The following is a 283,477-nucleotide window of genomic DNA, read 5'->3' on the forward strand; positions in this document are numbered from 1 at the left end:
AATTGTGGGCAGTGTGTGTGTGTGTGTGTGTGTGTGTGTGTGTGTGTGTGTGTGTGTGTGTGTGTGTGTGACAGGTACATGTGCATGTATATACACGTGAGCATGGGAGGCTAGAGCATATACTTGATGTCTGATGTTCTCAGGTGCTAGCCAACATTTTTTTTAAGACTTATTTATTCTGTGTACAGGTATACAGTGTATGCTTGCACACCAGAAGAGGGTGCCAGATCTCATTACAGATGGTTGTGAGACCCCATGTGGTTGCTGGGAATTGAACTCAGGACCTCTGGAAGAGTAGCCAGTGCTCTTAACTGCTGAGCCATCTCTCCAGCCCCTAACTTTTTTTTTTCCGAGACAGGATTTCTCTGTGTACTTTTGGAGCCTGTCCTGGATCTCGCTCTGTAGACCAGGCTGGCCTCAAACTCACAGAGGTCTGCCTGGCTCTGCCTCCCAAGTGCTGGGATTAAAGGCGTGCGCCACCACCACCCGGCCAGCCCCTAACATTTTTAAAAGGTTTATTTAGTTTGTTTTATGTGTATGACTGTTTTGCTTGTATGTTTGTCTCTGCACCATGTGCATACCTGGTTCCCGTAGAGGCCAGGAGAGGACACTAGATTTCCTGGAATCGGAGTTATAGACAGTTGTGAGCCTCCATGTGGGTGCTGGGAACTGAACCCAGGTCCGCTACAAGAGCAGCAGTGCTCTAACCACTGAGCAATCTCTCCAGCTCCACCATCTGATTTTTAAAAAATGTTATGTTACAGCATTTATTTATTGTATGGGTATATGAACACACGCACATGTCTGCATGTGTGGAGATCAGAGGACAACTTTTGGAGTTAGTTCTAGCCTTCTACTACATGGGTCCCAGGGTTTGGACTCATGTCATCAGACTTGGTTGTAAGCACCTGCATCTGTTGAGCCATCTTGTGTTTTGAGACAGGGTCTATTACTGGCATCTAGGGCTGGCCAGTGAGCTCCGAGGGTCTTCTGTCCCTAACACTGAGATTTCAGGTGTGTGTCAACGTGTCTGTTTTTCACACAGGTGTTGGGGATCAAACTCGGTTCTTTTGCTCCCAGAGCAGACATTTCTCCCACAGCCGTGACTGCTCTTTGGCTGTGTCCTTTCCTGTGGCACCATCACTGCCCTCCTGGTTTTCCTGGGACCACCTTCCAAATCGGCCACTACATCTGCTTCTGGGGGACCCAACCAAGAAGACAATTATAAAACAGAAAAACACTGGGGGTTCCAGAACCAGAAGCCTCTCTGTTTACACTTCTCTTTTCATAGTAACACTTACAACCACAAAAGACACCATTTCCATAAAGCCGTGGTCAGGCCTCAGACGACCCAAGATGGACCCAGGAAGCAGATTCTGGGGAGAAGGTGAACTTCTGGCTTCTTGCATCCAGCAAGCAGCCGGAATGGAAACTAGTAACTGTTGGTTCATGCGGGTGTCAGAGGGCGGCTGCACAGTGGTTTCTTTCCTCCCACCATGTGGGTCCTGGAGTCAAACCCAGGTCGCCAGGTTTGCCTGCAAGCACCTTACCTCAGAGCCCTCTTGCCTGCCCAGCAATGGTATTTATTACTTTTTAATTTTTATATTTTGTTTCATGTGTATGGGTATGTATTTGCCAGTATGTATGTATTTAGCAGGAATACTTAATGATACTTATTAATAAAATCAAACCTGAGGCCAGTTATTGGGGTGAATGCTGGAAGATCAGAGAGACAGAACAAGCCACAGTTTCCTCACCTCGCCAGTTCCTCAGCTGATCCTGTTTCCTCAGACTGGAAACCTCTGGGTCCTCATCTGAATGGGTCTCAGTTGAACTGTGTTGCTCCAAAGCCTGAATGCTTAACCAGCCAAATGCTGAACCAGCCAAACGCTTCTAGTTTCTGGTATTCACACTTTATATATCTTTCTGTTTCTGCCGTCACTCCCTGGGATTAAAGGCGCTTTCTGGGATTAAAGGCGAGTATCACCATGCTGGCTGTATCCTTGAACACACAGAGATCTGCCTAGCTCTGCCTTCCAAGTGCTGGGATTAAAGGTGGGCACCACCACTGCCCAGCTTTTGCTATGGCTTGCTCTGACCCATTTCCTAGCCACCATTTTTGGCTCTGTAACTAGAGGCTGTCTGTTCTCTGACCCCAGATAAATTTATTAGGAATATTTTGGGGAACACAATATCACCACATATGTATGTGTGCCATGTGCATGCCTGTGCCTGAGGAAGTCAGAAGAGGCTGTTGGATGCCCTGGAGCTGGAGTTACAGACAGCTGTGAGTTGCTGTGTGGGTGCTGGGAATTGAACCCAGGTCCTCTGGCAGAGCAGCCAGTGCTCTTAGCTACCCAGTCATCTTTCCAGCCCCTAGCAACATTATTTTTAATGTTTTAAATAAGCATTTAAAGACTGTGATGTGTAAATGCCCTGGTTTTGCATGCACAGTTCAGTGGCTCTCAGTGTATATGACAGTCACAATATCTCCAAAACTGTTACTTCAGCTAGAACTCTATCCCCACTACACATTCATCCTGGGGCCTTTGAGATGCTTGGTGGGTAAAGGCACTTGTCACCAACCTGATGACCTGAGTTTGATCCCTGAGACATGCATGGTGGAAGGAGAAGAGAATTGATTCACCTAAGTTGTCCTCTGACTTTTACACATGCCATGGCATGTGCACACCCCCCCCCAATATAAATAAATAAATGTATACAATAAAAATTGAAATATTCATCCCCCAAGTCCCTTGTCTGCCAGCCCCTGGTGGTCCCCCTTGTCAGTCCACAATTTCACTCTAGAATCCCACACAATTGGACCCAAAATGACAGTTTTATCCTTGTGTGTTTGGCTTGCTTGATGAATGTAGCTCTTTCCCAAATGGTCTGAGGGCCGCTCTGTGGTCCCTGCTCCCAGGACCCGCATGGCCTTACCCTCCTGTGTCCAGTGGATGTGGCTGGCCCAGACACTGTCCCAGCTCCACTCCAGGCTTCCCCCTTTCCCTGGGCCAAGCAGAATCGCCGGGCGAGGTTAATCAACATTCAGTCATGTTTCCAAGTTTAAATGGCGCATTTGTTTAATTATGTGTAAGCAGCAATACATTGTGGCTATTATCTAAATCACTATTTTATTTCCTGGATGTGGTTTTTATAATGCGGGGGTTCCGCTCCAGCCTTGCATCATTAACAGGGAAGAGTTAATGAATATAAAAGCAGAAAGGCTAATTACACTTTAATTTACAATCATGGTCTCATTTTGGGACCACATGAAATCTGTTTTGAAAACAATTAAAAAAATCTGACTCTTGTCCTGGTAAGAGGAGGGACCCAGCCAGGAGCTGGGCTCTGCCTACCATGTCATGGCTGAGTGGCTGTGGCTGGCACCAATGCCCTCCCTGGAGTCTTGACTGGATGGTGTAAGAGGCTCAGTCCTGCATTCTGCACTCTGCCTTCGGGTCTTCAGTGTCTGTGCTGAGAGCTGAGGAACCTCTCCAGGCTGCCCATGGTCTGATTGTCTCTGCATGACTTTGCCAGGACACTGCTGGGACCCCAGAGCAGTTACATTGAGGTGAGGTATGGGTCTTTGCTGGGCCCCCACAGTGGTCCATGAAATCTGATGGTTTCTTTTACAAACATCATTTATTTCTTGCAATGGCTTATCAGTGATGACTAATATAGAAGCATGACTTGGCCCCTTGAAAATGCTTCATGGGGCCACAGCATTAAGATTGGTTAAGAATGATGGCAGCCCATGAATGTCCTGAATCCTGTGGCTCTGGGAGAGAAGAAGGAACTTGAGGTGAAAGGTCCAGCTGTTCACCTCTTACTCACACTTGACTCTGGAAGAAAATTAAATAAAAAAATATATAGTGAAAGTGCCTAAGGGGAGGGGACAGACTAGGAGAAGGGAGAGAGGAAGAGAGAGCACGCACAGTGTGACTTCATTTTTAGTGTGTGTTTATGAGTGTGCAGGAACATGCGCACGTGGAGGCCAGAGGTGAACCTTTGGATGCCCCTCCTCACAAGCCATCCACCATCCACCTTTTAAAAAATATTAATGTTATGTGTATGTGTATGCCTGGATGTGTGTATAACACACTATGTGGGTGTTTGCTTCCCTTGGTGGCCAGAAGAGGGTGTCAGATCCCCTGGAATTGGAGTTAGTGGAGGTTGTGGGCCTCTGATGTGCTGGGAACCTAGCCCTGGTCCTCTGCAAGAGCAGCCAGTGCTGTTAACTGCTAAGCCTCTCTCCCGCCCCGACACCTGAACGCCACACTAACATTTTAAAAAATTATTTATTTTATATTTTGCCTATCCGTATGTGTGTGCATCAGATGCACAGCTGGTGCCTGAGGAGATCAGAAGAAGGCCTGGGATCCTCTGGGACTGGACTTACAGATGATTGTGATGGCTGCTGGGAATCGAACCCAGATCTTCTAGAAAAGCAACAAGTGCTCTTAACCACTGAGCCAGCTCTGCCGCCCACTTTTGGTTTTTAGATGGGGTCTCTCACTGGTCTGGAGTTTGCTGGTTAGGCTGGCTGGCCAGCAAGCATCAGGGATTCACTTACCTCTGCCTCCCCAGTTTTGGGGTTGTAACTATACACCACCACACCTGGCTGTTTGACTATGGGCTCAGTCCTGTGCTTGCTTAGCAGACACTTTGCCCACTGAGCCCGCCTCACTCCTGTGCTGCACTCGGGGCACTCCAGGTGGAGGGGGTGGCAGAATTCAGCACACAGTTCTTCCAACTTTTCTGTGTTTTGAAAGAAATCATACAACAAAAATTGGAAAGCCAGGTGGTAGTGATGCCTGCTTTTAATTCCAACACTAGGGAGGCAGAGCTAGGGGGATCTCTGAGTTCAAGGCCAGTCTGGTCTACAAAGTGAGTTCCAGGACAGCCAGGGCTACACAGAGAAACTCTGTCTCGAAAAAACAAACCAAGCCAAACCAACCAATCAACCAAACCAAAAAAAAAAAAAAAAAAAAGGGAGGAAAACAAAACCATTCCTGGCTGAGCCTTGAGCTCAGTGGTAGAGCTGGCCTTGGACTCCAGCTCTTCCTGCTCTGTGTCACAAGTGTGTCTGCCTTGAAAGCTCGGTATGTGACACATTGATGTATAGCAAAAACTCCATTTCTCTCAATAGAGGCGAGGTCCTTAGTTAAGCCTGCCAGCCTTTGTATGATTTCACAGAAATGCGAGAGCCTGGAATAAAAATGAATTAGATAATTAATCAATCAGAAAAGAAATACATGCACAAAAAGGCAAAATAAAGTTACCTTTGGTGGGCGTCTATGAAGTCAGGCAGTGGTGGGAGGTGTGTGATGGTTAGTGTCAACTGTCAACTTGAGGGGCATCTACACTCACCTGGGAGACCAGCTTCCAGGTGTGGCTGTGGGGAGTTTTCTTGATTACATTAATTGAGATAGAAAGACCTGCCCACTGTGGGTGGCACCATTCCCTGGCTGGGATCCTGGACTGTGTAAGTGGAGAAGGGAGCTGAGAAGTGGCGTGCAGCTGTGGATCTTCACTTCTGACTGCAGATGTGATGTGAGCTGCTGCTTCAGCCCCCTGTGGTCCTCCCTGCCTTCCTCACTTACTGCCAAGAGAAACTAAGACTGGAGTAACCAGCTGTGGTCACCTGCTGCTTGCTCCTAAAACCCTAAAGTCAGGCTCTCCTTCTAGCGTACAACCATTTTGGGAGACCCCAGCCTCTGTTGTCTAGAGAGGACGAGAACAACACTTGCCTCAGACAGGGAGGTGGCTGCGTTCAACACCAGGGTGTCTTTTTCAGGAAGCACAGCACAGCAGCTTGCTGCCCCAGGGTTTTCTGTTAAAAATAAGAGTGGGGGCAGAGGAAAATGGCTCAGTGGGTAACTCACTTGCCCTGAAAGTGTGAAGACCTGAGTTCAGTGCCCAGAACCCACATTAAAAACAAGGCTGGGGCCAGGTGGTGGCACACACCTTTAATTTCAGCTCTCGGGAGGCAGAGCTCTGTGAGTTCAAGGCCAACGTGGTTTACAAAGTGAATTCCAGGACAGCTAGGGCTGTGTGCACGTGAGCACAAAAGAAAACAAAAATGAATGCTGGGGCCTGGAGAGGTGGTTCAGTAGTTAAGAGTTCTGGCTGCTCTTGCAGAGGACCTGAGTTTGGTTCCCAGCAACCACATCAGGTGGCTCACAGCTCCCTGTAAGGTGATCTGACACCCTCTTCTGGTTTCCAAGGGCACCAGGCACGCATACAATACACATACAGACAAGCAGGCAAAACACATAAATAAAACAGAACCCAAGCCAAAAAGCCAGCCACCCAACTAACCAAACAATCAAAGAACCTGGGTATAGTCATACCTTGTAACCTCAGACCTGGGAAGGTAGAGGCAGGAGGATCCCTGGGGCCTGCTGACCAGCCAACCTATAACAAAAAAAAGAGACAGTGCCTTGAACAGTGTTGTCCTCTGATCTACACACACACACACACACACACACACACACACACACACACACACACGGTTGGTGGGGGGAGGCACATTCCAAATAAGATGGAGGTGGTAAATTATTTATATTCAAACATTTACTCAAATGAAGAAGTTAGTAGACGTATGTCAACAAAGGTTTAAAAACTTAACTGATTTATAAAAGAGGTGGGGGCCAAGCGGTGGTGGCGCACGCCTTTAATCCCAGCACTTGGGAGGCAGGGGCAGGCGGATCTCTGTGAGTTCGAGGCCAGCCTGCTCTACAGAGTGAGTTCCAGGAAAGGGGCAAAGCTACAGAGAAACCCTGTCTCGAAAAACAAACAAATAAACAAACAAACAAATAAAGATCTGGAAAATGGGAGAGAGGCAGCTGCAGGTAAGCTGCACATCTGAAAAGAAAAGTCAAATGTTTCCCTATCATTCAAACCTAACAGCATCCTCACACTTTCCAGATTTGCTCAAGTTCTGTCCAGCTCAGGAATCCCTGGGCTGTGGGCCCCACCCACGAGCAGGTGCTAGCATGTTCCCACTGGATCTTGACCGATTGGGCCACAACAGGCACCGCCTTATCTGGGTGCCTTGGGAAGGGGAGGTGCAGAGGACCTAGAGGGACCCACCCCACCCCACCCCACCACGCAGCCTGTGCCTCCTTGAAGACAGAGTTTTTATTACATCTCGATTTTCATGATAAGACTGGCTTGAGTGGATTTCTGTCATCACAAACAGTACTTATTCCATATTATCTTTATAGCACAAAGGAAGAGAGTGGGAACCAGGCCCATCTACCCTCTGGGCCTGCACTTCAAGCTGAGCTGTCCCTGGGTGAGCCAAGGCCCCCAAGGTCTTGCTGTTCTCTGGCAAGCTTGCTCTGGGGTTGTCTAGGACCCTCAAATGGCCACCAGGAGGCACCAGGGGACAGATGGGAACCAACATGTGCGGTTCTGTACTCTGTGGGGACAGGTTCTGACACAGGGTGCATCTGGCAACTCTGACCCTGCCTAGGTGACCTGCCGGGCTCTGGCCTCCTCCAGGGGGCCCACCTGAGGGGAAAGTAGGCTTCTGCTAACACAATCTGAGGGGCTCGGCCTGCTCTTTGATCTTCTGAAATCTCTGGGTCCACAACTATTCCAAGTTCACCCTGTGTTCCCTCCACTCACTCAGCACTGGCTTGACCTAGTTATTCTGTAGTGTGGATGCACGTCAGAGCACCACGCTATTGGGTTTGGATTTGTAAAAGATCAAATCCTAAGGCTGAGGATGTAGCCATGTCTAAAGACCTGGGCTGGATCCCTATCCAGCACCATTTAAATGGGTGTGGTTGTGCACACCTATAATCCTAGAATTCAAGAGGTGGAGACTGTTAGAATTCTGCCACTCCTTCAAGCTATATGACTGCATCTGCGCAGTTCAGTAGCCAAGTAAGGGCTTCTACATCTTACGGACAACATCAGTGTGCTGCATAATTATGAAATCTGTGCATGTGTGGTGTAGCTCCGTAAGCCCACATGTGCATGTGCAGGAGAATCCTTAAAAAGTGGGTCACAGACTCCCCCCCCGCCATGTCTTTCCCAGGCCTGGTCACTCTCTTCTGCCCCATTCCCTCAATAAAGCTCTGATACTGGGTTTTGTCATGCCTCGTGACCTTTCCTCACAGAGTAAAAGTGCCATATTTAAAACCAACTTTGGTGCTGTGAAGAAGCAGGCTCTCCTAGCGCTCAGCATCTGGGACCCTGTACCGAGGTTTCTTGGATCTACGACTGCCCGCCCGCTTTTTTATTTGCCCAGCCACTGGGACTGCCATGCACAACACACCGGCTGCCCAGATTGGAGAGTTTTCCCTTTCCAATCCCTTGCCATTCCCAATGACTGTAGCCTGAGATATATTTCTCACGTTGGACTCCAGGGTCCTCTGGCTGCATACCATAACTTGTTCTCTCTTGACGAAGCATTGAATGCCTCTGGACTCTGAGGGAGTGGGTCCTCCAGTACATATGCTCCCAGCCCCTGCCCCTCCCTGGACGAAGGGTGGGGTAATTTGTGCTGATAATTTATGCCAGTCCACAGATTGATTACCTACTCTTGGGGATACCTGAGATGGGAGCCTTGGATCCCGTTTGTTATTTTAATTTTTTTTTCTCTCAGCTGCAGTCATGGGACATGGAGGCTTCCTCCTCTTGGTCCCACTTTTCCTCTGAGAAATGCCTTAAGTATCCCTATTTTATGTTAATATGGCCACGTAATGGCTGCTTGAACCCCCATATTTCATGGGAATTATCTAACTTCTACCGGCGAATGGGCAAATGAAAAGAGTCACCTTGTCCCCACTTGTCACCTAAGCTCTGAACTCTCCCTTTCTGAGTCTTTCTCTCCTGCCCACATGCAACCTGAACCTGAGGAATCTCTGGCTCCAAAGAACCTCTGCCGATCTGACCTCGGCTCTGTTGCTCTGGTACTGGGCAGGGCGCTCAGCCTGACTCTGGCTCCCACCTCCATCCTCACTGTCACCGGTTCTCAGCTGCCCTGAGAAGCACGAACAGGTCTGGAAGCAGGCTAGGACACATGCAAATAAGTTTATGATCAGGACCCACATTAGGATTATAATAATCCGGATGGCTCTCTAGCCACAGATCAGTTTACAACCTGCCTCCTGGCAGGCCTTCCTAAAGCTGTCCTCACACCAGCAAACTATCAAAAAAAAAAAAAAAAGTAATTCAAGATACGAAATAAAATCCATCTTGTCTCCCAGAGATTCCTGACATCAGGGCTAAACTTAGGCATCTGGAGAGCAAGGCTTCTGACCCCACAGGTGGAAGTTTCAGCTGTGGCATTTAAGGTACCATGGGAGAGATGAGAAAGCCCATAAACAAAATTGCCAAATGCTGGCACACGCTATCCGAGAGGCTACTGCATAAGGACTTCCAGGTCCCTGTTTCAAATGTGTGCTAGAAAAGGCCATGCAGGCTAGTGCATGCCCTGCCGGGCCATCAACTGAGCCTTGTTCAAAGTGCCACCTAGAGAGATAACTGGTCAGCTGACTGCCCTCATGCACCTGGTGGCATAGGGACATCAAACAAAGACCTCCAGTAGACCTCCTAGGCTTGGCCACGGACCACAGGGAACCCAGGATGCAATGGGGTGATCCATTTCCTTCCTGTTGGACACCGAGCCACTTACTCAGTCCTGAGGGAGTTTTGGGGTCCCACCTCTCCTCATTTCCCTATTGTTGGGGTAGGAAGACAGCCTTACCCACCTCACCAGACTTAATTGTCCTTTCAGGTGTACCTAATAGGAAAAGAGTTTCCGGCTGAGGTAGGAGCTTTCATTTCATTTGCTCACTCCAGACCGGTCAGCAGTGATTCTCCTCCTCATGCACAGTGACACAGACAAGGCCCTGCTCTCTCTCAAGTTCCAGAGGACATCAGGATCCTTGTCACCAATTCCAGAAGAATGAGAACTCACCCCTCAAGCTTTTCCCTTCCTGATTCCCTCTTCTAATGAACTACTCGGCCAATTGTTATAGGATCACCATAGAGCTGGAGTTCAAGGACCATCAAGTGATAAGGAATAGTAACAGTTCAAAGGTATTTATACCCCCAGACCCAAAAGTGTCTGGGCCCTGTAAAAAAAAAAAAAAAAGACTTTCATATAACAATCTTTTACTGTTAAATGCTCTCAGCAATTGCTCACCTGTGTCTCTTGTATGCTAAACTAAAAAATGAAACAGGTGCCTTAAAATAATCTGTCTCTGATAATGCTTATCTCAGGTAAAAATTAAAAGCATGTTCCAAATATCCCCCCATCTAACACTGCAGCAGAGTACAATAATATGGTCACCAGCTCAAGCTTTTAAAATTCCCATGGCTGCTTCTTAATGTATTTACATTTTTTTTCTGAGCTCCAGAGAATCCACCTGGACAAGTCAGCAAGCTCTGGAACCAGCTTGAATCCATCTGGACAGGTCGGATCTGCTTCAGATAGGTACAACCCAAACTTTCCAGGTTCGGGGATCCCCTCTCTCACCCTGGGGATCCCCCGAAAGGAAAAAAATAATAATGATTTTTTCTAAGATTTTTTCTGTCTTACCAACACCCTCTTAGACAAAGCAGCCAGAGTCCCAGGCGGAGAGGGATGATGGACAGGTCCAAGGCAGCAGACAACAGCCCACATCCCAGGACACCTGTCTACCTCATAAGCCCTCTTCTCTACCCTCCTCCAAGAGTCAACTGAGGCCCACTACCTCAGCTAGAAGCAGTTTTTCTGGGGAACCGATTCCCCTATTCCTGTTCACCCACCTTTTTTATAATAAGCAAAAAGTTTGGAATGTTAGGACTCTGCCACTCCAGCTGCATGACTGCACATGTTCAGTTCAGTAGCTAAGTAAGGGGCCTTATGTCTTACGTCATTTGTGCGCTGTGTGGTCACACAATCTGTGCATGTGTGGTGTAGCTCTGTAAGCTCACATGCGCATGTGCAGGGGAATCCTTAAAAAGTCAGTCACAGACTCCTCCCCTCTCTTCTGCTCTCTCCTCCCCTGCACGTGTCTTTCACAGGCCTGGTAACTCTCTTTTGTCCCCACCCCCAATAAAGCTCTGATTCTGGGTTTTGTTGTGCCTTGTGACCTATCCTCACAGAGTAAAAGTGCCATACTTAAAACCAACAGAGACAATAGGATCCGGAGCTCAGGGTCATCTGTGGGTACATAGAGAGTTCAAGGACAGCCTGGGCTATGTGAGACTTTTCCTCAAAAACAGTAACTAACTAACTAACTAACTAACTAACTAACTAACTCCATAGGACTGGGGCTGTAGCTGAAGGGTAGAAGCCCCAGATCCATCTTCGACATGGCAAAGTAAATACATAGATAATCCAATAAATATGTTGAGTAATAAATGAGAAGATGCCATTTTCCTGGCTGACAACCAACAGCTGGAAATGTGCCTCTCAAGGGCCTGAGTCCCCACAGCATGCGGGACGCTCAGAGGACCTGTTGTCAGAGAGCTCCGTCCCCAGATTGGGCTGTTACTTTCCTGGCTCCCCCTCCCCCCTACTCTCCCCCAAGAGCTAAACCCAGATTCTTTGCAGGTGCTCCCACCCTCTTGCCTACCCTCCTCCTTCCTCCCCACTCCTCCTTCCTCCTTCCTCCCTGCAGTATGTGGTGTGTGGTGCTTGCATACACGCGTGTCCCTGCTCCCTAGTTCTGGGTCCCACAGTGGCAGCCATGGGCTTTGCCACCTTCGTCCCTTCAAGGTCCCCATTCTTGCTCACTCACTCATAGCTTTTCCTGGTTTGAAGAAAACTTTTATCCAGTTTCCCCTCAACAACCCCCAATCCAGTCCCCTCCCCCACTCCAGTCCCCTTCCATCTCTGAGTCCCTTAGCCTAGGCAAACTTTGTGTTCGCCATCTCTATGAGGAGGACCTGGAACAGTTCATGACCCTATTCAATGACCCTCCTGCCTCTACCTCCTGCTTCTACCCCTGATCACAGGCATGGCCCCCACAGTGGCTGCTGGGTTTCAAGAATGCAGTTGGCATGATCAAGTAGCCCCATTCCATGGGCATGCTCCTCTCTCCTCAGTGGGAGGAGAGAACTGTGACTTCTAGGCAAGAGACCTCTGATCATCATCCTCAGTTTTCTTCCTGTGAAATGGGACCATTGTGTAGCTTAGGCTCTGCTAGAGGCCGAAGGCTGAAGCTCCCTCAGGGCGGTTATTTTTGCTTTTTGTGATAATTTTATGATCACTGGCAATGTTAGCAGCAGCAGAGAAAGTAGTTCTCAGTAGGATGTCACTGTCCCTGGGGGATGGGGTAACTAGTCCTCCCTGCCTGCAGGCAGCGAAGCTAACACTCTACCTCACTGCCTCCATCATCTGGTGGGACTTGGTGGTTCATGGCTGGTGAGCAGCTTGCTCTCTGAGCCCAGCCACTAAGGGCCTGGCGTGCTTTGCATATCCAAAGCACAGTACCATCTAGGCTCTTGGGGAGTTGTCCTGAGGTTGCATCTCCCGAGGCTGCATTTTGGCACCAGAGGAACCGGGGCCCAAACTTTGTCCATGGTACAGAGCTGTGTGAATCTGCAGGTTACTTAACGTCTGAGCCTTAGTAGTGGCAGGGATGCAATGTCAGGGATGCCACTAGCTGAGTGGGCACAGCCATGAAAAGATCTCAGGTGGGGTCAGGACAGGCAAAGGGAACCAGACAAGGGTGGATGGCCTAAGGGTGGCCATTAGAATGGTGCCATCATTTCCCTGCTAACAGTCACTGGGCCTGAGGGACACCAAGGTGCAAAGTATAGGGTGCTGGGTGCTGGGTCCTCGGGCACCTGTAGCCTGGGTCTCTCTCAGGGGCCGGTAGCCCGTCTTCCATGCTGTGAGTGGTATTGCAGCGATTCAACAAGCAAGCAGCCACCACCAACCCTTCCAGCAGGAGTTAGGACCTTGGCTGTCGCAGGGCACAGAGACTCAGTCTCTCTGTCACATTACTGGTTGCCTCAGTTTCTCCCACTGCACCTTCTGTTGAGTTGGGCAAGGACTCACAGGATGAAGTGGTGGCTGTGGCCAGCCCCTTTGGGGGGCATGGTCTGTACTGAGGGAGCCTTTTCAGTCATTTTGGAAGCTCTGGCTCTTCAGTGTTTGCAGTGGGGCACAGCTGTCCCCACCTCTCTCAATAGGTGCTTGCCCTTTTTAGAGTACAGTACAGAGCTACTGGGCACTGCACAACCCTAGGGGCCCTGTTCGGGTCATAGGCATGGTACATTTTCTAAAGTTAGAACAATTTTCTCCAAGAAGGGTATGTTTTCATAATTCCCACAGAGACGGCACAGGAGTCAGGGTTATTTTTATCTTTGGGAGTACCACTGTTATCTGGTGAACTATTTATGCTTGAAGAGGGCTCTTGTGGTGATGTTGTGTCCCCCAATATATTGTGCACCCTAATAAACTTATCTGGGGTCACAGAACAGAAAAGCCACTAGATAGACATAAAAGCCAGAAAATGGTGGTAACACGCCTTTAATCCTATCACTTGGGAGGCAGAGATCCCAATGGATCTCTGTGAGTTCAAGGCCACACTGGAAACAGCCAGGCAAGGTCACTCACGCCTTTAATCCCAGGAAGTGACGGCAGAAAGCAGAAAGGTATATAAGGCGTGAGGACCAGGAACTAGCCCAGTTAAGCTTTTAGGCTTTTAGCAGCAATTCAACTGAGACCCATTCAGATGAGGACTCAGAGGCTTCCAGTCTGGGAAAACAGGATCAGCTGAGGAATTGGCAAGGTGAGGTGAGGAAGCTGTGGCTTGTTCTGTTTCTCTGATCTTCCAGCATTCACCCCAATACTTGGCCCCAGTTTTATTTATTTATTTATTTATTTATTTATTTATTTATTTATTTAATCCTTTAAGATTCCTGTTACAGGCTCCCCTGATTCTCCCTAGGAGGCCCTACCCTCAGGGTTGGAGTCATCCCCCATCTACTCAACCCCACCCACTCGCCCCTCCCTTGGTCTGGTTGAGAACTTGGCTGCTGCACTGGGTTAAAACCCCCCACAGCCACGCCCGACTCCAGGCCTCAGCTTTGTCCTAGGAGGGAGGCCCAAGCAGGGAAGAACTTGGCATGCTGCAGAGGGGCAACTGTTCCCCTCTGCTTGGAGGGGTAGAAAGGGCACAGGGGAGCTTGGCCTTTGGGACGAGGAGATGGAAACATCCAGGCCACTGTGGAACCGTTTCACCCTGGTCTACTGGATATGGCTGTCCCATGTCGTTAATGAATGCTCTGGCAGAGGTGGGCAATGGTCCAGGCTGGACGGCTGCCATTGGGGTGCCCCTGACTGCTCTGGTGCCTCCAGCTTCATCCCCTTCATCTGCCTGAGATTTATTCCCGAGCCATGGAGCCTGAAGTAATTTGCTGACAAAGCCGGTCCCGGCAGGTGCTTTAATTGGTTCTGTGGGAGCAGATCTGGGAATGTCTGTTTAGAAGGAAATAGAAATTATGGTGGTGCCACTGCCCTTTCTCTGTGGCGGGGACTGCACAGGGTGTGGGGAGGTTGTGCAGTGTGGGGGAGGGGTGGAGGCTTATCTGTGTCAACCTGGTGTGGAAGCTGGGCCTTTCAGGCAGGCCCGGCCTTGGATTTGGGGAGGGGAGCCTGAACCTCTCAGAACTGGGTCAGAGAAGGGAAGCCTAAAGCCTGATCCCGGTGTGAGACCTGCTAGGTTGGGAGAGCCTTCCCAAGGACGAGGGTCAGACCCCTCTGAGACCCAAATCACCCTTGTGAGGTCCAGTCCCCCATAGCTCCTCACTGTCCTCAGAGTGGCATTCAAGGTGACCTCTCACGACATCCCTGCCATGCCTCCTTTGCTACTCTTCTGAAGAACAGTCTCCCCTGGAGACTTCCTGTGGCCACTGTGCTAGCCCACCCGAGCAGGGTCACCTTCACTTGACCTGCTTAGAAAGGCTGTCTGTGGGAGGCCGCGCTGAACCTGGACTTGAACCCTGGCCTGCCTGCTGTTCAAGGCCCCTCTTCACTATCACACATGACACTGGCTGACCTCCTTGCAAGCCCACACCTTCCAGTGAGATGGTCCACTCCTTACTTCAGGGCTTACTAATACCACCTCTTTGTGAGTTCTGGAGAATCCTCTCAGCTCTGATCCCTCCACAAACTCCGCCAAGCCCCAGGTCTTAGCAGTGACCTCTGGGTTTGCCCCTGGGTATATCAGTGTGCTCCCTACCATCTGGAGTGACCCTTACCACGTGACCCTTGCCACGTGGAGTGACCCATGAGCTGATGCTCTTCTCCCATGGTGAAGATAACTTGGGCCCAGACTCTGGTGTGTTGAACACTTGGAGGCTCTGAGCCACGTGACTGTCCCTCTTCTGGTGTGTGTGTGCTAGAGGTTACTTCTCAAGGGTGGGGTAGGAGTGTCATGTCACTTGGTCTTCTCAGAAGCTCAGTGTAGCTTGGCTTTCAGGTGCTGGTCGTGGGTCGTGCGCTGTGGGAGACTCCACCCCAGCTCAGGTGCTGCCCAAGCCAGAGCTGTCCGGTTCTGCCTCCCATGACTCCTGACCCAAGAGTGTCCTCAACGTTGGGAGTCATGCTGCTTTCCAGTGCAGCAGGGGCTGGTGGGGGAACACCAGAAAATGGAGCCCTGTTCAGAACTTGTGGCTGGTGTTTCTGGGGCCACAGGCTAGCTTTTCCTGGTGTGATTATTTAGAAACCCTGGGATGGGGCTAAATGTGGGGTACAGATGCAGGCAGAGGAGGGTTCCGTAGGAGTTGGACGCAGAAGACAGTGCCTGGGTGGTGGTACCAGGAGTCCACATGTCCATTTCCCCAACCCACACTCCAAGTTAGGTCTCAGTTTCCCCTGCAGGACCTCCTTGGGGTGAAGGGGAAGATTCGGATTATGGACAGCTTGGCGCTCACCCCTTTGCCCGCAGCTGATTCAAGGGGGGAGCAGGACCCGGTGGGCTGTCTGCCCTGGCATCCCCGGACCAAGGCCGTGGTCTAAAGGGCGTCCCTGAGGGAAGGAAGAGACAGACAGACAGTCACACCTGGAGACCCAGAGTCTTGCCGGCTCGGCAGAAAGCTTGCGACCCAGACTGGGCCGTAGGTGGCGCCCCAAGGCTGCAGTTGCGCTCCCTCGCGGTCTAGTCCCGGCTGTTCCTCGCCGATGTGGTCATCCCCACCGTCCGGGTCCACGGACAGCGCGTGTCAGTTAGGGGCATAGGGCTGACCCCAGGCCTGCCAGAGCCAGCCACGCACGGGCACTGGACGTGGAGGAAACTCTGGAACAGCTTCCTAGGTCCCTGCAGCTGCCGCTCCAGGGCCTTGGTGTTAAAGGCGGGCCACACTCTCGCAGGGGCGGTGTGCCGGAGTTGGGGTCCCCGGATGCGTGGTGTGCCCGAGTACTTGGGGTGCGTGTGCGCGACACGCATGGGCGTGGGTGCCGGGGACGCGCGTGGGATGCAGGGCCGCCGCCCGGTGCTTCCTTTGTTCCCGCGCCGAGCTGCAGGCGGTGGCGTCGCGGCCTCCCTCCGTGCCCCGCCCTGCCGTCATCTGTAGTGGGAGAAGGTCTCAGTTCCTGCGAGGCAAGAGTCCATGGGCCCTGCCGCGGTGGCTCACTCCCTTGACCCCGGCATTACACTGGAGAAAGTCGTGCATCCCCTCCTCAGCCTGGCCTGGGTCCCCAGGCACCAGGGTGTGTTTGTGTGTGTGTGTGTGTGTGTGTGTGTGTGTGTGTGTGTGTGTGTGTGTTGGGGTCGAGCTTAGAAGTGACCCAGGAGGGCAGCGTGGCAGGTATCTGGTGAGAGGACCTCAGGTCATCCCAGTACAAGGACTCAAAAGTCCACAGACTGTCTGCTAAGTGGACCAGTGGGACACAGTTTGAGGATCGCTAAGCCAAGCCAGACAGAGGTGTAGTCTCCAAGATCAGGTGCCACGCACTTAGGCACCTGCGTGCAGGGGCTGGAGGATTGCAATGACAGATCCTCAGACCACCAAAGCTGAAGCCACTGGTGCCCATGGTATGCCTGTGTCCTCTCCCACAACTGGATTCCCCTGTTGGTCAGTTGGGCATCTAGTCTCATTCCCTTTTATCCACACCTAGGCCGCTGCTTCTTTTTTGTTGTGAGCTTTTTTTGTTTTTCGAGACAGGGTTTCCTTGTGCAGTCCTGGCTGTCCTAGAACTTACTTTATAGACCAGGCTCGCCTCAAACTCACAGAGATCCGCCTGCCTCTCCCTCCGAGTGCTGGGATTAAAGGTGCGTGCTGCCACCACCCAGCACACCTAGGCAGTTTTTAAGTCCAGACAGCCCTGCTCAGAACTTGTGAGCTCCCCAGTGGCTGCTCGCCCTGCACTGGGTGAGCAGGTTACTCTGGGATCCCTGACCCTGGCCAGGGCACAGTGGTTAGGGACACAGACTGGATTCTTTACCCGTTTTTCTGCTTTTGTAGGAGGCTCCTGCACACCACACATTCTGAATCTCACGACAGGGACAATATGACTCCCCACCCTTTGCTGGTACCTAGAAAGTGAGCCATTACTTGACCGTGTTTACCCATTTTCAGGGCCCATTTGCGGGCTCCCAGGGACCCCATTCACCACCCCCAAAGACAGCACCAAGTCTTGAGACGACTGGACTCTGTGGTGTAGCTGCTGTGTTGGCAACTACACCCCAGGAATTCTGACCTAGATGTGAGAAGATGGGGGCTCATGGCACTGAAGTGTGGCTGGGGGGGTGGTGGTGAACCCAGGTGCAACCCCAGGAAGGTGATGCACACAATTACAGCTGACCGGGTCACTCCTGTTCAGCCATAAATGACAGTGAAAGAGTAGGTCCAAGAACAGTGGGATTTAGCTCAGTGGTAGAGTGCTTGCCTAGCAAGCACAAGGCCCTGGGTTCAATCCTCAGCTCCACACACACACAAAAAAAAAAAAAAAAAAAAAAAAAGGTGGGTCAGGCCAAGACTGGGGGACAGGGCTGAATGGTGACTCCTATTTGCTGGGAACCTGTTGGCTGTCAGATGCTGATGACAATAAACTCGTCCCATTCCTGGGAGGTCTGGGGTGGGATGGAAGCGGGGCCCAACTCTGCCAGCCCCTTGGAAGCATCCAATTTCAGTATGGCTGGGCCCAGTGCTGGGGTACCTGAGAGGGTTTGAGGGATGGGAAGGGTTGGGGACTCATATTCCCTCCTTCATCAATAGTCATTTATTGAACATCCACTGTTTGCCCCCAGCTCACACTGAGCAGGACAAACTCTGCTCCCTCTGCTCCTCCAGGGCCATGTCTACTGGGCCTGGGCACTAAGTGTGTATTTATTATTATTATTATTACTATAAATGTATATAGGTGGTATATGTGCACACGTGTGTATATGTGGAGGCCAGAGGACATCAGGTGTTCTGTTCTGTCACCTTGGTGAGACTGATCTCTCACTAAGCCTGGACTTAGACAAGTGACCGACAAGCCCTAGTGATCTTTCCATCCCTCCCAGCTCTGCAGTTACAGGCATGCATGTGGCCATGGGTACTGAGGATTCGAACTCAGTTCCACATGCTTGCACACCAAGTACTCTTGTCCACTGAGCCATCTTGCCGGCCCCTAAGAAGTACTATTTGATTTCAAGAACAAGATATGGCAGGAGTTGGTATCTACTGGGGGTGTGGGGAACAGAGGCCCCACAATACACAGATACCCATTTACACCCTGAGGTAGGAAGGGTGGGGCTTTGGGTGGCAGAGAGGCAGGCTCTGGGGCTACAGCTCCAGAAGGAAAAGGAGCCAGCAGGTGAAGCTTTCAATGGAGAAGTGAACAGAGTCCCAGACTAGGGGAACTCTGGGTCTTGCCTCAAGTCTGTGGGAGGTGGGAGCCCTATGACGCCCGAGGTGCGGCCACACCTGAGCCAGCCTAGGTAGGATATTGATGTTTTGGGAAGCCCCAAGTGGACCATGGTCTCTGAGGAGAAGACAGTTGGAGGCTGAGGTTGTGGAGAGGCAGAACTTGACCTTGGACATTCTGTATGTACACGGGCAAGGAGGAAACAGAATATGGAGATTGTGGTCAGGGGTCAAAGCCCAGGATAGCAGATGGTCACTAGGCCCGTGGCTGCATTGCCTCTGGGCTTGATCCATTCTGGGCCTTTGCATTCAGGCCCAATGGGGACTGGCTGGCCTGGCCATGGGCTTCCTGAGGGAATGGATGGTCTGACTGAGGGGAGGGAGGAGATGGGGCTGCAGTATGGGGCGGTGTTCCCGGAATCCCAGATCAAGCTGTAATAACTTGTTTCAGAATTAATGTGTGTTCATGCCATCTTTGCTGTTCCAGCTCAGTGAAGATAAAATAAAAATGTGACTCCCCTCCCCCAAATGGAGGGAGGGAGACCAAGTCTAATTGCGCCAGCTGGGCGGGCCTCCTGAAGCCACCACTGGGAATAAATCTCTCAGGGAGGGCCACTTGGCCCTCTCGGTTTCCATCCAGCAGGATCTGGTGGCCCTAGTCACTGCCGTTTTATTTAGCTGAGAATCTTTTTTTTGGAAGCTCTGTCCTCCCAGGGCCGAGGTCTCTCCAGATTTCACCAGCTCTACAGCAGGGGTATGGCCAGATACTCACAGGCCAGATTCTTGGTGCTGGTACCAGGAAAGGGGTCAGCAGTGGCCACCTCTGGCTACAGTGGAGAACCCAGACCTTTTGGGAGAAGAGCAGTGGCTTTTTGTCTCATTTTTGGGGACCCAATCCAGGGAAGCCAAACGAAGCAATATGCCCTTCCCCACTCACTCATCCTTCCATTCCCACATCGTACATGCAGCCAACAAATGCTTTCTATATGCCTTCTTTGTGCCAGATTCTGAGGGTAGGAGGTGGCCAGCCAGCCAGCCAGACGGGCTTCCTGCCAGGGCCACCATCTTTGTCTTACCATGCCTCAGGTTTAGCATGCCCTCATCTTGGAGCATCTTCTTTGGCACGGTCCTTTCTCCTCAACATTTCATTTTATTTCATGTGGCTCCTCAGGTTCAGAAGAGGAGGTATTAATCCAGCATGTTTAGAACTATAGGAAGCCCTTCTTCTTCTTCTTCTTCTTCTTCTTCTTCTTCTTCTTCTTCTTCTTCTTCTCCTCCTCCTCCTCCTCCTCCTCCTCCTCCTCCTCCTCCTCCTCCTCCTTTTTTCAAGATCGGGTTTCTCTGTATAGCCTGGGCTGTCCTGGAACACGCTTTGTAGACCAGGTTGGCCTCGAACTCACAGAGATCTGCCTGCCTCTGACTCCCAAGTGCTGGGATTAAAAGTGTGTGCCACCACTGCCTGGCAACTGAGAACATGTTCTAAGAAACAAAAATAGCTCCTCATGCCCTGGCGACATGTGACTGCCGAAGCCTCGGAAGCCTCAGTCCTGGACTGGACGCGGCTTGAGACCTCAGTTGCTTTCTCCTGCCCACATGTGCTTTTGCACAGCATCTCAGCTAGTCTCAGGTTTTCATAGGTTATCCACACATGCCTTTGGGCTGATAAATCAAACATATCATCGTTCATAGTCTGATTTGGACCAGCCAGATATCTCCGTTTCCAAAGGGCTGGATTATAGTGTCCTTTGAAACAGCTGGCTTACGCAGTGCTGAGGACTCCAGGGCTTCCTGTGTGCTAGGAGACACCTTAGCCTCAAATCAAATCAGAATCTAGGACCTTGAGCATGCTGGACCAGTGCTCTACCTCTGATCCATGTGGGCAGAGCCTCCTGGAGTCTTTGGTCAGTGGCACAATGCAGCTGGGGCCTGGCATAGCCAGCATTTCAGGTACAGGTATGGCAGGGCTCATCATTGTCTGCATTAAGGAAGCTCAGGGTCCAATGGGGAAACACAGGCAGAGCCTGTTGTCAACAAGGTTCAGAGCCTTGTGAGGCTGAAATTGAGTCCCCACAGCGAGGTGCTAAGAGGGTGGAAACTTGATCTGTGGTAGCTGGAGGCAAGTTGGATTACAAATAAAAATGGCCTGATGTTGACCTCTGACCTTCATACTCACGTTCACATGTACACACACACACACACACACACACACACACACACACACACACACACACACACACACAATGATGTATCCTAGTCCATGACATAGAAAATGGACTGGTAGAATCCAAAATCTTTAAAGGACTCAAGCACTCAGTGACATGAATTCCCCAGATAATAACAGGGCAATGACCCATATGGACACTTCTCACAGCAGTGACAAACGCCCCACTGTTCCCATCAGCAGGCTCTGGGCATCCGTCCACACTGACCTTCACTCATGACTCTGAGGTTCCCTGGGGTCTCAATGTGTCTCTGGCTGCAGTGGCATCTTGGACACAGGGTCATTACCAGGCCCCTGGCACCTACAGAGTGCCGGAGGCCACCCTGGTCCTCACTGACAGTGCAGGGAACCTGTTCTCTGGGGCTCTGGTCACTCCCTCCTCTTCTCTAGTTAGGTCAGAGCACCATTTCTCAAAGACCCCCAGTCACTCGGTGCCCTCCACTCGGCGGGCCCTAGAGCATGGTTTGGTTTTTGTTGTAGGCCTCAACCAATGGGGGTTCTGCTCTGGGGCCATTTGGTCAGGGTTGAGGATGGTCCCACAAACTGGACAGGATCTCACCCTCATTTCAGTAGCAGGCACCAAACCATGCAGTTACCACAGGATGGGAAATAGGAACACCTGGTGGACCCCATATCTCGGTTAATTTTTTTTAAGAATTAGTTTTAATTCTGTAGATGTGAATGTCTGTGTGTGGGTATGTGTACATGTGCAGGTGCCCATGGAGGCATCAGATCTCTCAGGCATGTGCGAATCACTGCGGTGGGTGTTGGGAATTGAACTTGGGTCCCACTCTTAACCTCCGGGCCATCTCTCCAGCCCCTACATCTGGTTAATGTTTTAGAGCTCATTTCCTTCCGGTATCTTGCAGGAGAGGAAGCTAAGGGGAGACATTGGGAAGAACCTGTAATTTGCTCCTGCTGGAACCACCCACTGTCGCTCTCTGCAGAAAGCTCCTTCCATAGCTGCTCCTGAGAGGGACCCGAACTGGCCCTCTGGACTTGTGGCTGGATCCCTACTGTGAGCCGAAGCTTCCTTTGAAGGGAACTCAGAGAGCCCCCAGTGCAGCGGTCGATGGTGGGCAAACTTGGGTCCGGTCGGGAGGCTTCTGGCTCTGCATCCACAGCCTGCAAACTTGGCTCTCGTCTCTTTCTGTGCCTTCAGCATTGCTGCAGGTATGTGGCGGTAGCGCTGCAGGGTGGAGGCAGGAGGTGGTGAGTTTGAGGCAGTTTGGGCTCCAGGCCAGTGAGCTGGGAACTAACAACTCCAGTGACTACCACAACAGCAAAGGACAGCAGGAAGAAGGGAGCCGTTCGGCATCTGAGTTCTGTTAGCCAGCTCCGCCACCTGCCTGAGAATATGGCGCCTTCCCTCCCCCACCCCCAACCATGTTCAAGGACACAAAAGCCCTGGAGCACATGGGGATGAGAGCTTGGGCCGATCCTCAGGCTGAGCCCTTCTCCCCAGTGGTTCCCATCTCCCGTACAAACATATTTATTGGGTTTGATGGCAAACACATTATGCTTGTCCCAGGAAGGGCACTACCAAAGAGAAAACCTTGAAGTCCGGGAAATAATGATGGGGAGTTAAATTAAACTGCATAAAACCCTCCCGAGAGATAACGTCAGGGTGAGTTACAGGCCCGATAAGGGACTGGGGTGCTCAGAGGGGGGCTCAGAAAGGTCGCCCAGCAGTGCACAGAGGACCAGGAATCGTAAATATGGGGGCAAGATCCCCAGCTGGGGTTGCCAGGGTGAAAATATTGGGGTCATTCCAAAAACAATTATCCTGCTTTACTTTTCACATCTTGTAAATCTTTTGCCTTTTGTAAGAGATTTCCGGAGAGAGACATACTTTGGAAGCTTAACTGATTTTGTAGCTGCTTCTTGGTGGTCGAGCAAAGGGACAGACAAAAGGGGAGAAGTCATTACCCAGCATCCTCAGGGGCATAGGGATATTTGGCAAGCTCCATCCTATTCTCTGGAGATGTGGGGCTCTCCTGGGGTTTGGCTTACCCCATTTGGAGCCAGGACACAACTTAACAATTAATTTTGTTTTGGGTCTGGTTATATTGGGGCTCTTACCTCAGTTCCAGCCCACTTTGGGCCCGACATGGCAGCTGAGAGGCAGCCATCTTGGCTCATCTTGGCTCCTGACTGAGTGTGAAGCCACCTGGCTGATGTTGCTGTCACCTTGGTGACATGTATTAACACTCCTGTCCCCACAAAGAGCCAGTGAAACTAGAGAATGGGTCCAGGCTAGCCCCGTTCTCACAGCCCTGGGTCCAGTTTTCTTCTTTCCCCATCCTGTTCCAGGGTGGGACAGCAGACGGTCACAATTTATCTTATAAATACTTATTGGCACCTGGGACAGGGCGACTACTCTTCTGGAGGCCTAACCACCTCAGGCTGCCTATGAGTTTCACTTTGTAGGCAGACATGCATTAGGTTCCTCTGTCACCTTTCTTGACGGCTCAAGAGAGGCTCTGGGAACCCTGCAGGAAGGAACCCTGGAGTCACACACCTCGCAGTGTTCGGCGAACCTCCAGGCCACGGAGTCTCTCAGGGAGCCGTTAACATCATGCAGTTTCTCCCTAGCCTAGGCTTGTCCTGAACTCGGGTAGGATGTGCCCTCTGGGAGTCCGAGCTCACAAGCAGACTAGCAACAGAGGAGTGACTGCGGGCTTGGGGGTCAGGGTGGTCTGGTGGCTCTGGTGTCCTCAGAGAAACAGTGTGGCTTGGCCCTTATACACTAGCTCAGCTGGAACCACACAGTACCGAACAGCACATGGGATCCCATGCCCCACTGCCAGCATTGGCTCCAAGGGCTTCTCCTAGGGACTGCGGGGTTCAGAGTCACCTTGCAGAAACCCTGCATGGCTGTGGACAGGCGCTGGGGCTGAGGTGACTGGGTCAGCTCAGGTAGGCTTCCTGGAGGAGGAGGAGGGTATGGTGTTGGCTGGTAATAGCCCTGCTTAACACGTGCAGGGAGGCTGTGGACCACAAGGTTCTGGAGGGACAGAGAGGCTGGTTCAAATCCTGGGTCGGTCCACTCTCAGTCCCTGTGTACCCTGGGAAGACAAAAGGACTCTCCAGCCCTCAGTTTCCCCTCACTACGAAGGGCTAAGGCAGAGGGCTGAGTGTGGTCAGCTGACCAAGGTAATGGCTGCTCGCTCTGCATCGCTCCTAAAAGCCAGAGATGAAAACACTCCCTGACCTGAAAGAGCCCAGCTGGACACTCCTGTGGGCCTGGCAGACATGACTTCACAAATCAGATGTGACAGGTCAATGTGTGCCAAAATGGTGGCCAGCTGCTTGGCTGAGAGGAGGAGCTGTTCAGAGACCAGGACATGTCCTCTGAGAGAAGGCAGCCAGCCTGGGGCCCAATGCAGGTGTGCAGGCGTGCGTGGCTGGCTGGCTTGCCCAGTGCTTTAGAACCAACACATGTGTGTACACACACACACACACACACACACACACACACACACACACACACACATGCACAGAGTGCATATAAAGACATGTATGGACACACATGTGTTCATACAGGGATATAGACACACATGAACTTACACATACAAACTCATATATCATAGGCATACATAAATACATACATACTGACTCTCAGCTCAGGCACACACAAGTACATACATAAGCACGTGGCCCAACCTTCCCTAGGGATACAAGTCAAGTGTCTGCACATGCTCACTCTTCCTGCCACTGGGTAAGCTCTCCTTCCCTCTGGTTGCCTGACTGGCGTGAGAACCAGGGGCAGATTTCCAAGTGTCTTCCTCTTCCTCTTTGGGACCTGTCACTGTGGACCTATGTACCAACTGCTGCTTTGGAATTGAGAACACTTTAAAACACTAGAGACATCCACTTCCTGTCCCCTGGTGCTCTGCCCTTGTCCTGGAAGAGCTGCCAGTCACAGCTGTACCTCCTCACACCAGGGACTGGCTGAGGGTGAGCATGTGACTTACGCTGGCCCGGGGTGGGCCGGGGGTCCTGGACTGCCTTGTCCCTTGTGGGGGCCACCCTGCTCAGGGGTGGGAATGGGCACAGGTGCAGACCATGGCACCAACGGAGGTCACGGCGATACATGTGGCTGACAGAGAGCCTGATTGTGGTGTGGCCACCAGGGGGAGTTTGCCAGAAACATCGGAGTCCCTTCAAGGAAGGTCCCTCACAGCTGCCCACAGATCTCCCTTTTTGACAGGAAGGAAGCTAACAATTTTGGGGTAACAGAAGGAACCCCCTTTCTGTAGCACCTGGAGGCCCTGGGCAGGAGTCTCTGCACACTGATCTTTGGCCCCTTCCTCCTCTAGTCATGTACTTGGTGAATATCCTTGGAGTTCCTTTTCTGGGAATCTGTGCTACTCAAGATGTTCACCCACAGGATCCTCAGCTCCTACTGTATAGATGGGCCCAGCAGCCACCTGTCACAGAGGCAGGTCAACCGCGCACATGGAGAATGGGAGCCCCAGGACTTGGTTCCTAAGAACCTTCAGGGTGACATCATGGGAGTGGAATAGGAGACACTGGTAATGGTGACTTAGAGAGGCCCAGCCATAGTGTACCTCAGAGAGACCCCATACCTGGGTCTATTGAATCTCTCACCTTCTTGCTAGGTGCGAAATGGCTAGGGCCTTTCCTGGTTGCTGTTGGCCTGTACCAAGATCCAGAACTCATGGACCATTCACAGGCTTTGCAGCCCTCTCTGGGTCCCTGATGGCAGATGGTCACGGGTCTATTAAGATCTGGGGCTCCTGGGGCATGAAGAATCATAAAGATGCTGGCTGCGGCTGACCAAGGCTTCTGCAGCTCTGCCCTGTAGTAGATCTGGTGTGTGTGGTCCTGGAGCCTGGCTGCACTGCTCATATCCTTGCTTAGATGTTGGATTCCCAGGGATCTGGCTGGGCACTTAGCTGCTTCCTGTGCTCATGGGATGTGCCCTGACAGGCTGGCATCAGCAACCTAGTCACTTACTGTCCAGGCAGGCTGTTGTAGTCTGGCGTCAATGGAATCAGGAGCTGTCTATGGCTCCTGTGGTCCAGGTCTCCTCTGCTCCTTAAACCAAAGTGGAAGGCACCTTTGTCCTTAACTCTGTGTGTACCCTGAACCCAGAACAAGGCAGCTACCCCACTCTTTGCAGCCCCTCCCCAACTTCTCCTTTCCTATGTCTTCACCTGCAAGGTGACAGGCATGGCCAAGCATGTCTCAAGAGCCTCATGCAGGCAAACGGCACAGCAAACCTGAGCCCAGCAGTGTAGCCGCCGCAAAGCCAAGTCTCTTGTCCTGGAAGCACCTCGTGTGAGGACCCTCCACTCCCCAGGGAAGCCACTAATCACAGCTGGTGTCCCTGTGGAGACTGCAGTCTTTCAACAGCTCCCCAGCATGCCAGGGGCTAGCCAAAAGAATAACACCCCAAATGAGGTGGGTATGAAGATTTGTGGTAACCTTGCTTCTAGAACTTTCTTAATTTACAGCTTCTTCCAGCTGTGTTTTTTTTCCCCCTCCAACACACATCAGTTAAGTTCTTAACACAGTCAAGGGCCTGAAGAATGCTAAAAATTTAATATATGTTAAAAGGATATTAAATTCTAAACTAAAATTTGCATGGAAATATGACATTAAAATATTTTTAGCTTTCAGGAAGCTGGGGGCTGTAACACAGACAGATTTTATCTGTGTAAAAAGAATTAGCTTTCCAGCATTTCTCCCGGATCCCAGGAGTTAATGTGTGAAGATATGAGGCCTGCCTGAGGCTGCTCAGCTGATGTGACAGGCAGGGGAGCAGGGCCAGGTGCTGAAGCTCTTGGAGGAAAAGCACAGGCCTTGCTGCACCCCAGGCTGCCCTGCAGGAGAGGCCCTGCTGCTGGGGGAGGTGTGCCAGTGTGTTCTCCAAGAGCGTGTGGCTGGGCCGCATGGCTACCAGTCCCCTGCCCTAATGCACACACCAGGCCTGCGCACATCACTGTATTCATGGGGAGCTGTCATGTTTGTGCAGACAAGGGGGTCGGAGGCTGGGTCATGGGTCTGGACTCACATAGTATAGGGAGGTAGATGTTAGTACTCTCTGGATTCCTTGGCTGGATCCCTGGGGCTGGAGCAAGGCCCCAAGTGCGGTCTTTTCTTCCCCTCGCAGAGCTGGCTTCTTTAGGCCAAACCGAACTACCAGGACAAGCTCTCCCTGTTTTTATTTTACAGAGGCCAAGGCAGATTGAGATGGGTGTCCTGATCCCTGGCTGCAGAGGAGTAGGGCTGCGCTGCCATGCTAGAGGCCATCACCACCTCCTGGTCACCTCGATGAGGCTGGGTGGGCAGCTGCTGTGGTGTTCAGGAGAGGGCACAGCTGGCAGTGCCCTGGCCCCAGGAGAGAGCCGGCTGGCAGAGGGTGTTAGGCGGAAATGGCCACTCACGGCCTCTGCACCTTGGGGAGGTTACTCATTGGCAGTTAAAAATCTATTGTGACTTGTCAGAAAAATGAATAAATGGGTGCATTAACTTTTCATTCCAGACCTCAGTCTGTGTTTGTCTAATCAGGAGGTGAGCGGTGGCTACTGCAATGGGAGCTTTCCTGCTGGCAGAGGAGTTTAACTGCACACTGAACAGGCTGGAGCCACTTGAAACATAATCCCATTGCGCTGAGAACTGCTTTGGTGACTCCCTAGTGGTCTTCGCATCTAGTGGAGGAGTCTGATGGAAACAAATATTCACGCGTTAGCCCTCCAGCCCCACAATCCCTGCCTTCTGGCCCTCATCAGTGGGCTGGAGAAGGTGTGGGGGTGCAGAGACATGAGGAGGACATAAGCTGGCTTGTTTTTGTCAGTTTGCTGTAGACTAGAGTCGCCTGGGAAGAAGAACCTTCTACCAAAGCTCTACCCTCATCCCACTGGGCTGTAGACAAGCCTGCAGGCATTTTTTGATTGATGATGGATATGGAAGGGACCAGCCCACTGCCATCCCTGGGCAGGTGGTCCTGGGTGCTGTAAGAAAGCAGGCTGAGCAAGCCAGTGACCAGCACTCCTCCATGGCCTCTGCTTCAGTTCCTACCAATGGGGTTCCTGCTCTGGCTTCTCTCATGATGGACTGTGACATGATGGACTGTGACATGATGGACTGTGACACGGAACTGTAAGCTGAACAAACCCTTGCGTCAAGTTGCTTTTGGTCACAATGTTTACTACAGCAACAGAAAGCAAAGGTGGATTGGACCCCAAGTGGCTTTCCTTTCTCCATCTGTAAAGTGGGGGAGAGCTTGGCCTGGGGTGGCCAAGATTCCTGAAATAGAAATGAGTCTATAGACTCTGAAATGCAGGCAGGGGTGGACACTGGTTGAGATCTTCAAGACAGGGTTGGCAAGATGGCTCAGTGGGTAAAGGCTCTTTCTGGCAAGCTTGATGACCTGAATTTGATCTCAGGACTCACATGGTTGAAGGAGAGAACCAACTCCTACAGTTGCCCTCTGATCTCCACATGTATGTGCCTGCCACCCAGAAAATAAAACAAAACAATGTAATAAAAATATTTTCAAGTTGGGTGGTGGTGGTGCACACCTTTAATCCCAGCACATGGGAGGCAGAGGCAGGAGGATCTCTTTGAGTTTGAGGCCAGCCTGGTCTACAGAGTGAGTTCCAGGACAGCCAGAGATATATAGAAAAATCTTGTCCCAAAAAACAACAAAAATTTTTTTTTTCAAAAATTTCCAAGGATAGTTACTGTACCCTGTGTGGGATGTGGCTCTCGTGAATGACATGATTTTGGGGGTATCTGGATGGGTGGTCTAAAAATGTTTCCCTCTTATTTATGTGTACAGTGTTTTGTCTACATGGATGTCTTTGCACCACACGTGTGCCTGATGCCCATGGAGGCCAGAAGAGGGCACAAGATACCCTGGAACTGGAGATACAGACACTTGTGAGTTCTCATGTGGGTGCTGGGAATTGAACTCAGGTCTTCTGGAAGAGCAGCCAGTGCTCTTAACTGTTGAGCCATCCTTCCAGTCCCTTACATGGATGAGTGTTAACCTGAATAGTCACATACTTGTTTCAGTGTACCAGAGAGCACACAGTGCTCACTAAATCCTGACTGCATGGCTCTGCTTGTTTAGAATGGCTTTGAAGGCGAAAGGCTGCTAGTCTGAATTAAAAGAAAATGTTCAGTTGTAGGCAAGGTGCTCCTGGAGTGGCCAGGGAAGGGTGACGCCGGAGAAGCACACTTGTGACTGTCCATCCTTGGTGGACATCCTGCCTAGGCTCCCTGGAGTGTGTCATCTTGTGAGCCCAGGTGGAAGAATGTCCTTTCCCAGACCTGGCCGCTGTGACAGCCCGAGGAAGCTGGACCCATGACTGATTACACAGCTTTGACAGACACTCAAGTTTGGGTGCAGTCTGTTAGCACAGGAGCCCGGCCCATTCTTATTTATTTATATTAAAATTATTCATTTATTTTACATACCAACCAATTTTCCCTCCCCTCTCCCCCCACTTCCTATCTATCCCCCCATTCACTCCTCCTCTATTCAGAAAGGGGCAGGACCAAGCTCTTCTCCCTGCATCATGGCCGCGTGAGGCATCCCAGTATGGGAAATAGGTTCCAAAAAGCCAGCTCATGAGCCAGAGACAGGTTCTGATCCCACTGCTAGGGACCCCCACAAACAGACCAAGTTACACAACTGTCACCCACATGCAGAGGGCCTAGGTCGGTCCCATGCAGGCTCCCTAGCTTGAGTCTGTGAGCTCCCAGGAGCTCCGGTCAGCTGTCTCTGTGGGTTCCCCTGTCATGATCTTGACCTCCTCTTTTTAAAAGATTTATTTTAAATTATGTGTAGATAGATCTGCATGTGAGTAGATCTGAGGAGATAGGGAGTCCCTAAAAGCAGCGGGGAGGGATATGGCCAGCGGGGCTACCTCCCAACTTTGACTCCATGAAGACAGAGACATGTAGGTCGGCTGCCAGCTCAGAGCTGGGAAAGGGACACAATAGAGCACAGCCACATATTGCTGGGTGTGAACCATGCCCTGAGCCAGAGGACTTCTGGCCACAGCAGCCAGCAGGTGACAGGGAGTTAGGATGACCAAATTGGTCAATAGAGAAAGCACGGGCCCGTCAGCACTGTAGCCAGAGGTGCTGGCAGAGGCTCAGGACCAGCTATACAGGAGTGAACTGCCTTGAGATGGGGCTGGGCCAGACTCCCCCGTCAGGGCCAGGGAAGCATCTTCAAGACTAGAAAACGTCAATGACTGGCAGGCTGGCTCACAGTGACCCCGAGGAGTTAAGATCCCTTCCCTGATCACAGCTCACCTAATGCAGCACCTGCACTGTGACGTCAGATGACTCAAGCCCCAGAGACCCTAGCCAGCTGAGGACCACTTACCACCAGTTGTGGAGAGCAGAGCCCACAATCCCAGCGTCCCTGGAGTAAAGGGAAGACCAGATGTGGCTTTTGTACAGTTTAACATGGCTGGGAGATTGCCTGCCAGTGTGTATCACCCCAGAAGACCCACTGTGGCATCTCCATCTCAGCATTGCAGACTCAAGGCTTTAGGAATTCAAAGCAATATACAAGAGGGTATTTATTACTTTTATTTTAGTATTTTAATATTGAATACGTGACAAGATTTAATGACCAAATTAGTCATTTACATTTCAAAGATATCTAAATATAAAATTGCTAAAAATTCAAATACACAGCAAGCTACAAATAATATTTCTTTTTGGGGGAGATAGGAATGGAAGACATTAGAAAAGGGTGCCCCTGTTGTCTGAACAGATCAGAATGAGAGAGACATTCATTCAGATGACCCCTTTGCAAGGAAACACACTTGACTCTGAGATGCTTAAACACAATGATTTAAAAAATGTTTTAAACATAGGTGCTTGAGACATTGGCCCATGGCGCTGGCCCAGGACAGTATGAGAAGATGCTGTCACAGGAGGGACCACGGTGAGGTCTGCAGAGGCATCTGGTGTAGTCAGAGGTGTGGTGTCAGGGTGCTGGGTACCTTGCCTTTTCTGCTCAGGGCTTTGGGTGCAAGGACATGGGCTCCCCTCCACCCCCACCCCGACACAACTCTCAGCAGGCACCGGGAAGAAGGTAGGGCAGGCTTCAGAGCCAGCAAAGCAGACTCTTCTGGGCTCAGGCTGACCATCTGACACTTGTTTTGAGGAAATGAGAGACCACTCTGGCTAGAAGCTCAGTACCTGGAGACACACTGTCTGTCACACTATCTACCCTGCCAGCACCTGTCTCTCAGGTCACAGGCACTGGCACATTGAGAAGGCCTTTGAAGGGGAAGGTCCTTGTTCCTAACTTCTAGAAGATGCTATTCTCAAAGCAAATGAACTCGTTTAAACAAATGGCATAGTTAACTACTGGCTAAGCCCTAAACATTGCTTCTGAGAACTCCGACCACAGCTTTTGCAATTTGCCTGTTCAATACAGGAACAGATTTTAAAGAAGATAATATAGTCAATCCTCTGCCCCCCAAAAATGCTCCATCAATACCAACCATGATAAAGAGTACACCTGTTTATTAAAAGAAAAAAAAAAAAGAAATGTACATTTTTGTTCTTTGTCTGCTTTAAGAAATGTGATCAAGTTGCAAGGAGATATCTGGCATGGCTATATACATCCTTGGTGGCACTGCCAGGCGGCAAACAGGGCGGCGCTCCTCCAGGAGGTGGTCTGGCTCCTGGGCATTGCTACTGAAAGCCATTGCCAGGTTTCAGTCCAATGGCAATGTCCCCGGACTCCAGAGTAGGGCACCCCCTACCTCTCCACCTCCTCCCAGAGCCCAGCAGCCCTATGCCTGGGAGCTCAGGCACTGCAGGATGTAGGTGGACTCTGGGCACCTGGCCTGCAAACAAGCTGGGCTGTGGCAACAGCCTGAAGGCCGGTGTCATTGCTGCCCTGACTTCTTCTCCTTCTGGAAGCTGAAGCTTGTACGTCTGTTCAGTTTTCTTTGTTTCTGAGCAAAATAGTCAGCCCGGGCAGTGCTTGCTCGTGACTCCAGGATGTAGTTGACCTAGAGAGCAAGAGGACATGGCTGTCACTTGGCAGCACTGGCTGTTCACCCAGGCCAGAGCGTGGGGTGGAAGGGACCTGCTTTGGGCTGGTGACCCTGGACTGGCTGCTTCTGCTGCTGCAGCCTGGCAGGCCAGCATGAGGCCCTTGCTTTACAGTGGACAGGAGCCAGTGCAGGCTGCTCAGTCACTTGGTGTGGGCTGCCTCTCAGAACGCCCCCTCCTCCCATCTTTGTCCAGCCAGCTCTACAGCCCTGGTTGTCACATGATATCCCCCCAACCCCACCCTCCACTTCTGAAAAATGTGACGTCACAACAAAACTCCCCTTCAGCCTCCTGACAGCCTGGCATGGGACTCCCTCAATGTCCACTGCACCCCACCAGTCAGAGCCAGTAAGAAAAGCAAGGCTGAGAGGCTGCAGAGGGCTGAGGTTTGGAGTGTGTGTTTTCTCAGGGCCACCTGTGCCCCTTCAGACGTGGTTTCCTTCATGGCTCTCTGTCTTCTGCCTGGGCTTTCTGTGAAAACATAAAGTGTGTCACTCTCATACTTCTCAAAGTCCTGGCTCGAAAGCCGAATCTTGGGCTGGAGAAGGCAGCTGAAGGCTCTGGAGGAGGGCAGCTGCACAGGCTGAGTCTCTAACAATGTCCCTCCAAACTTTTCGTGCTAGTCATCAACAGTGGGAAGCACAGGCTAGCGCACGGGTACAGAAGGCCTGCCTCACTCGGCCACAGCCTTGCCAAGTTACCAGCTGAGAGCCATAAATCAGGATGTAGGCTGGGGAGCGTGATCTGGGACAGTGTGCACAAGGTGTGGGGATGGCGGGAGGCATTCTCTACTTGGTAAATGCCATCTCTGGCTTATACCGTTTGCACTCAGTGGACCCAGTGTTTGCAGTGTATTTTTGGCACATTTAATTTGACAAAAGCATTTTAAAATGGTCCTTAACAAGCCAACTATTTCCTAAATTTATTATCTTCAGTACTTTGTGATAATCACATAGATAATTTTAATGCAAGATTAATGTAATAATCAAAAGATAAAAACGCCCTTTGGTCTGCCATTAGCTGGTTAATATGCTGTGGCTTAAAACGGGCCCGATTTTATGCACTATGGAGTGGTTTACTTTCGATGCACTTTACAGCTTAAGGCATAAAAATATAGGGAGTTTTCATGGTCAATAAAGCCACAGCCCCCATCACTCGATCACAGAAGAACCCGGTGTGAAGAGTCCAATGGTTCCTCAGAGATTCATCTTGAGGCTGGCAGAATGAAGGACTGGGCACTGGGTGGCTCCAGCCTATCAGGATTAGTAGAGGGCAGCCCTGAGCAGAAGGGCCTCCAGTGAGGCTCTGCCCACGCTCTGAGACTCTAGGCCTCCATCTACTCATCTACTAAATGGGGACAAGGATGTCTACACTGTGAGGAAAGTTGGGAGGGTGAGATAAGATATGGCACATGAGACACCCTAGATGTAGCTGCTATTCAGCCTCTACTGAGGGTTTCTTCATCGTCCTACAGAAAGACTGTAATGGCCACACTGGCATTAGCCTTTGGCTCTTAATTTTGGTCTAAACTCTCATTTAAACACTTGACATGTTCTGGAGTCTGAGATGAACCCTAAAGAGTCCCTGATTTCACATTCCTGTCAATTCCAGAGCTGGCCAGGGCCTTGGTAGCTGAGCTCAGGCACAAAGCTCATACATCCCTGGATATGAACATGAAGGGAATGTCAGAAAAGCTGGAGTTTAACCCTCTGAGAGAGCGGGGCCGGAGGAGTGAAAATCAGCCTTCAGGACCATGGTCATTAGTTGTGAGCCAGTCAGGTTCTGGGATGAAGCCCTCTGAGGTGCACGATGATGTGATATCTCTACAAACATCCTGAGACACACACAGGGGAGGAGGCAGGCCTGGAGGTGGAGGTGGGTGGCTTTGCAGAGAGGCGTCTGCACTGAGGGAGCATTCTGTCCTGTAAAGTGATTTCTCTGTACTTGATCTTCCAGTCTCATACTGAAGTCATAAACCTGTGTTTCTGTCATCAATCTGCTGCTGTGCAAATTATTCTGATGTCAAACACAGGATTATAATTTCACTAGAACCCTTCTCAAGACTTGAATATTTTAATGCTTGCTATAAAAATAAGTCCAGGCCTTGATGAAGTGGGGGACTGCGATATTTTTTTTACCCACTTTCCAAACACCTGGCACAAGCTCCTTGGACAGTCTTGTGATGGCCTGCCAAGTAACCCTTGGCTTGCTGGGAGTCTGCTGAGTGGGCGCTATCCTCACCCTGGTCCCCTGGGGGCTCTGGTCAGCATGGCCTGTGACCTTCTCCATCTGCCCAGGACACCGTGTCTTGTCCTCAACTGCCCTCCCAGAAGCTTTATCCTTTGCATTTCTCAGGTGGCTGTGAGGTCTTTGAACTGCAGTGTTCATGTCAAGCCAGGGCATTTTAGGGACTGGCAGCACACACTTCAGAACTGGCCACATCTACTGTTAATTTCTGGCTCTGCCCATGTACCAGAGTCACCACCGTCCTAGCAAAGCCCCCTGTCCTCTGGGGATTTAGTTCATGCAGGCAATGGGAACACCTTCCTGGGCCCACCTCAGACTTGCCGATATTCATTGGGAACTCTGAAAGGGAGCTCAGGTCCTGTCACTGCCACCTGACTGCTTCTCTCATGAGAGAAAGATCCAGAGGGGCCATGAATCTCATCTGGTTTACTTTACACTTGAGCAGTCCCTTGCAGGTGGGGGCGATGGAGATACCTTGATGGCCACCTCACAAGTAGGGAAACGAAGCCAGAGGTATAAGGTGACTAGTCAGGGTCACTGAGCACAGGGAGGGGAACCCATCTTCCTTCTCACCCCTCAGCTCGGTTTCTTCTTCTTGTTAAACTGTGTAGGATTTACCCGGGGAAAGGAGTGCTGGTTTGGAGGCATTCTGGTTGGCTTGTGCCACAGAGATCAGTAGCCTAGGTGACACAGGGTGCTTCAGAGAAGGGGGCCAGGCCCCAGGTCCTGCCCTAGAGCTCCTGAATCAACAAGACCCATGACATGGATGTAGCCTCTTGGCAATCGAGCTTGCTGCCTGGCCCCTTCCCAGGCTGCTGTGAATCTGCCTTTTTACCCAGGGCAATGTCAGCCAGCCTCCCTTTACAGACCCACATAGCGTCTCTGTGACTGACAGTATTGCATTGTAATTTCTACTTTGGTCTGTCTCCCCTGATGAGACAGAGCTCTCTAGGGACAGAGTAACCATTGCTGAGACAGTTGGAGCTTGGCAAAGGGAAGGTACCTGGTGAGTTGAGTGAGCTAAGCTTCCTACCAGGCTAGCCCCAGTTGGCATGCTCTGAACAGGTTGGGAAAATCACCTTCAGTGATTCAAAACTATTGTCTCCTCAGCTGGCTCCGGAGCCTCAAGGGCTCCTGACAGTGGCTGGGGAAAGGAAGTGGTGCACAGAAGAGAAAAAGCCTAGAGGAAGAGCCATGCCGTGGGGGGCTGGAAGGAAGCTGGAGAGTCTTGGTTTGGCTAAGGCTGGTGCGTCCCTGGCCTGGGACTAGCCCAGGTAGAACCCCACCTTCCCACCCCTGGGTCAAAGGCCACACTGGACTCACCTTGAGCACGATTTCACTGACTGTGGCTGCATCAGACTCGAAGTAGAGGTGCTTATAGTCATGACTGCTTAAATACGTGAGCTTAAATACTGCGTGACCTAGAGAGAGGGGAGGGTCCTGGTGAGTCACCATGGAAGGTGGGGTACCCCGTGTGTCCTCCCTGGTCCAGACATGAGCAAGAGCACGTGGAGGTTGGACGGCAATGTTCTCTAGGATGGCTGGCTTTATCACCACAGAATGGATCTAAGTCAGACAATGAAGACTCAAAGTCCAGGCCCCTCTGCACAACGCTGAGAAGTGCACCTCAGGAGGGCCTTCCTAACAGTACTGCTTTTATAGGGCCAGTGCCAAAGCACGGGTATCTTGACAGCAGAAGGCCCATTCACCCCAAGTGAATTACTCAACAAGCCAAGTGACTGCTTAAAGTGAATAAGCTAACAGGAATGAGCAGCAGCAGCAGCAGCAGCAGCAGGCCCTGCATGGACACTGCTCCTAAAGGCCATGGAAGGATGGGGTGGAATGCTGTTCTGTAGACAACAGCATAGTCAGCCTCACAGTGCCATCCACCTGGATTTACATTCTTCCCACTCCCTTCCAACCAACCCCTTTAGTTAATGACCTCACTTCTTGGCTGTTGCTCGGTCCAGCCTCATGCCACCCCATGCCCAGCCTATGCTGTTTGGGCTCTTCCCTGCCCCAAGACATCCTTCACCATGACCTGCATAGGAGAGTTCTGGTGCCTCCTGGATGCTCCTCCTGTGTGGCCGCCCTACTGTAAGTGGTTGTCAGAGCTGTTTCTTGTTTTGCCTGCCTGTAGCTGTCTATAATCCTGTCTGAACTTGATGGCACACACATGCCAGATAGGTCTTCAATTCTAAATGGAGCCAGAGATGCCAGTAAGTGTGACCTTCAGAAGGGCAGGCTAAAAGGAGACTCTTTGGGGTTCCTGGCCTCAGCCCTAGAGGAGACTTCCCAGTTGGTCTACACATGGCTGGCCTTCGGACCTACGAGACCCAGGGCCTTTCCAGGCAGCTCTTCCTTCCTTCTTCTCCAGTTGTCTTGATGCTGGTTTCCAACAATGCCAGCCAAAGGCGCACTGGAAGACATGGTCCGGCTCACAGGATCTGCCAGCCCAAGAACTCTGGGCACGTGACACAGAGGCCTGCAGGCTCCAGCCCCAGGCTTGTCCTCTCAGCTTCCCCAGGCCACACACACCTACTAGGCCTCCTCATCCACTGTCCTTGTAATTGAAGCAGTGGCTGGCCACGTTATTAATTAATAACATGCCACCCACATTACTGTAATTCCTCTCCTTCCCGGAGAAGTCTTCTGGGGACTTTATTTACAGTAGCTAATTTTTCAGATCTCCAAAAATAAACTGATATACGCTGTAAATTTGTGGCCAGAAAAGTTGAGCTGCTGGTATTTTATGCTGGAAACATCATTACAAGATACTAATTGGGACTATAAATCCTATATTGAAAAAAATAGCTAATAATTTCCTTAAAAAAAAAAAAAACCCTTCACTTTCAGTTACTTGACACATTAGGCTTGATTTGAAATTGTGGCTCTAAATGTAAGAATTCCTGACTGGGAAATGAATCACCCCATTAATGTCTACATTACTTGTGTTTGATAGGGAAGTGGACTCTCGCTCGGTCCCCCTCCTTCAGTGCTAGTCTTGGTGACGTCACCCTGTGGAAGAACAACGCAGAGACATCTGTTGGCCATGCTGTGACTGAGCGGAGCTATCTACGAAGGACATAGGACCGTGAAGGACAGACAGAGACGCTCCCCTAGGAGGCCTTACTGTGGACACCTGGCCATGACACAGACATCATGGCCTGGGGCTAGAATGGACCAGAAGGTCTTAGGGAGGCCTGCAGGCCTGAAGCTTCGGGGCTCACCTGCTACTCTGATAGTGATCCACGCACTGTCTACACCACCTGCTTCCGCCTGTCACTGACAAACCCTCAGGATGTGGGTGGCATGCTTGAGGAGCCGAGACATTATTAAACATGTCCTGTAGTTTCAGCAGAGTCAAATCTACACAGGACGTGTGAATAAAGTGCAGTGTGCACAGGCCTGAGAGTCGGGGAGAGAAGCCTTGACACTGGGGACTGCAGCACCACGGGGCTTGTCAACTGTGGGGTCATCGGGGGAGCCTGGGGTTTGTCTGCACAGGAGCTGGGTGTAAAAACAAGTCATTTTAGCCAGATCTCAATGGCCAGAGGTCTTAACCCCTGCACCACGACACCTCTTTTTGTTGTTTTTGGAATATGTGTTTCCCTTGCCTGTTCCCAGTTCTCACTCCAGTGTCCGGTGGGGGGGGGGGGGCAGGTGGGAATGATGAAGGGCCCACTCTCCTGGGCTTGACTGCTTGCCCTTGGCAGTGGAAGCAGTCACTCCACTGAGGGGAACAGGGAGGGCCCTGACACAGTGCTGTGTCCTCTTAAGCAACCCGAGACTTGAGCTAACCAACTGTAACTGAGCTGAGGATGGTGGGTAGCCACAGCAAGCAGCCATGGGCCAGAGCCTGGGGTCCAAGCACAGGCCAAGGACAGTGGTCAGATTTTCACCCTTACTGAAATGTAGGACAAAGGGTGATTTGCCTCCAAGAGGTTTGGTCTGGGGGTCCTTCACTCCAATCTCCAGGCTTTGCTGTTCCAGATTCTGCTAGAGGATCAGTAAGGCAAGGGACAGGGAAATGAGTGTGATCACGTGTGACATTGTTAGGAGGGTCCTAACTACAGAGGATGCCATGGAGATATAGAGGTGAGGGGCCTTGTCTGGTATGGGGAAGGGACCTCAGGGCAGTTTTTATGGATGACAAAGGATGCTGGGTAAGGAAGGTACACGGTGCTGGAAAACTGGCTCTGAAGGGGGTCAGAGCAGGCCAAGTTCACAGTGGGCAGACCAGAGGGACTGGCAAGGCCCGATGTGACAGCTGATGGGGCCACTAGTGGGACTGAAACAGGGGAGCAGCATACACAGGAAATTGTATTTGGGGTGCTTCCCTAGGGTTCCCAGAGTTTAGTGGCCAGGTGGCTGTACATGTGGCACTGAGCTGGAGAGGGCAGAATGGATGCTGACTTAAGAGAAGGCCATGGTGGGCAGGCTTGGACATCAGAGTCAACAGAATTCACACTTGGCAGTGCCATCTAGTTCCAATCTGTGTATCTTAAGTGTGACACACTGACTGACACAAATCTGTCAATAAAACATACATAAATGATTTGTGCTACATGGTAAACTTTCACAGTAGGAAGGACTCACTGATATCAGAGCTGGGACTGAGAAATCTGCTCTTGCATCCTTTGTTGCCATAGCAACTCAATGCCTACCCTGAGCAAGGGAGGAGATGGCACCAAATGAGAATGGCAGCCTTAGGGACCAGGTAGACAGGTCACCCTTGGAAATTCAAAGAAAACCACCAGTTTTCATAGAAAGGGGTAAGCCACAGCTGCATGCTGTCTCTGTAAAAATACCAGCTGAGGAAAAACTACTCATGGAAATCTAGCATTCAAGTCAGTCTGAAGCATTAAACTCCACTTGGAAATGAGGCAAGACAGAGGCCTGAGATGCTGCAGAAGGCAGGCACCCCAGAGTCAGACCTGGAGCCCAAAGTTAGATGTAGGCTGCAGTCCCAGCTGCCTGTGGTCTCAGCACATTATCACAGAGACATGATTCTAGCTTGCAACCTCCTTCCAAATGGAGGAAGGGCTCAGTGAGGGTGACTCTAATAGCTGACGGAACTGCTGTCCAGGTAACACACTTTTGAAGGCTTTGTTTTTAATTGGGCCTTTTTCTGAGCCAACTTGCCTTTACACACTATAGGAATAACATGCAGTGTAATGGGGTAAATGTGGCCTCTAGGCGCTGCTCACATGCCTGGGGGAGCTACTGAGACTATACATTTGCTTCTGAATACTGAAATGGGAACCTGTGTATGTAAACATGTCTCTACATGCACAGTTTTAAAGTGAACCAGAGAAGATGGACCAGAGCAGTTAGAGGGTGATCACAGCACCGCTACCAGGAGCAGAGACGCTGAGCCTTCTGTTGTAACGTGTCTTCTGTTTCTAGTCTCACTAAAGCAAGGCTGCTGCTGTCTCAGGATGGGACAGCCACTTAGACCCTGCTATGTAGGGAAGTACTCCTGGAGTGGGAGGGGTCTCTGCTGACACACCTGTCAGACCAACAGGATGACACTTGATATCAGCTCACAGCCACCTCTGCCTAAAACTCCTGGTGCCACACTTGCCGAGAACACCAAAATGAGCTGGGATCTCTTTCATTTCTTTTCAATTACAGAAATTATAAAAATACCAAAATTGCTCAAAATTCAGAAGACAAAGGTAAAACCTCCATATTTTACCTCTTAACTCCAGCAATACAGCACAATATTAGCCACGGGGGCTTTTCTAGCCATCTTTATGGTTTCACATGATTTACTGAAATCTGAGTTGTTTTGTTTTGTTTTGTTCGAGACAGAGTTTCTCTGTGTAGCCCTGGATGGCCTAGAACTCACTGTAGACCAGGCTGGCCTGGAACTCACTGTAAACCAGGCTGGCCTGGAACTCACAGAGTTCAGACTGCCTCTGCCTCCTGAGTGCTGGTATTACAGGCGTGGGCCACCACCGCCCATCTAGTTTTGTTTTTTTAACTTAACACTTTGTTACAACCCATCTCTGCTATACTAGTCTCTGTAACTTCTCTTTCAATGGCTGCATATCACCCCAACCAGTGATAAGAACCACGCTTCACTCTGTGGCTCTGCTGGCACCTTGGCCACTTAGGAAACAGCAGTACCATAGAGGAGGCTGTTGGGTTCTCAATCTCTTTACGGCAGAACAGACAGAAACACTCTGCTTCTGGGCTAGACCTTCTCTAACCCCTCTTGTCTAGAAGGGCATGGAGAACCACACTGGATCTCTTGGGGAAATGGACAGTAGCACACTTTCTGTTAGGCACAGCACTCACTGCCTCTATTTATTTTGTTTTGAGACAAGAGTTTCAAGTAACCTAGGCTAGCCTCAAACTTGCTATGTAGTTGAAGCTAGCCATGAGCTCCTGATCCTTCCTGCCTCTATGTTCTGAGTGTTGAGATTAAAGTGTCCAAGAAAATGCTTGGTTTCTGGCTTTACCTTTCTCTAGCTCTGGCTGTTCTTTGGTCTCAGCTTGAGTGAGAGAGGAACCAGGGCACGGTGACCTCTGCCCTCTGACCCATGGGTTGCGTTGGACCTACTCAGCTTCTGCATGGATCCTGTGGGGACTCTCACTCACACTTGACGACGGAGCAGGGTTGTCTGCCTCAAACCCTTCTCCAGGTATTAGGGATTCCCAGGGGTTGAGTTGTGGTCTTCACACCTCATGCATCTCCCTTTAAAGGCAGAGAGCCAAGTCACCGTATCTGCTGGACACGTGGGGAAGGGTCACTTCTGGCTGGGAAGAGGGGTAGCTATGCATACTGAAGAGCACTGGCCATGGAAGTTATGATATTGGCAGACTGAACTCATGATCAGTCAGAATTGCAAGTCCAGAAACTGATGCCCATTTCCAGTTTCACTTGTATTTAAAAAGAAGTGTTAAAGCCAGGTGGTGGCGGCGCACGCCTTTAATCCCAGCACTCAGGAGGCAGAGCTGTGAGTTTGAGGCCAGCCTGGGCTACAGAGTGAGATCCAAGACAGGCACCAAAACTACACAGAGAAACCCTGTCTCGAAACAAACAAACACAAAACAAAAAATAAAAAAAAAAATAAAAAGAAGTATTAACTTTTCCACTCTGACAGCAGAATAAACTGTGTACTGGCCACATTTGAAGGCATGGCTTTGATGGTCTTATACTTTAGGTTTGGGTCCAATACAAACAGCTGTGCAACCAACACAATGGATTCTGAGGTGTCCGGGCCCATCTGTTAAGTCCTCATGCCTAGAGAAGTTAAAGTCAGCTCATCATGCAATATTTAATCTGGATAATAAATTATGACCCTAGAAAGAAAAGACAAAATAATACACAAATGCTCCACCCTTCCTTCAAGTGAAAGCTCTTCTGGTATAGCAGGAGGTTTCGTGCACACCAGGCCTAGGACTCATCCCTGGCCAGTTCTTACATGTCCAGGCCTTGCTGGCTTGTGGACACATCCTCACCCAGATCTTGACTATGTCCTTCCTCACTGATCCTGTCTTCTCTAGGTCCAATCATCTACCTGGGCTGGTGGCCCATCCCCATAATCCTAGCACTCAGGAAGCAAGGCAGGAGGACTATGTTTGAGGCCAGCATGGGCTACAGAGCAAGGCTATGCCTCAAATCCGTCCAAACACCACCAGCACCACCACTAGATCTGGATACGTCACCCCTGCTTCAGTGCTCCCCATACTTTGTTTTCTAGCTGCCATCCTTCAACTCTAAGCATTTAAAGATGTTTTTCAAGACCTTACATCCTAATTCTCAAACTTTTTGGTCTTAGGATCCCTTTATAATACTAAACATTACAGAGGAACCTAAAGTTTTAGCTTATATGGATTATAGCTATTAATTTTTATTATGCTAGAAGCTAAAACTGAGAAATTTAAAACAAATTTATTCATTAAAAATATAATTAAGTGCCCTGTGGTGGTGCACACGCCTTTAATCCCAGCACTCGGGAGGCAGAGGCAGGCGGATCTCTGTGAGTTCGAGGCCAGCCGGGTCTACAGAGTGAGATCCAGGAAAGGTGCAAAGCTACACAGAGAAGCCCTGTCTCGAAAAACAAAAACAAAAATATATAAATATGCTCACAAGCTAACATAAATATTTTAAAATTGAAAAACCTTTATATCACCCCAAAAGTTTAGTAAGCAGGTTTTAGAAACATTATTTTACCTTTACTATATTAGGCTACATTAGGTCACTGCCATTTGAGTATATAATGTGCTTCACATTGAACCAAGGCCTCATGAATGCTAGGAGAACACTCTACAGTGTGCTTAACCTACAGTCCAAGAAGCATAGCTCACTCATGTTCACACCAACCCTGGTAAGACTGTGTGTGTGTGTGTGTGTATGTGTGTGTGTGTGTGTGTGTGTGTGTGTGTGTGTGTGTGTGTGTTTAGCTTAGTTGTAATACAGAACATAAACTCTCATTAGTTAAGTTTTCTGAACTGTTATATTAAAATCCACTGGTTAGAAGCCAGATGTGGTGGTGTATACCTCTAACCAGCCAGGGCTACATAGTAAGACCCTGCCTGTATCAAACCAGCCAATCAATGAACCAACCAAAACAACAACAAAATCCCTCTTGGATGGTCTTACATGTTGAATAAATTTTCCTTCTTGTCTTAAAAAATAACAAAAAAACCCAAAGCAAAAACAACAACAACAAACAAACCAACTCAAAAAACATGATCAGTCTTTAAAGCTGGATAAAGAGTGATGGGCTCATTATGGGATCTGCACAGACACTTTGCTTTTGCCGACTGCCCCATTGCCCACCTGCTCCTGCTAGCCTCCGCTCCCCCATGGCCCTCCTTCTGCCTTCATGTCACATCAACACATCCTCATTTCTCACCGACTCCTCCTCCCTTAAGAGGCCATCACCTCCTAAGGCTCCCTTTTTAGTCTCATGACCTACAGCCACATCCTTACATACATATATACACGTATAAAAAATAAATCTAGAATTTGCAAATGAGAGAAAAACATATGGAATGCCTGTCTGTATGAATCTGGCTTATTTTGCTTAATCTAATAATTACTATTGCCATCTCTTTTCATAAATGTCACAATTCCATTCTTTACAGCTATACAAAAATCCCATTGTGTATATTCTCCATTTTCCATATGGGTCCCTCTGCAATGGGCATCCTGGCTGATGTGCACAGTGCAGCAGTAAGCATGGGTGTGCAGGCTCCTCCCTTTGGGGATGCTGATATAGAGTCCTCTGGGTGTGTGTCCACCTTGCCTGGGTTTGTAGCATCATACAGCAGCTTGGAAAACACTCCCAATACTGAAGCCCGTCCTTATGCAGTATTACAGAAGTCATGTTTTAGCACCACTGGACTGCATTAGAAAAGTCTAGAAGCAATGAGAAGCCAAGTTGTCAGAAACAGACACAAGTTTTCAAAGGTGGTAATTTTGATCTGAGGCAGTCTGGCTCTCATGACTGGGATACAGCACAGCCACTTCTTTCTGCTAAACTAGTAGGTTCACTTGGCTTTTAAGAAAATGGCTGCCAAGGGCTCAAGTTTTCAGAATCAGTTTGTCAGTTGCTTTCAAGTAAAAATGGCTAGTTCAGCTAGCAACTCAAACAGCTGGACAAGTGCTTTTCCTTGGGGCAAGTACTCCACTCTCAGGCACAAACCCATGGACTTCAGGAAACGAGCTAAGAATCATGGTTGGGGTCTGTAGTTCAACAGTGGAGCAAATGCTTGGAGAGCACAGGCTCAGCTCAACAATCAAGCAGTGTTTGAACTTTTTTTTTTTTTTTTTTTTTATAAGCTTCTAGAGCTATACAGAAACAAGAAACACATTCAGTCTCTGGAAATTTCCTTCCTTGAGGGCCCTGACTCGGTGACAAACCAGAGTTTACATGACTTCTGTGGGAGGTTAAATGCTAACACCAAACCTCTCTGGTATAGACTTTGGTAACTATTGTGCAAAATACTCCTAACTATTTAAGCATTAAAAGCCCATATTATGCACTTTTCCTCCAGTGTGTGTGTGTGTGTGTGTGTGTGTGTGTGTGTGTGTGTGTGTGTATGCAGCATGCACACCTGTCCATGCTTGATGTGGAGGCCAGAGGACACTGTTTCCTCAACTGTTTTTGTTATATATAATTTTGCTATGTTCAAGTTAAAAACCTTTCTTTTTAATTAGACAAAAAAGGGGAAATGCTGTGGAACAATCTTTCTACACTGCAAATATGTATTGCTCTCATTGTTAATAAAAAGCTGACTGGCCAGTGGCTAGGCAAGATTTTTGGGGCAGAGAGTATGCTGGGAAGAAGGAAGGTAGAGTCACAGGAGTCTCGAGCCAGACCCAGAGGAAGCAGGATGTGTACAAAATGAGGTAACTAGCCATGAGTCACATGGTAGAACTTAGATAAGAAATAAGGGTTAATTTAAGATGTAAGAGCTAGTTAGTAACAAGCCTAAGCTATTGGCTGAACATTTATAATTAACATTAAGCTTCTTTGTGGTTATTTGGAAGCAGCTGCTGAAACACAGAAAAATCCCGACTACAAATGGCCCTCAACTCCTGCTTGTTCAATCTCTGCCCTTGAAAAATGGTCTCTCAATGAATCTGGAGCTAGACTAGTCAGCAAGTCCCACAGATCCTCCTGTCTCTGCCTCCCACAGTTCTGGTACAGGTACACATGCAGTCATATAGTTTTTAATGCTGGGCATTTGAACTTAAGGTCATTTTGCTTGCACAGCAAACATTCTTACACACTAAGCCATTCCCCTCACCCAGAAATTACTATTTTTACCATGTTCATATGTAGAAGTATTGAATACCATGATTTTCTCCAGACTACACAGGCTCTGTGCTTATTATCTCTCCTTAGACCCCACCCCTCCCTTGGTCTTTTGAGACAGGGGCTCGTGTAGCTCAGCCTAGCCTCCTATTCACGATGTAGTCAAAGGTAGCACCGATTTCCCGTTCCTCCTGTCTCTACCTTCCCAGTGCAGGCACTGGGCTTCCTCCACCTACAGATCCAACTTTACTCTGGGACCCACTCTTGGCAGCTGTCCCTCCCCCAAGCTTTACTATTTAACTGGTAACTCTCTCTTCTACTCTATTCCTGCACTTAACAAGCTCTAGAGGAAAATCCAGAAAACCAAGCATGGTTGAAATTTGTTACAAAATAATTCTCTAGCCCATTGGTTTTCAACCTTCCTAAAGCTAGGCCCCTTAAAGTTATTTTTGCTACTACTTCATAACCATAATTTTGTTATTGCTTTGGATTGTAATGAAAATATTCTGGAGATTAGAGGTTTGCCAAAGGGTTGCGACCTCCAGGTTGAGAACCACTGCTCTAGACTGCATTTGGCTAGGGCTAGATTTCCATGGGAAGGCACGGCCGCCTCAACGGCAAAGGGAGGACCCCCCCTTTGTTGGCACTCCTGTGCAGCCCCGGCCACTCACTTCCAGAATGGAGCGTTTGTCCGCCAGTCTGCCGTCACAAGATGAAGTCCAGCAGACCCAGGGCTCTCCAGAGAGCTGCTGCAAGTCAGGTGACACATGGGAGTTCCAGGGACTGCCTGATGCAGGAAAGGGTCTCTTTGTCTTTTTACTTTCATCTTTTGAGACAAACTTTTTCTATAAAGAGCCAGAGAGCAGATATTCCAGGCTTTGTGGCAAAATAAAAAATATAGATATACCAGAACACAAAAAAATGTTTCACCTTCTTTGCACAAAATTCAACATATAGTAATGGAATACATTTGGCCGACTTTCGAGGGGATATAGCAAGAAAGGATGACGAGATAATTTACTGAACAACCATTTAAGTTAGTGTTCCCCCTCATTAACTCAAACCATCACCCGAAGAACCGTGTTCATCTCAGGCTGCTGGAGAAAGGTGCCAACCATGGCGGCAGCTCGAGGGCTTCTCTGTGGAGCACTGGGTTCTACCTGGAGTCTTCCCTCCCCTTCTACACTCCTTTGCTGTGGTTTGGTGGTGACAAACTCTCTCACTTTCTTTTTTTGTTTGTTTGTTTTTTTTTTTTTTTTGAGACAGGGTTTCTCTGTGTAGCTTTGGAGCCTGTCCTGGGACTCGCTCTGTACACTAGGCTGGCCTGGAACTCACAGAGATCCACCTGCCTCTGCCTCCCGAGTGCTGGGATTAAAGGTGTGTGCCGCCACCGCCCGGCTCTCTTTTACTTTCTGACTGTCTGGAATGTCATTATTTTACCTTCATCTAAGGGCCACTTGGGAAAATTCAGGCTTTGGACAGATATTACTTCAGTTGTTAGAGCTGCCCCTTTATTATCTTCTGGCCAGCATTGCTTCTGACAGGAAGTCGGCCATCACTCCTATCACGGCTCTGCGATGAGCACAGCTGCTTTCTTCGGCTGCTTTTCAGATTTTTCTCTTTATCACTGGGTCTTAGCAATTTAATTATGATGTGACTTGATGTGGTTTTCTTTGTATTTACCTTGGTTATCCATTGCAGGGCTTCCAAGATTGGTGGTTTGATATTTTAGATCAAACTCTGAGAGGTTTTGTTTCCTGAGACCACAGCTACAGCGCTGTGGGAGAGTGTGACGGAGCTGCCGGCCTCCGCTCTCATGGCTGGCTTCAGTGTGAATCCTTTACTGCTGTCTGGCAGCTCACTCACTGTGGTAGGTAGACTCTGTCTGAGCAGGCCCGATGATCCCGATTCTCACAGCTTGATGTAACCCTTGCTGTTTATGGCTTGCTTCTAATAACTGATACTACAGAGATACTATAGGGATGTCATTCTGAGTTAGGTCCTCAGAGACCAGGGCTCCTCACCAACATTCTCTTTGATGGAGTCCACTGTCATCTACTGAGGTTCTCTATTGTGATGGCCATGTGACACAGATCTGAAAGCATTTCCCAAGAACTGAATTCTGCCAGAGACCACTCAGTGAACTTGGAAGCAGATTCTATGACACCTTTCCCTGCCTTCTCCTTCCTTCCCCCTCTCCCTATTTTGGACAGGACCTTACAATATAGCCCAGGATGGCCTCCAAGTTGACTTCCTGATTGCTGAGATTACAGGCATACAATACCACACTGGCTGACACACCTAGACTGTAGCCTTAAAGAGGCTCTGAGCCAGAGCACCAAGCAAAGCCATGCTGGACTCCTCTGCCCACCAACCTATATAATAACTGTAACTGTTGCTTTCAGTCAGTAAAATTTGATTTGCTATATGGTAATAGGCAACCTACATGCTAATGCTTTCTTCTCTTCCTCATTTCTTCCATTAGTGAATGTTTCAATTGAAGAATGATTTCTCAGCTCTAGAATTTTCATTTGGTTCTTTCCCCTAGTCTACATTTCTTCTACTTTGGGAGGGTAGATTATTTTCATTTTAAGTTTTTGAACGTATTTTTAAAAATAATCATCTTATTTTAAATTATGAGCATGTATATCTGTGTTTGGGTATGTGCCCATGAGTGCAGGTGTCTGTGGATGTCAGAGGCATCAGAGCTCTTGAGGATGGAGTTCCAGGGTGTTGTGCACTTCCTGACATGGGCACTAGGAAGTGAACTCAGGTCCTCTGCAAGAGCAGTATAAGCTCTTAACTGCTGAGCCATCTCTCCAGTCCCTTTGAACATATTTTTAATAGCTGTTTTGAAACATACCTGTCTGCTAATTCAGCCATACCTGCCATTTCTGGCTCTATTTTTAATTTATTAAGTTTTTTTTTGGAGACAGGGGTTTCCTGGAACATGCTTTGTAGACCAGGATAGCCTGAAATTCACAGTGTTTGTCTTCTGTGACAGAGACTTCTTACGTAGCCCAGACTGACCCAAAACTTGCTATCCTTCTGCCACAGCCTCCTGCGTGCTGGCATTACAGGTGTACATCACCACGCCAGGCTCTGTAGGTCTGAAATGGCTGGACTTCTAACTGAATTCTGGATCTTGTGAATGAAGTTCCACGGTGGGTATCCATGCCATGCTGCCTTGGTCTTTGTAAGTCAGTTTGGTTCTCTCCAGGCTGCTTTCCTTTGTACTTCCACTGAGCTGGGGCTTAAGCCCTGATGGTGTCTTCCTCACTGTGCTACTGCGGTGAGGAGACACATGACCCCAGAAACTCTTATCAAAGGAAACATTTGACTGGGGCTGGCTTACAGTGTCGTCATGGCGTGATGCATGGTGGTGCAGACAGACATGGTGATGGAGAGGTACCTGACAGTTCTACGTCCTGATCTGCAGGTAGCAGGAAGAGGAGAGCTGGGTCTGGCTGGCACATCAGAAACCTCAAGGCCACTCCCAGTGACACACACCTCCTCCAACAAGGCCACTCCTCTGAGTCCTTCTCAAATGGTGCTACTCCTGGATGACTGAGCATTCAAATATACGAGCCTACGAGGGCCAGTCTTATGCAAATCAACAGCATGGGAAAGTGCTCTACCACTGAACTCTGTTCCCAAATTCAAGATTCCTTTTCAAGCTTTATTTGGGAGGGAAGAAGTAGTCTCTCTAGGGCAAGTGGAGCCCATTCCCAAGTCCTGGCCTCTCCAGAGTCATCACTGAACATCGTGGATGTGCCACCACATGCACTGGCAGGTGATAGCCCAGACAGAAAGAGCTTTTCCCAGGGTGGCACCCTTCCATCCTTCTGCAAGTGCTAGCTGTGGTGGACCCCTAGCTCTTGTCTCAGCCCATAGGTGACACCAAAACTATGCAGAGAAACTCTGTCTTGAAACCCTCCTCCCCTTAAAAAAAAAAAAAAAGAATGCCGAGGAAGGAAAACTGCCTTGAGTTCAAGGCCTGTCTGAGCTACAAAGTGAGTTCTAGGCCAGCTTGGACCCTAGAGCAAGTGGTGGCACATGCCTTTGATCCCAGTGTTCTGGAAGCAGAGGCAGAGGCAGCGGATCTCTGTGAGTCTGAGGCTAGCCTGGGTTCCATGGGGGACCAGAAGGCAGACAGATTCCCGACAGGTAGACTGATGGGGTGCTGGTGGTGGGGTGGTAATAGTGGTGGCACATGACTAGGTAATAAGGATGCTGAATTTCTAAGATAGCAGGCTTCTTCCTCACTCTCCTGACCTGAGACACAAGCCCTTGCTCTGCCAGTAGGCCTCCTGCTGATAGACTGGCTCAAAGTTCAAGGCTAGATATGATTAGGACATGTTTACTCACCAGGTGTGGGCCGATCAGCCATCCTGTCTTTCTTCAAACCGACCAACTCTAAATTAGGGGAGGAAGCTCCTCCAAAGACTTAAAACAACATAGCCCTCAAGGAGAGGGCCAGCTTCAGCTTTTCAGATCTCTTCTGCATGCCTCGATGTGTATGTGTCTCCTCACTCCTAAGAAAAGCCGTTCTTTATTAGCTGATCCTGTCTGCTATGAGTCTCTCTGCCTTTGAATTCTTTAACAGGCAGGGAAAACAAATCTGATCAAGACCCCTAGACAGTAGCATACATGTAGAACTCCCCAGGCCAGCCAAGGCTGCGCAATGAGACCCTCTCTCAAAAATAACAAACAACAAACAAACCACAACATAATAAGACAAAGCCCCCAAACAAAAACGCCCCCTGCTACCAACCCTAAAACAGATGCACTCCACCTGGGGGCCTGGCAGAAGCAGAAGGAACGGCCTGCCCAGCCCTTCTGTTCCACAGGACCAGTCTACAGTCTTCCCTTTCTCACTGTTGCTTCTTGTGTTAATAACCAAGCAAAGAGGTTTGAGGAGAACAGTAATAAAAGTCTAGGAAATGCAAATGCATGCAAATTTTCTACTCTACCTTGATAACTGATTTGTTATGATGGGCCCATAAAACCCAAGCAACTATTCAGTGAAAACTTAGACTCAGGACAACACGCCCACTCCTCTACAATATCAGCATACCAGCTAATGCAGTGCATTCTTTACTTCTGACTGGTATAGTGCAGGTGGAGGCTGTTAGAGCCAGTCAGTCTCACACAACACAGACATTCACACTGCCCTGTAAGCCCTCACTGCAGTCACTGGTGTCTTCTCACCAACCAACTTGGCTCTTAGGACAACCTCATATGTAGCTCCTAACTTCACCAGAGCTGACCCTCCGCAGGCCAGGCAGTACGGAGGTGAACATGTGGCTCCACTTAACTATACACCCAGGTTAAACAGCAGTGGTTGTTTTAGAATCCTTGTTACCATAACCTTTAAAGTTTCCCATGTATCCAAGTCCCTTTGCAGAAGATGCACAATTGCTCCTGGCTGATTCTGAAGCCATGAGCTGTGACTACAGGGGAGCCAGGGGCTTTTGGGCAGTGGAGGTGGGGGCATAAGTGGCACAGTCAGGTGTCAGCCCACAGCAGAGGGCAGTGGATGGTAGACATCCTGGAAAGCTGAGCTATCAGGGGCCTGGCCAATGCTCACCAGCCCCCATGAATGTAATGATGGCTCTTCAAGAGCAGTTACAGCTTAAGGTTACAGGTTATTACAGCCATCAGAGAGCCTAAGGCCTGGACCTGGCCTCTGCCCACATGAAACCCCATGCCCACAGTTTTCCTCCACCTTTATCTTGAGCCACACTGGGTCTTTCCCTTCCACATCCTTGGAGAAATTGAGGCAGTCCCCTGGTTTCTTAAACCCATGTCCCCGGATTCCCTGGTTTGGGAAAGCGATGATAAATAAATCCGAGCACACTCAGCAGCACTTTGCAGGCGCTTGCCTCCTTCACTGAACGTGCACCTCATCAATCACACTATTGTCTGCTTGAAAGGCGAGCCTTGTAAATGTCATATCCACTCAGGCCCAAGGAGAGGCGCATCCAAATGCAGCAAGGAGTTTTAATTGGATAGTGTAATTAAACTAAAAAACCCCAGCAGACTCCCTTGACAGGCTAGATGAAGACCCCTTTTAATAGGGCTCAGGAACATATCTGTTAAAAGGAGAGGCATCCTGCCTCTGATCGTGCTCCAGAGCACTCCAATAACTGGAGCATTTACTTCGGGAGAGTCCACGGCTCTGCCACCAGGCAGTACTCACCGTATTTGATATGGAACTTAGGAAGTGAGTCCTCATCAGACAGAAAAAAGCCTAACACTGCCGGACTCTAATGTGTGAGACCAGATCTGGGAGTCAACAGAGCCTGAAGGTAGGCTGTAGGCTGCCAGGGCATAAACACAGGTGCCTGCCATATGGCAGCATAGCCATGGACACCACCACCCACCTCACCTGCACTCCTCTTGTGCACATTCTCAGGGGCACGTAAAAATCACAAACATCCCAGGTATGTGCTTCTTCAGAAGCTGAACTAGGGTGCCTGTCATGTTGAGGAAGTGTGGATGTGTGTGGTCTCTGCTGGAGCTGCCCCACCAAACAGGAGAAAGAGAGTGGGTGGTACCTGGGCTGGGGTGTGCCAAGTGACTTTAGGAAACAAATCCTGACCCTTCTGCCACCTTTCCTGCTGCCTTTTATTGGAGAGGGGCAGGGGATGCCATGCAATCAGACATGAAATCTCACATAGAGAGTCAGTGAGGACACATGGAAAGGGATGTCTTACAGGTAGTCCACACCAATCCCTTTCACACAGAATGCCAGTGTCTCAGAAGATCAAAGAGCTCCATCCTGGGTCTGCAGCACGCCTCTGAACTAGGGCTCTGGTGGGTACAGAGGTGCAATTGCAGAGCTCCCCCTAGAGCTTTCTAAAGCCAGCCAACTGTTCTCCTTTATTTACACAGATCTCAAAGTCTGCTGCCCTGGGTGCTCAGGTGGATTGCTCTGTTTTAAGGATGGAGATGACTGCTCAACAACGGCTTTCGCTCCTCATGAAGTCAGCTTGGAGCTCTGTCTGCAAACCTTTGAACAGCCCTAATACTGGTTTTTCTCTCTAGTTGATAAACCCATGAAGAGCATGTAAGTGAACACATACAATCTGTGAAAACTGGATACTGAATAAACCATCAAATGCTTTTAGGTTTAAATGAAAACTACATAAAAGCATTTCAACCATCAATTTGGCTATCACCTCTAGCCAGTATGAATTCTGCTGGAAAAGCTATTTTCGTGCAGATGTAGAATTCAATGGGAAAGACTGACTCGTGTACCAACATCAATCAAAATGTCGACTTCCCTGGCAGCTCTCAACAGTAAGGCAGGTTCAAAGGTCACAGGATAAAGAAAAAGCCAAGCTCTGGTTCAGCTCTAATATCTCCTCGGCAGAAGTCTTGCAAAAGTACCCCCTTCTGCATTAGCCTGGCTTTCATTAATCTTCTTGCCATCTTCTTTAACTAGTCATGCAGAACCGTTCGATAGCAAGGCGTATAATGGGGAAGGCCCTGTGCCTATTACCGCGTTAAGTTCTCTTAAGCCCAGTGCAACAATAGAATGGGAGGCAGAGGAGAGCTGGACGCAGGGTGAGGTTCGGGCAATTCAATCACAGCCTGGCTTACCTATGTACTCTGACCCACAAGACACAAGGGGCCTTTGTGTCTAACTGGCTTGGCCATTAAGGCCGCTCAAGATCACAACAAAGCTAATCTTTTCCATTTAAGCTAAATCAATGTGGACAAATCATTATTCAGTAGCTTTAATTTAATTAGTAAATTAAATACACTACTTTACAGATCTTGTCAAGTACTTATGAAAAGAAAGATTCATGTAAATGAGAGGTCACCAATAAGTCCAGCTGGCTCAGCTCCTGGTCTTAGCTGAATCCTGTCTCTAGTACCCAGGGATACTACTTACTAGAGTTGTGGACAGAGCTCCTAAGCCCAGAGAGTTCCTAGATTTGGTCCAAACAGTTTTGGACAAAAAAGCAAAGCAAAGCAAAGCAAAGCAGAACACCTCCCACCAATATAACCACAGCATCGGCAGAATCAGATTTTCTTTAAATTATACTATTGCAAGAAACGTAATCAGGTTACCTCTATTCTGCTGCTTCCTTAAGATTGAGTATGATCTCCACTTAACTGAGATATAGAGAGCTTCTCAGCTATAAAGATGACAGCTACTTTATTAAGGTTTAAATCTGATTTCCTAATGATGGGCAGCTTCCTAAAGACCCTGAACCTGCACAAGATTCATTTGAGGGCACCAGACCTGGCATGACAGAGTTTGGTACCTTGACACACAGCCCAAGTCTCCCGTGTCACAGAAAGATCCCTGGTTTTTTTCAGCACTAGAACAGACATTAACATTCACTTTAAAAAGAAAAGATGTTTGTTGGAACACTTCAAAATAGCAGAAGAAAGCCCAAGGAGGGGAAGCCAAACTGAGTGCACCTTGATCTCAATAATAAAGGCTTTTCCTCCCTCAACCAGGGCTCTCACACAGATTTTCTGAATTCTTCAGAGTCTGTCTATCCACACAGGTTTTGTTTTTTTGTTTTTTCTTTCAAGACAGGGTTTCTCTGTGTAGCTTTGCTCCTTTCCTGGATCTCGCTCCCACACAGGTTTTTTAAGCCTTGTATCTATTTAGTCATTAAGTGCCAGGTCCTTAAGCACTCACAGGGACAGAGTGATAAATCTCTCTCAACACTGGCCTAAGAGGGAGAAGCAGGGTGCAGGAACACACAGGCTGTGCTGTTTCAACAGTCTGTAACACCACGCTTCCCCGTGCAAATGCTTAGCCCCTTTGCCAAGTCAGCTATTCACACACTTTGGGGATGTGGCATCAATTAAACCCGAGCTGTTTCCTATGACGACCAGATGAATGGCGTGACAGCAGCTTTCTCCATAAACCCTGCAAAATGGCCGTGTTCGAAGGGTTTAAAGCACTTCTTTTCTGTTCAAACTTCTGACAAACATGTCTCAAGTAAGAACGGGGATAGCTTCATTATCCTCCCCACACTTAACGCCTTTTGTGAAGCAGGCTGCTTAATAACACGTCTGTTCTGTTTTCACAACTGAATTATTCCAGTTGGTCACACATTCCAGTCTCTGGGAAGACACTTGTGTTATGAGAGATAAAAACATGAAAAAGAGAATATATTGCAGAAATCAAAAACCTTATCTACTTCTAGACTCTTTCTCTTTGCCATAATTCATTCAAGAAGCCCTAAGAATAATTTTTGATGTAAACTCAGCTACAAACATACATCACTATGCTGATAAAAATCACAGGCTAAACTTATGAAATATAGTGACTTTCATTTCTTTAGTGCTGCTAAAATAACTTTTTTCTAAGGTTCAACAGACATAAAAGATAAAAAGGGTTACCATTAATCCTTTAGGAGAAAAAAGCAAGAAGGAAAGAAAGGAAGAGAAAGCAGCGGGCCCCATAGATTAACCCCGTGGTCTGGTGAGGGTCTGAGGAGGGGCTTTTCAGATCCAGCAGCTGAATTAATCTAGTGCAGATACTGGAGATGATAAAAATACACAATGTCGACTTGACTCATTTACTAACACCCCTGTGTGGGCACTTTACAAGAATTACAGGGAACAACTTTTGATTCCTCCATCCTAGTTCATTCAGTTCATTTTCAAGTTGACCAACATTCACTGTAGATGACTGCAAGCATTGCTGGGCCAATCAGCTCAGTGGGGATTTGGGACGGCATGGGGAGGGGGGGGGGGCAGAAGGGGGAAAGAGACTCTAAAGAGATGAGCAGTACACCCCACCTGTTCAGAGGTCCACACAAACTCCTGGGCAATGAATGGGAATGAGTGGAGTGAGTGAGGGAAGGTGCCAATGTCCTGAGTCAGCAGGAGGGCCAGGTGGAAGGTGTATTCCTGATAGTCACAACAGCAAAAGCACACAACATATTGTGTGACCGTACCTCAGAGCCTGAGTCCTAGATGGGAAAGTCTGGCCTGAGCGATCAGTGGCTTTCAATATCAGCAAAGGCGGTGCCGAGGAGTTTGAACTTTATTTTGCAAGCATATAATTTTAAAGTCTTTGTCTTTAAGAAAAAAAAAAAAGATTATATTTGTGTGTATCTGTGTGAGTGTTTGTGTACATGTGTGAATGGAGGCCAGAAGACCGTGTCAAATATCCTCCAATATTTCCCTCTGCCTATCACTTTTAGGCGTGGTCTCCCTGAGCATGGGGCTCATTTTTTCTCAGCTGGGCTGGAAGGCACCAAGCCCCAGCAATCCTCTCAGGCCCCTTCCCTGACTGCAGCAAGGGTTACAGGCATGCATGAATAAAATGCATCCTCTCTTTTTATTTTTCACCCCCACCCCAGGCCACAGACCACTTGTGTCCTTTAGGACCCCGTGTGCCCTCGGAGCTCAGAGAACATGGCTTCAACAGCACTGCTACAGAGTACTGAGCAGGGAGCTGTTCTTTTCAGCCACAGGGAGACAGGGACCCCTGACCCCCCCCTCCCCGCCCAAGCTATGTACCTGGTTTGCACACTGGGACATGTGAGAGAGAAGACCCTGGAGACTGTCAGCAGTGAAAATATGGCCCTGCCTGCTCTGCACCCTTAAGGTGAGGATGTGGCCCATGAACACACATTCGCAGTAATTCCTTCATGACTGACTGCTCTTTTGAGACCATGGGAGGTGGGTGGCTGTGAACCTTCCCTGCTAGCTGGGCATGTGACATCTACACCTTTTCAGTGCCTGTGTTATAGCCCTTTTAGGCACAGCACGTATCTGTGAATGAGAAGGAGCCCAAATCTGGTCCTTGTTCCTCCCACAACTCCCCACTCCAGATTAGGTCTCTATGCAACATGTAGACGGCCACTTGCCACTTCTAAGACAAGCTATAAAACGTCTCTCTTTAAAATGTCCTCACTGCTTAGGAAGGAAGATGCCAGGACAAACACATTTTTTGGGGGGGGCCACCAAGACAGGGAGGGTGGAACTGGGGAGAGGCTTACTCATGGCAGAGGGGTCTAGCAGCCTTTAGGCTCCAGAAGCAGCAAGCACTTTTCTCATGGGTCTCTTCTGGCAAGTGCTCTGCAGTCACAGCCTCACTGGGGCAACAGTGGATGGCAGGGACAGCAGTAAGAGGACAAGAATGGCCTCATGCCTCTCTCTACCCACTAAGCTTTCCTTTGTCACCAAGCTGGAGACTGAGCCGAAAGAAGCTTTTTTTATAGCTGGATTTGACATTGAACTTAAACACTGATCATGGAGGTGTATGTGGCATGTGCCCAGCCTGTAAGCCTTGCTGAGGGGCTCAGCACTGTAAGGTGCCACATTATAAACATTCCCTGGCCTCTGCCTTTCCTAGTGTTCCTTCTGAGCATATAATTCCTCATAACATTTGTTCTCAAATTCACAGACACGGGAACACAGGTCCCCAAATTAGATGCTCAGTATGTACCTCAAGTTGCCAAGCCAAAGGCTACTGGGGTGAGCTCTGGGTGACAGGAAATGCTGAGGTACAGCAGTCTGAGAACCCTGTTTACCAGCCTTCCCTATGCAACCAAGAACACGTACAACGTTTTGGCTGTTTGCTTTCAAAGAGGCTTCACTGTGAACTATGCACCCCTTTTGACCCATGCTAGGGCCAGAGTCCTAAAAAACGATTAATCTAAATACTATACTCAATTACTTAACTGAGAAATATAACATGCCCAAATGGTGTCTGCTTGGATGGTTTAGTAGAAGAATGCCAGCCCAGTAGTGGCCTCTTCTGTAGGACCAGGCACAGTTTAGTTATGAGCCAGAGGCCACACAGCTGCCAATAATCTTGGTGTGCCGACACTTCCTGCACGATGGATGCCTAAGTCTAGTCTCTGGCTGTCTCAGGAAATCCACCTTTCATTGGTGTGGCACAGGAAGAGAGCAGGTCTAGGGCTGACTGATCAAGTTCTCCCAGTGGGAAGGGACAGGAACACAAAGTAAACCAAGGGCTCTCCTGAGTGCAGATTCCAGCAGGAACCTGCCTGGTGACCCAGCCCCCCAGAGCATGGGGCCTCAAGGGCCTTTACTGACAGCAAGATGAACAAGATGGGGGCTCACCTCAGGCTCTAGGTACTATAATATAATCCTGTTTGATTAAAAGAAATTTCTGGTAATGAGTTAAACAGGCCCAAGGAAAAAAGGACATGGTAGCCATATATTCTCCCAGCACCCGGCACCCAGGGAGGAGAGACGAGAAAAAAGAGACATAAATAAAGGACTACTCACTGGGGCTCTTTTCCTCGGCAAGGTCACAGGCACAGAGCAGGTCAGAATCGATTGAGATGGGCTTCTGCTTAATCCAAAACTTAGTGCTGGCTTTCTGATTTGTAACAGGGTCTATCTCTACTTTGTCTCCAGAGATACCTGTGAGGCCAAAGCGGGGGACGACAAAAAGAAGCCATGAAATGAGGAAGGTGCCAGCGACTTCAGCGCAATGATCTGACCTGCTGGATAAATCATAAAGTGGTTTAGCATGAACGCTTAGGGCTTGAGGGAGTCTTCCCACAGGCAGGATTTCTAAACAGCATCGGAAACTCTCACAGTCTGGTTGCCTGAGCAGGCGAGCTGTGTAGTGTGGGGTGATAACCCAAAGATTGGGAAAGCTATTAGGGAATGTGCTTTCTCTGATATTATAGAGACACAAAACAGAATTTCCCCATGTACTGCTAGCAGCATTCTATCTGTATTGTATTGACATAAGCTAGAATAAAGGGCCATTTAAAAATAGTTCTGATCTTTTTTTTTTTTCCTCAGAGCCGAGGACCGAACCCAGGGCCTTGCGCTTGCTAGGCAAGCGCTCTACCACTGAGCTAAATCCCCACCCCACCTCTGTTTTAAAAATAAAGACTCTAAGTAATAGATTGTGTTACCAATATAGAGTTTTTGATTTGGAAAAAATTTACATTAAAAATAGGGGGGAGGAGACAGAACTTTGCTCTATGACACCAAATAATTTCCCAAGTAATATTTAAGGGAGGCCACAGGGGGAGCAAAGGGTCTTTACACAAAATTCTGGAAATTCAAATCTCAAAGCCTGCCTTTCAGGTGGGGAAGGGCCTCTCTGTCGAGGGAGAGACTCCAGCATTTTCTTGGCATATGCTGGAAAATGACCAGGAACCAATGAAGTGCAGGGTCAGGATGGACACACTGAAGGTACCCTCTGGGTATTTCTGAGATGACGTGGTCTGTCTGACACACCAAATCTAGTTCACAAGTCCTCTTTTGCTGAAAAGAGAAATTTGTTCATGGGGTGAGATGTAAACCTTTAATATGTGTTCTGGAGTGAGACCCATAGGCAGTCTTAAAAGTAATTTTTAGGTCATAGTTTTAAGGTCAGGGTCAAAGTGGAAAAAAAAAAAAAGAGAAGTCAAGATAAAAAAGCAAGCCCTGAAATAATCAGTTGTACATACTGGAATAGAAAAGTCAAGCAGGGCTTGTGAGAAAAGATTAGTAGCTCAAAAACAAACAAACAAAAAAACCCCACCCAAACCAGCTCAATTAGTACCCCCATCCCAACCCAAACACAGATACACATACAATCACCTCTGCCTGGCAACAAATTTAAATGTAAAGAAGAAATAAAAACAAATACAATCTCCATGACTGGAATTTGTGCCCTCCACCTACTGTAATATTTTGTGAGCAGACAAAGGGAAGAGGCCATGTGCGGAGTGTGAGAACAATGCAGGGCGGCTGCTAACTTTGTCATCTGTGGTAGAGCCCAGCAATGGTTTGTTTGTTTTTTAATTTTATTAACCAAATGCTGGGCTTGCACTGGACATATTTTAGGAGCAACATATTTCAATTAGGTATAATGTCCTAAGCCCAGCTGACTCTAGATCTCAGGTATGGAGGGTTTCAGAAGGCTGAGAAGCTATCAGGAGACCAACTTCATTACGTTTTACTTGAAATAGACTATGACTATCCCACTGCACTCTTGCCTCCAATTTGGTCATTAATTGTTAAGGATCTGGATAGCTCTATAGTTCCCTGAAAGGAGACAAGTACCTTGGCAGTGGTAACGGGGTGTGCGTTCATGTGAGCGGGGCTTCCCCTCTTTATCTGCTTCTTATTTTGACATTTATAACAGTCAAAATGAACAGAACAAAATAAATGTGCATATCTCTTATGTGGAAATAAACCTCGCCCCACATTCCTCTTTCAGAAAGAAAAAAAAAAAAAAAACACCACCAGACAGAGATGGTTAAAATTTTGTTCTAAGGCCATGCAACTCCTGAAGCCGCAGTCAGTCAATACTGTTAATGTACCTTGTTAATTTGATAGGATTTGTCAGGTAACTCCACTGGAAAATTATATAAAACTGTTCCAGATGAAAAGATGATAGTGACATGAATTAAAGTGATAGAACAATAGTGGAATATAAACCAGAAATGACACCCAAAGTGGCTGTTGATTTATTGCCATACTGAGTTTGGTTCTGGGCTCCCATGTATATTAGTGCTACAAATCTGGGTCCATTTAGCAGAGGGATGCTCATACATACATCACCAGCTCCTGCTCCAAGCCAAGGTCACCCCCCATTGCATCAATCTTTTCAACAGAGCCTACTGCACAAAGCAGGGCTCCTGTAACCGTCCCAGATCTAACAGACTGCCCATCCTCTCACATCTTCCTTTTATCATGTACAGTACACTTTTAACTTTCATTATTTTTATCTGCAGATTGTTAGCACATAGTTCATCCATTACCTGTGGTATCTGTGCATCAGTTGCCTATGCTCTACTTGGCCACAGAACCCTTTCCCAATGACACCCTTTCCTGGGGTTACTGCCACTGATGCAGTTTATGGAAGGGAACCCCAAGACTGCAGATTGGGGATGGAGACCTGGGAGATGAACGCAAAAGGCTCAAGATGGGCAGACAGGTGGAGCATCATTTAAACAATTGGTGTGCTTCACAAAAGCAGCATGCACAGGAGATTTTTTTTTCCTGAATCGAATCACATTTTCCCACTGACTTGGTTCCAGAGATACTCTGTCTTCATTTTGGATTGATCTGTAATTGGCAGGGGTTCCCAACACTTCAGTTTTAAGTTTCCGTGCCCTGCAGGCTTTCAGTCAGGTAGTTAATGATCTGTAAAACTCTTGCCTGCCTCGAGGAGTCACTATTTAAAGGAACCTGTGGGGGAATCTTTCCTGATGGGAAAACCCTTTGTGCATTAAATAATTTCACAATGGAGAAGTGAGAATCTCTATGCTTCTTAAAGCTGAGTGAGGCCCCACAGACTTGGTTGTTCCTACTGGACAAGGGCAAGCAGTCTGGGAGGATCCCACCTTGCTGAACACATCTAAGCTCGGAGGCAAGTAGAGACCTCTGGGAGCCTAAGCTTTTTTTTTTTTTTTTTTTTTTGTGGCTGGAAGGTTGGAAGCTCACTGGAGAGAGGCTGGCTAGGAGGTTTACTCCAGGCTATAGAGAAGGATGCTGGAGCTAGGGTGCTGTGTATGGGGCCGGGGGCTATGGGACCTAGGTTGGTGGGACTCTGATCAGGGAGGTGAACCAGTGCAACTGGACCCACTTGCCACTGCAGCCTGTGAAGTGTGCAAAGGAGGAGGCGGGCAGAGCAGCACTGCTTCCCAGTGACTGCAGAGCACAAAGAAGACTGCTGCCGCCATGTTTTCTGTGGCTCACCGTCCTTAAGGCTAGGGCCCAGGCCTTTGGCAAAGGTGTGATCCTGGCAGGCTCCAGGAATCACATGGAACAGTGTTCTCAGGCCCAGCAGGCATGACATTGTCACACACATCATTAATTAAGTATCCACAGCCGATTAATGCACTGAGCACTAAGGGCATTGGGTGCTTTCAAGGCTAGAGAGCCTCTGTGTACTCCAGCAGCTGCTCATTCTATTTTATAGATAAGGATGAACAGAAACACAAGAAGGCTAAGGAACCTGTCCAAGATCACACAACTCACAAGTGGCCTGGGACCTGAAGCCAGGAGGTCTGGAGCCAGAACCCATCCTCTCTGGCACCACACTGGTCAGCAGGAACTGTGCTGGCTTCCACAGAACATGTCTGCCGAGGGAAGGGGTCTTTGATGAAGTCTCAGAGCTTGGAAGTAGGAAAGCCATTCTTCAAATCAAGAATTGTCTAGTTCCCAGATGGCCCTCACGGCTGCTCGGACCTGAGTCAAGAAGACGGAGTAAAGTCTGCCCAAGCAGCCTTGCAACTCCCCCTTTTCTACTATCACCAGGGCATAAGAAAGTGTTCAGATGTCAAACAAATGCCATGCCTGTACTTGGCAAGCTAGCATACCATCCAATCATTGTTCTTCCTTCTGACTTTTGTGCTCGCTCTCACTTTCTCTCTCCTTTCTTTTTTGTGTTTTCAAGACAGGTTTCTCTGTGTAGCCCTGGATGGTCTGGCTCTTACTCTGTAGACCAGGCTGGCCTTGAACTCACAAATATCAGCCCACCTCTGCCTCCTCAGTGCTGGGATTACAGGTATGCGCCACCACCGCCTGGTTTGTGCATGCTTTTCACGTGTAAAGCTTTTATGTGACATATCTCTGGGACATGCAGAAGGATTATTTTTTGTTTTGTTTTTTTTTGTTTTTTCGAGACAGGGTTTCTTTGTGTAGCTTTTGGAGCCTGTACTGGAACTCACTCTGTAGACCAGGCTGGCCTCTGCCACTGCCTCCTGAGTGCTGGGATTAAAGGCACAACCACTGCCTGGCCTGCAGAGGGACTCTTTAAGATGTCTTTTTTGTTTTGTTTTGTTTTTCGAGACAGGGTTTCTCTGTGTAGCTTTGCGCCTTTTCTGGATCTCACTCTGTAGACCAGCCTGGCCTCGAACTTACAAATATCCACCTGCCTCTGCCTCCCAAGTGCTGGGATTAAAGGTGTGTGCCACCACCTTAGCCCAGCTAAGATGTCATTTTTAACACATAATTTCAAGCAACTCAGATTATAAACATACAAAGAAAGAAGGGATGTAGACTTTCATTAAATATACATTTCTTCAAACTAAAGACACCCATGATGAAATGTAGCACAACCCAGGAAAATCAGGCTAGAAGAAAAGTTTGACTTAAAAAATTCTTATGTCACAATACCAAATGAAATAGAAAAGAAAAAAAAATTATATAGGAGTTAGCAAAGGTGCTCAGTGGTAGAACACTTGCCTGACACGCACAAGGTCCTGGATCCCATCCCCAGAATGGGGGTAGGGGGTGGGATGTTTCCTGGAAAGATCTCAAAAGGCTCCATTTTAAATGCAGACGTAATTCTGGTTAGCAGGAGATTCTGTCCTTTACCGGTGTTGAAGCATGTACCCAATATGTATTTTTTTAAAATTTTATTTTATGTGTATGGGCATTTTGCCCGCATGTATGTCTATGTCCCTGCAGGCATGTGTGCCTGGTACCTGCAGAGGTCAGAGGAAGGCCCTGGATCCCCTGGAACTGGAATTACAGGCATTGTTAGCAGATGTGTGGATGCTGGGAATTACATGTGGGTCTTCTGCAAGAAGCTAGAGCTTTTAATTGTGAGCCATCTCTCCAGCCCCCAACAGTACTTTGTCTATTTACTTACTCTGCGGTGCTGGGCCTCAGGCACGCCAGCTGAGGAAGCACCTTAACAAAATCATCATTGTTTTAAAAGCTTAAAGTCAACTTTTGCCCACCATGTCCATTTCAGAGTCTGTTTTTCTTCCCCAACTTGCGGTATAGGGAAGGGTGACGATATGATCTGTGTCATGACTGTGAAGTGACCCTGAAGCCGAGGGCACTTCCACCCAGAAGCTCCCATGTACCCAAGGGGTTGAGGTGCTGGCAAGGCTCCTCTGGACTCCGCCACATGCAGCTTCCTGTCACTGTCACAAAGGTGTTTAGAGCCTTCCCAGTCTCAGCCACGGCAGGTAAAGAGGAAGAGCACAGGGCTAGCCTGGAGTGGCTGGGGTCAGCCCTTCCCTCAGAAGTATGGGAGGCCATTTGTCTCCTTTACCAGACCCACTTATCCGTCGCCATCCGTCATGACCTTTTCATGCTCCCACACTGACAGCTTCCAGATACAGTGAGTCAAACTTCACTGGAAGCAAACTATCACGCCAACTGTCAAAGGCAGAAAACATTGCCTGATTGCTGTCCTACATCAACGCCAGCATATAAATCCTTCCTTAACAAGACAGCTCAAAATAAACAAAGCACAACTCTAATGCAGCTACAACTCTGCAGGGAAACAATTTGTCCAAGGTTTGAGTTATCACGAGGGGACCCTGGCCTGTTTTAACTAACCAAAGTATTTCCATAAAAGGAAATTAGCACCGAATAGCATCATCCAGGGGATTATGCAGCAGAAGACCCCTTTGGGCAGCCCATTGGAAGTATCTCTGAAAGCACCATGAGCCCATTTATATTTAAAGGCAGCAGTGCTAAGTAGTTATGGCCAGGAACTCTGGATCAGGAAGGTCCTAAATTCAAGCTTCAGGACTACTCTCCCTCAAGCGTTGACTCTGGGCAAACTGGGAAAGGATGTACAAGATGCTAACTCACATCTTTGGGGCTTGTGAGAACTGTGTTAGCTACCTTCTATTGTTCTGATAAAGAACATGACTAAAAGCAATTTAGGGAGGAAAGGGTTTATTTGGTTTACTCTTTCAACCACAGTCCATCATTGCCGGAAGCTAAATCAGGAACTCAAACAGGAACTGAGGCAGAAACTGAGGCCGAGACCACGGAGGGGTGCTGCTTACTAGCATGCTCCTCCTGCTTGCTCAGTTCCTTTTCTTAAGGAGCAGACGGGCCACCTGCCTAGGGATGGCACCTCCTGTAGTGGCTGGGACCTCCCATGTCAATTACTAAGAAAATGCCCCACAGACTTGCCTACAATCCACTCTATTAAGAGGTATTTTCTCAATTGAGGTTCCTTCTTCCCAAAGGACTCTAACTAACCAACAAAAGGCACCATGGCTACAGGCTCCTGCTTGTAGTTACTTTTCCTGCCTGGCCCAGTCAGGACAAATCTCTCTTACCCGCCAGTCCCACAGTCGCTCAGACCCAACCAAGAAAGCACACAGAAACTTACATTGTTTACAAACTGTATGGCCGTGGCAGGCTGCTTGTTATCTACTTCTTCTATCTTAAATTAACCCATTTCTGGTAGTCTATACTTTGCCACATGGCTTGTAGCTTACCAGTGTCTTTACATGTTGCTTTTCATGGTGGCGGCTGGCGGTGTCTCTCCCCAGCCTTCTACTTCCCAGAATTCTCTTCTCTCTTGTCCCGCCTATACTTCCTGCCTGGCAGGTAAGAGAGATTTGTCCTGACTGGGCCAGGTAGGAAAACTCTAACTACAAATGGCATCCAACGTGTTGACAAGAATTTCCACCTAAAACCTGAGAAAAAAGATTCTAAAACGGAGCTAAAAACAGCTTCCTAGTTGTCTCTCTCAAGTTAGCAGCAGCCTGCGGGTTTGAGCTACTGTGGCGGGTTTCTGGCTTGTGCGTCTGACCTGCAGTGTGTCGGGAATGAGGAATCAATCTACAAGCAGCACTTTACTCTGCTGTGTGGTGGATTTAGCCTTTGCTAGTTAAAAAAAAAAAAAAAAAAAAGGGTTACTGGGCTATGCACTGCTTTGATAGAACTGCTTCTGATAGTTGATGGTACACATGGCTCCAGACCCAGAGCTGGCGGTAAACTGTACCACCGCCATGTTGGGAAACTGAGTTGGGCAGAGCCAGCAGCCACAGCAGTGTTTCAATCTTACAAAGATGGATATTATTACACAGAGAATCTGGTTTGTGTTGTCTTTGGGATTTTTAACTGCAGAAAAAGATTTGATCATAAAAGCTGTTGAGTTAAACAAATATGTAAATTTTAAAGGTACCTGGACTTCAAAATTGGGATATAAGGATATATTGCTTTGGAAAGGAGTCTCTGCTTTTGTTTCCACAGAAAGCCAGAGGCTAATGGATTTGTTCCAGATTAAGATACATCAGGTTTGATCAGCCAAGACCGCCTGAAAGGTCTCCGATGACACCATGGCCCAGATGATCCAACACCCAGAATGGTTTCAAGGCAACTGGCTCAGAGGTTCACCCTCATGGACTACTCCATAATCCTAAAATTTTCTTTATGTCCCCATAAGATACAGTGCCCCCCCTCCAGCAGGAAATAGTAAGAAAAACTACGCCCACATTCCCAAAATTATCAAGCTGGCTTTGGAGATGGAATTGGCTCACTCCTTCTTTAAACCCAGACATATTACTAAAAGAAAAGGTTAAGAGATTCTTGTGTCCCAAATCAGAAGAGCCCTCTGGTGTGGGACAGACAAAAGCCAATATTTTTATTTAAAGCAGGTTGATTATAAATGTGATCTCTTTCTAAAGAAGAAAAGGGGATAGGAAATAGATATAATAGGATGAAAGGGTAGATTAAGGAACTTACTTCTAAAGAGCAACAACTTGTTTAAAATGTTTTACATTGGTATAGACTTTAGTCTATTGATACAAACTTAGTTAATTTTGTTATACTGTGTGCATATTTCTACTCATGTTTAAGGTATTATGTTTGTATAGCTCATTTTAAATTGTAATGGATAATTAAAAATAGATTAATAATTAGTCATCTATGATAATCATACTCATAGCCATGTTCGTTAAGTCTTCTAGGTATATACAGAGATATTTCAGATAGATAGGTAATCTTCAAATACTTCAAAGACCTACAGAATATGGCATTTAAAATATTTTTAAAATTTAGACTTTCTGGACAGTGAGACATGTCTGCTCCTGGCAGCACCGTTTTACTTCAGAGAGGAGGATGGGCATTGAAGACACTTCATATGGAGTTTATCTTCACCTTGACAAAAATAGCCATTTGGACAAGAAACTGTTCTTGCCTGGACTGCTTGATCGACTGGACATGCAGGACCCAAAGAACCCAAAGGTGACCACTAAACTTTGCTTGACAAAATGGTCCTTCAGGTTCCTGCTTCGCAGAAGAAACTGCCAAACATTCTACAGGACACTGAGAGAAGTGACTGAGAGGCTCTAGCCCTGTGGGCTGAAGACAAATGCCCCAATTTTACAAAGGAACATTAGGTGACTGTCCAGGCTGCCAGCTGTCTCTGTCTACTCTTGCAAGACTCCCGAAAAATGCTTGCATCCTTCTCCTGGTTCTCAGGTAATATTATATCCTTCTGAGGTCTTTGATGTGGTTGAAGACTAGATAGTTATAATTTCCTCAGTTATGATAAAAGATAAGTTAGATATAAAAACCTTAGACTCACAAATATAAGATAGATAGGATATCTTCTTTAATATTGTAACTGTAATTCTTGTTTGATGATTGTTTTGTTATATGTAATTGTACTATGTAAAAGTTAAAACCTTCCTTTAAAAAAAAAGAAAAGGGGAAGTGCTGTGGATATCGCTCTGTGTAAATAAAGTTCTGATTGGCCAGTGGCCAGGCAGGAAGTATAGGCGGGACAAGAGAGAAGAGAATTCTGGGAGGTGGAAGGCTGGGTGGGGAAAGACACCGCCAGCCGCCGCCATGACAAGATGTAAAGTACTGGTAAGCCACAAGCCACGTGGCAAAGTATAGATTAATAAAAATGGGTTAATTTAAGATAGAAGAAGTAGATAACAAGAAGCCTGCCACGGCCATACAGTTTCTAAACAATGTAAGTTTCTGTGTGTTTACTTGGTTGGTTCTGAGCATCTATGGGCCTGGTGGGTGAGAGAGATTTGTCCTGACTGGGCCAGGCAGAAAAACTCTAACTACACCTGCTATGTTTAATGACAGTGTCAAAAGCCAGACATGGGCTGGGGGCCTGTGATGGGGTCACCTGGTCAGGGAGCCAAGGAAGGATATGGACAAGTATGTGCCTGGTCCTAGGCCTGGATACCTGGGACCTACTTTGAATTAGTCTTGAAAGCAAAAATGTAGAATGCCTCTCCAGCCTGGCGGTCCAACATGTCTGTCACCATGGATTCTTCCAACAGCCTCCATCACAGAGTCACAAGGCAAATATGGCTACCAGGTCTTCAGTAACCTGCAGGTGTGGTCTTGAGCAGCCCCAGGCAGGGGCTGCTATTTGGTTGGGGGCAGGGTCTGGAGAGAGAGAGAGAGGTGAGGCTTCCACCTAATTAGTTTCATGGCACAAACCTTCTTGTAACCTCTAAAACTTCTATTCTGAGTTGAAGGAAATCTCTCTGGGTTAGGACATCTGTGCTAGGGAATGGTCACCCACAAGGTATCCAGGTTATTCATTTAGACCAGAATTTTGGGGGTTGGGGGAAGTACATTCCCACTGTTGTTATTCTAAGAGTAAAAAAAAAAATGCCTTTTTCCATGAACCTGAGATTCCCTTTCTATAAAATGGGGTAACAAAAGTGTTAACTTCTGGGGTGTCAGCACATCAAATGCTCATCTTGCATTGCTGCAGGAGGCTCAAGTTATTATTATTACTATTATTTTTTTTTTTTTTGAGCTGAGGACCGAACCCAGGGCTTTGTGCTTGCTAGGCAAGTGCTCTGCCACTGAGCTAAATCCCCAACCCTATTATTACAATTCTTAAAGATGAACCAAGACTCAGAGGGAGAGCCAGTTTTCTTTACCTGTGTGACACCTGGGATATCAACAACATTCCAGGGCAGGCACCATGGCCAGGAGGAGTTGGCCAATAAAAACCAACTCAGTGGGTTTGAGAGAGACAGAGACAGACAGACAGACAGACAAACACACACACACACACACAGAGGGAGAGAGAGAGAGAGAGAGAGAGAGAGAGCGAACTTGCGAGCTTAGAGGAGAGCAAGCATGAAGCTGGGTGGGAAGAGGGGAGAGAGAGGATCTGGAAGGAAGGATTTGAGGGAGGGGGTGAATGTGATCAAAATACATTGTGTGCAATTCTTAGAGAATTAATAAAATCCTTATGTATGTATGTACTACATAATATACATAAAATGAAAAATTGCTAGCAAAAAAGATGAACCCCAGAAGTTAGTAAACTGCAAAACTGGGATCAAGACAGCACCAGCTTTCCACTGTCTCTGGGGACACACACTATAATAGGCACACTTAAAATACCACCTCTAGGGAAATGAGACATCACCTTGGCAAACACTGCGGCCTTCGCCACGCCATGCTCAGTGGCTATTCCTAGTTGCTGGTTGTTGGCTTGTACAGAAGTAGGGCTTATGTATTCATTTCCTAAGACTTCGAATTTGAGACTACAAAGCCCACTGTTGTCAAATACTGGAACAGTTTTTGATACAGTTCTACAATCCTCTTGTCTTTAGGTTATACAGAGTCAGGGAGCCCAGAAAAGCCCTCTGGGAGTGCCAATGAACAACTCTTGGCCAGAGTGGATTTTGCTGAATATATGTGGCAATCGATAGCATCATGGAGCAGTCAGAGAAGTCTTTGAGACTTGTCTGAATTTACACACAGGATCAGACACATAGGCTGTTTGGGCTTAATGAGACCTCAGAGATCACCCAGTCGGGGCTTTTATTCTCCACAGGAAGATGCCGAGGCTCAGGGCTAGGGACATGACTTGTCTGATGTCACCCATTAATGACAGACCTGTAACCATAATTCATTTCTCCATACTACTAGGCCAGGGCTTAACAGACTAGCCTCCTGCCACACCCTGGTGGAATACATCACAGGATAAAAAGCACACGCAAACAATATGCTAGGCACTCAAAACAGGAGAAAATCACTGGGAGGCACAATTACAGTGAAACCTGGAGAGCATTGTTTCCCTGGGACAAGGAGGGTGCTGGCTGCAAGGCTCACTGGCTCTAGTCAAGAAGCTCATCATCTCAAAGCACTGGGGAGCCTCAGCCAAGAGCTAGCAGCTCCAGTGTGGGGTCAGTAACACATCTGGTGATAGGTGAGTGCCCAACTGGACTGTTGTCCTGAGCATAAAACTAGCACAGCAGCAGTTAGCACAGGGCTAGACACCAGAGAGGGAGCATTCCAGGGGACCTGAGGTTGTGTATGCTCAGCAGTGTTGTCTGTGAGGGGAAGGCAGTCCAGCACTAGATACTCTACTGTTAAATGGACATGCCAGGAGAGCCTTTGAGGCCAGCTGGGAAGCAGGATTGACCTTTTCCAGGCCTGTTTTGCAAATCTGCCAGAGGGGTGGGGAAAGCTGGTCCTCCCAGGGACAGGGCCCCTGCCTAACGGAGTCTGAATGCCAAAGACAGGGAGCTAACCAAGGGCAGTCTGGGGATTGGGGAGGAACTCTCAGGAATACTACTCTGGCTCCTTCTACTGCTTCTGCTCGATCTGCATTTTTCTAATGTTCAATTCCTTCTCAGCCACCCAAGGAACCAGACACTGTTGTGAGCCACCCCAGATTGCAGTACAGGAATTCTCCAAAGGGAGGCTCCATGAGAGGACTTGGAGCAGATGAGCAGCTAGACAAATCCTGACATCTGCTGTCACCAGAATCTTCCCTCAACCAGGCACTGTGTTAATAAGCTCTAGTGTGCAGGACATCCCTGAGACCACTGTTACAGTTCTGTCCTGTCCCCTTCAGTTTTAAACTCCACAGCAGGTTTTGTCTGTCACAATCAAGAAGCCAGTCACTGAGCAGCAGAAGTGCCACTGCTGAATTCAGGACCCCACAGATGTGGAGTCAGATATGGTGTGTGTCCTCTGTAGTCACTGTAGTGACCTGGAACAGTGATGGCACCTCTTTAGCATCAGCAAAGGGCCAGGAACATGGAGGGTCAGTTACCTCTTGAGCACAGGAATTCTTCACTGCACAGGGATCTGACTGAAAACTACAGAAAAGAAATGTCTTGTTCACATGGCCACCCAGAACTACTAACACTACATGGGCCCTGGAGGAACAAAGCCCTGGCTGCAGCCGCCTGCTCATACTGGCTGGTCTTGTGTTGCTAACGTGCATCTGCTTTTGATGCTAAAGCAGGGACTTAGCATGTAAGAGAAACAAACATTCTGATGTGCTGGTTTTAGATACTCCCCAGAGCCCAGACTGTCCACAAGAGGGCACCATGTATGTCACTGCAAGTATCCTGGACCTCTTTGATCTCACAAGTCTCCACTGTGGCTACAAGTGAGGCTCGGAGAGCCATCTCTAGATCTGAGCAACTCAGTTCAACCCCTCAAGATGGGGACTAGAAGGGATGGCCAAAGGCAACACAGACAAGGACAGCCATCAGAGCTAGGCTAGGCTGCGTTTAGAACTGCTTCTTTGGGTCGGATCCTCCACACGAGCCCAGAAGGAAAGCTTTATACCATCCGCTTTATAAATGGTGACAACCACGTGCAGAGAGAAGGTGCAGCTGGAACCCAGTGCTTACCACAGCACCCCACTCCTCCCACAACACCCTCTTGTAGCCTTTCTTTCTTGGGATGAATCTGCAGGTCAAAATCAGGTGGGTACCAGTTTGTTCTTTTGCCTTTGGAGAAGAGCAGGAGGCAGGCCTGGGGTCTGGGCTCACTCAAGCCACTGCTTCTCCCACTGCAGACAGAGCAAGTGGGCCTGTGGAACATCCTGTTTTGACCCCTGTCATGAAGACAGTTAAGCTACCGATAGGATTTCCAAGAAAGAAGCCACCAGAAAAAGCAGACCCCGAGGCTGAGGAGGAAGCTCATTTATTTGTAAGTGTCTTCTGTGCAAGCACGAGTGTGACTCTCCAGAAGCCACGTGAAAAATCTAGGTGTGGCAGTGCACAGCTGTATTCCTAGTGTTAGGGAGGTAGAAACGCAAGGATTTCTGGACTGCTGGAGAGCATAGCCAAGTGGGCAAGTTCTGGGTTCAGCAAGAGGTCTTGCCTCAAAAAAATAAGGTAGAGAAACAGTTGTCAGGTGTGGCTATCACAGCCATCACATCGAATTCACTGACGGTACCAAGATGCCTACTCCGGCCACCTGGGAAGTTCAAGTGCTACCCAGACCCAGTGAAGATATCTGTCTATCCTTCCAAAGGCATTGGTGGTGACTTCTTACAGTCCCCAGCTCTTCCTACAGGCCCTGATCGACAAGTGTGTGATCCCAGCATTCACTGCTGTGAACTTTATCATGATATAGATGTGGAAGACTGACCTCTTCTCAAATGCTCTACATGGGCCCGCTACCTCAAAACAATCTCAGGGCATTCAGATGCTCAGCATTTGTGGAGGCCAAAAGAGGATGTCAGATTCCCTGGAATTCAATTTATAGATGGCTATAAGCCACCATATGGGTGCTAGGAACTGAACCCAGGTCTTCCAGAAAATCATAAACGATCCTAATCACTGAGTCATCTCTGTAGCCTGAAAGAAAATCGATGTACAGTATAAACATAGCAATTCCTAGCATGTAGCAGTCTGCTCAGGTCTGAGCTGAGGTGTTTCTGTGAGAGCATGAACAGTGAGTGCAGAGGACAGACATTAGGGATTCAAAACCAGGGCTGCAGTGACATCAGAAGTTCCAACATGGCAAACCCTTCAGACTCATTGCATACTGGTTTGTGAATCAGGTTTTAGTTGTATACTCAGAAACCTTTTACTATTGTCAGAACTTCTGAAATCTCCACATTCAATGTTACGAACCCACATAGGTCAGGGCCCACAGTTCAATAAGCTGAGCTCCAGAAAAATATAGCTCCTCCAGAAACCACACATGCCAACAGGCCTGTCTGGAGCATTTGAGAGGAGGCTATCTTAGGGTTTTTTTGCTATGAAGAGACACCATGACCACAGCAATTATTATAAGGAAACATTTAATTGGGTCTGACTTACAGTCCATTATCATCATGGTGGAAAAACACCAGCAGACATGGTGCTGGAGAGGTAGCTGAGAGCTCTATGTCTGGATCAGCAGGCCGAAGGAAGAGAGTGACACCCCCAGTGACACGCGTCCTCCAAGGCCACACCTCCTAATAGCGCCCCTCCCTATGGGCCTATGGGAGACATCTTCATTCAAACCACAGGCAGAAGTCAACCCCCTTCCCGAGGGCGGGAAGACACTAAACCGAGGACCTTGAGCAGGCCGGGCAAATGCTCTACCAGCATCTAGAGCTCATGCCAGCACTAGACACCTGCCTTCTTTCCGGGAAGCCTTTGTATTTTCTCTCTACGGAAGACATTAGTGCCCCAGTGCACACAATATTCAGCAATTTTATGTTCTTAATTTCGTTTTTGAGATAGGGTCTTACTATATAGCGCTGTCTGAGCTCCTAGAACAGGGCAGAACTGAGGCTCAGAGAGATAGGTTACATGGCAGTTACGAGGGAGCCACAGCCTTAAGCTAGTTGAGGATTAGCGGCCCATCCCTTAACTACAAAGCTGAACACTGAATACACGGCAAGCTCCTGTCAATAAAACTGGGGAGATGACTCAATCTGTAAAATGCTGTGATAACAGCCTTGAGCTGGGATTCTCAGAACTCAAGTAAAAAGCCAGTACTAGGGTGTCAGAGACAGGTGGGCCCTGGGGCTTGTCGGTCAGCCAATCTAGTCAAATTGGTGACCCTGTCTTGAAAGATAAGGTGAAGAGCAACTGGAGGAAGACACCTGAGGTTGACCTCTACAGGCTCACACATCTGTACACAAGTAAAGTTGGGAAGGAATACTGGAGGAGTTTTTTGAGGCTCATGGCATATTAGCTAGATTCAGATTAATACCAGTATCAGAGATCTTATTACAAGAAATAGAAACTTAGTAATATTAGAATTAGATCCAACCTTTATCCCCTCATGCAACAGGCAAACAATGCCCTATAGGAGACAGGTATGGCAGGGCAACAATCCAACTCCCTCTCTGTGTGAGCCTGGTGCCCTCCCAGCTTCTCCTCTCCCCATGCATGGGGATCTTTGTTAGGGGGCAGAGGATAAGAGCTGGTCAGACCTGGGTTCCACATGACACTATCACCAGCCTCTGTGAGTTGGGCAGGAGGCCATCTTTGTCCCTCATCATCACCTCTGTCAAGTGGGATGGGAAAAACTGCCACCTTCTAGGTAGTAAAGAGTGCAAAGGGAGCAGTCAGCAGTGACTCAGACACATGGACACCTAGACTGCGCAGCCATGATGATGCACTAATGTCAGGTTGACTATTATGGTGAATTTTCTATTCCTATTAGGATTAAGTAAAGGCAGATATTTAGTGCTTAATCAGAACAAATCAAGCCCAGACACGCGTTGAAAGCAAGTACTGGATTTTCTAGTGAGACCCAAATATAACCTCTGAGATCATTGAGAAGCTTCCTGAACAAGGAAGCTATGAACTTGGGGACCTCTTAGGATATCCCCAGGACCAGAGGCTCCATGGAACTTCCCACAGGTCCATCAGTTTGAGGACAGTCTTAAGAAGTGAGTTCTCTTTCCAATCTTCCGCTTCATAAAGAAGACAGACAGACCCCTCAGGTTGGAAAAGGATATCCTTTAAATTTCACTGTTTAACATTTCCTCAGAAGACAAATTCTCCTTAGTCTGCACCCACACGCACTCACCTAACTGCACGTCAGTTGTGAACCGCAGTCTGTGGACCAGGCTGACTTTGAATGACTTGTAATGGTGACTGCTAAGCATATCCTGAACTGTAGCAATGTCAATTTGTGAATCCTCCTCAAAAACTCCGTCTGCCCTTGAACCTGGGGAGGAAAAGAACAGTTTAACACATAAAGATACATGAGGCTTGGCAAATGGCGTCTGCTTAAAATGCTTTGGGATAAATTAAAATAATACGGGCTATTTAATTTGGAGGAGAAAAGGCTGAGCGATGACTTAATAACACCATTCCAGTAAACAGAGAATGCTAACATATTAATCATTCAACAGTTAATTCCACAAACACTGCCTATTCTAAGGCAGGCCCTTGCCTGGGCAGTGGGGAGAAAAGGATGAAAGCATCCCACTCATGCTCTTAAGCAGCTTGGTCTCCACAGAGCGGGTCAAAATCTGAGAGTGTGGTGGTTATGGTCATCACCCATGCTCCTTGAAGAACTCTGTCCCTTCCAAATCCCCAAGCTGCCTCTTGGTGGTCCCTGCCTGCTCCACAGCTTCTCTTGCCTCAGGCAGGAGCCTCTCATGGACCTTGGGACTGCTGGGCTGCCTCTGGAATCTGGCCACAAGACCTCTGGTTCATTTATCTAGAGGTCCAATAACTCACTCACACCATGTGACGTGACATGGGCGACAAACGGGAAGACATGCTCTACAACTTTCCCCGGATCCCAGGCCTCTTGAATGAAGCCCTTTCTGCAGCAGCAGTGGAGGCACACAGCAGCTTATTAACTGGCTAAACAATTTTCTAATCTCTAATCAGTCCTCATAATACCTCTCTCAGATCCTCCCAAACTCTGCAGACTGCTCCTAGGTCCAAGGTTACAGCAAGCAAAGGCAAACCATCATCAGTCCTCAGAGTCTGGGATGTATACTTCTGACCTCTGACGTGCAGTTGCTGGGTTTTGTCCATGGCCTAGACTACTCCTTCAGCTCTAGCACAGAAGAGCCAAAATCTTCCCTTTCCCCAGGCTAGCTCAACTTCACCACTTCCATGAAATCTGTTTCAGTGTAGACACATCTACAATAGTTGGTTTATACTGGATCCAGAGCTGGGCAGACCTGGTTCAACTCCCACCTCTACCTCTAATTTGCTGCGTGATCTTAGGTGAGTGACTACCTCTGTGAACTTGTCTTTGACATTAACAGAACATCAAAATTCATGTAAAGAATCTAATACACAAAATGATTAACAGTAGCCAGAGAGGCTCGTACTCAGCCTTGTCCTAGAACTGCTTGGTGGTTGTTTTGTCCTAATGTGGAAGTTCCATGAAGGTCAGTGAAGTTTCTTATTCATCTTTATGCTTTCTCCTGAGAACAACATGGGCAACTGGTGTGTTCATACCAAACTTCTAAGTAAATAATGGGTAGTCTGTTACCCGTGTCAGCCATGATGCCAAGTACTTTATTCATGTTAAGCCTCACGGCAACATGGAGGGTTCTGGAATTTCCCATCTAAAACTGAGAAGCTAAGTCACATCCCAAGGCCACACTATAAAGGCTAACCACAGGCAAACTTCCAGAATCCCTTTAGATGGAGTCCATAGGACCAAAAGCACTAGCTTTGGGCATCTCTGCAGCCTGACAGCTCCATGCTTTACTTTGCCTACAGGCTGACTTTTTAAACAAGTCAGTTCCTTTTCCTTTTGCTCTGAACTCAGTTATCAGGAACTGGATGTTCTGTTTCCAAACACAGTGGCCATTCATACGGACAATAGAGCACCTGCAACAGACAGGCTGTCCCCTTGGGAAGGACGTGATATACCTTGGACACAGTCCCGTCTCAGAGCATACTGCACATGTCATCCTCCTTGTTCAAAGCACCCTGCTTCCTGTCCCTTCCACTCTCCTCCCTATCCCTTTTCAAAAGCCTGCTCAAATGAGGCTTCAAGAAGGGAGATTTTCCTAATTCCAAGCCCCCAGATCTAGTATGGCTCCTGATACTGCATCCATATCATCTACAGGACAGTGGCCAGGCAAGTCATTACCTGTCTCTGCCTCTGGACTGTAAGCTACAGAAGGGCAGTCACAATGAGCACTGTGCTCACCCCTGTAGCCAGTTCTTCTCAGTCCTAGTGCAAGTGCAATGTGAGGCAGTGACTAAACCAGTGTCCTACTGCAGGACAGACTGAGTGACACACCACCTCTGCAAGAGCTGGTTTCATTTTCTGAGGCACCAGTGATTTGGGACAGACCATGGTCCTCAATGTTTCCTGGGAAATGTGACATCAGAATGAAGGCTGGGAGAAAAGTTCAGCATAGTCATTTACTTTGTCCAAACTACATTTTAATAGAAACATAACTGCCCAAAGGCATTGATGTCTACCTTAGGACTTTTTATACATGAGAATTATAAAGAAAACGTTCTCTATCTCTTAAATACTAAAGTCCCTCTCAGCCATCTTTGCTGAGAACACCACATTAGATAGAGCTTAGCCCTGAGTTCTACAGCTTCTGAAACTGTAACTAATTGGTATTTTCTAAACATTGCAGGTATTGGATTTGGAAAGAGTAATAGCTCACTGTGCTAAAATGCCAATTACTAAAAATAAAACAATAACAACAAAGCCCTGTACTTAAGATTTTTACATTTTATGATGTTGGATTAAAACCAATTTAAAAATTACTACATGTGACATACAATTTTTTTTTACTGAGCAATTTCAATGCCAGCTGCTAATAAAGCATCTTAGCTGTAAATGATAATTCAGATGCTTTTAGATAAAGTGCCGCATAAATATGGCTGGCAATTGATTTAGCTTCTTGTAGAAGCTGCTGAAGAATGACATTTCTGTTTAATACACCAGCTAATGTGTCCTAAAAGCTCAAACAAGTCCCAGCTTTCATGGCTAACTTTACTGTGGGAGATTAATGAAAACTTTATATTTTGCTGAAATGTTAATAATGGGCAGATGAGATGATAGAATTTTAGTCAAGGTCTTAAGCTATGGAATAGCCAGCAAGGCTTGTCAATTTCCTTCTATTAATTTTAGACTTTCATAGCTGGAGCTGGTTCAACACTAATGCTTTACACACTGGCCTTCCACTCTCTGCCAGGGTAAATTCACATCTCATTGAGGATTTAGGTTTCCTGATTTTTGAGTGAGTTCTGAGCCATGTCCCTGCTGACAGGGGCATGCTAGCCCTTCGGATCAGGAAGGCACAGCATCAAGGGCACAGGGAAGGCGCTGTCCTGCATTTCCTCCTAGTCCAAATGCTCACGCCAAGCAGGTTATTTGCTGAAACAGCAGCTCCAGCCCCACTGCCAGTTTTCAAGCGGGCCCAGGAGTACCACTGAGTATAGGTACGGCTGATCTGTGTGTGCATGTGTATCAGCCATCCAACAGTATAGAATGTGAGAAGGTACCAGGAGGAAAGGCTCTTGATCCTCAGGAACTTATGACCTAGCTACAGAACAGAAAGGAACAAGACAAGCAGACGAGCCCAATGAATGGCATCTGGAATAGGCCCTTTATCTCACGGCAGCTATCTGAAGCAAAGCACTGAATTAGCAGTGTGTTATGGGGGCCAGAAAAATGCAATGGGTTAGTGTGTAAACCTTGCATGTCTGTAGTTTGGAGAGGGTGCAACCCAACCATATGTATAAGAAACTTGATATTATGCCATTTGCATATGGAAATCGTTATTGTACTATCAACTTCACATTAAAACCCTACTTCTGTTCTAGATGACATTTTATCTTCTCAAAGTAGAAAGTAGAGAGAACCAAAGTGTCTTAAAAACAAATACGCAAAAACTCTCCCCAAATCATTAATTTAATTGAAATATAACCCTTTGGTATTTTGTTAAATTAGCAATTAAAAAGGTCACAAGCAATTAAATAAGACAAAAGGCACACTGTGTTCATCTACATTAAAGCTGAACTGGATCTTCTCATGAGTGACAAGATAAATCGTAATGGTGCCTTCAAAGACTTCACAGTGTACTCTGTCAAAGTCGCGAGTGTTAATGTCTCTATGTGCTGTGCATTACCGTAATGTCTTGTGTCAAAATGCTCCCATGGCAGTAACTCAAGCCTGGAGGTGATAGATCACATTTTGGGGTGGGGCTTAGTAGTGACTTGAGTACCAGAGCACAAATGGACTGACAAGAAGGCTCTGGGAGAGGGTGACATGGAAGGGTCTGGGACAGAGAAAGAGGAAGCAGCCTAATTGCCTAGGACAAAATCAGGAGGCCCACAGGATGGAGTCTGGCCCATCTCAGGCTGGGGTGAGAAACACAAAGGGAAGCAGAGAAGGCAACAAAGGAACCAAGTACCACCCTAGCCCTGCAGTACACAAAGAGTGGGTATTGTGAGACAGACCATGGTACGAAGTCAGATGTCCCTCAACTCTAACTTTTGGCCACTCACTGTGGGACAGGACCACCAGACTCTGGAGTCTGCATGTCTGTTTCCCATTTCCATTCTTCTCCTCCCTCGGGCTGGGCTTAAAAGCAGTTGCTATATCCAAGTGCTCACCTGCTTGACCCCTGGACAAGAGAATGTGGCTAGAACAGTGAATTCAAACTTAGAGGTTCTCAAAGTGCAGGTCTGGGACAGCGGTGGGTACATCTACCTCCAAGCTCCCTTCAGGGCCCATGGTCCTATACTGTTTTCATAGCAACAGTAAAACATCTTTTTCCTTTTACGCTCATTCCCTTACAAGTGCACATCATAATAAAGAGTTCTGACTCTATGTTGCAATTAACCTTTAGGAAACTATCATCTGAATTTTGATATAAATGAAAATTAATACCAACAATTATCTGAAAAGGGTACAGAAATTCTCTCCCCTGTTTCAATAATGTATCTGTGTAGGACAAATTTTCTTTCGATACTACAATCCAAACAATATATTGTAACAAACTGAGTACAGAAGCAGATATGAAGATCTAGGATATGCCATTAGCCAGACAGGAATGTGCAAAATGTATAAGAGGGCAGGGCTGCTGCTCAGGTGGCAGAGCATTGGCAAGGCACATGAGGCCCTGGGCACACAGAAACCAGGATACCGCAGCAGTGAACACACCAGGCATGAGATGCACACCTGTGATCCTAGTGCAAGGAGGTCATGCTCAGGACAAAGAGTTCAAGGCATCCTGCTGGGGCTGGGGGTGGGAGAGGAGTGAGGTGGGGAGGAGAGGAAGGAAGCCAGTACTACTCTTCTCACTAAAATTTCAAAGAAAATCTAGTTATCTTTTCACAAAAATGTGTATGCTAACGGATCTATTCTTTTTTTTTTTTTAAGCTGAGGATCGATCCCAGGGCCTTGCCACTGAGCTAAATCCCCAACCCAGATCTATTCTTTTTAATGACGTAAGAAACACAATTTTCTGTTCATATTTCTAGATATAGATAATAAATAAAATTTTTTGTAGTCTTCAATACATTTTTATTAGTCAGGGGGTACACACACTTGTAATGCCAGTATTTAGGGGCCTGAAGCAGGAGGGTTGAGAGTTCCAGTCTAGCCTAAGTCACATAGACACACTTTGACTCCCTGCCCCTCCTCCAATAAAAACAGGAAACAAAAATTCCCAAATCAAAATAATACACAATGACAAATTAAATAGTTTTCCTCCTTTTTGGTACTGGGGATTGAACCTGAGGTCCTGAATGAGCTAAACACCTGATCTAATTCCAAGCTTCCCCCCCCCAGCCTCTCCTCAGTAACTTTAAGTGTATAAAGGGGTTCAATGTAAGAAGTCTGAGAATGGGGGACTTGGTGGGTTAGTATGCCTTTCCTGTCCTCGGTGGCCATCTGGACCCATGATGGGACACAGAAGTAGAGTCAGGCCTGTGTGAATGTGCTGCACCCTGATCGCAAACTCAGCTAAAAGCGTCTATACACACATTCCAAGAGTAACAGTTTGCTCTCAGTGCTGAGAACCAAGGCTAACTACAATCTCCTACTTCAAAAGTACTTCATACACATGATTTTATGGGCACCGAGGGAGACATTTAGAGGCACATGGCTTTCTTTCAAATGAGTAGGCACTAGTCATTAAGTCAAAGCTCAGATGAGCTCGCTGTACGCTATTGGTGTTTTTCCTATATCCACAGAGCAAGCCACACAAGACTTTCAAGTTCACCCTCTGGCTAAGTGGGTCTCAGACCAAGTCTAAATGGCCTAGTCTAGTGCAAGTTAAAGCAACTTCAGTCTCCTATAAAATCCCTAGAACCTAACCAGAAGGTAAATGTCTCCTCTGAATTTCTCATGATACAACCCTGATGACCTGTTGTTCCAACCCAGAAATACACAGCACAGGGTAGATGCTGGGCCAGTGCAGGGGCTGAGGAAACAGGGTTCTTGGATGATAAGGCAGGAATAGGAATTCTGAGAAAAAGGATGAGAAAACAATGAAGTACACAGAGAGTGAGTAGTGTTTAGAAAAGAACAAGTGCTTGCCTTTGGCTAGAGAAGAGAGGGGGAAAGGGAGGAGGAGAGAAGAGAAAGGAAGTGGAGAGGAAGACAGGGAGGAGAGGAGAGAGAGTCTACGGGCACAGAGAACATGCTGTGCCAAGAACTCACTGGTGGAGAAGGGAAGACAACAGACTATGGTCCCACCACTCTATCTCAAGGTCTTGCGATCCTGTCCACTCCCCAACCACCCCTACTTTAGCCAAGATGGTCTCTGCTCAGGTTGTACTATCTGGCCAGGGCACCCATTCTTTTTCAAAATGCCTGTGCTTCAAAGTCTAGTTCAACAGAGCCTTCCTTGGTCTCTCGGGACCGCAGCTCTCTGGGGAAAGCTCTCATTACAAGGTCTTTCATGGAAGTGTCTGTGGTCTCCTTGTGGAGAGGCACTCCCCCAGGCAGGGAAAGTGCACTCTAGGAGGCACACTGTTTGCCACTCAGTAAACGTTCAACAAAAGCTGCCAGCAGAACGCTGCAACCAGAAGCTTTGATCCAAGATGCTTTGTGGTCAGCAGAACCTGAGTTCACCTGGGTCTACAGAACTCACCACACCATTGAGACCCTTCAAAAGAGGGGTGCCCTGAGGACAGGGACTCAGTGGGCATTGACTGGGTGTGTACTGTATGCACATACTAGATGCTGTGTGTCCAGCATTATGGACACATCATCTCCTTTCATTTTCCAATGTCTTTTTAGGCCGGTTGATGTCATCCCCAAAAGTGAGAAGCAAAAAAAAAAGTGAGGCTCAATTTGTCACCTTGCTGCTATAGTCCCACACTCATGGAAGCTGGAGCCAGGAACTGAGTCTTCTGTGTGGCATGGCCTGTTTTGGGCAAAGGCCTTCCTTCAATGGGCTGGAGTTATACAATGCCACAGGCCAGAACTGTATTGAGTAAATGGTCCACAAACATGCCTGTCCCACTGGAACAAAGGAATTGGGGACAAGACTGAAATGTCTCTCTTCTGGGTCAGATTCAACGCTGGATGCCTGAGTAAGTCAAGGAGAAAAACTCTTCCTTAGTGCTCTGCATCCATCACATTTTTTCCAGAAGCTGTTTGAGTCCCCAAAGTCCCATACGCCCAAAGCTTCCCCTCTATTAAACACTTCCCTTCAGCTGCTAGTCATTTTTGCTGGTCTCTAAAAACGATCAATAGGTGATATACTGTGACACACACAGGCCCCTCTGCAGCATTCTCTTTAAAGCCACCAGAATCACACAGTAGGATACTGGCTATGCTACAATCTGAGTAGGGATCCTCGCTGTCACAGTGCTTAATTGATTAAACTCTTGGAGCCAGAGTCAGTCTGCTGGAGGACTTCCCACGTAGAGATGTCAGCTCTCCCTCAATAAATCAAGGTAATCCTGCTTTATGAGGTGATCAGAAAGAAGCAGCTTTAGGTTTGCAGAATTTCTGAAAGAACAGATCACAGAAGGGTCCTGCCTAGCCCTCAGCTCACCCTGCACCCATGCTGTTCAGGGTCCTCTCAGTGCCAAGCACTTCTGTCTTGGGGCTTCAGGTGGACAGTGTCTAGCTTAGAATATCCTCTTTTTAACTCATTTTCCCCTTTCTTCAAAGAAGCTGATTCCTCTCAAAAGCTACCTTTGCTAAATAAAAGCACCGACTCTTCGCCTGGGCCTACCAGGTAGCAAAAGCACATGCCAGCCTGGCATCTCTGCCTTCATTTTGTACAGAATTTTGATGAAAGGAACAGAAGTGAACTACCTGAGTTACCTTGAGTTACAAGAGCAGAACCATGCAGGACAGATCCCCCTTCCCATTCACATGAGAGTGAGGCTTCAATCGAAGGGAGTAACAGATGAACAATTTAACAATTTTATCAGGACTCACCTTGCTGGAGGGACCAGAGCTGAGCCATGATGGGCCAGTGATGGGCAGGACACACCTTGACCAAGACTGCTTTCCTCTTGCCCTCCACTTAAATCTAAGCCTTCTCTCAGTAGCTAAAAGGCAGTCTTGGGGGCTGCTGATCCCTGTTATCTGTTCCCCTCCTGCTGTGGGCACACTGGGTCAATCTCTTTTCTTCTTACAACACTTGCAGCGTATGGGGACCAGTGTTTTTCCACTTACTCTTCAATCCTGTAGCTGTCACAACTGAGATCAATGTCAACGTATAAAGGACAAGTGAACACATACACACATTCACAGTGAACACAACCATCCTTGAGAACTGGAATGGGACCATTTGCGGGGTGGGACACAGGGCTCATGATGGCTTTGGTTGCAAGTTAGGCTGGCAATATTCCCATCATTCCTTCCTCCGATGTCTTTGGCTCAGAACTCAGGGAAAGTAATGTTTTTTGTTTGTTTGTTTGTTTGTTTTTTGTTTTTTGTTTTCTAGGTATCCTAACACTGGACAGTTTACAAGGCAGAATACTTAAGGACTGGATAATCTGACCAATACTGAGGTTAAGAATCAAGAGACAGAACACAATGCTGGAAGAAACCTACCTCCCATCCAATCACTGCAGGAATGTCACCTGATGCATTACCAAAACCATTACTAGGGGCAATAGGGCACATTCTGGGGCCAGGAGCCTACTGGAAGAGTGCAAGGCTCTGTGCCCTCACTTAAAGCCCAGACAGGGTTTGCAGCTCGTCAAACATGTCTCCTTACTGCTCTAATGTACCAGTGTATCGCTTAATGAAAGTTCTTAATTGTAATTCAATTAATTACATACACAGAGTCCCCAATTACATTTTCCAATAAGACATTGGCTGTGGTACAGGTCTAAATGCACTTAACCAATTTTAATATATTAAGACCAATTTCCCTTGAATACTAATTACTACCTAATGATAAAATGAAAAGGGGGGGTTCAGAAAGGAGGAGTGAGAAAAAGTCAATTCATGTGGAAGTTCTCAGCCCATATAGCACAATGGATGCTTTCATTACTCACAAGGTCCCTGTGGACAGGGCACAGGCTTATTTCCTATCCAGGTCAGCACAGCTTTTAGCCCCAGGGGTCCACTCCTCCTTCACCCAAAGAGACTGTGGGAAGTCTACGGGGCTACTGGGAGGAATACCAAGGGCAAGGCCACACAAAATCAGAGCAGCCTGTGACTGGGAGGGCACCGAGGCACAGGCGTTTCGTCAATGGCCAATCCTTACATGGTGCACTGTGGCTCATTATGAGCTTTTAACATATAGTGCCATTTACTTGCTTCCATAGTTGACACCTCCCAACAGTCTCACAGGGCAGGATCACCGTCACATCCATCCCACAGACAAGTGAGGCTCACAGAGAAGGACTTGCCCAACACCTCACCTTTCCTCCTAAACACATGGCCAACCACCCCTTAACAAACTGCAAGAGGTGGACAAAGGAACTCTGTGGCAGCACTTCCGTTTGGCTGAAACTCTGTGAGTGTGCAAGGAGCTGTTGTGCAACGTCAAGCAGAAAACTCCGTACAGAGCACACCTACCTTCACGCCAGACAAGCAACTGCCTTTCTGCAATAACTCAGTCTGAAACATGGACCACCAGCGTCACAAGTCACTGCTCCTGTAAACAGTTTATTTGCATGAGCACATTTCCCTTTGTATTTGACGAGTACTGCTGTGGTCTAATAAAAGAGCTTTAAAGCCCTTCATTCAAAGAACATGATAGAAACTGGTACGGTTACGATTTTTTATATTTTGTTTTTTTTTGTTTTGTTTTGTATTTCGAGACAGGGTTTCTCTGTGTAGTTTTGCGCCTTTCTTGGAACTCGCTTTGTAGACCAGGCTGGCCTCGAACTCACAGAGATCCGCCTGCCTCTGCCTCCTGAGTGCTGGGATTAAAGGCGTGCACCACCACGATTAGGAATTTGTAACAGAAGAAAGTCAAGTCTCCATGAGCAGAGAGGGACCACCAGAGAGTCTCCAGACTCGGCAGAGAGCAAACCAGAGGAGAATGGGCCTGCTGTGGAGAAGCTTCACAAAAGGTTCTGGAAACATCGAAAAATGCACCACTCTTCCCTTCTGCTTGGTAGTCTTTCTCTTTTCTAATTCAGTGGAAGCAGGAGGGAAAGTCAAGTCTAAGCATGGAGACTGTGAAGACACAGCATCCTCAGGGGCAGAGCGAGAACATCAGGGCTGGGTGCAGGAGGCACATATCATCAGGGGGACAAACAAGGAGAGACAGGATATCAATTAAGATCCTGTCACTGTCCAGGGTGGTAGGCTGCAGTCTAGCTTGCAGGCCAAGAGGAAGAAGGAGAGGGACACTAAGCCCAGGATGTGGCAGCCAGGGGTCCCAGCAGGCTCTGAAGAGTTGCTCTCCTTTGTGATTTTTTTTTCCCAAGACAGGGTTTCTCTGTGTAGCCCTGGCTGTCCTGGAACTCACTCTGTAGACCAGGCTGGCCTTGAACTCACAGAGATTGCCTGCCTCTGCCTCCCAAGTGCTGGGTGTCCAGCGCTCTCTTGGGTCTTTAAGGGGCAACTAAATGAGGCCTCTGACCCTGCAGATCCTGTGTTTTAGCAGTCTATCTGGGGAACTATGCAGCCTTTGCTGTGAGACCTTAAGTAAATGAGTTAAGTTTAGGAAGGTACTGAATGATGGAAGGTTGTAAACATTCTGTGCATCTCCTTAGACGCTGAACTGAAGCCACTGACGCCTCTCTCCATAGCACCTTTACTAAGGAAGCAAAGGAACTAGGTTCAGTTTTGCAGTACACATAATGGAAGAAGACAGTTTTGTTTTCCAGGCTCCTCCTTAGTATTCATAAAACATTAGCAAATCACTTCCCCTTCCAGAGCCTGAGTTTCCTCCTCTATAAAAGAAACATGACCACACTTTCCTAAAAGGTTGTTACAAGTGTGTTCTTATCTCACTCCATCTTCACAAGACACCCCAAGAAGATTCCATCTCTACAGGAAACTGGATCTTAGAGAGGTACCATGCATGATGTGCCCAATGTCAGAGGCTGCAAGTACTTCACCTAAGGTCTGCCTGCCCTTTAGGCACCCTGCTGAGCTATTACAACAGCAGCCTAGTGAGAGGATAAAGTGATAGTACCTGGCAGTTTCCAGGCAGTCCATAAAGTCTTGGGCACATTTTGGCCCCAATGATGAAGAATTCCAGAGCACCTAGCTCAAAGCTATGGAAGCTTTTTCTTTCTTTTAAGGCCCTGGACAGGTGACCCACATTTGATCAGTTGAAAGGTCACCCAGAGCATTGGCAGAAGTGAAAACTAAGGCTCAGTGTGGCACCAGGATTTACAGGGAAGCTTGAACAAGAAAGGGTGTCTACTGCTACCTACTCAGAATGTACTTGCTGTTTTTGTCTGGTCTGCTTCCAGTTCCGAGCAGACAGTTGGCTGAAGGACGCAGTAGATTATGAGACAAGGATCCAAACTGGAGAGCTCAAGGACTCTGGCTTGTCACATTCTTATTCAGGCTGAGATCCAAGCACAAATGTGAGCGCTCAGTCCCTAGGCAGAAACTTGTCACGTCAGTCCATGTGCAAGCCTCTCTCTCACAGAGACCATCAGCACAATCATTTTCAGGATCCAAAGTTTAGGTTATCTTAGAGTGGGCTTTGGAATCAGAGGGTTGACTTCAGGTTTTGGTGCTACATGGTTACTATCTGGCTGGCTTTGGAAAAGTCTCCTCACAATGAGAATAATGTCTATAGGAGAAAATGTGAGGAAGCACTTAGAAAATGTCTAGTTCAAGATTCTGTAACAGTAGGCCTCGATAAACAACTCTAAAACACTGTTGGGTGTGGTTGTTTCAAAAAATGTCATGCCTCTGAAGAAAAACTAAAAGGCTGCTATCTACATTATCATTATTATTTTTCCAGTCCAATGATGTTACTTATAAAGTGAACCTCATTCTGGGACAGCAGAAAGTACTTTGCTTCTAAAATTCTGTTGGTCCTCAATTCTAGGTCACTACCTTCTCTCTCTATCTTGGCAAAGGCTCTGATAGCTCCATGGTTCCTGACCACCACATACCTGTGCCCCAATGCTCTACTAGCCACAGAGGCTGTCCTACCATTATTTCTTAGTTAAAGCCAACATCCCCTGATGGATAATATGCACCAGGTACTATCCTAAGAACCTTAGATGAGACTACACTGACTCCTGTGAGCACCATGGACAGGAAAGCACATTCTCCAATGTGTGCTATAATGCATGAACTCCACTTGGCTCCCATTGTACATAGCTCTTGAAGGGTAATGAGCTTGGCCTAATCAAACATCCCAAAAACAGTGAGAAAAAACAAACAAACAATTAGTTTTGAAATATTGTTTATGGGTTGGGGATTTAGCTCAGTGGTAGAGCACTTGCCTAGCAATTGCAAGGCCCTGGGTTCAATCCTAAGCTCCAGAAAAAAAAAAAAATGGAAGAATGAAATATTGTTATGTTGATTGAACTTCTTAGTAGTAGATGGCTAATAGACAACAATATATAGTTCTTAGTTGGGAACTCTACAGTTAGTCTTTTAAACATTTTCTATGAAAATAATAAACTGTTTTTCATAATTTGCACCTATTTTAAAACAGCCAAGTCACACTAGTCCATTGCATTCAACTACTTTCTGCCTTTATCATTTATAAACACTGGTGGGGGTTCTTTCATTCCTAATGGTTTTGACTCACAACACCAGAACTGGAACCTTGGAGAAAGTGGTGCTAGGGCTTGGAAAGGCGGCCCAATTGGAGGAAGCTTTGGAGTGTGAGCTAGGGCCTAGGTGCCAAAGCTTCAGTCACTGATCCTCACAGCTTGTTTTTCTTCTTAACACAGAAACTTGGGCCTCACTTTAAAACCAAAAGCAATCTGAATGATATATGCTACGGAGTAACAGCAGCAGTTTAGGAACACAGAATTTCCACGTAAAGTGTGTGAAACAATGCAGAGTAACCTATAGTGCATCACTAAGATGATAAGATAACAATGCAGCAAGTCATCCTTTGTGTTTTTAAGGAGGGAATACAAACATGAGTTCGTGCATGTATACATGCATGTGCACACAACTATTCACTTACACGTGAATGTGTACAGCCCAGCTCTGGAAAGATACCTGCTATCTCTGGGAGGAGAAACAAAGGTAATTCCTACACTTTGCTTTCCTGAAGAAGAAGAAAAAAACTTTTTACAAGTAAAAGTGTGAACATACCCAAAACAATTACCAAGATACTAATAAGTAAGCACAGTCTCTTATTTGTGACTTACTGGGAAGTCAACACTATGAAACAGAATCCTCTATGAGGTTCCTACTGGTCAATCATTTGCCCAAGTATGTCCAAGACAGTCTTCTGAGAAGGACAGGAACAATGGAGACAGAATGCAATGATCAGGCGGAAGGGGCAGCAAGTGACAGCTGTGTAGCTCTTCCTCTGACACTCCATGGCACGGTGCTATGAGTTATCTCAGAAGGAGCACCACAGGAAGTGTTACACCAAGATGTGTTTCCATGAGAATCTGCCTTCATGTCACGTTCACTTCCCTTCTTTTAGAAATTTTAGAATGTGTAAGTATGAACCAAGAGAAAGGAAAATGAATGACCTGGAATCCCACCAAGCAGAGACAGCCATTTCAAGCTCATTCCTGCACTCATTCCTGCACTCACTGCATTGCTAGCTCTATTTCCATGCACTGGGAGCATCTGTATGAGTCATAGTGCATTCCTGCCATTTCTTCCCTTTGGTGTTAGCAACATGACTGCTCTCATCACTGAACTTGCTAAACACAACTTATTTTTAAATACTTTGTTTACTTATTTGTGTGTGTATGTATGCACAAACATGTGTGTGCAGGTGTATACGTGTACACAAACACCTGTGTGCAGGTGCTCTAAGAGGTCAGAAGCTGGGGTTACAGGCTATTGTGAGGGGCCAGACTTAAGTGTTAGGAACCAAATCCAGGTCCTCTGTGTGAGCAACAAACACTCTTATCTGCTGAGCTAACTCCTAAACACAACTTTTAATGGCAGAAATAATAACTAAAGATAGATAAATAAAACTCTGTACCTACTTTTTCTCCTTTTACTATTACTGCAGCAAATCACCAATTCTGCATTCTAGAGTAAACCCACTTGACAATGGGATGTGATTCTTCTAATTAAATGTTGGACTTGGTGTGTTACCCATTTGTTGGGATTTTTGGATCTAAGACTAGTCTAAATGTTTCTGTCTTGTGTAGTCATTACTGGGGTAGCACCAAGGCCACACTTGCCTCATGTTTTTCATAAGCTCCAGGGCCATCTCTCTGGAGCAGTAGGTGGGACTGGGCTTCTTTATTCTCAAGTGTATCACCATGGCTTGCTTGGGTTCTCTCCATGGAAAGTTTTCAATCGCTAATTCAAATTTTCAAAATTGACCAGAACATTCCCATTTCTTTTGCACCAATTTTGATGTTGACTTTTTTTTTTTTTTCAGGAATTCATTCTTTTCATCTACACTTTCCAAATTGTTACAGTGGAGTGTCTGGGCTGGAGAGATGGCTGAGCGGGTGATGAAGCAAGCGCCAGCTGTGCAAGTGTGAGGACCAGAGGCAGTAGGACCCCTGGGCCCCAATGGCCAGGCAGACAAAGCAGTGAGACCCAGGCAATGGCTTCCCATGCACCTGTACAGGCAAGGGAGCTTACACAGACATACACATGCGCGCACACATACGCCCCTGTGCTACATGTTTAATGACTGTGGGATCTGTCATGTGTTTTCTTTTCATGCCTGTTACTACCCATGTTTCTGTGATACTTTTCTTCCTTGACTTTGATCCATTTCAAAAGAGGTTTACTGATTTCATGAGTCCTTTGGTGTTTCTGAGTTTCCTAGCTCAGTGATTTCTGGTCTTTGCTGCCTCCCTCTGTCCTTTTGATCTCTTAGGTTTTCTTTTCTGTTTTCTTTTTTAGCTGAATGTTCAGTTCATTACTATTCTTTTGTAATATATAGACCTGAAGGCTGCCACACTCCATACATGCTGCTATAGCCATACCCAAAACTCTGGAATGTTTCCTTCTTGTTTTGTTTGCTTTGCACCACTAGGAACTGAACCCAAGTTCTCACACATGCTAGGCCAGCATTCTATCACTAAGCTATGTCCTCCCCAATAGTCTCTAATTCCTTTTATTATTTCTTTTTCACGCACAGGCTCAGAAGCTTACTTCTCAATTTCCAAATGCATGCAAAATTTCTCTCCCTTTTCTTGATTTCTAGGCTAATTTTATTGTCATCAGTCAGTATATTAAGAAACTGCATAAACCCCCCAATATAGGGACAGAACTTAAGCTGTGACTTTCTTGATCGGAGACAGAAACAACACTGTACATAAATATTTATTGCATTTTAGGTCTTTTCTCAGGGTAGATTCCCCAAAGTGGAATTGTGTATAAAATATTCTTAGGCCTCTTATACATCTAGCTATCATATATATTAGATTCCTCTGCTGTCACCAGCATCTAAGGATGTCAACATCCTTGGATCCTCCCCACCTTTGAGGACTTATTTATTTTTTTATTTTAGTTGAGATATGGTCTTACGTTTCTTAAGTTAGCCTTAGACTCATGTAGCTGATGATGGCCTTCAACTCCTGACCCTTCTGCCTGAGCCTCCCACATGCTGATAACAGCTGCACACCCCCATGCCCAGTCCTGGAGGAATACTTCTGAAATATCTGCTTTATTTGGTAAGGAGAGAGCATCAGATTTTGCATAAAAATACTTGTATATTAGATTCTTGAGAGAGCACACACTATTTATCTAAAGTGTCTTTAGACTATTTTAGGCATCACTGATTTTTAATTCTGTATATTCTTACACAGGATTCTTATAACCAGATGCAGATGGTGAGGCCATCAACTTTTATTTGAGAGCTTGCACTGAATGCCCAAAGTACACTTCCCATTATTGGTAAATGTGTGGATGCTGTTCCAGAAGAGGTAGCCAAGGGTTCTGGTCAAGGAGTGGCAGTCTGGTCTGTGGTAAGAGTCAGTGGCAGGACTAAAGATCTTTTATTCACTCACTCATCTGGTCTATTTTCCTAGAGTATGTAGTCTTTAGCAGGCTGTTGAGTTAATGGGCCAGGAATGCCCTTGCAGATTTATAATCCAGTGGGGGAGGTAGACACCAGCCAGTGATTAAGCAGATGAGAATGAGCAGGTCTGGGTGACAGGACTGCAGATGTGACACTTAAGCTGAGACAAGGACAAGGACGAGCTAGCGAGAAAGAAGTAAAGAGCAGAAGAAACAGTTCTGGAGCATGAGTGCTGTGGGCAGGTCCCCTCCTTCTGTTCAGGAAACATCTAGCAGAGGTGTGACAACACCTCACAACTCAGAAAAACTGGAGACAGGAAGGAAAGAAATCCACATCTCAGTGTGGTACTTGGAGTCACTGTGACGCCTTGTGCTGAGACTATTCAAGTGGCTAGACTTTTCTAAAACATGATGTCAAGCAGTTGACACTGACAAGGCCAGTTGCTGTATACACAAAAGAGCCTTTGCCTGAGAAAGAGCCTCTTGTTTCTAAGCCGTTTCCAGGGTTGTTCCAAAATTAGGAAGATGTAGTTCAAGAGCAAAATATTAATCCCAGAGTGCTAAACAGGATGCAAACTACCAAATAGCACAGAATCTATCATTTTGCTTTAGGACACACACAAGGGAGCCGTGGTCTGCCATGGAAAACAGTCACTTTTCATCTGCTTAGGGAAGCCAGACCAGCAAGTGCTCTCAACCACCTCACTCCTAAGCATGTTTGCAACAGACAAAGCAGCACAGAGCGAGGTAGCCAACGTACTGTTTTCTCGGACCAGGCAGAACTCCCAGGCGTTCTGGCTCTCCAGCGTGCTCTCCAGGTCCACTGCGACGTTAGGTTCACTCTGCTTCTCCAGGCGGTACTGTGGGCCTGGAAGATCAAAGGGGCAGGAGGAGGGGAGGAAGTCTGAAATGGTGAATGTAACACTCAGAAATTACCATACATCAGGGAAAGCCGAAAACGTTAACATTTGACTCCAAGATGGCAGAAACGGGCTTTTCTTACCGTTTTTAGCTCTTCCCACACTATGTAAGAGGTTTGAGTCAGAATGAACTGGAGGCACACAATCGCCTCATTTCTTGTTGTGGAACCGGTTACCATCCTCTTTGGACCCATCTCTGGACCTTACACCTCAATGAGTACAATGAAGACCAAGATAATATGGATAAAACACTGACTCAGAGCTGGCATGGTGGCGCACACCTTTTAATCCCAGTACTCAGGAGGCAGAGGCAGGTGGATCTCTATCAGACTGAGACCACCCTGGTCTACAGAGCTAGTTCCAGGAAACCTAGGGCTATGTAGAGAGACCTTGTCTCAAACAAACAAACAAACAAACAAACAAAAACACCTACTGGCTTAGAAATCAGACTTCACACGAGGAACTGCTGCCAAGGTACTTATAATTATCACTGCACACACAATTTCAATCAGGAATAAGGTATGTGTAGAACTCTATGATAGCTCAAGAATGTCAAAGAAATAAAAAACATGAAAGTCACAGAGTGAAGCTCAGGCTCTGGGTTTGGTAATGAAAAGGTAGCAGCTATCAGCTGTTCATGCTTTTACTGAGACATCTGTGGAAACATTAGACACATGGGTTCAGTATCCTGGCAACCAAGAATTCTACCCATCCCACTGCACCTAAGAGTTATGGCAGGTCTGAAAAGACATCAGACATTTTATACATTTGTTCACTACTTCTTTGTTAACCTAAATAGGAACGTTGTTCTCAGATAACACTAATGGTCAAAAAGTCAGATTCAAAATTGTGCCTGTAATTTGCTTGTGGTTATTAAAAAGGTGAGAGGCACAGGAAACTCTCTTTACTCTGACTCTGAAAAGTGTGTTTGGCCAGCTATAAGGAAGTGTGAGAATTGAGGATGGCAGCAGGGGCAGTGCAGAGCTCCTGGAAGAATCTGGGTTTCTATTCCCAACACCCTAGAAGCAATGTGTTAGAGCCATGCATCCACTTTATAAATTTGCAGTGGGATATAGGTAGAAAGTTTAATTATAACCATCGGCCCCCTGAATCCATGTTGTGTGTATTCAACCACTGCAGACTGAAAACACTTGGGAAAAGTTGTGTCTACAGTAGACTGATTATTTCTTACCATTCTTCATCATCCACGCAGCAACTACCCACACTGAGTCTGCACTGTGCCAGGCACTACATGTACTCCAGAGACCAGTCTATGGGAGAGTGTGCTATGCAAACACCATACCACTTATTAATCAATTAATCAATCAATCAATCAATTGGTTTTTCGAGACAGGGTTGTCTGTGTAGTTTGGTGCCTGTCCTGGATCAGGCTGGCCTTGAACTCACAGAGATTCACCTGGCTCTGCCTCTCCAGTGCTGGGATTAAAGGCGTGCACAGCCCCCCACCACCACCTGGCAACACTACACCATTTATAAGAGGGGTCTGAGCACCTGCAGATTCTGGTGCTGACAAAGGTCCTAGAAGCAATCCCCGAACCCAAGATACTACTATTGATGGTTTTATGACACTCAAAATTTGGGAACAACTTAGATTTGATAACAGAGAACTTACTAAATAAAATATTGTTGAATACTTCAGAGACATTAAAAGTAATTCTAAGATATTTAATATTATAAAACATGTTTATAGTATGCTATTTTGCAAAAAACCCCTAAGGCACAATTTTTATAGAATAATTATAGTTGTAAAAATATATATGTAAAAGTATAGAATAAGAAAGCTGTTTCTAAAATGTGAACTATAGTTACACTGTAATAATGGGGATTATACATGACTTTATTTTTCCTTTGTGTTGTCCTGTATTTTTTAAATTTCCATATAATAAAGGTTATTTTTATAACTTAAAATGTTGCATACACCTAGAAATTTTCCAATTTCTTACTATGTCATTTTTTTCCTGAGACTACTGTAATTACTACACATTGTAGAACTTGGAAGAGCCTTTCACGTGCAATAATTTCACCTGAAACGGATCCATTTAGGCAGTTTCATCCTAAATCACCCTGCAGACTGGTGGCTGGCCTGTGTGCCCAGCCCCCTTTCCTGCCCACTGGGAACCAAGGCCTGCTGCCACAGAGGGAATTTTAGGCAAATTTTAAAATTTCTAGGGAAGTAAGGGGAGCTAAGGGCCCCTTGTCCTGAAACCAACTCCTAGGCACACTCTCAAGAGTCTTTGTGTTCAGATTCTTCTATTAAAACCAGCATGCATCTTCTTCACATGGCTTCTATCTAGGACTTTCTCTTGTTTCTACTACTTGCCTACCGTGGACCAAGTGCACACACTCTACTCCTCACTGGACCTGCAAGGCAGCCTCAGCAGCCCATCTCACAGACAAGACCCCATGAAGAAACCTGCCCAAGATCACAGGGTAAGAAGCAGAAAGGGGTGGGGGGAATAAGGCCCAAGGTCTTTCAGGATTTATCACTCCTGAGCCTTGAGCCTTTCCTCCTCCTGCAAACTATAAATTACTGGCTAATTACAGAGGCCACAGCTTACATCATAAATATAGATTTTTGTAGATTTGTAGATTCTTCTGGTTTGGAATCACTTAACTTGTGGTTTATATGAATTCAAAATGAAAATGATCTAAAATATTTATTTTAATGAACTCATCAACACTCTGAGCTAGGGCTATGCTGTGGTTCATGGCAATACTGGCCCCTATGATCTCACCCATACCCAGAGCTAGGGCTGTGCTGTGGTCCATGGCAATATGGAGAGGAGAGCTCCTTATCTTTCTTTCTAAGAAGACCTTTCCACCTTTCTTTCATGAAATAAAAACAACAAAACTACACACACACAGTGGTGATGCCTACATCTCAGGCCCAGTATGTAAAAGCCAGAGGACAACGTGGAGGAGCTGGTTTTCTCCTTCCATCACACACATCCTTTATCAGTGAGCTACCTTGCCCACAGCCGTCTTTAAGAACCCTCCTATTGCTCTGAGTTTGTGGAAAGTAAACTCCACTATGGGTTGCTGTCTGTTCTGGGTGCCCCTACTGTTCCTAGAAAGGAAGGAATACGCTGTAAACCATTTCTGAACTTGGTGAGGAGCTGATAGGTATTGGCTTTTGGATGTGACTCAAGCCCTAAATTCTTACAAGGAGCCTGGATAAGAGATCTTGCAGAGGAAGACTTCACTCACCCTCCCAGAAAATGGCCAGATCAATAAATTGCATGTAATGAGAGCATACTGGACCCAAGTGAGAAGCAAGACAGCTTAGGCTGGGCTCAATTGCCTTGGTCCAGGTCCTGGTTGAGCCATTTAGTTTATGATGTTGCCAACTTATTTAACCTCCTGTCTGTTTCTTCATCTGTAATATGGGGATGATAATAGCATCAACCTCAGAGGGCTGTCTGAAGAATCCATGGGCCAAGAGCTGTATGGTGTCTGACATACTGACTGTGGCAGGTTTTGAATGAGACATGTTTCCCATAGGCTCATGACATAGTCCCCAGTCAGTGGTTCTGGGAAAGCTATGTAACTTTTAGGATGTGGAGCCTTACTGCAGGAAGTATATTGCTAGGGATGGACTTTGAGAATTTATAGCCTTACCACATTTTTGGTTCTTATTGTAGAATATTATTTTAAGATGTGTTACTTTTGTTTATGTTGCATTTGTTTAACTCTGTGAAGCTGTGTTACTGTGCCTGTCTAAAACACCTGATGGTCTAATAAAGAGCTGAATGGCCAATAGCAAGGCAGAAGAAAGGATGGCGGGGCTGGCAGACAGAGAGAATATATAGAAGGAGAAATCTAGGAGAAGAAAGAAGTAGCCAGAGAAGGAGCAGGACTCCAGGGGCCAGCCACCCAGCCACCCAGTTACACAGCAAGCCATGGAGCAAGAGTAAGATTTACAGAAGTAAGAGAACAGGAAAAGCCCAGAGGCAAAAGATAGATGGGATAATTTAAAGTTAAGGAAAGCTGGCTAGAAACAAGCCAAGCTAAGGCTGGGCATTTATAAGTAATAATAAGCCTCCATGTGTGATTTATTTGGGAGTTGGGTGGTGGGCCCCCCAAAAGAAGAAAAAAAAAAAAAAAAAAACAACCAACAACAGGTTCTTTCTCTGTTTCCTGTGTGCCATTGAGATGTGATCTTTCAGCTTCCTGGTCCTGCTGCCATGCCTTTCCAGCCACTATCAACTCTGGCACTTAGGAACCATGTACTTCCTACTTCCTTTCTTAAGCTGTTTCTAGTCATGGTGCTCTATCACAGCAACAGAGAGGCAAACTAGAACACTAATTCTGTTTAAGGGTGTGCCATCACCATTCCTATCCCAAATCTGAAATGGGGTGAAGGAAGGTTCATAACTCTGATCATCCACCATCACTCCAAGGCTCACTCTGTATCAGCGACTGATTTAGGCCTTCCCTACAGATCATCTCATTTATTCTTGAGATACCTTGAGAAGTAAAGAGCATGAATCCCATTTAACAGGGGATGGAACTGGGACTCAGAGCTGAGAATCTGCTCCACATCCCTTGGGGAGCGGTGGGCCTAGGATGTATGCTGGTGAGGCCCAGGCCCACATATTAACATAACCTTTGTCCACTATATACCAAACTACATCTCCATCAACTGTGTGTCTGACTTCCAGACAGCTGTCATGGAATAAAAGGACAGCAGCCAGAAAGCCATCTATGAAAGAAAAGCTGTGGGGTCAGTTTCTACGAATATGTTTTGCCAAAGACATGACTTTATAAAATAGGAAAGGCTTTCATACTGAACAGCACATGGATCGCAAAGGCAGTGTCCGACCTTTGCAAAACCAGGTTTTAAAATGTCCCAGCTGTGCTTGAAGCACATGTCCTCTGGTGCACAGCACAGAACACAAAGGGAAGGCTCTGGGAAGCAGTCACTCTACAGTGATAAGAACCTGCTTGGCCATTCCTTTGATGGATTTACTGCAGCATGAAATGGTCTAGGAACAACGTACTGCTCTGGCGCTTTGAGAAAGTGCCAAACTATAGCACACAGGTGGGGGTGGAGACCCAAGGCACACATCTCAGCACATAAGCTTCAAAGAAAATCTGTAGAGTCTTTTGGCTGGGGTACATGCTCAGCGTGCTTTCCCTGATCCCTCTGACTCTTGGCTGAAACAGAAATCTGTAGAGTCTATTTGTAGGGTAAAAGGGCCAGCCAAAGAAACCCACCCTGGCCCTGGAAACAGGGCCAGTGAAATAAACACACCCTGGCCCTGGAACCAGACCCAACTCTGCTTTAAATGAACATGAAACCAACTAATCACTGAGAAGAAAACCAACCAATCCCCTGAGCATGAAATCTAGCCAATCTGAGCTTGTCCAGACTCAAGGGGATTGAAATCTGACCAATTCCCTCCCTGAAAATCTTCTCCCTGGAAAAACTCTGCCCCTAAGAAGCCCTATATAAGCCCCTCTGCCTGTTCAGTTGGCAGCTGTCCTTCTCCACGCTGGCAGAGGTAGCCAATCTCCTGGATTCCTCCTTCCCAAGTAAATCTCTTAAAAGAGTTTGGCGTGAAGATCTTCTTTTGCCATTGCAGAGCAGAATCTCTGCTGAGAGGCTCCCTTAGGGAAGCAGAGCAGAAGTAACAACTTTTAGCTGGAGCTGGAGCATGTTACATTTCTGCAAGGGTTTCCTCTTTAGCAGAGTGAAGCAGAAGTAACACTGAGAAAAAATGGATACCTCTGCTGTGAAGCTCCCTGGTGGTGGTGGTGGTGGTGGTGGTGGTGGTGGTGGCGGCGGCGGCGGCGGGGCAAGCAGAGCTCAGTTGTAACAGCTCTCTTGAAGAGGAGCAGGACTGCCACATCCTATGGGGAGACCGTCCCCACTGGACCCCAGCTTCAGGTATAGCCTGACTTCCCGACAAGTCAGGATACTTTTCTCCTCACAGCTGTTAGGTATGTAGGATACCTTCCCTTCACAGCTGTAGGTATACCCTGACTCCCGGACAAAGTCAGGATACCTTTCCCTCCCAAGCTGTAACACTTAAACTGTTGGCTGGTGATACACACTCAGTATGCTTTCCCTGATCCCTCTGACCTTTGACAGAAACATGAAGGGTTTTAGTACATGGTTTCTTAACAGCCGAGAACCAGCTGGAGCTGAAACCTGATGGGAAGCAAGCGCCTATTCAAGTCAAAAGACAGGAAAGCCTTCCTGTAGCCCACCAGTGTGCATTTTTTTTTTTTTTTTGAAGACCTTGGTGCTACGGGAAGTGGGTCTTCCTCAAAGTACCTGGTTGCTTTTGTGCTGTCACAAAGCTTAGCATAAATCTGTCACTAACATCTACCATAGCTCTCTTTTTCTCCTCTGCCCATTAGGAAATGTGGCACTCAGTGTGGACCTTACTGCTGTGACTCAGGCATACGTACCTATGCCAGCTCCTCTTCAGGACACTTTGCCATTGAATCTGTATTTTCCTTTTCCTTTCATATAGTTGACTGGTCAATGCATTTTTATCCTATTATAAGGTCTGCACTTCAAATCTTTTAGGATAGAAGCAGGATATAAACAAAGTAACTGACCACTGATGCTAAGACTGGCCCGTGGGAGGGAAAGGACAGAGTCAAAGGCTCATGGTTACATCTTCATGTCAACTATTTGCCATTCTCCAACTTAAAAAAGTTTCTTATAGTCAGAAAAAGCTAAGAATGAGCAAGTAAGAGGCAAGGCTGGCTTGGGGCAGGGGTGGGGGAGAGAGCCCTGGTATTTGCCCTGTAGGAGAAGAGCACTGCTAGCTGTGCATTCTGGTGTACTACTTAATTATCTGTAAAATGGGTCCAACAAAACTTTGCTCCCAAGTCCGCTGTGAGGATGAAGTGAGAAGATCACAAACTCTGCTTGGCAAAGTGCTTGGGTGATAGAGCCATTATTGCTAATGCTGAACCAGAAACACCGGACAAAGTAGTGGTAATCCCTAGTCATGGAGTGCAACAGGCTAACACGTCAGGGGGACACATGGTGGCTAGGAATGCTGGCACCAATGTAGATGTCTATATTTTCTCATGTGAGACCAATACTGTGGGGGGCGAAAAGGGTATATAGTTCATTTAAAAAGCTTGCTTTTGAAGCTACAGGCAGTATTTAAGATTAGAGACTTGCTTAGTAGCCAGGCCTCCTAGTTTCTTGACCTCTCAGGTCCTACAAATATGGTCTGAAAATGAGTAAATGTCAGAACTCAGAGAACAAGTACAGTACAGATACCAAAGGAAATGTGCTGTGACCATTCATAGACTCATCTGACATCTTTGAGCATCAATAATGTGCCAAGCTAAGAGATGAGATGAGTAATCAATAGCTTACCCCTCAGGAAGGCTGAATTGAGGAGGTGAATTCAAGAACAACTGTTGCTCTTATCCAAGGTAGTGACAAGGTGCTGTGGGATCAGAAGTGGGTCAACCCAGGTCATTCCTCTTCGCTGTGGGGAGAGCATCTGATCTGGGCCTTGAGGGAGGACTAGAAGCCTGAGGGGAGGTCCAGGAAGTGCACTCCTCCAGAGTCCTGAAGAACCTATGTAGACTCTGGATGAATCTGGGGCAGCCTGGGGGCAGCCTAGGGACACCGGGGGAGCTGGGGCAGACCACTAGTCAAGATTTGGAGTTTTTCTCACAGCAGCACACACTACTAGGACAGTGAGGGGACACACTCAGTTGTTTGGAGAGATTCCTCTGGTGACACTCTACAGGGGCTGGAAGAGGCTGGTAGACGGAGACCACCATACCAAACTTGTCTGCTCAGCTCAATCCTGAGAGACTCCCACAGCCAAAGCTGTCACTGACAAGCTGATGGCATCTCTACTGGAGTGTAGACACAGCACCAGCCATCCCAAAGCACCTGTCTTTGGTGTCTGCTCATCCAGCCTCTTCCTCTGGTGGCAGCTCTCATCCTTACTTGACTTAATGTAAGCATAGGACTACATTCAAGTGATGACCACTGGAGCTTATGCTACTCCCTCCAAGGCTCAGACTGGAAAATGCTGGAATTTAAATGATAAAATAAGAACAAGCTAACATGACAACAAGGTCACACTTTAGACCCTTCTAAGCCAATACACTTTGCTCTTAGTGAAAAAGCCCAATATAATCAAATTAAACACAATTCCTATTACGAAGGAAGAGAGGCCAGAGCTGTTGCAATCAGCCAATTCTCTTGCCTAGTTAAACTGCAGAACCTTCAGGAAAGGTTTTGAAAGCATGACCCATCAGTTCTAATTTTTAAAACTTATCCTTTCAGTCAAGACTAGAAAAAGGCCCATTCCAACTTTTATCTTTGCTACAAAGTGCTGTTATCTTGGCCTGATGTCAGGAGCTCCAGCTCTCTTTCTGCTGACAAGCAGAGACGAGAAGATAAGATTGGAAACGAATCTCACTTCTCTGAGTAAATAAATAATCAATACTCATCTAAATGTAAATGAGAAGGTAGCCCCCTCTGATAACAGCACTCTTATCAGAGAGCCAATTTTCTGCAGACATTTGGCCTCAACCAAATCACCATCATTCAGCCCTAGCCTAATGGCAAAAAATCGTAACTAAATTGAACCGATCACCAGAGATCAACTAAGTTCTGCCCTGGCCACTTCAGGTTCAAATGTTTGGGAATGCAATTTTGCCCCCATTAACGTTCCATAGCAATGAAGAGCAGACTGGTCAAGGGGCCAGTCTGTGTGATAAACAAACCCCAGCTAGGGGGCTGGCCAGGGTACGAGGGGGAATGGGCATAGGTGTACTGGATGGACAACCCTCCCCTGCCCAATCTGTGACTTGAAGGCCAATCCAAGGTGGGCAGGGCATTCCTTCCTCATCTAAGGGCTGCCTCAAACTAAGGAGACAACTTGTCTGATGATCACAATGTTTAAAGCTTATTAAAGATGGAAATAAAGAAAAGGAGATATGAAAAAGTGACTGTAACTGAAACAACACAAGGATTCAGATGATCAATTTCCTCCAACTCATTTGTCTCCGGCTTACATCTGGCCCAGTAGCACCACACTGACCCGATTTTACTGAAAGAAGACGCCGTCTACAAGACAAATCACTTCCAACCGCTGCACTGGGGTTCCCATTTCTTTGCTGCAAGACTCAATTCACTGCTGATGAGAGTATTGGGGAAATTATGACCATTATTGATAGGATAGCAAAACCACTTTTACACAGTAGTTTTTAACTCAAAAGAAAGCTTGCACTGGACCATTAATGAAGGTGTCAGCTAGCATCAGAAAGTAAAGACAAAGGCTGGCAAATGCCTGATTTTTAGAGCACATCCAAGACACAAAATGTGAGCCTTTCATTCTTTGGAGTGGAGCAGAGCCTAACTAAGGAGGAGGGGCAGCCTGCTCTGCCCACAGGTAGGAGGGAAACACTGCTCTCTTCCCTGGTGTCCAGAAGCAAAGCTCGTGATAGTCTTTTATTTGCTACTTCTGTGTGCTGTTGTCCAGCCTCTGTGAGCATCTGAACCTTGAAGGTGGAGGTGGACGTAGGCTGGCATTAAAATGTGTGTTTCAAATCACAAAGACAAGGATGAAACCCTGACTCCTATCTGACACTGAGTGGGTAAGCTGATTGAGAGAAGCATGCAATAATCAAAGATTACCTATAGCACAAAGTCTACTACAAAGTAGGCGTCGATAAATGTCAACACATTGCTGGGCAAATCTGACAACATTATTAACCTGTTCTGTTTGAGAACAAATATGGCTTCCTTCCCAGGGCATAACAATGACTGTGACCAACACCAGAAACTTCCTGTCCTTAACTAAGTCTTCTATATAAATCAGCTTTTTGGATCTTCAACAATACTCCAAGGCAGGGCTTGTTACCTTCTGCAGCAGAGAGGGTACGTCCACTGTGGAGTGACCAGTCATCTGCCTGTGGTGGAGTCATGAGGAGAAAGGTGTGTCTGAGCTGGACCTGTGGCCTAACTACCTTCCTACAGCCCACATCAGTTTTGATCTTTGAATTAAAAAAACAAAAACAAAAACAAAAACAAAAAACTATATCTATCACAGGGCTGAGATGATTATCAGCCCAGAAAGCGACAAAGCCAGTGGGTGGGCTGGGCTGGGCATCGGGAAGTCAAAGTACGCAGCTGTCCTAAGGGTCAAAGCTCGAATCCCATCAGGCCGTCTGCAGGCACTTAACCAGGACAGCTGCTGGTCCCATCTTGCCTTTTTTTTTTTTTTTTTTTAAAGGAGAGCTCTTTCCCTACGTTAAATGATTTACAGAGTTGCTACCTCAATCCACAGCTCTGAAAGTGTGATTTCTTTAGGGTTTAACTATACCCATTTCTAGTCTTGTTACAACTTTTTTATTGCGATAGAAAACATTTACTGGAAATATGTTACTGCTATTACCAGGTCATAAAATAAAAAGAAAAATAGTTTATGTATTGCCATCATTTCCAATCATCAATCAGAGAGTGCCAAGGCGAGGAAAGGAAAGGGCGTGCAGCCAGGATCTCCTCCTTTGTGTAGGAGAAAATGTGGGAGCCTCATAATTCTTCCAAACAAATTTCTTCTTGAACACCAGGCACAGGGCTGGGCTGGCAGGAAGCACACCTTGGCTGTATCCCCTGAGCTCAGAGCTCCTCCATACCACCTTCCTGGGACCCTGCTTCCTAAAGCACCCACAAAGCTGAGCAGGAACTCTTCTGCCTGTGACCTCGCCTTTGCTATAGGGTCCTCCCTGAAGTGGGGTGGGGCTTTTAAAACCTCAGCCTTGTATTCCAGGGCTTTGGAGGTGTTGAATGATCTTTGTTCACTAGGGTGGTACTTCAGATGCAACAACTCATGTCCATGACTGTGGGCCCACATTACGAAATGTTAGTCCAGCTAATACAATGACCTATGTTGAAAGACATTTACCACAACGTCATTTAATACTGAAAACCCTATAGGGCTTAAAAGTCACCAGCAGGAAGCCATTAAGTAAATTATAGTATATCTGTAAATTGGGATGTTATATAGCTATTATAAAAAGAAATTAAGGTAGCTAAGACATGGGAAGAGTCCTTTAATACATGAGCAAGTTAAAAACAAACAAACCCAGATGGGGTGGTGCATGTCTATGATCCCAGCATGTGGGGAGCTGAGGCAGGAGGATCATGAGTTTGAGGTCAGCCTGGGCTACATAATCTGTCCTAAAAAAAAAAAAAAAAAAAAGAGGTCGGTGTGGTGGTGGTAGTAGTGTACGCCTTTAATCCCAGCACTTGGGAGGCAGAGGCAGGTGGATCTCTGTGAGTCGGAGGCCAGCCTGGGCTACAGAGTGAGTTCCAGGACAACCGAAGCTGTAACACAGAAAAACCCTGTCTTGAAAAACAAAAACAAAACAAAACAAAACAAAATAAAGTTGCCTGCCCTGTTCTCCTCATGGGTTCTACACAGAGAACAAATGGTGATCCCATACTGTTCTGGAGGCCCTACCAGGCTTCCTTCTTACATTCCAGCTTGTATGTAAGAAGCAGTGTGTCAGGAGTCCGTCCCCACAATTGCCCTGAGCTTGCTACATATGACATGTTGTCTAGGGAGTGGCAACTCCAGGACATCTGAGACAGCATGGAGACTATCTAAGCAGCACCTTGCTTGGGTCTGAATTTGCAGCTCCACCACTTGTAACCTGTGTAACCCTAGGTACGTTATCTCACTTCTCTGTTCCTCAGTTTCCTGACATCAGAGGGACAACAGCACCTGTCTCTCAGGGTTGTTTCAAGAACTAGGAGCAGGGGTCTGGTGCACAGCTCACACTCCATCCAGATGCCTGATTTGCTGTTCTGTCTTCAGCTCTCCAGGAGCAGCTGGAACCTCTGAGGCCTGTCATGGCTGCTTCCTCCTCCTCCTCCTCCTCCTCCTCCTCCTCCTCCTCCTCCTCCTCCTCCTCCTCCTCCTCCCTTAGACTGATGTGGTAATCCAGAAAGAGACTCCAGCCCCTGGGGTCTCTGCCTCCTGGTCCTGCTAGTCTTCTTGCTCTTCTCTCTCCAGTCGTTCCCTTTAGTCAAACTCTGCCCAGCTGGCCTCTGGACCCCGTGGGGCAGCCCAAACACAGGCTCTCTTGTGCTAGGTGTTTACAGTGGGGTAGAAAGCACTGTCAAGCAGTCTGCATTCCTAGGACAGTCTCAACACACAAGTGCATTCAGAACGTGCTGCTCACCTGGTTAGCCCTCCCAACCACCTCTTCCTCAAGACTGGGGCTCTATCTCCATCTGACTCCCAATGCTGGGGGCTCCTGACAGGACCCCAACTCTGACTGGTTTCCTGGGGATGCAAGGAGCCTGTGCGGCTCAGAACCAGGGGTTGGGCAATGAGATTTCAAAACCTAGAAGCTAGAGGCCGCTGAGCAGGAGCCTCCTAGCAGCATTACAGGCAGTGGGAGAAGGGCGAGGGGAGCTCGCCACCAACATCTTGTCATCGGTAGGTAAGGCAGGAGGTCTGAGATCACTTGGAAAAAAGAAATATTCCTTTCCTCTTGAGGACTCAGATACCACTTGTTAGACGATGGAAACCTTTAACACTGTCCCTATGCGTCTAACTTTTCAACCCAATATGTTTCTCTTAACTTAAGTTGTGGTGACATTACCAAATTTTACATACAGTTATCTGTTGCTCTGTAAAGAAATACAGATGGTTTTATGGAAATAAACAGTCATTTATTTTAAACAATTGTAAAATAGTTTATAGAAACCAGTGGGGTAATGCATTCAAATAAATGCCAAAACTGGCTGATGGGAAGCTAGGGTGCTAAATCACACTGCTGAGGAATTCAGCTGTAGGGAACAGATAGTAAATCCAGAGTGACAGAATTCCCCATGACAGCAAAGGTTTCTGACATCCAGTCCAGTGCTCAAAACCACAGCAATTCAAACCCATTTTCTGAAACACAGCACTGACACCCAGTGAAATTCGTGAGTGTAGTCACAAGCACCTAACAACAAAAAGAAAAGAAACAAAAAGGAGACCATGGGTTGGGGACTTAGCTCAGTGGTAGAGCGCTTGCCCAGCAAGCACAAGAGGCCCTGGGTTCGATCCTCAGCTGGGGGAGGGGGGTGCAGAAAAAAGGAGACCATGTCTCTCTGCAGTCTCTCTGAGAGGTGTGACAGCCGGGATTCCAACTAGAGTCAGTGAGGAGCCAGCACAGAGCCAAGTCTTATGATTCATGGAAAGCTGAAGGCTTCCTTCAAATCCACTGAGGCCAGAGACTGGCAGTGTTCTGCAAACGATACAGAAAATCTGGCTGTTGGCCACAGGCCTGCTGGTGCTCCTATCAGATATCTTGGGAAGCACCACTGGCAGTGACTGGTTTGTGTCTTTGCAGAAACAGAAAACTCCAAGTCCTTTTAGCTTCTTATTTTATAGGACAACAAGAGTCTAAACATTGGGGTCCTCACCTCTCAAACTTACCCTTTTACCTTGCACTGGGATGGTCTGATGGTGACAATGGATGTTTGTGTGAATGCACTCGGCTGCTCTCCACAGTTGCTGTGCCCCACGCTAGTCACTGAAGAGGGAAGGCAAAGCCCCCTCTGGTCTCTAAGGGCTGCAGGGTACACAGGGCATTTAGTCTTCCTCCTGATGCTGCCCTTCTTAGTGCCTAAGCTCCACTGGCTCTGCCCCCTTGCCAGGGCTCCCTTGTAGGCCCACCACCCAGCATGTAATGGTCTTGTTACTACCTCCCAGCCTCTGGTCATCCATTCTTCACCCACTTCAGAGGGTGCTCTCTAGAGGCAAACTCTGAAGGTTTCTTCCGGGGCTGCTATCCAGGCATTCCATCCATTCTCCTTTCTCGTCCTGTGTTCTCTAGGAATTAGCGAACTGGTCTCCCCTCCTTTAGTGCACACTTCATGGTTCCTTGTCTATGTCCCTGCACTGCTTCTTCATGCACGGCATCTGTCCTCCACATTGTCAGTCCTGTGTTGACGAACTTCCCTTGGTTCCATCACTGAATCTGTACTTGCTACTCTCTCTTGAGCTTCACAACTCCCAGACTCTCCTCCTTTCCTACAACAGGCAGGTTATCCCACATTCCTGTCACCACAGGTGCTGCTCCAAGCAGGATCTCTAAAATCCCAGGAGGCCAAAAGCAAGGCTTCATTTTTAACACCCTGACTTGGCCTTCTTATGTCACTCAGAAAATGGCCCTTGTCCTCAGGCCAGGTTCCCTGCTGGGTTCTCAGCATGCTCCTGGTGTGCTTCTCTGAAATCCTGCTCTATCTTCTGAGGGCACTAGCATGCCTGGATCTCCTTGTGCAGAAATTGTACATTTATGGAACTGAACTGTACTGGCTAGTTAAGAATGAAGGAAAAGAGAGGGAATGACCAGATCAAGAAAACAATGTAAATAATGTGTGGAATTCCACTTGCCATAATTCTCAACAGACTGACAAATGACTTTTTTGCATCTTTGAAATGATGCAACTTGGTCAATGTCTGATGAACTAACTGGAAAGATGGCGGTGTCCCGGTTTTCCAGTCCATTTTATACTCGGAGCATCTTTCTGGCTAAGTTTGACTGCACCATTTGAAATTATTCATTCCTAGCTTTTATCGGTCCTACTGCTAGAGAATAAAAAGCTCACTATATGGATTTCATGAGAAAAGTTACTACATTGTGTGGGACCATGAGCAGCATTTTAGGAGGCAGTTTTTAGGAGGGATCCTGAAGGCGAGGCTTTTGCTCACTGGTTGCCTCTGTGGTCCAACCAGTTTTAGCATGTGGTTCTCTGTGCAGCTGTCCCAAGATGCTAAACATTACCTGCTTTCTTGGTTCTGGTGTCCAGGTTATGCCACCGTCTCCCACAGACCTTTTAAACATCAGCCCCATCTGGCAGCAGGGTTCCTTTCTGCCTGTCCCATCTCTCTTCCAACAGTCATGTACCAAGTAGAACTTGTTTCAAGTCAGGACATGAGCATCCTAAGTAGGTCTGAATGGCTAAGACCCTGCCCAGCTCTTCCCAACAGCTGTACAGGCTCTGGCTGCAGTACCTTCCACTAAACTGGGCAACCCTTAATGCTCAGGGGCAAATTCCAGCTCCCTGTCTCTAAGCTGAGGATGATGTGTCTAACTCATGGTTAGTGCAATAATGAAATGAGGTACAAACATAGGTAAAGTGCTCAGCCTGGCAGTGATAAAACTTTTCTGTGCCTAACATTCAAGCTATAAAACAGGTGAAAAGAGTCATTATATACCCTGATTGATTTTAAGCTAATTGTGACATAACTGAGAAGTTTAGCTATGTTTCCCCTGTGTGACAAACAAAACCAAAGGCTAGAGTGGTAGACAAATGGCAGTGAGGGACATGGCGGCAGCCTTTTCCCTTCTGCTTTCATCTATTATCTAGGAGCTGGCTGCCCTGCTGACTTTCCATTTGCCTTGCTAATAACAGTAAATCCAGCAGCTTCCTCTGCAGTCCCTGTCTCCTTCAGCTGACTCCCAGGCCAATCAGTATCTTTTCTCAGCTCATATCAGATGTTCCCTGGAAAGTCCTGCTGGAAAGACAATTTATGACCCAAGTTTCTCCTGCTTTTAACCCTTCTGCTTATCAGGGTGCTCCAGGAATGCCGGGTCTGGCCAAACCGTGCGCTCCTGTGTTCTCACCGCTGCTCTGACGAGGGCCTCACAGCTCTGGACAAGCTCAAGGAGCAGCTGGGCAGACGGAGGCCCATACTCTAGGCTGTCCCTCCTAGGGACTAATTCGAGTTGAGGTCCCTTAGCAGTTATAGTCTCCCAGGTCCCAAAGTAGTCACAGGCATCAAACACGCACACACCAAACCCAGAATACTGCACAGAACGTAAATGGGCCTGGGCCTCAGTCACTGAAAGGAGAGGATGGGATTAGTGTCCACCAGCGCGGTGAGGACGTGCGGGGAGGGAGTGCTGTATGAACCTCATATTCTCACAGCAGCGCCATGAAGACACTGTCAACTACGTTCCCTCACACACAAGAGAAATGAAGGGCCATGCAGGATAGGACACCAAGGAGCAAGCAGAAGTAATGGCAAGAGTAGAGCCAGGCAGGCTCTCCTAGAATCCAGGCATTACTTCTGCAGTTAAGAATAAGCCAGCAAGCTGGGCGGTGGTGGCACACGCCTTTAATCCAGGGATCTCTGTGTGTTTGTGGCCAGCCTGGTATACAGAGAGAGTTCCAGGACAGGCACCAAAACCACACGAAGAAAGCCTGTCTAGAAAAACCACAGCCTGTAGCTGGGACCTTGTTTACCGAAGAAGAGGCTAGAGTGCTCGCCCAGTAGAAGGGCCTCAGGTCACCCAGCGGGCAGTGTGAGTTTTCCCAAAGGAGAGCCTCTTCTTCCACAGCAGTCATCCTTGACACACAATCAAAGCTGAGGAGAAGGCAGTACTCAAGGCTCTCAGGAGACAGAGGGGCACTCTGTCTTCAACAATGGCTGCCTGCAGGGGCTCAGGCTCAGGCTCCACAGTAAGGGCAGTAGCTCTTGGGACAGGAGGCTCTCACCACGGGGTTTTCATTCTAAGTGTGTTCAAGCATCGTGGGATAGCTACATTCTTTCTCAACAGGATTTCTACGACCTCTTCTCTACCTCTCCATAAAAGTTATATGGTGTGATGAGCCAGATCAGTAGATCCAGTAAACTCATTTTTGTCCCAGTTTTAACGGGAAAAAAGGATGTCAAAATGTACATGTGGCAGCTGTTTGGGACTCTAATGCTATGGAAAAGCAGCTGTTTTCATTTCTATTAGAGGTATCAGTCATTCTTAGAATCGGAATGAGTATTCTGCTGATAGCTTGTGCTTTAACCCACAGAAAATCCAGGTCACAGAGATGCAATGTTGGCCGAGTCACAACATGATGGCTATGCTCCCATAACATCTCCACTCATGGAATCTGGAACTGTTTATGCTGGGAAGCAACTATTTAATGATGTTCTCAGAGAAACCTGACATCTAACTAATAAAATGGATGGTAGCTTTTAGGGGAAAGGAAGTTTCCAAATAGAAAAAGTCCATACAAGAGAGGAAAGGAGAAATCTTTCTAAACTGCAGAATTTGAAAGGAAGCTGTTTTTTTTTTTTTTAAAGAAAAAAATCTATTTTTACTTTCATCATAGATCATGTACAATTTGGAAGTAAACAAAACCCAAGTCCTAGGATGAACCGCAGTGACCCCCCCCCCCCCCCAGGGCCTACCTCACAGGAAGTTAACTGAAGCGTTCAGGACTTTTCATCTGGTATTCACCTTCAGATTTTCTATTAGTACTCTTACCAGGTGATTTTAAAAAGTGATCATCTAGATCAGACAGTGTCTATCAATGTCCACCATAGAAGAGGAGTGCACCGAGTGTGTCCCTATGCCCCTCTCACTCCTCTGGACATGGTGTGCACGGCACTTCCTTCTACTGTACCAAGTGTCTGGCTGTTACATGCTCCTCTGGCTCCTGGTGATGTTATCAGAGTCTCAGTCTCTGTCTCTGTCTCTCTCCATCCGTCCGTCCGTCCGTCCGTCCGTCCGTCCATCCATCCGTCCATCCATCACCTTTTACTCTCATCTCCCCATCAGAATGTGAGCTGAGGACAGGCGCTGACTTCTCCATGCACTGCCTGGCACAGCAGAGGCTGCCAGAACACTTACTGAGTGCTAAGGATGCTTTTGACACCCACTGCTTGAGAAATCTGTGTAACCCTTCAGTTTGATTGTCTAACTTAAATTGTGCTTCATCTTAAGTCACATTGTTCCACTATTAAACAGAGTATGGGGAGAAACCTAGCAAACTTAAGTTTTAAAAGCTCTGGCATTTCTGTGACTTAGTGGTGACAGTCTCTGGGAATACTGAAGAGCACCAAGGCCACCTTGCATCTGCTACAGCGCTTGAGCTTTATTAATACCCCACTGGCTTCCTCTGTGGAAAACTGGTTTGATGACACAGTGGCATCTGTACACTTCACTGACTGCACCCTGTGATCTGGGGAGTTAAAGAGGTGGGTACGGATACCTGCCTCTCTCTGCCAGCTGATGCTGCTGGCCTATTTTAAACTATCTTTGTCTCTAGACATTATCACAATAAAACAGAGAAAGTAATGCCCTCACTGACTAGCTAATCCTCCTCCTCTTCTTTGGGTTTCTGCGTGTCTCAGAGAGCCCAGGCTGGCCCTGAATTCCTGATCCTCTTGCCTCTTAAGTGTTGGGCTCTGAGCGTCTTCTTTTCACAATGTGCCCACAATGATTAAGATACACAACAGAAAGCTCTTCCATCTGTAACTGACAGAAAAGTAAGACCTCTATGCTGCCGTAGTGTAGCTGCTGAAAGCTGCCTTCTAAATGGCTCTGGTGTCAGGCCTCTGCAAGCTGTGGGTCAGGACTGAGGATGCTTGGCTGGTCTTGGAGAAGTCTGCTGGGGCAGGCTAACTCTGTAAAGGAGTGGTTTTATGCAAAATAGCTAAACTCAATCTTGGCAAATTCTTCCAGCTGCCAACAGGATCAACAGAAGGCTGGCATGCCTGAAGACTGGGTCTTCTGCTTGTGCTGGGGAAGACCCACATTCTCGGAGCCTCTGCATCAGCACATGAGGAGCAGAAGCACTCTGGAAGGTGCTAAGCCACAACAGAAGTGTACAAAGGCCACGTGTAAATAAGTTCACCTGCTAGACTCTCTGGAAAGGGAAATGATGATAGAGCTGTATGACAAAGGTGCCTTGGGATTATCAATCCTGCTCTACAGTGGAGGGTTTTCCTTGTCAGGGAAAGCCAGCTGTTCCAAGGAAAGGTGATTCCAGCAGCCTCAAGTTCAAGCACAATACAAAAGCTCCTTCTGCAATATGTTAAGTTTTCTATAGACTCAACATACTGGAAAACAGAAGGTACAGGCAAAAGTCATGCCACATGAGTGGAAAGGAAGTAAAGCAAAGCCCCCCAGAGAAACCCAGGTATAAGGGTGCATCTAACATGATGGTGACAGAGACGACAGCAGGTGACCTCTGCTGACTGAATAGTCTATGGATTAAGTACTTTATTTATTTATTTATTTTTGAGCTGAGGATCGAACCCAGGACCTTGTGCTTGCTAGGCAAGTGCTCTACCACTGAGCTAAATCACCAACCCTGGATTAAGTACTTTATAAGCATTGAGCAAGCCTACAACCTTCTTTGCAGAGAGTACAACTGAGGCTGGAAGGGGCTGATGACTTGTCTCATTTCAAGTAGCTTATGTGCTACTGAGAATTTAGGATGGTTTAGTACCAAAGTCTAGGCTTTTCCTACAGAATTATGCTGCTATTCCAGAATGCAAGATTAGTCTTTCTAGGGGAGAGGTGTGCACTGAGCTGTGGGTCCTGAAACTAACCCAGCAGGAGGAACCACCATGTAGTGGGACAACTTGGGGACACATGAATGTAGCTCCCAAGTTCTTCATTACCACTGTGTGACCATGGCAAGTTCTGCAGCCTCTCTGAACTTCAGACATATCCTATATAAAATGAAAATAACAACCAATAAGAAGTTATTTTAGGAACTTGAAAAAGTGCTGACATAGTGGTAATAGTATACAGTAACTTTATATGTAAACTTAGAACTGCAGGCTAATGGAAGAATCTATGACCTCAGATGTTATTTAACATATTATGCACAGAAAAATAAAATATCCCACACCACTGGGTGTCATCCTCTGCTGCTCTCTACCTTACTGGCTTCAAAGAGTCTCTCACTAACTCAGAAACTCACTGCTCTGCCTAGGCTGGTAAAGCAGCAAGCTCTTGTGACCTGCCTGTCTTTATGCTGGGGCTACAAGCACATGCAGCCACACCCAGATTTTTACATGGGTGGTTGAGATTTGAACTCAGCTCCCTGTGCTTATGGGGTCAGTGCTTTTGCTCCCTGGGTCATTTCTTCATCCCCACCTTCCGTTTTTCATTGACTTTATAGAGCCCTGAAAAGCTGAGACCTGCACACAGAAAAATCTGTGTACCTACTCTACTACATTCCGTTACTAATACTTGGCTACACTTGCTCTAGCAAGTATTGACCCCTCTACCAATCGTATGAAGCACATTTTGAAGCAAGGGGCAGATACCAGTATATTTAGGGCACTTTGCAGTGAACTAATTAACTAGAATTCCCTGTTTACTTTTAGACAAAATCCACACACAGTGATCGGTACAGACGCTGCAATGCTGTCTGCTCTCCTGTGCTGTGCATCCTCACTCCCAGCCTCCCGGGATTCTCTGTCCACATGCAAGCTATTGCCTTTAGCCCAGAAAGCTTTCAACAGCCTTTCCTTTTAAGTGAGGAAATTGTGTCATTGAGAAAAATCACAGAGCTTAAGAATCTAATTTCACCTATGGTACCCATTATCAATGCTCACAAATAGTACAAGCTTGTGCGCTAAATACATACACATGCACAGGTGCAAACACATACTCCCCCATCACGGTTTTTGCAACCATAAAAACAAAAAAGGATAAAGTCCAGGTCACAAGGTCTACTGTAAAGGTTAAACATAAAAATGCTGGGAATACTCTAAGTTTTCAGTGGACATCACTTCTTTTCCCCCTAATTTAAAGATGCTGCTTTGAAAAACAAAATGGTAATGAGGAAGCAATGTTAAATGAGAGATGTGGGGAAAGGCACCTCTCTGCATAGGCAGTCCTCTCCCAATTTATCCACTCTGACTTCAGCTAATTAAACATCCGTCTCAACGGCCTCCTCGGCAAATTAGTCATCCCCACTTTGTGACACTGATTGTTGGTTGCAGCCTCTCCCCACTTGCTACCATTCCCAGAAACTTCTAGGAGTTTTCTCACTAGGCACATGGCAAAGAATGATGCAGGGTCTCCATTAGCCCCCTACAGTTGCCCTTGGTGCCAATGCTGTTTATAATGCTGCCAGCCGTGTCCTCAGACATGCCTACCCAAAAGAAACCTGCTCAGGGGTGACAACTTTGTCTACATTTCTAAGTTTCAGTGTATGACGCGCTTTCCAAGTGCTAGTACATACACCAGACTGAAAGGAAGTGTTTATAAACATTTTGTTGAAAATCTGTGTTTTATGATAGTTTTAATGATAAAGGAAGTAAATAATATAAGGTCTCAAATGAGCTGAACTGAATTCTGGTAAATTACCAGACAGTCCCTCTGAACACTGAAGCTTTGTGAATGGATCAAAAGGCCAGCAGGAAACAAGTCAAGTTGCCTGGCCTGGATGTGTGCCCTCTCTGTACACCACTGTGTGTATACACGTTCTTTTCCACCTGCCTAGCCAGAGGGATGGAAGTACATACTTTGAAGTACAGGATACATTTTTACAATTTATTAAAGTCAGACCTCTCTCAATTCCTTTTCTTAAAGAATTGACTGTCCATCTTAAGTGGTAACATCTCTTAGACAAATGGCTAAGAAGCATATTTGAAAACACTCAGCTACACTGAAGACTCAGACATACAAAGCAAAATAAGATACTAACTGCTATCTATCAGTTTGGAAAAGATGAAAGATTGATAACTCAGTGTTGACAAGGGATCAGAGCAAGTCCTTACTCTACATACTCCAGAGTGACGGGACCATACAGGAGCTGTTTGAAAGACAATCTCTCTGTCTCTCTTCCTGTGTGTGTGTGTGTGTGTGTGTGTGTGTGTGTGTGTGTGTGTGTGAGAGAGAGAGAGAGAGAGAGAGAGAGAGAGAGAGAGAGAGAGAGAGAGAGAGGGGGGGAGAGGGAGGGAGAGAGAGAGACAGAACCAGGGAAGTGGAGGCACCACAGTGGACAGCATCAGGTGTCTTCCTCATCACTCTCTTCATCTTTTGAGGTGGTCTCACTGAAGCCAGTCAGGTGAGCTCCGGGGATCTGTCTGTCTCCATCTTCTAGTGCTCGAGTTACAGAGGTATGCAACCATGTCCAACTTTCATGTGGGTGCTGGAGATTTGAACTTAGGTTCTCATGAGTGTGTGGCAGGCACTTTACCCATTAAACTACCTCTCCAGCCCTCAGTATTTTCAGTAAGCAAGCCACTGACAAGCAATCCCATATTTAAAGTCTAGCAAAATATGCAGTAGTCATAGAAGATTGTTCACTGCATGTGTGTTTTTTTTTTGTTTGTTTGTTTGTTTTGTTTTTCGAGACAGGGCTTCTCTGTATAGTTTTGGAGTCTGTCCTGGAGCTCACTCTGTAGCCCAGGCTGGCCTCAAACTCACAGAGATCCGCCTGCCTCTGCCTCCCAAGTGTTGGGATTAAAGGTGTGTGCCACCACTGCCCAGTCACTGCATGTTTTGTATACCGAAAAGCCAGAAATAATCTAAATAACTTAATTGTTAGGATAAACACACTTCACTAGAAAAAGAAAACTGCATAGTCATTCTCAAACAGAATAATGCGTGATGTGTGTGAATGAAAGAGCAAACATAAGATTAGACATGTTTGATATCACATATACACCTCTTATGTACCATGCGCTGGTTTAACGGAAGGAAATGACTTAAAAAGCAAAAAGGGCCAGGCATTGTGACATACGCCTTTAATCCCAGCAGGCAGAGGCAGGTGGATCTCAGGAATCCCAGGCCAGCCTGGTCTACAGAGTGAGTTCTAGGCTTAGCTAGAGCTACATAATGAGATCCTATCTCAAAGAACCCAATACATACATAATTAGTTAAAAAAACAAGGGCTAGCAAGATGGCTTAGTGGGTAAAGGTGCTTCCTGTCAAGCCTAGCAACTCAAGTTCAATGCCTGGACCCTCCTGAAAGTGGAAGGAGAACTGACTTCCAAAAAGCTGTCCTCTGACGTCCACATGTGCACTGTAGCATGCACACGTGCATACACACACACACACACACACACACACACACACACACACACACAGATAAATTTAAAGTGAAGTTTTTTTCAAAGTAAAATAAACAGACAAAAAACCCAGGGAGCATATGTGCCCATGAAACAGTCTGTGTATGTATCTGTATGTGAACTGAGTAAAAATCCAAAAGGAAATTCCAGTAAGTGACACATTTTTTTGCTGGACACGCCTCCAAATGTTTTCCAAGTATTTAACTGACAGGGCCATCTTATAGCTCCATCTTCTGAGATCAGCTCCAGGGTCCCGGATGCAGCTTCACACCACTCCAAAGCCCCAGAGAGGAGATGGGTTCTGACTGGTGTCCTCCCTCCCTCTCTGAACACAGTGCTTTCCACACCTGCTTCCAGAGTGCCATCATCCGCTCTGCTACTTCCTCAAGCTCTGTGGTCTCCAATCTACCTGGCACAATACACAGTGTTTAAAGAGGAACCCTTGTTGGACTGTCTTTCAATGATCCCTTCTTGCCATCAAATTTAACATGCTTTACAAACATGACCTAGCCCCAAGTGAGCACCTTACCCTCAGACTGCTATTAAGCTGCCCAAGAGTATGAAGAACACACACCAGCCTGACCATTCAATCCCATACCTCCTCACTGTCCTAGAGGCTAGAGCCTCTGCCAGAAAGCATGCTCAGTCTTCACCAATGCCCTAAGACTGAACCAAGGCCTTCCCCTCACATACTCATGATGTTATAGCTGCCTGTTTATCTGCCTGCCTCTCCAGCTGATCACAGGCTTCTTGGGTGTCAGAAAATCCCTAGTGCTTACACTCACCTGCTACATCATCAGTCTTAATAAATAAACTCATTTCCTTCATCTGAGTCCACCACCAGAGCTAGCCTGGCCAGAGATGGCCCCTGCCGAGGTTCTATAGCCTCCTTCCTGTGAGGTGTCTGTGTCTCTGACTGCATCTTTTCTGTTGGAGATGTTCTCATTTAGCCACACAGCATCTGAAGATGCCGTTTGCCAAAGAAAACACTGCAGAGCCTTTCTGCTTGGGGCTCCTGCCTCACCCAGTAGTTTTTAGCATTACAGTTCCTTATCTGTGATGCTCCTGCTAAGAGATTTACCACAGTTTACTGTCTCTTTTTCTATGAGTTTCCAGTGTGGCGCTGGCACCGAGGAAGCATTTAATGACCTCTGTAAACCAAGTGAGTGGCATCTCAGAGCCCCACAGGGCTGAGGTGCATACAGTGTGTGGAGGAGTCTTTACTCAACCTCTTCATGTCAGAGCTGAGGTGAGTGAGGCTGAGAGGGTAGGCCGGCATTTCACAAATGTGCCATAGTTCTTTCATTCTAAACAGACACTTTGATCTTCTCAACATTTCTAAAATCAGGCAGCAGCTCACCATCAATATGCACATTCAGTGCAGTAATAGTTCCTGAGAGCTAAAGCTAACCCCCCAGTGGACCCAGGGAAGTAACCCTTGTCTCAGAGCTGTGTGTGTCCTCTCTCTTCCTTTCCTTTTGCCTTTTCATTAATCTAATCCGCGTTGTGACTGGCCTGGATGAAGTGAATGAATAGATTTTGTAATGGAAAAGGAACTTCTGAAAGATTAGCGACTAGCAGGAAGAGTAAGTGCTGGTCAAATGCAGTTTTGGCGAATGATGTATTTCAAGTCGCTCTGATGCGGCAGTTGTGAGAGCTCATAACACCCTTCTAAAATAATTGGGTCTCTAAAGTGGTTCCAAAAGATTTTTGCTTGACATAAATTCTCTGAATTTCCAGGCTTTCTGGATAAAATAGTTGACTGCAATGCCATCTTTAATGTGCTCTGCGCTATACTAGAGAAGATCCATCAGGAGCCTCCCAGCACTCCAGACAGAGGGAGGCTCAGGTGAGAAGAAACAACAAGATAAAGAGGCAGAGAGAGGTGTCGGTGTCAAGGAGGAATATTTAACTAGAAGCTTCCTGCCTGGGGCACTTCCCAGTTACACATTTAAACACCTAGCAATCCTAATTTACTCTCGCCTTTCCCACAGGGCCTCCGAGTGTTGGATCTTTACTTCTTACTCAGCTCCCATGCGTGAGTGGCGCCAGCATTACTTACTTTTTCATAAGGAGGAGCAGCTGTCTGCGGAAATGACTGCCTTTTGCAAAACCAAACACCACCATTTAGATGTCATTCCTATGTGCCCTTTCCAGCACAAGGAGCCTCCATGTTGGTCCCTCGCTTATAAGCTTTATTTCCTTCTACAGAAGAAAGGATCTCTGGTCTACAGTTCCATGTGAAGTAGGGCTCTGCTCAACTCTAATGCCAGAAGACACTTACATGAGTGTTACAAGTTCATCACAGAGTATCTCAGGCTCATGAGTTTAAAAACTTGACTCCATTACACATGTGTGCTCCGCCTCTTGTGGTACTGGGGATGGTGTGCAGGGCCTCATCTATTCCTGGCAAGTATTCTACCACTGAGCTACACCCCTAGACCCCAGGTTTTCCTTTTTAATAGGGCAGTTCAGGCCAGGTGTATGTTGCTTTAAGAAAGCCAGACATAAAACATTAGAACTGACACCAATACAGACAAACTGTGCAATTACAAAAAGAATTCCTGGCTTTATGTTGAGATTCACCGCAGGGTTCCTCTAAATGCTGCTCTTCTCTAGTGCATTTAGATCTCACAATCAACGAACATTTCTGTTTACAGAATTTTAAATCTGTTCTCCCATTGGGGTTCTAATAAACAACATGGTACAAATAAAGAGTGTGGGCTTTGAGGTCAAGGAAGCCTGGGCTCAAATTTAGGTTTACCATTCACTAGCTGTGGAAATCTGGGTAACTAGCTTCTCCCAGAGCGGAGGAAAGCCATGAGGCCTGGAAGCTTCCGAGTGTCCATGGTCAGCACAGCTCCAGATGCCAGAGTGCCATGTTTCTCCTCTCTTTGTTTCTGAAGGTATCTGTATGCATGCACACCACCACCTTCCTCTGTGCTTATCAGCTTAAGTGAGGATATCTGTTAAGAGCACAAAGGCACACGGTACAACAGCTTTTAGCTCCCTGTCCCCCCAACAGATCCTGTTTCTGCAAAGACCAACTCCTTCCTGACACAAATGCCCTCAGATGTCTACCCAGTAAATAGCACATTTATTTACATTCAACTTTCTCGGTCTGTCTGGAATAAAAGTGAGGCCTCCTGTGGCTGCAGACAGGCTCGGATGCTGCCCTCTCTCTGTTGAGGACACTGCCTGACCTGTGTCCCCACTAATTCCCAGTTCTTTCCTTTCTTTGGACTCTCAGTACCTGTGAGGTCCTTTCTCTCTTTTAGGCCCCAGTGTATTTGACAATGACTGTAAGTTTGGGTTTATTCTGAATGCAGGGTGGTTATCCTCCACGGGTTTGGGGCAGCTATGATCAGCTTCAAATTTTACACGGTCCCTCGGTGGCTGTGTAGACTAGTGGTCAAGGCATGGGGAGCTGGCATGGAAAAATCCAAGGGGTGCGGTTCTGGTACTAGGAGGATGATGGTCCTATGGACCATGTGAGTACCTGTGGTACGTCTTTTCAGGGTCAATTTTACTACAACTTCAGTTAAGTCAGTTAAATAGCACAGTAAACTGGAATGTTTTTACAGTGAAATATGGTAAGCAACTCCTCTGCTTGCAGTGCCCTTCCAACTCAAGTACCCAGTGTACAAGTGGAGTTCTGTTCAAATGGCCATTTCTTAGGGAAGGGAAACACCCTGCGCACCCTCCCTGTGCAATGAAGTGAGCTCCTCTGCCTGTGTTCTTTTTATCCCCTACTTCTTAGGTCTCCTTCCTCTCTAGAGTACAAGGTTAGCCTTGGTAAGCGTCTTGTCTTGCCACTGTCTCCTTGTACTCAGGCCATGTCTAACGAAGAGAGGAGTGTGATGAATAGACACATATAGAGCACCTGTGCACTCTGAGTCAGCACTCAGGTTGTACATGAATTTTAATGGAGAACCCAGGGAGTGCCGTCTATCTATCACACAGAATCCCTGCACTGTCTGTGGCTGCTTTTCACCTCCACCACCACCGTCCCCCCAGCACACTTCAGGGGACACTGCCTGGGAAGCAGTAGTGGAGCACAGTAAACTAGCAGGTAATTCTGCCTCTGTGGCTCTCAGCAAAGAGTCGAAGGAGATCCTTGGCAAAGCTAACACTTAGCTAAGTGAAAATTTCTGAGACAAGCATTAATGAACATCAAAAGGCAATCAATATTTAAAAACTTAAAAAAAAATTTAAGACAGTAAAGTAAGTCTACACTTCAAAAGGCAAGAACTGGTTGTTAAAGAAAAGTTAGCATGCTTTCTGTTCCCTTTCAGCAGGTAACAGGAAAGAGGCTCCACTTCAAAATGAGAACGCATCCAGAATCAGCGCCACACAGACCTCTACTCTGCTGGGCAGATCCTACTTGCAAGTCTCCCTCTCGAGACTGGGAGGCACCTGTCTTACTGTGTTGGTGTGAAGCTGAAACTGACATGCTTCCATTTCTCAGCAGCATCTCTGTCACACCAACAAGCTTCAGGAGACTGGTGACAGCTGATGGACAACAGTACTAAGGCAACAGCAACAACACACAAAGTACCAGGAAGCTCCAGGCCCCAGTCACAAGGGTGACCCTGACAAAGGGAGAAACTGACCACCTATATGGCCTTCACCCATTACATCATAGGTCAGTGGAGTTCACTGGCTAAATCCAGGGATCTGACAGTGATCTGGCTTCTCTGTGTCAAAGACTCTCCCACTCAACCATTAAAATCAGTAAACAAGTTTTATTTAATTCTTCTAGAACTGAATTATCTACTTATTTTTTTAACAGCATACTTCTGCTGCTGCAAAGAAATTCCAAACGTCAAGTAGGTCAGTGATAAAATGAAAAAATATTCAAAGAGACATTTAAAAATAGGCTTTAAAAATATGCCTTACCAGAGATCTGACTGGAACTACTGTGAGAAGATTACTATAGTTAAGTACATGGATATTAACTGGAAACCCCTGTAGTGTTCAACAATAGTTATGACTTGTTATGATAGTCTATCCTAAAAAGCAAAAACTATCTTAAAGTCCCAAAGGTTTCCATTAACAAAGTGCTATATATAAACTGATTTTGTGGGGTTTGTTTTGTTTTTTTCTCAATACTTACTACTTTTTTTTTTCTTTAAAAAATGAAACTACGTAAGTACCAGAGACAGTATTAGGTATGGGACTGTCATTAAGTCCAATACCCCACTTGCTGCTATTATTAAATGAAGCCATATGGTTAGGCTAGAAAGCCGAGAGGAGCTAGTTATGTGTGAAAGGAGCCAAACATCCCTCCAGTCTTACTTTCTGAGGGCCTCTTCAGGCTTCCCGCCGTCCATCTTTAACATGTTGCTCAATGTCGAGTGTCACCCCTTTCTCCTAACTTGAGTTATGTGACAATGGTAAAGAGGTGAGTGTGACCCCCCCTCATGCAAAGGCTGTTTGAGGAGAGAGCTAATCACACAGCTCTGTCCAGTCCTGGAGCATCCTCAAATGTTCTTGATGCACTTTCCTCTGCTAAAGAGGTTCTTCTTCTTTTCCTTAGTCACCCTCGAAAAGAAGCTCACTCCCCAGCACAGAGTGATCGTAACATAACTGTAACCACAACATGAACACCACCACTTCGGTGCTAACCATAAATAAATCTTTGCCAAACTGGTGTGACCCTTCTACTTGTGAGAACAGACTCTTAAAGCAATCAAAAAGGTATACTTTAAAATGATTCTTGACTTAAGAAAATGAACAGGAATTTATGCAAATGTGTAAGTCTCAATTGGCTTCAGTAGTATGGAGAGGAATAAAGGATACAGATCACGGTGTTTTGGATAACAAACCCCAAGCTTCTGCCAAGGATATGGCAAAGACTGATGAAAATGGCAGGGTGCACACATAAAGGTGAGCACCAGGAAGCACGGGTGTGTGTGCATGTCTGTGTGCATGTGCAATAAACATGGATGCTGGGGACAGACACAGATAAACAAGTGTAAGACTGGACAGTGTAAGGAAGGACACTAGCTCCGCTGCACCCTCTAAGTTTATTGGGGTTTCACAGTCTTAAAAAACAAACAAACAAAACCACTAACAGCACAATTTCTATTGAGAAGGCTAAAATAAAAAGTTCCACCCCCTTCCTAGACAACTCAAACCAATGCATTCTCAGAATATAAAGAATTGTGTTACAAAACTCACTATTATGTAAAAAATGTAGAGAGCAAAGACTCCTGATTCTACAGAGTGAGTGCTCATTAAATACCCTTGAGTATCTGAAGCTATTTAAAAGCTATTAGATTGGCACCTGGAATCCCCAAAACATCTACTCTCCCCTGGGATGGAGAGGCTGTGCCTCTTTAATCATCCCCTAAATGCAAAGAGGTTTGACCCCCATGCAATAGATAAAAGTCACCCAAAAAATGAACAAAAGAGGTGTTTGGAAAAAGCAGAACACCATTCATCCCAGCTAACGACTTGTTCATTATGAGTGATGATGGATAAAGACTTCTCACGCTGAGATGAAATCAAGATTTATATGCATTGTTTCCTCTCCCAACTTGTGGGAAGATCATCATCATTTAATTCTATCTCTGCGGCCAGTGATGGGCATCCAGAGAGCTGGTTATCAAACGGCGCAGTCAGCTGGCAAAAGCCGAAACGTGCAGTTGGCACATCTGGACGGAGCCGCCACAGCCGAGGGTGAACAATGACTCCTGGCAAGCATCCAAATTGCTTGCAGACGCTAGCAGGTCTCATCTACAACCGCCCCTACCAGCATCTCTCTCTCTCTCCTCTCTCTCTCTCTTTTTTATGAGAATCAGATTTTCATTGCTCCATTCAATTGCTCTCCTCTGCCATTTTTTACAGCTCTTATCGTTCCCCTGGAATATGGCCTTGAGACAGCTCATCCGTGTCCTTCACTGTGTTATCTCTTCTAACTTTTATTAAAACTTCAGCTTTCATCTGAAGATAGCTAATTAAATCTGGAACAGATTATATGCCTCCCCTTAAGAAGAGAACACAACTATTTTCTTCAAGCTGTGTAATGCCCTTTTTCTCTCCAAAAGGTGAGCTCAAAGGTGTTTAAGAAGTCTTTTCACTTACAAAGCTAAGAATACTTGACTTGCCAATATATGTGCTGACTTTAGTATAGCAGTCTATTACAGATATATCTTTGAATTATTTTTGAAAATAACTTTCTTTTTTTCATAATATTTTTATTGATTATTTGGGAATTTCACATCATGAACCCTGAGCACACTCACTTCCCAGGCCTCTCCCCAACCGATGTGACCCTCCACACCCCCCAAAGTCCAATTTGTGCTGCCCATACACTCACTGGAGCATGGTCCAACTTCTGGTGGCCAGCCCCTCAAGAAACACTGTATCCTTCTCCACCACCCCAAACCTCAGCACCAGCCAGAAGTCATTAATTGTGAAGAGCTACACGTCAGCATCCTAATCACAAGTTTTAAGAGTTCTCTTCGGTGGCTTTCTGTCTAGGCTGTTACCTTTTTTGAGTGGTGGAGGTGCTGGAACTGTTTCTTAATATTAGTAATATTTGTGTTCTATATCCTTTTACATGTATCTAATAACACGAGCCTATTTTCTACACAAGAGTTGGTTAATGAGGAGTTAGAGTTTAACAGGTGCATGGGTGCATCAAACAATTTATCTTTTTAAAACCATCTTAATAAGATTGCCCTCATGTAATAAAAATGAAGAGAATGTCTTCCCTCCCCCCATATTCTGAATCCTAGTAACTGAAAATACTCTCACATAAAACTGTGTGAAAATATGAAATTATAAGCAATGATTCAAGCTTAATGTTTTGTTTTGATTCTGTGGTGCTGGGTACAGAAGCCAGTACCATGCACATGCTAGGCAAGCACTTTGCCACTAAGCTATGTCTCTAACTCCTTGGTTTGGATTTTAAGACAGGTTTACATTAACTAATGGTAAACACAAATAGCTCTGTCTTAATTTACCACAAATTATTAATGGACTGCCCATAACTGATTTGAACATGTTCTTCTCACATATGCCACTAACCTAGTTCCTTCTGAAGCCCAAAGGAAGCTTTAAAAAGTCATTTCCCCCGCTTAACTGTAGGCTTCCTAATCAGCCTTCTAGAAAGGATTATCCAAAGTTATGTAGCCAGACCACCCTCCCCAGCCCCTCCCCTAAGTGTTAAGCTTCTACTGCCATGGTATAATTTAACTAACCCACCTGAAATTTTCTGGGATCCTTTTCTTCGCTTCACTGCCTTTAGCAGGATCTCCTTCATGGTGACCTTTGTGTTGTCCACCTGGATAAGGGAGAATCCATGAGCAGCATTTCTGTAGGAAAAGACAAGTGTGAAAGAGTTATCACTACAGTCTCCACTACACCTGGGAAAGCTTCAAAGCAACAGTACGGAAAATGTTAGTGATTATTTTGGAGAAATTTGCAAGATGTTGGTGGCACACACCTTTAATCCTAGGAATTGGGAGGCAGAAGCAGGTGCATCTCTGAGACTGACTCATGTCAGCAGATGTCAGTACAGGCAGATATTATCATCACAATAAGCCCCTAGGTGTCTTTGAGAAAAAGAAAAGGCTCTTAACTGTTGTAGAACATCAGTGTGTCCATCCACCTTTTGTTGTTGTTATTTTGGTTTGTTTTGAGACAGGGTCTCACTATATAGACCAGGCTGGCCTCAAACCAACAGAGCTCCACCTGCCTCTGCCTCCTGAATGCTGGGATTAAAGTTGTGTATTACCATGCCCAGCTTATACAGCTTTTTTTTTGGTTTTTGGTTTTTTTTTTTTTTTTTTTTCAAGACAGGGTTTCTCTGTAGCTTTGGAGCCTGTCCTGGACTAGCTCTGTAGACCAGGCTGGCCTCGAACTCACAGAGATCTGCCTGCCTCTGCCTCTAGAGTGCTGGGATTACAGGCGTGCGCCACCACCACCCAGCTGAAAAAGTTTGTTATTTTGTCTTTGTTTTTTGTTTTTTTTTGTTTTTTGTTTTCAGAGCTGAGGATCAAACCCAGGGCCTTGCACTTGCTAGGCAAGCGCTCTACCACTGAGCTAAATCCCCAGCCTATACAGCTTGTAATATAATCTGTGTATATGTCACTATAAATGGTTTATTTATCTAGTCCTAGAAAAATCAAACTAAACATTAGTTTAAGCCAAAATAAGTGAAAAGACAAAACTCTAACACTACGTGCAAGCTTCTAGTCAAATTAGGTTAGAGGTTCATCTAGCTTGAAACAGGGAAATAAAAAAACCGCAAAGAAACAAAACAACAAGGATGATGAATAAACAAAAACAAGAAACCAGTAGCCCATCGCCTTTGTGAGATGTAACTGCACAGAGGCTGTTAACTGTGGTGGCAGGTATCACAAATACTACCCCCTACATTTGGGCACTGGAACAAAACAGGCTAATTCCAAGCAGCTCGTGCAAAAATATGGGACCCAAGTTTCCAACTACAAAACATGAGAATTGCTATAAGGAGTTTGGTCACATTCCCATTTCCCCATAAGAATCTCAAAGGGGAACATGGCTAAAAACCATGGCGGAGCTTAATACTGTTAAGAAATCTGAAAGAAAAGCCAAGCCCTGGGAAAGCCTCCCAATGATAGATCAGGCTGGGAAAGGGCCTGAAGCCCAGGTTAGACCCATCCAGGTGGCTAGTTCTCTACAGGGACTATGGGCTAATCTCAAAACCAAGGACCCAATGTGTTTCCTAGAACAGAGATCTCTTCACAGAATTCTCTCTCATTCTCAATGCTGCACTTGTTAAGAAGCACAAAGCTGCTGCTGCTCTGGCCAGCAGAAGCATCCATTTTAACTTGAAGTTGTCGCTATGGAACAGCAGGCCTGAGAACTGTTGAGCTAATTTTACTGAACACTCTGTTACTGAATCATGCCTGCACCCCAGTCATTCTTTACCTCAGAAACTGGACCCCATCCCAGAACAATCTTTAAAAGTTTATTTTACTGATCAAAGCAAAATAAGAAATAGCTCTTTAAAAAAAAAAAAAAAAAAACCCAAGAAAACAACAGCTCTATTTTGGGAGAGATGCTGTAAGTGATATTTTGGCAAGAGTACTGATATGTAAAGAGCCTTGTGCATTAAAAACTTGCGGGTGTTTGCTCTGGCACCAGGCCAGTGTGTATTTGGAACAAATGCCAATCAACCACACTCAGATCTGCCTTCCCCAGCTTTCTCCTCAGAAGTCAGTATGTCCTCCATCTGTGACAATATGTTGGGCGATGGATGAGTAGGGCCAAAAGGAAACACAAGTTCTTGGGGATTTGCAAACTAGTACTGGCCCAGGCCTCGCAAACTCCCATCCCCCTGGGAGCTACCTGAACGATGGTAGATTCTGCTGTTAGTAATTGCTGCACCGGCTCTTGTTCTGCGGCCAGCTGACAGCATCATTCCAAGGCAAAGGGCAGAGTAAAAGCTTAACGGGCACTTTCGTATCTGGACTAACTTTCATAAATTCAAAGTGTCCTTTTAAAAGGTTTGAAGCAGAGGAAAACCCTGTCTGTATTTTTCTGTCATCGTACCAAAACATACCTGGGTGCCAAGGTTAAAGCAAACGGAGGAAATCCCTGGCACTGCCCGTCCACAGGCCTTACTGATAAATTGTGTGGCGGAGGAATAAAGGATTACCTTCTGTATTTTTTCATTACACTTTTCTTTTGTTACAGAATACATAAATCCATTGTGGCACAATGTAATATGTATCACCATGCTACACCTGCGGACGCTTCCGCGAGGCTGCCATGTCTGTGCAGTCAGGAATGATAAGTGAACCACCCGTGAATGTTAACGATAGTGATCATTCTGAGGTAACTCGGCTCTCCATCTTCCTTTACAGCCTCCAAGCTGAAGCCAGGGTAGCAAGGTTCATGGGAGGAAAATGAAAACAGCAGTGAAGGGAAGGGGCAAAGCAGCACTTGAATGTGCGTCGACGAGTATATGCTATCCCACTCTGGGGCTCCATTTCTGTAAAAGCGTGCACAATAAAAAGAGGAGGTGGCTCTGCCTTGTGGAGCACGCTTAGCCCCATCTAGTCAGTTTCTTTCTGTTAGGTCCACACTCCACCTCTTTACCTCCCAACAAATGCAAAGCTTGGGTCTTATTTGGGTACACAGCCCCACAGGACGGGCTTCTGAGTGGCAGATGCACATAACACTCTGAAGGTAAAGTCAGGGGCAAGTGGTCTCAGCACCCAGCTAGGCGTGGCTGTTAAGTTGGGCTCCTATTTAATAAACAGAAATGGAGATCTGTTACCACAGTTCTCAGCTTGACTTCCAAACAGTCTGGGTTTTCTGCCTCATTTCTTTATTCAGCGGTTTTTTTTGTTTTTTTGTTTTTTATGAGCTTTCTAAAATGTCTACTGCAATACGTCTTTTAGAACTGCTCTTATTCCACAGAGGGCATCGTCAGGTTTGAGACTGGGAAGACAATGGACTCATGGGCAGAACATACTGCTAGCCCTGCCTGCCTTCTCCTGGCTGGGACTTGTGTGGGGTATCTAGCCAGGACAGACAGGTAGGTCACACACAGACCCAGCATCTGGGCTCAGGACAGGGCATCCTGGGGACACTGAGCAGAGACAGCCCGCACCTCTGTGGGCTGCCTGTGTCGGTACAAGATGAAACTCCACGTCAGAGAGCTGACTAAATGCTGCCAGGAATGTTTCAGTCAATTCAAAGCTGGGTCCTGTCAAGTCTGCTAACCACTGAAGAACACACAGACATTTAAAAAGAGATTTCTCACTCTAGGAGCTCAGTTCTGTGCCGGTGAAAGCCACAGTCACCAAGGAGGCTTTGGGAGAGGGGAGGGAGCTTGAGACATAGTCGGGCAATGAAGCCCAGACTGTCATTGAACTTGAGACCTTCCTACTTCAACTTCTGAAGTGCTGGGATTATAAACTTATGTGACCACGTCAGACTTACTACAGAATTCTGACACTAGCATCAGTCCTGGACAATGAGTGCTTTCCTAAGTGGTAAAACCAAAGGTGACAGAGACACACAGTAAACAAGACACAGGTCCTCATCCAAAAGCAAACTCTCTGGACAGAGATAGGGCAGGACACCCATCGAGAAGGCAGTTCACTGGGAAGGAGCGCAGGCGGGCCGAAAGTAAAATGCCCTGTGAGCAGAAGGCTGTGATACACCAGCACTTCAACTTCCCCCGAGATGAGGGCCCTTTCCTTCGGAATTGTCACAAGAGTAAAATACACAATGGATGCTAGGCATCTGGCACTGGGGGTGGGAAATAGGGAGAAGTGCTTCCTAATGCTGGCTCTCTGTGTCAGCCTTGACCCAAGTCACCATCCCCAAAGAGGCCTCATACAGCCCCTCTCTGCTCTGGCTCCCACAAAGACTGTTTACTGGGAGGATAGAATGGATCTCAGCACTCATAGTAGCAGGGCGGCATTAAAGTGTGCTTGGTGGCAACATTTAGGGGCACTATCAGCAAGCAGCCTTTGATACAGGCATCAGTGTTCAAAGGATTCTTTTTGACAGACTAAAACTCAGGAGCAGTGTAACTCAGTGGTTTGGGGGGAGGGCAGGACAGCAGGCAATAGAAAAGCAGTCACATTGCAGGAAAATTTGGTGAGAATTACAGAGTTTTTAAACTTGTATAATATACACTGCTTACCATTTAATAATCCCCAAAATAACAGCATCAACTACTGTTTATTGAACATTTACTATGTGACTAGTATTATTTTAATTTGTTTAAAACCTCTATTAAAGCATTCAATCCTAAAAGAGCACAAATATCAGTTCACAGAAACAAGGAAAGTCTCCTGAGGCAGAACTCACACTCATCCTAGTTCAGACTGAGAAGTCAACAACAAAATGGTACCTGACACACAGTCTGTGGGAGGGAAGGCCGAAGCAGTCAACAGATGGCCACTCTCTATACAGACATGAACCATGGCATACCTGACGAGCCACACCCAGGAGAGTCACAGGAGCTCTCTCGGGGTGAGGGAACAGTAACACTAAGGCAGCAGAGCACACCCAGCTACAGAATACAGTGGCTGGCTGGAAGTCAAGCTTGCCTTTGTTGAGTAAGCCATATAGTTGCTCTGGCTCCATTTCCTCATAGGCAAAATGGGATGATAATAATTCTTGGACTTGAAAGTGTTTATAATAACATCTATCAAATAAGACTTAATGAGCAATACCTAACATATTAGCCATCAGCTGGTTTTTATTAAAGGTGATATCTAATCTTCAGGCACGGTAGCAAACACCTGTCACTTAGCTCTTGGGGGCTAAGGTGCTTGAAGTTTCAGGCCAACCTGAGCAGCACAGTGAGATCTTGTCTCAGAAAACAGCCAAACAAAAGGAGTGATGTGTAACAAGAACAATATTTCGGAGCATTTACTTGCTCCCATAATCCCTTTCCTGCAAAGGGGCAGGTGCTGTTATTGGTCCCACTTTATAACAGGAAGCCAACAGGTTAAGACACCTGCCTGGAGATATACATCAAGTTACTAAGTTATATAGTTAGCAACAAGCCCTGCAGGAGCCACAATTTAACCCTAGATTGACCGTACATCTCCTACACTCTGAAGTCTTTGGGTTTGTTTGTTTGTTTGTTTCCTATTCTTTTAAACTCTTTTATTGCTTAGAGTGGAGGCTGAGGGCATGAGACTTCCAGAGAGCAATACATCTCCCAGATGGGAACCAATGACCAACCTGAGAGACAGGTTTACAAATACGCTGGCTCTCAGATCCTTTCTAAAAGACCCTGGAAAGTGCCATGGTTTCATGAGCCATGGTCTCAGCTTCCAGAGGTGGGATAAAGGTGCCAAGAATAGTGCTCTGTTCTCTGGTCCTGACCAGTTCACAACAGCAATAGAGACACATTCCTCTGGTTGCCACCTGCTCTGGCCCCCTTCCATGTGTTCATTCCCCAGTACTCCAAGGTAGAAAATGAAAATATATGAGCAAGAGAAAGTCTTGCAATGATTGTAGCATGCCTGCTTTAGAGTCACTCCCTGGGACACCACTTTATCCACAAAGGGGGTTGACGTTAGTGTGAATGCCACAGTTTGTTTCCCGGGGCACTGACCACATTTTTTGAAAGATCAAAGCACATCGTGCAAGCATGCGATGTTTGACATTGGACAAAGTACTTTTTTTTCAAAACAGACATTTTCCAAAAACATAACTCGCTAGACTAATGGGCAGTGAGAAGCCAAAATGACTGCCCTCCGCCTTCTCCTTGTGTATCGTTGCCAGAGTCCTTGGGACTTGCCAAATCTGGTCATGCCTGCTTAGCTTGCTCGACTGATTGTGCCAGAAACGAAAATAAGACACAGATGTATTTGAGCTCTTTGAGATGCCAGTAAGAGAGACAGCTAATGGCTTCATTTCGACCCTCCCCTTCCAGCTGGGCACAGGTGGGGATAATGAGGTCCCTCTCCCTAATCAAACTCAATTATTTACTACTCTATATAACCGCAAAGACATTCACATTCCGTTCAGAATATAAAACACACTGTGGGCTACTTCCAACCACTGCCACTGGGTATTTATAACAAACTCAAGTGGCTAACAGTTTGCCTTGGCAGGAGTTTAAGTGTGTAAAGTTTTGCAAACTGTTTCTGTTTGAATATGTCCTGCTGAAATGGGGTCCCAGGCGGGGTTCTATAACTGTCAGGTCAGTGAACTGCGTAACATGTGAGAATGTATTCACCATGCAGTGCAGACAGGATCTGGAAATCAAACGCCTCGTTCCACTGCAACCTTCTGAAGCATCACGGTTGTTTCAGCAGCAAGACTGACACTGTATTAATAAACATTACGAGTCACTAGCCTGACATGTACACAGCAGCAGCTGACAGACTCCAACGTAAGCTGAGGGAGAGCAGAGGAAATCAAAATGAGACACAAGAACTGAACATAGCCATGGGGCTGCAGCATGAAACAAACTGCACTAACTCAGAAGTGTGAGTCCCAAACTTTCAAGAGATACAGGAACTAGAGCAACAATCTGGTATAACTGTTGGACACTGAAGTAAATTGATAGCTATCTAAAATGTGTGCTTTTACTGTACGAGTAAGGCATACCTTGGCATACTCTCTGCAGGCAGACATTCCAGTGAGCAGAACACACATACTTGGTTTGCCTGACCTTTAAATTCTTACAAGTATGTAATTAATTCTTTCCATCTTTATTATTTGTTCCAGTATTTCTGTCACTTTAAACAGACACAAAGAATTTTTTTTTTCCTCCAGACAATAGCCTTTGCCAAAAAGGAAATCAAGTCAGATTTACAAATACAAAATTAAGCAGGCTGCATATGTTCCATTTCCATATATGAGGACAATCTGGACAATGAAAATGTTTGCTAATATAACAGAATGGAAAGAAACAACACACAGTTGGTCCGAGTAATTCATACCCAGATTGCCAGGCCTGATACAGAGAGCACACATCTTGTTTTTAGTTTGTATTCCATGTTAGCTCTGCCCTTCCCAAACCATCTGATCTTGCTCTGACCCTCAGCTTAAAGGTTTTACAAAGGAGCTGCTTATAGGGATAAAGGCAGAAATTAAACATTTAAAAAATGTTTGTTTGCCTTTTCTTCTGTTTTTCTTGCTCTTTCCATTTTATAGACCACAAGGCAGGAGAAGCTTCCAGCTAATGCTGTCCTTTTTGATAAAGGACCTGGTCATTTGGGGTACATTCTGGAGATACCATCAAAAAGGTAAGTTACAAATTGCAGGCTTTTAAAAGTCCTCACATAGGAAAGAACAGTGAACCTGGGCATGCCTCTTTAAAAAGCTGCTCACCACTCCTTCAGACAGAGCCAGATGAAGCCTAGATAGCTTTGGGGAGCCCTCGGGGCCACGTCGGCTGTTCAAGGCAGTCCAGGTTCCCACCTTCTCCTGGTAGATCTTTATCCACACAGCAGAGCTGCAGCTAGACTCTATTAACCTGCAATCTTATGTCCATTTACTGGATTCAACATTTAAGGAAAACACAAAGGAAGGTAGTGTAAGTGCTCTGACTGACATGGATCTGACCTGGGATCTGTCTGTTTTATTAGCCTGGATGCTTGTTCCCTTGGAACCCTCCTTCCTCACTCCATAGTAAGGTTTGCTTTGTCACTGCCATTTGTGAACTCAATTCCATTTCACCAGTTCTGGGTGAGTGAGCACTGTGCTGGAGGAAGGTAGAAGCAGACAGATGAGGCAGGTTCCTTTCTTGTACCACTATATCTCTAGAGGATCACTGGGTCCTGGTTTGGTCACTGCTAGCAAGGAGCACTTCTCCAGATGCTGGGCACCATCTGAGATAACAGCTTTTCATCTGGCTTTGGACATCACTTAAAAAAACATCCTAGGGTTGGCCGCATTTTTAGTTACGAGAGTGCTTGCCCAGCAGGCACAAAGCTCTAGGATTGATCCCTAGCACTGTATAAACCAGGCATTCTGTGGGTCAGGAGTTCAAAGTCACCTTTGGCTACTCACCAAGTTCCAGGCCAGCCTTACATAAAAGAGAACCTGTCTCAAGAAACAAACCACCTCTCTTGTTATTCCTTTCCACATCCTCCCTTCTTCCCAGAGTCCTGATATGTCTACCAATCTTCAAAGTAGTAGAGTAAGCAGCTTAGGCAACACACACCCAATCTATCTGAAGTCAATAAGAATTAATAGATAGTTTAGAAACTGATCCACCTACGGGCTTAGAAAACTGGCTGTTTCTGTTAGCCAGTTCCTAAATTTCAAATTGGTAGGGCAATCAAGTCTCCCTCAAACAGCAGCTCCATATCCTGGGATTTCTTGAGGCCTATGGGATTTGGGGGACTGGCTAGGCCCTGGCTTCACTTACAAGATGTATTAGAAGGCATTCAACTCCAAATTCATGTCCACAGAACATTTTTCCAGTAGAGATTCATTTAAGTTTTTTTTTTCCTTCAAACAAACGAAGTCTGTTTTACTGTTGTCAACCTCTGGCTCACTGCAGCAGGGTTACTTTTTTTACTTGTCTGATGAGGGCAGAAAATAATAAAAACTAGAATGTAAATAATTATAAAATCTAATAATTCATAATCTTTGCAGGATAGAAAGGAAATTTAATTTAAATCTCCCTTCTCCGTGATATTAATCTGCATAGTATCATTTTCTGAGGCCCATAGCCTCTTCTTCCAGGAGTCAACTATGAAATTTATAGTATTTTATTTTATTTTAGCTCAATGAAAATCATATACACATACAAAGATCATATGTATTTATATGGAGACCTATATGTGATTGAACTAAAAGAAAAATTAATGTATAAATACACACATTACAAACACACACACATACACATTTTTTTTTTTTTCCTGAGACAGGGGTTTCTCTGTGTAGCTTTGCGCCTTTCTTAGAACTCACTTTAGAGACCAGGCTGGCCTTGAACTCACAGAGATCTGCCTGCCTCTGCCTCCCGAGTGCTGGGATTAAAGGCGTGCGCCACCACTGCCCGGCACAAATTTTATAAATATGCATATGCTTAGATCACGACCAATTGTGGTTCCATGCTCCTCACTCCACCCAGCTGGCCCTCACCCAACAGAAATGAAAGGAAACCAGCCTTTTAAAAACCAACCAGAGGCTGACAAACAAACCCCAGCCACGCCTACTACCTCGGCATCACCTACGGCAACCTTCACACTATAATGGAGTGTTGCTACAGAAACCGTTGATACACAGGACCAAAACATCTACTATCTGGCCTTCACAGGAGGTCTGCTAACTTGTGGGATAGGGAAGATGTGGGGGCTGTAGTGTAGCGGTTAGAGCTAGTTAACATCACTAATGGATACTAAAGGTCAGATTCATCACTGCAAGCTGATACAAAGACTGATAAACAGAAAGATGGTGTGAGAACTCAGAGAACACACAGTGCCTTATTGGGACAGGCTGTCTCTGGAACAATGTGTGTTCTTTGGTGTCAGAATCATGTGTGCCTAGGTACCAGGCGGGCCCACCTTTGTGTAGAACCACCTACAAAAGCAGGAACCACACACCTGTCCTGGCTTACTTGGGATGGGAGGAAGGGGATGAGGAGGAGAGGGCTCTGGGCACAGAACTTTCAGTTTTGTAACAGGCAGAACAATAGGGATTAGCCACGCTAGCAACAAGTACAATGGGACAAATGCAAACAAGAATTTTCTAGTAGAGAAGGTTTACATTTGGGGAATACATTATAAATCAATTAAAATAATGTGCTAGTAATTAAAAGTACCATTCATTCTTTAAAAGGAAAATAATATGGCAATCATATTTCCATGAAAATGAAAATCAAAAGACTCAAGTTAACAAGTAAAACATTTAATTCTCACTAAACCCGGCATCAATTTATTTTTAGCAAACACTGGCATTGAGATTATTAAATTTACATTTTATTAATGCTACCATTTACTTGTATTTAATGTCATATTTTAGGTTGTGTGTAAAAATAGGGAATTTAGCTGGGTGGCAGTGGTGCATGCCTTTAATCCCAGCACTCAGAAGGCAGAGGCAGGCGGATCTCTGTGAGTTCGAGGCCAGCCTGGGCTACAGAGTGAGTTCCAAGAAAAGGTGCCAAAGCTACACAGAGAAACCCTGTCAAAAAAAAAAAAAAATAGAATTTATAGTTAAAACATTATAGAATTTTATAGCCTAAGTTTTATATTTGTATACATTCAAGTATACACTGTATTAAAACTAATCTGGGGAAACAGCGGGGTTTAACAATGAGCCTAAGTTTATGAGAATTTATTACTTGTGTTTAAGAACATCCCCCGTTGTCCAGATGTGATAGGAGAGGAAGGAAGACACACCAAAGTCAAGTTGCTAAAATCACACAGCAAGTGCTAGTGAGACTTGAAGGTTCAAAGCCTGCGCTGTCTTACTAGGAGGCGAGGGTGGGTTTCTGTGTGGGGTGTGGGATTGAGAGCCTCTAAGGCCAGGTGCAGACACAAACCTGAAGATCCACCTACACCTTCTCCACAACGTCCTCCACTGTGCTAAGGACACAAACTTGTCCATCCGCCCTTTTCCAGTCTTTGGAGAGCTGATGGTCTTGCCTATCTCGGCTAATTTGAGTCTCCAGAGTCTCAGTGTCCACCACCTGCCCATGTTTGGTGAAAGTAACTCCTGTTATGCCTTGTGGTCCATAGAACACTGAGTAGGGGACAGGGAGGCAGAGAAACGTAGCAGCAGCAAACTCAGCAATGGGTCCAACCCAGTTTCATTAGAAAGGTGGAATCACTGGACAACTTTTTAATTATTTTAAAAACTGTGTAATTTAAAATTATTCTAAGTCTTCTATAAAACTGCTGTTTTTGTACCTCAGAAATGAAAATGTGGGGAAAAAAATATGCTGTTATATAGATCAAACCTGACTCGAGAGGTGAGGTGGCCAATGTGAAAGCTAGAGAGGCAGCTCCCAGCTCATCCCAGATGCCCAGTGTTTGTTCTTGCTCAAGGGAAGAAAGATCCAGAATACTCATATAGCTTATGCTGTACAATCCCATTTTCCCAAGTCTCAAACAAAGGAATCTGTTTTAAAGGGACAGGAGAAAGTGCTTCAAGGCAATCCCTTATTAGGACCATGAATTTGTTGGTTCCAAACAGCAGGGGGTGCCAAAGGGATCACTATTAACCTCAGGAGATGGCCAGGAGCGGGACAGCAGAGGCCTGGTTAGACTGAAACCTGAGTGTGTGTGGGATCACCCTTAGCTACTGGGAACAGCAGCTCTGTGGACTCAGACGGACAACGGTCATCTTTATCTTCACCGGCAGTCCTCCTCAGCAGTCCCTGGGGGGAAGGGGAGGGGCCATGCTGGTGCTGTCAGGACCGTCTTAGCTAACAGTACTGTTTGCTACAACTGGTGCAGAGTTCTGAAACAGCACTCCGACTCCTCACTGCTCTGAATCAACAGAGTGATGATTAGGTGATCTATTAGTAAAGCTAGACAGATCACTCCATCCCGATCTGTTGACTTTCAATGCAGGAGATGCACTCCAACGGGTTTTATTTTACATATGTACACACACTTTTCTGAGAAGGTGTTTTCTAGGTTTTACCAGACTGACAAATGCACAGAAAAGGCTAAGCATAGTCTAAAGGAAGGCAACTGAGGAAAAATGACCACAATCTGCATGTTCATTTCCTTGATTAGAAAGAGGCAAACCCAAATGCTGCCTCCCAGGCTCATTGTCACCACTGCCCCCAGAGGTCATCTGTGGACATGCTGTTCCCAGTCTACCTCAGTCTGCTACTGGCTGCAAACACCCTAGGTGTAGAAGCATGGAACAGCAATGCACATGTTCCCAAATAATTCTGTGAGTAGTCATGTGAGCCTAGATACCACACATAATTCACCTGGTGTACAGAACCAGAATCAGATGGAAAATGCTAGAAGGTCAGGGTGAGACACTGAGGAAAAGGGCCAGCAGTACTCACATTCGAACAAAGAGTGATTCTTTGGGTGTCAGACCAGGAGATGAATACTTTTCAACCAAGGCCAAAGTACTGAAGCCAAACTTATGAATGGGCTCATTGGAATCCAGCGGCGGGAAATCTGTGTCTACTTCTCCATCATCCTCAGCAATATGCAGGCAGTAAGCACTGACGTTGTCACTGAAAGGGAAACCATAAAGGTAAATGAGTACTGTAGGGAAGGAACATGCAGACCAGACGGCATGGAGCCCAGCCAGCACACTGACCCTGCTGCTCTCTACCCTCAGCCTGGGAAGCATTGGGAACCCTTAACTCCTGGTTCATTGATAAGGAGAAAACACTTGGCAATACAACAGGTGCCCTCATATTATGTCATTTCCCCAACATAAACTGAACACATATTAGAGATAAGTAAGACCTAGAATTCAATCCTTGAGATGAAAAGTGAGATTTGATGCCAGCCTTATCTAGCTGGGTGATGGCGGCGCACACCTTTAATCACAGCACTCAGGAGACAGAGGCAGGTAGATCTCTGTGAGTTTGAGGCCAACTTGGTCTACTAGTGAGTTCCTGGAGAGCCAGAACTACACAAAGAAACCCTGTCTCAAAAAACAAAAACCAAACCAAACTAAAAACAAAAATGGAAGCTCATAATACAGGAGTGGGACGGAAGCACTATAGTACAAGAACATAGTGGCAAACAAAGGAAAAAGGACTGGGGGTGGGTGGGGGTTGATGTACAAATAAGCCTGGTAACCATGACCAGTTACATGGTTCTCCTTTCCCTAAAAAATAACTAACTCTTTAGGTAGGATCTAATTCCAAATACCATAAAACCTTAGCTGAATAAAAGCAAACGGCCTGATTGATCCTGATTGATCCTGATTGATCCTGATTCTGACCACTTTTGGACGTGTTTCGTTTCTCTATCATGTCCAGCCAGGACCTCCAGATTCTAGCCTTGCCCTTTTAGAATCAACAAATACCTTTCCCTTGAGGGACAATAAAAAGACAATTTGTTCACAATGACAGGACACTACACCAACATGATCTAAAAGCCGAAATGAGGCTAGGGTGTAGTTGGCAACGCCTGTCAAACATGCATAAAGTCCTGGGTTCAAACCCTAGCACTGCACAAATCAGAGATGTGATCCCAGCACTCAGAAGGTAGAGGCAGGAGGATCCCAAGTTCAGGGTTGTCCTTGGCCACATAGCTAGCCTGGGATATAGGAGGCCTTGACAATATGTAAGTTAGGTAAGTCAATGAACAAATGCTGAAACCACTGTAAGTACTTTAAGACAGCTTGCTCCAGAATGGACTGGGAAATTGAAAACCTGCTAGCATTTAGGTACGCTGGCTTCGGAAGTATTATCTAATAGTTCAGAAGGCAGGAGAATTCTAAATTCTGCAGCTCAAATTTGGAATTTTAATTACATGATTGATGCTTTAATTAATTAATTGCAAAGTGTATGCTAATTGTTTAATTGGTTGCTTGATCTATATAGATCATTTTTGGAATTAAATGAGTTGATTTACAAAGTTTATCGATTGGATGTGACAAGGAATTATTGCGCTGACTACCTGATTTGCAGTTTTCCCAGTTAATTCACTATCTTTAGCTGCAACTCTGCTTATTGAGAGAGTCTACTTCAGGTGATCTACACTCAGTGTGTCTGTCAAGGCTGAGACGTATTTATTATATAACACAAGTAATAGGGACAGATGAAAATTAATGGAAACTATAAATCTGCTAAATGGATTGATAACAAGAAAGTAATCTGGCAATGTCTGTCACTTTACATTTCATGTGTTTGCAATGTTGGTAAGAAATATAAAATTCTTGTGTCAGTGTAGGAACTTCTGTTTCTTTACAGCAAGCTGTCAACCACAAAATAAGTGCAAAGCAGACACTCCTTAGAAGAGGAAAATGCTTCAGGAGAGTGCCAACTCACAGTTTTGCAGTCAGAGGGACCTGAGTTCAAGTCTCAGCTCCATGGTTCTTGGGCTTTGTGATTTCAGAATAAGCTTCACCTTGGCTTTCAATTTCCACATCCATAATGAGGCCCTAACAGCCTAATTCAGGGTTAAATTTGGTGATGTATAGAGCCTAGCATAACAGAAGGAGAATATAAATGTGAGATGACTGTAGTAAAGTCAGATGGGGACCAGTTTGAAGAGTTCTGTCAGCCCTTTATTTATGGATGCACAGTAGAGCAACAGGGCAGCTGTGACCCCAGCATCTCATTCCAGGCAGGCACGTCTCTAAGTCAATGGGGCTGCTGTGCCTCTAGGGTTGTATGAGTAGGACAGATGCGGATGGGACAAGCAATGGACAACACTGACTCTTTATTGCCATGTAAATCAATCTGAGAAATGTCCATGATTTCTCAGCACCACAGCGGTTCAAGGGCAAATAGTAAGCCTACTGATCAAAGCAGAAAGCCCAAAACTGATAGCACAAGAATCCTGCTTTGATTGTCATGGGATGCTGCTGAGTCCCTGAAGAAACAAATTCAACAAATACTACAAGCCCAGGTCTGAGAGTAAACCAAGGGTTTAACTCACCGATTCTGACATACAAACTGCCAAGTAAGTTATTCAAAGTAAGGCATCTACATCATGTTTACTCTGTGCAGTCTGTCCTAAGAAGTACTCCTCAGGGATCATACAAGAGGAGTGAGGTCATTGACAAGGGTTATCAGCAAATGGGGCTCTAAGCCTTCAACTGAGAATAGAAGGAGATGGTGACCATTCCCCTCTCTATGCACAGACCTGTTGGTTCCCTTGAGCTTCTACAAAGCAATCATCCTTGTGTTTTCACTTGTGAAACTGCTTAAGACTCCGCGTTAAGTGCTCCTAGGACAAGTCAATGTCACTGGCTGTGTGCACTGGTTACTGTGTACCACATTGGGCAACTGGCCTTGACCATCCACTGAATTTGCACATCAACTCAGTGAAGTCAGTCATTGTCTCTATTTTCTACATCAGAAAATTGAGGCTTACTGGGGCTAAGAGGCTCATTCAGCACTAGATGACACATAAGTGACAGAGCTGACACTCAAACCCAGGCAGCCAAAAATTCCTTGACCCCACCAATTCTTTGGGTAAAGCCATGCTTCTCAAGGTGCTTGGGGACCCATGCTTACTTGGTGTCTCAAGAGAAGGAAACACGACACATTAATTTTTGGTCTTGTTTTTAATTATAAACTTGGAGAGATTTATGTGATCCTCCTCATAACTACAGTAGGGGAGTGGAAACAGAGAAGAGGGGAAACAAGTTCATGATGATCCAGTTCACAGACACACTGTTTTTCAACTTATTGATCAATCAGAAATGGGTGGTGTTTTGAAACGGGAGGGGAAAAAAGCAGCTCTGGTCCTGCCAACAAATTCTACAAATTCCAATGCTGGAGCTTTTAACACAGGGAAATATGGGCTTCTTATGACTCCATTCTGGATGAATACCATCCAGGCTTAGTGTAACTCAATCACTAAACAAATCTCTCTGAGCTCCATCTTGTGTGAAAAAGGGTTTTCTTGATTTCTCTACAATCACTTGGATCCAAGTCAGTCTAGCTTTCTCTTTCTTGGTCACCATTTCTGCACATCCATGGTTACAAAGCTCCTTTCCCTATTTATGCGTCTGCTCTCCCAAAGAGCATGGGCTCTTCTAAGCCTCTCCACGCTTACTGAAGAATAAAATGGCAGGCACTTAGACGGTACTTAACAAATATTTGTTAAGTGAATGAGTATATGAATATGTAGATGGAGTTACTCTGAACAAAAGTAAAAGATATGATTAATTAGTATGTGTTAAAGAAGGAGGGGTAGCCATCAGACAAATGGGGTGCTCTGGGCATCACTCATCAGACGTGGCAGCTTCAGACAAAGGAGAAAGCAGCAGACAAGGAGGTCAAGGGGGAAGGGGAGATTGCTGCTTTAAGAGAGGTCTCATGCAGCCCAAGCAGGCCTTAAACTTTGTATGTAGCCAAAGCTGTCCTTAAGATCCCAATTCTCCTGCCTCTGCTACCAATGCTGACATTGCAAACATGTGCCACCATGCATGGCTTCTCAAAGGGAGGGGGGAATGTGTCACCATGAATAGTTTCTGGGAGGGTGGGGGGTGTTTCTACAGTCCTTTAAGATATGAATACTGGCATCCCATTTTTTGATGGATAAAAACAAATGAGAAATGATTGCAGCTATATAAAAAATTTAATTGTGTTCACAAAGACTATAAATAACTGTACAAAGCATTTTCAAAGGCTATAGAAACATTTGTCACAGGGGGATTTCCTTTCTACTTTCTGTACTTTACAAATGTCCTGCTCTCGGTTTCCTTTCCTTAGAGTTAGCAAAAACTCTGAGATGGGCTAACTTCCCAACCCTTGAACTCCCAGTGCTTTGGCCACAGGTGTGGTTCACTATCCTGGGGTAACTTATTTCTCAGCACAGCCACAGGCTTGAAGTGCCCACTGTACTATGAAACTCTAGAATTACATAGGAAATAATCCTATCTGCCACACAAGGGTCTTATAAAGATTAAATAACTGTTTTCATTACAGTGTCTAGCATGAAAAAGGATTCTCATTTTGCCAAGATTTCTTCAAGTTTTCATCTTCTGAATACAATGAGGCACAGAGAGCATGAGGCAGGGAAACCCTAAGTTCCTGTCTGACTGGTACCTAAAAACACAATAATCAAGACTAACAAGCAGGAAGAGGGCAACAAGAAGCTCAGTCTTAATGATGGGTAGGCCTGGGAGGAGAAACAACCACACTGTAAGAAGATGGGATGGGGGTTTGAACACTGAACAGGAGTAAAATGGAGCCTATGGTCAGAGATAGCCTTGGGGCAGAAGGGATGGAGAAATGAACCAAACTTTCAGTGAATATAGCAACTTGGTTTCACTTATTTATATATCAACAACTGATGTAAAAATTTTTTTTCATTGGGAAAATGTATTTCACTGAGTTGACCAATATTCATTTTCTGTTCAAAGACTGGTGTGGCTTTTATGAAGTGATAGAAACCTGCAGCCTATATATGGATAGCATTTAGTTCATACATAAAAACTTTAGGAGCATTCCAGGAAGCATCCCAGATTTTGCCAGGTTTTATCTGGCATGTTCAACTTATACACTCATAAAAATGCACCCATTTTTTGGAAATGTAGGGGAAAAATCCTTTATAGTGTGATGACCACAGGCAAAAGCTTACTGTTCTGTTTTGCTTTTAATGAAAAAGAAAAGAACACATTATTCTGAAATGTCCAGAACTCTCAACACCAGGCCCCTGGTGTTTACTGCGATGGCAGATCAACAGTCAGAGTCTGCTGTAAGGGAAAGTGAGAGGACATTGAGAAGACTGTAGCTCAGAGGTTGGTCTCTGAAGTCAGGGGAGAAAAATTAAGACTGTCAAAGCTTCTGTTTCTCCAGAACCTACATAAAATGAATAGTAAAAACTAAGGGTGAAAGCACAGCAGCCTCACACAGGAGTGTCTCTATTTCCCCAGGACAGCCATTCTTGAGAAAACACCTGCTGGCGGCTAACTGGAACTGCTGGCAGCTAACCTTTGTAGCTACACTCAGCCTTTCTCTCTGAAGAACTTCTGCCATCCTCTTCAAATCCAAGGCCCTTCTTGTTTTCATACCTTACCCATTTTCATCATGCTTCTGTACAGAGCTCTGCTGTCTTGATCAAGTTTATAACAACTATATTAACATTCTTATTTGCTAATTCTGTCATTTCTGGAATGTCCTGTGCAGTAACTCTGTATCTATCATTTAAATCAGGACATGGGAACTTGAAAGATGGCTCAGCGGTTAAGAGCACTGGCTGCCCTTCCAGGGGACTGGGGTCCTAGCTCCGGCACCTGCATAGCAACTCACAATTGTCTGAAACTCTAGTCTCAGGAGATCCTACGCCCTCTTCTGGCCTTCATGGACACCAAGCATGTAAGTGATATACCAACATACACGCAGATAAAACATCCATATACATAAAATTAAAAAAATAAAATGGGGAAAATGGTGGGGGACTCTAATTAGGGAGAGAAAAAAGATAAATACAGAAGGAAGAAAGAGGGTAAAGTAACAGTAAGGATGTCTGGAAAAGTCAAAAGGAATCACACTACTAACTATCCTACCTAAAAATAACTATACTATACTTAAGTTACTATATAAATACACATGTAAGTGAATTTTCTTACCTGGGCTGACAATGCTCCAGACAGAAAGCTTATTCACATGTCCCTAGAACTCTCTGGATATTAACTGTTCTCAAAGTCTCCCTCCCAGTTTGTCTCTCTCCTCTGAACTCCAATAACCAAAAGGACCACCAAATCAATTTGCAGAAAGCTAAACTCACACCATCCTGTGCTTGGGAAATCAACCAAGACAGACTCTTCCAAGGCTTCCTATCACAACACAGGGTACCACGGCACATAAGGCAACCAGGTCTGAAATGAGGGGTCATCTTGGACACTGTTTCTCCCCCTACATTCTGGGAGTTCCACTTCAAGTCCTTTAGAAGCTGTCTGCTTCTCTTAGTTTCACGCATTCTCTTCTTCATGCCTTCCCTTGTGCTCCAATCACACGGGCACTGCTTCCTCCTGCCTTGGGTCTGCTGCCACACTCTTTCATCTACAGGGCCTCTCTGACCCAAGGGTTTCTGCTGCCCATTCCCAGAGAATCTCCCTGACTTCAGGCTAGGCACTCAGCTTCATTATCTGAAAAAATTTTCACTTATTTGCCTACTTCCTTTATGAGACTGTTGAATTCAGGAAAGAGAGTCCATGTCTGCTGTACTCAGCACTTGTACAGCAGCAGAATGCCTGAGATACAGCAAAACACTTAGTGAGTGTTGGGGAAATGCATGGATGAATACAAATGGTAAATGAAATGAGCCAGACACAGAGTGCTATTACACTTGATAATTTCTTCTACCAAACACACTGTAAATTTCTGAGTGAAGTGATGGCATTTCTCTTGTTCTCCATTTTATCCTTCCTTAATATCTAGGGCCTAGCACTCCAAAACTATTTGCGGAAGGAATGGAGAGTAAAATCTTCAAATGTGAGTGGCTGCCAAAGGTGAGGAGTAGAGATGCATAGGTGACACACAGGATTCTGGAGATTAGGCAGATATCCAGAGAAGAAGGCAGAAAGGCGTATTCTGACTAGAGAATAGTAGGAATGCATAAGGTGTTGCCAGCTTTAAATGGGAGCCTTAACATGCACAGGAGCACAGCTAGGAGTGCAAAAGGGGAAGGGCTACTTACTAATAATAGTGCATTGAGCAAATGGTTCTTAAGGAGGACTCTAATGGTGATGTAGAAAGGGGAGAATAGATAGAGGTGTGCACTCAGTGTGAGAAGAGACAGATAAAGAATGGACCAAAGACATCAAACTGCAAAGCTAGATGGAGACATCAAGGAAAGTCCAACCTGCCTAAATACTGGGACTCATTTATGTGGCAGCAGAGTATCACACCATGGCACAATCAATCACTGCTGTGGGATGTTATGTATGCTGTGAATGTGTTGCTCTGAGTGACTGATAAACAAAAAGCTGATTGGCCAGTAGCCAGGCAGGAAGGATAGGTGGGATAAGCAGACAAGGAGAATTCTGGGAAGAGGACATGCCAGCCTGCCGTCCAGGGAGCAGCATGTAATGGCACAGAGGTAAAGCCACGGAAAATGTGATGACATATAGATTAACAGAAACTGATTTTAAGTGTAAAAGCTAGTCAGAAGTAAGCCTGAGTTAATAGCCAAGCAGTTTTAATTAATATGAGCCTCTGTGTGCTTATTTGGGTCTGAGCGGCTGCGGCCCAGGCGGGACTGGAGAAAACTCCAGGTATAAATCACTTGTAATAAGACAGTATTAAATCATACTCCTGTGTTGAATGAATGCTAGAAATTTGTAAGTGTAGCTGGCTATGGTAATGGTATGTGGCAACAACAGAAACATGTTTACCATGGATTTTCTCTTTTTTTTTTTTAATAATAATCTGTTACAGCGTGCACTACATTTTATACACAAGAACACTATACTGCTGGGAATCTAAGTTAACACATTCAAGAACATGCTGTTCCAGTAACACCAGATTTAGAATCAAGGCTATGGCTTTGTACTTTATACTTTTAACTACTATACTGTACTCTGACAAAGAGTACAGACAAAGATGCTAATATGTTTCCAAGCATCTATGAAAAATGTGATGTTTGGTGCTTAATGAGACAAGCTCTTGACTGCAGAAAACCACCAACTTTCCTCAAGAGCTGTAGATGGCTGACACTGTGGCTGTAGCTTGACACTTTCACGACTGGGCATAGCAGTAATCTCTACAGGCACACTGCTCCAGAGCACTGCAAACTCTTCAGGGTTTTAGTAGCTCACCTATCACTGACCAGAGAAACGATGAGTGTCTCAGGAACTGCAGAAAAAGGAGGGAAGGGGAGTACTCTAGTGTGCTCAAGAGTCACAACATATGACCAAAGTCTGTGCAAAAGAAACGGGAATAGTCAAAACTACCCTTGAAAATCCCTCAGTTATCTATAAAGCAGAATAAGTGTGGCTATGTGTGAAGAGCTGGTGTATATCTCAGGATTCTGACAGGGTGAACCTCACCAAGTTTTCTTTTTCTTGCACAAATGGGTGTTATTCAAAAGCTCCTGCTCCATTCTTGCTCTAAAGGAGAAAGATTAACTAAGGACTATTTTAGCAGACCTTACAGGACAGAAGCAGCTGATCTTCAGGGGCAAAGGCAGTTAATGGAGAAGAACAATTATTTCCTAAATGGTGCTTGAGGAACAAGCTATGCACATAGAGACCAGGCGACCAAACCCAGACCTCCCAGCCAGGCTCAATCCAAGGCATATTCTTTTCTCTGTCTCCTTCTTGTAGCACTGAGGATTGAACCCAGGACCTAACTCCTTGTACATGTTAGGGAAGCACTCTACCATTGAGACATCCTAATCCAGGTTCATCCATCTAAACATAAAGCACATAGTCACACAACTTCTAGAAGGAAATGTAGGAGAAAAATTTAGGTGACCCTGGATATAATGAGGACCTTTTAGATAGAACTCCAGGACCAGCAAGATGGCTTGGCAGGTGAGGATGCTCACCAAGCCTGAGGACCTGAGTTCGATCCCTAGAAGCCCAAGGTATAGCGAGAAAACTGACTTCCCCAAGTTGTCCTCTGACCTCTACATGAATGCTGTGACACATGTACACACAAGTTGTCCTCTGACCTCTACATGAATGCTGTGACACATGTACACACACACACACACACACACACACACACACACACACACACACAACATACAATTAAACAAAATGGGAAGAACACCAAAAGCAGCACCTGTGAGAGAAAGAACGGGTCTCCGACATTTAAACACTTACTCTACAAGAGATGCAACTAAAAGGAAGAGAAGACAAACACACATTGGGAGGAAAGTCTTTGCAAAGCATCTGACAATGTATCTAAAAATACAAAGAGTTCTTAAAACTCAACAATAAAAAAAACAACTCAATTTCAAAATGAGCAAAAAGCAGCCAAACAGCAACCAAATATAAAATGCTCAGCATCATCCATTATTAGAGGAGTACAAGTCAATACGTGGGATGACCACTGCACACCCATAAGAATAAAGTCCAAATGACAACCACACTGAATGCTGAGAGGGTGAGGGACAACAGAACTCTCAGTGCTCACCAGTGGAATATCAATGGCCAGAGCCTTCTGAAATACAGCTGACAGGGTCTTACAACACAAGCTTCCTGGGTACTCGGCCAAATGAGATGAAAATTCCTATGCACACAAACCTGCATGAGAATATGGACATTCTATGTGATGGCCAAAATATCAGAAGGAAGAGATACTCTTCAGTGCAAACATGAAAGTGGGGAAAACAGTGTAATGTCATTCTGTGAAAAAACAAGGGAAGCAGCTGGGCATGGTGGAGCACACCTACTGTCTCAGCAATCAGGAGGTTGAGACTTGAGACTGCTTGAGCCCAGGAGTTTGCAAGCAGCCCAGACAGCATAAAGAGATCTTGGAGTGGAGCTTTACTCTGTGTCTCTTCATCCTTCAACCAAGGCATCAGCAAGTGATCAAATGCATTGCTGTAGTAAGTACATATTGAGATCTACAAGCTGGAGGGAATTTTTCCCCCCAAATCATGGACTATGTACAAAGAAATTATAGTAAGCCACCCAAATCTAAACAAAACTTTATAAGCTATAGTTTCTGAGCAAATTCAATAAATGTGAATAATGAAGTCTAAATTGTTCAATTTAATCATGTAGAAAGACTGAAGTTGCTTCAGTTAGTGTCTTCCCACTGTTTTTCTCAGAATCAGTACATTAAAATAACCAGGAAATCAAGCTAAATCCCATAGTCTGATGTTACACAAGAATTAACGAACACAAGAAAGAATCAAGGATGCCAAGAATCCCTGCCAAACACTCCATTCCTTCCCTGGGGCCAGTTGGCTGTTGTAGTTTTCACAGCACAGGGGCAGCTGAACAATACTCTTGTATAAATGGTTTTCTTGACAATCAAACCAAAATTGGAGGAAAGCTCTTACATGCATCTAGCAATTTGGCCCCAGTGAATGAAGTTCTCTTCCACAGACCAGCCCACTGGGGAAAGACCAAATAAGGATCTATTCCAGCACATCAACACTAACAGGCTGAAAAGAAAATCCTTCCCACACCGCCCGACAGGCAGGGATTTCAGAAATTTATTTTACAGACTGGCTTACACCAAACAGGACTAAGGAATATAGTGTTACAGACAAACTGCAAACACCTGAAAGTCAGGCCTAACTTGGCAATTCGAAATGCACTGATAGGGTGACTACTGAAATGTGAGCACATGGAGTTCCTGAAGGAATACACCACTGAAAGCCATGCTCAGTTACAGAAGTTGACAAAGGAACACAAGAGATCACCCTAGCAGGGTCCCAAGCTACACAGAGCCTAAACTGACCACCTATTGAACCTTCCTTTCAAGTTTCTTTTTTAAAAAATCTTTTAGTTTGTCATTTATTGCTTAAAAAGAGCAAAAGCTTCTTCTCACCAACTATGAAAATAAGGAAGCTAAATTATTCTAGATTACCAAATGAAATATACATATATTTATAAATACAAAAAATTTCATTATGTGTATTTTGCGATTTAAATTCCCTAAATATGTATGCCAGGAAAAGGTGTTCAGGAATGCAATTGTGAATTTAAAAGGTTTTTCTTTTTTATTCTTTTAATTTGTGGTAAGACAAATTGAGACATTTTAATGTTCTCCTATTTGAGCATGCTGCATCAATGTGAATAAGTCAGTGTGTAGTACTAGTTATTTAACCAGTGAAGTGAGGGATGATGAGGGAGAGATGAAGCTAAAAACAGATGATTTTTAAGTCTAGTGTTCTGTATACATAATAGCTTAAGTAGACAAAGTATTGTGATCCCATGTGCTGCTCCAATACATTTTTTGTCTTCTTTTCTTAAATAATGTGTTGTGACTTATTTATGTGCTTAAATTATCTCCCCCAACTCCTAATTGTTCTTACAAATTTTCCCCGGTCCATAGAGTTCTTTTTGTTTTTTTGAGACAGGGTTTCTGGAACCTTCTCTGTAGACCAAGATATTCTCCAACTCATAGAGATCTGCTTGTCTCTACCTCCCGAGTGCTGGGATTAAAGGCATGCATCATCACTGCCTGGCTAGTATCCTTTCTTTTAATGCTGCATAACATTTTTAATTTGCTTTTTAGAATCAGTACATAAAGTAATGGGGTTGGCTGTGTGCTTTTTGTTAAACATTGTTCGGCTGACCCTCTGCTGGCCCCTCGCCTGGCTGACAGGCTTTGGCAGGAGTGTACTGGAACAGCCTGTTTCAGAAGAGCATCATCAAAGACTTGGTGGTCTCTTCCTTTGATGCGTGTTGCTAGTTGAACACAGGATTATTATGTTACCTAGATGAGTCATTCCTTATTTCACCATGGACTTTGCCAAAATGGGTATGTTTTTGTCTTAAATTCTACTATCTGAAGCCAGGCATGGTGGCACACATCTTTAATCCCAGCACTTGGGAGGCAGAAGTAGGTGATCTCTGTGAGTTTGAGGCCAGCCTGGTCTCCAGATGGAGTTCTGGGAGAGCCAGAGCTACACAGAGAAATCTTGTCTGGAAGAACAAACCAAACAAACAATTCTCCTGTCTGACTCTATCAGCTCCCCAGCTACTTTCCCATTCCTCCTGAAAGCTGAGCTGAGCACCTGGTGACGGGAAGGGACGGGGAGAAGGACTTACAAGCAGAGGAGGAGAGGTAACTTCTAGATGCTGTGCCGTGATGAGAGAGCATCATAACACTAAAGGCTGAAATTTAATGCCATAAATGATATATATTTAATAGGTGAGTTTCTGTTGGCATTAATCATTCATAATTCATCTGAATAAACATATTTTATGTATGTTTCTGAGACAGGGTCTGACACTAAGGCCTTGAACTCACTACGCACTGCAGGCAAGATCGAAGTTTCCAGCAATTCTCCTGCCTCCGTCTCCACGAGCCAGGAGCATGGGCACCACCATGCTAAGTCCTTTTGCTTCTTTATTTTCTTTCTTATTTCACATCTTTACTTATTTTATGTGTATGGATGTTTTACTTGCATGTATGTTTGTGTAGCATGTGCTTTGAGTGCCTGCAGGGTCCAGAAGAAGGCACCAGGTGCCCAAGAACTATAGTTACAGTTTTGAGTGCCATGTGGATGCTGGGAATTGAACCAGGGTCCAATGAAGAGCAAGCATTGTGCTCTTCTTAACTGCTGAGCCATCTCTCCAGCCACTCTGTGCTATGTTTAACTGATAAGCTTAATTATATTTCCCTGGCTATTGAGAAAGCTGCAGACATTTTTCTGCTTTTAGTGGCATTTATTTATGTATGTGTGTATGTGCTATATGTGGTGTGTATGTGACCTGTGGAGGACAGAGGTCAATATCTGGGTTATTCCTCTACAAATCTTTACCCTACTAGGGCCTCTCATTGAACTGGCTAAGTAAACTAGCTAGCAAGACCCTGGGATCCTTCTGTCTCCACCCTCTAGCACTCAGGAAAAATCTGGGTGCATCAGTACATGCATGACATCCCAGCTCTCGATAGGTAGAGCCAGACAGGACTCCTGGGGCTTGCTGGCCAATCAGCCTAGAGTAATAGGTGAGCTCCAGGTGAATGAGAGACAGTTTCACAGAACAAGGTGGACAGCTCCTGAGGAATGACAATGAAGGTTGTTTTCTGGCTTCCACAGCCACTTGGGCATATATACAAGCACATACATGTATATGTACAAGCACATGCATGTATATGTACAAACACATGCATGTATATGTACAAACACACACACACACCTAATAACAATTTCATTTAGTGTTCTTCAAGAATATTTAATAAAAAAATAAAAATGTATGCCAATATGCAATCTATTTATTTATAAGTTATTTTAAAATTGAGAATGTTTTAAACATATATCTAAGTTAAGAGTTCTACAGACAATATCGGTAGATATAATGTACATAAATGAGTTTTTTTAAGGTCCTCTATAATTTTTTGTTTGGTTGGTTTTTGTCTTTCAAAACAGGATTTGTGTAGCCTTGACTATCCTGGAACTCACTCTGTGGACCAGGCTGGCCTCGAACTCACAGAGATCTGCCTGGCTCTGCCTCTCGAGTGCTGGAGAGTACTCTGAGCTCTATCAGTATGAAAATCTGGTTCTCTGGCTAATGTCTAGAGAGACTGACATGCCCAAGGATGCAGATTTGGTGGCTAGGAGACCACTAGGAACTAGAGTAGGTGAGAAGAAAAAGGATTACTTGAGTTTTGGCTCCCGTCCTTCACTTGTATACTGCCAACAGATGAGCCCAATGAGGTCTTGCACCTTGGCACTGGCCATTGTCACCACGGTCATTGGCAGCAGTCTGTCCTGGCTTGAATGCAGGGGGAGGTAGACGTCGATCTTCTTAGTTGCAGTTGTACCCACATGGCCCTGTGGAGGGAGCACATGCATGAGAAAGTAAAGCATACAGCTGCGGTCTTTCAGGCACTGTGAGTCCTAGCACAACTCTGCTGGCCTGGGTCAACACAGCCATATCCTACCCTACACAGACCTACTCTGAGCCTAGCCAGTCTCAAGGTGTGTGTTCAGGAAGGTGTGTGTGCTCTAGAAGACAAGTACAAGCATGAGCAGAGCTAGTGCTTGGACAGACTAGGTTTGTTAGCAAGTCTCTGCCCTTGGAGGACATACTAACAGACCCTGGCATCAGTTGCCTTCCCTGGTATAGGCATGTCTCTCCTAGAGAGGTTGAAGAGGAGGCACTCACACTGGGACCAAGAGCTTGTCTATGTGTCTGAGACTTAGGGTACTAACTCCATTGGGCAGTGCACTTGTTTCCTTAAGTGCCACAGAAGTTCAAGGGTCCTTGCTCTTCTCTTACTGCTCAACGCACATGACTCTAGGCACTCCCGATTCTTTCCACACATTCAGCCCTCCTTTCTCTGCATTCTCCTTTTTTGCTCTCTGGAGCACTGGCATTAGTCAGCAACACATCCAAGCTGCCTTTTCAACATTCTTCTACTTCTATACCTTAAGCAAAAGCTATGTCTGGGGAGGGCAGGCCTCCTTTGCCATTCTCTCCAAGCAAGACTGCTTTGCTTTCTCCCCTGTGTCCTCACTCTTCCTAGTTCTCTTCTCTTCCCCTCTGTACCTCCCAAGTTGCCCTGCTGCCCACAGTGACTTCAAACTCATGATCCACATGCCTTGGCTGCAGTTACAAGCACATTCCACCATGTCCTGCTCTTCAGTATTCTTTTTTATAATCCTCAAGGTTGGGGGCCATGTAGATAGTCCTTTCCCCACTATTCCAAACTGCTATTTCCTCTTTTCTTGAAAAAAAAAAAAAAAAAATTCCTGTTCCATTAGTTCCAAATGATTCAACCATAGCTTCCTCTCCTGCTCTGCTCCACATGGCCCGGGCCATCCCCTTTCCTCACCAGAGACTAGAGCTTGGCAGTCTTGGCTCACAGTCTTCCTTACTCACAAGCATGTCCAGTGCGCCATAAAAAGGAAAGAGCACAGACAATTCAAGTTTACATTGGTGCACTTTACTGTTCCCCATTCCCTCCTACCCCAAGTTACAACATCAACCTCCTCGTTGCAGCTGTGGTACCACCACCACAGCAGCTACCCATGTCCCAGATTCTTTCTCCTCCTACTGTCTTTCTACTCCACTAGTAAGTTCTAGGACAACTACTGCAAAACTGTTTCAATGGAGAAGAATGGTCTTTTCAGCATCGGGATGACCAAAGACCAACATGCAAAAGGATGAATTTGCATTCCTACCTCATAGCATATACAAAGATCCAAATGTAAGAGGTAAAAATATAAAACTCATAGTAGGAGAAGTCTTCATGACTTTGAATTAGGCACAAATTTCTTTAAATGACACAAAGTATAAGCAACAAAAAAATATATCAGTTCATCAAATTTTTAAGATACTGTCAAGAACATGAAAAGGTGACCCACAGAAGGGGAAGAGCTGAAATCCATTCATCCGGTAAGGGCCTACCATCTTGAACATGCTGAGAACTCGCACAAGGCAACACAAAAGATAATCCAATTAAGATACTGGCAAAGGATTTGAGCAGAAATTTCTCTGGAGGAGATATACAAGTGGTCAATAAAAACATGAAAGGATACTCCATGCCATCCATCATAATGCAAGTCACAGCCACAGAGAATCTGCTAAATAGCCATGGTGTAAAGGTAGTTACAAAACAATTCCATGTGTACACACACATACACACACACTTCCCTGAACACACGCACACCAGTAGAGTGCTCCTTACTATAAGTACATCCTAGTTTTGATTTGAAGAGTGAGGGAGGGACTTGACCCTGAGAGCCAATCACATTATAATCCTGTTTGAATTTTTCTAGTGAGTGAATGACAATGAATAAAGTCCAAACTCTCACTGCACTGTCTGATAGGTCTGGTACCCACCCACTTCTCCATCATCACCCAATGCCAACTCCACTTCCTGTCCATCAGGGTTTAGCTACCTTGGCCTGGAAGTGCTCCCAGGACGTATGTCTGAACACACATCTGTGCATATTATCTGCATCTCTCACTTCGAAGACCTCACTGGGCACAACTAACTACATCTAGAAGGCTGTGCTCCATCACTTGTCATCCTTTCATGTGTGCTCTTGGCTTCTGCTCCTTACATGTAAAATGGTAATGATAAGACTCTTGTGAGGACTGATGCCAGAGCTCACAGCTCCTTTGCTGCTGATGCTATAGAGAGAAGTGCGTCTCAGTTACTCTCCCACAGGTACCCTGCTCATTTTCTTTGCACCTCTTAACAATTTAAGATGATGCCTTTATTTATGTTCATTTTTAGTACATGCTTTGCCCACCAGAGCAGTGACACTATCTCTTTGCTTTTTGCTCATACACAATGCCTAGCACTGTGCTTGGCACACTAAAGGCCCTCTAAAAGAAACTGTTCGTCAAGACATGCTGGCACTGTCTATAGTCCCAGCTAATTGGTAGGAGGATCCTTAAGCCTAGGAATTTGAGGTCTGCCTGGTTGTCATAGTGGAACTTCATCCCCACTTACACTAAATGCCAAATGAACAAACAAAACACATTGAATGGCCCAAATGCCTATTCCAGGCACTCAATAGATCTTCATTTCTTTTCTCCCTCTTGCCCTTTTTTCATGGGTCTGTTTCCTGATCATTCAGGGAAACAGATTTAGCCAATCACATGGCTTCACTTTATAATTCTAGCATTCTAAGATTAAAAAAATCAGAAGGAAAGTAAGATAAAGTTGGATTAAAAATCACTTTACATAAATGTTACTTCTCTTACAACCCAGCAATGAACATTAGATCAAGTGATTGTCCCCACGTCTAAAGGTATGAAGTGAGTAGTAACAAAGTCAACTCTCTACAATATTCCCTGTCTTCTTCACAGGCATGGCCTGTCTGTGTACACATGCATACTTTTTAGTTTAGAAATAATAAGTGCAACGGCTAAGTAAGGCTTCTCCAGCAACTACACTGATAATATATATCAAGGCAGGCAAAGGGTGAACAAACAACAATGGAGCCTTTCTGAAGGGGTGTGATGGCTAGTCGTGATTGTCAACCTGACTATAGTGGGAACCTGAAGCTAAAATCCAAACTGCTGGCACACCTTTGAGGAACTTTTCTTTCTTCTTTTTTGGTTTTTCAAGACAGGGTTTTTCCATGGAGCTCTGGCTGTCCTAGAACTAGCTGAAGTGCTGTGATTAAAGGCGTGTACTACCACAGCCTAGTTGAGGGATTCTTCCCAATTGGATTCTGAGGTAGGGAGATTCAACCTAAATCTGGGCTCCTTCTCCTAGTGCAGCCCATATAAAAGGACATAGAAGGTGGAAGCCTTGCTTGGCAAGCCTGTCCTCATTCCTACTGGGAAGTCTATCTCTCTGTTGCTGAACAGACTCCAAAGTCAACTGAAAACAAGCAGCTCTCCAGGAATCCTCTAGGCTCAAGCAGCAGACTGGCACTGCTGAGACATCCAGTCTTGTGGACTGAACAACTTGTGGATTCTTGACTTTTCCCCCAGGATAAAGCCACTGTTGAACTATCCTGTAAACCAGTCAAATAAACCCCCCTTCCATAGACACAGACTCAAGCACACATAGAGACAGACAGACAGACAGACAGACAGACACACACACACACACACACACACACACACACACACACATACACACACCTTCCTTATGAGGCCTAGTCTATTGCTTTACTGTACTTCCTTTGTACTCACTGAGCCTTCATGCCAGCTTACTGCCTTCCCCTTTTATCCTCACATAGCCCTCCTCCACCTGCAGAACCACACCTGAGGGCCACAGGGCTGACATCTCAAGATATGGAGGCCCACTGGGGAAGACAGTGTGACTCTGCTTCCCAAACCGCAATGTGCTTCCAAGTGCAGAGCAGCTTACTAGATGACACACGGAAAACCACGGTTCAACCTGAGCCATCGTAACTCCAAAGCCACTGTTCTGAATATCAACCCTTCATCCCCTTAGTCAGTCCAAGTGCCACCAAGCCACTCTCTGCAGCTCACCTTCTCTCTTTTGCTCTGTCCTCATGAACACAACAAAAGTTCTACCTGGAGCAGCAGGACAGACAGAGACTGAGACACCCCCACCCCACCTCCTAGGCCCTCTCTGCCCCAAACTGCAGGATAATTGCTGAGTTAGGAAACCCAGCAGCTGTTAACCCTGCTCATTTCATATGAAATCAGAATAAACACAGAGATGCTTAGCAAATGAATGAAGTACTTCATCATTTTAATCTTCTAATTCCATCCTGGGAAAGTGCCTTGTACAAATCTTGAAATTACCTATTTTAATGAGGAGGTTCTTCGGAAAAAGCTCCAGGTGGTGGCAGTGAGCTCAACTAAGAGTCCCTGTGTTGCAAGATTTAGAGAAAATCATCTAAAATATAAAACAATCCATCAACATAATAGAATGTAATTAACTTATAAAAAAAAAATAAGGTGACCAAAGGATTAAAAGTATTCATCACGCATCAAGAAAGCAATATTCCAGAGACCTAACATCCAACTATTAAAAAGCAACTAGCAATAAACAAAGATCACGTCATACAGCAATTTATGTGCTCTCCAGTACAGGATTGGGGAGATGAAGCCATAATTAGAGCACAAGAGAGGGCTTCATGGTGAAAGGGTTCAGCTGTACCTTTCTCCTCTCTCATGCCTTCAACAAACAGCCACTGAAACCCATGCTGGGACCAGAAGGTCAGGTCTAGTACACAAGGTGCTCAGTAGCCCTTCAGCAGTCTCCTGGCTCACAGTTGTGAGCACTCTAAGAAGGAAAAGATAAAAAACTGCTAAAAGAGCCCAGCAATCACCCTGGGAGGGCCTGGTAGAGGCACCTTAGGAAACTTTTCAGTCATGCTTCCACAGAAAGTCATGAGTCCTGTACAACACAAATGGGGCAGAGGTTCCTTCTGAGACATGGGGATTCTATGAGTGACTTTAATTTTTTGCTTTGTGTTTTCTAAAGTGAGCACTGTGTTTACAATTAGAAACAAAATACCCTAATTATAAACAACAACAACAACAACAAGGAGATAAAGATAGCAAGAATAACAACTACTCAAGGTTTAAGGGCATTAGATAAGAGAACAAAGTTCCATGTTGGAAATGCTGCCCCATGTTAAGGCATTAAGTCAATACCTACTAGGAGCATACTACGTGGGCTAGGACTATAGCTCCACTGTGGCACTTCCCTAGCAGAAGCAAGGCCCAGGGTTAAATAATTTTTATTAAAGAAAAATAAAAAGCAATGAATCCAGCTGGTGAGATGCCTCAGCAGGTAAAAGCACTTGCTGCCAAACTGGATGACCTGGGACCCACCTAGTACCAGAACAGAATGGACTCCCTGAACCTGTCCTGAGGATCCACTGTGGCACAAGTAAATTCACACACATACAAACAATTAAGTTCTAAATCTGTATCTTAATTTTGTTTTTAAATAATGTCAACAAATGTGAAACTGATCCATGCTCTCCAGAACTGCTCTAAGCAAGGGAAAGCAGGCAAACCCTGAGATGCAGATCTGAGGCAACAGAAGAGCACTTCCTCAGCACAAGGGCAGCCTGCATGGGGCAATCCGCACAGGGCTGACACAAGTCCAGACCTCGGGCCTCCCAACCGAGCGAGGGCTCTGAAAACGCTGGTGAAACTTTACATTCAGCCAGTGTTCTCCATTATCAGCTCTCCCATCATTTGTGTACTCACAGGGATTTTTGTACCTACTGGGAAACTGCATCACACAGGCTAGGAACTGCCATAACTCTTTCTTGCCCCAAATGTCTCTCAAGCCCTGCTCTTCCTTCTTCCCTCATGGCTCTGGCCTAGATGAAAACTGCATCATCTCCAATTGTCTTGCCTCAGGAAGCCCACCCTCCACAGCCCTACCTCCTTTCTGCCCACAGTGAGAAAATTTCCCTCAAATCACAGTTCATGCCACTCAGAAACATACCGTAACTCTCCACCAGCTCAGTACTAGCAACCCTGCCTCTGCATGGCAGCTAATAGCCTGATCAGCCAGGCCCAGCGCCTCACTGCTACAACACGCAGCAACAATGCAGAGTAGAGCTGAACCAAGGTCTGCAGCAGACACCTCTTCAAACCTCTACTTCCTCACTGGAATTCATCTCATATCCACCACACCCACACACAGTCACTGACCAAGAAATGAAGGCTTTCCGTGTCCTTCAACTCAAACGTCTCTTTCAAGAAAGGGAGTTCAAAAATAACCGCCTCTCCTCTGTTTCCTAGCAATTTGATCATCACAACCTTATAGTTTACTGTTCTCTGTATCTACCTCTGCCTTCTTCACTAGCTTATGTGCCAATTACAGAAAGGGAACAACTTCTGTATGCTCCTCGGGCCTGAAGTATGGTAGAGGTTCAGGGTTAGCCTGCCAAGATGCACACAGGCCTTATATGTCTCGTTCTTCTTCCTTCTCCCACATAAACGGACTGCCTCTGCTCCTCCAGACCACTCTCTTCTCTGAAATGTCTCCTGCACCTAACACAGGACCTGACATATAGCAGGTGAGGAATAATGACTGAAAACACTTCATTACACTGAAGTTTACAGAGCTGAGCATTTTAAACATCCCACTATTGTAAGCTGTATTCTCTCAAGCATTCTTTGATATAAGTATGTACATATTCCGGGTGTACTGTACTGGGTCAAGGGATCTGAGTCTTTGTACCTTATGATACACTGAAAAAGCTCATTCTTTTGAGACCATTTTCAGCCTATCAAGAGAATATCAACATCATGAACCAATTCTATCTAATTAATAATCTAATAACTAGATTTTCCAATCTCAAACATAAAGCTTAAAAAATAATTTATTACATGGAATGTAAATAATACTAACTAAAATGTACAACATTGAACATGATGATGGATTAGTCCCTTCATACCATGTCTTTGCCCATTTGTCTCATTAACTAAAATAAAATATAACCTAAATATATAAATATATAACCTATATATCCATTGCCAATCATAAAACTAATTTCAAGATTTACACTTTATAATTTCCAAAATACAGAAAGCAGAAAGAACAATAGGTGCTGCTCAGTTTCAAATAATCTCTCCCCTCCCCCTCAAAAAAGGTGTAGCTTTGTGCCTTTTCTGGAACTCACTTGGTAGCCCAGGCTGGCCTTAAACTCATGGAGATCCACCTGGCTCTGCCTCCCGAGTGCTGGGATTAAAAGGTGAGCGCCACTGCCACCACCACCCAGCTCAAATAATCTTTTAAAAAAGAATTTTATGTTAAACTAGGTGTGGTACACACCTTTAATCCCAGCACTCAGGAGGTAGAGGCAGGCGGATCTCTCCAAATTCAAGGCCAGCCCGGTCTACATAGAGAAAACTTGTCTCAAAAACAAAAACAAACAAACAAACAAACAAAAACACCAAAACAAAAATAAAACAACACCAAAACTCTGTATTTATTTATGTATATGTATGTTTGTGTATCACATGTGTGCCTGGTGCCTGAGGTGGCCAGAGAGGGCTTTGGATCCCCTCAAATTGGAGGTACAGACAATTGTGAGCCACCATGTGGGTACTTGGAATCAAACCTAGGTCCTCTGGGAGAGTAGTCAGTGCTCTTAACTGCTCAGCCATCTCTCTAAGCCTACCCCCACCCCAACACACACACATACTTTCTGAGAGAAGGTTTTACTATGTAGCCCTGAATGGCCTCAAACATGTGATCTTCCTACCTTTGCTTTCCGCATGCTGCTGGGATTACAAACTTGTGCTACATAACATGCTTAAAATAATCTTCAGTTAGGAGCTACTCACATCAAGTGAGTCAACTGAACTAAGACTTAAGAACACAAGACTCAGTTAGCAGGGCTACTTAACATCAACGTTTCCAATAATAAATTGAATAACAGATCTCCAAACTGTTGCTAAGTGTTCAATTTCTCTGCCAAGGGAAGGAAAGAGAAAGGACAGACAGCTTGGCTTCTGCAATTAAAGAGACAAAAACCAGGCAACATTATTCCATTAGTCACAACTACACAAGCAGATCATTATATGTAATTTTAATGCAGAAATAAATGTATCAGTGTATCCAGATAACATAATAATGCAAATTGATAAAAGGGTTATTTGTAGCCTTTGAAAGGAAACATTCTGTTTAAGAAATGGCTGCTAGGCCATTCTACTGACACCTTTCTTCTTAACCTCCTCAAAAGACACAGAAAGGACCTGTGTTTTATAGGTGACAAGTGAGATCTGGTACACTCAAATGCTCACTTCCCTGGGGATATTTAATGGCTTCCATTTGAAAAGAAGTAATATTTTCAAACAAAATCCAGCATAAGCTAGATTATCTAATTATGAGAAATAAAGAAGTTCTATATAATGGAGGAAAAACTTCTAAACACCACCATTTTATGGGCTTAGAAAATTATCCCATTTTTTTTTTACATTCAAAATAGCAGCAATGAATATAAATAGATTTTGTATAAAATTCTATGACAAATCCATTCAGAGCTATGGAGTTGGCTTTGTACTGCTATCTTACCCCTCAATAAATCTGGACTGCTTAAAGGCTATTAAATTAACATTTCCCTGATCTGGCACCTGTAGTCAAGTTAATTTGTCAAAAACATTTCTACAGTTTGTCACTGGACACTGTATTTTCTGACAAGCTTAAAATAAAATTGACAAAATCTCATTAATTCCCTCAGAATCACCAACCTTGGTTCCATTAAGCTTTTATTATCAAGAACGTCAACTGTCACTTCTTCTTTAGCAAGGTCAAGTTCTGATCTGGTGTCTCTCGGATCTTTGCCATCATAAAGGAAGCCAGGCGGGAGCACAGTGTGCAGTGTTATGACGAAGAGCACAGGATGTAACTCACATCTGCACACAGTGCCACTACATTCCGGCCTTCAGCAACTTAAGCTTTTTGAGTCAGGATTTCCTCATCCACAAAGCATGAGGACCTGAGTTTGGATCTTCAGAACCCATGTAAGGTGTTAGGCATTGGGCCAGGTATGGTGGCATACAGTTTTAATCCTAGTACTTGGGAGACAGAAGCAGGCAGATCTTTGTGAGTTGGAGGCCAGTCTGGTCTACAAGCAAGCTCCAGGTCAGCCAAAGCTATATAGTAAGACGCTGTCTGAAATAACAACAGAATTTGAACATAGTGGTGTAGTGCAGTATGGTCAACTAATCTAGCCATCAGTGAGTTCCAGGTACAGTGAGAGAGCCTGGCTTAAGAAAATAAGTAAATAAAATGAAAAGCAACACAGGAAGGGACCAGAGTCAACCTCTCACCTCCACATACATGCACAAGGACACACAATGCATACACTACACACACACAAACACACACAGAGACTTTAAAAGCATGGACAATAACAGGCCTAATGGGGTTATAGAGAGAGCGTGATATGATTGCACACAGAAGCACTCACTTTTCTGTCTGATCTACAGTAAAGGCTCATGAAATGCTCATTGTCCACTATGTTTGCTATATGTTTTCCTACTTTACAATCACAGACCTAAAAGCTTTTATTGACATGACAGACTCTCCCACGATGGTGGAACCATCATTTTGGTGTGTTAGGCTCCTTAGTACAGAGGCCAAAGGACTGGTCTGGACTTGGAACTGTGCAACTATGAGCAAGTCTCTAGCCTCTCTGAAAGTCAAATTTCCTCAGCTATGAAACACAAATGAGAATATCTATTTCAAAGTAATAGCAGTCTATGCCAGGCCTTTGTAAGGCTGGGGTGCAGCTCTGTGCAGAGGCCCTGGGTTGGTGCTTGGCATCTTTCCTGCAAGAGTCTGCTCCTGTGACTGTTGCAGTTGGTGACCCTTCTTACTATGGTCTAAGTCGCTGCTAAGGCTAGGCAGGTTTCTGGACAAAGTGTCTCTCTGAGCAAAGGGAGGCACAGGCAACAAAAAAAGGTTGCGAAGAAAAGCCACAGTGTTCTCCTCTTACCTGACCTGTGGATGGTTACCCAATGTCCTAGCATGTGTGCTCACAGGTACAATCCAGCCACCTTAAAGCCATCTTTACAGCATGGAAAATGTCCATTTTGAATTTTCATAGCCACTGTGGGATTCTTTGATCATTAAATGCTACACAGCACTTTGCATTTAATTACACAAACAATGGCTTCTATAACGATGATAATATCAGGGAAAGGTGATTTGCATGAACCTAGCATAAGTTTAGAGACCTCTTTATTATTAAATCACTTATATAATAAAATCAATATGCTTTAAAAGTAAAAATAGGTTTTTTTATGACCATAAAGAAGAGTTACATGTTTTAAACTCTATCAATTTTCACAGTATAATGAGTCTTTTTAAGATTTAGTACCAATTTCCAACATTAAAACTTAACAGAGAATGCATGCTTGGTTCCATTACTAGATGGCAGAGCTCTGGCAAAGGTTACAACTGGCCGTCACCATAATCCCAACAACAGGGAAACTTTGGCACAACCCTCCCAACTACCCCATGGACAACTGCATTTCAGAGACAGTGAAGCATTTCAGAGCAGAGCCAGAAAAATAGTGAAGGAAATAATCTAGACACATATTTTGTAGCGTTTCAGTTGATTAAACATTGTAAAATTCTTAAATGTAAATATTCACCTTAAAATTATATCATTTCTTTGATTAAACTGGTCTTTAAGACCCACAAATTTCTATGCAGTGCTAGGCTCCTGATTGCTTTATCACTCTAAGACTTGATGTTCTTCATTGATAGAATTCAAACATTTCACTGAATCATTATTTAGTAAGTTCTAAAACCTTTAAAAATGAATCTTTCAAGCACATATCGCTTATCCAAAGTTGGGCTATAATTAGACAACCCTGGCATAAACGGGCTTACTACTTTATTTGCTCAGTCAGTATATGCCTCTTCAGTAATTATAATTAATTCAAGTCCCTGACGCACCTCCTAGCAAACAATGTAAAAACATCAGACAAAATGGAAATAAATAGCCTTCCATTTCTCCAATTATGACATTTACTTTCATCCTCAAAATGCACAGTGAGATCTGGGGTGGGTCTGCTCTGTGCAAGAAAAAGCCACACAAAGAGCCTACAACTCAGAGACTAAGAAGAAAACACATTCTGCTTTTCACAGGAAAATACAAACATAAGTGGTCGACTGAAGACTTTCATTTAACAGTTTATCAATGCCCAGAAACAGAATCAGCAGGAAAAAGAGAAACCAAATCATTTATACGTATCTAGAATGTACTGACAATCACTTGGAGTTATACACAAAATTTATAAACACAAAGCAGTACCCAAAACTCTACCAAGTCTTCACCAGTCCCCAAGAATGAAAAAAATTATGTTTAAAAAGGAGAGGAGGGTAGGGTCCCTGAGTGCTGAGGACAGTCAGTACTGAGCACTGAAAGATAGCTAAGAGTGTTGGTGCATAACTATAATCTCAGCACTCCAGAGGCAGAGGCAGGAGGATCACTGCAAGTCTGAGGCCAGCTTGGCTTTCACAATGAGGCCTAGGCCTGCCTAGGCTACACAGTGAGACCCTGTCTCTACAAAACAAAACAAAAAATGAATAATAAGAAATGCTGTCTGCCTGTCACCCTGTGAAATCAGGAATGCACAGTGCCGCACAACACAAAGTGAGCCAATCGCTAGGCTGCCAGTGAAGACACAGATCTTACTGTACACAGATCTTTGTGCTCCCATTTACTCTCTGCCACTGCTTGTTGCCATTAGTGGGGCATCTAGCCAGAGTCCCGTATTTGCCACACATGATTTCATTAATTCACCCCAAAGTCCGATGAAGATTGTCTTGGAGCTGAGGAATATCATCACATAGGCTGCTCCAAATTCTTTTTGAGACAGAAAGCATTAAGTTCTCCTCCCAGGCAAAACCCTATCCCTGGGTGAATCTCACATCTGAAGCCCAGAGTATCTAGCAAAGGGTACAAATTCTGCAGCCACAACTTCAAAACTAGGGATCACCACTGGAAAGAGAGGAAGACAGACAGAGGAAGGGCTGCCCCAGTTATTCAGGGAGTGGAGAGGCTTCCGATCTCCCTGATGTTGGGCACACAGTGGAGCTTGGTAATCCTATGTTTCTGGGGTTAAAATGCAAAGAACATTCAGCTCTTTCAAAAGTTGGTAGCACACTCTCTTCAGTTTTCACATGTAGTAGTCAACACTCACTCACAGGCCTCAGGGATAGCTACTCTTAGACGAAAAGACAAATCTGTAATTGTGAGGTCTTTCTGTTGTTAAGTCTGGCTACCCTAGTGGCAGTACCCTGCTGTGCTCTCATCCAGGGAGGAAAATAACAATTTGGCCCCTGGAGGGAAGAGCCAGCAGCAGATGGCACAACCTCTCTCTGGCTAGGGGCTTAAGGAAGCCATTGCACTTCTCAAGTTGCAATCCTCTGCAGAAAGGGGCAGCCCAGACTTGCTCGCTTGCAGAAACCGAAGAGTTGCTGGTGCACCTGGGTCCCTAGGGTGTCTATCTTAGCCCCCTAGCATTATTTCTTCATGTTCATCCTGAGGCTCAGTCAGTCTGATCTCCTCTGAGGTCCTAACTAAACCAGATGCAGGCAGAGTCGGGATTTTTATCTTATTAAAATAGATATGGCTAATTTGTCTTTCCAAATTCATTTTAAATTAAATTGGATTTCCTCGGAAGGCTGCTGGGTCAGTTCCCCTGCTGGAAGGCAGGACAAAGGTTAATTGCACACCCTTCACCAGCTCTTCTGCTCTCCTGGGCAGACTCTGATAACCTGCCCCAGAGGTGGGGAAGGCTTTGGTTTATTGGACAATAATGCTGCCATTAGAACCATTCACCATTATGCCAGGAAACTTTTTCTTACAAAACAAACTAACAAAACCCCAAGATATGACTGCAATAACAAGAAAGAAATGTAATGGTGCTACTAAACTTGAGCTAATTCTTTTAAAACACAAAACACCTGAACTCTTTAGTTCCTTAAAAGGTCCGAAATGATGCAAATGTGTACACCCTTCCAGAGCAAACTGTTCACTGGTTTCAATAGAAAATTCTACTAATGCTTTCACTTAATTTATCTCATTTTAGACTGTCTACATTCATGAAAATTTAACCCAGTAACTTCCTGCTATACAAAGCATAACGAAGTATGAATACTTAAGTACAATGTAAATAAAGCACTTTATCAATTATATTTCTGTATTCTAAATTAGTGACTTCACTTAGCATGTCTGCCTTGCACAGCACCACACTATTTTTCAATTAAAAGTCCAGATGTTTCAAAGGCTCCAGTAGGCAACAGCAGTTATGAGAAATGCTTTCTCTGCATTGTAATCATCACCACCACATCAGCTCCAGGCTACATTAACATACTCATGTTTTATTCCAGCTCCCCTTCTCACAGAGCAGGGAACTGTGCAACATAGCAGAGAAGCAGGGACCTAAGAGGTGGACAGTTTCCTCTACAAACATCCCAGAGCTGCACACTCTCACACACTGGAGGATTTTCTGGAGCAGATTTCACTGTAGGTAACTTGCTTCTTAGCAGGAACGACGGTCACTTTGATATCTCCTCCCTGGTACTGGGGACTGAGCCCATGGCCCTGCCCTACTGCACAGCATTCTAACACAGGCTGCTTCAATCCTAAGTGTGTGTGAGTAAAGAATGAAGCACTGCAGACGGCAACTTAGTTCAAATACTAGTTAATGTGTTATGTATGTGCTTGTGTCTAGCTGATACTAAAGATCAACTACAACTTTAAGTATATAAAAGCCACCCATTGCTTGTTACCATTAAAGCCATTTATTCTCTTTGTTAATGTCAGTGTCATCTCTTGAACAATTCAGTTTTATCTTACTATGCAAAAATGACAATTCCCCTGATCTGAGACTGAACAAGTACAATTATCCTTGCTCCCATTTAACAGAAAACAATAACATAGCTGAACAGAATGAAGTTCTGTCAGCTGCAAGAAAAATGCTTCTGTGTTTAATATTTCATTAATTAAATGCCTCTTTGCCCACAAATAGAAGCAAAATACCTATATTATAAGAGATATTCTTATGCTTGGTAAACAGAGTAATTTATAGAAAATTATAGGTCCTCATCATTAAGAGAAACATTAAAAAATTAACTCCAATTCTAATTTTTGAGTTATTTTACAAAGTTCTTTCATTTGGAATATTCCAGGAGGTGCTGTTCTAACACAGATGCTGTTCAAAAGATAAATGCCTTTACAAATGTTTCCACCTCAGAAGGGTCAATCCTGGCAGGTTCCATCTCAGCATCTGCAAACAGACAGCTTCTGCTCCTTCCTGAAGGAATCTTAGGTGGAACATTTTTAATACATCACTATGTCACTTTTTAATGTGCCTCAATCTATTAACCACATGGCAAACTAACAGGGATTTTTAAAATATGGGTTTTATGGCTTTGTGCTGGTGATTAATTAAATAAATAGCCACCATTTCACAAATCATCCCACTAATTAGTCTAAAACAGACACTTTGCATTCACTGGTTTTCCTGCCATCTGAAGCTCACAGAAGGGCAGGAGCTGTGCGGCACGGCCACGTCTCTACACTCTGGCGCCCATTGTTGCGGCTCATGGCTGGCATCCCACCCTGCCACCCAGAGGCAGAGGTGCCATCTTTGCAGGTGCTGTAGTCAGCTGGAATTTGGCTCCAGCTGCTCAGGAAAGATGTTCCCCATAATTACTCTCTTACCCTAAAGGAAACAATGGGACAACAAAGGACTCAGTACAGCCACCAGCTGCAAACACAGGGGCTTCCCCAATAGGCTCAGGAGCAGGTGAGAGGGCTGACTGCTGGGTCAAGGCAGCTTTTCTTAGAACTCAAAATGTGTTGTCATTATCTTGAATTCAGATATTAAGCAATTACTTCCAAATTCCTATTAAAGACCGATGTCACCCTCATTTGAAACTGACTGGAATTCAACCATGGTTGTTTTAGTAGCATATTTTTAAAAGATAGTAATTCCTCTGAAAGCACATTAAATGGAGAAATAATTTTTTCGTGCCAGAAGGAAAAACAAACAAACAAACAAACAAACAAACAAACAAGAATGTATCGAGACTCTGATTTCCTTCAGGAAATACACTGAGTGGTTTCCAATCTTAAAATTCATTTCAGACAGAGGAAGGAGCCTTCACTAGGAAAAGCACACTACCCTACCAAAAGGGCTGCCCTCCTCCTCAACCTTAGCAACAATTCTAAAATTGAGAGGAGGAAGTGGGGGTAGGAGAAAAGACCTGAGCCTTGAACCAAGGCAGACCCAGAAGAGACGTGCACCCTATCTGGCCTCAGCTTCCTCCCCTGTACAGGATTCTGCATCTACCCTCAGTAATTCCACAAACGAAGACAGTCCCAGCACTCTGAGATAGCAGGCACTAAAGCACAGCAGCCATGAGGAATCTCATGGGGTAGTGAAGACGGGTGGAGGAAAGACCCAAGAACCTGACACTGCACACACATGCTGTGCTTCCAACAGGAAGATACAAAACAGGCACACAGACACAAAGCAGAACAGAGAGGTCCACCACCTGGAACAGAGGCGAGAGAAAGGACAGTCTGCAGCTCTGTCTGAGCAGTGGAGAGGGCTTCTGAGACTCTCCGAATGTGACAGACTGGAAAGAAGTTGACTGGGCTTGGGAGTCAACAGACTTGCACTAGAATTCTGGAGTGACTACTTACTAGAACCTATGGCAAGGCAAGTCTGCCTACCTTTTTCATCCTCAGTTTCTCCATTCACAAATGGTATGAATAAGAGTGTACTTTCAGAGAAAAGGTGGGGAAAAAAGAAAAGTGTAGAAGCATTCTAACAAGGAGCAGACATTCAACCACACCTAGATTATCAAGTTGAATCATACAAAACTGCTAGCATTCAATCATTTATGACCTATAAAGACTATAATTTCATAAAGCAATATTATAGTGACTGAGATAATAAGTATTATGAGTGAACTGGAGAAATGAGTGAAAATTCTCCGAAGTAGAATGAATCTCACTTCTACCAAGGGAAGACAGTCATGTTACAAAGGTGTTCTTAAAAGCCTGTCTGATTCCAACAATGCAGCAGCTGATGTTTATTAAACGCTGCTACGGGTCCTACTATCCCATGGATGACATACACAATGACTATGTGAAAGTCTCAAAATAGCTCAGTGAGGTAGAGTCACTCATTCTTCCTACTTTGCAAGGAAGCTTTTAGAAATGATGTAACTTGCCTGAGGTCACAGATGGTAAATTAGGTGGGGTGCAAGCCTGGAGCTAATTCATGGCCTCCCACAATACAACACTACTTACTGTGTATTTAATAAAGCTGCATGATGAGAAACAGCAAAGGACTCAGAAATCAATCTTGGGCCCTTGTGGGTGGCCAAGGTGTCAGGGGCCTCAGGGAGAGCAAGGGTTTCAGAAGTATCTGCAGTGAGTGAGGGGATATCACAAGGCAACATCCCACTGCAGCGGCTCATTCTAGCATACTGCTCCTCTCTGGCCACAGTGCTATTCAAGAAAAAGAAGAAGAGAAGGAAAAAGAAAAGAAAAAGAAAAAAGTTCCTAAGAAAAAGCCTGAAGTTTTCATCAAATAGCTGCTGTGCTCCCAAATGCTATAGGAAACCCTTTTGGCTATGGCAACGGCACCAAAGCTTCTTGTCTGTTTTTTCATTTGTCTGTCTGTGTTTTCCACTCTTACTTCCTGAATCCTTTGATGTCAATAGAGAGGAAAAAGGCACTAACAGTGAGAAGCTAGGTGTGGTGGCATAACATTTAATCCAGCACCTGGGGGTTTAAGGCTAGCTTGTTCTACATAGTGAGTTCCAAGCCAGCCACAGATACATAGTGAAACCCTGTCCAAACACAGGCAGTGACAATTCAAGTCGGAGAAAACCCAAACACTGTGCTTTCAAAACCAATGGAAAAAGGCTTCTTGGGCTGCCTTTGAGGCACCCCCAAACTTCCAAAGATAAAGAAGATGTCTGCCCAGCTGGAAAGCAGAGACACTGAATGCAACTATTCCTTCTGCTCTCCAGACAGCACCTGATAAAGCATCTGCAGTGCTGACACCTCATAGGCCCTGCTCTTCTAAAGACCTAAAGCTCAGGGGCTTCCCTGGAGTTTCTTTCCCAAAAATTGCAGCAGAGACTCTGGGAGGAGCCCAAACGAGCTGCTTTAACCTTCCCGTAAACTGATATTTCCATAGAGGATTAAGACAAATGTTTCAAAAAAGCCAATTTCCTCTACTGAAAACCAAAGTGACAATAGCAGTGCAAGAGAAGCACACAAAGGCAATGATTAAGATGTACCTCTCGTGTCTCTGGCCATGCCAAGAATAGACAGCAAAAGGGTAGATGGAGGCAGGCAATGTGAGCCCTCCTGTTCCTGATAAGATGCCTAACTAAGTAGTTACAGAGATCAGATTTTAACCACTTGCAGCAAAGCATGGGGGAAGGCCTCAGCTTTGCTTCTAACCAATGCTTCCAGTGTGTATCTCTGCACCCCTGTTAACTACCTGTGTCCACGAGGAAACCATCAATGCCTCTTTTTCAATAGGGTACCTCTAGAACTCTAGTCACTTTTTGAACCCGAGAGAATGCAAATACCCTCCTACCCTTGGGGTTCCTGTGAAAGAGGGCAGACATTGTTGGGCACAGAAAGAGGGAACCCTCTTTGACCGGAAGGAGCAGGGACACCATGCTCCTCAGCTACAGAGACAGCACTCCAAAACCAGCCAAAGAGGAAGAAAATATCCTGAAAGAACACCACTCCCTAAAAGTTCAGAGACATACAGCACCAGGCTTTGTCTAGATTACTTTGGACACCCTGCCTTCTGCCCACCGTGCTGTTCATCCTTCTCTAGAACCCCCCCCCCAGCACCCTGCCCTCTGTCCAGCACCCTGCCCTCTGCCCAGCACCCTGCCCTCTGCCCAGCACCCTGCCCTCTGTCCAGCACCCTGCCCTCTGTCCACCGTGCTGTGCATTCTTTTGCTCTGCTGCCACAGAGACTTGAGGGTGATTATTTGCTGGATACTGTGAGTCTTTCTAGCCAATCAGTCAAACTAAGGGGTGGTCTTGGGGACTGAGAATAGATTTTATTTAATTTCAGCCATCTTCTGCACTGGCCTCCCCAGTGCTGGCGCATGGGCACATAATATGATCCAAGGTAACAAGGAGAGACTATCTGTGGGATACTAACATGTTCTCTCATCACAGCTAATGCTGCCATTTCCCACTATCAACTGTCTCACGCTTCCAGCAACAGAAAACAATATGGATTCCCCAGTACTGTATCATCTCTCAAGGAGGTCAACCAGTCATTTGGTGGCAAGTTGATGGTGCTGAATCCCATCTTCACGGATGGGCTTGGGCAGAGAGCCATATATATTCAAACACCGATTTAACTTTTTGACAGTAACGCTTCAACCAGCAACACTGTCTTGGTACTTCAAGATTCCAGTCGACAGAATAGTGTGTAACTCTGAAGACCAAGGAAAAAGTGGCAGTAGCATACAGCTGTGGAATCCCCTTGACATATCACATGCCAAACTACCCAAAAGCTGGACACCCAACAGAGTAAATGAACAACCTCTTGAAGATAAAGATGTGCCACTGACACCCTGTGACTCCAGGTAGCAACAGGGCTAAACTCAACAACTGCATACTACATCCCCAGGAGACAGAGCAGTGGCTCTAGGAACTGAGGGAAATGAAGAAATGGTCCCACTCACTATCACTCCCCGGGACCCACTTGAGGCATATGTGCTTCCTGTTCCTACACACTGGGGCCCTTCTGATGGCAGGAGCCTGAATCCCAAGGGGACAGATTATAGGCTTCCATCAGGACACAGCAAGAACTCCAATAAATGTTAAAGCAACTACAACTGCCCAAGCTCTTTATTACAAAGGACCATGGGCAAAAGAGAAACCACTATCCTGGCAGGAGCAACGGACTCAGAAGAGAACCCAGGACTTCTGGCACACATGGAGGTAGAAAGGAACATACCTAGTTATGATGGGAAATGTTCAAACAAAGCAGCCAGGGCCAGGGCAAGGCAAACGGGCTTAGATTGTCAAGGAAATGGGGTTAAGGTCATTCTGCCACAGGAGCATCCTGGACCTGCAGAAGTACTAACCAAGGTTAGAAGGACCAGCATAGACACTTGAAGAGAGCTGAGTATCAGCTGTGCCCTCAAGGTAGGAGGCAGAAAAGGAACTGTTCATTCTACTAGACTTATTTATGTTTCACACACCCCAAAATAAGGCCCCAATGTACAGGTGTGAAAGTGTGGTCCAAGAACATATGAGAAAAGTAAACACAAGCAGTATTTAAAAGTAGATGGGCATAGCTGCTGTTAATCCAGATGCACTCCCAGGAATGAAGGTGCATCTCCTAACTGCCAGAGATGGTGCTGGCTGATAGCGGTTGGTTGCTAGTTCTTTCCTAGAAGTGAGCTGGCTAACAAAACCAACCTGACCAAAGTCTTTCCTCCTCAGTGTAGATAATACCCAAAGTCAGGTCAGACATAGACAGAGGCCAGGCTCTCTCTGGGATTCAGATTTCCTGGAAATCTTCCTGTGACTGTTCCACGGTCCTGTTCCTCCCTACCCAATCCTGCTCTTTCTTCCCTTCCCTTCTCTTCCCTCCTTTCCTCCTTTTCTTGGAGACCAGGCTCCTTGTGTTCCCTCAGGATCAATTCCTGAGTTTGAGGGATCCTGCTCCCTCAGCTTTCTGTGTAGCTGTAACTACAGCTGTGTACCACAATACCTGGCTCAAACCTAAGAGAACAAATAATTACAGGTCAGATTGTCTTGAGAACAAAAACCACAAGTTCTAAAAAACATACTCGAAAGGACATCCCGGTATTTAGAAGGTCAAGTGAGGCAGGAGGATTACAAGTTTGAGGTCAGCTAAATCAAGATCCTGGGTGGGGATTGAGGGAGAAAGAGGAGGAAGAGTAAGTAATTGGCAAAACCAAGAACACATTAAATAAAACTAGGATACTTGATGACCAAAGTTAAGCTTCTCTTTCCAATTACAGTGCTGTTTTAGCACAAGAAAATAAAATAATGCAATCAATCAGATTAAGAGACAAAAGAAGAAAAGTCTACATAAATGTAGCCTACATAAATATGGAAAATGCACTCAGCACATTCAACATTCACTCATGACTTCAAAAGTAATTACTATTTGGGTAAACTAGCAATTCAAAAGACCTTCCTTAACTCAACATGGGCCATCTAACAAAGCAGCAAATACTAGAGTTAATAATTCAATGTGTTTCTTCTCAGTGCAGTATTGGGGGGCTCAGCCTGCTCTGCAAAGCAAGAAGAAGACATAAAAATACAAGACTGGGGTTGGGGTTATCATTATTTGAAAATGGCTAGTTCCACAGAAAACCAAAAATGGAAAAATTAACAGAATTAAAGAGTTTATTAACGTCCTTGAAGTTAAATCAATGTGGAAAATAACTGCATTTCTGTCCATTAGCAACAAACAGGAAGTCATTTCCAAGTCTGAAGATAGCAAAACCCTATCTCAAAAGAAATATTTTATATGTGTGTCTATGTGTTTATGGGTGGTATATATGAATCAATTAACAATATTTTAAGACTTCCATGAAGAAAGCCACATAATACTATGAAAGACTTTATGGATCCCTTAAATGGAAAGATGTAGCTCATCCAAACTGGTAAAGAAACTATTTGCAAAAACAAAAACAAAAACCTACAAATTAAATGCATTAAAAAAACTGATTTATTTTTCTGTGTTCAGGTATTTTACCGGCAACATACATTTTTGCACAACATGCATGCAGCGTCTGAAGATACACATGTACCATAACACACAAGCGGACGTCAAAGACAGCTTGTAGGAGTCAGTTCTCTGATTTTCTCCTTCCACTGCATGGGTTTCGGGAGTCAAACTCAGGTCACCAGGCTTGGGGCAAATGCTTTTCCTCACTGAGCTATCTTGCCAGCCCCACCAACAACTTTTAAATAAAAGATTAATAAAATTTAAAACTCAGTGAGTATTCCTAATTAATAAAGGTAAATATTCTTTCCTGAAATTTTTGTCTCCATATATCATACACTATTATACAAAATACTAAATTGGGATGTAGAATGCATTTTTCCTATGTGACTTGGGATTCAGATGTTTGTAAGCCTCCACTTTCACTAATTCTTACACGTGACATATCTATAAACAGCATTGTTTCCAGTAGCTATAAGCTGGAAACAGCCCAGGTGTCCAACAGTGAGATGCACAAATATCCTGCAGTATGTTCAGACAACAGAACCTCCTTGCCAAATGAGAATGAATCAACTATTGCTATGCAATGGATCTCTGGACCAGCACACTGTCGGGAGAAAGCTACACGTGCATATTCCTAGTGTAAGTCCTTTAGGCAAATGTTGGAGAGATACTGTTCAGGGATACAAGTACCTAGGATGAAAGCATAATCAGCAAAAGAGTTAAATACACCCTGTGAGTGGGAAGGAAGTCAGAAGGGCCTTCCAAAACAATGTTCTTCCTCTCAAAGTGGGCAACGGATAGATGAGTATTACTGCAGGACTATTCATACTGTGTGTATTTTAAAAATATGTTTCTATAGATACTCAATCCTTACTTTAGAAACTTTTAAACAAAAGTATTTGTGCATGAACCATTTCCTTGCCTTAGCCTGGCAAGCTTATTCAGAAGGAAGCCCCTAACATTCCAAGCAGCAGATTCTGCTAAGGACTTGAGGGAGAAGTATATGAAGTCATCTTCTTTCAAATTCTACAAGTCCCTGCTAAGTTCACAAATCAAAATCACTGTCCTGGGCTGGAGGTACATCTCAACAGTGGGACACTTGATAGGATTTGCCTAGTCTGTACCAAGACCAAACACGAGGGAGAGAAGAGGATGAAGATAAGAACAAAAGAATAATCCTACATTTAATTGAACTTCTGGAAACCCTTAAACTGATTGCAATTGATAATTAAAATGTTGATTTATAATAAGTCAAAGGCAACTTTGTTTACAGTAGAGAACAAATGAATTATTGTCTGTTTACTGTCAAGCATGAGCTACTCTCAGAGGAAAACAAAGAATACCAAATGATTTTAAAGGTAAAAAAAATGCAGTCACTGAAGTGCACATCCCCTGTGATGACTTTCAACAACGGCCTTTAAAGCAGCAGCAGCAGCAAACACATGACTACTTCGCACAGCCTCTCTTGAGCACTCAGAGGTTCACTCAGAGGCTGCTGCCGTCTGGACCCTGTTTTAAGCTCTCACTCATTAAAGCCTGTCACAGTGCTCTTTGCTTGGCCTAGCCCGGGCTAGCTACATTGGAGAGAGATTTACATGTTGCACCTCAGAAAGAGAATTAACAGTGACCAACGCCAGCTTATAGCTCACAGCTGAGCATGATGGTGGTAGGAGTTTACCACCATCAGCAAGCAGCAGAGTTCACACGAACAAGAGAAGGCACAGGGATATTGATGAAAGGAAAGAGGCAAAAAGCCACCGCTTTATTCCACGCACTGCTGCATGCTGACAGTATTCTATCCATGGCATATATGAAGCAGCCTACAAAATGAGTTTTAAAACACTACATAAAATTGGTAAGAAAGGAATACACACAAAAACTTAACAAAAATGAGCTTATTTTTAACAGCAGAAACTATATAGGAATAAACAAGGTATTTGAAAAACCTTTCATACTAATTAATATAAAAACTAGATGCCGTAAGGAAAATGATATATTTTACTACAATAAAAAGGGGTCAAAAATAAATCCTGAACCAAGGTAAAGGTGGAAGGAGAGAACACACACACACACACACACACACACACACACACGCGCGCGCGCGCGCGCGCGCACACACACACACCACTAACTAACAAATAATTTTGGGAGGCTGGAGAGATGGCTCAGCAGCTGAAAGTACTTGTTGCTTTTCCAGAGGACCCAAGTTCAGTTCCTAGCACCCATGTTGTGTGGCTCAGAATCGCCAGTAACTGCAAGTCCAGAAGGTCCCAGAGCTTCTGGCCTCTGGAGGTATATACACACACAAATAAAAACAAATCTTTTAAAATCATTAAATAATTTAAAAATGCATTATATACTAAAGACATGAAACCAAAAATAGATAGTTATAACATGGCAATTTATTCATTTTAACATAGGTGTGATTTGCATTTAATCCACATGAATACAACCAAGCAAGTAATAGTAACCCCAATATGAAGAAAGGAAAGTGTCTCACAGTGTCTCACAGGTGTGTAAAGATAATGGAGATAAAGTATCTAAAATACTCAGCACAATGCCTTCCAAAATCAGGACTATTTTCAACGACATTTCAATCACTTGAACCAGATAAAGTTTAGGAACATGCTTTGGTATTTTTATACAGGCAGGCTACACAAGCCCTTACGATTGGCAAAAGAGCACATTAGCAATGCTCCACCCTCACTGCACAAGTCACAGGGTCTTAATGTGGTTGCTCAGACTCAGTGACTGGGGAGGCTTTTAGGTAGCTGTCTATCTGATACTTGACGAGAAAGATAGCAACTGAAAGTTGGGGTGTGTAAATACTGTTTAATCTTAAAGGAAAAGAGGCTATTACTTTTAAAATTCTAAAATGAAAGGTGTCATTTCCTGGTACTGCCATTCCAAGCTTTAATAACAGCGACTCATAGACAACAGGCTATCCCACTGTGAGATTAACAAGGCTACTCCACATTGTTCACTAATGTTGCTGTGTGCTATATGATGTAAGGTGCTATCTGGGTGAAGTTTCAAAAGGAACATCAACTTCATTTGCTACAAACACAGGCCACTAGAAGTTGTTAGTATTGAATCCTGTTCAAAAGATGGGAAGAGGAAACATGCTGCAAGAGGACAGCTGGCCTTTCATAAGCTGACCCCCGACCTCAGCCTGAACTGTCACCTCAAAACTGACTTCTAGGCTAAAATATTTCAGCATAATTTTAAGTTTTGTCTTTAATGAATCTGAAAAACAGGCAACACGTGGGATATCCAATGGTGTGGCAAAACACAAGCACATTTTATCACTAAGAACTGAAAACTGAAATTTTACCTTTAGGCAAAAGCACAGTAGTCAGTATACAGGAAAGGGAACTAGTACATCTGGTCCCAGGGTTCCAAATTTTAGCCATAAAATGAGACTTTCTGTGCTTTTAGAAATACTGGAAAGAGCAGTACCAGGAAAAGTGAGTAACCTGCACAGCTCACCTGCTCCAGCCCCCTCAGAAGTGCCTCCTCAGCAATTCCTTCTGTGTGCTCAGCACAGGGGGTCAGGACCTCAACAGCCTTTAAGAAGCAGGTCTGGGGGTTCAGCTCTCTCTGACCCCATTACTGGCATGGGAAGGGTAGGAGACAGCAATTCTAGTTAAGCTTGTCTCCTCAGCAAAGCCAATATTCCTCTGGCTGAGTCATGCCTGTGTCTAGACCTGCACTATCCAAGACTGCTATGCTAAGTTCTGTTAACTACACACATCTAAACATTATATATAAACTTTAAAACTCAGTTCCATAATCACACTAGCCATATTTCAATGGCTGGACAGTCCTATTTGGCTGGTGGCTCCTACGTTGGACAGTACACTCAGAACATTTCCATCATCACACAAAGTTCAAGCACAAACTGCTGGTCTGGACTCAGTAGACAAGGGAGGTATTAAGGAAGCCAGATTAGGTCTACAGGACTTACCCCGATTTATCAATAATAAAGGGGCTCTATCTAATTCCATTTTCCTGATTTCTCCATGTAACTTTCAAGGTTCCTAAGTGAGATCAGGGTATGTATGGTTCCAAGCTAGCACGGAATTCTTAATAGTAACTGGCACATAGGGAATGTGTATGGTGTGTTAGCCATTACAAAAGAGCTTTCAGTTATTGACTTACATCCTCACATTCTCAGGATAATCTTATAAAGAAGGTGCTGTTGTGATATCCCCTTTACAATTAAACAGAACAAACACACAAAAACAACAACAAAGGCTGGTGAGGTGGCTTTTTGGATAAAAGCACTTGCTGCAGGCCTCAAGGTCCCTGGAGCCCACATGGCAGAAGGAGGGAAGCAGCTCTAGCAGACTAGTCTCTGCCTCTACATGTGTGCCACCGTGCATGCCCATCATTTATAAACAAATAAATGTCATCTCAACTTTTTTAGAAAGAGCAACTAAAGCTTGGAGAAATGATCTGCCCACACTACAGAGCAGGTGGGGGAGCTAAAGTGAACAAATCCACAACACAGTCCTAACTCCAGAAGCTGGGCTCATCCAAAGCCTGCCGTGTCCCCGCCAGCCAGAGTCTCAGGAGCTGCAGAAGTAACAGAAGCTGCTGCAGAGCCCAAGGGCAGCTTGTCTACAACTCCTTCTAGTGACTACCTGAGACTCACACTTCCCCACGACGCTGGGCACTTCACCGCTGGCACAGTGTGCCTCCTGCACATCCCCAAATACCAAGTTATTGGGGCTTCACTATTTATGTTGTCATGTAAACATTACTCGTTCATTACCTTAACACAACATGAGGATGTTTTTTCAAAATGCTATCTTTCCTTCCTCAAACACACACACTACGCTATAAACAGATGACCTGTCTAATAATCTTCCCAGTTTCAGGGGCTGGAACAGTGAAGCTAGAAGAGAGTGGGGGAGGGATAGCTGCTCTTCAATGGCAGACAAGCTGCTGGAGCTAGGACACATAGGAGAGGTCAGGCCAGCATGCTTTATTTCACCCAACTGTCATGGCAAAACTCCTCATCCTCACAAAGACTGTGCACACACAGAGTTTAAGATCTAAGAATACATGTTCTGAAAAGGAAGCCCTAGGAAGGCTTGGCTAATAATTCCCTCTAAGTGATTGGCACCCCTGTTGGAGCCAGAAGAGACCCTGGAAAGTCATTTAGTACTGGGGGGACAGAAGATCAGCAAATGACATGTGAAACATACTTCTTGCTTTCCATCAGTTCAGTCTTATCATCATCTTATAGACAGCAGTGACCTTTCAGTCATTTAATTTTCCTAAGTGGCTTCTTGGTGGCAGGATCTACAGTGACTGCTGGGGTTATACAGACAAACTGGATGCCATCCAGATTTTCATTCACCCAGTTTTCATTCTCAAAAATCAAAGATACATAAATAGCAGGGTAAGATGATCACATTTAATCCTAGCACTCAGGAGGCAAAGGCAGGCAGATCTTTTAAAGTTCCAAGCCAGCCTGAGTTAAATGATGAGACCTTGTCTCAAAACAAACAAGTACACAAACACCTAAGTGTATAATCACAATGGAGTGAGCTTTCAGGTATCAGGAGGTCCCATGTGGGTTGAATCATAAAGGACGAACACACCAGCAAAGGGGGTAGAGAACAACATGTACAAAGCTATGACATAGAGAGGGCAGGTGGTGTGATAATGTGGGGAAAGGTCATTCTAAATAAAGAGCTTCACTATAGGAAAACCAAGAAAAGCCAAATGACCGTGTAGGACGTAACTCTCCACATCACATGATGCTCCATGTATGACAAGAATGTGTTGTCTCACCAAAAAATCATACTGGAAAACTAGATATCCACATGTAAAACATGAGGTTTGACCCTTATTTTAGATGGTACATAAAAATTAACTCAATATGTATTAAAGGCCAACATGTGAAATTAAAACTGTAAAGTCCCTGGAGACCACGTCAGGGCTAAGCTTCACAACACTGGATAGATCATAAAAGCAGAGACAGCAAAAGTGAAAACAGACAAATGGACCACATCAAATGAACAAAGGAACAATCAAGAGAGCAAGACACAGCCCCTGTAAACAGAAGCTGTTTCCAAACCACAAGGGGTTAATATCCAGAATATGTAAAGAGTAGCTACAACTGAAAGAAACAAAGCATCAAACCTCATCCAGTGTCCTAAAGGACAAAGGACTTTGAATAGACACCTCTCCGAAGGCACATGGATGATAAGGAATGACATCAGAGGGCTTCAAATCAACCTCTTGTTAGCAATGTCCAATAGAAGCGGGGAGCAAGCAAGCAAGGGAAGAAGGAAGAAACAGTGTTGGGAAGGACCAGAGAAACTGCAATTCTGGACTACCGGTTGTTATAGAAAACAACACACAGGCCCCCGGGCCACATGTGTGTTGGGAGTGGGGGAAGGGATGGCATGGGACACTGCAGACTAAATTACCACATAATCCAGAAACACTATTTCTGGGTAGTTTTTAATGTTACTGAGCACCCATGTTCATTATAACATTACTCTCAGTAGCCAAGAGGCAAAAACAACTGAAATATTTACCTACGGATGGATGGATATAGAAACACACACACAAATATTATTTTCTTTTTAAAAAGAGAAAAATAATACAGAAATGTATTGGGATGACAAAGTGGGATGAGTGGAAGCTGCAAGGCCAAGAAAATGTTATAGGTGTAAATATGGCCAAAATACAGTGTGTGTGTGTGTGTGTGTGTGTGTGTGTGTGTGTGTGTGTGTAAATTGTAGTGAGCCTATCATTATATATAATTAGTACATCATAATAAAAAACATAATAATAAATATGGAAATGTAGCCACTCCCAAATATCCATGCTAAACAGAAGTAGGAAGGGCCATGCATAATACAAAACAAACAAACAAACAAACAAACAAAAAAACACTTTTAGATTTCTTTGGAATATAATAAAAGTGACTTTTGCAGCACTTAATTCCTAAACTTTTCAAATAACATGGATTATCAAAATTAGACTGTAGGCTTGAACTTACAAATTCTCTTCGCAGCAAAGAACAGAAGAGTGTTGAGAGCCAGGTGGTGGTGGCGGCACATGCCTTCAGTCCCAGCACTCAGGAGGCAGAGGCAGGCGGATGGATCTCAGTGAGTTAGAGATCAGCCTGATCTACATAGTAAGTTCCAGGACAGCCAGGGCTACACAGCAAAACCCTGTCTTGAAAAACAAACAACCAAAACAACAACAACAAAATAAAGAAGAGTGTTGAGAGGTAGCAATGAGCCTGAAGTGAATGAAGATCCTGACATGGTAGAAATAGAAGCACTGGGCAATGCCGGGCAGCAGTCAAGGGCCCAGGAATTCCAACTCTGCAGGAACTGGAGAGCTCTCCAGGTCTCTGCCTTCACAAACTACGTGGTTTATCATTTTACAGATGATGAACTCCTTTGTCAAGGCAGTGTAGCAGCTCTGGTATTGTGATGCCAATCTAGGGAATTAGTGTTCTACTGTGCTGCTCCTACAACTGGCCAACGCTGAACAGTTACTCCCCAAAGATAACTACTTCAAGGGTATGCCAGCTTTGGCAGAGCCACACAGAGCTCTTCTACATGAGAAGCCATCTACTGCTTGGATGGACTCTGTCTACTCGACACCCTGCCTGGTTCCCAGTCTCTACAGCCTCTGGGTGGCCCTTCCTGAACAGACTATTGGCAGTGTGTTCCTCACACTTCATCCTCTGCTCTCCCTAACTGGTGACTCATTCAGACCTAAGGTGTCAATTTCCTACTTCATATATCAGGAACAAGTGCGAGCCCTTCTGTCCAGTTTTATTTCTAGCTTCCCCTGTGTTCTAGGCACACTCAACTTTCACTTGTTCACATTAACAGAGTTCTCTCCTCATAGTTTTTATCAGCATTTCTACTGCCTAAGAGTCTCTGGCCAGTCAAGACCCTCCTCAAATGCATCTTGTCCTTCAGTCCAAATCTCAGCTTCATGAATGCCCCCCTCCTAGCTTTTCACACTGTATCATGATGTAGTTCCATTAAAGATCACAAATATTGTTAGATGCAGGACTATCTGTCTCATTCCGCATGGTGTCTTCAACATTCACTATGTCTGGGACATGTGAAAGAACAGGAAGTTTCTGAGGAATGAATGGTTACTCTTCTAATCATCTAGCTTTGCTAAATCAGACAAGCTTATGACCAACTGGTTATAACTTCAAACCTTTTCCTTTATGTACTATTGGGTTAGGCTTCATCTTTCCCCCTTTCTCCATCATAACTTTCTACCCAAATTATCTGATCATCTAACTGCAAGGATCATTTTGGCTTGTCATGACATTGGTCCCTGGCTTTGCCAATGTACATGCCTGCTATTCTCCTAGATCTGCCTTCACGGTGTGTGCAGCCTATCATCCTTGCTAGCTGTTGACAGCAATGGACAGACACTGCTCACATCTTACCACAACATACGGCTTTCCAGTGTGACATAAACCCACTGATCACCACTCTAGCTACTCACTAACCAGGTCAAAGTCTACCTGATCACAATGCTACTTTTCAACATTCTCCAGCTTATCTATAAGAAGACCGCAAGTTTCTGCTAAAATAGTTAGGTACTTTATTAAAGTTGAAAACATGATGACTAAAATGCCCTAATAACCACCCCATCCAAGAAGGGAACCAAGTTACTCTGCTCTTTCTAGCTCTGAATCAACTCATGGTGGCTTCTAGTGGTCATTACTTCCCCTCTGCAAGGTTACAAGCCTTGGGCAGGAGAGATAGCTCAGCATTTGCTGTGCAAGCCTGAAGATCTAAGTTCAAATCTCCAACATCCACATAAGAAAAGCTGAGCATGGCTTGAATGCACGTAACCCTATTGTTTGGGGGTAGAGGAGATGTGAGGGAGGGTGCCAAAGAGAGGAGACTCCCTAGGGCTTACTGGCTGCCAATCTGGCTCCAGGTTCAGTGACAGATCCTATCTCAAAGCAACAAGACATAGGATGACAAAGCAGGACACCAGACCATTCCATCTGGCTTCCATGGATGCACACAGACATACACATGAGCACACACAGTGCCCCCCCTTCCCCTACCCCCCCATCCCCGCCCAGAAGCCCTTTGGTTGCTAAGTAGACATTTGTAAAGGCAAGAACACGCGTTCCTAGAGTTGAAAAGTGAGTCTACAAATATGGACTGGTTGCTAAGGGAGAGTTCAGGCAAGAAGGCAGGTTTTATGAAAGATTTCAGTGCTCAAGACAGAGGGAGATGTTGGAGGATAGAGGGAGTGTAATCAAGCCTCAATAGGGATGAGAGGGACAGCAAGTCAGAAGGCCTGGTCCAGGGACAAGCAGGGACTAATAAAAAGGAAGTTCATTCTGGTACACTGCCTCCTTGATCAGAAAGGTCAACCACAGCTGGGCCTCTGCCTGAATTCTCACCATAAATGTAATAAACACATGCTAGATAAAGCAGAGTGGAAAGTAACCCTTATATAAAAGACAGTTGTCAGAACAGCCTCTGTAGTTTCTCTGAAGCACTGTCTGATGACAAATCCACACCAGGATTATGTGCTATGGGCAATTTTGCAAAGAACTACTGTGCAACATTTTCCTATTTCTCTTCCAGAAAAATGCAGAGGTAATTATGGACTCATAGTCAGTGTAGCAAATCAGTTAAATTAAACCTGTATTTCATCTAATTCATATAGGATATGAATAACATAACTAACTTTTCTAATTTCATACTCTAGTACTCTCAAGTAAATAAAAGGGGGGAAAAAGTAAAGTTTCCCCCTACAAATAGAACCTGTCACTTCCTAGGATGTGCACTTTTCAGCTCGTGCATCCTAAATGCATGTGGAGATATTATATGCACTTTCTATTTAGCAATTTAATTATATCTTTGCATTCAAAGAGTGGCAATGGTTTGCAGTAATAATCAGGTGAAAGCATTCTAACATTAATATGCTGGAATCCGATGTGTTAATTTGATGCAACTTTGCCTTGACAATATGTGATTAATTTGTTCTCAGGCTAGCCCTGCTCCCAGCTCTGACAGTTTAAAATGCTGGGTTTCTTTATCCATATTGCTATTTGACACGCCTTAGCCCACCGCTTTGCTAGGACCACTGTTAATTTGTAATGAACTTGCTTTTCAGGGGGTGCCTTCATTTTTAATTCTGTCAGTGTCACCTCCTTGAGGAAAATTACAAGTTTCCATAGGTGTGATTACTGCCAAGTGCTGTTGATAAGGGGTTTGAGAAAACAGGGCTTTATAAGAAGTCTGTATTTAATCTGAAGCAGATTTATTGCCTCCAGACAGATAAATATAATACAAAGTTCTCTTACTTAAAAGTCATCCCCAAGTTCTCCCTCACCACCTCCTCCTAAACAAAAACAGTTTCATTTCCGGGACTCAATAATGAGTCACTCAGGGAAAAGAGGTGAACGTGTAATAAATTTAGCAATAATGGTGATTCCTACCATCAAATTAGACTTGCAAGGGAGTCTTAGAAAACACATGAATATACTTCTCACAAGGTAGGAGGAAGAAAATTCCCACAGAAACTATTATGACCTCACCTTATCTAAGTAGGCAAATGAACATCACACAGAGACGCCCTCCCAGTTTCTTTGGGCAAACTGAGTACTGACTGGTGAAGCTATGTATGGTTTACATTTCTCCCTGAACTACTGATATCTCCCTTCTGATTTGCCTGTCACAGGAAGATAAGAAGTCAAAGCCTGAAAAGCCACAATACTTAACAGTGTGGTGGTCCGGGAGCCAGTGACTCCTGAGGGCTTTCCCCACTACTCTGCTCTCTATTTCCTTCCCTTTGTGATAGCCTCCGCCAGCAGGCCTTACTCACTCCACTGTTTCTAGATGAGGACAAAAGAGTGTCTGTCCCAGTGAGTTTATCTTAAGGTTTATCAGAGGAAAAAAAAAGAACATAGGGATGTAATCTACATCTTTTGATGGACAGCCCTCTACTGCTCACCATCACAGCCTCTGGATGAACTCTTATCCTTTCTCTGACCAAGCACCCGATGTCTGGTTCATTCCCCTTGGCCCTAATACTTACTCTTCCATTCAGTCAGAGGCAACTATTCTCCAGCAATACCACAGTAGAATACAGTAGAATTAATGAGTCTGTTAATTCTACTCTCGGATTTACCAGGTGTTTTAAATGTCTGATTACAGTAAGAGCCAGAAGCCAAAGAGCACCCCACTCACCTCAAGCATCACTAGTGGCATAAGCCCTTGTCAGGAGGTTACAACCTAGCACTTCGTAAGCTATATTAAAGCTGCTAGACACAATCAACCTGAAGTCCCCTTGTGTCCCAACCACCTTTTTCTCTATATGTTCCCCAACTGCTGCTCAGTGAAAAGTCAGCCAGACTCCACAGGCTCAGCTAACTAGGTCTTCAGTGCAGCTGACCAAGATCATGCTCTGTCCCTTGCTCAGATACTCCTTGTTTTACCTTCTCCACAGACTGCACATGAAGCAGCCCTGTCTGCAAAAGAAGTATCTAAACTGTAGAATATCTGCTGGAAAAAATGAAATTCCCACTCCTCTCTAAGCTCAATGGCACAAACAGGATTTAGCATCTATTGAAAAAAAAAAAAAAAGGCATGTGAGATGTTGACTGCAAGCTGAGTCTTTAATACAAAATGTTCTCAGTTCTTTATTATGGTATACATACCTACTAGTTTGCAAGTTCTTTCAGAACAGAAACAAATACTCTTATCTATATCCATGGGGCTTGACAGGTTTTTCATTAAACAAAAATGTTTAGAAGGCATGCCTGCATTCACTTGCATATGCAACTCAATGAAAAGTCAGTCAGACTCCAGTTCAGCTTGGCACATGTCTGACCTGCTAACATCAGCTGTGGCTGCTGTGGCAAGAACAGCTGCTGCTCTGAGACGCCTTCCCCTGAAGAACACACAGGCCAGGGCCAAGACCACATAGGAACTATTCCCAAGTCTCCCTCCTCTGCTGGTGTATGTCAGAAAGAGCCCTAGGGAACTGCTGCCAAACAACAGGAGCTCTGTGAACACCACAGCTCTGGGATGGGCAGAGGCTGAAAACACCATTCCAGCAAAAAGTGTCAGATCCGGACAGACAGAGGCTCAGAGGCTGTCGAAAAGGGATGTACAGAAGAGAACAAAAATGAAAAAGATAGAAAACACACACCACCACCACCACCACCACCACCACCACCAACAACAACAACAACAACAACAACTGTTCATATTAAACACACCAGGGGCTAGGTTGTTGTGGTGTACACCCTTAATCCCAGCACTCGGGAGGCAGAGGCAAGCAGATTTCTTATGAGTTTGAGGCCAGCTTGGTCTACATAGTAAGTTCTGGGTCAGCCAGTGCTACATAGACCTGTCTGTCTCAAAACCCTGTCTTAAACATACAAACAAAACAACAACAATAAAAAGTATACTGGAAAAGGTTAGTGTGTGTGAGTGTGTGTGTGTGTGTGTGTGTGTGTGTGTGTGTGTGTGTGTGTCTAGGGGTGGTGGTGGGAATCTGGCCGCTACGACACAGTACACAGTGAATGGGAGGAGAGAAGAGGCAGAGGCCAATCTGGAAGTTGCTGAAACATAGTGGGTGTGATAAGTCCTAACACAAGGGCATGAGTGACTGGTGAATTTTGCAGATGCTGAGAGGGAGAGCATAATAAAAGAAGGAAAGTATATTCTAGAAACAATCCTTTGTTGGATGTTATTGATTTCACAGAACGACCCTACCTGATACACAAACCACACTGGAATATTGTGCTTTTTCTACAAGCTCCTAGTTAGTTTAAACACGGGTCTCTCAAGCAGAAGTTACTCCCACTCATGTCTCTCAATCATCTAGCAGAGGAAGTAGATTTGTGTCCTTTAATGCTGCAGGACATAAAACATTGTGTCCTAGGCAGAATAGCAGCACTCTATCCTTAAGCACCTCATTGTCTCCTAAATGGCTCCAGCTACAAATACTCCATTGGCAAAAGGACTTTATGAAAACCTCAGGGCAGAAGGAACCATGGCCACCTTTGTGGGAGCCACGTACAAACCAGCTGAGAACTCACTTCACAATATCAAGCCGAAGCCGCTGGGAGCCTATCACATGGTAAGTACAACAGAAGTCAGGAACACTAAAGCACAGTGATATGGGGTTCAAGTGCCGACTCCTCCTTCTAAGACACATGACCTCAGGTAAGCTTCAGTTTCCTGTCCTGTCATGGGTACTACAGTACCACCTCACTGGGCTATGGTCAAAACTAATCCATGCAAAGCACTGTGAACCATGATGGGCACACCAGGAAATCTTCAGTGTGTACTCACTCACTGCTATTATCAACAGAATCAGGTCCATTTCCTGCTGTTCTCCCGTCCCCTACTGTACTGGGTACCTTGTGATGGAGAAGAAAAGGAGGGGGACACACATGGACAGATGTGTGATCTGAAGAGGCACAAACAGGCACTGTGGAGTAGAGGAGGAAGCCACTACTAGGTGACTAAAGAAAATGTTCCAGAAGAAGCAACAAGCATGGCCTAGGGGTTCTAACATAAAACCTTACCAGGGGCTTTGAGGGTTCTAGGACCCAGACAGCTGCCTGGAAGGCTGTGATGAGATAGCAGAGACAGGCTTGTCTTCTGCTGAAAAATGTCTATGCCCACAGGTAGGGGCAGAGTCCTCAAGACAGTCATTGAAGAACTAAGCCATAAGGGTTCTACTACCCTCAATCTCCTCCTCCTTGAAGCTGGGCTTGCGACTAAAGAACTCCTCAAACTAAGACCCTGTCTTAGACTCAGCTCCTTTCTCTGAACTTATAGATCTCTCTATCTTAGTTTCTTCGGCAAGATTCTGAGCTGGACCCTTGAGAGCACAGAGTACCCTCTTGTCAGTGTTCCCTTGGGACCTCTTACTCTGCTAGAAGCCAAGCAAATAAGAAACATCTGAGGAATGAACACCTGGCCCTGACTACAGTAGTGTCTTATCAAAAATAACCTAAATGCTTAAGGGTCTTCAAATAGTCTACAATGCCTCATAAAACTATGTAATTGTAATAATAGATCACACCTCACATTACCATCTGGTTTTAGCTTAGAAGGATATGATGACACAATCACAGTCATATAGAAAGCCAGGCCGAGGTCAGTCTGAGCTACACAGGAAGGAAAAGAAAGCTAGTGGCAGTAACTAATAAAAGCCAGGGCTTATGAATCAAGGACGTCTGACCTAGAAAAGGCCAACTCCAGTAAGCCTCTCACAATTCTTCCATCTGAACACATGGTGTATTCGACAAGGAAACAATATGCATTCAAAGTAGTTTTCTTTCTCTTTCTCTCTCTCTTTCTCTCTTTCTTTTGATAGGATCTATGAAACCCTGGCTGTCCTGGAACTCTCTGTGTAGACCAGGCTGACATCGAACTCAGAGAGCCACCTGCCTCTGACTCCTGAGTTCTGGGATTAAAGGTGTGCACCACTATATCTAGCTGAAAAAAAATATTTCTCTTAAGACATATGGTTCTTTTTAAAACAGTATAAACTCCAAGCATCATATAACCTGGATTCAAAGCTGTACCACATCAGCTATGATTGTAGGCAAGCTGCTTAGTTCCACCCAGAGCTGGTCAGTATCAACATGGCATACATCATAGAGACACATGCTACCCAGCACAGAACGAGAACTCAAGAGTACAGCAGACACTCTACCTGTCTGTAACCCCTGCAAGCAGGGCCTCTCTTTCCCCTTCCCAGTGACTAGTCTGTGCTCTGCACACACATACTGAACATTTATTGGGGGAGGAGTTGTTCAAACAAGTACTCAATGGTTTTTCTTTACCTGTTTAAAAAAATTTAACAGTTTAAGATGTCAGTAGTAGATACACACATGCAGACGGAGGGAGGGAGAGAGGGAATTTTTTTTTTAAAGATTTATTTATTATGTATATGGTCTGTGTCTGTATACCAGAAGAGGGCATCAGATCTCATTACAAATGGCTGTGTGGCACCATGTGGTTGCTGAGATTTGAACTCAGGACCTCTGGAAGAACAAACAACTCGTGCTCTTAACCAGTGAGCCATCTCTCTGGCCTGGGAGTTTTTATTTTCAGTGTGTGTGTATAGACTTGTACACATGAATGCAGTGCCCTCAAAGGCCAGAAGTGGTGTAGGGTTCCCTAGAGCTGGAGTAATAGGTTGTCGTGAACTGCTTTGTGAGTGCTGGGAATGAAACCCAGGTCCTGTAGAGCCATCTCTCCAGCCCTACAACAGTTCTTTAGCATGAATTCACTATTCTGAAACTCAGGCTCTTCTCTGTTTAAACAGACTACCAGGATTCTGTAAATAAAATTAGGTGATTTTTTTTTCTTAAAACTTCACATTTTGAGGTTGGGGATTAAGCTTAGTGGTAGAGCACTTGCCTAGCAAGGGCAAGACCTTGGGTTCAATCCTCAGCTAAAAATAAATAAATAAAACCTACTTCACATCTCTGTCTTTGCTCCTTGGCCATCACCACAATTAAAAGAACAATGCAATCACCTGGGAAAAGGATCAGACTACAAGTGCTGAATCAATAAAAATGTGATGCTCTATTCTGTGCACAGCCTCACATACTTTTTCCTATGTGTACAGTCATTTTAACAAAGCGTGCTGACAATATACGCATGCATGCACTATTCTATAACCTGCTTTTACTTATAATACAAAAATCTGTCTATGCCAAGAAGTAACACTGGTGCCAGGATTTCAGGATTTAGATCACTGTTTAACACTTGTTATGTAGAGACTAATGCCCAAATATTCTCAGTCCTCCAGCACTGAGCACTTAGGTTGTTTTCTGGCATTTCCATCATATAAACAATGAAATCCCTTATTTTTGAAGAGTTTTTCTGATTAATTCCTTAGAATATAATATATATATATATATATATATATATATATATATATTATTTTCAAGTATGTGTGTGTTGTGTGTTTATGTATGCATGCATATGTTTCTCTGTGTATATATGTGTATATGTTTATGTGAATATGTGTGTTTTTATGCGTGTCTCTCTGTATGTGTATATATATATATATGTATGTGTGCATGTATGTATGCGCATGTGTATATATGTGTGTGTGTATGCATGTGCACACTAACATCATTAGACCCATGATATTAATCAAAATTTTACCAGTTTGGTTTTGTAAACATGGGAAAGAAATTCTGTCACCACTATTTTTGGCCTATCTTGAATTTTCTGAACTGTTAAATATATGCAGAAGGACACTGTCTTTTTTGACAATCAGTTAAAAAAAAAAAAAGCCATGTGGTGGTGGTACACGCCTTTAATCCCAGCACTCGGGAGGCAGAGCCAGGTGGATCTTTGTGAGTTCAAGGCCAGCCTGGTCTATAGAGCGAGATCCAGGGAAGGTGCAAAGCTACACAGAGAAACCCTGTCTCGAAAAACCAAAAAGACAATCAATTAGACACTCAGGAAATATCAATTCTTAAACTTATGAACTTAAAGCTAGGCATGGTGGCAGCCATTTTTAACCCCACTCAAGGGGAAGAGGCAGGAAGACTGTGAGTTCCAGGCCAGCCTGGAGAATATATGGAGACCCTATCCCAAAAAACAAACAACAAAGAGAACAGGCTTTAATGCAACCGGAACTCTGATTATAAACTGACATATTCAGGAAGCAGTCTGCCTTCCCAAAGGAGGTGAAGAGGGATAGGGAGGCCACAGATCAGAAAGCGATAGATCTTCACGGGGTGTCTGTAGAAGAATGGATGTCAGGAGAAAACAGATGTTTTACTAATCACCTCAGAACCTCCTAAGGCAAGTGTCTAATATATGAACTACCAGGATGGTTCAAGACAACCTTTGTTAACCCATTTACCTTAATTATTTTCATTAAAGATGGGTACATAATAAGGGTCCAGAATTACAACTGTGAGCAACTCACCCATCCCAGTAGTAAGGTCCTTGAAATATGAAATACAATATTCCATATTAACACAATTTTACCCCAAAATGGCAAAAATTAATTTTGTAATACAATTGTCCCTTTGCAATCACTGTTAACATGAAGAGACTAGATGAAGAAGTACTAGCAGCATTAATGTGGTATTGAAGTCACACCTACACATCCTGTTCCATAGAAAATGGTTCTTCATTTTCAAGTTGTTCTGCTTTATTAAAGCTCATTACCATTTCTCTTTTAATAAGTGCTCTTTAAAGTCATTACCTGCAGTGAAGTTAAAGGCAGAGCTATTAAAAGGTTACTTTAATGTGAATAATGGCCTCCCGATATACTCAAGTTAATTACTATTGGAAACTGGTTTTATTTTAATTTAATGCTGAACGCTTAATGAAGGATCTGCCGGGGTAGCAAAACTGACAAAAATTATTCATGGTCAACAGACCTATTCTTGCTGTCTCATTTAAAGAGATAATATCCGTTTCTAGTTCGACATAACTGCATCTCAAGATCAAAATTACATCTTAACATTTTTCTCTGTATACCTAATTGAATATGAAAAATGTGTTTTTTAAAATATTCAACAGCATGTTAGACACAGCACAATCATCAGTCATAATGTAGCAGATCTTCAAACACATAGAAGGTGGAGAGGAATCTCAAAATCACTAAAGGAGAGAACAAGACAAACAGAAATTCATTCTTGGTCCTTTGTGCTCATATACACAAAGAGAAAAAGAAAAAGAAGAGAGAGAAGGCTAAAAAAGAGCTGAGTAGAAAGAGGAGGCTGAACCAAAGGGGAGATGGGACAGCCTCTGATAAGATGGAGAAGGAAACCAAGCCTCCAGCTTTGCAGGAAAAGCTGCAGAGACAAACCCCACGCTTACAGGAGAATGTGACACCACTTCTTCCCTTCTGCCAGCTTCAAGTCAAAGGGCGCCTTTTCCCCAAGATCCAGGAGATGGAGCCCAGGAAAGGGCAGAGCAGAGCACACTTTTAAAGACAGGCTGAGAGCAGTGGCCAATGTGAGAGTGTTTCCTTCCCCAATCCAACTTTATCTAAGAAGACATCTACAGCATTTGCACATTAGAACAACTGGCTCATGTGAGACTAAATGTCAGCACCCCTCTGCCACTGATTTACCTTGTAAGCAGGCTTTGGCATGTAAACACTAGCAAGCACTGTTCTCATTACATAAGTTATTCTGAAAGAACCCTGACAAAGTTGATCCTAATGTTACTTCAGAAACAACACCTTGCAAAATACCTATCTGTGTCTATTTGCTATACTGGGATTGTATCTAGGGTCTTCCACTTGGTAAACAAGCATTTTTCTTTTTTCTTTTTAAGCAAGGTCTCATCTATGGCCATACCACCCTAAATGCACTGGATCTTACCTGAAACAAGGTCACACTAAGTTGTACAGACTGGCTTTGAACTCACTCTCTAGCCAAAGGGTACCTTGAGCTTCTTCTACCTCAGCCTGCACCCTATGCCTGGCAAAAGTGACATGCCAGCTATCTTAATGTCAATCAAGAGTGAACTCCTAACATCTTCTATTAACACTGGAGTGTTCTATTTTAAAAATGCATACATTATTAATATTAAAGAACTGTTTATCCTATGACAAGGCCTCTGGAAAGTAAAAAGACACGCCTTTATCCCAGCACGCAAGAAGAAGAGACAGGTAGATCCCAGAATTCACGGCAAGCCTGGTCTACACAACAAGTTCCAGCACAGCTGGGGCTACACAGAAAAACCCTGTCTTGAAAAAACAGACAAAAACAAAGAATTCCTGTGGGTAGGGTAATATTAAAATTTAGCCAGACACAGTCCCATAAAAATGCAATCTCAGAACAGGGTCCAGCCTATACTACACAGCAAGAGCCTGTATCAGAAAAAGAAGGTAAGAAGCCAGAGTCTCACGATCATCAGTGACACACCAGATAGCAGCTGTGAGGAACAGGCAGACAACACAGGCCAATTTATAGGACTGGACACAAAACAGAACATCAGTAAATGCAGCTACATTGGTGCTAATAAAGCTTTCTTTAAACGGGGCTTAAAACACTGCTCTTAATTGGGCTGCTTTATAGGAACTGAGCTTCTAAACTAAAACAGTATTCTATTAGAATGCTTGTTTTGACGCTGTGTATTCAATACAATAGAGGGGAGGGGAAGAAAGGTTATTATGGCCAAAATAAGAGAGGACAGAACAGAAAATGCCCTTGCAAGTTATTGTTTTGATGCTGTAATTAGGAAGGGAAAATGAAAGTCAGCAAAGCACAGTTTTAGGAAAGTGGTTATTAGATTTTCTTCTTTCCACTGTGGAAAGTCCTTCCTATTGAAGAAGGCAGTGAAATTTTATCACAGCTATTGCTATTCATAAATCTTATATCTATTTTAATTCAATCTGGCCCTAGCCTCAGAGTCGCAGCACCACAATTTGATTACTATAACCATACTTTTTAACTGCTGTCAGGAAAGACAGCGCCTACACAAACATCTGCCGGAACACATGCCTGCACTCTCCAGCACGAGCCTTAAATCACATACTGGTGATGAATCTTTATCTGACACTAATACTTTTTAACTTCATACAGACAATTAAAATGAATTGTAGCTAAATGCACATATAACAAATCAACTTAATCTTTGTTGCATAGTAGTGTATTTTGCAAATTCCCTAAACTTACTTTCTTACCTGTATCTCTATCTAGGTGTTAGACTTCAACATAACAGACGAGAGCAAGCCATGAACAGAACACAGCTCTCAGGTTGGGCCCTGTCTTGGAGCTGCAGGCCTCAAAGAATACAGACACCTGAAATTTACCAGTACCATTTAACATTTTTCATATTTATGTGTGGAGAATGTCATTCTGGGCTACATTACAAGAGTGAACAAAACTGAGCCTCTGCTCTCTAGAAATTACACAACCGAAATTCAGACAACTGAGAGCCACCTCTGCCTGCCGTTCACCACTGAGTCCTCACAGCCCAGAATCCTCCACACCAGTCTCTACTACAGGCTCATTTGAGTTACTCTACAGTTTGCTGTTCATGGGTCTATTCCTCTCTGACTCTGATGCACTCCAAGCCACAAACCACTATAAGGGTCCCTGGCAATGAGTATAACCCTGAAGGTAAAGACTGTTTCTAGGCTGAGGACATAGCTCAGTGGTAACATGTTAGAGGGGTGGAGAAGGCTCCTTCACTTACTGGCTATATTTCCTTAAAGTTCCTCCAGAGGTTAGCTACATCTTATCGGCAAAGCTGCTATGCAATGTTTAAAATGAACCAATCCAGGGTGGTTGTTTAGTGAGCCACTTGCTGGAATGGACAGGTAGGTGGGCAGAGACCAAGGGTGAGTCCATCCTCAGTCCTGCACACCAGGAAGATCGATGGAAAGAGACAAAGCTTGTGGAGCAAACACTGGAGTCTACATGTGAGCATTCCCCCTAAACCAGCCCTAATCTTAATATTCCCTTCTTACCTGTGAGGGTGCTGAGACTTACAAAGACAATGACTTAATCCAACCACACAGCTGGCAATAACACCTAAACTGGTCTGTCAGATTTCTAGGTCACTGGCAAAGAAAAAAACTTGCTTTTCAATTTGGAAAATTTTCAAATATAAACTGTTTTCCCCCTTCCTAACGATGAAGAAAAGCAAAATACAGCTGTGACACCAGACTGAAGAAAAGAGAGTTTATTCAGCTCTGAATGTACTGATGTGGTACCCTCTGTCAGCCTTCGTCCTCATCTGTAAAACGAGGTAACAAACCCTGAGCCACAACACACAAGCACGTGCACACACAAGAGTTCCAAGAGGTTAAGATTTCTCATTTACAATCCTCTACATGACACTACTATCCACCATCATGGAACTACAGATCCTTCTAGGCCGATTCTTAGAACTATGAAGAAACCAAAGCTCTCAGGTAAGAAATGGTGTGTAAAGACCTCCGAGAGAAGAATGGCACAGTCACAACTGACACGTCTGTGACTCCGTATCTGTGTTCCTATTAACACATGGTCTTCTGGCCCTGGAATGCAACTTTTGTCAACAGGAATAACGCTAAGACAGAAAATTAGCTGGTGGCAGGGGCGCACGCCTTTAATCCCAGCACTCGGGAGGCAGAGGCAGGTGGATCTCTGTGAGTTTGAGGCCAGCCTGGTCTACAGAGTGAGTTCCAGGACAGCTAGGGCTGTTGCACAGAGAAACCCTTTCTCAAAAACCAAACCAAAAAAAAAAAAGAGGAAATGGAAAATGTGAATATAGTATAATCTCAAAATATAAAGAAACAACTTTAAAGAATGGATATTAATCAGAGTGCAGTAGTGCATGCCAATCAACACATAATTAATGTGTGTGCAGTAGAAAACTGAGGAAGAAGTGTCACCTGAGCCAACCAGTTCAAACTAGAACACCTGGACAAAAAGAACAATGAGCTCTCTGGATTCTGTTCTGGCTGGGGATCTGGTTGGGGATCTCAAGCTGGTATCAGAATGTCACATTAGTAAGCCAGGACCTAGAATATCGACTGCAGTTCATACTGAGCAGGGTGGAGGGGGAATGCCACAAGTAAGGGTGTTCCCCAGGCTTTCCCTGGCACCTCAAAGCTCAGAATACACTCCAGCGGGGGGTAGGGGGGGGTGGGGAGGCACGCCTGTAATCCCAGCACTTGAGAGGCTGACACAGGCAGAGATCTCTGTGAGTTCAAGGCCAGCCTGGGCTACAAATCGAGTTCCAGGAAAGGCGCAAAGCTACACAGAGAAACCCTGTCTCAAAAGACCAAAAAAAAAAAAAAAAAATCATTCCAGCCAGACTTCCTCTACTAACCTGGTAATGAATTAAGGAGACAGTAGTTCTTCAACAGTAACCTTGTTAGGCCAGAAACATACCCATGCTTGACTTCTTAGTTCACTACCCTCCAAGAATTACTATCAACATATTTTATTAAGTGATATAGCTCCACCTCTCTATACCAACCATCAAGTCTAACCATTTTTATATACTAGATATCATCTGAATTTATCCACTCCAATTCCATTGTCAATTCAGTCCAGGGTGAAACCTTTCTTGATTGGTTTCTTTATCCTCACAGACCCTGCTCAAGTATACTCTATTCAGCAGACTCCCAGTGCCATTTGGATACACAGATCTGAAGGGCTGTGGTAAAAGGCTCAGAGGCAGAACACCTAAATGGCATATGGGTTTAACAAAACTACCCCTCCCCCTCAAATCAGCTTACCTCATGGCTCCATCTGAACCTGTTCAAGGCTTCTCAGTACTACGTTAAAAAAAAAAAAACACTTCTCTCAGCCATCCATTGCCTGCCTCAGCCGCCTCACCTTACATCATCACCTGGGGAAATCCAATCATATTCCTGGTCCTCACACCAGCTGTACAAACCTGTCTTTGCCCTTTATTTAAGACAAACCTACAGAAATACATCTCCTTGCTGGTGGCTGTACTATGATTCAAGTGTGATATTCCCATCAGATCGGAAGTCAGGACCATGTGCTCACCACTATCCAGACTGCTACATACTAGAACCTCTCCACAGAAAGTGAGTGAGTGGCAATAAGGCATGAGGAAAGTAAACTAAACATCTCTTAGCACCAGCCATGACCAGACACTCCACTGAATCCTCACAATACTTTAGTCTACCATTAACTTTGTTTCTGAACATAAACACAAGCATGGGGGCTCATGCCTGTATCCCCAGTACTTAGGATGCTGAGGAAGGAGGATGATAAAGGGAAAGTATCTCATCAAAAGATGACTAATGAAGCTGATTGTTCTATCAGTACACCATTAAGTGGGAAAGGTAGTGAACAGCTGTCACCTTGTTTTAAGAATGGACTAACAAATTCTGTCTATGAAAAGGAATGCTGGCAAAATATAGTCACAGAAATAAGGCAAGTGAATAGCTACTGATGTCATGCTGGTATTTAGTCTTCATTGTTTTTTGTAAAAAATAGTATGTAAAGTCAGGTGTGATAGAGCATGTCTTTAGTCCCAGTACTCAGAAGGCAGAGAAGCAGGTGGATCTCTGTTCAAGGCCAGCTTGGTCTATGTAGGAAGTTCCAGGACAGGAAGAGACCATGCCTCAATGACTGATTGATAGATAGATAGATAGATAGATAGATAGATAGATAGATAGAAAGAAAGACAGACAGACAGACAGACAGACAGTGAGTGAGCGAGCAATCGAGGGAACAGAATAAGGTCAATGAAAGAACAAGACACCTCCTAAACAAAACCTCCCAGGACACCCCACATTCCTCTCTTACTGGGAACTTACTGTGACCCTCAGGAGAACCATTATTAAAGGAGATGCAGGGGGAGGGTGAGAAGAGGCTAACAATTCAGTCAACCTCATTCTCAGCCACTGTTTCCCTGGGGGTGGGAGAGGGAAGGTGGGCATGCTACTTTGGACAGGTAGAGGAAGAGGAAAGAGAGAAGGCTGTTGGAGAAATGGACAGCCAACACTCAACACCTAAACTGTCGTGGCTTTAGAAAACACTATGAAGCTAAAACAGCTCAATATATTAGAAGGGCTCGTTCCCATGGCGATAGCAAGTTCTCCAGGTTCAGAGTGAGGAGCGCTTCATTCTATGGCTGTTTTTGTTGTTGATATTTATTTTTATGTATATGGGTGCTTTGCATGCATTTATAGCTGTGCACCACAGAGACGGGAGTTAGAGCTGGTTGTTAGCTCCATATGGGCACTAAGAATGGAAACTGGCTCCTCAGGTCCTTGGCAAGAGCAGCCAGTGCTTTTTATTTATTTGTTTGTTTGTTTATTTATTTATTTATTTTTTGGTTTTCTGAGGCAAGGTTTCTCTGTATAGCAGCCCTAGCTGTCCTGGAACTCACTCTGTAGACCAGGCTGGCCTTGAACTCACAGAAATCCTCCTGCCTCTGCCTTCCAAGTGCTGGGAGGCATTTATAAAGGCATGCACCACTATCACCCTGTAGCAGCTGGGTTCTTAATCACTAACCACTAAGGCATCTGTCCAGTCCAACTGTTTTTTAAAAAACATGGTTTCAATTCATTGAACTTTTCTAAGTGTATAACATTTCTTTATGACATCATTCTTTTCTGTAAAAGTTTCAAGTGACTTTCTTTGAAGAGAGCTATTTAATGCCAATGATTGTAGGAAACATTTGTTCATAATTATCCAGACATCCGACTAGAACAATGCTGAAACAAGAGCAGCATGCAAAAATGTATTTAAGGACTATCATCCCAAAATGCTGCTAAAAGCTATTAACCAGTATGTGTTAATTGCCACGGCATTCATATTAATTTTCACTTCAGGCTCGACATTGTGGAATATTTCCCCTGATACATTTTAAACAAAGTTTAATTTAAGGAACTGCTTCTATCAACACTTATGAAAATTAACAGCCAAGCAATTAGCACTCGTGAATTATCCCCTCCCCCACGCCCTCTGCAGTTTCTACTGGAGGAGTGGCTACTTTCTAACAAGTTAACACAAAGTAACAGCTGTTGGTGGGAACCAGACCTCTTTTGCTCCTTCAAGCCCTTGTCAAGAAAACACGCACCTCACGTTTGGGGAATAGTATTTAGCTATGTCACAGTAGGTAGGATACCTAGTGTTCTATTACAACTGCCAAGCAATTACTAATGCCCGACTATCTTTCTGACTGATTTTTAGTAGTCATTACCTTCAAATCAATAAGTAAATGAATATGTAAATAAATAATTGTTTACTCTTCCTAAGCCTACAGCACCACCTGAATCCCTAGTCAGAACTGTCAGGGTGAGTATCCCCCTGCCTCTGCCTCCTGAGTGCTGGGATTAAAGGGGTGTACCACCACACCTGCCTTAGATCCACTTCTTTAAACATCAAGTTTGAGCTGGGGATGCAGACCAGTGGTCGAACATTTGCTTAGCACGCATGTGTAAGAGACACTGGGTCAATCTCTAACACCATGGTGTGGGGCATGACTCTGTACCTTCCCTCTCCCACAAGAACCCACTCTCATCACCTCCAAGCATCTGGAAGCACAGTCCATTTCTCCACAAAGTAAAATCAGAACTGGAGTAGAAAGTTTCTGATCTCAAGAAAGTTTCTGATCTCAACCTACAGCAGAGGTTGTGTTGTGCTCTATGAGAAAGCTTTCTCCGAGTGTGTTTCTGTAGCTCAGCAGCAGAGTGTCTGTCTGGCACACAGGAGGCCCAGAGTCCATCCTCCCACCAATAAACAAAAAAGGCTTCCTGCAGATGCTGAGCTGGATTGGGCCTCTTCAGACAAAACATCACCTACAGCTCCTCGAAGTCTGCCTTGAACTTCCTTCAAATGTTCAGGTTCCAAACCAAGGTAGACAGCATCATCTATTTGCCAAAGGCATAATATAAACACTGAGCCTGACATGTCTCTCCCTCCAAACCATCAAAAATCCTAACCAAGGTCTAACAGACCTCCCAATTCCATGCTTTAATATTAACCGCCAAAATTTTTTTTATAAATTTTTAGCCAACCATAGGAACCAAAACTTACTTGAAAATACTTTAATTCAGGAAAAAAATTCGAAGAGATGCTCACCCTTAGACTCACTAAAACCAACAACCCAAGTCTGCAACACTGTTAAAGACACTAACTATGCTTGCATAACTACCCTGAGACCATCGTTCCGTACCCGGAACAAATCCTTTCTTCCAAGTCAACACAGTACATGTTAAGGAGGGCTGCACAGCCACTAGTCTCTTGAGGAAATACATAATTAAGTAGTTTTTTAGCATATTTAATTAGACCCCAAACTCCTCCTGTCCCCTTCTCTCCCCAATTATGTACCATTTGCCCAAGAGACCTAAGCAACTCAGTTAATTATGTAAATAAGGCAAGCACTGTTCCCAAGGAGAGCATCATGAGTATTTGGAAAATGGGAAAAAAAAATGTATAAGTTTTAGTGGCTTTAAAAATTCTTTTCAAATACATATATATTTATATACATGTAGGTACATTACATATATTAAATACATAGAAAACCCTTACATTTGAGACAAAACATGTAGTCTAAATAACAAGATGATGAATCATTAAGACAGAGCTCTCATTTCAATTCTTAAATATGAGCTGAATAAAAATAAAATAATTTTAAGTTACAACAGTAACAAAAATTTAGTACTGATTGTCAGGTGATTTACAGGGAGAATCCATCTGGAAATGATTAAAGTCGACTGTCACAGAAAGGCTTTACTATCTGAGGGCTGACATACTCTCAACTCTGGAGGCGGCCATGGCACTGTTAGCACCACTACAGTCCCATTATTATGCAATCATGGAATGCTAATTTGATCATTTGAGGTGTTATTTGAATAGTCATTTTAATTTCTAGGTTACAAAAAGGCTTGACTCAAGTATAATTCTCTATTAATCACTGAGATGCCATTGACTATCATATTGATGCCTTTCACAAAGATAAAGACTGATTTAATATGTACAGTACAATATCCTTCAAATATTAGCCATTTTCATTACGTATCTGCCAAAGGCATCAATATTAAATAATAGATGAGAACAAGGGTTTAATTGTATTTTAGCATTGTAATATATGGGGTAATAATAAAATAGCAGGCACTGTAAGACAGACGTATCGATGTATAAATCCTTCTCAATCAATGCTCACTCTCTACAGATTACCAAAAGGTTCACGAAGCCAAAGCATAGGAACTTAAATGTAAGCACACATCTAACAAAAATGCTGGCAGGACTAAGGAAATGGCTTTTTTGTTGTTTCTACTGTCTCCCTGGGTTTTAGCTGCATGGACCAGGCAATGTTCACAACTCTCAGACAAATTCCGACAAATCCAAACCCAAGCTAACGGTAAAAGGGACATTCTAGAAAGTATTTTTTATAGCCTGAGCTAGTTTGTTGGCATGGAATCACAAATTATTCTATCAGCTTTATCAACAAACAATGAGACTGTATCAGCTACAGAAGCAGGTAAATTCCAGCCATGTCCCAACTCAGGATAGCTTCTTACCCATCTAAACAAACACTCTATAGTACAGCTGGAGACATCCCAGGGTCCTGGGGAGCCTTCCTTCTTTTCCCTACATTCCACAGAACTACATAGCATGGGATGACTAAAGAGAAGAGGAGAGCAAAGGACACCTGGAAGTGACTGATAGTGCTTTTTTTGGGTGTTTCTGGAGGAGTTCATGATCATCTGAGGACCTGTAGGTTACTAATGTGTTCCTAGCTCCTCTTCTCCACCCTCACTGATACATTAGCCTTACCGCCAATGGCCACTTGCTGACTTCCACCTATGGAAACCAGAAACAAGGTCTGAGATAAGCTGTTTCCAGAGAGAAAGATCTCTTTGCTCAGAGATAATAACTGACAGAACTAGTGTATGAGGAAGAAAAATGCAAACATGAGCAAAGCACTGCCATTTATTAATTGCAACAGTGTTGAAATAAGACAAATTGCATATGACCCTCGAGGCAGCAAGTTATCACTCAGCAACCCCACACTACTGCCAGGCAGCAAACACAGTGGCAATAAATTAAGAAATCAACTGTCTCCTATAAAGGCCCTGCTCAGCTCAAAACTGAGGCTCATAACAGCACCAGGCTCCTCCTGAAACAGTGGCCATTTTTCTAGAGAGAAAATAAATATACTTTTATAAAAGCAAACTGTTACTATAAACAGGAAAAATAAAAGTCACCTATTCTGGCAGTATCCAATAAGACCCTCCAACAGTGCAAGACCAAATGCAATGACCTGGATATCTGCAGGGAAGGACCTCACAATTTCTACAGTTGTGGGCAGTAGACAGGACAATGTACACTACCTCCCAAAGCCACTCTAAGTCTTCCCAACACAACTGCTTCATCAGTCCACTCAGCACAAACTCAAGTACAAGGTGATGAAACAGGTAAATAAACAGGGACATACTGTCCTCCTTTGCTTCTACTCATATGTACTCATACATGTGTGCATAGATTACATACATTAGAGGGAGAGACTTCTACCCATATGTACTCATATATGTGTGCATAGATTATATACATTAGAGACTTCTACCCATATATACTCATACATGTGTACATAGAGTATATACATTTAAGAGACTTCTATCCATATGTACTCATATATGTATGCATAGATTATATACATTAGAGACTTCTACCCATATATACTCATATATATGTGCATAGATTATATACATTAGAGAGAGACTTCTACCCATATATACTCATACATGTGTGCATAGATTATATACATTAGAGACTTCTACCCATATATACTCATGTATGTGTACATAGAGTATATACATTTAAGAGACTTCTACCCATATATACTCATACATGTGTGCATAGATTATATACATTAGAGACTTCTACCCATATATACTCATGTATGTGTGCAAAGATTATATACATTAGAGAGAGACTTCTACCCATATATACTCATACATGTGTGCATAGATTATATACATTAGAGAGAGACTTCTACCCATATACACTCATACATGTGTGCATAGATTATATACATTAGAGACTTCTACCCATATATACTCATGTATGTGTGCATAGATTATATACATTAGAGAGAGACTTCTACCCATATACACTCATGCATGTGTGCATAGATTATATACATTAGAGAGACTTCTACCCATATACACTCATACATGTGTGCATAGATTATATACATTAGAGACTTCTACCCATATATACTCACGTATGTGTGCAAAGATTATATACATTAGAGAGAGACTTCTACCCATATATATTCATACATGTGTGCATAGATTATATACATTAGAGAGAGACTTCTACCCATATACACTCATACATGTGTGCATAGATTATATACATTAGAGAGAGACTTCTACCCATATATACTCATACATGTGTGCATAGATTATATACATTAGAGAGAGACTTCTACCCATATATACTCATACATGTGTGCATAGATTATATACATTGGAAAGACTTCTACCCATATATACTCATACATGTGTGCATAGATTATATACATTAGAGAGAGACTTCTACCCATATATACTCATGTATGTGTACATAGAGTATATACATTTAAGAGACTTCTACCCATATATACTCATACATGTGTGCATAGATTATATACATTGGAGAGACTTCTACCCATATATACTCATACATGTGTGCATAGATTATATACATTAGAGAGAGACTTCTACCCATATATACTCATACATGTGTGCATAGATTATATACATTAGAGAGAGACTTCTACCCATATATACTCATATATGTGTGCACAGATTATATACATTAGAGGGAGAGAGAAATTTTCTTTTTATTGGGTTGAGAGACAAGTTCTTGCTATATAGCTCAGGCTGGCTTCAAACTCACCATCCTTTTGCTCTGGCACATTGAGTGTTAGGATTGTAGGTGTGTACAATCACACTCAGCTGTGTGTGTGTGTGTGTGTGTGTGTGTGTGTGTGTGTGTAAAAATATGTGTCTGGGAGAATTAAAGCAGTCCTGGACTGTAAGTACAGGAAGGAAGGAAAGAGTGCACAGGCTTTTGTGTTAGCCCTCCTAAATACTACTAGGGAAACAATGAACCCACCTTCTTACCTTTTGTATCTATGGTCCTGGGAAATGTGGTGTTCTACAATACTGAGGCAATTTTAAAACCTAAATCTAATAATAATGAATGATGATGATGATACCAACAATAAGCCCCCTCTGTCTCAGGTAAAGGGACACAGCCTCTTTATTGAACTTACCTTGCCATCAAACTTGGAATACTCATTAAAGGGGTTATTCAGCTGCAGAGGGCACTGCTCCAGGCGTACAGACAATATGGACTGCTTGCGTGAACTTGGAGGCTTCTCTTTGAGGGATTTTTTTTCAAACAGTGACTTTAATTCCTGGGCTGAGATAGAAAAGGATAAAAAAGTCTCTGTCACTGTGTACAGTTTGTCCACTCTTCTTCAAGCCTTCCTCTGGATCCTAAGGAGGACATGTGGAGGAACAGAACTAGCCCCTCACACACACTTAAGGGTCTGTGCACAGAGAAACGTGCAGCCCTGGACTGTGGAAGGAAGAGTCACTGCAATGGAACAGTCATTCCAAGAAGAGTGCTCACAGCTGCAACACCCGGATGCAGCAGCAGCCACTGCTCTATGACACGAGGTACTCTACCTCGCTGGGCGAGTCACCCTAGAAAACCTCAGAGCTCTCGGGTGACCTACTGGTATATGATTTTAGAATCTAGATCTTTAAGGTCAAGGTCCATTCCCACTTTCCAATGATACCCAGCATAAAACAGAGACAAGGAAAAAGAGGAACAAAGAATCAGCATTCATTATGCATGCCAACACAGCTTATTAAATCTTTGTAACAAGCCTGTGAAGAGTGTTGTAGTACTGCCAATTCCGTCAACAGGAAAAAACATGAAAACTAGCTTGGAATAGTCTTTTTTTTTTTTTTTTTTTTTTTTGGTTTTTTGAGACAGGGTTTCTCTGTATAGTTTTGGTGCCTGTCCTGGATCTCACTCTGTAGCCCAGACTGGCCTTGAACTCACAGGGACCTGCCTGGCTCTGTCCCCCAAGTGCTGGGATTAAAGGCGAGCACCACAGCTGCCCGGCTTGGAATATTCTTGTTAGGCCTAACTCTTGCAACCAGGTAAACTGCAAGGCTGGGATCTACACCAATGGAGACACAAATGAACACATAACATACTCAATAAAACTTGCTGCATAAATTAGTGAATAATGATTGAATGGATACAAATTAAATTAAATCAACTCAGAATCTTCAGCTCTTATTCATCACTGAATCAAGACAGTTACACATCTTCACGAAGATCATTTAACTCTCTAAATTCACCTGGACATCCATCAAGGTGGTAAGTATATGGCAAGTACATGGGGACTATCATATGTTGTGGGATATTTGTACACTGTGTGAAGGTGTATTGCTGTGATTGATGTAATAAAAAGTTGAATGGGCAACAGCTAGGCAGGAGGTATAGGTGGGAATTCCAGGGAGAGAAGGAAGAGGAGGAGGAAGAATCTAGGAGGGCAGAGTCGCCAGACAGACAGAAAGAAAACAGGAGGTGCAAGATCAAAGAGAGGTAATGCCACATGATAGAACGTAGATTAATATAAATGGGTTGTTATAAGAGCTAGTTGAAACAAGTCTAAGCTTTCATAATTACTAAGAAGTCTCTGTGTCATTATTTGTAAGCTGGCAGCCAAAAGAAATAGACTACACTTGGTGCCCAACTCGAGGCATGTAAATCCACATAGGGCCTGAGAAAGCTGGGGGGAAAAAAACAAACAAAACAGAACTAAGTTCCAAGTAGGCTCAGTGCTTGCAGCATACACAGGGCAGCTCTTTGAAGAGGTCCTGCTACCAAACACGTGAATGCAGTTTATGAGCAGTGGTAGTGCACTACTCAGTGGTGCCTACTTAGAAACATCTACCACAGCATGGACCAGAAACTTCCCAGAGGTGGGGCACATATACTGGCTCTAGGCCGGGCCTGCGGGTATGAGATTCCACTCTCACCAACAAGAAGGGGGCAAAGCCAGCTGCCAGGCCGTGTGCTAAACGGAGCCATGAATGTGGAGGGCCTAGCTGCCACGTAGCTGTTGTAAGATAGGTCATTGTGACTGGTTTAATAAAGAGCAGAATGGCAATAGCCAGGCAGGACTACACAGGAGGTTAGGTGGGACTAGGACAGATTGGTCCAGGGAAGAAGAAAGGTGGGGGTGCCAGCTGGGTGCACAGGAAGTAGGACATGCAAGAGGAGAGGGAAAAGCCCACAAGCCACAGGACAGCATGGAGATGACTAGAAACATAAGAACTAGAGGGACAAGCCTAAGCTTAGGCTGAGCATTCATAATTAATAACTAGTCTCTATGTCATGATTTAGGGGCTGGTGATCCAAAAGAGCCTGCTACACTTAGCAGTTTAAAGTTTGGCTCATATGGTCAGAGAATGCTGTACAGGCACAGAAAGTCAGGTCCAGACCAAAAACAACTCTGAACAGATATAGTATGCTTAAAAATGTGCTTAGATGCTGAAGAAAGAAAAGAAAATGGTTATAGACAGTCATAGAGAAAAATAAATAATTTAAAAATAATAGATGTGGCTGCAGAGATGGCTCAGTGGTTAAAAGCACTGACTGTCCAGAGGACCCGGGTTCAATTCCCAGCACCCACATGACAGCTCACAACGGTCTGTAACTCCAGCCCTAGGGCTACTAAAACACAAATGTAAACATAAAATACGTTAAGTTATTTTTTAAAAAATAACAGAAAGTCTTTAAAGAGAAGGTAAAGCAATATAAAAAAGAAAAGCCACATAAAGATGGGAAATACACGGGGTTATCTAGATCCTGTATGGTGCTTTGTTGACTTTGAATTTCTTAAATGCTAATAAACAAAAAAAAAATAGCTGCTGAGACACACTGGATTATGTAAACTAAATTAAACCAACATGTGTATTTTAAGAATGTCTTCACTCCAGAATGGAAGTCAAAAAGTATGTTGTGTTGGGAGAGAGATTATGCCTTTGTTTCCACAGGAAACATAAAGTTATGGCTCTCTTCAAAAATTAATGAAGATCAAACTTGATTGGGGGAAATTTCCTGAAAAATCTTGACTACAGACATGAAAAAAGAAACCAAGGAAGACTACAGGACTACCATGAATATGCTGATCCATACACTATGGGAACAGCTCTGAGACCAGATGGAACATGATAAATCTTGCTGGCTGCAGAGTCCTTATGACTTATTATTACATGTCATGCTTTCATATAGCATGGATAGAGGTTTGGTAATACACTCCAAATGGACTTACAAAGTTGACAGATGCCTTTTACCTGCTCAAACATAAAGCAAAAAAATCACCTTTGACTGACTTGTACACACTGCATATTCCATAGTCCTACTAATACAAATATCAATGTTACTTTTAAAAGTTTATGTGTTTTCAAAAAAAAAAGAAAAAAGAACCAGACATCAATAAAGACAAACAGCCCAGGTGATCTAGCCTCTCAAAATGTTGTAGTTTCCTCAAAATTCTATATCCAGAACAACTTCAAAGCTGCTAGCTGAGATGGTCCAGACTCACAGACTATCCAGCCAAAACTTCAGATAAGCCTTGAACTTTCCCATCACACCAAGACTGGACAACAAACAGCTAGTTCTTCCAGGACTTGACCATTATCTCAATTTTCTCAGGGTCCCCCTAAAGATGCTGCCACTCCCCAGACACCAAGAAGAAGCCTAGAGGACACGATATCCACATTCTCAAGAGGTGGGGTGGGTGGTTTTTGGTCATTCAGTGGGTAATGGATGTTTGTCATCATTTAGAGGGGTTGGTTACAAGTTGTTATTGGCAATGGTCAGGAAAAAAATTGAACAAAGATTAGATTCAGAGATCTCTTTCTGGAAGAAAAAGTGGAGATACAGAATGATGGGACAAAAGGGTGGATTGCTGAGTCTACTTTTGAATAACCACTAGTCTCAAATATTTCACACTGGTATAAATTTTGTATATTGATACAAATGTAAGGTTATTTTTGTTACAGTGTATACATGATTCTAGTCTTGTTTAAGACATTGTGCCTATGCATTCATTTGAAACTGTAACATAAAGTTCTAGTCCTTAAAAGTTATTATAAACCACTTAGGATAATTACGAAATGCAGGTTCATAGTTATCTATAAAAATCAACCTTGTAGTCATGTTAGGTTATGTTTTCAAGGTCATACAGAATATATATTTTAGATAGATGGTCTTCAAACACTTCAAAGACCTACAGAATATGGCACTTAAAATGTTTTAATCACATAAGGGTTTTCATGACAGTGAGACACGTCTGCTTCTGGCAGCACCAATTTACTTCAAAAAAGGATGATGGGCATCGAAGAACCTCTGTATGGAGTTTGCTTTTATTGTGTCAAAGTTAGCCACTGGGCAAGAAACTACCCTTGCCTCGACTACTGACAGTATGCTGTCCAAACTGGACAAGCAGGACACAAAGCGACTGCTGAAATTTGCCAAGACAAGGTACGACAGTCCTTCAAAATACCTGCTTTACAGAAAAGTTACCAAATTCAGAAAAGAAACTTACATAAAAGATGTAGCCAGGCGGTGGTGGCTCACACCTTTAATCCCAGCACTTGGGAGGCAGAGGCAAGCAGATTTCTGTGAGTTCGAGGCCAGCCTGGTCTCCAGAGCGAGTTCCAGGAAAGGCACAAAGCTACACAGAGAAACCCTGTCTCAAAAAAAAAAAAAAAAAAAGTAAAGTTTTTAAAGTTGAGAAACATAAAAGCTTAACTTGTTTATCTAAGGAGATGTTTTAAACTCTAAAAAGACATGTTTAGGATGGTAGTACAAGTTATGATAGAAAATGGTTTAGGTATAAAACTGGACTCACTAGGATAGGATAGGATAGATAATTCTGTACTTTTTCTGAATTTGCCAAATACATAAGGATTAAACATTGTAAATGTAATTCTTACCTGATAATTATTCTTATTGTATATAGTTTTACTATGTTAGTGATTAAAATCTTTCCTTTTTACTTAGACAGAAAAAGGGAAATGTTATTGGATATTTGTACACTGAAAATGTGTTGCTGGGATTGGTGTAATAAAAAGCTGAATAGGCAATAGCTAGGCAGGACGTACAGACAGGAATTCCAGGGAGAGAAAGAAGAATCTAGGAGGGTGGAGTCACCAGGGAGGTGGAGCCAGACAGGGAGGAAACAGGAGGTGCAAGATGAAAGAGAGGTAATGCCACATGACAGAACATAGATGAATATAAACGGGTTAATTTAAGTTATAAGAACTAGTTGAGACCAGCCTAAAGTAAAGGCCAAGCTTTCATAATTAATAAGAAGTCTCTGTGTCATTATTTGTGAGCTGACTGTCAAAGAAATATCCGCCTACAATCATATTTTTCCATTTCATGAATACTAGAAACTGTCAACACTTAAAACTTTTATATAAGTCAATCTCAGATTTTAAATCTGCAATCAACAGGTTCAACCCCATTCAACTCTTCAACAATGTCAAATTAAATAAAGAGAAATCAACAGAATTCTCCAATGGTCACTTTACCATTTTTTACATCACTTTACCAACAGGCTGGTGAAATAAATTTATCCAATGAATACTCTACAGAGCTAGTGCACGAGTCAGACGGCAAAGTGCCCCCTCCACAGGGGAAGGGTTCCAAAGCCCCAGAGAGTACCAATCCCTACAAATACACTCACAGTGCCACTTCCAACCAAAGATGGGCTAAATGTATGGCACTGTTTCCATAAAACGGCATGACTATCTTTGCTTGTACCAGCACTTCCTATGATTATCCTCCCAACAACAAAGCTGCCAGACATAATTCTGTGAATGTATCTTAAATGGTTAAGTGTGCATGGCTATACTATTTTTCCTACACATACAAACTGATGATGAACTTTAATTTATAAAACAGTAACAGTAAAAAATTATTAGAAATTTTTTAAAATCATAAAAACATCCAGTAATAGGTTATTAAAATTGACAAATTGCTTACTTCTAAGTCTTCCCAGTTAAAAGACTAAGGCTGACCACAGGTAACTAAAACCATGGAAAGCAGAACTGGGGTGGGGTCAGGATCAGAAGATCAAACTCTTTAAACATATGATGCCTAAATCTGGATTTTGGGCATACAAACACATTTAACCTACCTATGGTGGTCTAAATGAGAACAGTCCTCATTAGCTCCTATGTTTGAATGCTTGGTCCCTGTTAGTGGAACAGTTTGGGGAGGATTCGGAGGTGTGGCCTTGTGGAAGGAAGAGTGTCACTGGGGCTGGGCTTTGAGGATTTAAAAGCCCACACCATTCCCAATGTTGGTCTGTCCATCCATCCCTTCCTCCCTGTCTTTCCCCTTCCTGGCTCTGCCTACTGCCTGGTTTGGCATATAAAGATCTCAGCTACTGCTCCAGCACCATGCCTGTCTGTTTGCTGCCGTAATGATCATGGACTAAACTATAAGCAAGGCCCCACATAAATACTTTCTTGTATAAGAGTTGCCTTGGTCATGGTGTCTCTTCACAACAAGTCACACCAGTGACAAAGCCTATCAAACGCACATCTGAAGAACTTGTATTGCAAGAAGATTTGGGTGGTATTTTTAATGTTACAACTAACTTGCTACATGTATTCTATAAAAGTTTTATAGCCATATTTTAGAAAGGAATAGTCCTTTATTAACAGTGCTATATGTTCTGTCCTCTTGAGCTGAAAAGATAGATTCCTACTGGCCCCACAGAGAAACAGGCAGAGCAGGCAGGAGTAACTTACTGAACGTGTTTCCAATAGATTATGTGTGAGGGATGATGTACTAGCTCTTTCCATTCAGACTAATTTCCACTTTAGCCTGACCACACCTCCTCTTTAGCTCTCTGTGTATTGGGGAAAAAGGAAACAAGACCTCACCTGCACATCTTTCTGTCTTTGTTCCTCAAACCATGGAAGAACCTCTCTCTCAGCCTGGTTCCTCCCTTGTACACAAAACTCATACCCCTTTTGCCAAGCCAGAGAATGCCTCCTTCATTCATTCTTCCACTTTCAGTCAGTCCCGGCAACACAGGCAGTACTGCTCATTAACAGAGAGAACCCAAGCCTTCTTCCTAGTTACCGGCCATTTCTCCGCTCCTGAGATCCACTGCCACATCCTCACAGTCCCGACCTTCTCATCACTCAATCCCAGTCACTCAAACACACCCCAACCAAACATTCCTCCACACCACTCTACCAAAGTAACTAACTCTCATGGAAATTACCAAAAAACCAAACCCTAACCCAGAAACTCCTTTCTCCTGCTCTAGCTCAAGCTGAATCACCCCTCAGACCTCCTGCAGCCTTTGGATGACTGTCATTCCCCCCTGTTGAACACTGTTCTCACTGGCTTCCTAGGACTCTACCTCATCTGGCTTTTAGTCTCTCACAGGCCACCTTGTGGATTCCCCATAGTTCCCTGGGCCACTGAAATTCTCCAGAGCTTGGCTTTGACCTCTTTCTCCATCTACATTTACATCCTGAGTGACCTCACCTGCCCTATATTTTAGAACACCTTCTACAAGAGGTGAAACTAAATTATGGCAATAAAAGGTAAAAAAATGGTTGCCTCTGAGGAACATAAGGACTAGAAAGGGGAACTCTGAGGAGCAACAGAATTCCTCTACATGTGATTGGGGTGTTAGTCATAGGTATATGCATTTGTTAAAAGTCATCAAACTGTACATTCAATGCCTATAAGCTTTATTATATGTAAAATCTGCCTTGGGGAAAAAAAATAGTAAATAGGGCTGGTGGGCAAGGTGACTGAAAGGCCCTTGCCATGTAACCCTGAGGATCTGAGTTCAATTCCCAGAACCTACATGAAGGTGGAAGGAAAGAACTGACTGCATAAAATTTTCCTCTGATCTCCACATGTGCAGTGTGACACAAATGTGCACACATGCATGCACAAAAACAGTAAATAAAATGTGAATAAAAGTAATATATAAACCTTGGGTTCGGCTGGGCGGTGGTGGCGCACGCCTTTAATCCCAGCACTCAGGAGGCAGAGCCAGGTGGATCTCTGTGAGTTTGAGGCCAACCTGGGCTACCAAGTGAGCTCCAGAAAAAGTCGCAAAACTACACAGAGAAACCCTGTCTCGAAAAACCAAAAAAAAAAAAAAAACCTTGGGTTCAATTCTAAAAAGAGTAAAATAAAACAAAAAAATTTGAGGTAATCAGAGAAATGGGACAATAGATTAGATATCTGATATTAAAGAAAGTTTATATGTAACATGTATTACAAAGAAAATTAATAGTTTCTTAAATTATTAATTATATTTTAAAAAGCAAGTGCTTTATAAAGAAAATTAAAAAGCTCTTATAATTTAAAATATTTATAAACAAGTATAAATAAAAAAGTTATGAAGAACTTGCTGTTTACAATGGAAATACAAACATCTGGAAATAACCTTAATAAGACACCCTGGAGAATCTATAGACATTACAAAATGACACACTTATGCACTATTTGTGCACACAAATGATCATGTGATCAACTTAAAATACATTTACCCACGTCATAAATGAAATTTACAATAAATACATGAAAATCTAAACAATGGTTTCCCCCTGTGTGTGAGACTGGTAGTTTATAATTTTTCAGATTTCTTCTCTCTGACCTTGATGTGACATAACTCTTGACAAAGTAGACTGCTGATGACACTATGTCCACATCTGTCCCTGAAGTCTGAGTCACAGGATACTCAGAGGGTCTTTCTGTTGGTTTGTGTAGCCCTGGCTGTCCTAGAACTCACCAGATATCCACCTACTTCTGCCTCCTGAGTGCTGGCACTGAAGGTGCGTGCCACCACTGCAAGGCCTGAGGGTCTTATTCTAAGCATTCCCTTACAACATGTCTTGGGGATTTATGTCACAAAGACCATCCTCCATCCAAGAGACCTTTAACTCCTCTCTGAGAAGTCCACATTGGGGCCAGCTTGATTGCTCAGCAGGTAAGGCTGACAAGACCGTTGGCCTGAGTTTTTATCCTACATGGTAGAGAGAAACAACTCCTTCAAGTTGTCCTCTGTTCATATAAACACCATACACACACACACACACACACACACACACACACACACACACACACACACACACACGGCAGCACTGACTGGATGTCGTAGAACCAGTGGGAAGAAGAGCATTCCAGGAGAGTTCATGGTAGTTATGCTGACTCTTCTAGTGAGAACAACATAAAAGACAGATGAAAGAGTTTTGACAAAATAGAAGTAGTTAAAAAAGAATAAATGGTGCTGACCCCAAATTCCCAAGGACTATCAAAAGGATTTCAATATAACATTTGTCCCCAGAAGAGAGCATGTTTTTGAAAGATGTGTGAAAGCAAAGGGCCAGGGGCTGGAGAGGCGGTTTTGCAGTTAAGAGCATATGCTGCTCTTACAGAGGACCTGGGTTTGATTCCCAGCACACCAGTCAGTTCCAGGTGGTTCTGACTCCTTTGGTCCCCCAAGCATAGGTGTATGTGCACAGAGACATAATTTTAAATAAAAGAGTGCTGTTCAGTTTGCCAGGCACATGCTTAGTGAACTCCTAACTCCACTTTTCTAGCAAGCTTAAGGATAACAGAGTGCTCAGCTGGGAAGACAGGCCCACCTACAGAAATCTTCAAGGACACTATTCTATGCACTGATGCGGCACATTCACAATAACTGCTTAGAAGAGCCATGGAGCGGGGTAGACTCCAGGCCAACATCTCCAAGTATAAACAGACATTAACGACCTGCTCCAGAAATAGGATCACAGAGTCCGTTCCTGAAATGTAGGAGACAGAAAAGAGGAGGAGGAAATTTAGGGAGGGATTGCAAATGAAAGCCGGGGGCAGTCCTTTTCCCCAGCATACTCTGTGGGGTTCTCAAGAGTGAGGTGGTGGAATGAGCTGGAGAAGAACACTCCAGCTGAAGACCACTCTCCAGTTCGAAATGGAATGCTGCAGACAGCACAGGTGCTCGATTCATGTTCTATTTTATTTATACATTTAAGATTTGAAAGTGAAGAAAGCAAATAAAGGGTAGCCCAAGAAACAGAGCTTAAACCATGTCTTGTTGTCATTAAGAGGAGGTTCACAGCAACTGCACTGAGAAACACAGGAATTTCTAAACAAACCAGGTGAAGGATTCAAGTGTTTTCAGGCCATGTTAAATATAATGGAGAGAGGTACCACAGATGCAGCCCTGTCAGATCTTTAAAGTATCAAAAGCAAAGCTAGGGATAGGGAGATGGCTCAGCAGATAAAGTGCTTACCAAGCAGATGCAAGGACCAAAGTCTGGATTCCTAGAATCCATGTGAAAGCTTCTAATACCAGCATGTCATGGCAGAAGTAAACAGGAGTCAAAAGAGCAAGCTCTGGTTTCGACAAGAGACCTGCTTCCACATTTAAGATGAAGAGTGACTGAGGAAGGTACTCAATGTCAATCTCTAGTCCATACACACACGTTCACCCACATACATGCAAACGCACATGAACATGACACACATTAAGAAAAAACAACTGAGAACTATAAGAAGTCAATTTGAGAAAGAAATGGTAGCCCAGGCTGGCTCTAAACTTGAGATTCTTCTATCTCAGGTCCTGAGTGCTAGGATGACAGGTATGTCTTGCTGTCTCAGAATGTCAACGGGATTTCTGGTTCTGCACAGGCATCATTTAGAGGAAGTCGCTGAGAAACTGGACCTAATGACAACACTGCAGAAGAAACAAGCAAGTGCAGTGTGCTTCATCAAGAAGACAAAGCCGGATGTGAAACACTTCTCCCTCCCAGCTGTTTGGTAAGTTAATCAAGTCTCCCCAGACTGTCTCACCTGCAACCATAAGTACCAATACCTCTACTTTTGCATAGGGTGAAGAACAGGAAGTGCCGAGCACACACTAGGAAGCCCTGCTAGTCACGTAGCAATCATTAACATTGCCAGTCTCAGAATTATTGGGCAGCAATGGAGACAGTCAACAAAGATTTATGAGGCATCCATCACCTGCCAAGGAGGTATTGGGAGAACAAAGAGGACATTTCTTTTAAAGGAAAAAACAAAGAGAACATCTTGGAAAATGATCTAATCAGTGTAAACTGTTTCAAGACTACTTTAAGACTGTGTGTGTGCATGTTCATCTCATGCAGAGGCCACTGCGTTCTCAGCACTGGAAGTTCAGGCCTGCCATTGCACTTTCCTGACTGGGCCATCTCCATAGTAATGAAATTAAAATTTTTTCTTCTTGCTGAAAATAAAGCATTGAAAATATGTAAAATGACCAGCCTATGTATTCATACAGTGTATGAACACAAAACCTCAATGCTAACAATACCAGCAACAGAATGGATTTTAAGCTGAAAGAGTCAGCATATATACACAAAAAAGGGTGTTGTGGTCACTGACACAGGAAAAGTCTAGATTAGGACTATATAAATGAGGCTGGCAAGATAGCTCAACTGGTAAAGGTTCTGGCTGCCATGCTGAAGAACCCATGTTCATTCCCCTGAACCTATATGATCAGAGAAAACTGGTTCCTGCAAGCTGGCCTCTGATTCCACACATGCAGGGTGACACATGTACATGGGTGTGTACAAACAATAAAGAAATAAATAGAACAGTACAAATGAATCTATAACTTAAACACTGATTTTAAAAGTATATACTATCCTTGGCCCAGAAGGCACCAGAGTAGTGGCTTTAGAAAATGCCTTCTACCCAAATTGACCCTGTAAAGCAGTGTGAAAAGAGGGTCCAAACCCACAGGGCCAATGTACACAGGGCATTGAGATCCAAGGTCAAAAACAAACGGTATCACCCAAAGGACTTAGAAGGACAGATCTTTTAAAAGTCCATATATAATGATATAAACTAAATATACAAATCCCAAATCATAAATGAAAGTTACTTCCATTTACCTGATTGCTTAGAGTTTCTTTCTTTCCACTGAACATTTCTGCATTTGATCTGGTTTTGTCTCTCTTTGCGGAGTCGTTCTAATCTTTGAGCTTGAAAAGAAATATTATAACTATAAGTTTGTCAATGAAAGTTTACTATAAACAAAGACATAATTAACTACCTTTATATGAATAAAGATGTTTTATATTGCAGATGGAGGGAGAAAGTCATAAAATTTTAAAGGTGGCACCCCTGAAAAGCAAATACCAACAAAAACATGAAAATATTCTTGATTTATAATTGAAATTAGAGGATATAAAACATTAATAGAGATCATAAAGATAGTATTAACATGGAAGAGAATAATAAAATGTGAAAACTTCTGTGATTAATATGACATTTCATTATATAAATCATTAATAACGGTCTTAAAGGAATTTTAATGCACAAATGAACTGAAGTGAATATTACATTATAGGAATAAAATTACTGTTATGAATTACTCTACCCATTTCAAAAATTAAAGATAAATGAACTCAGACTAGACTATTAAAGTTTTAAATATAAAATCCTTTATCTAAAAATCATGAAAATTATAAAATGTCAAAGCTATATAAATTAGCATAGCTTTTCTTCAGTGGGCTAAAACAGTTTATAGGTAGTAAAATAAATGATTTGTATCTTTGTCACATTAGTCAAATCTTAAAAAGAACAATTTTTCTTTAAAAAACTTTAAGATGCACTTTAAAGATTAAAAACTAAATTTCTCGATCACCAACACAGCCTACAGTTCCAATTAAGGGCTAGCACCTCAGTGTTTTAACTAAAGAAATGTCAGCAACAAAAGTCACCTAAAATCACACATCTGTGATTATATTGCCACTGACTGATCAACCTTCAACCTTCAAGAATCAGTGGCCTGGTCCTTAAAGAAAGACCACCAGTGTCCATAAGCACCTGCTGCTCCAGCCATAACTGAGAAGTCAGACGCAAGCCTCTGCCAGAGCTTGTTCTCTCTTGCTACTCTTCCACGTCCTACTCAGGCACCCACACGGACAACAGGGAAACCCCTAAGATCAACTTTGTTTACAAGCACTGTGGGAGAGCAACACTGGAAATAATCTTGCTGGAAATTAAAAGACTATGCTGGCAAAAGCATTCTGTTTTGTTTGTTTTGTTTTCTCAGCAAATCCTACCGGTATGCACCACCACCAACAACAACTGTTTTGTTGTTTTTCAAGACAGGGATTCTCTGTGTAGCCCTGGCTGTCCTGGGACTAGCTCTGTAGACCAGACTGGCCTCGAACTCAGAGATCCACCTGCCTCTGCCTCCCGAGTACTGGGATTAAAGGTGCGCACCACTACTGCCCTGGCTTGCAAAAAGCATTCTGACAATGTCACTATACCTAACCAAATCCACTGAGGAAAAATACATTCCACTGTACTTAATAACTATGGAGGGTGTAGTCACAGTAATATCATCATAATGCTCTCACTGGGCAACACCTCCCTGGTAAAATGTATCTAGCCTGTCACAGAAGACATCCTCACAGTGACTCAGAAGAATGTTCCAACTAGAGCACTGAGCGCCAACGGCTCTAAATTACATGCAAACCTTCACTTGAACCCTATTTTGATAAAAGTCTCTCTAGATACTGGGAAGTGATATTAGTTATCTTCATCTTAAGGGCAAACTATTATTTTCAATGTCACAGACACTGCATTCTGAACCCAACTTCAATGTGCCTTTCCCTGTGAGGTGTACCCAGCTCTGCCAGAAGACTCCGCATGGTAATAAACATTCTCCAGTGTTGTCCATCTCTTACCACTCCCTTTCCCTGGGATTAACAGGCTACTGCTACTGATTCTGATTATATTTTATGATGGTCTAAAAAAAATGATTCCTAAAACACTGTCTCTCGTACGTATGCATGTATGTATATATATTTATGTATGTGTTCTCTCCCCCTCTCTCCCCTCCCCTAAGCCTTGGCACATTGCATTCTCCTGGGAAGATCACAAAAACACTATCAACGGGACAGTGAACAATGATGAGCCCCTAAAAGTTATGAACTAAATATATATGCCAAATTAGAGCATCTCCAAACCACTGAGATCAAAGGTTAGTGATCAACTTAAGAAAGTAAGGGGAACTCATCAAAATAGGGGCATTTTTGTATCTTCCTCGCTCTATGTAGGAATCCTATTAAAACCACCTCCTGACCACCGCTCCTCTAGGAGCTGGGACTTTGATGGCCTGCACTCCTGGGCTAGCCTGCTCTTGTACTGACTTTGGTGCCTGTACTCCTGGACTATCCTGTTCCCATATTAAGAGTTCTTTGTCACCCTGGAATCTCTCTCAAGGAAATTTACTTGAGACTGGGTGACTCTAAGGTCTCAAAACAGGGACACATCCTTTTCTAAAGGTTCCTTCCACTTACATAAGGCTCTCCTGTCTACTTCCTCCAAACAGCCCCACACCAGAGGCTCTACCCACTCACAGAGATGCTCATCCACACTCTCTGACTAGGCACAGAGACTCCCTAGGGGACCTGTTCCAACACTGCCCATTCTCTCTCAGCTGACTACTGATCTGAAGTTAAAAAGACAACTAAAGACAGATTTACCTGTGTTTGAACGTCTTCTAATACCAAAGTCCCAGCTTGAGGTAATATCGACAGACTGGGCGTACACATAGCCCTGAGTCTCAGCACTGCTTCCCTGAACTTCTGACCCACTGTCTCCAGGCACTGAAGGAGGATGGGTCTTCTCTAGGTCAACGTCGTGATCAATGAGAACCATCTCACACATTCCCGTGTCATCACTGGTCACGTGTGACTGTCGAATATGGGCTAGAATGATAGTTGGATTGTCCAAGAAGGCCATCCTTCCTGTGGGCCAGTTTCCTTAAGGCTATTTTCTCCTCTTCATACTGTTTCGAGGGCTCACCTACCTAGAAACATGATGCACACAGCAACATTTAAGAAATAGGCAAAAAAATGGCTGAATCATTTTTCAAACAAACTTAATGTGGTAAAACTACCTTGAAAACCAACATTATCCCGGTACCCAGGCACTTAAATGGATTAACTCTAAACTGAAAGGAAATCCTTATAAACACCAGGCCCATGGCCCAAAAAAAAATCATAGCACTACTCAGTGAGTCTACTCAAAGCAAGGAACCATGTGAGAACGGATGTTTTCCTTCCCTCTTCCATGCACCTGCTCATGATGCTATGGGGGCAAGGTGTTGTCAGGTGATATGCTACAGTACTCAACTGCACTTATTAGTTTACAGTCTCACGGCTGTAAATTTAAAGGGACAAGAAGCTTTTTGAGCTGCCACGGATTTTACAAAAATTTATCACCAAAGTAATTTTGCTCAATAAACATTTTTTTTCTTTCTCTTAAGACAATACTGTGTTTTTAAAATAAAATGTATTAATCAAAATTGCCTTGCCACAAGATTAATTTCTTATTTTAGAAACCTAATTATAAAAACTGTTTCCTTGATTCTGTTAAAACTACATGTAATGATGTTTATTCCATGGACTAGATGGAACTTTTTCAGTTGGCTGGAAATAGTCAACAGAGACTAATATATACTGTGGCTAGGAAACAGACCCTAGAGACCAAACTAGTTTTTGTTGTTGTTGCTTTGTTTTGTTTTTCTGTGCAGGCCAAGCTGTCCTGGAACTTGGAGACGTGCCTGCCTCTGCCTCCCAAATGCTGGGATTAAAGGTGTGTGTCACTACCACCCAGCAAAACCAAAATAGTTTTAAGTTCCTAGAATCCATATAAAAAGACGGTGTGAGGGGATGGAGAGAGGGCTGCTTTTCCAGAGGACCTGGGTTTGATTTCCAGCACCCACATGTTGGTTCACAAACATCTGTAACTCCAGTGCAAGTGGATCTGACATTCTTTGATCTCTACAGGTACCAACCATACACATGGTACACACACACACACACACACACACACACACACACACACACACACACACGTATGCATAGGTAGGCCAAACACTCATGCACATCAAATCAATCTTAGAAGTAAAAATCTGAGCACAGAAGCAGTACTAGCCTGTAACCCCAAAACCAAGGTAAGCAGAAACAGGAGCACAGGGGCTTGATGGCTGCTAGCCTAGTTCCAAGTACAATGAGGCCCCATTTCAAGGGAGGAAGGCAGCAGAACACACAATGTCCTCACCTGGCCTCATACACATGGACATGTACACCTGAACACACATCCATCACACCCACACACATATATTCACACACACTCACTTGGAGCTGGGTATATAGTAGAGTACTTGCCTCGCCTATACAAGGCCCTGAGTTTGGTCCCCAGTAGAAAGACAAGGAAAAAGAAAAGAGAGTGAGAGAAGATGAAAGGCTTCTGCCAAGGGCTAGAGGAAGGAGGACTGGGCAGCTGTTCAGTACTGCTTTCAGTCTAGGAAGATGGGCAATTCTCCAGACGGTGGTAGTGATGGCTGCATACCACTGTGAGTATACATAATGCCACTGAACTGGATATTGAAAAGTCATTAAAATGACAAATTTCATGTATGTACATTTTACTACAACTGAAAATTTTTTAATTTAAAAAAGCTTTAAATCTGGGAAACACTAAGTGAAACAAAATTAACCAGTTTTATCTCAATTTCAATTATAAAATAATGTGTTGTTTTTTTTTTTAACATTTATGCATGCGACAGAAAGAAGTGAGCAAGAGACTGGAGGTGGAACCCAGGAATTCACAAATAGTAAGCAGTATTAGCTATATGCCCCAAGACCCTTTCTCCCACTTTCTACTTACAGGTTCTTCAAAGCATATTTGTTTACTAAAAAAATTAAGTAATAGGGACATCTAGGCAGAAGTGAGGACAGTTTCAAAGTGACAGATTTTTTTTCTTCTTCTTTTATTTATTTATTTGTTTTATTTTATTTTTTTGGTTTTTTGAGACAGGGTTTCTATGTGTAGCTCTGGCTGTTCTGGAACTCCCTCTGCAGACCAGGCTGGCCTCGAACTGCCTGCCTCTGCCTCCCCACTGCCACCACCTCCCTGCTTTTTTCTTCTTCATTTTGAGACAGGGTCTCATATAGCACAGGCTGACCTCAAACTTTCCATGAGACTGGCCTTGAACTCCTGACCCACCTACCCCACCTCCCCCATGCTGAGATCACATGTGAGCGCCACCATTCCTAGTTTCAAAATGACAACTATTTTTAACGCACAGAGTTGGTCTCCTTATAAAGAGATTCAGCACATATCTGCTTAGTTCCTACTACTCTACTAAAAGAGGATCCTGGCATGACTTGGATACTACACACAACTCCTCACAACTGTTTATGTTGGTTAAAAATCACAGAACCTGCATGTGTAACTTGGGACACGACTGAAATCGGGCCTAGCCAATTCCGATAAGTATCAGGACTCAACAATCTTTTAAGAGCAGGATCTCATTCTGGAGCCCATAGCAATCCTCTGTCTTAACCTCCTGAGTACTAACTAGGACTACAGGCATAAGCAGCCATGCCCAGTTCGGAATACTCAAGAACTTTATACACGCAAGCTCCCAAACTTTACTGGCAATGGTTCACAGAAAAGCATGAAATGTAGCAGGATAAAACATATGCAGGGTTGGGAAAAGTAGCCATGGGCAGTGATTCAGGATAAAACATAGGACTTTGTACATCTCCTATAGCTAGACCACAGAATTCCAGAAGCCAAAATGAACTACACATCAGCTAACCTGAAGTTATTGAAAAAGCTAAAATTATTTTATCCTCTTTACATGAATTAATTTATCAAAATAACCTATTTTTTGGACAGTTGCTATCATAAGTCATAATAACACACACCCTTAATCCTAGCACTTGGGAGGCAGAGGTAGGAGGATCTCTGAGTTCAAGACCAGCCTCGTCTACAGAACAGAGTTCCAGGCCAGCTACATGTAAAAAAAAAAAAAAAAAGGAGGCTATTTTTTTAGTCTCCATTTTACATACTGAAAAAAAAAAAAAAAAAAAGAACCCAATGCACAGAAAAAAAAGATTAAGAAACATGGTCAGTGCACAGGTGTGTATCATAGCCTCACAACAAAGATTCACCATTCACGGCAAGACAGCTTGTAAACATCCCACTGTTGTGGGTTCCAAGGGTCCTTATAAAAGCTTTAAGACACACACGTGTTCAGCTGTACACAAGACAGTTACTCTGCTAATGCTACAGTCATTTTTGTACAACAGCAAAAAAATAAGCAGTACCTGTAACAAGTGCTAAAAAAGAAACATTTTTCACAAAATTTCCCACATGAAAGGAACATAAGAGATCATCTACTTTTAACCTAAAAACCAGAGGTCTTACTCTATATCTCAAGTTAGGTCTAAATATATATTCTGTTGGTGATTTGTTGCAATGCTGGGGATCAAATCCAGGAACTTCTGTGTGCTTGCTAAGCACTCTGCCACTAAGCTACGCCTCTGACCACACACCAAAGGTATTTTTGAAAATCCTAATTTATGCGACCTCAGCTACAAGTCCATAGCTGAAGTATTTTATCTTTCTTCAAATAATTCATCATAAGCATTGAGCCCTCGTCATACTCCTTCACTCCCTAAGGACCTGCAAGCAACAGTGTGTCAAGTGTTTGTGCCCAAGCCCCTGCTTAGAAAGAACCCCCTGCTCCTTCCTTTTCAAAACACCACTCACTGCTCTACTAGCAGCCCTCACCTGCAATCTGTGAAAACCTGACTGAATAAGCAGGAGCCCAACGCTTCTCAAAGGTCTGCAAACTCCCAATCAAAAATTACTGCTGCCCCATCAATGTGTCATATAAATGCTGGCATGTTAATTGTGTATTTATAAGATTGTTAATGGTTAGTTAATTTACCTCCCACACTATTATTGTACTTGAAATGATTTAACGTCTGCTAAGGGAGTTAACAACATGTAACAGCAGATGTGAGTTGGTTTTTTTTTTTTTAACCTTTCTACACTGTACCCCGACTTGACGCTGTTAGTATCTGTCATGATAACCTGATTCCCACGCAGAAGTCCTTAACTCAGACTAACAAAACCAGTCCCATTTATCTACCATGATGCAGGGTGGTCACAAGTCAGGATAACAAAACCCTTTCATTCTATATGAAGTTTCCATTTCTAGAAACCAGCAGACTATCTCTAGACTCTGACCAACATTCTCTGACTTAGCTACAGTTCAGAATTTATACCTCCTAGAATTTGAAAAGAATTTAAATGACTATTAAAATAAAATGCAGTTTGTTGCTTCTGAATTTTCTTCTCTAATTCTCTCCAATGTGACTCTAAATTAAGCCTTCGTCTATTTTTCAAACTAGCAAAAATGGCTTTTCAAAATTGTTCTGGGAATTCAAAGTTTCTCCATATGACTATGTCTAACTTCAGTGAACAATAACAGTGAGAACATATATTTGGAGCTTACTTTATCCTCCTCCATTTCTACTTCCACACTTTGAGTAAAAGTACTTTAAGATTAAAAAAAAAGAAGAAGAAAAAAAGAAATGCTTGTACATTCTTTTGAATGAGATTCATTCACTAACCATCATCTTAGAGCAAGACTAGGAATCTACACGAGTGTGCTGCCCCTCCAGACTGATGTCAACATAAGCACTCTTCCACACAAACAGAAAAGGAACACACACAATGCATATACCAACTCCCAGATGACTATGCTTTCCAAGAAACAGCAAAGTCCAAGAAAGGAAGAGGTGGCATTTTAAGGATGGCTGGGCTTTGCTTAGGCGAAAATACAAGGAGGGTAGTGACAGATGACCGACGCTGGGCTCTTCCTGAGAGCAGTACTGATCCCTTAACACATAACAGCCAGACTAGGATGCACTAACCATCTTTGTGTGGTACATTTTTTTGCCCCATCCTTAAATCTGGGTTTGCATTATAATTAGCACTGATCAAATGTAGTGGAAATAATTCTATGAAATCTTGGCCTCTAGATGCCTGGCTTTGGAATACTTACAAATCATCATCAAAAGAAAAACTGTGTGTGTTACACAGACATGTTCACGTAGGTACACATACTGGTATGTGCAGGTGCCTGAATGTGTCTCTATGGAGGTTAGAGCTGGACAATGAGTGTTTTCCTCAATCACTCTCCACTTTATTTTTTGAGATAGGGTCCCTCTCTGAAGCTGAAGTGCAACAAATCAGCTAGACTGTCTGGTCATTGAGTGTCAGGGACTCACTTCTGCTCATAACCCTAGTGCTGGGATTATAGGTGCACTTCATGCACCCAGCTTTTATACAAGTTCTGGGGATCAGTTTTCAGGTCCTCATGATTACTTTACTTTACTAACTGAACCATGTCCCAAGCTGCTCAAATCCTCAAATCTCACACACACACATACACACACACACACACACACACACACACACACACACACACACACACACACACACCTAGAGCAAGGTGTGGGGCAGAGGCCTGTAGATTCTGCACTTGGGAGGCGGCAGTAGTAAAACCAGAAAGAAAACACTACAAAAATTGATAGTCTAGAAATTTTTGCAGTGCTTGTTTTTGTGGGGTTCAGTTTCCCAGAACATACATGGACTTTCCTAAACCCCAGGTTCAATGGCATGGTCTGGGGAAAAACTGGCTTTGGTGTTATTCTTTCTCAATGAACAACTCAAAATCAAAATTCTGCCTACAGATAGCTGTTCCTGATGACAAGTACAAAAGCTGTAAGACCAATCACTGAGGAACGATTAACATATAAACCATACATGAAGTCCCAAGGCAAGTCCGACTGCAGTATTACTCCTCCCGTGTCATAAACAGCGCTTCCAGAGCCCTGAAAGGTTAATTAACTAGTGACGGCAGTAAAACTTCAGACAACCTGACCACCCACAACTCTCCACTCTCCAAACCTGACAACTTCAGTGGTTACAAGAAATCTACCAGTTCGCTGCAAGGTAGCCCTACGTCATTATTTTTTCTAATGGGTGTTGTCTCTCTGACTAATAGGCTTGATTGGCAGTTGTAGAAATAAATAATTTCAGGTTTTACTTTAAGATCTCATGTAAAAATGTTCATAGTTGTATCTAGAGTGAAGACACAAATAATGTCAAAGCAGCTAGCCTGTTTTTAATGTGAAATCACTGATTAAGGATGTAAGCTGTAAGCAGTGCTCATCTGCCTACCAAGTACTCACAGATTTTACTCATCCGACAAAGGTCACAAAGCACTTACTGTGTGACAGGCACCAGAGATAGAGACTAAAGAGAAATAGTAGACCTGACCACTGCCCTTATGGTGCCGGGGTTTATGGGAGAGACAGCTGCAGAGAGTCTAGTCTCTTGGCATCATCTATCCACTCTACTGTATAGCTACCCCTTCTCTGGAGTGTAGGTGAGACCTTACAAGACACAGGCAACAGAACATGACAAAGGTGTGAAAGGCACAATCCCTCAGTGGTGACATTCTGTCACATGAGACTTCTCAGTCAAGTGAAGATGGAAATGGTCAACCAAAGAAATTCCCAAGGGCCTCAAAGAAGCAAGTGGTGATGTTCAGAACCACACAGCAAGGACCAAGGGCTCAACACTGGCCATTAGCTAGGAGCCACGAGGCTGTGGTGGTGCGCACCTTTAATCCCAGCACTTGGGAGGCAGAGGCAGGAGGATCTCTGTGAGTTCGAGGCCAGCCTGCTCTACAGAGTGAGCTCCAGGACAGGCACCAAAACTACACTGAGAAACCCTGTCTCGAAAAAACAAAAAACAAACAAACAAAACAAGCTAGGAGCCATGAGGAAGCATCCTACAAACAACCTAAGAAGCTCAGAAGCTCACCACCAACTTCATTTCAACTCTGAGGTCATAAGGAGGAGCCCAGCTGGAGCCTGACTCCTGTCTCTGAGAGTCCTAAGCTTGTACTCCTTTCGGCCATAAGTCTGAGATGACCTGTCATGCAGTAAACCCAAAGGCCTCCACACACATGGAGGTGGGGTGGGGGTCCTCTATAACCTGGTTTCACTATCAGCCCCCCTCCTCCCCACCTCCTGCAATTCTCAGGAGCTCTGGATAACTTCTGGTCTTTGGTAATGATAGTCCCTTGTTATGAGACATGCCAATCCTTCTCTTCAGTTCAACACATGATCTCACCCCTGAAAACTCTTCTCTAAATCCCAGGGCCCACATGGCTTCACAGGCACTTCATTTCTTGCTTCATTAATTAGCTATAGGAACACCATTTCTAAGGAACTATCTGCTCCAAACTGTTTGATCCAACTCTTGATTCAGTAAGGTAGTTATTTTATGAAGGTATGAATCTTCCTCTCCTTAAATCACTTGCTGAAGACTCAACAGTGGCCATGGGTTCAGATAGCTGGCAATGTCTGGAGATATCTCTGGTTGTCACACTGGGGATGGGTGCTACTAACAAGAGGATGAACTCTAGGGATTGCAAATCATGCCACAGTGCACAGGGAAACACCCACAACAAAGAACTATACCATCAAAAGGTCAGTATCAACAATGCTAAGGCTAAGAAACCTTAATGTGTGACTTGAAAAGACATCTGTGGTCATTTTTAATTTCCTCAGAATCGTTTCTGACTAAACCAAAAAACTTTGCTACTGAAATCTACACTCAAAACTTCTGCAATCTAAACAATTCCTACTGCTTATTTTAGTACCTATTGCCAACTCCTGCCGTCAGTATTTTGATAGTGTAATGTAATAGGGAGACCTAGAGCTCAAATCACTGCTATAATAACAAATTCTATTATCAGGCACAGTGGTGCACCCCTTTAATCTGAAAATTAGGGAGACAGAGGCAGGCAGATCTGTGAGTTCAAGGCCAAGTCTGGTCTATGTAAAGAGTTCCAGGACAGTGGGTGGTGGTGGCACACACCTTTAATCCCAGCACTCGGGAGGCAGAGCCAGACAGATCTCTGTGAGTTCGAGGCCAGCCTGGTCTACAGAGCAAGATCCAGGACAGCCACCAAAACTACACAAAGAAACCCTGTCTCGAAAAACAAACAAACAAACAACAAAAAAGGCAGAACTTAGTATGTCAATAAGTTGTCAAATGATCACTTTGATGCACGAAATGTTGGTTTGATCCTCACACCGCATCATAAATCAGACATAGTAGTGCATGCCTATAATCACGGTACTTGGGAGGTGAATGCCAGAGAATCAGAAGTTCAAGGTCATCATTGGCACATATCAAGCTCATAGCATTTGGACTGCAGGAGACCATTATAAAGCAAATGAACAAACAAAAATCACAAGATATTCTGTGTATTATAACAATTTTGAGGTCACTGTCCTTATACTGTATATCTGTTTACAGATTGCTTACCCAGTTTATGTGAAGTCTTAGTCCTTAGGTTATTTAGGTAAATAAGACTTACAGATTAATAGTCACCCATGAGTGTCATATCTATAGTTATGTTAGTTAGGTTTTCCAGATTTACAGAAACTTATGTCAGATGTATAGGTAGTCTTCAAACACTTCATAAACCTAGACAATATGCCATTTAAATGTTTTGATAACTTAGAATTCTGCTGACATGAGACATAATTGCTCCTGGCAGCACCAATATACTTCAGAGAGAATGTTGGGCTTCTAAGACACTCAGTTTGAAAGTTTGTCTTCTTGGCACTAAATGGCCTAGTGGGCAAAGAACTGCCCTTGCCTCGACTGCTGACAGCATGAATGATGTCCTTTCTGGACAAGCAGGACATAAGGAAAAGTGACTGCTGAACCTTGCCAAGTCAGGATAAGACGGTCTTTCATAATTCCTGCTTCTAAAAAAATGTCTGCCAGATATTCTAGGCCTGTAGCCAAAATGGATGCCCCAATGGTGCTGAGAATCTTTAGGTGACTGTCCAGGCTGCCAGCTGTCTTTGTTTGTTCTTGCAATCTTTCAGAAATTGTTTGCACTTTCTGTTTTCTCAGGTGATATTTTCCTTTCTCAGATCTTTGATGGGTTTGAAGACTAGATGGTTAGAGTTACAATCCTCTCATATCTTAGCTAAGAACATATCAGATACTATAGTTAGATTCTTCAGAATAGGACAGCTCTTAGAATAATCTTGGTAATTTGCCATTTACCCATGTTCTGGACATTTAGCATGTGTTTCTTGTTTGATCTTGTTCTTGCTGGTTGTGGCTCCATTTTTGTTTATATTATTACCTTTTGTTTCTCCTGGACAATACTTCATAATCATTCTTTTGTTGTTGTTGTTTTGTTTTGTTTGTTTTTCGAGACAGGGTTTCTCTGTGTAACTTTGGTGCCTGTCCTGGATCTTGCTCTGTAGACCAGGCTGGCCTGGAACTCACAGAGATCCGCCTGGCTCTGCCTCCTGAGTGCTGGGATTAAAGGCGTTTAGCACCGTTTGCATTAGGTTTAGAACCTTCTTATTTAGATAAAAAGGGGAAATGTAGTGGTATTTGCTCCATGGGCTATATGGGAGCAGAGGGCAAGAGGTGGTGCTTCTTGCTGTGACCCCTTAAAAGGTAAGGGAGAAGGGTCACAAGGTCCCTGCTCCCTGGTGATCAAACTGCCAGGTGGATTAGCTCCCAGTCAGATCAAAGGACAACTTTAGCTGTCTACTCAGTTCTGTATTCATGAGTGTATTTCCTCAATTTATATCCTAATAAATTCTGTAATACTCCTTAAGCAGACTCCTGTGGATTTCTCGCTTTATCCCACGTTAGCTGTTCTTTTATATTTCCATTGCACTGCATGGCCTGTTTAACCTCTAAGTAATGAATCCACCCATATCAGTCACTAAGTACTGAATGGGTACATTCAACAACTATGCACTTTATGCCAACATCTGCCAAGCACTCTTCTAGATACAGAATACACAGTGTGCACATACACCCACAGACCTGCCTTCATGGAGCTCATGTTCTAATGAGGTCAGCCAAACAAACAAAGCACGTGCACTATGGCAGCTAGAAGCGCTGTGGAGAATGAGCCACACTAGATGGAGTACTGGATTGCAACTACAAACCAAACAACACAGGAATGGTTCACTGCAGTGCTTCTGACTTACCACCTAAGACAGGGAGAACCATGTGCATGTGAACATATGAGGAAAAAGGCTTCGGTCACATGCCTGCCCCAATTCAAGAAGTACCCATGAGTCCTGGAAGGGAGTCAAGCAGCACAGGGTAAGAGCTGGAAAAGTAAGGCAAATCCTTAGATACTCCAAGAGAAATGTGGAGTCCATGGAGGGCTGTGAAAAGAGCAGCATGACACATTAAAGGGATCTCTCTGGGGCCAGCAAAGACAGCTTAGCAAACAAAGGTACTTGCCACCAAGACTGACAATCTGAATTCAACCAGAAGACTAATATGGTTGAAAGACCTCCACATGAGCACTGTGGCATGTATGAACCACACAGGAAATCCGAATTTCAGCTCCCCAACTATCAGAGCCCTAACTGTATGGTTTGGACAAGCCACTTCTTTTGTCCACAAAACTATGCGGTAGATTCTATTATCCATGTTCCACAGATCCATAAATGGAGGCACAAACTTACCAAAAGTCACACAAGGATGAGATGGGGCCATGATAAAGCACAGGCAGGCTGGCTCCAGCACTCTACCCTAAAACCACACATTCTGCCCCTAGTCCACTTACCACACTCTTGAACACACTGTGCACACTCAACTATGTAAAGGTACAAACACCTGTGCCTCCCACCAAATGGTGGGAGTTGGGGTAACAAGTGCTCAGCTGCTGCCCCTATCAGTAAGGGGAAATTCAGACAGCAGAGAAAACACAAGACTACATTGATCACCATAAAGCACGAGAGCCATGCTGGAGGATTCCAATGGTGTGTGCTACAGAATCACAATGAACAAATAGCTGAATGAAACTGGTTGCTCAGACAAAGGTTTCCCAAGATATAAGTGTAACCAAGACAATGAAAGTCATCACTTCATCTTACCTCCCTGAAGAGCAGTACCAAAAGAGCTGACCCACTCTGTAATGCCGGCTCCTTGATTAGAAAGTTTACAATAAAATCCCCTTTGGTTTTTCAAATTAACATCAGGCCATACATGAGTTGGTTTGGAATCAAAGACAGGATCCTTGTAGTGAGACAAGTCAAGGGAATGGGGGGATGGGAGGGGGGGGGTTGAGAAAGTCAGCAGGAGGCAGAGCTGAGAACAATCAAGCAAGCTTCTTGGGTGTAAATCTGGACTTGGCACTCACTATAGGGCCTGTGGAGAGTAACAACTTCTATGTCTATTTCCTCATCTGGAAATGGGAATCTTTTTGATGGCTACTCAGAACTATAAAGACTGACTGAATAAATGAATATTATTTACTTATGATACTGCCTGGCCCATGGCAGGCACTACCCAGATGCCTACTATTACTGTTGCTGTTATTCCCTAGTCTATGATGAATCTGCAACAATGAGAAAGAAGCTGGATGGTCAGAAGACAGGTCAAGGAACAACCTTTAATACAGTCTGGTACTGAAGCAAGAAATAGCAGAACACGTATTTATTAACTGAAACTACACAGAGTTCAAAGTTGCTGATTAGATTAGCATTTCAAAGACTGCTAGAGCATCATGTCATACAGAAGAGTCATCTAATGGACAAGGCAGAAGACTGCTGTGAAGCTGTGACAAGAACCCAAGAAGGAGAGGATGGTCTCAAGTGAAGCGATAAGATGCTGTCATAAACTCAAGAACCATTCCAGAGACAAAAAGCAGAACTCAGTGACTGAGTGAATGTCGAGGGAAACATTTCCACTGCCGACAATGAAACACAGGCTGCTGAGACGGCTGAGCAGGTGAAGAGGCTTGCTGTCAAAGCTCTACCTGAGTTTGACCCCGAGCCCACACAGCAAGAGGAGGACTAAGTCCTGTAAGGTTTTTCTGACCTTATGTATGTGACACACAGATCAATAACAGGGACAAGTTAGCAGGTGGGGGCAGGGGTGCAGATAATGAATTAATTTCAGACACAGTGAACTTGAGTATGGATTACCCAAAGAGATCAGCAAGACCCAAATCACACTTGTGATATTAGTTCTTTGGAGGCAGGTCACATGTTAGAGACTAACTTGCGTTACAGAGCTAAATCACTGGGGGTAGGGGGAGACTTCCTGTAGCTCTGGAGAAAATTGAGTAAATCTGGAAGACATCAACATGTATGTGACACATGAAGCATAGGTGAATGAGCAGGGAATGTGTATGGCAAGAAAGCCCAGGGAACAGCAACAGTCTGAAGGCAGGCTCACAAGCACATAGCACTAAAAGAGAACCCAGAAGCTGCATTAGAGACACAGAGAGAGACAGACAGGCACTTGTGCACTTGTGCACATACACACACACACACACCACCTGTATACAAGCATGCTACATAAATTTCCAAATTCTAAGCAGCTCCTTTCTTCACTGGCTCGGAAGCTCCCAGTGATCATCCTTGTGAGGAGGTCACAATGAACCTTCTTTGGCTTCCACCACTGTCCAACAGCCCCAGGTAAAGATGGGCTGAGAGTGTGAGCACAGTACAGCCACTTCGGGAGACAACTGGGCAGAGCCTCACAATGCTTAGAAACACAGATTTACCATATGAGCAATAGGTTCAACATGCACCCTAGAGAACTGAACACACCTGTTCACACACAAGTTTGTACACACACATGCAAAGCAGCATAACAGCCAAAGGCAGAAATAACCAAAATGTCCAACTGATGACGGGACAAACAAGGGGTGGTGAACACAAACATAAACACACATGGTAGACCATTACCTGATGAGGAAGGGGGATAAGGTATAATCTTAACTGTTTCAACATTTTACTAGGCGAAAGAACCCAGATATGAAAGGCCACAGATTACAATTCTATTTCTATAAAAGACTGAAAAGAAGCAAAACCAGAGACGCAAAGTAGAACTGTAAATGTCAAGAGTGGAAGGGGCAGCAGGGGCAGGACACAGGACAGGGGCAGTGACACATGACTGGGATCTGACTGTTCTAAACAGGTAAGAGTGATGGTCAGAAAGCTTTGGAATATATAATATGAATTATCACCTGGAAAAGGGCGAATGTTATGGTATGTGACTCACACATATCTCAATAAAAAAGAAAAGTACAAATGAGGAAGGCCACACAATGCTACATGTGTGGTGGTTTGAATGGAAATACCCCCGATAGGCTCATAGGGGAGGCACTATTAGGAGGTATGGCCTTGTTGGAGGAAGTGTGTCACTGGAAGTGCGCTTTGAGGTTTCAGCAGTTCAAGCCAGACCCATTCCATCTGCCTGTCTGTCTGTCTCTGTCTCTCTCTCTCTTCCTGAGGCCTGCTGATCCAGATGTATAAGGCTGGGCTCCTTCTCTAGCACCATGTCTGCCTGTGGGCTGCCACGCTTCCTGTCCCGACAATAATGGACTCAATTTCTGAACTGTAAGCCAGCCCCAGTTAAAGGTTTTCCTTATAAGAGTCACTGTGGTCATCGTATCTCTTTACAGCAACAGAAATCCTAACTAAGACAATATCCCAGAATTCTGCTAGCTCTAGTGACTCTAACCTGAAAGTATCAACAATGTCCTTTACTGTGCTGAACTAACAAGAGTAATCAAAAAACTTAACCTGTAAAATGAGTTGGTGCCAGCAATAGGTAGGCAATCACTCAGGCAGAAACACAAGGCTCAAAGTCCTCTTCTCTGGAGGAAGACAACTGTGAAATACATCAGTGTGGAAGGAACACACTCAAATTTCTAGCTGAGGGAGACTAATCCCAATGCCCAAATCCCAGCAGCACTTCTAACTTTCAAGGAAAATGCCATGTGCAGGAGCATCAGAACTCTACCTAAGAAGCCACAGAGAGCCTCTGTTAGCAGTCCTCAGGAGAAATTCAGCTTGGGAAACAGGAAAGGTGCCGTTTTCTAGACCTCAGCTCCTCCCAGTCTCACAAAGGTGCTGCCCAACATTCAAATGGGTCCAAACCAACATTCAAATCTATGACACACTCAGACATATATTCCAAATATGCACAAAGAATGGACTATTAAATCAGGAGCCTTCACTCCTTCCTTCCCATGGATCCTGATGACATTTAGTCAGAATCTTGTACATTCTAGCTCTTTCTCTCAAGAACTCATCCATTTCTCATTATTTCAATAACGTAAGTAAGCCACTGGCTCTCACCCATGCTATTACAATTGCTTCCTAACTTGTCCTAAAGTCTTTCACTGACTTCCCAAACTCCTTCCCAACTCTGACCCTTGCCCACCAAACAGCTCCATTCCCCACTCATCCCTTCGTTCTTTCCGTCCATACACAACTTTGTTCTCACTCAACCTTCATCCACACAGAAACTTCTCTGGAATGTTTTTGCCTTATCACCTGGCTTCTTCACCCTTCTGAGTCCTGTTTAGCTCGCATCTTTAATCTCAGCACCTGGAAGACAGAGGCAGGTGGACTCTATGAGTTCAAGGCCAGCCTGGTCTGCACAGTGAGTTCCAGGACAGCCAGGGCTACACAGAAAGACCCTGTGAATTCTTTTCTCAAAAAGCAGGAAAAGGCAGCAGCTAAACTACTGCTTAGAGCAGCAGTTCTCAACCCACGGGGGCTGAACAGCCCTTTCATAGGGGTCTCCTACGACCACCAGAAAACACAGCTATTTACATTATGATTCATAATAGCAGCAAAATTACCATTATGAAGTAGCAACGAAAATAATCTTATGGTTGGAGGCCACCAAAACATGAGGAACCATATTAAAGGGTTGCATCATTAGGAAGGTTGAAAACCACTCACTGGCTTAGAGGAAGGGGCTCTGAACTGGAAAGCTAGGGAAGGCACCAACTACAGGCACTATACTGAGAAAGGAAGTAATGGCTCCCAGCCCCTGAAAAGAATATTAGATACACCGCATAGTCAAATACCAGTGTAAGGTTATTATGAAGTACTTCAAACTTTAGAAGGACTCAGGCCAAAGAGTGGTTAAGAAAATGTCCCCAGCAAAGACCAAAGAACAGAAGGTACAAGTGAAATAAAGCCTGGCTCATGACTAAAGAGGTGGATGTATTTATTCTCAAGTCGCTGAGCAAGCTTCAGTTTCTCAACTACGAATGAAAGTAGTACATTTCAATACAGCTAAAGTTGTAATGCCCTTTGCCTAGTTTAGGGCACATACATCTGTCACACTTCACACTCAAATTTTGCGTTTTGGACTTCAGACCATTAATCTAAACACATAAGAGTTCAGATCTGAACTCTTATGTGTTTGTTGCCTCTGGTAATAGAAGTTCTATCAATTCAGAATTTTCACAATCTCTTTAGGGCTGAGGCCATCCTTTAGTTCTGTTCACACCTTAGCTCAGCAACATCAGTGAGTTATCAAAGCTTCATTAGCTTGTAAACAAACTGTTTCTCAGATAAACTCAATTGCTCCACACAAGGATCTTAAGCAAATAAATAAGTACAAAGCAGGCAGAGATTATAAATTAGGGCAGACAAATCTGTATCTAGCCCCACACTGGTAAAGAGCATTCTATCAATATAGTGAAATGCTAATCTCCTAATTAACAACCTAATTAGGTAATTATGGCTTTGCAGAGGGATGCCGAAATGAAATATGACAACATGGTCACCTCTTTATATGGCACCTGTGGGCCTTTTCAGCTGTCATCCTAAAGAGTGCAGTATCAATTTGAGCAGATGACAAAGTGCTGTCATTTTTCATTCTGATAATACACAGAATGCTTTGGACAGAGCAGTTTACAAAGGAAACAATTTGCCTGGTATTTCCTAATTTAAATACGATCACACACTTGTTAAATTTTGTGCATGTTTTGATACCACATACAAGAAAATTAACATACACAGTTTAAAAACCCACCTAACTGGCCATAATGCTTAATGTGCATGCTGATATTACTTCAGCTATGAAATATATAATTGGAAGAGTCTAAGGTGACAATTCATCATGTCATTTTAATATTTATAACTTTACTGACACTAGAAAAATTAGTATCTAAAAAACTTTTGCCTTCAATTTTTTTCTTACAAAATAAGATGAAATTTGCTCTTGTGAAAGTAAACTGAAATGGAGACCATCCTAAGCAAAGTCATTTAGATCACACAGGTGACTTTAACCTTGCCTAATTTATAAACATAAGCAAAACTGACTTGATCTATTTCTTGTAAATGCTTGCTTACATTACAGCAAAACAGAATCTAAGCTCAGGCAGTCAATGGCAGCTCCATCTAACCTGTAATTCTGTAGCTAGGGAATCCTCAACTGAAAGGTCAGACCAGGCAACTGGCCAACCACAACCAAATAGTTCCTTTGCTTTCCTTCATTCTCACTATAAAAACATCACTCTGCCTTTCATAGCAGAGCAGCTATACTGCTTCTGGTTCAGAGCCCCTCCCTCAACCCAGGGTCCATTAGAAGGATGATGGCTGGGGTTAAGGAACTTGCTGCAAGGCCTAAGAACTGAAGTACAATCCCTGGAAGGCCCCCACTGACTTTAAAGCTGTGGCACCATGGCACATGCAACCACACATCCATAACACACACAAGAAAATAAAACTGTGTTGTACCCTAGTTGACCTTTTTTTTTAACACTTGTGTGCCCCACCCCCACCATCTCACACCTTCCATCACATGGGTTCTAGGAATCAAACCTAGTTCATTAGACTTGGTGGCAAGTGTCCTTACTCACTCAGCCATCTTGTCAGCCCCTGGTTGGCGTGTGTGTGTGTGTGTGTGTGTGTGTGTGTGTGTGTGTGTGTTTTAACACAACTTTTTCCCTATCAAAGAAGCATTTCATAATATATAAGCTTTAAACTCACAAACAACTGCTTTCTATCAACTGGCCAACTAGGAGCCTTCATTTCAGAGGCACACACCCCTCCTGGAAGTAAGACTAAGCAGTCACAGGCCCTAGTCACTATCCCACTGGGCACTGACAAACAGGGGATGGCAACATGGGCTCACCAGTACCAACATAAATGCAATTCTTCCATTTTTTTTTTCTTTAGAGTCTCACTATGTAGCCCAAGTAGCCTGAAACTTAACATATAGTCCAAGTAGTCCTCACATTCATGATCCTCCTGCCTCAGCTTCCCAAGCAATGGAATTACAGGTTTAGGCCACTATGCCCAGCTACAAGAAACATCCTTGAACATGAACATTTTTCTTCATCTATAATCCTTTTAACCGAGATTTCTAAAACTAAAACTACAACCTTAAATACATGCATAGCTTCATAAAGCCTGAAATAAATGCTGCTCAAGGTCTTTTCAGAAGTTTTATCAAATTTTACCAACTTACAGTCAAACAAGTAAGGAATGGGTAGCCTTCTCACCGCCAACTTTTGCCAGCAACAAACAGTTTCATCAAATCTTTAAACTTCATATTATAGTTATACCTACAAACATTCACTTACAAATAATGAAAAATGACTTTCTGTAAGCATTAAATGTAAATGATTAAAGAGCATGGACAAATCAAGGCAAAAGCTGCTACTGGTAGCCCTAGACACTGAAACCCTGCCTCCCTAGCTTTGGTTTCTGCACCTGACAAACATCCTGTGTTCTAGTCACTTCTGAGGGTGTCACCAGACAAAACAAGACCACATAAGCCAGTGTACATTTCTTTGTTATTTTTTCGGCTTTTCAAGACAGGGTTTCTCTGTGTAGCCCTGGCTGTCCTGGAACTCACTGTGTAGACCAGGCTGATCTCGAACTCAAAGATCCGCATGTCTCTGCCTCCTACTGCTGGAATTAAAGGCGTGTGCCACTACGCTCAGTTTTAGTGTAAGTTTCTAATGTTACTCAGCAAATCAATTTAACCACCCCCCAAACAGCACGATGAAACTTGTCTCAATAGAACACAGCAGTCATGTATGCTAAAGTAACTCACAAAGTACAACCAAAGTTATGACTAACTCAGGATCCAGATGTGAACAATCTTCTTCATTCCTAAGCACTGCAGTTAGTGTCAAGTCCTGGATGCCCCATGTCCCTGCATGCCAAAGCCTGCACTGCAGTGCGTACAAGGTACTGACATGGCCTTTTAATCCTCACAGGACTGTAGATGGCATCCCTAACCCACTCTACACACTAGGTCACACGGACAGCCAGTATAACACCCAGGTGGGTGTGGTTCCAAGGCTCTGCTCCACACTACTTCAGTACTCAAGCTGGTTGTCAACAACTGAAGTTCATATCAAAGAGCTGCTGTTTTCAAGGGCTGGAGAGATGGCTCAGCATTTCAGAATACTGGGGTTCAGTTCCTGGCACCCATACAGCAGCTCACAACTGGGTTTAACTCCAGTTCCAGGGGATCCAATGCCCTCTTCCAGCCCCCACGGGAAATAGACCCATGTAATGCACATATATACATGCAGGTAAAATATGCACATAAACAAAAAATTCATCTTTAAAAAGCTACAAAAGAAGCACATTCTTTCAAACGTTTTCCTACCAATTCCCTGCTGAAACAATACTTACTTACAGCACAGTACCTTAAAACAAGACAGTGGTGGGTTGGTTGCTAAATACTGTTACTTCTTTGAAGCTCTGGACCTTCAGACTACTTATCTATACCAACAACAGATAATCCATGAAAACATGCTAGAGTAGGGTATTAGGAACCTAACATTGCACACATTTTGGGGAGTCTGACATAACACTCAATTATTTCACAAGCAATCACAATCATTCCAGTAGAGACTCTAACACCACTTTGCAAAATTTCAGTTTTTTTTAAAACATGGCTTCTCTCCATTTTCTCATTTTTAATTTCTTAAAACTATTTTCTACTTTCACTTCAAATTTTGTGTTTCCTATCTTAAATCTGCTTCCCTGATACACCCAGACTGCTGCCAAGTACAGTTAATAAATTCTGAATGACTGCTCAGGATTTATTTTCTTCATTTTTATATTCCATGTTATTTCTTTATACAATAGAGTATGAATGAAAACAAGTATCTAACAGACTAATATTTCTTCAATTTTTACCTGGTGGAAGAGGGGGATTAAAATTAAAATAAACTCTTGGGCTGGGAACTCCCTGAGCATATTTCTCGTACTCTACTGGGTTACTTTCTGTCTGCTTTCCCTCTTGTGTGTGGCAGTCAATGGAGCACTGCATACCTGAGGGGAGCACTGACCCACCAAGGTTCGTTGGAGGCAATGACAGAACACAGGGCAGGGCCTGCCCTGTCATGCAGAGAGAAGGAACAGCACCAGATTCTACTGGGGGCTGCTGGTACCGTGCTGTATAACTTTAAGCACAGCAATCCTGAAAAGACTTCAGCAAGACTTGAATTTCACTATTCACCATCCAGATAGGGAAAGAGTCAAGGATCTGGAAATGACCTGCCCAAACTTCAAAGGCAGTCCACAGTGAAGCTTATTTTGAAGGTGAGTCCCTCTCAGACCAAGGCACTAGCTACAAAACTGAGGTTTTCTGGCTGCCAATTTTTTCATCTCAAGAAGTTCTGATTGCTCTCCTTTGTAAGCTCACCAACCATAAGGGGTTATAAGGGCGATGGAGACATGGTATGACTGAAGGAACAATGCCACTGCATTGTACTACGAAGACAGCCGAGGAAAGACAAACCAGGTGGCATCGACAGTGGGCCAAACACCAAATCCAAGTCTCACAAGGTCTCTTCACCCAAACCCTCTGAGATTCAGCTTGATGACATGAGAAAACCATACACTGGCCACTCTGCAGACCAGATGGGCAAGAATTAAAATACTCCTCCCTCTGTCAATTTCCCAAGCTTCTGTGCTTCCTGATGCACCAACTTCTAAGACAAGGTTCTAGAAACATGGTCAAGGCACCTTCAGTGGGAATTGTAATAGACTTCTCTTTCTTTTAGCAATCTGACATCTGGCTGCATGCTTAACAGTAAGGCCTAAGCATCGGAATAACCACTGAACTAGAACAGTTTCTAAAGCATTCAGTTGCGTCAACAAGCAAAATATACCCACCCTAAAAACAATCAAACAAAAACAGAAACAACAACAAAAAGAACACTCCAGAAAGAGTAGACTAGCTGATGGGCTCTGAGTGCAGAGACCACCTTCACTCCTCACTGTGCCTAGCCAGCGACATGACACTGGAGCTCCACACAAGGCTGGCTCCTCTGTGGCATTCTGATCAGGTCCACATTCACACAGCAAGAACAAGTAGTAGGGTACGGGGCTGAAGAGGCTGGCAGACATCCTTCAGCTCAAAACACCACTTGTATAAACTCAGGGAACCTCTTTTTCTTTCCTGTTTACTTTTTGGTTCTTGGAAGTGAAGCATGGGCCCTCACCCATGCTAAGTACTCACTCTACCACTGAGCTGCACACATCCCCCCAAGAAGCTATTTATCTTTCCCATGCTCTAGTTCCCATCTATAAAACCAGGGTGATGCTCATACCTTCCCTCACAGGGACAAATGTAAAACAGCTTTGGGGACAATGTCATGCACAGGAAGTACTCATTGTGGGCTCCATGGCACCCTGTGGCAGCATATGCAGAATGTGACTACTTCATCTGCACACATTCCTCCCCGACTGGAATGTCCATGACTCAAAGTGGGGACCTGGCTTTATTCCCAGTGGCATACTCAGGGCCTAACATTTTGCCTAGAACTGCTGAATGAATCACGCAACCTTCAAATCTTTATCAAATGGCTAGTTAGAGTAGAAACTAAAACTCATCTCGATTGCCTGGCTGGCATTTGTGCCCTCACAGAGTTTAGCCCTTCCACTTTACCTCTCAAATGCCTGCTAAAAGCAGCAATGGCAACATCCTGGTGACATGCCTGCAACTTTTTTAATTTGATTTGAGTAACACTTCATGGAACACTGACTTCCAATAAACTCTCTAATAGTTGAGAAACATTTGCATTGATTTGGCTTTGCTTGGACTAGAAATCCACTCAAAGATCTTGTAGATATTATTATGCGTACCTGATAATTTGTAGGTTGAGAATTCCTTATTTAAAATGGTTGGGGCCAGAAATATTTTTGGATTTCAGATTTTGGAACAGGTTCACAGACTTTACTAGATAAGCATCACTAACTTGAAAAATCCCAAATCTGAAATGCTGCTTAGAAAGCTCAGGTTAGGGTGTTCAGGTTCTACCAGTTTTCTTTTCTTTTTTATTCTTTTTGGTTTGGTTTTTTTTTTTTTTGTTTGTTTGTTTTTGTTTTTTGGTTTTTGGTTTTTTTTTTTTTTTTTTTTTTTGAGACAGGGTTTCTCCGTGTAGCTCTAGCTGTCCTGGGAACTCAAGCTGAAGATCAGGCTGGCTTCAAACTCACCAAATCTGCCTGCCTCTGCCTCTCTAGTGCTAGAATTAAAGCCGTGTGCCACCACTTCCTACTGGCAAACATTTATTTGTTTATGTAGATGCATGCTGTCAGCATGTAATGTCTGCACGCCAGAAGAGGGAATCAGATCCCATTATTGATGGCTGTGAGCCACCATATGGTTGCTGGGAATTAAACTTGGGACTTCCAGAATATGTCAGTGCAGAGCCATTTTTTAATTATTTTTAACCTTATGTATATGGGTGTTTTGTGTGTGTATATATGTCCTTCTGTACACCATGTGCCTACTTGGTGCCCACAGAGGCCAAAACATGGGATCAGATCCCCTGGAATTAGAGTTAGAGATGGTTGTGAGCCACCATGTAGGTGCTGGGAACTGAACCCAAGTCCTCTGTAAGAGCCACCCATGCTCTAAACTGCTGAGATAGCTCTCCAGCCTAACATTTCTTTTTCAAAAATGGATTTTCACTGATGCCCAGGCTGGCCTCAAACAATCTGTACAAGTACTCTACTGCCTCAGCCTGCCAAGCAGCTGGCCTGCACTACGGTACCTGGCCTTGTCTACCTTGAGAGGAGTTTCTGTATTGCCCATTTCAACATTCTTATTTTTCCTCTTATTCAGTTGTTTCAATACATACTTGCATAGAGTGCTATGGTAAGGAAGGCGGCAAGACCTGGCTCTGTCTCATAGCAGCTATGTAGCCTGTGTCTTCCTGTCTATAAGTGTTAGTTAAAATGATTCAATGAGAAATACTAAAGTTCAACTTGCCTTGCATGATACTCATTCCCTTGACCAAATGTCATCTTTCAAAAGCTAAGATTATGTACTACTTCCACTCCAGAGAGAACCTTACACCCCTGTCTACCACAGCACTAGAGTGACTAATTTCCCTCTCTCAGTAACAACTCCCTGTACAAAGTGACTGAGTCGTATTAAACTGCACTAGAGTACCTGACCTATATCTACACACAATAAATGCTTGCTAGATCAAATGACTGTAAATAACAAGTGTTTATAGGATTCTAGCAAGGTAAGAAATCATTCCCAGGGCTAGAGAAACAGTTCACCAGTTAGGAGCCAGTACTGGTCTTGTGAAGGACCCAAGTTCGGTTCCCAGCACCCACAGTGTGCAGCTCTGAAAGCACCAGAGGTTCCGGCTCTAGGGCATGACACCCTCTTCTGCTTTTCTGACCGCTGAGGGAAACCGCCCTCACACAGACACAAACCCCACATGTTTAAAAAATAATTCTTAAGGAAAAAAGGAAAGAAAGAAATCATTAGAAGCTGGATTGTCCCTAACTGGTGAAGTGAGACCACCTTCAGTTGGACCATGGGAAGTATTATCATTACGTCAGAAACCCAAACCCAGGAAGCTTCTAGGTGGGGCAGGGTAAATTTTTTTTTTTTTTTAAAGTACTTGGGGACAAATCAGAAGTGATTTGAGAACTGACTTATCCAGAGGGAAGGCCTATAATAGTAGCTTTTATAAGCTTAACTGTAAAAAGCTAGCCAGGAGCCACAGGCGCACAGAGGCTATGCAGGCACTATGCACATTTAGTAGCTGAAGGCAGATGTGAGCACCCAGCTAAATAGGAAAGGGGCACCTAGTATGCCCCTCCCCAGACTCCAGTAAGTTTGCGGGGTAGAAGCTGAAAAAGATGGGGGTAATTATCACTGAGCAAGTACTTCCACTGCAGCTTGTGTGGCCCCAAAACACAGGAACAACGCACTTTATTTCTGTTCTGGTGAGTGTTCCCAAGACCGACCCACCCTTTCTGTTGGTCAAGAGAATGCCGATCTTTTAACTGATGTGTCTGTCCATGTCACTATTCACACCCGGGAAGGTTTTGGACTTGGCTGTTTGGGGGGTTATAACAAATATGGTGCTTTGCACGGAGTTGGGGACAGTGACAGTTTCCAATATTTGCAATCATTCAAAGGAAGTGTAACAAATTTCGAGGTCCCTGTTTCATCTTACAGTTTCTGGTTCGAGTTATACACTTGTTTAAATTATAACCTTTTCTTCTTCCCATCCCACCCCCCAGCTTGACCACTCCTTGTCACTCCCATAAACAGAAAAACCGGAATCCAAGTTCCTAGCAGCACTCCAGATAGGAAAACAATCTACAGGACTGTTTCAGGACTGCCCAGACAATGCTTTGAAAACTTGACTTCACAGAATGGAGCTGGGGCACCGGACCTTGCCGAGTTCGGGGCCTGAAACCGCCAGAGTCAAGGCGCCCCCGCCCCCGCCCCCATACCACCAGGACCACAGCCTCTCCTCACCTAAGTCACACACCCAGCTGTCAGGCTCGGGAAGGGCCAGGAAACGGATGCTCCCAGGCCACCGAGCACGGCCCCGGCGGGCAGCCGCTGGGCAGCGCGGGCAGCAGGGTGCTGAGGGGCCGCAGAGTCCCGCGGGCGAGGGGGCGGCGGCGGCTGGGGCAACCTTTACCTGAAGCTGCTTCCACACTACGGCCGCCTCGCCCAGGACACGTCCCTGAGGGAGGCCCCGGCTTCCCTAAGCCTCCCGGCCCCTGCACCGAACCCCGCGCCCACGGAGTCCTCGAGGACCGGCGCTTCTAACGGCCGGCTCGGCTGCCGCGCCCCAGACTCGCCCTCATGACCCCGCCGCTCCCCGCCGCCACCGGCCGGCAACAGTAGCCCTGTTACCCCCAGCCGCGCCACGACCCGGAACCGCACCCGGCGTACCGGAAGTCCCCGGTTGGGAAGGCGCCGCTGGCTGGGGACGCAGTGCGCAAGCCCCAGAGCCCGGAGCGAGAGCCTCCCGGGGGGCGGGGCGGAGGCGGGGCCTGATGGAAGGTTTGCGCATGCGCGCTGCTCCCAGGCCAGGATGGAGCTAGTTTACTAACTTCTGTCTGCTCAAAACTGTAGGGCTCTCTGTAAGCTATTCTCACTTTTACAAGGAACAGTCCTCAGCTTAACCTCCATGTCAGAAAAAAGAGTTCACTGCAGTTATTATTTGCTAGATGGACATGGTATCAAACTGCTTTTTAAGTCTTATCTCAACACCCAGATTAGCGTAGCCCTCAGACCTCATCAGAGAAGTTTCTTATTTCAGTGTTCGGTTTTTTTTTTTTTGGGGGGGGGGGGGGGGGTTTTGTTTTTGTTTTTGTTTTTGTTTTTTGGTTTTTTGGTTTTTTTGGATCAGAGGATCGAACCCAGGGCTTTGTGCTTGCTAGGCAAGCGCTCTACCCCTGAGCTAAATTCCCAACCCTTATTTCAGTGTTCGGTGGTTAATACAGAAATTCACAACTGGCCAAAGTGCGGAGATGGAACGTCCTATGGAGTGAGTGCTCAGCCACAAGTAGGGACACATCACACCTCCACTCTGGAAGGTTCAGAGACCACCAGGAAAGCAAGAACAGAGAGATCGCCAAGAGCCAGAGGTCTGGAACAATCACTATCTTCTGGACTTGACAGACTCTGCATTCATGAATTCACAGCAGCTCGGGTTACCTGAACAAGACCCACATAAGACCAAGCCAGTCAGTGTTCTGGAGCTCACAAGCCCCAACTCCTATGATGAAGAGCTATTGACAGTTGGTGGCCACTGAATGAAGGGACTGTTGGCGTACCTTAAGGGTGTTGCCCCTGGTAGGTCTACCATCTCCAAAGAATGGCCTCACACCCATAAGTATATGGGCAACACAAATTGGAATAAAAAAAATTAAAGGGGGGATTAGTCAGGAATTTGGGAGAGGGTAGGAGTGGATCTGGGATGAGTTAGGGGAGGGCATTAATATGATCAAGATACATTGTATGCATGTATGAAATTCTAAACATTTAATTAAAAAAATTTTTTATAGAGTCAAATACCAAATCTGTATTTCTGTGAGTCTTTGGTCACTACCCCTCTCAATTTTTTCACCAATAACAGTAGTTCCAACTTCTGAGTACTGCTATGAGAATAAGATAGGTTGATGTGTAATAAATCCAGCAAAGTGACCAACACATCATAACAAATGTTAATACTCTCATCACACACAAAATAGTGAAGATAACAACCATATTCAGGACTGGCAGGAAGTCTGGGTGAGACATAAGAAGGCTAAATTTCTGGAACAGAAATCAGTGGCAGAAGGCTGGGAAATCACTTGCCATACAAACATGAAGACCTGAGTTTGATCTGCAGAACTCAAGTAAAAATCTGTATGTGGTGGTGCAACCCCAGAGATACAGAGGTGGGCAGATCTCAGGGGCAGGCTGGCCAGTCAGTCTTGCCTAATTGGTTGTCTCCCAAGACTTGAAGAGAGACCCTGCCTCAAAAAAAATTAAGCTGATAGCCAGGTGGTGGTAGCCCATGCCTTTAATCCCAGCACTCAGGAGACAGAGATAGGAGGATCTCTGTGAGTTCCAGGACAGCATGGACTAAAGAGTGAGTTCCAGGACAGTCAGGAACTAGAACTCACTGTCTCAAAAAAAAAAAAAAAAAACCCAAAAAACTGACAGAGACAGCCAAATCTCTGTGTGCCTGAGGCCAGCCTGGTTTATATATCAAGTTCTAGGCCAGCCAGGATTGCATAGTGAGATCCTGTCTCAAAAAATAAAGGTCAAGCAGTGGTGGCTCATGCCTTTAATTCCAGCACTTGGGAGGCAGAAGCAGGCATATCTCTGTGAGTTTGAGGCCTACCTGATCTACAAAATGAGTTCTGGGACAGCCAGGACTGTTACACAGAGAAACCCTGTTTCAAAAAAACAATAAATAAAATAAATAAATAAATAAATATATAAATAAATAAAGGTTGGATGGTGTCTAAGGAAGAACCATACCTGAGATTATCCTCTGGCTTCCATGTGCACACCTCAACACACACACACACATACACCAAAAGAGAGAGTTGGTACTAGTGTTCTCCAATCTGAGAAATAGTCTGAAAAGCTTCTCAAAAAATGCATTTCAGCAAGTAAGGTGTGACACCAATGTTGGTAACCAGTGCTGGCACTGGGGAAGCTGAGATAGGGGATTAGGAGCTCCAAGCCAGACTGAGCTGTTTAGCAAGACCCTGTCTTTAAAAGAGAACAAAAATGTACTTAACAAAAGAACCAAAGAGACGAGGCTGAATCTTGGTGTATCCACACCCAATTTTAAAGTCACCAACCAACCGAATTTTCTGTCCTGCCAGCCAGCTCCCAAATAACCCCACATAGACTTATCAATTATAAATGCTTGACCAATAGCTCAGGCTTGCTATTAGCTAACTCTTACATTTTAAATTAACCCATATTTCTTATCTTTGTTCTGCCACAGGCTCAGTACCTTCTGTCAGCAGGGCAAGTTCATCTCCTGCTTCCTCGCCTTCTCCTTGAGACTCCACTCCTCTTCTTCTTCTCAGCGTTCCCTCTGTTCAGAAAAATCCTGCCTAGATGTTGGCCAATCAACTCTTTATTAACAATGAGAGCAACACATCTTCACAGTGGACAGAAGGATTATTTCACAGCACCCTACAGATCCATTCAAGTGGTATATGATTGATTTCTTGCTTCAAACAGGGAGGCAGAAGGAGAGAGACACACAATCCCCAGCTGGACTCTTACACACACACCACCATGGATCCTTCAGGGACCTGCTGTAATCACTCTGTAAGACAATAGATGGTAACAGGGTGGGTGTTCAATTTTATCGGTCTGTTCTTTAAGGTTTAGGGGTTTCTATTCTCTCAGTCTGTTTGGACTGGAGCCCAGTATTTGCTAGGCCTGGACTAGGGCCTCTAGATCTTATTCTTTCTGTTTACCTTTCTTGAGTCCACCCGGAAGCTGTATTGTCTAACCGTCTCTCAGAGACATAAAACCGAGCTAAAATGGAAATCACCTGGACTACCAAGCATGCACATGTTCCGAAGATCAGATCTCTACTCTGCTGCTCAGCAGTGTTGCCAGTCACCACTCTAAGAAGCCTTCCTCCCTTCTACACAGCTCCTTACACTTAAAAAGGGAATGGCAGGAGCTGGAGAGGTGGCTTCATGGTGAAGAGCACTTGCAGAGGACCTGAGTTGGTTCCCAACATCTATATCAGGCAGCTCACACCCATCTGGAACTCCAGATCCAGGAGGATCCAATGTCTACTCAGGCCTCTGGAGACCAGGCATACACATAGAGAACACATATACATTCAAGCACTCACATATACATATTAAAAAAGAAATCTTTTTAAGGGAATGACAAAAGTCTAAATAAGCTCTTTGAACAGTGAGGATTAGATGATCTAATACCTGTCACTCACATGGACAGAGCTGACCTGTTGATTACCAACAAAGAATGGTCACCACTATTATGACATCTTAGTCAGTCAGCAAGCATACACTGTTAGGAATTAAGTTTGTCCTAGGCACTAGAGAGTGAATTCTTGTACCAAAAAAGCAACATAAACAGAAGGAGAAGAGGAGGAGGAGGGAAAGGAGAAGAAGGAAAAGGAGGAAGAGGAGGAGGAGAAGGAGACCTTTGCCATGCTTTTCTGAACCCAAGGATCAGCATTATGAAGGTAGACAAGGAAGCAAGAAGACACAGCAACTGGATGACTTGAGCACCCAGGAAGCAGGCATTGTATCAGAAGGCAAAGGGAGCATTAAAAGGCAAAGTATCCATTGTTTGCCTCCTGATCTATGGGTGCTTATGGTCAGACCTCAGGAGCAAACACATAGAAAACACACGGTGGTGCTGGGCCCAGGGCTGGGGAGAACAAGAGCACAGAAGAGGCCCATGCTTCATCATGGTCATAGCCACCAGACAGCACAGCCTTCACCTCCAGGTTAGAAAAGAAGTGGATGATGCTTTGCTTCTGGGATCCAAGATGAAGGACCAAGGACAAAAGCTGAAACCCACCAGCTGTGAGACCATTAGCAAGCTACTTGCCTTTCTGATGTATGTTTCCTCATCTAGGCTGTTGGGAGGGTTCCAGAAGTAATACATGGAGTCCTTGGACAGTGGCTGGAGTATGGAAATGTCCCATACATTTACGGCCTGACATACCAAGCTAGCAAGGACTGTATCTTTTTACACACTTGCTTTCCTCCCAGTGGCAGGCCACATGCAGAGCCTTATTCTCCGTGCCATCATCTGTTAGACTTTCTGTCTCCATGAATTACTTCTGAGATACTATAACCATAACACCTGGCAGAAACAGAGTAGAAAAGATTTCTCCAGGTTCATGATTGTCGGAGGTTCCTGTCTGTGGTGGGGAAGCCATTCATGGTAGCTCAGTTTATGGCAGTAGGAATGTGTGGCAGAGGCTGTTCACATCACAGCAAACTACAAAGCAAAGAGTTAGAGACTGGGGGTCAGTATAACTTTCTGCCCTTGTTCCCTACTTGACCAATTAGACCCATTCCCAGTTGGGCCACCAGCTGAGGAGTAAGCATTCAAAACATGAGCCCGAGAGGAACCTTTCAGATTCAAACCGGAATACCCATCCTTTTGACATACATCTGACAGGCCACAAGGAAGAGGGTATTTCTTGTTTTGTTTTATTTACTAAAAGCTTCTGCTAGGAGTGTAGCTCAGGGTCTGGTATAAAAAACATCATCAACACTTGGTACTATGCATGTTGACTGAAAAGTCACCCAAACATGTGCTTGAGATGAAGAATTAGCAAACCCTATTCTGCATAAGCATAAGCAGTACATAAAAAAGGCCACTTTGGCAAACAGACATGGAAGCCACAAGCCAACACAGTGGTGTGGAAGCTGTACTTCCAGGACCCTGCCCAAGCTGGGAAGCAGGGGGACACTTTCCGGAGGCTCTATAAAACTGTACTGCCATTATATTTAAATCTGCTAATTCATTTCCTTCTTATCATCCCAATTTTGCTGCTTTCGGCTTTTGAAATGTGTTCCCCGCCCTGCCTTTTTAGGAGAAACATAGGCATTTATTTATACTGCTATGGTACCAAGAAATTTCAGAAAAAGTAAATTAGGTGTCAAAATTCCATTTAGACTATTCTAAAGAAGCCCCCAGAAGTATAGAACTTCAGAGAATACAGTGCATTTTTCTCAAATATAAATAATGCTTCAATGTGAAGAATTTTATTTTTGTTTTTGTTTTTTTTGTCCGAGACAGGGTTTCTCTGTGTAGCTTTGTGCCTTTCTTGGAACTCACTTGGTAGCCCAGGCTGGCCTCGAACTCACAGAGATCTGGCTGCCTCTGTCTCCCAAGTGCTGGGATTAAAGGCATGCACCACCACTGCCTGGCGTGAAGAATTTTTTAAAAGACAAATATATTGCTTCTAAGTTAAGTTTGGTTATTGAAAGGGTGATGAAAAATTTACCAACCAAAATCATCTTAAACATAGGATTTTGGGACTAGTGTATGAATACACATGGGCTGGTGAGATGGTAAATAGGTAATGGGAACTGCTACCAAACATGATGACCTGAGTTCAATTTCTGAAACCAGCATGGTAAAAAGAGAACCCATTCTTACAAATTGTCCTCTGACCTCCACACAGATTGTTCAGCACACACAGACACACACACACACACACACACACACACACACACACACACACACACACCACATACACATACATACACACACAGAGACACATACACATCACACCACACCACGCCATACCAATACAATCAATACCCATCAGCGGGCTCAGGAAAGTAGCTCAGTGGTAGAGTTCCCTGACGAGGGTGTGTGAGGCTCTGGGCTCAATCCACAGCACCAAAATGGAGCTGCATGACACAGGCCAGGAAAACATTCTCTGAGCCTTGTTCTGTGGCATTTTCCTCTTCAGTGTTAACTCTCTTGAGTAACTCCTTTTGGGTATGTGGGATGAAATGGAACATGGGCCTGGTGTTGCAATACCTCGCCAGCCAGCTACATTTATATATAAATGCAGACCCTTCTACAATCTGGTCCCATAACCAGCTCCTAACAGCAGTTTTCTGATTTCAGAGGTTAGCTAGGACTGTGAGTGCTGAATCCTAAATAAACAGATGATAACAGTTCTTAGAATGTCAAAAAAAAAAAAAAAAAAAAAGAAAGAAACCTTGGATGTTTTGTCGAATGCAACTTCCAAGAATGCATAATTAACAGTGTCTCCATTAATATACAGTATGTTCAACAGTGAGACACCGATATCATAAATAAAGGTAGACATGGATAAATTTATAATTAAAAATGCATTAGAAATTACAAGCATAATTTATTTACTAATGTGCACTGGAATAAATTTTATGTGTAATATTTTAAAACAGGGCATTAATAAATAATAGTGCACATAAAATGTTTTTGCAGCTAAAAATATTTCAATAAATATTAGTAAGTTAAATGTGCTGCTGGGTTATAATTGCAATGGAGTAAAGTTTCTAGAATGCAATTTCAATTTCAGAGGACAGCTTGTTGAAAGCCTTAAAAATAGCTGAAATGAGCCAATAAGATGGCTCAGAGGTAAAGGCACTGCCACAAGAGTGGGTTTACACCTGATTTCAACCCCTGAAACCCACATAAAGGTAGGGAAGGAGAGAGCTGAGCACACAAAGTTGGCCTCTGACTTCCACAATTTTACCTAATACTTTTTTGTTTTGTTTTGTTTCGAGACAGGGTTTCTCTGTGTAGCTTTGCACCTTTCCTGGAACTCACTTTGGAGAACAGGCTGGCCTCAAACTCACAGACATCTACCTGCCTCTGCCTCCCAAGTGCTGGGATTAAAGGCGTGTGCCACCACCTCCCGGCTTTTTTGTTTGTTCGTTTGTTTTTGTTTTTGTTTTGTTTTCCTAATACCTTTTTTTTTTTTTAAAGATATATATCCAAAGGGTCAGACACAAACAGCTGTATTTCTCTGAAGTTGCAAGGATTTTGAAGAATACTGCAAGCTTCCTAGACAATGAATAACTAACTGCTCACTGTTGGAGTCAGCCAAGATCCTCTGGAGCTGGTGCATTTGGATATTAGTGAATTCAAATATTTTCTTCTAATATTTCATTGCGTTTATTTCGTATGTGCACACACATACGCCACAGTGTCCATGATGAGGTCGGAGGACAACTTGTGGGTGTTGGTTCTCTCCTTCCACCACGTGAATTCCAAGGATGGAACTCACATCTTCAGGCTTGGCAACAGATGCTTTAGCTGTTGAACCATCTTGTCAACCCATGAATTCAAATTTTACTCACCTATTTTTCTGAAATTTTTTGGTTTCTTTTGAGATAGAGCCTCACTACTTAACCCAGACTGACCTAGAACTCACCATGTAGCCTAGATTGATTTCAGCTTGCAATCCTCCTGCCTCTGCTTCCCAAAAGCTAAAATTTTGCTGTGCACCACCATGCCTGGTCCATCCACATAATTTGTAGCAGTCCATCCACATAATCTGAGAACCTCTATGGGTCCCCACCCCCATCTTTCCCTCAATACTTGACCTTCCTGGAGCCTGTGTGTGACTCAGTGGTAGAATACTTGCATAGCACCTTCAAGGGGCTTAGTCCAATTCCTAGCATGGCAGAAGAAAAAGAAATGCCTTACTTTGCTCTCTCTTCCTCTCCTCCCTCTACCTCTCCCCTCCCCACACCGTGTGTGTGTGTGTGTGTGTGTGTGTGTGTGTGTGTGTGTGTGTGTGTCTGCACAAAGTTGAGTGTGCACAAGTGTGGAGGCTAGAGGCCAATCTTGGATGTTCATTGTTGTCCATTACGTACTTTAGACAGCATTTCTTTCTGAACATGGAACACACTGATTTGACTATAGTGGCTGGCCAATGAGGCCCAGGGATTCTGTCTCTGTCCATTGCTGGGGTTACAGTACATGTGCCACTGCACCTGCCTTTTTAATAGACACTGGTGTTTCAACTCAGATCCTGATGCTTGCACACAAACACTCGGCTGATGGAGCCATCCCCCAGCCCAGACCTGGCGGTGGCAGACACTTTTAATTCCACCACTCAGGAGGCAGAGGCAGACAAATCTCTGAGTTCGAGGCCAGCATTGTCTACAGAGCAAATTATAGGATAGCCAGGGCTACACAAAGAAACCCTGTCCCAAAATACCAAAAACAAACAAACAAACAAAAAAACCCCAACTATTTTACTTTCTAAATGTTGACACCACATAAACCTCATGGCACATGGCAGTATTTGTTTATTGACTGCACTTGAAAAGAGAGCTTGTATTCATGCGTAGAGCATTTTTTTTCTAAGACCACAGTTGATTAACAATAATGAACAGCATCTATTGCCGAATGAGCTTTCCTCTGGGCCAGACCGCAGGCTAGTGACTTTCTGTACATAGTCTAATTTAATCTTGAAACCAATCCAATATACAGATCCTGCCATTATCCCCCATTTAACCAACAAAGAAACAGAATCTCAGAAAGGTAAAGTCATTTGCTGAAGATTCTACTGTTTGTGACTGGCTGACTTGGAAGCCCCAAGCTCTCACCCACCACACACCCTCCAGTAATAATCATCAGCCGCTGTTGTTAAAATAATTCACCTTTCTGGAAATCAGGTTGCCTTCCAGTGTCTCAGGGTCCTTTCAGCTGGGTTTTATTCTTTTCTTCATTGGTATCTAATCTAAGTCCCTCCTGCTCCCATTTAAGATAATTCCCTCATGCCCTGTCCTTTGTAGACAAGAACTGATGTTTAAAACACACGAGCAATATCCCTTTAGATATTTGAAGATGGCTATTAAATTCTCCTTAACCTTCTCTTCTCCAGGATACATTGTTAGTAACCCCAATTCCTTTTGCCTTTTCTCCCAGGGACTCTTTCTCTAAAGCGTTCCCCCTTGAGCCACATGCCTTGAAATCAGTTTCAGGTTTTCCCTATCTCAATTCATTATCATCACCTTCCAAGAGCACCCGCACATGCATGCAGACCATGCTCAAATTTATACATGCCAGGAGAGCAGCTGTGGTCCTAATGCCAAGAAGCTAGCCAAGCTTCCAAATGGTGCTCTTTTAAATCTTTCCTGTGACTCCATCATCTTCCCATTTTACCAGGATGATTTTCTGTTGTTTGAACCTAAGATAGTCTTTTAATAAAAAACATGGAGCCAGATGTTGGGGTGAAAGCTGAAAGATCAGAGAAGCAGAACAGCCACACCCAACCTCATCTCACCAACTCCTCAGCTGATCCTGTTTTCTCAGATTGAAAGCCTCTGAGTCCTCACCTGAAAGGATCTCAGCTGAACTGCTTTTGTTCTTGTTTCCTTACATCTTATATACCTTTCTCCACCCGGATATCACTTCCTGGGATTAAAGGCATGTGTACTTCCAGTACTGGAATTAAAGGTGTGTGCCACCACTGCCTGGCTCTGTTTCCACTGTGGCCTTGAACTCACAGAGATCCAGATGGATCTCTGCCTCCCAAGTGATAGGATTAAGGGTGTGTGCCACCACTGTCTGACCTCTAAATCTAATCTAATGGCTGGCTCTGCCCTTCAATCCCAGACAAGTTTATTAGGGTACACAATATATCACTACATTTTCCATTTTTTATCTAAAATAATAAAGGAAGGATATAACTAATATAAGAAAAACTATATACAATAAATACAATAACTATATACTATATACAGTCAAGAATTACATTAACAATGTCCAGTCCATAAAGATTTGACAAACTCAGACAAAAAGCTCCATTATTTATCCTATCTTGGTCAGTCCAAAATGTTGTACATAATTCACTTTCTATCCTAACTTGTATTACCAACCAAAAACTATCTTTTGATGTCTTTCAAACTTATACACTTTACACCTCTTCAGTGAGCTTTTGTTCTGAATTTGTTAACAAGGAAAACTGTAACTATAACTACCTAGTCTTCAACTCCCTCAGAGACCTGAGGTGGAAATAATACTAACTGAGTAAGCAGGAAGTACAAACAAGCAACTTCCAAAAACTATGAGAAAGGACAGAAACAGCTGGCTGCCTGGACAGTTACCCAAGTTTCCTTTGCAACATTGGGGTATCCACCTTTGGCTTACAGGCCTAGCATACCTGACAGACTCATCTGTGAAGCAAGATTTTCTAAAGGGCCTTCCTACCTTGTCTTGGCAAAGTCAGCATTCCTTTTGTGTTCTGCTTGTCCCATTTTGACAGCATACTGTCAGCAGTGGAGGTAAGGGCACTTTCTTACCCAGTGGCTAACTTTTGTCACAAAGAAAGTAAACTACATATGGAGTTTTTTCAATGCCCATCATTTTCTCTGAAGTAGATTGGTGCTGCCAGGAGCAGATATGTCTTATAGTCATAAAAAAATCTATGTTATTAAAACATCTTATATGCCATAGTCTGTAGATCTCTGAAGGGTTTGAAGGTGACCTGTCTATCTAAAATATATTTCTGTTTGACCTTGAAAACACACCTAATATGACTACAAGTTTGATTATAATGACTACTGCTATGGATATTGCTCTGTATAAATAAAATGCTGTTTGGCCAGTGGCCAGGCAGGAAGTATAGGCGGGACAAGAGAAAAGAGAATTCTGGGAGGTGGAAAGCTGGGGCGGGGAGACACCGCCAGCTACCACCATGAGAAGAAAGAGATAAGGTACTGGTAAGCCATGAGCCATGTGGCAAAGTATAGATTAATAGAAATGGGCTAAATATAAGAGTAAGAGCTAGACAATGGTAGGCCTGAGCTAATGGCCAAGCAGTTTAAATAAATACAAATGTCTGTGTGTTTATTTTACAAATGGGTTGTTGGACTAACAGGGCTTGGTGGCACCTGGAGAGAAGCTCTCCAACTACAGACTATTACCTTTCATTTCTTATATCCTAATTTATTGGTAATAGTAACTCTCAAGGACCAGCAATTTTACAATACCTTGAACAAGATTAGAAATATATATTATTTTCTAACAAAATCAATCTCAAATTTATATCAATATACAAAATTTGTATACAAAAATCCAGTCCAATGTAAAATATTAAAACAAGAAGTTGCTTTCTAAAAATAGATTCAATAATCTACCTTTCATCTAATATCTATATCCTCTCTTTTTTTTCTTTTTTTTCAAACAAGAACTCTAAATCTAGTCTCCTTTATTTAGCCTTTTTCCTGACCATTAACAATAACTTGTAACCAACCATTCTAAACAATGACAATTATCGATAACCCATAGAATAAACAAAGACCATCCATTCCCACCTCTTGGGAATATGGGTGTTGTGTTCTTAAAATTACTTCCTGCTGTCTCAGGGCAAAGGCATCTTTAGGGGATCCTAAAAAGAAAATTTTGGGGTTAATTGTCAAGTCCTGGGAGAGGTAGCTATACCATTTGTTGTCCAGACTCTGCATAATGCCAAAGTACAGGGCCTGTCTCAAGTCCTTGCTCAAGTAGTCTGTGAGGCTGGATCATCTCAGCTCGCCACCTCAAAATTGTCCTGAGCAGTGTGTAGTCCAAAGCTGATCTTTGGTGGTGTTTGTCATCTTGATGGTGTTATCATTGTCCTTATTGTTGGGCCCTGCCATCTTTTTGGAGACTTCAAAATCACTGTTAGGCATGGCCATGGTTCACTGCAGAAAACTGATAGAGACTGAAGCCTGAAATCATGTACAGAAAGCTAGATGAAGCCTTTTTCCTAGGATTAGTTAGTACTCTATGACCATTAATATCATGACAAAAGTTTAAAATATATATATATATATATATATATATATAAATCTTACAAATTTTGATATAAAATTCATACAACAAAAGTTTTAAAGAGTAAAAACCAAAGAATTATGAGATTAATAACAATAGAATAGTTCCTTAAACTGGTTTTCTTCTGTCCCATATCAGATGGGTCTTCTGACATGATAGAGAGATTTTGCATTTTCTTTTAACAAGCATGCTTGGGTTTAGAGAAGGAGAGAGCCATGCTCCAACTCCAAAGCCAGCTTTAATTTTTAATTGAACTGGGACTATTTGCATTATATGTCTGTAGAGAACAGCAGAAACAAATATTTAGGAAGACTTGTGAAAATTTATCCTATTAAATATGTGATATACCAGTGGTCAGAAATTGCGTGTGGTGGCACATATGTCCTCAGAGCAGTTCAGAAGTGGCATTTGAAGGAGCATAGTAAGTGCTCACCAAAAAATGACAATGATCAGTTGAAAATGTTCCAGGTGAACACACTCCGCCACACACAATTCAGATGCTATATTGATGGGCTAGAATGATATTTCGTGCAGATTAATTATTCCCTGGATGAAAATGAAATGCAGTAAGTGGCTATTGAAAGATGGGATAAGAGGCTAGGAGTAGCTCAGTTGGTAGAATGTTTGTCTAGCATGTATGAAATCCTTAGGTTCAAACCCCGGCACTGTTTGTAACTGGCAGAGTGGTACCTGCCAGCATTTGGAAGGTGGAAGCAAGAGGATCAGAAGTTCAAGGACTTCCTTGGTTCTTAGTGAGTACAAGGTCAGCCTCGGATATACGAGACCCTATCAAAGGGAGAGAGGAAACAGCATCACCCACATGACTTTGTAAAAGCCAGTGCCCACAACAATGATAAAGTGACACAGAAGTCAAATAAAACAGAAAAAAAGTAAATACTCTGGAGCCAGACAGAAGAAGGCGCAGCAGGTAAAGTCACTTGCTGCCAAGACTCATGATGTGATTCTAGTCCCAGGACCCATGTGGAAGAGAAAAAAGTCTCCAGAAAGGTGTCTGCTCACACATGGGTGTGCACACAAATAAATAAATGTAATAGTAATTATCATGATAATAAGCAAAAAAATAGCTTGAGGGTTGATTACACTGCAGAGGCTTGCTGGGATTTCCTGCTGTTCTTGAGCAGACCTGCTCAGGCGATGTGCATCTGCAGCAGGTCACCCTCCTTTTGGCAGCAGGCTAATGAAGGCACAGTGGCAACCAGCATTCCACATGGCCCTGTGCTGTGGCTCCTTCCATACTTGGATGGCTGCACTTGCTACATTGCCCGGCCTTGCCCGGCCTTGCCCTGCCTTGCCCGGCCTTGCCCTGCCTGGCTCTACAGGTCTCAGTGAAGAGCCCCTGGCCTAGGCTGAGGGCTCTCTCTGCTTTTTCATCAAAGAGTATCAGTGGGGAGGAAATGGAGCTAAGGAGAGAGGCTCACAGCCTGCTTCATCTGGCCCAGGAATGTCTCCACAGCACCTTATACTAGAAAGAGGGTCTCTAGGAAAGAGGGGGGTTAGCTGGACATCTTTGTGTTTCCTAGATCTTTGTCAAAATCTCAATGGAAAGCATTGCTTCAAATGGAACCAACTACTTTAAACTTCAGCTCACCTGTGTGACATGAGTGGATAAGATCACAGTTTCATTGTGCCTCAGTTTCCCCACATGTTGAGTATAAATAACATCTTCCTGGCAGGGTCATGACATACTATGTTGTGAATTACAAAATCTCTCTCTCTCTCCTTCTCTCTCTCTCTCATTGGTCTGGGGATGAAGTTTATGGGTAGAACATCTCCTTAGCATACCCAAAGCCTGGGGGCTCATCCATCCCCAGTATCACAGGAAGGTAAATACACAAACAAAAACCACATACATGCATTCACACACACAGACATACATGTGCACACACATTCTCAAATCACTATAGTGATTATCCCAGGGGAGAGACTAGGTGTATAATGGTATACTCAAGGAAGACTTGGACATTTGGTGTTTTGAGGGAGCAATGTTGTTTGTAATATGACAAAAAGATTAGAAACAACAGTTTTAATGTGAAAATGTGATATTCTTACCAGTCAGAGAACGCCCAAGTTTATCCAGTGTTCCTCCCACAGTGTGGATCACGGGTTTGTACCTGGTTCTCCCTTCCCAGCAATATGGCCAGTCCCTCACTAACCAGAGCCTCAGATGGTCCAAGGTTCTGTCTAAACCTTCTCCCTAAAGATCCTAGGATGACATGAAGGACAAGATTTGAAAGCCTCATTAGGGTATGATACAAACTTTACAGATGAATAGCCACTCTGATTCCTGAATGCTGGTCTTCCTAGTTCAAAGATGAGCCAAATCTCTTGTTCTGGGAATGTGGCTTGGTGGTAAAGCACTCGCCCTGCATGAGAGTCCGAGGTGACTGATGGTTTCAACACTGACCAGCAATGTAGCCAGAAACTCTGGGTGCAGCACTTCCTAAGCAAGATCTATTCCAGTCCCTACAATTGCCCCTGAGGAAAGAATTCTTATTTTACAGTATTACCATTTCAAGAATGAAGATGTTGAGATTTGCTCCAGAACATAAATCTCCCAGGTTTCTACAATTCTTTTTTTTCTTTTCTTTTCTTTCTTTTCTTTCTTTCTTTCTTTCTTTCTTTCTTTCTTTCTTTCTTTCTTTCTTTACTTATTTATTTATTTATTTATTTATTTATTTATTTATTTATTTATTTATTTATTTTTTGGAGACAGGGTTTCTTTGTGTAACAAGCCCTGGCTGACCTGGAACTCACTCTGTAGACCAGGCTGGCTTCGAACTCAGAGATCCACCTGGCTCTGCCTCCTGAGTGCTGGGATTAAAGTCGTGCACCACCACTGCCCGGCTTTACCATTCTGTTTTCTAACAGGTTGTTTCAATACACCTATGTGACATTTATTTGGATTCTATTTCCTCATTCTGCCCTTTAAATGACATCCTGCCTTCTAGCAGACACTATAAAATTTAAGATAGGCAAGCAAGATGAATGTCAGGAAACGGTGACAGACCTGTCACATCCTGTTGGCCCTCTCTGCTCAGTGTTTGCCCTCTACCTAGTGACAAGCTCCTTTGGATGACAGCCTCCTCACCTCCCTTTACAATAAAACCCCAGCTCTGGCCTGAGTCCCATCACAGCTCCATGGGACTTCCAACAGCTTGGCCCTGCTGCCCTCAATGTTGACTCTGTCTGTGAGAGAATCATACACCCCAACAACAATAAACTGGGGGCTATTCAATTCAGTCATGACCCACTTTGGAAAAATCAAGAAGATTTCTCTTTCACAGGCATAGTTGTTCATTTCAAACTAAAAAAATAATTGGGTGTTCATTTTTTCCACATTATTAATTCTGGGTAAAACAATGGTCATGCTGGCCATTGCAAATGACTGTCCAGCAGCCGGAAGGTGGCATGGAAGGAGCCTGCTCCTTGGAGGCTGAAGGGAACATCAGCAGAGGACACTGAGTAGGGAGAAGAGAGATGAAGACTAAGAAGCTCACACCCGTGCAGGAAATAGTGTGACTCAAATCTGCTGCCTCCAGGGTGCTGTGCAAACAGAACAGGATGGCAAGCCTAACTTCAGCTTTCTTTTCTTCCCCCTCCCACCTCCCACTCTTACACTCTTAGGACTGAACCGGGGCCTTTTGCTACGCGCTGTCACTGGGCTCCCTTCCCCCAACCCCATCCACCATTTCCTATTAAAAAACCGTGAACCTAACACTAATTGAGAAATAGCTACTGCAATTGTACCCGTTTGAGAAATAAGGAAGTAGATGTAGAAGTAAGGTATATTGTTCACGGTCAAAGTCACCTACAGCATGAAAACTTAAATTTGGGTTCATTTAAATGTCCAAAGTTCTAACACTTTAAAAAAATTGTATTTTTTTAATGTTAAGTATATTGGTATTTTGCTTGAATGTCTCTCGGTGCACATGTGTCCTGGAACCCAAGGAAACCAGAAGAGGGTGATGGATCCCTGAAACAGGAGTTACAGATGATTGTGAGCTGTCTTGCGGATGCTGGGAACCAAAGCCAGGTCCCCTGGAAGAGCAGCCGGTGCTCTTAAAGGCCTACCTTTCCAGCCCTCTCTTTTTTTTTTTTTAAATTTTATTTTTATTTTATTTGCATTGGTGGTTTTTTTGTTTGTTTGTTTTTGTTTTTTTGTTTTTGTTTTTTTGTTTGCTGCAAGTATGATTGTGTGAGGATGTCAGATCTTGAGTTACAGACAGTTGTGAGCTGCCATGTGGTGCTGGGACTTGAACCCAGGTCCTCTGGAAGAGCAGTCAATACTCTTAACCACTGAGCCATCTCTCCAGCCCCTCTAGCCCTCTCTTATGTTGTACTCACTTTGGGTTTTCTCTTTGGGTATAGATTGCTTTGTTGTTGGATTTCTAAATTGGAAATTTATTTTTCATAGTTGTTTGTCCACAAAGATTAAAGGTAAAATAATATTAGCAGGCTAAGGCATGACACACTTAGATTTTATATACTATAACACTCTCCCTAAATCTGCTTCTTGGGAGATGCCATCTGGCTACTAAGCTGGTTTGTAGTTGTTTAAGGTCCAATTCAGTGTCTTTCTACTTTTTAAAAAATTTCTACGATACTAGTAGTGATAATTCCTTCTATCTACATCAACTAAGATGGACAATTATTGCCAGAGAGATATGGAAATTAATTTCCTTTGTAATAATTAAACTCAAACCTCAAACTCTTTTTTTTTTAATAAATGAAAGGGTTTTTGTTTTTGTTTTAAATCAAAGTTATATACAAGCTTTTCAAATAGGCCAAATAGTTGTAGCTTAAAGTTTGGCGCTGGGTCCATCTGGGGAGATGAGCACTTCCTGAGGGACAATCACAACCGTTTGGCTTGGAGAGCTTCGTGGGCCTGACCCAGGTAGGATTCATTGTATGTCAGTCTCAGTTACCATGCAGGCAGAGGTCAGTCCGAAGGGGCATTTGCCCCCAGAGTGTGCACGAGAAGGCCTGTTTGGGTGACGAAATCACAATGGGTGACGAAATAAAAAATGAAACATTTTTCGATTCCGGTGGTTTGAATAGGCCAAGAGGGTGCATCTGCTTGGCTCCCTATTCCCATGAGGAGCGACTTTGCGGAACAAGAGACCCCAAAATGCCTCATTGTGTGATGGGAGGCGCTGGGTGGCGCTGGGTTTCCAGTCTTGAGGGCTACACACTGCAAGCAAACGCCCTTTGTGAAGTAAAAGCTACAGCCCCCCGGCTGGATCTTCCTAAGCGAGTTGCTTTCGATAGCGAGATAGTGCCATTTTCTGTGATTGGGCCGTTGCTCTAACTAAAACGCTGGGACCCTTTAGATGATTTTGTTGTTTCTCCTCGGATTTTATGGCTTGAATATTCATTTTTAATATTTTTAGTTTTCATTATGTAAGTATACAAAACAAGGGATAGGGTGTGAATCTTTTTGAAATTAATTGCCTTGTAAATCAAACATATTTCCATAGAATGCACTTACTCATCATTAGCATGCAAGAGTTTCCAGTAAAATATCTTCAGTATTATTTTTATTATTAACATATTTACACTGTCGCTCCAGCCCTGCACCCTTTGTGAATCTGTTTTTAAAATAAATCTGACCTGATACCAGAGTGATCGGTGCAATAAAAATGCATGATGTGAGATTAATCAAATATGGTCGGGTTCAATTTATAAGGGACACATTAAGAAAAATTATTTCTTGTTCGTGTATGCCACTCCAGTGAATCAAATGGAACTGCGAATATTTCAGCAAGATACATGTAAAATCCATTCATTCAACAAACATTTATCATGCATTTACTGTGTGCATCATGGGGGATAAAATAAAGCTGAGCCAACAAGAAATGCACACAGGAGACAACTGTGGGCCCCAAGCAACTGCGCAGCTGTGGAATCCAGGTTGGAGATCCCAGGATTCCATGCGAAAGCTCCCAGAGCAGCGGTGCCTTGCAGTAGTTAAGAGTGTGGGGTTCTGGATTTATTTCCATTTTTTTTCTCCCCCCAGGAACTAGCCATTAATATTTGCATGGAAAAAAACTGAGTAGAGGAGGCATAATTCATGTTGAAGATAGGTCTTATATTCTGTATATGTGAAATAAATTTCCAATATAATAAAATAAAGCAAACAGAACAATATTACCTTGGACACAAGTTCAAAGCCTGGCTCTGTTGTAAACTGCTGGTTGACCTTGGACAATTTTTTATTTGGTTCTCAGTTTTGATTTTTCTCATCTTCAATAGAGATGCGATAATGTCTTCTGTAGTTTTTCCTCTCTCTTTTGCTTTTTTTGTGGGGGGCCTGCCTGCCACCCAGCTCCCAAATCAATCCACTCAGAGGTGTATTCTTTCTTATGAATGCCTGACCTTAGCTTGGCTTATTTCTAGCCAGATTTCCTTAATTTAAATGATCCCATTTACCTTTTGCCTCTGGGCTTTTTCCTTTTCTTACTCTTGTATATCTTACTTTTACTCTTACTCTGTGGCTGGCTGTGTAGCTGGGTGGCTGGTCCTAATGTCTTCTTCTTTCTCTGTTCCTTGATCTTTTCCTCCCATATTTCTCCTTCTATTTATTTTCGCTGCCTGCCAGCCCTGCCTGTCCTTTCTCCTGCCTTGCTATTGGCCGTTCAGCTCTTTATTAGACCATCAGGTGTTTTAGACAGGCACAGTAACACAGCTTCACAGAGTTAAACAAATGCAACACTTCTTTGTATCATTAAACAAATGTTCCACAGCATAAACAATGTAACACATTAAAAAATAATATTCTACAACAATCTTCCTCATTGAGTTATTGCAGGAATGAAAAGAGATTATTTTCTCAGTAAGCATTCACTAAATGTCTGTATACTAGGACTGGGGAGTGAGAGAATCTGGCTTGGGGGCCACTATTGTCTAAGTTGGAAACCAAGTCCTATGCTCACTTCTCCAACTAAATGTCTGCTTCTTCCTTACTTGAGCCAACAGAGAGGGCCAGGTTCGTTAGCAGCAGATGTGTGGCTGGAGATGTCGAAGTGGTGAAGGTGAGCTGGACATGGGGTCCATGCCTGCAAGCTCAGCACTTAGGTGGAGGTTAGAGAATTATGATTTTGAGACCAGCCTGGGTTACTTACTTGGTAAGACCTATCTACAAACAAACAAACAAACAAACAAATAAATAATCAATTCCAGTGGCTGAAGGTGGCTTTACAAAGTTAAACAACTTGGCGGACATTTTAGGGTAAAGAATCTGCAGAACCCACTTGCTACCCCCAATCCTTAGGTACAGAACACAGAACAGACAGAGCCAGGACTTCCTTAGTCATAGTTGACACAACACTCTAGTGCCTAGCACAGGGCTTCATCTGAGGTAAGCAATCACTTACACTTGGCTTTGGTGGCACAGGCCTATTATCCCAGCTATTTAAGAGGATGAAACAGGAGGATGGCAAATTCAAAGCTAACCTGGGTAACTTGAGAGGCACTGCTTCAGAGGAAGAAAGGGAAGGTAGGGATAATAGCTTAGTGATGGCCTGCCTACCCAGCATGTGCGAGGCTCTACATCAATTCCCAGCAGCACATACAAAACAAACAAAAATAAATGAATGCCCTATATGAGCAGTCATTTATATCTCCATCTCTGTACCTCTACTCTGTCTTCTCTAGAATAGAAATACCCACCAGGGCTAGGGAGATGTATTAGTGAAATACCTTGTGCAAGCAAGCACAAGGTCCTAAGTTCAATTCCCTTAAAGGACTGGGTATGGCAGGAAACTTGTGATACTAGCACTGGGAGGCAGATGTCCGTGGCCCCTTAGCCAGCCAGCCTAGGCTAATTGGTGTGCTCCAGGCCAATGAAAGACCCTCTCTCAAAACAAAAAAACAAAATAAAACAAAAACAACAGCCCCTGAGGAGACCTATGGTCTGCACACCCACTAGCACATATGAACAACACATACATGTATACCTACACACACACACACACACACACACACACACACACATACACACATTTTTTTTTTTGAGAGAGACAGAGAGTGAGGTGGGTATCAGGCTGGCCCTGAAGTCAAGAACCACCTTGTGCTCCTGATTGTCCTGCTTTTACTGTCCAAATGCTGAAATTATAGGCCTGTGCCATCACATCCAGTTACTGCAGTACTGAGGATCATACCTAGGACTTTGTACATGCTGGGTAAGCAGTCTGCCAATTGAACCACAGCCCCAGCCCTCAAAGGGCTTTTGTGAAGATGAAATGCATTGATATTTGTAAGGCACCAAGAACTGCCCTTGGTTCATGGTCAGTTCTATAGCTATTCGTATCACATGAGCATCAACATTGATCTTGTTTGAGTTCTGTGTGCATTAAGTGATAAAACCATTACATGCAATAGACACTGACAGCCCCTGCTGTGAAACCCTGTCCTGAGCAGACTCAGCAGGACCTAGTCCCAGACTCAACAATATTGGATGTAACTGAAATTTGTCTTCTGTTTGTGCCCGACCCAGAGCAGCCAAGCACATGCTGTTCTCCTGATGCCACTCACTGCCCCTCACCCCCCCCCCAGCCCTTCTGTTACTACATGATGCCTGTTTTAGTTTGTTACCATTTGCTGGGATAAAAGCACCCTAAAAAAGTAACTTAGAGGAGAAAGGGTTTATTTCCTCTTACCATTCCAGGATATGACACATCATTGTGGGGCATTCACAGTGGCAGGAACTCCAAGCAGCCAAGCCCGTCATGTCCACAGTCAAGAGCAGAGAGAGAACAAACGTATGCATGCCTGTTCGTAGTTCACCTCTCTACTCTTAGAGAGTGGAGCCACCCATAATGGGTCTGTCTTCTCACCTCAGTTATTGTATGCTGTGGAACAATCTTTTTGTACACTGTGAAGATTTATTACTCTCATTGGTTTAATAGAGAGCTGACTGGCCAATGGCTAGGCAGGAAAAGGTTAGGCAGAACTTGTGGACAAAAATATTGTAGGGAAGAAAAGGAGTGAGTCACCAGGAGACTCAGAGAGAAGCAAGATGAACATGTGGTACTGAAAAAAAGGCACCACCATGTGGCAGAACATAGATAAGAAATACAGGTTAATTAAAGATGTAAGAGCTAGTTAGTAACAAGTCTAAGCTATTGGCCAAACATTTATAATTAATATTAAGTCTCTGTGTGATTATTTGAGAGTGGTTGGTGGGACAGAGCTGACCTGGAAGTCTGAACACAAACTCCACCTACAACTATAATCAACTCAATCCCCTAGAGACATGTCAATAGGCCAACCTGATTGAGACAATCCCTCGTTGAGAATCTCTTTACAGGTGACTCTAGATTCTATTGAATTCCTAATGAAAATCAACCATTACAATATCCTTAGCCCAAAACTCAAGAGTAGGGTTCCATTCTCTGCTACCCCTAAACTACTCCAGGGTCCTGCATGGCTATATTTTTCTTGTCTTTATACCCATGATCAATAGCTGACACCGCATTTTCACAGAGATGGTACATCTCCCCATTTCTTTCCTCTCTTTTTTTCCTCTTCCTCTTTTTGTGATCACTAAATCCCAGAGACTCCAAGCCCACCAGAAGGAACCCTTGGCTACAATGAGCACAATCAGACCTGTGCTGGCTTCATCACGCCTGTAGGATGCTACCACAAAGTTTCTTGGACCTCTGTAAAGTCAGTTACAAAACCAGTCAGCCCAGGGAGCCCGACTCTGCAGACTAACTGATTTTTATCCATTCATTTGGTCACTCACATATTTCCTTAACTCAGTCCGTCCTGTGATCCAGCACATAGGACCAGTGGCAACAACCTTGTTCTCACCGTGTCCCTGTGCCCATGGAGCTCAAAGCCCAGTGCAGGAGAGACATAATGAATAACACTGGGTAATTTCATCGCAGAGTAGAGACATGTACGTCTGAGGTCATTGGGAATAGAAAAAGGAGGGCCATGCAATCCTGAGAGCTGTCCAGCTGTAGGTGGTTCTACTCCATTCCAAGCCCCTTTAAAATTTAAATGTATATATGCATATGTATTTATACACACATATATGTATATATATATATATATACATATGTATATATGTGTTTATATTTATGGGCATGGTTCATTGTGTAGCCTAGAACTCACCATGTAAACCAGATTGGCCTCCAGCTCACATGGATCTGTCCACCTTTGCCTCCTGAGAGCTGGGATTTAAAGGCACCTGCTGTCTGACTTGCCTTCTTTCCTTTATCAGTAGCTTTCTCCACTTCTTCCTGGTCAGTTGAACAAGACTTTTCCCAGAAGTCTAGGGTTGCACACCCTTGATTTAAACAGACAGCAAACATGTCCTCCTTTCTTTCTTTTGAGATTGTAATTTAATTACAACATTTCTCCCTTACCTGTCTTCCTCCAAACCTTCCCATATACCCCTCCTTGCTCCCCTTTAAATTCATGGCCTATTTAAAAAAAATTAATTGTAACTGGGCACATGCCTTTAATCCCAGCACTTGGGAGGCAGAGGTAGGTCGATCTCTGTGAGTTCGAGGCCAGCCTGGACTACAGAGCGATATCCAGAACAGCCAAGTCTACACAGAGAAACCCTGTCTAAAAAAGTAAAAAATAAAACATATACATACATACATACATACACACACACACACACACACACACACACACACACACATACACCATACAAACACACATACACACACCAGAAGAGGAAAAATTTAGGGAAATATCTCAGGAGCTTGTTTGTACAAACATAAAACCTTAAATACATATTTGAAGGCACTTTCCCTTATTAACACGTTATTAATTATAATGGTTAAAAAAAACCCTCTATGAGTCCATTTGAGTTGTTTCTGTGTTTAAATCTGAGCCAGAAATTCAAAATGGAAGAGATCACCAAAGGTAGCATGCAGTGACTTCTAAGAGAAGGAAGTTTACAACCTGCGCATAAGTTCTTAGGAGACAGTATCACCAAGAACTCTTTGATGACCCCCTTATGGCTAGAAAAAAATAATATTAGAAAATGTACTTTTGGATTAGCATATTGTAGTGTAATTCTTAAAGAAACTTTGACTTTAAATCTGTTTTATTGTGAGCCTGGAAAAGAGATGGGACCAGGAGATGAACCTGGTGTTGACAAGAAGCTGGTAAGATAAAAAGAAATATACCATGAGGTTACTTGTTTTGAAGAAATGAGACTTGGGATTTATGCACCACCTTAAAAAGTAATCTCTCCAGGCACACCATCCAGCATCTATTCAAATCTTGTCTGAAGCTTTTGGATGTTTCATATGAAAGGACATCCCTTTGTTCCATGACAGTGCTTTAAAAATATCCCGTTTGTTCTTTTAGTTAACAGATGTGTAGGAATCAATTATATCCTAGGTACAGTTCAGGATATAAAGCTGTGTGCGTGTCAGCAGACCCTGCCTTCAAGTAACCAGGGATATGAAATAGATTCCTGGAAACTACACTAGAAGTCGACCAACTCTTGTGCACCATGGGTGGGAACACAAAATGGCAGTAACAGTAGGGAACGCGGCAGGGAGGGCTCTCCAGAACTTAATAGTAGCAATGTTCTATTCCATATACACAAGTAAATCAATAAATGCAGCTATTATGGAACTCTGAGAATGGAAGAGGAGCTGGAGCCCGAGCCACATGGCCGGCTTGAGGGTGAATCAATGAGATTGGTGGTGAAAAAGCAGCAAGAGGAAGAAAGAAAGAAAGAAAGAAAGAAAGAAAGAAAGAAAGAAAGAAAGAAAGAAAGAAAGAAAGAAAAGAAAGAAAGAAAGAAAGAAAGAAAAGAAAGAGAAAGAAAGAAAGAAAGAGAAAGAAAGAAAGAGAAAGAAAGAAAGAGAAAGAAAGAAAGAAAGAAAGAAAGAGAGAGAGAGAGAAAAGAAGGAGGAGGAGGAGGAGGAGAGTGGGGTGTGGTGGTGCCTTCCTTTAGTCCCAGCACTGAGGAAACAGCCAGGAGGGTCTCTGTGAGTTCAAGGACAGGCTGGTCTACAGAGTGGTGAGGTATAAGATGAGGAGAGGTGATGTTAAAAAGGAAGAGATAAAGAAAAGGGAAAAGGAAATGAAGGCAGACAGAAGAAAGGGCCAGTACGTAGAGCCTGCAAGCCTGGAGTCCCAGCTGCTTGAGAAGCTGAGGAGGAGCGTGGCTTGAGTTTGAGCTGGATACTAGTCATTTACAGACAAGAAAGCTGAGAAGTAATATGATGGAGGCTAAGTAGCACAGTGTGAGTTCGGATCTAGTACCATGGAGGTTAAGTAGCACAATGTGAGTTCGGATCTAGTACCATGGTGGTTAAGTAGTACAGTGTGAATTCAGATCTAGTACCATGGAGGTTAGTAGCACAGTGTGAGGATCTAAGTTGCCTCCAGTCTGACTCCAGTCTGCCTGCAGCTCTTTCTACTTATTTTTTAATGCTAGGTATTGACCATAAGGCCTCATGCATGATAGGCAAGTGCTCTACCACTAAGGTATAGCCCAGACATCTTTTTACTTTTATTGTGAGGTCATGATGGCCTTGAATTCACTTGTAGCCTAGTCAGACCTTGTCTTTGGGATCTTGTCTCAGCCCTGTGGATGGCTTGAATTATAGGCCTGTATCACTAGGCCTGGTCAGACCCACAGACCATATTAGGGGCCATAACTTTACTCTCTCCTAGACTCTGGTTTCCTTGTTAATTAGTATTAAGTTTGTGTTTGCCTACATATGTAGTTAGAGTTTTCCTGCCTGGCCCACAGTCAGGACAAATCTCTCTTATCCGCCAGTCCCACAGTTGCTCAGACCCAACCAAGAAAGCACACAGAAACTTACATTGTTTATAAACTGTATGGCCGTGGCAGGCTGCTTGTTATCTACCTTTTCTATCTTAAATTAACCCATTCTGTTAATCTATACTTTGCCACATGGCGTGTGGCTTACCAGTGTCTTTACACGTTGCTTCTCATGGTGGCGGCTGGCGGTGTCCCCCTCCAACCTTCTACTTCCCAGAATTCTCTTCTCTCTTGTCCCGCCTATACTTCCTGCCTGGCCACTGGCCAATCAGAACTTTATTTACACAGAGCGATATCCACAGCACTTCCCCTTTTCTTTTTTTTTAAAGGTTTTAACTTTTACATAGTAAAATTACATATAACAAAACAATTATCTAGCAAGAATTACAGTTACAATATTAAAGAAGATATCCTATCTTATATTTTTGAGTCTAAGGTTTTATATCTAACTTATCTTTTATCATAACTGAGGAAATTATGACTATCTAGCCTTCAACCACATCAAAGACCTCAGAAGGATATAATATTACCTGAGAACTGGGAGAAGGATGCAAGCAACTTTCGGGAGTCTTGCAGGGTAGACAGAGACAGCTGGCAGCCTGAACAGTCACCTAATGTTCCTTTGTAAAGTTGGGGCATTTGTCTTCAGCCCACAGGGCTAGAGTCTCTTGGTCACTTCTCTCAGTGTCCTGTAGAATGTCTGGCAGTTTCCTCTGTGAAGCAGGAACCTGAAGGACCATTTTGAAAGCAAAGTTCAGTGGTCACCTTTCTATGGGTCCTGCATGTCCAGTTGATCGAGCAGTCCAGGCAAGAACAGTTTCTTGCCCAAATGGCTATTTTTGCCAAGGTGAAGATAAACTCCATATGAAGTGTCTTCAATGCCCATCCTCCTCTCTGAAGTAAATTGGTGCTGCCAGGAGCAGACATGTCTCACTGTCCAGAAAGTCTAAATTTTAAAAGTATTTTAAATGCCATATTCTGTAGGTCTTTGATGTATTTGAAGATTACCTATCTATCTGAAATATGTCTATGTATATCTAGAAGACTTAACTAACATGGCTACGAGTATGATTATCATAGATGACTAATTATTAATCTATTTTTAATTATCCATTTCAATTTAAAATGAGCTATACAAACATAATACCTTAAACAAGAGTAGAAATATACACACAATATAACAAAATTAACTAAGTTTGTATCAATAGACTAAAATCTAAACCAATGTAAAACATTTTAAACAAGTTGTTGCTCTTTAGAAGTAAGTTCCCTAATCTACCCTTTCATCCTATTATATCTATATCATATTCCCCTTTCTTCTTTAGAAAGAGATCTCATTTATAATCAACCTGCTTTAAAGAAAAATATTGTTTTTTGTCTGTCCCACACCAGAGGGCTCTTCTGATTTGGGACACAAGAATCTCTTAACCTTTCCTTTTAGCAATATGTCTGGGTTTAGAGAAGGAGTGAGCCAATTCCATCTCCAAAGCCAGCTTGATAATTTTGGGAATGTGGGCGTAGTTTCTCTTACTACTTCCTGCTGGAGGGGGGCGCTGTATCTTATGGGGACACAAAGAAAATTTTAGGATTATGGACTAGTCCATGAGGGTGAACCTCTGAGCCAGTTGCCTTGAAACCATTCTGGATGTCGGATCATCTGGGCCATGGTGTCATCGGAGACCTTTCAGGTGGTCTTGGCTGATCAAACCTGATATATCTTAATCTGGAACAAATCCACAGCCTCTGGCTTTCTGTGGAAACAAAAGCAGAGACTCCTTTCCAAAGCAACATATCCTTATATCCAAATTTCGAAGTCAAGGTACCTTTAAAATTTACATATTTGTTTAACTCAACAGCTTTTATGATCAAATCTTTTTCTGTAGTTAAAAATCCCAAAGACAGCATAAACCAGATTCTCTGTGTAATATCCATCTTTGTAAGATTGAAACGCCACTGTGGCTGCTGGCTCCGCCCACCTCAGCTTCCCAACATGGCGGTGGTACAGTTTACCGCCAGCTCTGGGTCTGGAGCCATGTGCACCATCAACTATCAGAAGCAGTTCTATCAAAGCAGTTCATAGCCCAGAAACTTCTGTTGTTGTTGTTTTTAACTAGCAAAGGCTAAATCTACCACACAGCAGAGTAAGGTGCCGCTTGTAGACTCCTCATTCCCGCCACACTGCAGGTCAGACGCACACGCCAGGAACCGCCATAGTAGCTCAAACTGGCAGGCTGCTGCTAACTTGAGAGAGACAATTAGGAAACTGTTTTTACCTCTGTCTTAGAATCTTTTTTTCTCAGATTTTAGGTGGAAACTCTTGCCAACACGTTGGACGCCATACATATACTGGCAATACGTTCACAACACTGGCTTAAAAAAGGATATAATTTCATTCCTCTCCCAGTAAGAGATGTCTGGAGGAGGCAATAAGTGCTGGCATCATCCCTTGGATGGTGATGTCGCGTGCCATCAGGAACCTAGGATCTTCTGTTTATGCTTTGCTATTTCAGGTCATGTCCACCATACTCAAAAGCCGTCTTGTGGTTCAAGATGACTCCTTCACCGCAGGCTGAGGAGAGGAAGGAAAAACAGGCAAAGAACTACTTTAGACTAAGGTAGGCTTAGTGAAAAGTAGTTTAAATTCCGTATGTACTTCTCAAAGGACAAAAGGTGCAGTCACATGACTCAGCCTGAGGAGGGCAGAGGCATGGAACTTGTTCGAATGGAAAGCCTCTTGATGCCCAGGGAAAAGGACTTCTAAGAGGGCTGCCTTTTCTCCCACATCAGTCCATGCACCTTCTCTTCTCTTCATCTCTAGGGCACTGGTGATAAAATTCTGAAGCTAATTGCCTGAATTAGGCTTAGTCCAATTAAGGGCATGGAAGCCAGCCAAAAGTTCAGGGTTCCCCAGGCCTTCTCCATTTCTGATCAGGTTGACTATGAACTTGAGCATTTCCTGTGTTGCTTCTTAGCTGAGTTCAGTAATTTGCTGGAATGACACATAACTTAAGAAAGCACTATCATTATGGTTACAGTAGTGTTGTAAAGGATGGAAATCAGGACCAATCAAAAGGATGGGTCTCCTAGACTTATGTGTTTGCCAAGCACGAAATTCCACAGAACATTGGTGTCCAGAATTTTCACTAGGATGTTGTAGTAGGTTTGAGTGAAAAATGTCTCCCACATATTCAGGTATTGGAACACTTGGTCCACCCCTGGTGGCTCTGTTTGGAGGATATTGTGGAACCTTTAGGGAGAGTGGAGCCTTGTTGAACCGCCAAGGTCAATGGCAGTGGGCCTTGAGAAGTTACAGCTTCATCCCGTTTCCTGCTGGTTTTTCATGTTTCTTGTGTATGAATGAAATTGTGATCAGCCATTTCTTTCTCCTGCTGAATGTCACATCTTCCCCTGGTAGAATGGACTCTATCCTAGTAGAACCATAAGCCACAATTAATTTTCTTGCTTCAGTTGCTTTTGGTCATGAGTTTTTTTTTTTTTTTTTTTTTTTTTTATCATAGCAACAGGAAAGTAACTAGTACAAGGTAGGCAGGCCTGACTGACTGAACTCTCCTTCCCTCTGCTGAAGGGGGAAGCTAGCTCACAACCCCCAACCTTTCAGCCATGTCATGGACTTTCTGGTGACAAGCTGCTACATTATCTCTTAGCGTGAAACCAGGTGTGATATAAGAGCCCATGAACAATACTATTTCCTATCACTTGGTAAATTCTAAGGGTTTTGAATGTTACTTCACAGGAAATCAGTTCAGAGAGTAGACTACCTAGGTCACACACACCTGTTATCCTAGCACTTGAGAGGTGGAAGTAGACAAATCAGGAGTTCAAGGATATCCTCTGCTACAGTTTGAGGCCAGACTGGGCTACTGGAGATGCTGTTTTAAAAAAAAGAAGAAGAAACAACTTATCTGCCAGGTGTGACAGCACACACCTTTACTCTCAGCGCTAGGGATACAGAGGCAGGTGGTATCTGTGAATTCAAGGCCAACCTGGGCTACATAGTGAGTTCTAGGCAAGCCAGGGCCACATAGCGATTCTCTGCCTCAAACTAACTAACCAACTGATAAAAACCACACAATCAAACTTACAACAAAACACAGTGTAATAGTTTAATGGTGGAAAGTAACCTTGGCGGGTTGAAGCCAAGGGGCACCACAAAGCCACACCATGCAACAGAGCTCACATGGGAGGTTTATTGGATGGTGGTGGTGGTGGTGGTGGTGGTGGTGGTGGTGGTGGTGGTGGTGCAGAGGTGGACTCTGAGCAAGAGCAGAAGGAAGAGAGAGAGGGGCGAGAAGGGCTTGCTTTTTAGAAGGGGTCATAGCACACATTGGGAGAATGCTCTACTCAGTGGCTGCAGTGGTCATAGTGTCAAATCTTGGCTGCTGCTGCTGTGTCCTGCTAGGTCTGCAAGGGCAGGCTGGTGTAAATGCCTGAATCCAATACACATAACCCTCAAACAAAAACACAAACACAAGAGCATACCAAAACATTTGTTTTGTTAAGGTAGCAACTTGTGTTGTTCAGACTGGCCTTGAACTGGAGAGCCTCCTGCCTCAGCCTCTGGAGTAACTGGGATTACAAACACAAACACCCCATACAATGTCTTCCCCCTAGTATGTGCCAGGCATTGTGCTTACTCTCTTTCTCCCTCCCTCCTTCATTGCCTTCCCTCTGCTTCTCCCTTTCCCGCATCCAGTGCCTCTATCATCTATTTACAATAACAGAAAACTCTCTATAGAAGTTTCCAGTAGGAACTGGAGCCATGTATGCCTTCCCTTGGAGATTCAGCGGCAATTGCTGGTTTGGTGTGGATGCTCAGCAGCACCTCCAGACGATTGGGCTCTCCCTAGCTCTTATTCTTGCATATTGTGTTTAATCTTACCTTTTTATTGTTTTGAGACTGGCTCTTTTTCCTCTATAGCCTTGGCAGTTTTGGAACTCAACATGTAGACCAGGCTGGCCTCGAACATGCAGAGATCCACCTATCTCTGCCTCCGCAGTGCTGGGATTACAGGTGTGCACCCCCATTCCTGGCAATTTTACTTATTTTTGTTTGGTTTTAAAATGACAATTATTCATTGACTGTCTGTGTATATTGTGTGGGGGTCTGCCACACCATGTGTGCCATTTGCCAGAATCAGCTCTCTTCCTCCACCATGGAGGTTATGGGAATTGAACTCCAGCTGTCAGGCTTGGCAGCAAGCACCTGACCTACTGAGCCAACTAGCTAGTTCTTGGGACAAAGGCAGCCAGGATGGTTTGGGCTCACTAACTGAAGATGGCTGTGATCTTCCTACCTCTGTCTCTTATGCACTAGGATTATAGGCCTGGGTACCACACCCATCTTCATGATTATTTTTGACAAATGTTTTATTGCATTTATTTATTACTATAAAGTATTTGCAGGAAAAAATGAGACACTAATACAAGGCTTCTCAGTGTCATATACTCTGTTTCTCTATCTAATATAGTACCATTCTAGTTTCAGTCTGCTGCCGTGACAAAACACTCTAACCCTAATTAACTTTTGGGAGGAAAAGGGCTTATTTCACCTTACAGGTTATAGTCAATTATTAAGAGAAATCTGGACAAGAACTCAAGCAAAAACCAGAAGCAGAAACCATGGCGGAACATTGCTTGGCTCAAGCTTAGCTAGCTTTCTTGTACAGCCAGGATCGCCTACCTCAGGATGTCACTGCTCACATGGCTGGGCCTCTTAGATACATTAATAATCAAGACAATCCCTCACAGACATACCCATAGATCAATCTGATCTAGGCAATTCCTCAATGGAGGCTTTTTTCTCAGATGACTTTATGCTGTACTGAGTTGACAGTTCATGCTAACTAGAACAGGTACCTTTGCTATTAGCTAAATTTCATAGTTTAGAGCTTCTTAGATTTTAAAAAATTGGTTCTATTTTCCTCTTCCAGGTTCCATACTGGATATGAGATAAGATCTTGTCATCAGGTTCCCTTAGATAATTTGTACTTGTGACAGTTTTCACATTCTTTGTTTTTGATGAATTTGACAGCTTCAGGAAGCATTGGTCAAACATTTTGTAGAATGTCCTTCAGCTGGGACTGGTCCAAATGCTTCCCTTATGATCAGATGTGGTTATGAGGTTTGGAAGGAAGGTAAACTTCCAATCATGTTGAGTTTATCCTTATATGATCTTTTCCTTATCACTAGATGGCTCCTGCTGCCATTCAAGAATCAGGACCATGTTCATCAATGGAGAAAGGCATAAGACACAAGAAAAGAACTGTGGCTGGCTGGCTTTATTTCTATTAATAAGATCACCCCTCACTCCTAACAGGCTCAGAGGAGAGGGATCGCAACTGTGACTAAGCACATTGCCATCAGTATGAATCATGCAGCATGGATAAGGTGGGAAATAGACGACAAGCAAGCAATTGAGAGGTCAGCTCTAGTGCCTTCTTCAAATCAAGACTGCACCGACCAGTCACCACAAGGAACCAAAGCACATAAATGATGGCGCTCTCTAGCAAGTTTTTCAGAAATTATGTATCCCAATCAATATTCTCCCGCTGTCTTCTGTCTCTGTCTCTCAAATGTTCCCACTGTGTAACTGGCCTCAGATTCTGAACCCTCCTGCCTCAACCTTTTCAAACAGCCCTATTGTAGAAAAGTGGACTGTTATCTACTGGCCCTTTGATTAGGCTACATATCACCAAACATCAAATGTAAAGACCAGTTCTAGAGATTCATGTCTAAAACAGTACAAACAATGAAACCATGATGCTCTATGGAATTTTCTAGTTAGCTCGTTACTGCAATAAAAAACTGACCAGCTCAATTTGGAAGAAGAACGCATTATAGTCCATCACAAGAGAAATTAAGGCAGGAACTCGAGGCAGGATTTGGGTTCAGGAACTGAATCGAAGCCCATGAAGGAACGATGTTTACTTGCTTGTTTTTCCTGGCTTGCCTACCTACTTTTCTTATACTTCCCAGTATTACCTTCCCAGGGAGAGCACTGCTCTCAGTAGGCTTAGTCCTACCACATTAATCAGCAATAAGAAATACCCCACAAACGTGCCCACAGGCCAGTCTGATGGAAGCAGTTCTGCAGCTGAGTCCTTCCGCCCATGCAAGTCTGGGTTTGTGAAAAACTGATCGGCGCACACAATAAGCACTGAGACAGCTTTCCTAAAATGACAACTTAGAAAGTCTAAATGGGTTTGGGGAGAGGCTGTGGTAGGGAAGAGTGCTTGTTGGGCAAGCATGAGGCCCCCAGTTCAAAGAACCCATGTAAAAAGCTAAGCATGGTGGGAGAGTCCCTGCAGCCACCGTATTGTCGTGGGTGAATAAAGAGCTCTGGACACCAGCTTAGCTCCAGGTTCTGTGAGAGGCCCTGCCTCAAAGGAGTAAGGTGGAGAGTGACACATGAAGTCCTTCTTTGGACTTTACAAGGCACATGGGCTGAAGTGTCTGAAGACACCTTCTATGCATATACCACAAAGAAAATGTGATTTTTTTTCTTAGCAAGCTAAGTTCTATTTTTTCTTCTTCAGACCAAACCAGTTTTATATTGAAGTCACATCTTAAAATGTCTTGCCCTTAACACCACTTTGTCACTGTTAATGTTACAAGAATGTCCACTTGCCAAAAGTCAATTACGTTTTCCTTGACTTTTAAAGTAATCACCGCTTTAGAAACAGCAAAGATAGATTTAGGCACTTAGGGAGGGATCTATTCTATTAATCTGTGAAGGCATGGCTATGACTTACATTACTAACCAGAGATAAGGGAACCTCCAATATGAGAGGCCAGGATATAGCTTAGTTGGTAGAAAGTTTGCTTAACATGCATGACCCCTGGTTCCATCCCTAACAGAGCATAAAACAGGTATACATACTGTAATATTAGCATTGTGGAGGGTGGAGGCAGGTTCAGGGTCATCCTTAGCTACATAGTGAATTCAAGCCAGCCAGAGTATACATAATATCCTATGTTAAAAAGCAAAACAACAGCCACAGCAGTAGCAACAGCAATGAGAGAGAGAGAGAGAGAGAGAGAGAGAGAGAGAGAGAGAGAGAGAGAGGTGGCTAGAGAGCAGGCTCAGTGGTTAACAGTCTTGGCTGCTCTTCCAAAGGACCCTGTTTTGATTCCTAGCATCCACATGGAAGCTGAAAATTGTCTATAATTCCAGTCCCAAGGGAATCTGACACTCTCTTCTGGCCTCTATGGACATCAGGCATGCATGTGGTGAGCAGACATACGTGTAGGCAAAACACACACACACACACACACACACAAATCTTAAAAAAAAAGGTTTATATTTTACCTCAACTACAGCTGCCACGTGAAGAAACCCTGCTAGGACTGACTGGCATTTATTGCTTATCATATTAATAATAATCAAAAGGGAAGCTTCCTAAGCAAAAGGCCTGCCTAATCTCACCGCAGAAGCTTCAGCTTTCTATAGCACCGATGACCACCGATTTAGAGGTGTGTGCCATAACCTAACTGCATATGGTAGGCCTTTAACAAGTTTGTTTTATTCCTAATTGCTGGCATTTGCTTAAGTGTTTCCTTAATTCTAATTTATGTTTTTATGTTCTAGTTTGTTTACATAGCCCATAGTTCCCAATCGTCTTTATTTGCTTGAATGTTTCTTTAATTTTATTTACATTTTTATATACGTTGCTTTGCTGACATAACTCACTGTTTGGAGTGGGCTAGGAATAACCATAAATCCCCATTGCTAATTAGCCTCATCCTCATGACTGATTAGTCAAGATTATGAGCCTAGAAGGAGGGCAGGAAGGAGACTTAAGAGTGACTCAGAGGGTCGTTGAATTTTAGAGCTGGAAGGAATCTGAGAGCTTACAGCATCTTTTAGATAAAATTCTGTGAGTTTTACATTCTCAGCATTGGAGAATCACAAAATGTTGTCTGCTTGCTCTTGCTCCTTTATGCAAAAAAAGGTGTAAGGATTTGGTGACAGTTTGAAAAACAAGTTTAGTAGAGAAAATCCAATCAACGATGGCTGCAACTCATAATGAGGGCTTGAAGAATCAGCAACTTGACACACAGAAGAGCAGGGAATATTAATGAACTCGAAGGAGGCTCTTTGGACTTAAGCAGAGTGGATTGTCTGGAACTCCTTCCTCAGCAGCTGTGCAGTTGGTAAGGCTTGTAGCTTGCCTGGCCCGTGAGCTTGGCTGTTAGCGTTGCAGTGGGGAGCATTTAAAAGCACACTCAACATACGAAGGAAAGAACCTGGAACTGAGTAGCCTGCTTTATTCCAAGACTCCATCTGGCATTTACAGAACTGCTTGTCCTACATTCAACCCTGCAGAGTAACAGCCATTTTTCATTTCCTCACACCCCTGTTTTTAGTTTCAGGTAAGGCAGCCTGAGTCTGAGGAAGGAACATTTAGACTTCAGAACCACCCAGTTAAAGACCCAATCTAGGGTGATCTCCGTGAATCTAAAATGAGATCATGTTGAACCCCCAGCCTGAGAAAGGAGGTCCTCAAGACTCCACCACAGGTGTAGGTCGAGTCCAACACCAGTTAAGCCTTTAATCTCTCACGGGCAGAAGTATAATGGATGAAGAGGTGTTACAGGTATGTGAATTGTAGCTGCCAAAGGGGTAAGTTGACAAGCGAAATCCAGTACATTTCTAAACAAACTTGTCTGTGAGAGTAACAGCTCGCTCTCCGCAGATTCTGCACACCTGCCAGAGTAGTCCCGGGATCACCAGGACTTGTAGAGTGTGCAAACTGCAGTTAGCTTAGAAATTAGTCCTGGACTTCACTTTCAGTGACATTTCCATATGCTACCCTTTCAGTGAAGGGCTCCGTCCATGCGCGGTCACAGGCTCCCACCACTCTAACTGGTCACTCTGAGGGACCGCGCAAGGCCCAGCGCTGGCGCCAACTCCCAGCTCGGCCCTCTGGGTTACTATGGCGACCGCGGGAGGGGCGGGGCTCTGGGACCCTCTTTCCCGGTCTCAGCCCAGGACTTTCGAACGCTCCAATTGGGACAACCCTTTCTTGCCTCTGTCCCGCCTCGTTCGGCGCTGAGAGCGATGCGATTGGCCCCGGGCTCGCGGCCTTGTGCCCAGAGGGTACCACCTCTTGACAGGAAGAGCGGGAAAGTGTACCAGGCACTGTCCGAGGCGTGAAGCTCCCCTCGCGCAACGGGGGACCACGCGGTTGGCTTTGGGGAGACTATCCCGGCCCCATACACCACCCCCAAGTCCCCTGCTGTTAAGAACAGGAAAGGAGCAGGAGCCGGGAGGCAACACTTTCCCAGCCGGGGCTGTCCATCTGTGGAGCGCGCGCGCGACGAGGCGTGAGATTCCCGGGCGCGCTCTCCGGTGCCCCAGAACCGAGGCCGGAGGGGACGGTCCCAGCCCCGGGGGCGGGGCCAGCGGCGGCGGCGGGAGGCGCAAGGCCCAATGAGCGCAGGCTCCGCCCCCGGAGGCGGGGCAGCCGGGGCGCTCCCCCGCCCTCCTCCTCGCCCCTGCCCCTCCCCCCGGGCGCCGGGGCCGCAGTGAGTGAGTGGCACTGGCAGCCTGTCAATCCCTCAGCCGAGCGGCCTCCGAGCCCGGTCCGCGGCGGCTGCTGGCTGGGTGCGCGGCTCCGGAGGTGGCGGCGGCGACTTCTCCCGCCTCATCAATCTGCTGTCCGCCCGGCGTGCGGCCCGCCGGGGCCCTCCACCGGGCTCCGCGCCCCCGCCGCGTCGACCCGCCCGCTCCCAAACTTTCCTCCTCCGCCCCTCTCGCTCCCCGCGGCCCGCCCGTCGGCCTCCTCCTCCGCCGCCGCCGCCGCCGCCGCCCGCCGCCGCCGCTCCCTCCCCCGGGGCCGCCGGTGCTCCGATCCCGCCCGGCTGAGGCGGCGGCGGCGGGCGGCGGAGGGAGGGGACCGTTCACGCTGGCGCGGGCGGCGGCGGCCGCGGCGTCCCGGCAACTCGGCTGGCGCTGAGGACCAAGTTGCGCGGGGCCGCCCGGCGCGGCGCGGGGCGCTGAGGAGGCGGCGCGGCGGCCGCGTGAAGGCAGCGGGCACCGCCGCCTCCGCCTCCGCCAGCGCCGGCGAGCGCGCCGCTTCCGCCCGCCGCTGTCCCCAGTCTCCGCCGCGGCGGAAGCCGGAGCCGGACGCCGGTCCGCGTCCCCTCAGTCGCGGGGCCTCGCCGGGCCGGGCCGCCCCCTCCCGCGCGGGCGGGGAGCGCGCGGCCGCCTCCCCCTCCCCCCCCCCCTCTTTCTTCTCCTCCCTCGCCGCCGCCGCCGCCGCCGCCGCCGCCGCCTCAGCCTTCGCCTCCTCCGCCGCCGCCCGCTCCCGCCCGCGCGCGGCGGGATGGACGATCAATCCAGGATGCTGCAGACTCTGGCCGGGGTGAACCTAGCCGGCCACTCGGTCCAGGGGGGCATGGCTCTGCCGCCTCCCCCTCACGGCCACGAAGGGGCGGACGGCGACGGCAGGAAGCAGGACATCGGCGACATCCTCCACCAGATCATGACCATCACCGACCAGAGCTTGGACGAGGCGCAAGCAAAGTTGGTGTCGTCTCATTAAGCATCTTTTGTGTGTGTACGGGAGCCGGGCTCGGGTCCCGGGTGGCTCCCTGGACCGGGGCCTCAGTCGCGGGCGGGAACTTTCTCCGCCGGCCCGGGCCTGCCGGGCACTCGCCGTGCCCCGCACCGCGCTGGCAAAGTTGCTCCCCGGGCTCGGGACAGCCTCGGTCCGTGCTTCGTCCGTGCCCTGCTGCCCGGCCCCCTCCTCGGATTTAAACCTCCCGCCCGGACTCGGTAGCGCTCCGCGTCCCAGCCGTGCCCCGGGCCGTGCGGCAGAGGAGTGCAACTTTCTCCGCCGGCCCAGACTCCCGGCGAACACTCCCCTCTGCCGGTCCGGGGTGACCGGCTGCTCCCGCGCAGGTCCCCGTGCGGAGCACCAAGTTCTCTAGGAGGGAGGGAGGCTTTGCAAACTTTGCGGAGCTGTCATCCGCCGATTAGCCGCCGGCGGCCGGCCTCTGCGCCCGCTCCCCCGGCGGAGCTCGGCCGTGGGGTTCCCCTCGGCGCCCATCTGGTCCCTGGGGTCCCCGCCGCGGCCCCCGGAGCAGAGCTCCCCGCACGGGTCGCTTCTGCGTTCGCCGAGGCTGCTGTCGGCCCTGCAGATGGGTCGCGCTGCTTTCGGGCTGGAGCTCTTACCGCTAGAGCTTGCCTTCAATCGCAAACTAGTCAACTTGAGTTTTTGTTGACTTCCCGTGGTTCAAAAGAGCTTTCCCACACCGGGGTCCGGCTTTAAATCTTGGGTCTAACTTAGGAAGGCGCCATATTATTCCAATAGGTGATGCTAATACCTTTGTGTTTTGCTATTTGTTTTTTGTTTTTAGGAAACATGCTCTGAACTGTCACAGAATGAAACCGGCGCTCTTCAGCGTCTTGTGTGAGATCAAAGAGAAAACAGGTAAGACTGCTGCCCGCAGTGGGCCTGGAGATCCCCGAGGTGGGGTTCAGATCTACTCCTTCGACTCTCCAGTTGAGAGCTGCTGCTTTTGGGCACCGCCATCTTTGATCATTCTCTGCTTCCCACCTCCTGATCTTGAGAAAATACTGCAATAAATCTGGAGTCTATTTCTCAATTCTGCTTTGGTGCAAAATGAAGTGTATGTGCGAATGGGGCTGGGTCGCAGTTCCTTAGGCGCTAGCCCCTGGCTGCAGCCAGGGAGGGGCTCTAGCCATCTGCCTTCTCCTATCTCTTTTTGCCTTGTTTGTGTAGCAGTTTTTAAAAGGAGCGATGGGAGACTGCCAGGGACCAGGTGCCCGGGAGACGCATCACCAGAACTTTGTTTTGCTTAGGCAGCCTTAAGCTTTGGTTCTTTCTACTGGTAGAAGACACAGCTGAACAGACCGCAGTAGCACGTCAGACTTACTGTTTTAGGTGGGGAGATTACTTTTAAGAATCCAGGAAGGAAAATAATGTGCGTTGGCATATACAGTGTTTCACACCTATTAGTACTTATAAATTCTCTACCTTTCGACTGTTAGACTTGTAACTGAGTTTCAGTATATAAAGAAAAATGTCCACAGATGCAGACGAAACAATTTAGATATTTAAGGCGGGAGTAGATGAGAAGATGATAGGATTTGCAGACGTGCTAGAATGTAAAGTGAAGATACTTTATTAGGGAAATGTTTGGTAGTTCATTTTAGTTTAACTTTCTTGTCAGACTTTTTCTATTGAAGGTATTTTTACTTTTGGCTCAATGGTAAAGCTAACGTAGAAGTAGGGATATAATTCACATGTTTTAGTTTGTCTTTAGTTATCTTTCCTATATGGCAAGCAACTCCCTTAATCAAGCTTTACCATTGATTGATTGATTGATTGAATGAATGTTTTGGGTGTATTGCTTTTTAAAGTTGCCCTTTTGTAAGTTAAGGAAAGAAGAAAAAGTCAAGTCCAGTATATTGCATTTTCCAAGTGATGCTGTTTCAATGGTTAAATGTTTGGCTGTCCTTAAACTGAGTTTACAAATAATTGCACACTGCCTGGAATTGTTAGGCTGGTAGTTGAGTTATACTCTGTTTAAACAGGTACAATTCATATACCTAAAAGTGATATGATGGCAGAGAAGATGATGGTTCTCTTAATATATGTATGCTAAACCATAATTACTAGTAAACACTGAAAACCTTATTTACTTTTCATTCATGGCATGGATTTTTAATGATAATTTTTTAGTGATACACTTTACATTCTGAAAAACCACAGTTATTTTAAATTATTGACTTATTGTATGTTGATTTTTTTTAGCTACTTTTATCGTGCCTAGTGATTTAAGATGGTAGATAATTTAAATCTAACTATAAAGACACCTAGCATTGAATCTTGAAGGCTTTCAATTTGAGAGAATAAAAGTATATAATTCTTAGTACATTATGTTACTTTATTTCTGAGGGTTTTCTTGCTATCAGGGCTACATTCCAGTTTGTGCTAACAGCTACACACTGGCAATGGGGTATTGACTGTGTTGTGAATATTAAGATTGATTCAACTTTATATGTCACTATATTGCTAAAGAGAGGGAATTGTACTCTTCTCTAGGAAGAACCCCTTCTTATGGTTTGTACTTATTTATTTTTTGCCCCTTTAAAGTTTTGGCCTACCCATACAGAACCATACAGCGTTTCATGCTTGGACTCTTATCAGCAGGAGAAATTCAATTAAGAAGTGTTAGTCTTCTAGTTGCTTATTTGCACAGGACTTAGTTACACCGTTCTGAAAGGAAAGCATAGTCAACGGCATGTCAAAGGTGAGTTAAGAAAAAGATACAAGTCTTTTCAGAGTCTGTGATGATGGTCAGGGAGCTTTGGTAGTGCTGTTGCTATTTAAGAAGCTGCGGAGAGTAGACAAAAGAAATTTCTATGTTTTGAAAATTGTTTCCTTGGCTTTCAGTGATAACTTGTAAATTAGATCCTCTTTTTGTGCATTGGCCTGCGACCCAAGTTTTCAGGTTATCTCTTTTATAAAAAGCCAGCAGCCCACAGAGTGAAGGCGGCTGTCTGGGCTGAGGCACCCCCCTGCCAGCCTTTCTGAGCTGGAGAGGGATGGGATTTAAGTACTGAGTGATTGATGGGGGTGAAGCTCTCTTTCTCCGCTCCTTTCTCCCCTACCATCCACAGCTCTGCCTCATGCTCCCAAACCAGTTTTAGAAGAAGACAGGATCGCTAGACTCAGAGCCCTCAATTTGAAATAAAACAGCTGTGTAGACATTAGTGTTACCAAAGCAGAGAAAGCTGGGCAGCACATTCCAGGGCCTATCACCCCCATCTGCTTCTGCAGTCCTGCTTTAGAGACATTATGAACTTAGAGAGTAAGTGTTAGGGAATACACATATGCTACTTAATACTTTTTCTTTAAGTCATCTTACTAATTTATTATCATAACATCTAAAGATTTATTACCTAGAGAAAGTTCAGCTAGTCGTTTGTGAATATAAACCAGAAATGTGTGATGACTATTCTGTATAATGAATGGGAGGGGCGGACAAGTGGGGAACTAGAGGGCTGGGTAGGTGGGAACTGCCACTTCAGTGGAGAGTGCAATTTTGGTTGTGTTTCTCTTTTAAAATAAGACAAAATCATTTACAATTTTTCATGTATTTGTAGAACTGCCAGTAGATTTTGAGGTTTCTGTTCAGGCTGTGAATACTGCCAGTTTTGATGCACACAGGGGACTTAGTTTGGAAAACATCTTATTTCTCCCCTACCAAATATGAAAAGGCATTCTTTTCCCCTTCTGACAGATAAATGGGCAATCTGCCACAATTATATTATTTTCTTGTTCAGAGTTAAGGAAAGTATACTTTTACTATAAGATGATTGCTTTTTTAAACATATATTCTATTGTAAAATTTATCGTATAGTTATTTTAGGGCAGAAACATTTTTCATTGTTGAATTGTGACAGTTATACATTTTAGAATCAACTAAAAAGTTACAGGCTTTAAAATCAAGATACAAATATGTTTTAAACTATGTAAGCAAGAGAAATGATGGGCTAGGATTTTCTTTAGGATGATGAAGTCATATGTTGTCATCCATCGCTTATTAAATATCTCTAATGCAGTGAGGCCTGCTCATTTTCATTCTTCTATTGGTACATTTTCTTACCTATTTTTTTGACTTCCTTCATCTTGACTGTGAAGTGTTTCTTTTGTGAAACAATGTGTCTTCAAAAATCTGCCTTTTTTACTAGACCCTTAATTATGGGAATTTAAATAAAGGAAACATTTTTTTCAAGGGAATATTTTTAATGTATATTAACCTAGCAATTTAGTATATAATCTGAATCATAGAATTGTAAAAAAAAAAAAAGTGTATATTTTAAAAACCAGCATAACCTTTCCCTTTTACAATGCTAGGCTAAAATACACATTGTTGATAGCTGCCAACCAAACTCTGATTTATTGCCACACAGACCCTAAATAGCGTTCATTTACTAGTAATGTCTAATGGCAGACGTGGTGGTTTGCCAGATTTGTAGGCTTTGTGAGGCTTATAAGCAGGACTGACTTGGGAAGATCATAAAACTTAATGAACTTCTCTACTGCAGGAGGTGTCCGCAGGGGAAGAGAAAGGCCTGCTTGGCTGGTTGGGCTGCTTGAAGGATTTTTTAATGTTTGAGAAGAAAATGACTATTAAAATGCTATACTTTTAAAATAATCCATCGTGAGAAAGTCCTAAGAATTTTAGGTATCAGAACTAGGACAGGAATGTAGTTTGCACGTGAGTTTTGTACCCATTTAGTGTATGGTGGATTAAACCTTTTATCTTCATTGCTAAAAGTGTGAATAGCTTTCAGAGGATAGGGCAGTACTCTTAGTTAACCCTTCCATTTAATTTTTACCTTACATTTTTAGTATTTCATTTGCATCTTTTTCTGGACTGTTCTTTTTTAAAACTTTCATATAAGAATTTGCTACATTTTTTTTTATTGTACAGTGCTATGCTTTTCATTTAATTTTCAATGTATAAAAAAATCAAATCAATCATCAAGTAAACATTTAGCAAAGAAATAAGAAAATTGTTATTTTTGAGTCTCAGTGATTCTGTATTTACTGTATATTTTGTTGATCTTGCACTATATCCAGTATAGTTAACATTTGCTCCAAAGTTTTGAAAACAAATGCTTTATTACACATATGTATAATGTTTCTGTTTCAATGAGACTATTTTCTAGCTTTTAAGAGCTTTTTATTAAGGACAACAACCCTCTCTTTATATATATATGTGTATACATATATATACACATATATATATATACATATAAAAACAATAATATATATATATGTAGAAGAGAATTTTGAGCATTGTTTGCCTTCAGTAATGGCAACAATTGACCAACTTTGTTTTCTCTATTACTCCTGCCCTTCTAGAGTTTTTGTTGATTCAGATAGTAATAGGCCTTTAATAGTTCAAATTTTATATCCATTTTAGATAGACATTATGGTTTGTTTACACTGGGAATATTGAATGATTAAACAGGAAAAATATAAAGTCAATGTATGTTAGAAATGTCATAAATTATATTGCTTTATCAATATATTTTCCTTAAAGCCATTTAAGAATATTTTGTCAAGTTTCTCTCTGTAGGTTTATATTGTTTGTGGAGGTTGTGTAGGAAGTTTGAAGCCTGGAGGAGAGTGACATGTGTCTGACTTTCCCCCTCTTTCACTCTTGAACAGTAATACAATCTGTGGGCAGGAACCCTGGAAAGTTGTCATTGCCAAGCTGTATAGAACTTTCTGGTCTGAAGTATCATGCAGATATACCTTTAAAATGGGATGATCTTTTCTAGCCTTTTTTTTTCTTTTCAATAAAAATATATTGAAGCCTGTTGTCAATACTAACTTGATCTGTGCAAGTAATTCTTTTGTGCCTTAGTTTTATTTTTAGTGAGCCTCATTGCAGATTTGTGTGGTTTTGATACTTTATTTAGGATTTTACCATGTCATTTTTATTAATTTACATAGCTTTATTCTAAATCAGAAGTATATTACTATACTGGTAACGGAGGCCCCAACTTGCCTCCAAATCACACAAATCCACTCATTTTTTATAACAATAAAACTACATTTTTTTCATACTGGTGATTTTCCTTTAATTAATTTTGTTTGTAGTTTTAGATTTTTAGTTTATAAATTTTATAATCCAAAAAAGATTTTAGTTACCATCTTATTTAGCTTATGTGTATTTTGATACTGTATAGGGTATGCTGTAGGATGAAATTATATTTTATATAAATTGGGTGTCTAAGAATTGAAACTGAATTTTCTGAATCATGTAACTCATCACTTTGTTTTATATGGATACCATATAGTATTTATTCAAAATAAATACTTGACACATCAGCACTAACATAGCAAGTTAAATAAGGATTTAGACTATTTTTTTCCATATTCAAGTATATGTGAAGAATTTTTAGATTCATTTTATTTCAATATCGACACTGTGAGAATAATGTCTTATTTGTTTTCTCAGCAGGCCTGTGCTTTAGCCATTTATCAGTGATGAGCATGAGTGAGGCAGTAACTGACAAAGCCACACGTCTCCCTCCCATGCTGACCTTTTCCAAGTGCTTGCTCGACTTTTATGGGCCATTCCAGCCTGGAAGTGTGAGAAGACACTCATTGACATCACAGTGTATAGTACAGTGTAAATCAGTGACTTTTTAAGGTCTGTTTACCACATTTTCTTTTCTTTACAAACTTATTGACGTTAATGAAACAAACTGCTATTATAGCTAGGTGATAGTGCTATATTTAGCAAATAAATTAAAAAGTAATGCTTGAGGGAGCCACTGAGAAAAATAAGACATCTTTTATGCTTTCAGACATAGAACATATTAGAAAACAAATTTCAGTCTTAAAATCTTGATTTTGACAATGCTCTTTGTAAGCAGAATCCCTTATTACCTTTTTCATAGACATGACATAAACATAAGATGGCTATAGTTTTTAATGTGAAGTGTGGCTTGCTTTTACACTGAATTTAAATAAAGTGTGATATCTAGCAAAGAAGTTGGTTCGAAAGGAAAGAATGTGTTAAATTGAATAAGCATAGCAATTTTTTAAATTTACTCTATATTTAGTTACAATTACTACCGAAACAAAGTAATTATGGATAAACATACTTGTTTAAAGTTTTATATTTGTTTTCTTTCAGCTTAAGTATTTTAAAAGTGATAAGCTGTTTTGAGTACTAGCCCTTTTTGTGTGATCATACTAATGAGTTTTTGGTATACAGTGTAGTCCTCTTAATGCTGATGATTTCTCCTGATGTTTAAACCATTATTTAGGAGATGCCAACATATGTTAGTGCAAAATGATTTTGTTTTGTTTTGTTTTATGTGGTACATCAGTTTTCAAAGCATATTTCTTAGGCATCAGCATCCAGCAGGTGGCTTTTTACATTAAAAAAATTCATAAATTTTAAAATCCCATAAAATTTTATTTCAAATTCAAATTAACTGATTGAGAATGTCAACATTTCCAGTGTCTCTATATTAACATTTATAATAGAACAAATGGTTGCATATAGGAATTATCTGCAGCATAATCTAAATTAAGATTCTAAACAGGCATTACAGATGCTGGTAACTTTGGCAATTATCATTTTGTTTGGTGAACAGTAGTAAAACAGTGTGCGGTAAAAGTGTTTAGAGAGAGAGGATAAATAAATTGAACAGTTTTGCAATGCAAAGTGGTTTGTGGTGTTTTTGAGGATTTCTTGGCTCTCTCTTAACTGCTATTGTGAGCCTGGAGCAGATTTCCCCATTGCTAATGCCCTAGAAGTATTAATTCACTTTGATATGCTAATTAGAGGGCATTATGCAAGAAATGAGATTAAGTGGCAGCATGAAGCCATTTGCCTGTCAGTAAATTGAGAGCTTTAGCATCGGGAGGAGCTTTGTTTTTTTTTTGGTATGTATTTTGTTTTTTTTTTTTTTTTTTTTCCTGCCCCCCCCCCCCCCCCCCCCCCGCCTTCCTGGTTTCTCTTGGTTTTGCATATAAATAAAATTGATTGAAAGCTCTAGAGAAGGCTCTGGAACATTGGGCTCCCTCTCCCGCCATGATTAAATGTAATATGAAATTTTCCTTTTACATTCTGTGTGAAATTAAGAATTTGGTCATTTAATTTCTTTTTCCTCAAATGACTTTAGCATCATCACTAGTGAATTGTTATCACTTACTTATTTACCTCTTTGTCAGTGTAAACATTGTGTACCAGTGTCAGCACTAAACTGAATTTCACAAGAATTGGGAGAGAAGAAAGAAGCTGGTGAATGGGCTTCAAGAACCTATATTAAATGAACATTAAGATTTTGACTTGAATTCATGGAAGTTGAAACAATAAAATTAGTTAGTGGTTAAACTTTGCCCTCTACAACACAACCTGTGGAATTGGTATTTTATTGTGTATTGACATGTAAGATTGCCATATTTTATTTTCATGTTGAAAATGAAATTTCTTACTTCATTCTGGTTTTACTGATTTGTGGGTAAAGCCAGGCATTTGAATTTTGCTCCATAAGGCTACTTTCTGATTTTCTATTATTTTGTGAGAAAATGAATGAATGCTTAAAGAGATTGAGGAAGTGGAGGAGCAACATTCTCTGGGCTTAAGAAAAAGTTAAGATTTCTTCCGACACTGAGCATCTACCTGCATACAGCTTTGATAGAACTGCCAATTGCTGTCTAACTACAAATCACTGGGTTGGTTAGATGGGAGTGTTTGGGCGAGGAATTTGTACTGAGACTGGGTTTTAGTGTCTGAATTCCATCATGTCTAGACCCAAGAAGCCATAACTTCTCAGAGCCGTATGGATAGTTTAGTCACTACAGCTGCCATGTATGTACACTATGAGGGCTTGTGTCTCCTTGGATGGGCATGTGATGCTTGCTAATACTACTGGAAGTTAGGAATGTGCATACAGACGTGAAGATGAGAGCCTCTTGGGACAGAGTCCTGATGACATTTCTGTGGGATGAGGACTTAGTAGATAACACATTAGCTACTTTTTTTTTTTTTTTCTGTATGAAATACTGCTTACTTTAGATTTTTGTCTCTTTTCAGACTTCTCATTTGTCTCTTGATTACTTACACAATTTTATTTTAAACACATGAAGCTATTTTCTGTTGAAACAGAGAACAAAAGCTTTGAAATTGTATTATTTAAACAAAAGACTTTTACAAGCTTTCAGGTAACTAAGCCTTGTAAATAAAGCTTTATGGAAGACTTATAGGGACATGGCATTTAATGGAAAGTCAGTCACTGCATTTGAAAAAAAAGTTGAAGTGGTAACTTGCATGCAGGTGTCCTCAAATGAGGAAGAAGTGACTTTGACAGTCTTATAACTTTTGTTTTTCTTGCTTCCTCACCTCCCCTTAAAAAAAAAAAAAAGAAAGAAAGAAAAAAACTGCCGATGAAGGTAGTTGGAATTCATAGTCAGATATATCATTTTCAACTTGGAATAGGAACTAGAGCAGGAAATTGATTTTATATTTATTATGAAAGCAAGAACTCTGCCACCAACTGACAGCCGTCCATGTTTTAGTTTGTGATAAT

General features: G+C 44.3%; 2 protein-coding genes across 6 annotated transcripts in view; one reads left to right on the forward strand and one right to left on the reverse strand.

Moving 5' to 3' along the window:
- Positions 1–30,593: 30,593 nt before the first annotated feature.
- On the reverse strand, positions 30,594–237,712 carry Mapkap1 (MAPK associated protein 1). 4 transcript variants are annotated; one of them, XM_036185132.1, is made up of 12 exons: positions 237,672–237,712; positions 213,263–213,588; positions 210,656–210,745; positions 198,913–199,061; positions 148,124–148,296; positions 134,250–134,426; positions 122,006–122,115; positions 90,788–90,895; positions 73,576–73,716; positions 57,373–57,510; positions 35,672–35,769; positions 30,594–32,058 (listed from the first exon to the last, which is right to left on the reverse strand). In XM_036185132.1, the coding sequence occupies exons 2-12, from the start codon at positions 213,519–213,521 to the stop codon at positions 31,933–31,935; spliced, it is 1,569 nt and encodes a 522-aa protein (XP_036041025.1). In that variant the 5' UTR covers positions 213,522–213,588; positions 237,672–237,712; the 3' UTR covers positions 30,594–31,932. The 4 variants fall into 4 exon arrangements, with proteins under 4 accessions (XP_036041025.1, XP_036041023.1, XP_036041026.1 ...); XM_036185130.1 differs by lacking the exon at positions 237,672–237,712 and adding an exon at positions 237,246–237,647; XM_036185133.1 differs by lacking the exons at positions 57,373–57,510; positions 237,672–237,712 and adding an exon at positions 237,246–237,647.
- Positions 237,713–273,585: 35,873 nt separating this feature from the next.
- Pbx3 (PBX homeobox 3) overlaps positions 273,586–283,477 on the forward strand; it is a 190,730-nt gene continuing 180,838 nt past the window's right edge. For both annotated transcript variants that reach the window (XM_036184530.1, XM_036184531.1), the window contains exons 1-2: positions 273,586–273,904; positions 274,741–274,814. In XM_036184530.1, the coding sequence (XP_036040423.1) occupies positions 273,705–273,904; positions 274,741–274,814 (274 nt within the window). In that variant the 5' untranslated portion in view covers positions 273,586–273,704. The remainder of the gene's footprint in view (positions 273,905–274,740; positions 274,815–283,477) is intronic.

The sequence above is a fragment of the Onychomys torridus genome, chromosome 4, assembly GCF_903995425.1.
Source record: "Onychomys torridus chromosome 4, mOncTor1.1, whole genome shotgun sequence".
NCBI lineage: Eukaryota > Metazoa > Chordata > Mammalia > Rodentia > Cricetidae > Onychomys > Onychomys torridus.

What these genes read in the sequence shown, in the direction of transcription:
- Mapkap1 (XM_036185132.1), bottom strand. Translation starts at nt 213,521, where the DNA reads ATGGCCTTCTTGGACAATCCAACTATCATTCTAGCCCATATTCGACAG. An exon ending in TAGAAGACGTTCAAACACAG is followed by an intron (nt 210,746 to 213,262) that starts GTAAATCTGTCT and finishes TTTCTTTTCAAG; the next exon opens with CTCAAAGATTAGAACGACTC. An exon ending in GGACGGGAGCCAAAACTCAA is followed by an intron (nt 134,427 to 148,123) that starts GTAATCCTTTTT and finishes TTTCCCTTTCAG; the next exon opens with TGACAACGTCAGTGCTTACT.